Here is a 288,358-nt window from a genome sequence, read left to right on the forward strand (position 1 = left end):
TCTGGGAATGAGACAGGACAAGGAGACCTAAAATTTTTATATTCTAATATTTTAGGTAACCGTGACCTAGAAACCACAGCTCAGGAGTTCCTTTTGAAGATGACAATAGTCTTTAGTGCTGTTGGCTGTCCTTGCCTGTGAATGTCAGCAAGAGGGAATCGGATAATGGACACCATGTCAGTCCACCTGTCTTTACATGAATGAGGGACCTGGGGCCCTGAGAGGGCCTGTGATTTCCCAAGGTCACAGGGCTCATCTTCCTCTGGTGTTTCAATACCAATATGGTATTCTAGCCAAATCCCCTCCCCTGGACCTTTCGGACAGACCACCCTCTATCCAGTAATTAAAGGTCTGGCATGGCACTTGGATAATTGCGGCTAAGTATTTTGAGTGTCACTCCAGCCTGCAATTAGTAGGCACTTAGTAATTACGGATTGACTAAAAGAATAATAGTAGAGCTAGTGTTTCCACCCCAATCTACCAACTCCTTATTAATTATTCTTTCTGCTTTGTTTTGCTTGCTGCTCCACCCCCCCCCACCCAGTTGGCATAAAGTGCTCGCAAGCTCTAGAGGGTGGTGACATCATGTTCATGTTGGGGTCCTTCTGAGCATCCTGACTGCCCACTTGAAGGCCTCACAAGCATGCAGCAGGCACGTGCCTACCTTAGCACTGAAATCCACGGCCTATGGTTGCCACCAGGAGCAAAGGCAGGCAGACAAACTTTCCTCATCTTCTGCCAAAACTCGCTAGGAAATCCCCACTTCGGTAGAAGCCATGTGACTCCAGGAAATCCATTCACCCTTCTGAAAGGGGGAGACCTCCAGGGTGTCAACTGTTTACCAGCCAGGCTTCCATCTAAAGAAGCAAAGAGAAATAAGGAAGACCTCTCTTCTATCCAAGAAGACTTTCAATTGTAATCATTTCTTGATTCTCAGGCCACTGTCGCCACAGTGGGCTTTTTAACTTCTGGATGCTGAAAAGGTGGGGCTTTTCTTAGCTTGGGTTTTCCCCAGAGTAGAGCCTAAGGAAAATACCTGGGCATAAGCACTTTAATTAAGGGCTAAGCCCAGAAAGCACTATGAGGGAGAAGGACATGAGACCAATAAAAGGTGTGCAGATGAGGAGGCTACTTCCGTGGGTGACCGGGGCTCAGTCTCACAATAGACCCTGACAGACTGGGTAGCATGCTTCTGAGAGGTGAGGAAGCGGGGGTACGGCTCCTCCAATTCCCATCCCTCCTTGGTTGAGGATCTCTCTGGGGCATTCATTCTCTTACAACTGTCAGGAGGCCAGAGTATGCCTCAGGCCAGGAGACCACAAAGCCATGAGAGTGTCTGGGAGCTGTCTGCTGGTGACCTCCCTGGGGGTCAAGGGGTGTGTATGCAGGGGCCCCTACAGCATCTGCTATGGTTTTCGAATGCTTTCAAGGGGAAAACCACTGTAAAGAAGCCACTGAGGAAGCTGCACTGTGAGCAGTCTGGGGTAGCAGGAAGAGCCTTGGCTTCAGAATCCAAGTCTTGGGTTTGAATCTCTTCTCTGCCGCTTACCAGCTGGGCCACTAGCAAGGGAAACTCTCTGAACCTCACTCTTTTTTAATCTGTAAAGATTATAGTAAAGATTAAATTCAGTGCTATAGATTAAGTGATGGCTACGATGCTGGACACATTATTGGTGACAATTAGCATCATCATACTCATTACTATGTCAATAGAATAAATCATTTGCTCTTGGAAGTTTCATGATCTAGGGGGCTAACCAGACAGAAGGTCCAGGAAGGGTGATGTCTTCTTAATTTTAACTCTTGGTTTTCTTCAATTCACTCATCTGTTTGTTCATTCAAAAATATTTTTGAGAACGCATTTCAGGGACCTCATCGGCAAAGAGGAGGGTCAGCGGTAATTGCTATAATGGCTACTTCTCAAATGCCTTCTAGCATTTACCATCTTTCAATCTGCCACTGTTCTCTGTAGGAAGACAGCTTCATTTAATGAAAAAAGAATGTTATAATGATATAATGGTGTTTAGATATTGACACTTTGAGTAGCTACATGACTTTGAGTAAGTTTGAATAATCTTTCTGTACTTTTCCATCTGTGAAATGGGCATAAGATCACCCACCCTTGCTGGGCTGCTGCAAAACTTACAAGAGATGGGCATTCCCTCAAACTCCTATAGTGCCAGGCACATGATGGGCAGCTGATATGGTTGCTCCCCATCCCCTAGCCTCTGGGCTGTGAACGATTTAATGGCTCAGTGTTATGGGGTATGGAGAGGAGAAGCATTCCAGACCCTTGTGTAAAGGTGAGAGCAACACAGCAAACCGTAAGTGGAGCTCATCAGCCACGCTTCTGTGTTACATAAAAGGACAAGCCCTGCTAGACTGTGACTCCTGAGACAGAGTCTCATTCAGCCAGTCGTTACCCCACACCCAGCTCAGTGCCTGCAAATAGTAGCGACTCTGTTGATCCCTGTTGATAAACAAATGAAACAAATCCAGCCTGCTTCTCCCAACAACAGCACAACAAAAACACTTCAAAGACGACACCATCGACCAAATGAAGATCCTTGAGGACAAGGAGGGTGGCATGTCTTGGTACCCGGGGACAAACCAGCTTTGTACTTGCTTGAATAACATTCTATCCAAGTGGAATAAAATGTCTCAAAGAACCAGGATCCACCTGCACTGTGAACACAGGGCATTGTGCTACAGGCCCCTGTTCTGAGGAGACCCACTCAGCATCTTAGTCGCTTCCAATAGAGAGACTTTAGTCTAAAAGGCAGACATGGGAGCAACTGCAAGTGGAAAACTGCAGTCTTCTGGCCCCAAGGGTGGTCCACCCAGCAGCGTGAGAGGCAGGATGGCAGGCCCCACTCCAGACCTGCCGGATCGGAACCTGCGTTGTATGAGCTGCCCACGTGACTCTGGGGTGTGAGCCACATTGGTGGTGCTTCTCTAGCTTAGCTGCACATCATCTGGGGAGTTTTTAAAAAGTATTGATGCCTGGTTTCCACCCCCTAAATGCTGATTATTTGGTCTGGAATACAGCTTGGACAAGATGATTATGAAGAAGAAGTGGGGGGAGGAAGAAGAAGGAGAAGAAGGGGAAGAGGAAGAAGAAGAAGAACCCTTGGGGGGGGGAGGAGAAGGGGGAGGAAGAGAGGAGGAGGAGGAAGAGGAAGGAGAAGAAGAAAGACAAAAGAAAGAAGAAGAAGAAGAAGAAGAAGAAGAAGAAGAAGAAGAAGAAGAAGAAGAAGAAGAAGAAGAAGGAGGAGGAGAAGGGGGAGAAACAACAACCCCTAGAGGGGAGGGAGGAGAAGGGGGAGGTGGAGGAGGAGGAAGAGGAAGAAGGAGGGGGAGGGGGAGGAGAGGGAGGAAGAAGAAGAAGAAGAAACAACCCCTGGAGGAGAAGGGGGAGGAGGAAGAGGAAGAAGAGGAAGAGGATGAAGGAGGAGGAGAGGGAGGAGGAGGGGGAGGAGAAGGAGAAGGAGGAGAAGAAACAACCCCTGGGGAACAGTGCAGGTGGAGAACCCTGTGTAGACCTCCACGGGGCAGCTAACACAGCAAAGGGGCTCATTTTGCCTCATGGAGAATTATTTCCCTGAGTTCTTCATGGTGCCTCCTATCTGGCCATTGGGAAGAAGGCTTTAAGGCCATCGGAGAGCCAGACCTGCACCAGACCAGGCCTCCCCCTACAGAGAGAAGAAAGAGTTAACCAACCCAAATCCAGCCTTCCCTCTCCTGCTTCCACGCGTCCACCCACCGCTGAGCCTCCTCGCATTCACATTCAGGGCAGCTCTACATCTGGTTCCGTTCCTTGGAAATGTCTCCCCTTCTCATTGCTTTCCTCCCCTCAGGGACAGCCTTCCCCGGTCCTGCCCAGAAGAATGACCTGAGGCCAGGGGATCTAGCCTGAGAATGTCCCCACTGCCTGCTCCCCGGTCCAGACCTCCAGGTGGGGGTTTGAAGTGATTACATCAGCCATGGCCCGGGGAACACGTTCCTCAGAAACGCTCCAACCCTCCCAGGAGCCTCCCTGGGACAAGCACAAGGTTCTGGCTAATTTTAAATGTAATTAAAAGATTTTCTTCTTTTCTTTCTTTCAAGGCATGATCAATTTCCATAGCTCCCCCTTCTTAGAATACTGTTCCTCTGAGGTCTTCTTTTTTTATTTTCCAGATTTTTCTCCCCAAATGAGAACACTTATAACAGATGCAAATCCTTTGCTTATTTGGCCTAGTGTATCAGCAGACAGTATTTTTACAATGCAGAAAGGTTTTTTAATGGGACGTGGAAAAGGTCTTTTCTCCCAAAGCACTAATAATAATTCTTAAAAATTCCCTTTTTTTTTATTTTCTTCAAATTGTTTTTTTATAACCCATTCAGCATTTTCAGGGACATAATTAAAACATCAAACAGTTTTCCTGCCGGTTATGCTAAAATGTGAATACTTGAGGCAGCAACTATTATTAGATATTAAAATGGACTTGAGTATTTATTTAAAAGATCCTCATAAGTAACTACTCATTTGGGTTTGCTCTGTTTAATAAAAAGACAAGCCCCATAATGTGAAAATACCTGTTTCTAATAAAGACCATAATTGGTAGCAGAAGGATTTTTTTAAAAATATAAAATATGTATTTTGTTCACTATTTTTCCAGCTTAATGTGACTAATTTCCCCATCCAACTTGATCCCTAAGGAAAACTATCCAAAGAAAGGCCATTACCAATACATGAAGCTCACTAGTTTGCTTTTGCAGGATGTAATTGCCATCAAGAAGGCTAGTAGCCAGGTAGTTTTGTATTAAATGAGTATATAGCCTGAAAAAGGATAAATTAACCTCTGTAGAACTGAAATTAGATTCCAGCAAATGATTGTTCTAGCTCAACACACACTGAGCCCAAGGCTGGGGGCGATGTTGTGCAGGAGGAAAGGCCAGTGAAACGCTGAGTGCCCATTCGAGGGTGCGGGGAGGGCAGGGCAGCCAACTCCGAAAGGAAAGGATGGGGCAGAAATGGAAAAGGACAGCATTCATTCTCTTGCCTTTCATGGGGTTTGTAGCCACTTTCTAGATAAATAAGAGTTTTCCCTCTTCCCAAAACCCCAGCAGGCTTGTCAGAGACAAAGGCAGATGAGGTCAATTCATTCGACACACCATTACGGACCGCGTGTGACAGGATAGAGCAGTGCCCAATACACAAAGAAGAATGTTGGAACGAATATGGAAGAAACTACCCTCATCTCCGTGGGGTTTATTAACGACACTGAGACCAGTGAGCAAATCTAGAATACAAAACCATATGCACTAACTGCCTTCTGAATGGCACAGACATTTGGAGCTTAGGGCAGAATCGCTGCTCTGGTTCAGAACAAGATGGAAGGCTTCTCGGCAGAGGTAGCATTGGCTGGACCTTGCAAAACATGTCGGCCAGTGAAATCATGCCCTGTTAAGTTTGCCCTTCTAGAAACGCCTGCCAACACTAGAGTGTGTTGAAACTCCTAGAATTATTGTCATACCTCGTATCCATGGGTTCAGTCCTTGCTTTCTCTGCAAGATGGAGAGCAAGGGTCATGGGAATGGCAAACCTTAACTAGATGTCAACGCTGGCAGGGTACCCACTGAGTGCCAGGGTTGTTGATGCTGCGGATGGGAGGGGTAGCAGTGGCCCCACAGGTCCCAGCAGCTGGAAAGTCTCACTTAAGAACAGAAGACTTAAACTTACAGCTCATACACCGCAGTGAAGAACTGGAACCACGAAGCACAGCAGGCAGGGGGGAAGGCAAGTACATTCCTTGGCTGGGACGCTACTGGCACTTTCAAACCAGAGAACAGATAGTTTCAATCAGGAGGGAGAGATTCCCCAAGAGAATCTTCCTTCTCCCTCTCTCTGCTTCCTCTGTCCTTTCTAAGCACACCCTAGTTCCCCAGCCCTTATCTAATTCGATGAGGCTGGCCAGTGTTATTTTGGGAAGAACAAGGGCTGGGAAGGACTCCATTGCCAAATTCTTCTTGATGAAAGGCTTTTGCGTTCTGGGCTCCATAACCCCCACCCACTCAGAGGGCTGGCCCAAACCCCCCAGGCCCCGAGGTGAAGGACCCTGCTCCGCAGGTGGGGAGCGCACCTGGGGATGCCACAGCCCTTCCCACGGCCTCCCAAATGGAGTCGTGATGGATGGTAAACACACAAGAAGGGAGGGACCTCTGTGGAGCCAGGGCCGAACACATATCGAAAGCCAAAGAATTTTGTTTCGCTACCCTCTGTGGAAGTAAAAACAGCTCCAAGAGTATTCCCTGGAGTGTGAAACGGTTCTCTCATCACACAGGGTTCAAAGACACTGCGAGGCGTGCAGCGTAGCTGAAAGTGTCTGTATATAATAATGCCTTTATGATGTTGTTTTGTTTCTGGCTTGCCTTTACCTGAATTATCTGAAGACATTGTTTGAGGCTATGAAAAAATATGAATAATATTAGGACTTGAGATCAAAAATCATTTTTATTTCCATGGTTGTTAGCCGCCAATATCCCACGCACGGCTCTCAATTTCCAAAGCAGCAGTGAAATGCTGGGGAGATCAGGTGAGGTGTTTTTTTTTTTTTCTTTTTCTTTATCTTATTTTTATTTTTGTTATCATACACCGGTCTTGAAACTGTGGAAAGCTGTTTGAAACGGCAAAACTAATCACGGGAAGAAACCGCAATTTAAACGTGAGGGAAGAGGGAGCTACGTGCACCTGCGTAACAAGATGTCTGCCCAGTGGACCAAGGGACTGACACCTTCAGGACGGTCCCATGTGCTCCAGCAACCCAGTGTGGCTTGAGATGTGATGCTACCAGATCGATGACCAGCTCTGACTGGAGAACCCAAGAGGCTTTCCATGTGAGGAAAGACCACAACTCTTCGGCCCACCCTTTGAAACAACAAACACGCCTTTCTTTCTACTGTGCTTGCAAAGAACTAAGTTTGAGAGACGAAATAAGAAGTCTCATTTTTTTGCATGTGCTACCAAATTGATGGACGGTGCCCAGCCCACGTCCCACCAGGCAAATGAGGGCCAACGCCACAGCTGACAGACATTCACCTCAGGCTGACCTGCCTTCAGGCATGGGCTCCAGGATCCACCGAGTCTAGCATCCGACGCTGGATGGCTCACGTTCACCATGTGAAGCCAGAGCAGAAGGGTTCTGGCATCGCTTCACCTCTCACAAGGTCACAAATTGAGACAAGTCTCTATCCCTGCCAGGCCTCAATTTCTTTATGCTTCCTCCATCCTCCCAGTTAGTAAACCTCAAAAATCACAGGGCTATTGAGGCCTCAGTCTTCACTGGCCATATTCCCAGTGAGCTTCTGAGTCACAGAGCCACGGCCTCCAACCACTCTGTCCTTCTCATCCGAGCTGCCCTGCCCTTGTTCCTAAACCATGTCCCCTCTCCCTCCCTGCACTCCACCCTAACACCACTTTCCACACTTCCAATTCTGTCCTTAACCTGTTCAAAAGCTGTCAGCGGTTCCCCACGTCCTCTTGGTTAATGTCTGCCGGTTACAGCCCTCCACAACCTGCCAGACCTACCTCATGGCCCACGGCCGTCCTCAGTGCACCCGCCCTCCAGCCAAAGGCCTCATCTCGCTTTTCCCACACACTTCCATGCTTTGCACCTCCAGACACTTGCTCACGCCGATGCTCTTCCCGGAATGCCCTCCACCCACTACACCCACACCTTCATGCCTAATCTCTGCATGTCGGAACTTTTTCTATTGGATTGATGGATAAAAAGATGCAGCAAAACTATGTGAGAAAATGGAAACACGCTAGATGTCTAATTGGACTGAAATGGTTCAATCAATCACGGGACAAGTATAGAATGATTCTATAAACCATGGCGTTAAAGAACATCTAATGATATGTGAAAACTCATCATTCTGTTAAGTGAGTAGACCCCAAAAGTATGTATTCAGTATAAGCCCAATTTGTGAACTCTGTGTGTGTGCGTGTGTCTGAATATACAGACCTATATACATAGAGAAGTCTAGAAGGAATATACCAAAATGGTACTTTTGTTTTCTTTTGACTGCTGAGATTCTGAGCTCATTCATTTTCTTCTTTACACTTTTTAACATTTTCTCATATATATGTATTGTTTTTAAATCTTAAAGTACAGTAAATAAACATTAGCCATAAAAAAGTAAACGAAAGAAATCCACTGTTGCTCAAGTGTCATCTCAAACATTATTCTGTCCTCAAAGGTCTTCTTGATGGCGTCCCTCATCCCCCCAACCACTGACCTCCATCGACCGGATATGACTTCTTCTGCCTTTGAGCCCCTGCCACGGCCCATGGCCTATTCTGCTTCATGCCCGAGTTACCGTGTGCCTCCTTTACCCCTCCCCTTCGGCTGTAAACTGCCTGGGAGTAAGGACTCTGTGTCACGTGTGCCTCCTCTCTCAGTCCAGACACTCAGCAGAGCCACCGTGAGTGCTTTCTACTTGAATCGGCCACACTCAGGCTCTAGACCCCAAAGGGTCACTGACAGGGTAGTCTATACTTCCACATCGGCCGTCCTAGACATTTCAGCACATCTTTTTTTGTAGCTCTGCAGGGAACTAGTTTGAAGAAAAGTAGATCAAAAAACCCTTATTTATTCATTTCTTCAGAAAAGGAAAGGACGCCAACTCCAACTCACCTCTGGTCTCTTCTTGTTAACTCGCTCAAGAGACACTTGGCAGCGCTGACGCTGGGATACAAAGACTGTGTGTTCAACGTTTCCTAGTGAGTGTCCCTAAAAACAAAAGGCATCCTCATTCTTGAAAACCTAAGTAGTAGTTGTGTAGCCATGACTCAAACTTTTGACCTCTTGGTTCCTGAGCTAGGACGTGTCAGATACTATAGATTGAGACCCACATGGCCAGTAATTTCACACTGATCTCTAGCAAGAGGCTTTCCCAAGAGTTGTCATCAACGTGGACCTCTGTCCAAGATTCTAAAGAGTCCCAGAGCCTCAACTGCAAGGACTTTCTCTTCTGGCCTCCGAAGATCTTGCTAACAGGAGTTATTTGCAGCCCACATCATTTCATTCTCCCCCAAACCAGGGAAAGGCAATTCTCTGATCTAGGTAAGAGGGACCAATGGAAATTACCCAGTTAGGCAATGGCTCAATCCCTCAGGGAGACCAGGATACATTCCCTACTTTTGAGGAGAATCAGTGTATGAAGGAACGATTTAAGAGTGACCACAAACCCCAAGTGTGCCCCCTTCTCTGAGTCCTCTTCAAATCCTGCTCAATCCATCCACGCTCACTTCCTCCCCTGCGCCCCCACAGCCTACACAATACCCACCTCATGAAGTTTTATGAAAATCATTCACGATTTTCATAATAGAGCATCCAATGCAGAGATGAATATGTGTAGCTGTTCAATCGTTATCATTAATAAGCCATCATATAGTTTTTATTCGTGCGTATCTGTTCAATTTCATGTCAGCTCCTTAGAGATCGGGATCGTGTCTTCGGAAGCAATGCTCTCACTGTTCCTCCTGGTTGGGAAATGGATTGTTGTAGATCTCAGGACTTCCCTGGATCGCTGAGAGTTCAACTCTTTGAGTATGACACACAGATATTCTTAGAGGCTACCATTCAGACCACTGTCCTACAAACCCCCTCCCCTTGAACCCTCACACAGAGCAGAGTTCAGGTGGTGGAAGTCCGTGGCTTCGAGGACCGCGAAGGTGTGCGAGGCTTTCCGTGTTCCTTACCACAGAACAATCCCACGTCTCTCCCTTCTTCACTGACTGCTGCCTCAGCTGGTTGGGAGTCTGTTCTTCACCCCCTCGTCATGACATCTAATCCCCCCACAGCCTGTGTGATCGCTGCGATGCTGCCACTCTCTTTCCACTTCTGTCTGCCCTCTGCTCTCTCTCTTCTCCCTTCTGCCTCCTCTCAACCATCTTGCTCTTGTGTAGAAATGGGTGGCCTCCTGGGGCATTACTGGATGTTCCTCTCAGGCCCCAGCACCGGGGACCCCAGCACCAGGTGTCCTCCCTGCCTGGGTCCACGCATCACCACGGACACTTTTACTCCCTAAGGAGGCTCCCTTTCTTGTTACTTCCAGGCCAGCTATCGTTCTAGATGATGGAAAATGAACCTTAAGGTCCTAGAGGCTTTGACCCTCCTTCAAAATGACCTCCTGCTCTTGGCAGAAAATTAAAGATGTTTGATTTTCAACAAAAACTGGTTGATTCCGTGAAGTAGTCAGCGAGCAAGCATGCACAGGCCCAGACTCAGCCTCAGCCTATAAAGGATGAGTGGGAGCCACAGAAACTTCCCGAAGCCATCCAGGGCTCCGCTGAGTTTTGAGAGGAATAGAAAGTTTTAGGTGAGTTAGTTTGATTTCTGTAATTTCCTAAAGACATTTGACATCAGAAGCTTCTAGGGCTCCAGACATCTCGGTCTCTGTGGCATGACCCAGCGTGAGGCAAGACGCCGGGAGGACAGACACCGCCTGGTGCTGCAGCCCTCTGCAGATAATTAGCACGGCTAAGGAGCAAACAGATTCCTGCCTCCCGCTCTGTCTCCGCGGCTCTCGGAGAGGTCTGGGAGAGAGGGACTTTTCCCCGCTCAGCCGAGGCGCGCGCAGGTGACTGGGGAGAGCCGCGCGGAAGATGAAAACCCGCTTCGCGAAGCAACACCGCCACGCGCTCTGTGAACTTCTTCTGATTTGCAAATGAAATTTTTCCCACAGACAATGCAGGCAGCACCAGGCCCTGATTGAAGACACAACTCATGAAAGTCTCCAAGTCAGAGTGGGAAAAAACCTCCAGCCACTGAAGGCAGAAGGCAGCGCTGGAAATAATGAACCACATTAACTAAGAAGTCGCAAAAGCCATGTCTATTAGACAGCTGTGCGGGTCAAAAGGAAACCAGACAGGAGACATCAAGAGGAAACTCAGGCTCCCCAGGATAATTGCGGTGCAATTAATACAGGGTGAGTCACTGCCCTGGGTGGAAGTGGGATCCTGCTGCAGCGAAGAGCAGAGGGCTCTCGGACCAGCCGTTCCCCTTCCTCACCATCTGTGGAACCCGAGGAAACATCCTCAGGAAATAGGTCAATAAGATGACGTCGCCTTTTTAAAAATCAACTGCAGAATCCACAGATATCAACACAGAAAGTGCATCCCCTGGAAACCTGCAAATAGATTTTAAAAGATGTCTGTCCCCATTTGTAGGCCCTCTGGGTCTCTTACAGTAAGTCAAGGGGACAGTGACCAAGAGAGAAGGAAAAACAAAGATAAGGTGAAACCAACGGGCACTGAGCCACACTACAGGGTACTGGGGCTGGGTCCGATGGTTTCCTCGTCGTTACCCTATGGGATCATCTTTCTGTCCCCCGTTTCATAGATCTGGAAACTGGGTCAAGGAGATTAAAGAAAACACAAGAAGGTTGAGGGTGGGGGCGAGAGGAGAAAGAACACTAATTAATCGAGGAACAATCCCCCACATTCTCCTCTCATCGCCTTCCGCCTTGGCCCTTTCCCTCTCGGAATACTAGACCTCACACAAAACAGAGATGACCATGTTATAAAAAGACCACAGGGCCCTTGCAAGAGCCACATGCAAGTCACACGCAGGACTGAGCGGCAAGTCAGCCCTACTTGGGCGCACAGCGCATGCGCCAAACCAGGGAGGGAGCACGGCAGTGCTCGGGGAGTGGTGTGCATCCATCCACTCGGGAGCGTGTTCCAAATGCGGACCCGAGGGTGGACTCTGGGTCAGTAGGCGATTCTGATGAGGGAGGTGGCCATAAACTATGCTTTAAAAAATACGATTGTAGAAGTTTAATTTTTTGAATTAAAAGCCTGCCAGGTGGTGCTAGGGAACATTTCTCCCTCGCCGTCTAGGCTTGTCCGTAGAGTCTGCAAACTTTCTGGGATACAGAAGGGCAGAAGCAGCCCAGTCAAGTGCCCTGACTACCATTCCTCTCGTCTCCGCAGCCCTGTGCAAAAGCAAATTCGTTGGGACTTTCTTAGCTGCAGACAGTGCTATGCTGGTACCTGCTCACAAAAGCCGATCGTCAGCTATTCAGAAATTGGCAAGCTGCTTGTTAAACCTTAGCAGCTTAAAACCTGCCACAGTGGGGGCATTTATACCACGGTAAGTGGCAAACACTAAAAATCGAGGCTTGTTTCTTGTTCTCTTTTCCCTAGACAGCCAGTTGACCAGCACACCACTAGTTGCAAGTGACAGAAAGGCTACTCAAACCAGTTTAATTAAGAAGGGAGATTTATTTGTTGTTATTACTAGGAAGTCTACGGGTAGAACTGCCTTTAGGGCTAGCTGGATCTTAAAGCTTAAAAGATACTTTTCTTTGTGTTGGTTTTAATGTGCAGACAGACTTCCTCCATGTGGCGAGGAATATGGCAGGTACCTGCCCCACATTCAAATTCACCCTACTTGCAAAACCCAAAGGAAAGGGATTATCCTCCTGTTAGCTCTACAGAGAAGTCCTGAGAGGATTCTGAGCCGCTTTGGGTCACGTGCCCATCCCTGAACCAATCACTGAGACGAGGGAGAAGGAGGACTCTAACTGGCCAGCATGGATCACGTGACCTGCCTGAGCCGGGGATGCAGCCACCATGGTTGACGTTTGGGTTTTTTTAAAAATCTTCAGCGAGACAACAGACAGCAAGGCCTTCTGAAATCAAAGGTTTTGCTCCGGCTATCAGTGCGCTGGATAGTGGAAAGGCTTTAGCAAGTCAAGGGAAATCAGGCAGTGAGGAAAGCGCACATGAAAGGGCTTAGTAATTGTCAAAGTGATCAGACAGAAAAATGAGAAGCACAGGGTATCAGAGCCAGAGAGCCCTGGCAGCATCCGCTACTTCCCCATGTGTTGGGAGGACTAGGCGAGATCTATGTGAACCGGGGGAGGCAGATGCCAGGCATGTTGCAAATGCTCAATAAATGGAACTTATCATCATCCTCCTCATTATTATTATTACCTCTATGTATTTATGTGGCCTCAGATTCCTCACATATAAAAGGAAAATAATGATAATAAGACCTACTTTGTAGGGTTGCTAGGTTATGAGATACTGTAGTGCAGGCCTGGCCTATCAGGGCCACTCCATGTAAATCATAACTATCCCTATCGGGTAGAAACATTATTTTCCAAGGCTCCCTTGCTCTTGCCTCAGTGCCTTCGTTGAATCATCAAAATAAACACTTGACATTCTCCTTCCTTTCCTCTGAGCACATCAAGAAATAGTCAAGGAAATAAGACAACCATTTTGTCCCCAAAAAGAACCTTCTGGAAATGTGTTTCTTTGGCAGTTTTTCCAGAGCAGGTGGATTTGGTTGAAGGGAAGTCAGATGTTAGCAAATATTTTCTCTCATGCTGATTTCCTGAGAAAATTGTACAAGTTACTGAAAGGTTAAAAAAAAATCCTCCATCTCTCCAACTTCAAAAAAGACATGGAAGGGGGTATCACTGAAGTACACAAGATCTTTAGCAGAGTGGATAATATCAATGCATGTTGCTACTTTTGATACTGCCTCGATGACAGGAGTGGGGGCAGAAGTGGAAGTTCAAAAAAAACAAATTCAGAAGAGATAGATGGGAAGAGCTTTGTCACTCAAAGAATAATAAATGTTTGCAATGGCCTACTGGGCAAGGCTGTTGAGGTAAAGACAGTGGGTTTGTTCAAGTAGCAATTAGATGCTATCCTGGGGGAAAGACCGTATTACAAGAGAGAAGCATCAATGTGCTGAATGGCTTTTCACGCTCCTAACACTGCCTATGTTCTTTTCGTACTCTTAAGGGTCTGCGGTCCCAGCAGAATATGTGAGCACAGAAATTAGGCCCAGCGGTGTGCCCTGGGAAACTGGGCCAAGAGAAATAATGCAGTTCAGGCAGGACCACAATTTGCAATGTCTGGCTATAGCATTAATTTCATTTCCATTGTTTCTTAGGTCTTGGGAGACACAGATGATGCTAGGGCAGAGAGTGGGAGAGAGTCCGGTCCTCAGATCCCCACTAGTTATACTCAGCTGTGCCCAATTATGCCCTATGAAGCCTGCTACCTTCCTGGGTTGGTGAATTCAGTGTCATATACTAATGGCACATTAAAGTACATGATGATCCTAAATAAGAAAGGCCCTTGGCCAAAGCACAGAGCTTTCCTTCTTGGAAGTCCATCCTGATCTTTGCCTTTCCTACTCTCGGGAAACCTTATTTCTGCACTATTTTCCCAACATGGCAAAAAGTCAGTATTTTCAGATATTTTTCAAGACACAGTTTCTAGACTCCATTTGGATACTAGTGTTTCACATGTCTACTGTTAAGGTCTCTTAAGTTTTGTGTCAAAAACATAATTTAAGTGTACAGTATAACTTCTTTATTTCACCATAAAGATAAAGTATTAGCATAGCAGCCTCCCAAATCTTACTCCCAAGTCACATTTAAAAGGAATAGGCAGACACACATAGAATCTTGAACATAAAAGGAAAAAGACCATTGAGAATGAACAAATATTTGAGAGGTGCTCATCTCAAACAGGAGAACTAAAACTAAGGCAACCAATTTACTCTGGCAACAGAAAAAAGATTTTAGAATTTGTATACTTAAGATCTCAAAAAGCACAATCAAATAAAAATCTTCGAAATTAAAATTGGGGCCCCCAAAAATTAATAGATGGGCTGCAAAACAGCATGAAATATCTGTAGAGCAATTTAATTATGTAGAAAACTGAGAGGAGGCATTTGTGCCAAATACAATTTAAAACAACAGTAAGATTAAAATATAACAAAAACAGTTGAGATGTGGAGTCTAGATTCTATTTTTCCCAAGTTCATCTAAAAGGATTCGTAGTTGGAAAGAATGAGGGAAATAGAGCAGAGAAAACAAATTATTTTATTTTAATAGAAAACAAAATTTTTACTGAGCTGACCATTCATATTGATGGGACCCATTAAGTTCCTAGAAAAATAAGATGATTTTAAGCTAAACATACAATGTGAAACTTTATAAAACTGAGGATAGAGTGAAAAAAATCCCATAAGACTTCCAGGCAGAAAAGAATCGTTCATTTACAAAAGAACAATAAAATTGGAATCAGACTTCTCAATAGCATGCTATTAGGAAAATAGTAAAGAAATAATGTTCAAAAGTGTGAGAAAATGATTTTTCACCTATAATCTCATGTCCATTCAAATTTCACTCAAATGGGAGGACAAACTAAATATTTTTCTGACACTCAGAAAATCACAATCTACCATGCTTATATTCCCTGAACGAATCACTTAGAAAAAGCAAAACAGGAAAGGAGTAGATGAGGAATTCAAGACACAGTTTACTTAATGTATAGTTAAATGCAAATAATTTTGATGCACAAAGAAATGTATAAATATTACTATTTGGAAAATCTCAAATGACGTCAACATGAGAACATGAGAAGATGGGGAAGAGGGAAAGTAAAAGCAAGCTAAGATTTAGAGTTTGTGTGTGGGGGGGTGTGTGTGCTCTAGACATTAACAGAAAAGTAAAAGATAAAATATGTGTTGAAAGTGTATGGGGAAAACCTCTAGTAATGGTAGAGTAACTCCTATTCGTACAAACCTCCTTCAGGTACCAATTACAAACTTTGGACAAAATATATAAAATATATATATTAAAGGACATTAAGAGTAACCAAAACCAGGCAGAAACTGGGAGAGAGTCAATACTTGGAAGAAGGGAACAGCAATGAGTGAATTTGTCATTTTTATAACTCTTCACCTAAGGACAGATGGTGCCTGGCAGGCCAACTAAAAGTTAAATAGAAACCCACAGTCTCACTGGCCTGAGGGTCCATGAGACAGAATTTGTGATTACCCACAGAAGCTAAAGAGTGAGAGAAAAAGTCTTAGAAAGGAGAGAATCAGAAGGCGGGAACCTCGGTTTTAGAAATAAATTGTGCTTGGGCGCCTGGGTTGCTCAGTCAGTGATGCGTCTGCTTTTGGCTAAGGTCAGAACCCTGGGATCAAGTCCCACATTGGGCTCCTTGCTCAGCAGGGAGTCTGCTTCTCCCTCTCCCTCTGACCCCCACTCAAGCTCTTTCCGACTCACTCTGTATCTCAAATAAATAAAATCTTTAAAAAGAGAAAGAAATTGTGCTAACTCCTGAATTATGCTCATGTGAGGCAGACTTCAGGCAGTTCAGCTAAGCCAACAGCTATAGAAGACTTCAAGTTTGAAGTTTGAGTCTGATTGAGTTAAATGACTGCTAAAGCAAAAATATCTATACTCTTCAGAACAGTGTAACGGAATCCTTTAAATTGTTCAAAACATATCATTCAAAATGTCCAGGACACAATCTAAAATTACTAGACACGTGAAGAAATAGGAAAATACTCATCCCCAAAAGAAAAGGCAATCATCAGAGACTTCTTGCAAGATGAACAAGAGGTAGAAATGAGCAGACAAGGATATTAAAGCAGCTATTGCGACAATGCTCAAATGAACGTGAATAAACAAAAGGAAGAAATCTCAACAGAGAAATAAAAACTACTAAAAAAAGAATCAAAATTCTATAACTAAAAAAAAATCTAAAATTTCTTAAATAGATTTAACAGCAGATTGGATATTTGGATTGTTTTAGTAAGTGAACTTGAAGATACAGGAAAGAAATGAGCCAATCAAAATATCATAACAACAGAATGATAACTTTTGTAAATGAACAGAACTACAGTGATCTGTTGGAGAATTTCAAATACCATGTAATTGAAATCTAAGAAGGAATAGCTATGCAGAGGATTCTGGGAAGGTGACAGAGTAAGAAGCACCAAGAATCTCTCCACTAGACGACAATCACAGTGGCGGAACCTATCTGATGTAACTGTTTTGGAACTCTGGAGTCTAGTGAAGGCTTCCATAGTAAAATTGGTTAATTTCAGCTGATTCAGCTCTTAGCACAGCAGCAGCTGCCCATTCCCTATCCCCACCCAGGTGGTAGGGAGCTGTGCACATGTTCCTACAGCAGCTTGCATACCATTTGCAGAAGCCAGGGTGGGTAAAAAGGACCCTGTTTTCAGAGTGTAAGATCTGTGCTCTGATTTTTGTTGATTGCTGCTTTTGATCTCTGAGGTGCAAAAATTGGACATCAATTGTTGCTGGACCTCTCCTCATTGTTGCAAGCTCCCCTTTGGCTGAAGCAACTTCCAAGGGATTTAAAGGTCCAGCACCCTGATTGGCATCATATTTCTCATCAGAATATGAGATACCAGGATGTGATGCCTTTAAAATTATTTTAGTCATATAATTTTATACCCAGCCAAACTGTCATTAAAGGGTGTGTGGTAGACTAAAGACATTTTCAAACAGACAAGGACTTGGAATTTTCACCTCTTACATTACTTCTTTGAAGTTACTTGAGGTTGTACACTAATAAAGCAAGAGAAAAAGCCAAGAAAGGGGAAAATATAGAATCCAGGAAAGAGTGAAACCAACCAAAAATGGCAATAGACAGAAATCCCAGGATAATAGTTATGCTTCAATCTTACAGAGCTACAAGTTTATAGTTAGCAGGCTCACAGAGGATTCAGGAAGGATATACCTGAGTAGAGAAAGTGGGGCGGGGGGGAATTTGGAAGATGTTAAGAATGTGATTTTTAAAATAATTTAAGAAAAAGAGAAATGTCATTAGAAATGCCTCAATACTAACACAAAATTCACAACAGATATATAAATGGTGAAACAAAACATATTTTTAAAAAGCTATTCGATTTTACTATTACTAAATTATTAATGTATAAATTTTGGCCAGTTTAATAAAAATTATATATTGATCATATCTGTGCCAATGAGAATGCAATTAAATGGACACTTTCATAGGTTATTGGTGTCTTCCTGAAAGACGATTTGGCAATAATTATAAAAAAATTTTAAATGCACATATTTTTTAAAAGATCTTATTTATTTATTTGAGAGAGAGAGCGTGAGTAGACTAAGGGGCAGAGGGAGAAGCAGGCTTCCTGCTGATCAGGGAGCCCAATGCAGGGCTTGATGCCAGGACCCTGAGATCATGACCTGAGCCAAAGGCAGATGCTTAACCAGCTGAGCCACCCAAGTACCACTAAATCCACATATTTTTTGGCTCAAACAGCCACTTCTGGAACTCTAGGATAAGGAAACATTTGCATTTTTTCAGGAGTATTCATCATTGCATGGTTTGCAATAGTAAATACTACAAAATGGTAACAACTCAAATGTCAATATATGGGAAGTCAATGAATAAATTATGGCACGTCCACAATGAGGAATACCATGCAGCCATTTAAAAATATATGTATACACAAAAAAAATTCCAAGGAATATTGTTAAATGAAAAACAGACAGCAAAATGACCTGATTATATAAAAAATATGTTAAGTGAAACAAAAGCAAAGATATATGTTCATACATACAAATGAAGAAAAATGGCCTCTAGGAGAAGAACAGGATTGAGAATGAGGGGAAGGTAATGAGAAGTTTGATACATTGTTATATATTCTTTGATTAATTGAGTGCTTTATAAGATAAAACATTCATGTTTAATTTTTAAATGAATAAGTTCCCCAAAATAAAATCAAGACACTTTCAGGCTAAAAAATAGAGATCTAAGACAAAGGCAATTGTCCTACTCTCACCTCGAGGCCATGTATGTCAACACAGTTTGACACTGAATGCTGACCACCAACCCCAATCGAAGATGGCCATGCACAAACTGAATCAAATCCGGAAGATGATAATCAGGATGCTGAAAGATCTGGAATATCATAATAGCTGAATATCAACATTTAAATAATGAGAATGTTTAGCCAGGAAAAGAGAACATTAGTTCTAAAGAACATGATTTTTTTTTAAGTACATGATAGTTCTTTTGAAATATGGAATTTATTCTGTGTGGAATTAGACCAATGGGTAGAAGTTATAAAAAGAAAAATTTAAGTTCCCTAGAAAAAAGAAATTTATTTATAAAAATTTAAAGATTTAAAAGCAAGATATATTCTATTATCTGGAAAATTAGTGCAGTTTTTAAAACTCAAAGAACACCTAGTTGATAAGAGTGCCTGGAAGCAACCACTCTCATTTATTGCTAATCATCCCTCAAAACGGCTGTTTCCAATTATGCTTTTTAAAGTAGACACATATCCATAGAATGTGCACACAACAATATAACTATTCATTCTTCAATTATGTTTTGGGCATCTACTATGCCAGGCACGGTGTTATGCACTGAAATGCTGTGTGCTAGGTACTGAACAAGACAGTTGCTGGGTCCCTGCCCTTAAGATGTTTAGTAGTCAAACACTGCTTTTCCTGCTCAAGTGAATAGCCTGCCCCCCTAAGCCTTTGCTGTTGAGTTATGTTACTAAAGTACGAATTTTAATTTTATCACTATCTGCCAAAACAAACTTTATTGTCCATAACTTAAAATTTACATATTTACATTTATAGATAAAATAAATATTTATATTTACAATAGTTTATTATGTACAGTTAATTCCACTGTTTTGGCTGCAATAAAACTGATTTTGAAATTTTAAAAAAATATGCCAATGCAGATTCTTCAATTATTCCCCTTACATAGATATCTTTGTTTTAACAAATATGTTTAGCATCTTTTAGGGAGCAGAAAGGTAATTCGAATGTATTCTTATTTAAAAGATCATTTGGGACTAATAAATGAATGCAGTAAGATTTCAAGATACAAAATTAATATACATATATCTGTTGCATTTCTATACACTAATAATGAACTATCAGAAAGAGAAATGAAGAAAACAATTTGCATCAAAAAGAATAAAACACCCAGGAATAAATTTAACCAAGGAGTGAAAGACTTACACTCTGAAAACTATAAGAGAGTGATGAAAGAAGATAACACAAATAAACAGAAAGATTTCCATGCAATGAACTGAAACAATTAATTTTATTAAAATGTTCATACTACCCAGGGCACCTAGTTGGCTCAGTTGGAAGAGCATGAAACTCTTGATCTCAGGATTGTGGGTTTGAGCCCCATGTTGGGTTACTAAGGAAAAATAAACAAACTTTAAAAAAAATGTTCATCCTACCCAAAGCAATCTAGAGATTCAATGCAATCACTATCAAACTAATGGCATTTTTCACAGAATTAGAATAAACAATCTTAGGTTTATATGGAACCATAAAAGACCCCCAAGAGACAAAGCAATACTGAGAAAGAAGAACAAAGCCGGAGGTGTCCCACTCCCTGATTTCAAACTATACTACAAAGCTAAAATAATCCAAACAGTATGGTACCGGTACAAAAACAGACACATAGATCAACCAAATAGACTACAGAATCAAAAAATAATCTCACACTTATATGGTCAATTAATCCTCAACAAAGGAGGCAAGAATATACAATGGGGAAAAAGTCTCTTCAATAAAAGGTGTTGGGAAAACTAGACAACTACATGCCAAAGAACTACAGTGGACCACTTCCTTATACTGTATACAAAACAAAAACAAAAACACTAATGGGTTAAAGACTTAACTGTCAGACCTAAAACCACAAAACTTAGAAGAAAACGTAGGCAGTAAATTCTTTGACATTGGTCTTGGCATACTTTTTTGGACCTATCTCCCCAGGCAAGGAAGACAAAGGCAAAAATAAACAAATGTGACTACATTAAACTAAAAAGCTTTTGCACAGCGAAGGAAACCATCAACAAAGCAAAAAGGCAACCTACTGCATGGGAGAAGATATCTGCAGATGATATAATGGGTAAATATCCAAAAATATATAAAGAACTTATGTACCGGATATCAGAAGAACAAAACAAACAATCCAATTAAAAAATGGACACACCTGAATAGACATTTGTTCAAAGAAGACATACAGATGGCCAGCAGACACACGAAAAAGTGATCACCCTCACTAATCATTAGGGAAATGCAAAACCAAACCACAGTGAGCTATCATCTCACACTTGTCAGAATGGCTAGTATGAAGAAGACAAGAAATAATAGGTGTTGGTGAGGGTGCAGAGAAAGGGCACCCTCAGGCGCTGTTGGTGGGAATACAAAATGGTGCAACCACTATGGAAAACTGTATGAAGTTTCCTCAAAAAACTAAAAATAGAGCCATCGTACAATCCATTTCTCAGTATTTATCTGAAGAAATGAAAATACGAATTCAATGGGTATATAAATACTAACTCAAATGGATCTGTGCACCCCTACGTTTGTTGCAGCATTGTGTAGAATAGCCAAGGTATGGAAGGAGCCTAAGTGTCCGCTGATGGATGAATGGATTAAGAAGATACGGGGTGTGTATGTATACACACACACACACACACACACACACACACACACACACTGGAATATTACTCAGCCATCAAAAAGAATGAATTCTTGCCTTGTGACAACATGGATAGATCCAGAGGGTATTACGCTAAGCGTAATAAGTCAGACAGAGAAAGACAAATACTGTATGATTTCACTTATAAGTGGAATCTGAAAACAAAACAAAACAAAACAAAACAAAGGAACAAACAAAACAAAACAGAAACAGACTCACAGATACTGAGAACTATCCAGTGGTTGTCAGAGAGGAGGGGGCTTAGGGGAGGGTGAAAGAGGGGAAGGGGATTCAAAGGTACAAGTTTCCAGCTATAACATAAATAAGTCATGGGATATAATGTACAGCATAGGGAAGAGAGGTAATAATATTGTAACAACTTTGTATGGTGACGGATGGTAGCTAGATTTATGGTGTTGGTCACTTCATAATGTGTATAGATTCTGAATCACTATATGGTACACCTGAAACGAATCCAATATTGCATGTCAACTGCACTTCAATTTAAAAAGATTATTTAGTGCAGCCTTTGTCTAGAATCAGGAGCCTTTCAGACAGTGGCACAAATAGGCCCCCTCCTCTGTTTTCCTTTCACATTAATGGCAGCCGTAAGGATTCCAAAAAGTGGATGCTCTTTCAAAGAAAACTACAGAAAGTGCCCTCAGCCCAGCCCCAGTGGAAGCAGCTCGCTTCACCACCATAAGGTTCTAACAGAGGAAAACCCCGCTCTGTTCTGGCCCTTCTGTCCCCCAAAACCTCAAGAACAGCTTGAGCTCTCCCTCCTCCACCTCTACTTTTCCAGGTGCTTGAAGTCAGCAGCCTGGCCCTAAGTCCTCCCTCTACACAAACTTTCCTGTAACTCCTCCTTTGTGTTGCATGTTTCCAACCCTTAATCTCAAGGTTTCTTCTTTGAGACAGCTTATGCACTCAAAGTAGACTTTATGGGTCTTTCCCAAAGTCCCTCTTCAACCTAGTGCCCCTTTTAACCATCCCCACCCTAGATAATAAATTGCTGTTCCCAGTAAGTAAATACAAAATCAGTTTTCTTCACCCATATGGGAAGTCCAATAGTGCCACCATGTTGGTGGATCAATGCAGATGCATCATGGGAATTGCCCTACAAGCAAAGAGCATGGTCCTGGCTATCCCAGAGAAATTGAGGAGGGATCATCCTGACTTCTGGGGCTGGTCATGTGGATGACACAAAACAACATCTGTGAAACACAGTGCCTGATACCACAGCCCCTAACAACATTGGCCTTCAAAATGGTTATCAAAGGCTCACGTGAAGGTTCTCATTGCTGAGGACAGTGGTTGCTGGCCAGTGTTCTTGCTGACCCAGTTCTCAGTGAGTCATTGTCTCTTCAGGACACTAAGGCAAGGGACAAGAAATATCCAGGCCACCCCACATGCCACTTGACGAATCATCATAACTCCCTCTGATTGACCAGTACTTCACACTTCTCCCACTTCACAGATATCTCTCAGTGACTCCCAGGTGCTCTGTGAAGCAGGCAGCATTGTCCCCATGTGACCCAGAAGACCCAGCAAAACAGAAATTTGCCTAAGGATATGTGATGATTTGGAAAGAGCCAAATGTGGAAGGACCCCTCCCTGGCTCCGTTCATCTCTTGCAAGTATGTCATGAATATAAAACCATTCACCAGGGACTCGGGAAAGAATGGGGCAGCTGCCTATTCCAGGGCTGATAAGACCATCTTAATGTAAACAGGACCTGCTCTGGGTCTCCTCAACAGCCCGGGCATCATCTCACAAGCCAGGCATCACCACAGGCCAAGTCCATTGTCAGGCTGGTTCTGCCAAGAAACATGCAGCTCAACTACACTTGACTCTCAAAATAAATACTTTAAGTAAGAACAGATGCCGTCAGCTTGGCCCGGGGCCATCAGTGGCACCAATGGCTTGTACAAAACTCTTGGAGCACGGGGAACACAGCAGGAGGCCCTTGGAAAGTGCCAGGTCAGGCTTTCGGTCCCTCCAGAGCACAGTCCCTCCCTGGGTGGAGGCGAAGATTCTGCCCAAGAAGACACACGTCAGGAGAAAAGAGGCTGTGGTACAGCATGGAGAATTCTAGCCAAGGGCCAAAAAGCTGGTTCTCATTCCAGTTCTGTAGCTCCCAGCAAATCCCTCTGGCTCTGGGACTCAGTTTTCTGTAAATGAAGGTTGTAGTGAGGTTCGGGGAGCCTATTGAATTGTAAAGAGCTGTCTGGGTGAGTGGGGGATTATAAAAGTCTGAGACCACCCCAGAGGGTTCTCTGTTGCCATCATCAGGCAACAGGGGAGAACCACAAGGGGACTCTCCAAGTGGCCAGGGCCTGAGGACTGGGACAAGCAAAGACAAGGACAGAATCAGGACTTCCCTCCTTTCCAAGCAGGAGCCTCCAGAACAGAAGGTTCAAATTTTCTCTGTCTGCTTTACCTTCTTCTCCTTTCTTCGTTCCTTCCCTTTATCCTTCTAACTTCCTTCTTTCCTTCTTTCTTCTATATGGCTCTAGCCATTGACAATTCCTCTCCATTCCTGAAACAGAATATGCTTTCTCTCTCTCATCTCAGGACCTTTGTACCCACTGTGCCCTCTCTCCAGACCACTCTTTCCATACCTCCTTGTCTTCTAGGTCTCAATTTAGGTATCACTTCCTTTGGCCTGGTTGAGGGGTCCCTCGGCTAAGTTCTCACAGCAGGGACTTCTTATCCATCAGCCTCTCTTAAAGCAGGGGCTTGGAAAGCGTGCAGAGTGAATGATAAGAAAATGTTTCTCAAGGACACAGAGCAGACGGAGGAGGCCCAGGTTCTTAGTCTACAAATCCAGTGTTCGTTCCTTCACTCCTTCCTTCCTTCAGTTATTGACTTGAGCACCTTGAGCAAACCAGGTACTCTGCCAAGGGCTGGGCATCCAGTGGGGAAAAAGACAAGCCCTCCATTCTCAGGGAGTTTGCACTGTAGAAGGAAAGGACAGGAAATAAGACAGTAAGAAAAATAATCTGAGAGTGATGAGTGAGTGTTACGTGGAAAATTAACATAAGCTAACGTGATGGAGCTTGATCAGGTCACTCCTTCAGATTGGATACACGAGGAAGGCCTCTCTAGACCGCACATACAAAAAAGCCAGCCTGGTGAGTGTCAGTGGGAAGAGTATTCCAAGAGCGGGACAGCTCACGCAAAGGCCTTTCAAGGGAGGTTAGAACAGAAGAAAGGTCAATATGATGGAACATAATGGGCAAAGGGGAGCATGTTTGAGATAAGGCTGGTAAAATAGGAAGAGCTAGTGTGTATAGGGCCTCAAACACCATGACCAGAAGATTCTATTTTAGCCAAGGGGAGTGGGGTCCATTGGAGAGTTTTAAATTGGGAGTGATGTGATATAATTTATGTTTTTAAAAGGTTAGCCCGACTACTGTGTGGAGATGGTTGGAGGGGGTGGGGACCAGAGTAGAAGGGGGGTGACCAGTTAGAAGGCTGTTTTTTTTGCCCAAGAGGTAATGTTGGCTTGAGCCAAGGGGGTCATAGGAATGAAGGAGACAAGTGGATGGGCCTAGATTGGAAGGGAGAATTGTTTGGACTTGCTCATGTTTAGAAAGTAGAACTGAAAGAAAATGCTCATGGATTGGATGTGGAAATGGGATGAAGAAAAGGGAACTCAAGGAAGCTCGGCGGCTGGAAGGGTACTGCACTGTGAGGGGAACAGGAGGCTGGAGGAGGCTCAGGACAGATGATCAGGATTTATTAGGCCCTATTCATTTTTAGATGCCTATGAGACATCTGCAGGGAAGGTCACTCAGCAGGTGCCTCACACGACTGAAGTTTTGGGGAGAGAGCAGACTTGGGCACGCAGGTTTGGAGATCATCTGCTTTGGGTGACATTTCACGTTACGAGTCTGGATGAGATGACCTGGAGAGAGAGAACATGTAAGAAGAGGCTAGAGCGCAGGACAGAGCACTGGGGCCTCCAACATCGGGAGGTCTACAAAAGAGGAGGAGCCAGCGAGCAAAGAGACCAAGAAGGAATGGCAAGAGAGGTAGGCGGAAAACCAAGGCAGCGTGGGGCCCAGAAGCCAAAAGAGGGGAGGTGCACGTTGTCTTTCTTCTGTAATTCTGCTTTGCTGCTCCCTACTCCGCACCTTCCTAGATCACCCCCACGTCCTCCTGAACCCTAGAAAGGAAATCCCTGCCCCTCGGATCGGCTGTTTTCCACGGTGCCACATCCACCCCAATGAGACCAACACCCCAGCACAGCTCCTGCCTGTCTCCTCGAGCATCTGGCACTAAATGACTCCGTGGCCCTTGCCAGGTCCTTGCGCCTCCAGTTTCCCAGTTCCACCTTGGACAAATGAGGAGGCTGGAGGCGGCAATCTCTTGCTGACAGCCCTCCCTGTGCCAACATTACTTCAGGCTCCACCTCTCCCTCCCCACACCAACGGCTCTCCAAGACCGGCCTTTGCTTTGGCTCAGAGCTCAAGCTCTCTTCTTGGTAGGCCTTTCTTTCATCCCCCAGAAACAGTGGAGCCGTGGTCTCTGAAGACAATCCCAGCGATCCAGGAGGGTCTGCTTAGAGCTTAACTCATAGGTGGGGCACATCCGAAGGCCACGAAAAGCCACTTGGAAAGAAACCCAGAGGAGTGTTAGGGAAACATAACAGCCTTGGACCCAGGGCTGCCATGTGGGTTGTCCACGATGTGTCCTGCCCACAAATGTCCAGCCACAGGGGTGCTCTGCTCCCCAAAGTAGGGCACCCACAGGACTACATCTGTGTTTGCCCAGAGGGGGTGACTTTTTCTCACTCACACAAAAGTGCCATATAAGCAATGCCACGTGACCCCACTTGGGACTAGTTCCCTGTATGCCTCGTTCCTGACACTCGAATTCTCGAGCTCGGTGCCTGGTTTTTTTAGGCCCACTGCCCGATGTCTCTGGGGCTGTCGCCCATTATCTATAAGCCGCACATTGCCCAATGCCTGTGCTGAACTCCTGAGTCTCTGGGTCTGCCCCACATTTCTTTAGGTCTGCTGTCTGGATTACCTAAGCCCGTTGTGTCACATCTCTAGGCCTGCTGCCAGATTGCCCAAAGCCCTGGGAACTTGGGCTGCTGCTGCGTATCAGGGCTACCTGGCACACTAACGCTGCTCTCCGGGGCCACTGGCAGGCAGGGGGACGAGTGTCCCCATCGCCGGCCTCCGTGATGACACGGTGATGAGGCCAAGGACTCAGCCACGCTTTGAAAAGAGTGTTTGTACGGTTTGTTTCCCTCCACGATACCTCCAAGGCCAAATCCCCCAGAGACTGATTCATGGACCCGTTTGGCTTCTTATTTTTATTTTTATTTTTTTTTTTGTTAATCCATATTTAATAGGGAGCCACGCATGTAGTGCCCTGTGCCTCGGGCCGGGAGCTCGGTGCTGGCAGGGCAAGCAGGCAAGGAATGGCCGGCAGCAGGGGTGGGAGCAGGCCAAGAAAAAACCCCAGGCCTCAGGCGGTGGCAGGAGGGTTGCCCAGACGGCCGGCTCACCGAAGCCTGGCCTCAGAGCGCCTGGGGACCGGCCTGGCCCGCTGCCGGCAGCTGGTGCTCGGCCCCTTTGCAGAGAGCTAGGGAGACAAAACAGAGCCTGGCTTTAAAAGAGACACAAAGTGGTCTCTTCAAAGAGCCCCGCAGCGATCTGGACCAGTGCAGCCCCATGCTCTCATGCAGGGAAGGGGCCCCAAGGAGCATCACGTACACTTCACACTGTCCCTCCCACGCACGAATGTTGGGTTCAGACAGACCGATAAATAATGTAGCTTGCATTCAGCAACCCCCCTTCCTGCCAGGCACTGGGCTGCACTGAGGGCTTTGCAGAGACCACAACAACTCACATGCACACCGTGGAGGCACAGCGATAATCTGCATCCTACAGATGGGAAACCAAGGTCCGCACACCTGCCAGGACAGCCAACGTATTAAAAACGGACAATACTAAGCCCTGGCGAGCACGAACCACGGGGAGCAGAGCAGAGAGCAACAGGGACTCTCGTCCGTCGCCAGTGGGACGGACACAGCCACTTTGGGAAACTTGGCAGTTCCCTTTGAAGTCAAACACGCACTAGCCACACGGCCCAGCAAGCTCGCACCTGGGTGTTTACCCAAGGGAAAGGAAACCTGTAGGTAAATGTTTACAGCAGCTTTATTCACAATCACCAAAACCTGGAAACAACTCAAATGGCCCTCAACGGAGGAATGGGTAAACAAACTAGCTCTTCGATGCCACGGAATAGTACTCAGCAGTAAAAAGGAACATACGACTCGTCCAGGGAAAACATGGATGAGTCTCAAATGCATTTTGCCAAGTGAAGGAAAATTGGAATCAAGCGGTCACATACTGTGTGCTCCATTTATGTGACATTCTCATGAAGGACAAAACCACAGGGACAGAAAACAGATCAGTGGCCGCAGGGGTGGGGGCGGAGGGGTAGAAGGGATTGAGCACAGGGGGCATGGGCGAATTTTGGGAGAGTTTTGGAAATGTTCTTTATGTGGTTTCTTGACCGTGGTGGTGGTCCCACCATCGCAGATGCTGATAAAAACTGCAAAACCGTACACTGAAGGGTGAAGATTACTACCCGCGAATTGAACCTTCATTTTTTTTTAATGGAAAAGCAAAATAAAAGAGGTTGAAGATCAAGTTGCTTTCCCAAAGGCAACCAGCCGGGAAGTGGCAGAGTCAGGATTCAAACCCAGCTTTTTAACCCCTGTGCTAGAGACCCTGTGATCCAAGCCTTGTTCACTGAGAGACCCAGGTGCCTCGGGATATTTAGGGAATGGCAGCTTCTGGGGACTTGGCTTTGTTTTTTTCTGTTTTTTTGTTTTTAGTTAATTGAAGGATAATCTCCAAATCATGTGCCTTTCAACCTCTCCTGCTGCAAAATGTTTTTGTGCCTGAAAATCCTCTTACGCCTCTGGCCACTAACTCTGTTCGTGCGTGAGACTCGTACAGAGACGTGCCCCGTAGTGGGGGGACCTGGTCGCCTGCCTTCATCCGTCACTACCTGCTGTGTCACCTTGGATATGTCATTCACTCCTGCTAGGCCCCGGTTTCCTTATCTGTGAGTGAGGAGCATTTCTGGATGAAACGGGAAGATGACATGAGATCATAAAACCTTCTGCCTGAGCTCCTCACGATCTCAGGGCGCTGCTCTGTGTCATGTCAGGGCCCGGCTCGCTCTGCGGTGCTGCTTCCAACAGCCAGGCTCACTGAGGACGTACGACGTGCTGTGCCATCTAGAGCCGTCTCACCCTGCCGTCGCGCCCTGTTGCAATTCCATCTCCTCCCAGAAGAGGAAACTGAGACACTGGGAAATGAAGTCATGGCCCAGGATCCCACAACGGAAAGGAGGACAGCCGGCCCTGAACCCAGGCACCCCCAGCCCAACCTGCCACTGCCACCCGGAGACTAAGAATTGGTGGCCACGCACCCTGCCCCTTCTGTAAGCGCAGCGCCCCCTGCGGCGCTCTCCCCAAGGGCACTTCAGACGCCCAAAGGGGTTGTCGTCCAATCTGGAAGAGCCAGCGAAGCCATGGCGGCCAGCTGTCGTCCTGTCGGACACCTGCCCTTTCCAGCCCGGCAGCGGGCGTGGGTGCGGGAGGACAGCCGGGAGCGGCCGAGGGTCGTTGGGTGCCGGGAGGGAGATGAGAGGAGCGGGAGAAGCCACTTTTGTGGGAGCAGGAACAAGTGTCAGCGCTCGCGCTGCTCAGTCCGGGCGGTTTCGTTCGGCTCATTGTTCCTCATTATCAGAGCTAACTATGTTCCGGCGAAGGGCGAGCATGTTCCTAAATTTACGTCTCTGTGTGCGACCACGACAATGCGTGTTTTGTGTGCTTCTCCCTGAAAAACTCCTCTTGTGACACGGGCGACCCAGCTTGGACTTGGTCTTTCATGTGCATTACCCACTCCGACCGGCCCCTGCTGGCAGATTTTTCTTAAAGTCTAAAATGAGGGGCTAACCTTCTCTTCTCCGCTTTTTCTTCTCCGCTACCTATAATCTTGATTTGACTCACACAAAAGTGACTCGGTGGGAAACCCACTCAAGAAGGCTTTGACGGGGAACAATGGATAGGCACCTCGACAGAGGCCGGCCCGCCGCGTTGAGAGAGGGAAAATGGATTAAAGTTTAAAGATGTCATGTATGTTAACCGATCAGTATCGGTTTTATGTATTTTGTCAAAGAGACGGCAGTGAAGCCGGGCCTATGAGGGCGAGGGGGTGCAGAGGAGGGAGAAGTGGCCCCCGTACACTTTGGCCAAAGGCCTCACCAGAGATAACGAGCCCAAGGAGCTGGAGTGTTTGAAAGGTAATAATAACAATAATAAAGAAGAAAGGGCTGAGAGGAGACTGTCGCGGGATTGTTGTATGTGTCAGCTTTGTCCTTCCACAATGGCCCAGGGCCAGGAGCCAGGCAGTCATTGGGGCAGCAGAGCGGCTCCTTCAGAAAGCAGACGCTGCTCGTTCAGCCCTAATGGCTTTCTTCCAAGATAATGCTCCATGGGCTCCCCTGGAGCCAGCAGAAGCCCAAGGGAGTCATGGGTGAGGCGGGAGAGAGGCAGCTGAAAGGAACGGCTCCCTGCTGGCTGTCTCTACGGCCAGGCCTAGCCCAGAGCACGGGAGCAAGAAGGCGGCAAGCCTGCATGGGGCCTCGGCCCTGACCTCGCTTCTTATTCTGGGAGGAGGCTACCCACAATGCCCTGCTTCCCTGACAGGAAGTCAAGAGAATAGATTTGGCCTCTGGAACTTCTCTTCAATATCCTTGAAGGGAAGTGGAATTCCCCACTCTGATTTCTTTGGACCTCTAACTACTTTTCCTTTCACAGGAACCTCCCTTTGTGAGAGTGGCTAGAATTTTTGCAAGTAGTGAACAGGCTGAAAATCGAGTATCTTTGAATCTTCTTTCTGAAGCAGTCCAGACTCAGGTGGGACAAGCCCAACTTCCTCGGAGGAGGTGATGCCCAGCAAAGATGCATGTGTAGGCTGGCTACTTTCATTCACACTCGGGACTCAAAGGGCGGGCAATAAGGGCAGCCATCTTGGCCAGGCCTGCAGTGTGGATGTCCTCTAACTGGGATACTTCAGAGATGAGCAAGGGGATGGCTTTGAGCTGGTTTGAGGAACTTCCGTGGACTCCTACTGGCCCATGATTTGAAGGTAGTAGTACACTGAACCCAGCTCATACTGGTTTGTGAGAGCTGACTGTTAAATTTCCAGTCATTTTGCAAGCCAGTTTTTGGGTTTTTTTTCCCCACTTGAACAACGTGAATTTATTTTCTTGCAGTTCTGGAGGCTGGAAATCCAAGATCAAGATACCAGCAGGGTTAGTTACTACTGAGGCTTCTCAGCCTGTGCTCCTCACATGGCCACCCTTCTGTGTGCCTCCGGCTGGTTTTTAAAAACTATGTAAACTTACAACAAATAAATTATATTAACAGCAGCGGTGGTAAACGTCCCAAACTCATCACTTATTTTACTATCGTTTAGGCTTTTGAGGTCACATATCGTCTATTATACTATATGTTAGAAATACTGTACTAATGGCAGCTGACGAGCTTCTCTCCCCAACTCTCCATACAATGGGGTCACATCCACAGGTAGAAACTGGCTATAGAATATTTACACCACAGCAATTGGAAAATGCTACAAGTCAGGGCTTTCCTGGGGAATGGTCTGGACTAACCCCTTGGCCACTTTCCCTCTCAAACAAGGGAGAAGAGATGGGATGGCAACTTGCTTTGAAGACAAACAGTATAAAAGTATGAGAGCTTCTGAGTTTCCTGACCCCATATTCATGCACATATTCCCTCATCCTTTTTTCCTCTTTCTTTCTAGAAGAAAATATTGTGTTAGGAAAAAAACCACTTCCAACTCTAAGACAATATGAACAATCTGATCTAATGTCTGCCTTCAATCAGGATAATTCAAGACCAAAAAGTTGACCCTCCTGCTTGCTCAGGCATGGGGACCAGGAGGCACAAGTTCCTGGCTCTGGAACATCACCTCCCTTTGGGACTCACACAGCCCTCCTGTGGGGTGTCTGCATCTGAATAGGAGTCTGAGAGGCCATAATAAAAGATTCTCATGGGGGATGTCAGGTGTTGGGAGTGCCCTGCAAATTTGAGTCTGATGGCCTTCCAAAAATATAGCACACAGGCAACTGCTTCTCCCTCCTAGAAGGCTGCACTTGGCCAGGTCTTTCTCTCTCCTGCCCCAGACAGCAATAATAATAGCTAATGTTCGTGGAATAGACCCCCCAAGTGTCAAACACTGGCCCAATGCACTTCAATCTCATCTGAGCCTCCCAGAAGTAGGCAATGTCTTAGCCCCATTTTGCAGCCAAGAAAACCAAGGCTTAGGGAGGTTCCTTCACTTGGCCACCCTGCCCTGCCAGGAAGCCACCAGCTAGGGCCCAGATCCAGGCTAGCTGGCATCAGAGTTCTTCCTAATCACGACGATGCTCTGTAGCTCCCAGGAAACGGTCCTTTCTGACCCAACGGTCCCACCCATCTGCCCCTACTACCCAGGTATGGTCAGTGGAAAACAGGAAAACGGCAGGGAAGTGGGGTGAGGGATGAGACCAAGGAGGCCAGAAGTAGGTAAAAATTTAAGTGTGCAGGGGACATGGCTGTTACCCATCTGCCTTTACTGGGCATTCCCTCGGCCCTCATTGCCTAGGAGTTTACAAAGGCCTAGGAGTTTATACTCTCTCAGATAAGGCGCACTCAGTCCACTTCCAGAGTGTCCCTCTTCCCCTGAGACACTGGGCCAGGTACCCGCATCAAATTCTTTCAGATCTTTTCTTTTTTTAACGATTTATGTATTTATTTGAGAGAGAGAGAGAGCGAGCGAGCACGGGAACAGGAGTGGGAGGCGCGAAAGGAAAGAGAATCCCAAGCAGACTCCATGCTGAGCACATAGCCTCACGTGGGGCTCAATCTCAGGACCCCGAGATCATGACCTGAGCTGAAATCAAGCATCAGACACTTAACCAACTCCACCACCCAGGCGCCCCAAATTCTTTCGGATCTTAAGGGGAAGAGGCATGAGCCTGAGACCCTGCACAGCGGGAGCTGTCCGGCGCTCTGTGGTCACACCTACTCCCCCCACGACCGCCTTAACAGGGAGCATCACCAGGCAGGCCGCCACACAACTGGGGGATACAGCACACCTACCATTTCCTAAGGGCCTCACCGCCGACAAGACACTTTAAAGTCCATTTCTCATTTGCTCTTTGTGATTGTGCAAGGTCAGCACGTGTAAGGAGGATGCCTTTTGCACAAGGAAAACTTAATTCAAATGCCTCTGGGGTTCGGCCCAGGCCACTCAGCCCAGCTGGGTACAATGCCTGGTCTCTGGACTCACAGTCCAGTGCTCATTTTGCTGCAAGAGCGACATGCAACCGCCCCGCCCGGCCCCATTCCCCCAGGAGGCCTAGTTTCTAAGCAGCAGATGATATCAATTGGTCCCTGGAAATGTGTCAACCACTGAGACCAGAAGACAAGTGCCAAGAAGAGAGAAATACTTGAGATTCCTGTTAAGGAACAATGCTGGGTTTGACCTGAATAACACCAGAGAATAAGGAGAAAATAATCATGTCAGACATTACATAATCCAGGAAGACACAGATTGAAAGCTGGAGCTGGGAGGAAGGCCATGGGCAAGATTTCAAAGGGGGCACCTTTCCCTGCGGGAGGAAGGGGGGGTGGGGAGGGCTGCTGACACACACTGACCCAGCTGTTGCCGTCGCTGGACGGGGGCAGTATTATTGCAGATCCTTGCACGGCAGCCCCACGGCCTGGGGGTCATGACCCACGGTCTGCAGATGGGGGAACTGAGGCACTGGGCATGATTTCATGCTCTCTCAGCAGGGCTGAGAGGCACCGGCTCTTCCTCTAGGGGGAGCAGGCTGAGTGGAGCGGTGTGGCACTCAGGGAGAAAACTCCGCTGGCCAGAAAGTGGAAACAGCCCCAAAGCCTGTTAAGTGGTGAATGGAGGGGAAACTGCCGTGGAAGGAACAGCGCGCAATGCTCAAGAGGACCGAACTTGGGAGACACACTGCGACAGGCCGGGCCTCAGAAACAGTAACGCTAAGGCTCACGTTCTCCGCGGGATGGCAGAACCCCGAGGGGGAGAAACCTGGTTCTCGGGGGCAAAAAAAAAAATTCGGATCAACAATAGTTTGTTCAACCCATCTCCAAAGTTCAACTCTCCCCAACAAAATCGTCTTCCTTAGTATCGAATTCCGTCTTTAGTGAGACGCGTCACGACCTTGAAATGTTGCCCTTGGGGAAGGTGTGGATGACACTGGAAGGAAGTGGACGCCCCTGTGCCAAGTGGGAGAGGTCGGACACACAAGACTGGCCAACGTAGGGTTCCATGGCTGTGAGATGTGAAGAAAGGTGAATCTAGAGAGAGAGAGTCGATGAGTGGTTGCCTGGGCTGGGCGTGGGAACAGGGAGTGACTGCACAGGGAAAAGAGGGACCTTTGTGGGGTGATGAAAATGTTCTGAAATTGAATTGTGGTCATGGTTGCACAACTCTGTAAATTTCCTCAAAGTCACTGAATCGTACGCTTAAAACGAGTGAGTTCCCGGGCACTTACATGATATTTCGGTGGAGCTATTTTTATAAAAAGGAAGAGCACAGGCTTGGGGATGTGAGAGGCCTGGCTCGGGTTCCGGTTCCCCCCACTCTCCCGGCCCCCACGCTTGGGTCACTCCCGGCCTCGGCGTGCTCCTCTGCGAAATGGACTTGCCTCCAGAGCTTTGGGAGGCCTCCCGCACGGTGACGTGAGCCGGTTTCCAGCCCTACACTGGAGACAGGCGCAGAATTCCGGCTTCCTTTCCAACCTCACCTCCTGGAGAGGCCTTCCGTGACCCTCCCGGCCTGGGCCTGGGTTTGGTTCCCTGCAGCCCTTACCCAATCTCAGGCAGCCCTTTTGTTTACTGGCTCATTGTCTCCACACCCTCCCCTGGAATGTTCGCTCAGGGCGGGCGGCAGCGACGGAGTCCACACCACCCCACTTAGAAGGGCGCCCCGCCCTGGCGCAAACCGGATGTAAACCTGTAAGCTATGGTTCTTATCACCTGGGCTTGAATACCAAATGAAAGCCGGCACAGGGGCTACACTTGTTCATCCTCAAATGACACATTTCTGGAGACTTCTTTCTTTTAGGAAAGACTTCTCTATCAGGTGTGGGAAGGGGTAAAGGATTCTGGAAAATGTTTGCTTTCATTGTATCGATTCACTGGCCCTGCGTGCCTGCTGGAGTGCTTCTTATCGTGGGGATCACGGGGGGCTCCCGAAACGGCGGACAATGCAGGCACGGGCTTGTCCATATTCAAGCCCACACCTGGGCTTTGGGGTGACGGCCGCTAGCGCTTACCGGAATCTCAGTGGGGACCACGACCGACACTGGGCCCTGATTCTCTGATGCTCCAAGTGAAAGGAATATTCGGGAAGCATGGAGCCCGCGCGCCTTCTCCTCTCCCTCCCCCACCCTCCAAACTAACACCTTCAGGCTAGGAGGTGATAGGGAATCTTCAAGAAATTGCCAACAGACCAGTTTGAGACAGGAGCCCGGAAGATGGAGGCAGGAAGGCCTCGGGCCTCATCGGACAACTGTTCCTGGAGCAGTCCCTTGTGGAATGAGAAGCTGGGCCGGGCACGCACAAAGGAGTGTCGAAGACAAACAAACAAACAAATTTGGCTCCCTGCCCCCAGCCAGGGGCGCCGTCTACCTGGAGCTCTGGGGGAGGTGAGCGCACAGCCGAGGGTGGCCCCCCCCACCGCACCCCTGCCAACAGGGCTTTGGGGGCTGCACGCTGAGGTTGTGTAAGCAGCAGGCTTCTGCGGGTGGTTTTTCTGAGCGCGTGTGCATGTGTGTGCATGTGCGTGTGCGTGTGTGTGTGTGCCCGGGAGAAAGACAGAGCGAGAGAGGGAAAGATCAGCGCTCTACCATGAACCAGAACGTACTCACGCGTCTGCTCTGAAAACCGGGCGTCCGCCGGCCAGGGGCCCAGGAAACCAGCTCCTATTCTCCGAATACCGTGGCCCTTCCAGAATAAAAACAAGGAGGGAGAGGCCCGGGGAACGAGCTAATTACACCTACCAAGTGACAAATCACTTGGAAAACATAAATACGTTTTCAAGGACACTCCTCCACTAACCAAGCTAAATTGTTTTTCTTTCAAACCCCAGCAAGAAAATCCAAGGGATGAAACAAACTTCGCTTATTTTAGTTTCTACTCAATTACCTGTTAATGGAAAAAATCTGGCACCGACCGTAATGGGGCGGGCATGAGCTCACTGGCGCGGGGGTCGGCGCTGTCAGGCCGGGCTGCAACAAGCCGGGCATTTATCTGCCTCTCTATAACCCTTTTCAAACTCGCTGTCAGGGAGCCCACGCTGAGCAGGCCCGAGAGGAAGGACTTGGAACCTGCTCCAGGCCTCTGAGGCCCTCTGGGAAAAGGAAAATTGTTGTTGGCAAGTCTGCCTGGCTCCAGAAATTGATCCAGGGCCCCCCACTTGTCCGAGCAGCAGCATACAGAGCTAAGAATTTGGTTATAATTAAATAGAGTGCTGATTGGTTGCTGGAGGTGGTCTTGAAACGGGTGTTTAAAAGCAGAGAACAACGGTTACTATTCATAGGAAAAGCCCAGAGTCTTAAAAATCCATCTGTTTCATTCCCAAATTTAGGCCAAAAAAATGCTCACTTGCTGTCTTTAAAAATACCACCTGCTTTGCGCTGTTGTATAATGTGCCATTATATAAGGTGGAGGGGGGCGGAGGGGAGGGCAGGGTGGGAGGATGCGGCACGGTGGGCCCGGCCCCTTTCTGAGAACACAGGCCGTCTGCAGAGCCCAGGCTATCTCCTCGCAAGGCCAAGCCCTCCTCCTCAGAGGCCCAACGTGGGCCTCGAGGAGAGAGAGAGAGAGGGGGAGACTTAACCAGCATCGCCTCGGCAAGCTGTGCTCAGGAGCCCCCCAACGCTGGCCACTGGCAATTACAGACACCTGTCCTCCACCCACCCGGCCTCCAGGGTCCAGCATCTGGGGGTCGCTCCCAGGCCTGGTTGGTGCTGTGATCTCACACTACCGCTCACCACAGCTGTGGTACCAGGTGAGGTCATGGCTCCTGGAACCAAGGGAGGAGAAGCACCCAGGCCCCCTCAGCCCTGCAGGCAGGATCCCTTAGTTACCCTCCTGCCACACACCACCCTAACCCCAGGGTCTGGCAGCCACAGGACACAAGAGTCCTAATGGGACAGCCCTGTTCCTCCCACATGGGCGGATGTCCCAGTCCAGCCTAGTCCTAACGGCTTTTTCCAAACCTCACGGAAATGTCAGGGCTCAGTTTGTCCTGAAGAGTTTCATTCACAGGTGAAGCGAAGAGAATGGGCTCTGTAGTCAGACGCAGAATTTGAGCCACTTTTCCGCTGACCGATGCTGGACATGTGACTTAGCTCCTTCCCATGACAATGAAGATGGGGAAGCTTCCATTAGAGTACTTGGGTGCAGCACAAACAGAACAGTACATGCTGTGCTAGATGCTGGGAGCCTAGTATGGTGCCTGGCACGTTGGCGGTGTCCACATGCAGCTGGCTGCCCCGTACTCTGGTCCTCCCTCACAGGGGCGTCACAAACCTGGACACTGACCCCAGATTGGGAACACACCTCGGGGCTGGCAGCAGGATAAAAATTCCCCACACTGAAGCCAGCCAGTAGCGAATTCAAGGCAGCAGGTAGTTTCTAGAAAGATCCTGATCTGGATTGGGGGGAATCATGGCCTCTAGCCTGGATCCTGCCAGCACCCAGCTGTGTGGCTTCAGGATAAAGACACTCTTGGGGCCCCTTCTCTGGACTTCACTCCCCTCAGTCCGGTCCTTCTTCCAGCTTGTAGAGACAAAGCAGTCTATTCAGAGCAGCTGTTCTTGCCTACAAAGCCCTGGTGGAATTCCTATCCAGAAGGATAGAACTTACAGGTCTACACACGTACCTCTTGGGAACTCTGATGCCCCAGGGAGGATGGGAGCTAAACAAGGGACCCTCCACACCCCGACACCAAAGGTAGGTTCTAATTCCACTAACATGACCATGATTTCCCATTTACACGCCCCCTGGCCCCCATCAATCCTTACACCCTGGAAAGTAAGTATAGATACCAGAGTGGCTTCTAGGAGGGTATTCTCTGAAAAGTTATTAATAGGAATTTAATCTGTTTTATTATAATTTATCCTTAGAGGTCACTTCAGAAGCTCTACCCCATCCACTCTCCGCACTGCGAGTTTCCTTCCACGCTTGATCTCACAAAGCTAACAGGAACCTCGGGGAGGAGGCAAGCAGCGCAGAGCTCGTCTTAAGTAGCAAGTACCGCTACCTCGAGAATGCAGAGGAACTTAGCACTGCTTAACCTCGGTTCTTCATAATTCCATACTTCAATTGAATAGGGGCCATTACATTTTTTTTCAAAAGGTTTGTTTCATGACTTTTAGCCATGGTGACTTGGTCCTCGGGCCCCATGCTATAAACCATGTGGTAACCATAGCTACAGTCTTTTATTCCCTGCTCCGTGCAAGACACACAACCAAGAGGCCTTTTGTCCCCCTCGCCCATCCAATATCATTTGCAGCATTTCAGTGCAATGGAGAATATATTGTCTACGAGAAAAATCCAGAGGAATCTTGAGGGTGTTGCATGAGAACTACCCTTCTATGGGATGAAAGCCACAATTCATCCATTCTACTATTGACAAGTAGGTTGTATCCAGTTTTTGGCCATCACGCATGAAGCTGATATGGTCATCTACCAAAGTTAAACATATGCTATTCAGACATCCTTTTTTGCCAATTACCTACTCCCAGTTCTTTTGCTTTGTTTTTGCTCACTTTCAATGGATTAAGCTTTCTTTTCTTGTGATTTGTTAGGAATTTTTTATACTTCTGGATATGTGTTGCAAATATCTAGACTGGCTTGCCTTTTCACTCTTGAAATGAGTTCATGAGAAACACTCTCAACAACCAAAGACGAGAAAAGGATTTTCTTAATTTGATACCATGTATCTATAAAAACTTACAGAGTGATACTATAGCTAGTGGTAAAAAACGGACTGTGTTTCCCTGAGTTCAAAAGAAAGACAAGGAATCCTGATATCACCACTCTTGTCCAACATTCTAGCGGAGGTTCTTGCCACAGCACGATAAAGAAAAAAAAAGAGCAAGGGAGAGAGTATACAGACTGGAGAGGAAAAAAATAAAGGAAAAATAAAAAAATCCAAAGGAAGCTACAGCTAACCTGCTAGAATTTGTATGTGAATTTAGCAAGGCTGTTGGATAAAAAGGTCAATATACAAAAGTCAACTATAATCCTACATACTAGCAACAATCAATTACAACACAGAAATTTTAAAAATACTATTTATGGTAATTTCAAAAACACATGAAATATCTAGGAGCAAATTTCATGAAAGACATGTAAAACCTCTATACAGAGAACTATGAAACATTTGCTATGGGTGAATTACACCCCCCCCCATAGGTAATTAAAGTAAAAGGAGGTCATACGGGTGGGCCTTAATCCTATAAGCATGGTGTCCTCATCAGAAAATAATTGGATACAGACACACACAGAGAAAAGACCATGTGAGGACACAACAGGAAGACAACCATTGGCAAGCCAAGGAGAGAGGTTTTGGAAGAAACCAAACCTGCCAACAACTTGATCTTAGACCTCTAGCCTCCGTAACTGTGAGAAAATTAATTTCTACCGTTTAAGCCATCTCATCTATGGTATTTTGCTATGGCAGACCTAGCAAACTAATACAATATTGTTGAGGGAAATTAAGAAATACCCAAATAAATGAAGGGATAAACCATGTTCATGGATTAGAAGGCCCACTATTATTGAGATGTCAGCTCTCCCCAGATTATTACAACAGATCCATCACAATCATAATAAAAAATCCAGCAGTTTGTGTGTTGGTGTATGTGTGTATGGAAATTCACAAGTCAATACTAAAATTTATATGGCAATGCAAAGGGCCAGGAAGTCATAATAATCTTGGTGGAGAACAAAGCTGAAGGACTTAAATCCTACATAGCAAGGCTTATTACAAAGATACAGTAATTTAAACTGTGGTACTGGCACCAAGGTAGAAAAAGGTTGGTGACATAGTGTCAAGAAACAGATCCACAGTCATACTGTCATTTGAATTACACTAGGTCAACCAGATGTACATACAGAAAAAAATGAACTTTGACTCCAGCCTCATATCATACACCAAAATCAATTCCAGGAGGATGGCAGACCTCAATGTGAAGGGTCAAACAATACAGCCTCTAAAAGAAAAGAGAACATGTTCATAAATTTGGGGTGAAAAAATATGTTTTAAAGATTTTATTTATTTATTTGAGAGAGAGAGAAAGCTCTCTCTCTCACTCTCATGTGTACATGAGCAGGGGGGTGGGGGAAGCAGCAGGGAGCCTGACACAGGGCTCTATCCCAGGACCCCGAGATCATGGCCTGAGCCGAAGGCAGATGCTTAATGGACTGAGCCACCCAGGGCCCCTGGAGTGATAAAATATTTCTTAAGTGGGATTTAAATGCACTAACCATAAAATAAAAGATTGATAAAGTAGGCTTGATTAAAAGAAAAAACTTTTGCTCATCAAAAGACACCCTTTAAAAAAGTTTCATGTAGTCATTAACAATATTTATTGAGGACTTGCCAGGTATCAGACTCACTCTGTGGAAAGAGTGGGAAGCAAAGAGACACCATCTCTACCCTCCAGAAGCTTAACTTCTAGAGCAGGAGTTGGCAGACTTTTTCTATGAAAAGCCAAATAGTAAATATCTTAGGGCTTACAGGCCACAAACTATCTCTGTGGCAAGTAATTCTTCTTCTTTTTGTCCTTCTCCCCCTTGTTTTGCAACTCTTGAAAAAAGTGTAAAATTGTTCCTCACTGCTCTACAGAAACAGGGCACAGGCCTGGTTCGGCCTGCAGGCGATGATCGGACAATCCCTGGTCCAGAGAGAAAGGAAGAATGACAATAGGTGGAAAAACAAATAGGCAAATAACTTCATAGATGTGCGCGTGTGACATACGGAAGGCAGTGGTCCAAGGGCGATAACGGGCGTTCTGATAAAGAAGAAGGGACAGTAGGGAAGACATGAGTTAGATCATTGTGCCCGTCCACACCTGGGCGCCTCTCGACAAGTCTCAGCCTCGTCTGTGGCTAGGGTGACGCACAGCTGAGTTCTACTCAATAGACCGTGGGCAGAAGGACGTTCATCACTTCCATGTCTGTTCAATGTCCTGGTGATCTTCCTTTCTCTCCCTCTTCCACAGCGCTGGGAGATGCCTCTGAGAAGGCTGACGAGGAACCCTTTCCTGTGGTAAGCTGTTGATATTTTAGGGTCTGTTTGTTAGTACAGCATAGCCTAGCCTAATGTGACTAACACAGGAGATTTCATGGAAGCTAAACTATAAGAAGGGACAAAGAAATAGTTACTGGAGTTTTGGGGCGTCTATTGAGTTTCATTTTATGTTTTTAAAATGTTCGTCTTGATCCCACTAAATGGATTTCTTAACTTATCAATGGCTTGCAACCCACAATCTCAGAAACATATATAATATGCATATATGATAATACAGACACTTCTAATTTTCTTCCAATTCTAGGACTCCAGATATTTTAGCACGGAGTCCAAAAGAGCTCAATCCCTGTAATTATCAACTGTCTTTATTGTTATTACATGCACAGAAACCAGAATGAGAAGCAAAAACAAAACCAAAACCCTCCTGCACGCAGACAAGGAGAGAAAACACCTGGTGTCTCATTGCCAAAGCCTTTCACAAAGTCCATGAATCAAATGAGCTGCACCCCCTGCCTCTCCGGCCGCCCAGATGGTCCACGTCTTCATAAGGAGCAGGAAAGCCCGGGATTCAGCGATGCAGGCCCCTGAGCCAGGCTGCTGGGGTTCAAATCCTACGGTCCCTGTTTCCCAGATTCGTACCCTTGAGGAAGCCACTTAACCTCCCTGGGCCTCACTCTCTACATTTGTAAAACGAACATAAAAGCAATCTCTAGCCCACGAAGATTAAATGAGAAACACAGGTGGAGTTTCTGGCACATCCTCTGGTCCTTATCCTTGTATAAGGCCAATTTCCAGATGAGCGGCTTGTCCAGATCTTGGCAATGTTGGTGACCCCTTTCCTTATGGAATCTGTCCTATAAGACGGTACATGACTCAGCTCAGGGGGAAAAACGGACACCAAGCTTACTTTACCCAGACTTGTGTGCCAGAGCCCAGAACAGTGCCTGGTGCAAATCGGCGCTCAAGGATTAGTTGCTGAATGAACCAATGAATCAGTGGACTTACAGCTCAGTAAAGGTACTCACAAAATGCCAGCTTAAAAAATTCCCAAAGTCCAGAGTCAGAATTTGCCAATGCCGGGGCGCCTGGGTGGCTCAGTCGTTAAGCATCTGTCTTCAGCTCAGGGCATGATCCCAGAGTCCTGGGATCGAGCCCCACATCAGGCTCTTCCGCTGGGAGCCTGCTTCTTCCTCTCCCACTCCCCCTGCTTGTGTTCCCTCTCTTGCTGGCTGTCTCTATCTCTGTCAAATAAATAAATAAAATCTTTAAAAAAAAAAAAGAATTTGCCAATGCCGCCCATCAGACCCAGGCCGGGATTCAGGCAGGCCCCTGCCATCGCCATACGCCTGGGAATGCTTAATCTGATCTCAAACGGGAGATGGAGAAGCCAACCACAGATAGAATCCTTTAGAAAGTCAAAGCTATGGTCATGCTGGAAGGTAGCTCAGTGCCCTTGTGTCTTAGCGATTCCCATCCCTGGCTTCGGGCATGTGCCCTGAGCTACCACTCACAGGAGACTTTTGGGCTATTCCTTTGTTTCTTTCCAAAGGGCTTCAATTAAAAACACACTTCCATACCACAAAAAGCACTCCAGCTCCAGCGGTGGCTCCCCAAAGGGCAGAAGCCATTTTCATGGAGCCATCAAGTTTTCAGGTGAGATGATCGTGGCTGAGTCACAGCGCCCTGGGGTCCCTCAACTCTAGACTAAGATGTGTCTTCCCCATCGAGGTGTCTCATTCCCTAGCCTGGGTCTGAAGGGCAGGACTAGAGGAATCCTGAAGAGAAATAAAGGAAAGAAATAGCTAGGACTGGCCTTCTACTTTGCCAGCAATACTAACCACCGTGACTTACTGTTCCAGGCACTCTGCATTCCAGCTTCACAAGAATCTGAACACGAGTACTCTTGTCACCACTTGTTTGCTGAAGAAACAGAAGCTCCGAGAGGTGGAGGACTTAATTGCCCAAGGACGCACAGTGTGGGAGTCGGACGTTGGAGTCTCCAAGCTCAGATTCTCTCCACTGCTCCTGGGTTTGTCCTCTCTTCAAATCCTAGATCTGGATGAAAGGCACCCTGACCCTGCATGCACCCACATCATCGGAATAAAAAGTGAACCTTCCATCATCTGAAATGGAAAACCACTTTCTCCGTGGGTCTGTCCAAAACCACCACCAACAGCAGTACAACTAACGGCTCATTCTCGAGGGTTCTGTGCTAAGACTGCAGTCTCCCAGAGTTAGCAATGCCTCTGTGGTGGGCTGAATGGTGTCCCCCACCCCCCAAATATATGTCTGTGTTCGAATCCTCGAACCTGTGCTGTTTTGTAAGGCAAAAGACACGAATTTTTTTTTTAAGATTTTGTTTATTTATTTGACAGAGAGACAGCCAGCGAGAGAGGGAACACAACCAGGGGGAGTGGGAGAGGAAGAAGCAGGCTCATAGCAGAGGAGCCCGATGCGGGGCTCGATCCCAGAACGCCGGGATCACGCCCTGAGCTGAGGCAGAGGCTTAAAGACTGAGCCACCCAGGCGCCCCCAAAAGATGTGATAAGCTAAGAATCTAGAAAGAAGTGGCTCATCCAGGATTATCCACATGGGCCCTAAATACATCAGAGGTATCTTCTAAGGGGAAAGACAGGAAGTTTCCAGACAGACAGGCAGTGATGTGAAGATGGAGGCAGAGATTTGAGTGATGTGGCTATAAGCCCAGGAACACGCAGGATGGTAGGCAGCCCCAGGAGGCCGGAAGAGCCTCCAGAACCTCCGACAGGAGCACGCCCAGCTGACACGTGGATTCCAGACTTCCGGCCTCCAGAGCTGTGAGAGCTATTGCGTGAAGCCACCATGTTTATGTTAATTTGTTACAGGAGCAGGAAGCCACGTGCGCTCCTAACGGGCAACCGTGTTTGGCCAGGTCCCATCAGAGCTCAGGGGTGACGTGGCTCAGAGATTGAGAGCTGTGAGCTCCTAGATATGGTCTTAGGGTCTTAGTAACAACGAATCCACAGAGGGATGAAATCAGAAGATGCTCAGATCGAAAATAAACTCTCAAGGTCAGAAGAAACCAAACAGCTAGAGAGAGAGAGAGAGAGTGTGTTCAAGGATGGGGACTTGGCCTGGCGTCAGGAGACTTGAACCTGAACTGCCCAGAAAGACAGGCCTGGGGGAAATAAAGTCCCATGTCAGGGTAGAAAGAACCCCAGAGTGTTGCTTGAATGTGGTAAGGCCATAAACATGCAGCTAGGTGACCCATATTTTGAATTTTAAAAAGTGATCTTTGCTCAGGTTGGCTGATGACAGAGGGACCAACCCCACTTCCACCCAGCTTTTTTTTTTTTTTTTGCCTTTGTAACAAGGGCACTGAGCTACCTTCCAGCATGGCTGAAAGGATTAAGAAAGATGGACACCTTGGAAGTTCCAAGAACACAGAATTTGGAAGCACTCTGGAAAGTCGCCATTCCTTTGGTTCTCAAAATACACATATTGAGTTGGCTAACGTCACTTATTCCTTCCTTCAACAAATATGTATCAAGTACCCTCTATGTGCCAGGCACTGAACCAGGACCTTAGTAGAGAGCAAGGAACATAAAATCCACAGTTCTGATCTCTTGGAGGGTTCTCTAGAGCAGTGGTTCTCAACCGGGCATGATTTCACACACACACACACACACACACACACACACACACACACACACACACACCCCGGGGGATATTTGGCAATATCTGAAGACATTTCTGGATGTCATACAGTGCTGGGAGTGCCACTAGCATCTAGTGGGAGGAGACCAGAGATGCGAACATCTGACAATGTGTAGGACAGCCCCCCCACAACAAAAGATGTCAATGGTGCCAAGTGGCACTCTTAGTGGCCTAACTAGGCCACATCCACTGACACGACGGTGGGTGAGGGAATCCGGGGGCGGGGGCAGGAAGCTGGAAGAGCGCCATAGGAGGGAGACATTACCCACTATTGTCTACAGTGATGTCCATGCTCAGACCTGAAAGATGAGGGGGAGTTATCCAGGCAGGAAGTGGGGCTGCAGGAGCAGAGCAGAACCTTCCAGGAGAGGGGAAAGTGTGTGGGTGAGTGTGCGGGGCGGAGAAGGTGGGGCAAAGAAGGACACCCTTCAAAAGGACTGTCCCCTCGCTCTGGGAGAAGGACCATCTTAATGAGACAAGGAGGCATAACTCAGTGCTAAGAGCACGAGTTTGGGGTCAGATCTGAATTTAAATCCCACCCTACTAGCTGTGTAGCCTTAGACAAGACACAGACGCAGAGTTTCTAAACCCAGTTTTAGAAAATAAAGCGGGGTGGGGGAAATAATATCGACCTCAGGTGCGACTGTTAGCATTAAAGGAGAAAAGGCACGTAAATGGCTTGGCGCATCGCCCCCAAGAACACACACTATTCTGATTTGTGTTTTCAAAGGTCACTCTGGGCCCAGTGTGCAAAATAAGATGGGGAAGGACAACCAGAATCACTCCTCTCTGGGAATACAAAAGCAAACAAAACAAAATACTGAGATTTTACAGAACAAAAACTAGCTTGAGCAAAACACAGCTTCCAAGGAGCTTTAAAGTCCTTGCTGACAACCCTGTGTAGCTTTAAGGAACAACACCACGAACGGCTTCCAGGCCCTTCGAAATCGTGTCTTTTGAAGGTACAGTTGTCCTAGAAAAGTGGAACATACACAGGTTTGCCCCGCTATCCGAATGTAGAGTGTTCTTAGGGAACCTTTTGTAAGCAGAAATCCAGGCGTAAGGTGAAGAAGCAACTGCCACGAATTTATATGGACAATTTTTGAGCACTCCCAGACCCCAAAATGACCTCCCTTGGCCTTGTCTGATACCTCAGGACACGTCTTGCTTACGGAGGCACAGAATAAATCGAGATAAGCACGGATGCACAGGGACACGGTTCAGAGCTCGGGCAGCTGGATGCCGAGATGCTTAGTGAGGCTCTCGGGGCCACCGCCGCCTCTGTACCCGCCCGCGGCAAGACACACGCTCAACGCTATTCCCACTGTCCACCTTTTTCTGGTAAAAGTGAAAATCCTCTTCTGATTTCTTTCAGTTAGGGAAAACAGAGGCTAACATAGATCTTTCATCAAAGCAAAGGGACATAACGCGAACTCTCGAATAGCGGGGGCGTTCCCGTGCACCCACCCATCCTAACCAGCCTGAGAAATGATCGCAGTGGAAACCTCGGGAAGATCTTTACTGTGGCCCCTGATCGGTGATGATGATGAACGCGCACCCTTGCCAGGGTACGGCCAGAACTTGAGTCCCACACACAGCAAGATTCCTCCCTACAAGCCGCTAAGTGATTCGCCTTGATCCGATTTTCTACGAACCTTCTACTCAACATCTGCTGTGTCAGAGAAGGGTTTTCAGCTCGACACCCTGGCACCTCTCCCTGCGTGCGCCTCTTAGAAAGAATTTGGAATCTTTCCACATCAGTGGTCCTTCAGTGGGAACAATGTAGTGTCTTAAATCCATTCCTGGCGAATTAAGTGTCATTAACCAGAATTCAATCCTTTCTAAAGCTGGATACTGTGAGGACGACAACTGAGGTCTACCAGATGACTGTTTTAGAGCCCGAAGCAGGACACGGACCCTGTCAACTGTGCTCTGCTTTCAGAAATGAACGAAGTCGGTACACAGGTAGGCCAAATAGGCATCAAGAATGAGAGAAAGAAAAAACATACCGACCCATCAGAAGAGTGCAAGACCACTTTTTGATATCCAAGTCCCAACCCACCACCCATCCCAACCACGTAGTCTGGTCTCAAGTTCCAGCTCAGGAAGACGGTCCTCTGGCGGGAAGGCGGGTGCAGCGTGCCCACAGGTAAAGTCCGAATCACAGAAACAGGTGAGCAGCCTTGATCGCACACACTAAGTTGCTTTTATTAATCCAGAACGGCATGCTACAGATACTGTACAGCATGAACATTTATTCATTACAAAATGGCTTCCAAACCATTAAAAATGAAACTGGAATAAGAGCATAAAACGGAACAGTAACATCACAACTGTTAGGAAACATTCAAAGTATTCACAAAAAATGTTATAGTTAGCATTTTAATAAACCAGAGAAAAATCGGAGACAGTTTTACAATCGCTTCATGTCAACTACAATGGCACTGAATGAACAGGTTTTAGCTTTATACAGCATTTTGCAACATCAACATGCCTAGGTTTTTTTTTATTTGTAAAGTTTGCCACCCACTCGTCTGTCATACGTGTACATAAGAGCGGCAGCTGGTTTTTCCTTTAAGAGTAATCTAATATACAGAATTTTTGGCCCCTAAGGGTTTATACCTCTTCATTTAAAATGCTTTCTGGACAATCTGCTACCAAACACGTCTTGTTATAGGTGACATTGAAACTACATACAAACCTACCTATGTAACATCACAGCAAAACAGATGAACAAAAATTACAGCATCAAAAAGAGGGAGAAAGCTAAAGTCACTGAGAATTTTGGCACATAAAGTTTTGCACACAGTCAGGCCGTGTCCTAAGGGTACAGAGCTGCCGACTATGAGTTCAAAGGAGAAACAGGGTGGTTCCCGCTGCTGCTCACACAGCGTTGCTAAAATTCCCTCGCTAATTTTCAAGTCTTGTTTTACATAATGGCTTTTAAAGCAACTTTTGTTAATGCTACCGATCCTTTAATGCAACTAGTAATGTCCATTTGGCGGCATCTGGGTTTCATACAGCCAAAAAAAAAAAAAAAAAAAAAAAGTCAAAAAGAGAAACAAAAAAAATATATACACATTTTATATATAAACTTAAAAACCTTGTACAAATGAGTTGTTATATATAAGATACTTATGCTAAGGGAAAAAAACTTTATACAGTTTCAAGAAAAAGGAAAACATATCTTAAAAGGGACAACGTACAGGTTCGACGAGCAATCTCTAAAGCAATAAATACTACTGGTCCAACAGCGTTGGGATTCCATTAACTGTTGAGTAGCGTTCCCCTCCCCCCAAAAGAACAACACCATGGAACAAGGTATATTAACACATTTAACCCTTTGTTTCTGTACATTTAAACAATAACAAGTAACATCACAATTAAAGTTGTTTCACACAGAGAAAAAAAAAAGGAATATGGCACTGCATTCGTCGTGCCCTTATGGTTTAAAAACCAGATGTAAAATGATTGGTTCGCAAGCTCGTATTTAATACAAATAATACAGAACCAACTCCTTCTGGAGGGCTGCTTCAAAATTGCTTCTTTTTTTTTCCTTTTTGTTTTTTAATCAGTCTTTTAAAACTAAGCTATCCGAACTACATAACAGTTATGTATATATATATATATTTTAAACGCTACAAAGACTTTAAACAGCTGTTGATAAAAATTTTGGTAGAATCATGAGGTTCTTCTCTCATCTACATATTTAAAAGGAGAAATTGAAATAAGAATGGGTCAAATATTGACCAATGAACTCCATAAACATCAACTAATGTAGCCACGCGGCACAAAATTAAGAGTACAAAACAAAACCTTTCCAAGGGGGTGGGGGGTGGGGGGGGACAAAGAAGCGAAAATGCAACACTATGCAAACCAACCGGGGCGGCTAACGAAGCTAAAGCTATTCTAAAGACTTGGTCACGAGGGACAGCGGCTGGGGCTGCGTCCCGGCCAGAGCGCTGTGGGAATGTAAGGAAGATGTTGACGGCTGTGCAAGAGAGGAGGAGGACATGATGGGCGGCTGCAAAGCGGCGGGAGGCAGGTCCAGGGCCCCGTTGGGACAGAGGGCGGGGGCCTTGCCGTGGGCGGCCTCGGCAAGCAGGAGGGCGGGCGGCGGAGGCATCATGGACAGGTGGGCCAGGGGGTCGGGCTTCAGGGACAGCGAGAGAGGCTGGGTCTGCTCAGTCTGTGACTTGGCGTCTTGGGGAGGGGAGCCTAGCAGGTTGGGGGAGGGAGGAGGCGAGTCTAGTAAGCTTCCATCTGAAGAGGGTGGACTGAGGCAGCTGCCTTCACCTTGTATGTAGCGAACGCACTTTTTTTTTCTCCTAGAAACAGGGGGAGAGAGTTATCTGTGAATAAAGGGCAAAGATGCCAAGGGAGAGAGTTATCTAATGCTCTGAGCCACGTTGAAGTCGCGTCTGCCCCCAGAGCCGGCATGCCCCGTGGCCAGGGTGCCGCGCTCCCTGGCCTGTCGCCCGCGTCTAAGCCTGCTCTGCGAGCGACATCGTAGGAGGAGAGGCCCAGCCGCCTACCTACCTGCTCCCCCTGCCCCCGCGACACGCCCGCGACCCCACCCCGGCCAGATACCAGGCAGCGGACTGGAGGCGGCCGCACCCGTTTGCCAGAAAGTGGCTGCGTCCACGCTGAGAGCAACTGACGAGTGTGTTAATTCTCTTTCGGCTTAGACACCCCCTGGCTTGCCCATCCCATCGCCCCTCCACTCCCGCCGCCACCACCCGACTCCCAGTGGCGTCTCTGTGTGTGTGTGTGTGTGTGTGAAAGAGAAAGAGAGCTCCTTCCCCAGGCGCCTCCTACCCATATGAAACTCTCAAAATGCTGACTGTTGAGCCCACCCACAGAGCTGAAGGCAGTGCTAGCAAGAGGCTTAGAGGTCTTCACACCACTGCCACCACCACCACCACCACCAACGCCACCACCACCACCACCAACGCCACCGCCAGGCTGCCGCGCCCAGAGAGCTTTCGGGCTTGTCTGTTAAGAACCACACCAAATCAAGAGAGGTCAGAATCAGGTGAGAGGAGGGGAGAAGGGGGGAACAAAAATAAAACGAAAGAAATTAAAAAACAAAACAAAAACAAAAAAATAAAACGAAAACCAAAATGGAAAAAAAAAAAAAACCACCAAAAACAGGTAGAAGAGGATAAACAAAGGTAGGGGAGGGGGAAGAATAAGAAAAACAGAAAATGATCCAAAGGAACAAGAATAACTGGTTGTATGGCCTGCAGGTTGTGGATTAAATTAGGATTCAAACTTGATTTTTGTTTTTTTAAAGATTTGGGGTCTTCCCCTCCCCCACCCCAGAGTGAGAAGGCTGGAAGGAGAGACAGTGAGGATGGGATGGAGGGGCGTCCTGTCCTGGTCACTATGCCGAGGCCGGTGAATGGAGGGCGCAGCGTGTCACAAGGAAGTGACGACAAAGAAGAAGTGCGGGGGGACCACAGCATGGAACTGGTGGGCCTGGGTTATCGTGATTAGTGTTTAAGCCGGAAAGACTAATTTTGCCCTGCACCAAAACCAGAATCTCCCCTCTACATTTCCCGTTTACATAAGAAATAGGAATGAGAATTTCAGAGACTCTCTTGTTTATCATCAAAGGTTGGGGAAATCGATTCAAGAAATTGAGCATGTGACCTCAAAGCTTCTCTTACTATTAATCCCAGTCCGATGGGGATGATATTTGGTAGGAAAGGTGATCCTGGGAATCAACCCCACTCATGCAGTAAAAATAATGCAGATACAGGGAATGTGCTGACCTCAGGAGCCCTTGAATACAGTTAAAACCATGGCTGATAGCACCCTGTCCAAAAACAAGTGTGTAAGCGCCGGCCGGCTTCCCATCCCTGGAAAGCAGTAAAGATGCTGCCTGGTGTCAGATGTCACTGGCCTTTGAAAGGAAGGGGGTGTAATCAGTTCCTCCTTGGGTCTGTGCCCCAGAGGTGTCTGCTCATGCCCCTCAGTGCCTGGGGTGTGGACTCAGCAAGATGGCAGGAGGGCGGGGAGGAGGGAGGGTGGGAGGGAACATGCTTGGCCTTCCCTGCCTCCCAGAGGCTGAGACCCACTGGGTGGAGGCCTCAGGGTCTACCCGACCCCCCTCTGAGTGGAAAGGAACTCTAGGGGTGCAAGGGCAGGCCCCCTCACCTTCGATTGGAAAGGTTCCTTTTCTCCTCTGGGATAGATTGAGACAGACTGTGGGTTCTGCTCCCATCCCAGAAACCAAGATAAATAATTAAGCCTCTCAGAGTTTTAAACCACCTTAGCCTGCAGATCAAAACATGCTTAAAAAACTAAGATGTCCATGCATTTTAAAAAATGGGAGAAGGGAGGGGTGGGGATGGGGGCGGGGCATAAGCAAAAGTGAGAGAGTGACAAGGACAAAGGAGAGAGGGAGGAGGGGAGAGAAAAGGAGAAACAGGAAAACGGGGGAGTGACGTCAAGCAGCATTCCATGCTATATTAGGGCAGAGTAAAAAGATGGGAAAGCAACTTGGTGGGCTCAAAACAGAATCTTGTTAAAATGTCCTCAAATGTCAAATAAAATTAGAAACCCTGTGTAGCGAGCAAGGAGTCCTGATTGGCTGGGAGCGCGTCTGCCGCGCCCCTCACCCACCCGCCCTCCTGCTGACACGGAGGTTTCCACGTCGAGGGGATGAGTGGAAGCGGTTTGAACACAGGACATGAAGACTCTGAAGGACAGTGAGACACTCCCTCTAACAGGTGGCCGAGCAAAAGGCAGTTGGAACACACACACACACACACACACACACACACACACACACACACTTCTGACGGGCCAGAAAATGCCTCGTTTTGTAACTGATTTTCTTTTTTTTTTTTTAAGGCACATTTTGTCCTATTGATTCAGCATCAAGCCAGATGCTGGCAAAGAGGAAAAGTTGAGGAAAAACGGGGGCAAAACCCATCTGCTTATCCTCCCCCACCCAAGCTCCATCTCCAACCAAGGGGTGGCCTCTGAAAATTGCCCTTTTAGCTTCTCATGGATTTATTCTGAAAGGAAACTAAGGGTTCTTCCTGATCCTGTTTTGGAATCGCACCCTTCAGTGAGTGAAAATGCATCTGCTGATGCTTGCAGGGTCTGAGAAACACCCCACGCAGAAGCAGAGTGGCCACCGGGAACGTTCTAAAGGAGTCACGGTGGGAAGGACGCGGGGGAAGGATGAGGGACAGCAGCCCACCATGCTGACAGCTGGCCCCTCAGAGCTGCGCTTTTGAAAATCATGTTTCTGAAGCAGCTACAAGGATTTTGGTTTTTGCTTTTGTGTTTTGTGAAAATGCCATGAAACCTCTGGCCTCTGAGGCGGATCCCACACCCTGGCTTTACACAAGGTGCAGGCTATGTCTGAGAAGGGGACGTCAGTCCCGGTCAACATTAGGAATGGTAACTCTCAGGAAAAAAAATGTTAAGTCTAACTTGAAGCAACTGCTTCTGAAACAAAAAAAAAGGGGGATTCATAAACCACCACTCATCCCCCCACAAATAAAACAAACACGAGTCCGGCACCATATTGCGAGGTGGGCACAATGGTCTCAGCCATACATTTCTAGAGATCGTGAGAAACCTGCTCAGGACTGAGCCCTGCGATTAGCAAAGTCCATCACCAAGGCAGGGCATCTCAGACCAGGATTCTGCGGCTAATCACCTTCCCCCTCAGCACAGAGGAAACTCTGCCACGAACTCACCGCCTAGAACTGTCCTCCCTGGGTAGGCCTACTTAAATCCCTAACACTCTTCTTCTGCCTCCTCATGAAACTCTTTTCTGTGGCACAGTGAAGGCCCTGGGATTGTGCAGAAAGGATACTTGTCCCTCCGTGAACACTGCCATCTCACAGAATGAGTGACTGGAGGATCTCTCTCCAGGCCTGGAATCCTCCCCCAATGGGCAGACAGGGTCACCTGTGGAGTTCTCTCTCAATAAAGATGCTCGGGCCCTCTCTCCCCTAAACATCTGGCCAACTCGAGGCACTTGGCCAATCCCTCGTAAGGCACCAGGGGGATGGGAAGAGACACAGGAGACTCGTGGGCATGCACGTAATGGGATGGACATCTGATCTAATGTCTAAACACGGAACACATGGCAAAGGCATGAAGGAGAGGGACACGTGACAAGGAGGCACTACAAACAGGGAGGCGTGTTTGGGGGTGTTGAGATACCTACCATCATAATATTCCAAATTCAAAGACTGCTTGTATCAGAACAAAGAAACAACAAATTTAACCAAAGGTGGTCATTAAAGGAAAGGAAATGAGACAGGAACGAGTCGGTATCCCTCCACCAAGAAGGAAGTACCTACAGCTTCCCTGAAATTACAGGTTGGATGGAAACCTGCAGGTGGAACACGGGCGTTCAATTTGGACTCTTCTAATTCATTTTGGAAGCAATGCTCTCTCTCTCTCGCTCTCTCTCTAAACATATACAATATATATTCGTAATTCCGCAGGCTAGCAACGCTGCAGTACGGGACTGCATGACTCATTGCTTGCAGCCCGTCAGCTGGTGCACGCCGTTCAATGCCACGCTTCTTGTCAGCACTGTAAAACAATGTCAGCTAACCAGGCTCCTCTGCCCAGAGACATGTGGTTTATAAACATAAAAGAAAAACAAAACAGAACGGAACCAAAAAACGCCTGCCCCAGAGCCCTTCTCCAAGTGTCCTGACTCTCAAGTGCATGGGAATGGCTCTTGCTGCCAAGTTGTTAGCACTGGAAACGGTGGCTCTATCTAGGCTCAGCATACAAGCCACGGACCGGGCTCGTTCCGGGATGCTGGCTTGCCAAGGAAAAGGGTAAGTGCCCGTCCTGGTCTGTGAAGGGTGTGGTTTCAGTCCTACCACCGGGGATCTGGATATGTTATTCTTAAGAGCAAAGGGGAAAGAAAGAGAAAGAGAAAGTGGGAGAGGATATGGCATAAAATTAGCAAGGAAATTTTGAAGAATGAGGATCATTAGTCATTGATGCCGGTAGGGAAGTAGATGGGAACGAGGTCAAAATATATCGACACACTAAGGCAGCAGAAGGACAGAGCGCTTTGATTTTTCCCAAAGGCCTCACAGTGGTCATATACCTGCACGGTTTGCACCATAAAGTCTGTCGGTCAAGCCCGAACAGTGCCCGACACTTCTTTGGAGTATTTGCATCTGTTAGCATAAGGTAAACACAAAAAATACAACACAATGGTGGGTCATGCTCAGTTGGACGTGAAATCTCAGCTACTGCTGACTTGTCTTCTCTATGACCTCGGCTCTATTTGATTGTCTCCCCTCACCAAGGACATGAAAGGAAAAGACTTCTATGAGGCAAAAGAAAAAAAAATAAAACAAAACGATAAAACACGCACAAAAAAAAACAACAACCAGAAACCAAAAAACAACAAGGAAAAATAAATAAAAAAATAGAAGAGAGAAGGAGGGGAAAAGGTGACGTTGTTTGCTTCTACCTAGGCCAGGATTACGATGGATGTCACTGAGCCCCATCCTGGGTGGTCATGAGGAAGGGGGTTGGCAGGCAACGTTCCCTGGGAGGGGGCGCGCTGGGGTTGGCTGTCGCTGACCCGAGGAGGCACAAATGATGCTGTTTTACAGTGGCATTTTGGCTAGCAGCAGCGGGGAGAACAAGCACATCCCTCACAGAGCAGTGTCCCGCGCCCTCATGTCTCCTAAGATCCACACACAGAGCTACAAAGCAACAGGCCAGAGAAAGGGGAAAAGGCTCGAATAGACCAGCTGCAGACCAGCACAGCGAATCTGGGAAATCTATACACACCTGCAAGGGCCGCACCAGTTATTCTGTTGATCAAGGCCAAAGCGCGCTCGGCATTTCTTAGGAGCGCTCAGGTCTGAATGAGTTCAAGAGAGAAGCGAGCAGAGGAGGAGGACGTGGGAGAGAGAGAGAGGGAGAGAGAGAGGGGGGAAGAGGGAGGGGGGGAGAGAAAGATACAAATAAGAAAAAAATAAAAATAAAAAAGGGAATAAATCAATGACCTGGTTACTAATTACAAAATATCGACTTTCGATTTTTAACTTTCTTTAATTAAAAAAAAAAAAGGTAAAAAAAATCACATTCTTATTCAACTGGTGAAATTAGCTGTTGCAAATAAAGCTGCAGTATCCCTTCGTTAAGGACTGTCTCTCCGATTCGTTTTGAGCGGATAAAGGGGAGTCAGATACTGAAAAAACTAAATTTTAAATAATATTGTTCCTCTTTCGGTTCTGCTTTTCTTTCTTTTTTTTTTCCTAGCTCTCTCTCAATTTGTTTTTCTTAAAGAAGAAAATAAAGCGAAGGAGGGGATTAAGTTTGTAACATGCTTTTTTCTTCTCAGAGTACAACAGTTTAAAAAAGGAAAAAAAAACTACAAATAAAAACAGAACAAAACGAAACAAAACAGAAAGAAATAAAGAAAGAAAAGGGGGTTGTGGTACTGGGATATTGCAGCTTTTGAAATGTTTTTCTTTTCTTTTTTTTAACCGATGTTCATGACTACTGACAGAAGACCAGATGAAGGTGAACAGGCGGTGTGAATGAGCTGGTCAGGGTTAGTCAGAAGCTCATAGCAGCTTTTAAGCAGGTACAGTCAGTAAAATGCTAGTGGATTTGCAAATTAGGAGCAGGAAAGCAAAAGGAAGAAAAAAACTAAAATAAAAAAAGCGAAGGAGAAAATAATCATACTGCGGATGCATGCTTGCGTGAGAAAACTTAGTGGGAGCAACGGAAAATGCCGTTAGATTAAGGAGGTTTATTACTGAATTCCTTCCATTTTGGTTGGTTTTTCCTTGTTTTGTTTTTGGTTTTTTTTTTTTTTTTTTAACCAGTCTCTTTTAAAGAAATACTGCATATTCAATTTGCACAGTTAGTTCAACACTAAGTCACTGTCATCACTGCTTAAACAACTGTTATGGGAAAAATAAATAAATAAACAAAGCGAAAGTTAAATTAAATAAAAAAAAAAACAACAAAGGCAACTGAAAAAAAATCTACTGAAACATACAAAACCGTGTAGATGGTCATTTTAAAGGATGTTCAAATGTCATACGTGTTTAATGTTAATAAAACTATAATGGCAAGAAAAATTAAAAAAACAGTTTATCGACTATTTTAATGACTCAAAATGACATTAGCACCTGTAATCGGAGGAAGTGAAAGGCAAGGATTTAGGAAACATTCGCTGTGTTCTGAAAAAAAAGAACAAATTATACAAAGCCTTCAAAATTTTTGTTGTCGTTTGTAAAAGCCTGGCCTTCTCCAGGGGACCTTCTGATATTGCCTATGCAGTATTTCTAATTTCTCCTAGAGAATGACAAACCTCCTTAATTTAAATCGGGTGCAATTTACCACTGTAAAGGCATGCATCAGAACATTCAGGAACAGCCCAGTTCACATCAAACACTCACACACATCCCGCCTACTCCCCCGGCCCCTTCCTCATCCCTACAGACACAGACAAAATAAGCAGACTGCATAAACCCCGCAAAGGCATGCCTACTACCCTACCGTCCCAGGCTCTGCGGTGATTTAAAAACACATTCCACTAGAATTACAATGTGCTTTTCATGCAACAATGAATGTTACTAGCTTTAAAAGGGCAGTCATGAAGCAATTAATTAAAATGCATACACAAAAAGGCTGGCTAAGATGGGTTCCCCCACAATGTCCTGGCCTTGAATTTCTCCTGCCTCCCCCAGACAGAAATCTAAGGTAAAAGAGTGGTCCTCATAGTACCGCTCCTTCCGACTTCCTCCTTCCTCCTTAGTCTAACTTACCATTGGTCTCTCCGGGCTGCTTGTCCCTTTTCCTCTTCTTCTTCTTCCCCTAGATAAACAGATGAAATACAGGAATTATTGCAGGAAACAGATGGAAGCAGGGCGTCTGGGCTCACCTGGAAAGGAGAAGGCAGGAGGAAGGGAGCATACCGCTGTCTCCGTCCACACCCACGGCTCCCAGAGTGTTTCTGACCCCCCGCTTTTTAATCCCAGTGCCCTTCAGTTGTGCTCCAGCTAGAGGGACACACACTCAGCAAGGGGAAGGGAAGGGCCCAGCAGGGAATGAAGGGAAGACCTCTCTTCCCACACACCTCTGTCCATCCTCAAACCTGACCCAGAGCATCCAAGTCCATAAAGGGGAGAAGGGAACTGATGAAGGAAGATTTAGGGAGGTGTGGAGACACAGGGTTGGGAGCGGCCCAAGAGCCCACAGCCAAGTTTCAAATGACTATGGAGATGGCCATGTGGACTAAGAGAGCCACCCCCACCCCTTGCTCCATGCAAATCTCTTCTTATTAAGGCCAAAAGGGCCTCCTATTCAATCAAAAAACAAAAGCTTTAACTGGGGCTTTACTAGTAACAACGGCTAACATATTTTGAGCACATACTATGCGCCAGGCATGATTCTCAGTGCATGATGCATATTGACTCATTTTCTCCTCACGCAATCCGATCCAACAGGGACTATCACCATTCCAGTTCCGGCACAGGAAGGGGTTACATGAATTTCCCGAGATCACATAGCTAGCAAATGATGGGGCCAGGATGGGAACTCAGGAGGTCTGGGTTCCACAGCCCTTACCTACTCGGCTGTGCTGCCTACCTATTTAATCCCTTGCCCTCCGAGGAAGGTTTTTAATTGATTACAGGGGACGGATTGCATGGGGTCATTCACATTCTCCAATCTGGTATCTTTACTGTCTGCTCATGGCTGGGGACGTGGCATGGGAAGGAACAGGGAAGAGCCCTGAAGAGCTGACAGCATCCCCGCAGATCTGAAACTAGTTCTCGCTCAGCTCGTCAGTGCTGGTCCTCTCTGTCAGGGTCAGATCCGGCTACGTAGGAAATGTCACAAACGAAAGGACTGGCCTACACGTCTGTTTCCGAACATCTAAATATTGCCTCTGCCTAAAAGTTCTCATGGTATGCCGACGTCAACTCCGGGAGGGAAAGCAGGACTCACAGGTGGTCAACCTGACAACGCATGAGGCCCTGTAAGGAGAACCTCAAGGTGGAGACGCCACGGTTTTAGCTCCATCCAAGGGCTGAGAGCCAACTGTCTCCAAGAAAGCCCGCTTTTCTCTCAGATATTAGGGCCCATACCATTTTGGAAGTTTGTCTTGGCCTTGAGTTTGAAACACTGTGATACATTTTATGTTCCTCGGTAAACAATTTAAAGATTTTTATTTATTTATTTGAGAGAGAGAGTGCATGCGCACACACGTGTGTGGGGGGGAGGTGAGGGGGGCAGAGGGACAGAGAATCTCCAGCAGACTCCCCGCTGAGCCCCAAGCCCAATGCAGGGCTCAATCCTACAACCCTCCCTGAGGTCATGCCCTGAACAGAGACCAAGAGTCAGGTGCTTAACCCACTGAGCCACCCAGGCAGGCCCTCGATAAACAATGTAAAAATAAAAAAATAAAAGTTCACGGGGCCTTCTTGTGGGCCTCGGCAGCCCGCCTTCATGCCTGTGCCTCTCCCAGGGGAGCAGCAAAGTGCTGCCTGGCCATCTTGGAAAAGGCGGGAGCGGCTACTTTCAGTTTATTTAGGAGCCTGAGTGAACGCTCAGCTGGGCACCGAAAACCGCTGTGACTCTGGGCGGTGTTGGCATCCACGTACGCAACGGAGTCTCAGTCACCTCTGGTTTAATACAGTGCCCACCCGTTTCCCATCTCCCGCAATATGTTCTGAAAGGCAGGCGAAAGTTCCAGTCCCCATGGGAAGCTGTCAGTTGAGGATACATGATTGAGATATTCGTGACTGAGGAAAGGCTCCTTTAAACTAAAGGCTTCTAGAGGACAGGGACTGTATTTTAATCAGAAGAGGCTTAATAAACACTATTTAGTGAAGAGGGACATATGTCCCAAGGGGGGCAGCCACCCCGTTATCTTCTTAGATGTAACAAAAGAAAAAGCCTAAAGACGGAGGCGAGGAATGGGGAATTCAAGATGCGCAATGGCTTAGGATTTGTGTCCTGAGCCTAATCTGGAAGAGCCAGAAAGGCAATAATGTTCTAATACAACACCAGCGGTTACACGGCACTACGGGACAGACTGTTTTCTCTTGTGCCCTCAGAAGGTGCCAAGTCCGACAACCCAATGTGACTGTTTTATTCAGTTCTGTTTTGCTAAGGCTTCCATTGTCACTCGACTGGAAAAGCAGGAACATGAAAGAGATATGAAGTTTGCTCAGAGAGCTTTTTCCAGAAGAACGTTTTGGACTTTACAACGACCAAAGTAATGTATAGAAACTCCTATGTCAAGTCAGCTAAGAAAAATCCCCAAACCTGACAAGTTCCACCACAGTCAAACCCATAAGACCTTTAACTCGGACCCTTCCTCCACACACCGTTTCCTGGGGCACAGAAGGGAGGGGAGGGGAGACGGAGGAGCGTGCGTGTGTGTTCACACTCATGTGTAAGGAGCCATGGTGATAGGAGTCGGACAGTACCCTGTATAAGAGATAAAGCTTCTTTAAGCCCTAAATCTCGATCAGAGGTTCCCCTCTCATAACGAGCTTCCTCTGAATGCGAAGCTGAGCTAAAGTCACTTTAAGTGCCTCGTGGGCCTTCTAAAACCTAGAAAGCACTCCACAAAAAGCCCAGGGCAATGCCCGACTCCCAGGCTAGTCAACGGCAGCGTTCTTTTGAAGCTATCACAAAGTTGGCTTGCATCTTTGTGGGGATCTCCCCCTGCACAACTCGAGGGCACCATGCACACAGGCCAGTGTAAATGGTACTCCCTAGAGCTGTGCAGTACGTATCCTGCAAAGCTGTACATGAAGGCCCCACCATGACCCCAAATGTCTGCTGGGGATATGATAGCTATAGGGGAGCAGAACTCCTCTCTGTGGTACCATTCTAGATCACTCAGAGACTTAGGTCTGTAGCAGGAGAAGGTGGAAGTAAACTCTAAGAGCTTCTGACCCGAAACCAGGAGAAGAGTGTCCTGAAATGAGATGGTTGTGCACGTGGAGGCCGCAGAGCTGGCCTGCTGCTGGAAATCGCCACCTCGAGGTCAGGTGGGGGTGAGCAATAAGCCTGTGGGAGAGCATTCACTTTCTCATCCTCTTCCTTTCCGTTCCAGAAGAAAGGCTTCCCCACGGCACACATGCTGGGGACGAATGGAAAGGTCCCAAGCAGCTAAGACCTGGTGCGTGACCATCTGTGAGTGACAAGGGCCCTGACCAGAGCGAACATTCCAGTGAGAGGTACCAGCACTAATTCCTGTTTCAACTCTCAGGAGGAACAGAGCCTTGTGCCGCCAGCCAAGGCCACTGGGACCTAGAGGGAGGCGGCCGGGGGCAGTGATGAAGACATGCGGGTGAAGCCGAACAGTCTGTGCTCCCCGTGCCCCCCTATCTGCATGGGGAAGAGCAGACTAGCAAGCACGGGTTGACAGGTATGAGAAACAGCGAGAGCCAGCAGAAGACAGCATCCGCTCAGGATGATTCCCGCACCTGTCCGTGGCTTCCTCGTGGCAGGTAAGTTTTGAGAGTCAGCGCGCCTGATTTAACTCTGAATGCCCACAATACTGTGTGTGCACACTCACAACCGGCACTAACTGAACGGATCTCAACCCACATGCAGAGAGCGTCCTCACCACGGATGTCGTTCACCGGAGAGCCAGGTCAGGAGCGCGGACAGCGAAGGACCCTCCACGGCTCCACGCCACTGACCAGAGACGGGAGGAGAAGCCCACTGCTGGCATCAAGGCAAGTTTTGTCTTCACCACCCCAAAGAGTGAATGGTTAAAAATCACTTTATAAAACCAAGTGCCACGGAATAAAAGTACCATGCGAAATAAGACACATCTCATCCACTGAGAGAGGACAGCCGGCCCAGAACTTAGCTGGGCAAAACGTGGAACAAGAGATAACAGGGAGAGGGGACAGAGGTCTCCAGAGGAGAACAAGGTTAGGAGAGGACAGGTATCCTGGGTGTCATGACCACTGCGATTAGTGAAAGCAACAATCCCACCATGTTTCCTAAAACCCCAGAGAGGAAATTAGGCAAATCCTGTAGTCAACACAGAGCCCAGGAAGACACCTCACCCGGCAGAGACCCCTTCCCGACCCTTCCTGGGCCCCGAGGCATTTCCTGTGCCCCCCCCCACCCCGAGGAAGACTAGCCCTGGCTGCTTGCAGGGATCCTCCCCACCACCATGGCCCTCTCAGGAGGAACTAGCTTTCCAACTTGTCTGGCACCGCAGTGAGGGTAATTCTTCCCTTTTCCCTCTTGAGGGCCAAGGCCCTGCTGGAAGGCCTGGGAGGGATTCAACTCTCTCTCTCCACCGCTACTCTAGGCCTTCCTGTCAGCCCCCAAGGACCACTGCTGAGAGGCACAGAAGCCCCGAGGCATATTCTAGAACCATGTCTTTACAAAGACCTGGGCCAGAAGGTGTGAACAGCCCCACGTCAACCCCACGGACCCGAGCTGGAACAACGGAACACTGGCCTCTGCTCTCCTCCTTAAAGAACTCGGGCCTGCTGACGGAGCCATGCTGGAAGCCAAGACAAGGAACATTCCTCCCCCCCCCCCCCCCGCCCAGTCTGGTCCTCCGACAAGATGCTCCCGGTTCCAGGACTGGGCAGACTGTATGGTTCTGAGGCCTGATTCAAGGCGGCAGGAAGCACTCCCTTTGGGCAGATGCACCCCCAACACAGCTCTACAGACTCTAGTTGTGAGAAAAACGAACACCTACGTAGTTATCCCGCGCAGACCAGCCGGGGTACAGCTGCATGTGAAGCTGTCGCTCCTTCCGGGCCAGCTCGTAGTACTTCGCTTGCTCTTCTCTGGACAGTGCGTGCCACTGGAGGGGACACAGAGGCAGGGAGAGGCAGGCAAACGTCACAAACTACCCTGCGGCCGGGGCTAAGAGGTGGCTCTGTCCCGCAGAGGCCTGGCTCGCACAGCAGCGTTCAGACAGAACCTCCTCTGTCAGCTCCCTCACGGCTCGCTCTCCGGGGAGAGGACGGCGGCGGGTGTGGAGAAGGCCATTCTGGTCAGGCCTCCACGGAGGCCACTGCAGAAGTCAGCACGTGACTGAAGGGACAGGGCTGCCGTGCCCCCCACCGTGCCCCAGTCCATCCTCCCCCCCTTCCCAGTGAGGGAGCGACCTACCCTTCGCCCCAGGATCTGGTTGATGGCCGCGCTTTCTTTCAACGTGCACTCGGCCACGACCTTCGCCCTCATCTCCTTCATATACAACATGAACGCGTTAAGAGGTTTCTTTATGTGCGGCTTCTTCTTTTCTTCTTCCTTTTTGGAGTCCTGATGCTTTCTGGATATAGACAGAACAGACAGACACAAGCCCATAAACAACTGCGAGGTCCCACTTCCTCCACAGCAGAGAAGCCAGCTCCCCGGCTGCCCGACGCCCAAACCTCGCAGGCCTGAACCAGAAGTACGTTTCCACTTTGGGTCTTCTCCACCCTGGAAAGCGGAACAAAAACATCCTCGCGAGGGTGTGGGGGAAGAGAAAGATTTCAAAATCACCTCCTCGGGTGTCCCCGACACACCATTTTCCCAAGCCAGAGAGAAAAGCACAGTGTGGCCGACTCCCCCTCGGCCGGTGGCTCTCGTGCTCACAGGACAGACCTCCAACTGTTCAGCGGGGGGTCAGGGACGGGGACACGGTTGCAAACCCCAGTCTCTCCAAGGACACAGGTATGCCCAAGGCACACGCGCCGTGGCCAACCACGGGCAAGGCCACCACTCAGCAGCCATGACAACAACAATGGGCTAGACAAGATGGGGAAGGAGAAAGTGACCGAAAGAGCGACACTCACGAGCTATGGAGTGAGCCGACGTCACTCTGGGAGGATTCCTGTTTGACTGTTGGCGTGACTATGGCCGGGTGGGGGATGCCGGTCGTATGTAGAGTGTGATGTGGTGGAACCATATGGGGAGGGAACCTGGAAGACAGGAAGCTGTGTAAATCGTCAGAATCAAAATGAATGAATGGGGAGGGATGTGTACACACAATTAAAAAAAAAAAAACAACCCAGCACGTAACACTCACATGAAAGCAACCCAAGGCATATGAAACCTGTCAGCATTAATTAGCGATAAATTAAACATAATGATTCTCATAATGTCATTAAAGCCAATCTTCCCCTTCATTATTGCTACTGACAAGAGACATTATGATTTTTAACATCTTTAGCAAAAGACAAATACAACGGATGTACTTGGGCGGAAAAGTAGGCTCGGACTACCTGCTGGAAATCACACGTCCACTTGTTTTTTGAGGCATTATTAGTGGCATCTAAGAAGATAATTTCCTAAGTCCTAATCAGCTCTAGAATGAAAGGTGAAATCTATTGTTGCATATTGACAGCTAAATAAAATATTAACGTGGTTGAAGTACACATTTCCGACAATGCCGCGCATGCCTCATTAGGCCACATTCTGTTGATGGAGTACAATAAAATTTTTCTTTTTCTTTAGCTGATGTGCCCCACCGTTTTGACAGGAAATGAGAGAAAGTGAGGCAGAAAGACGGGGAAAATCCAATACTTCCTGTCTGGTTCTCATCATAAGTCACAGATATTTTAAATAAGCTTGTATCCTCTTATGGAAAGATGGGGGGGAAAAGCTGTTATTTTATACACACACATAAACAGAGCTTTGAATTCGGATGTGTACCTTTGCCCACTCTGTAATCTGAGGATTCCTACATTACATTTACTTAAGAAGCTGCCTATGCCTTCAAAGGCCTTCTAAATGATTATCCAAGTGGTAAGTATATGAGTAAAGGTTGTTTTCTCCTCTAATACTGCCCATTTTAAAGGAAGTTCTTTGAAACCCCCCTTAGGCCCTAAATTAGCATTTCCTTATCATGCAAACTCACCAGAACATAAAGAGCTAATTTTAAAATGCTCATCTTGGCCTACATGTGAAGTGACAACTGAATCAGACAAACAGCTTTCCCGTTTTCTGATATGCTTGGAGTCGCCCTGAGTTATACTGGGTTAGAAGAACCATCCATCTTAAAAGAGTGTGTACTACCATAGAGAAGAGTAGGGTGAGGGGCAAAAGGGTAGAACCCAGTGAGAAAACAAAATGGCGGCCTCCAGGCTCCAACCTGTTCAGGTTAGGCAAGTGAGGGGGCAGGGTGCTGTTTGGGGGAAGGAGAACCAGATCAAGCAGTTGATGCTTTCTTAGTAAATTCAAACTAGAACAGTCCCACAGAGCATCCAGAGAATGAAGACCTGCTCTCCAGGCAGCCAGTTCTGGTGGGCACTGGGAGTACTAATAAGGGTTTATCGAGATGGTGATTTCAAAAGGATCCTGCATTTACAAGGTTCTTTTCCTTATGTGGACTGGAGATGAAAACAGTTTCCATTTCACCCAAATAATGTAGCAAATGTTAATTTGAAAAATGGTAAAAAAAAAAAAAAAAAAAAAAAGTACTAACTGTATCTGGGTACATCAACAGAGAAAATACCAACGCACAAGGCAGATTTCTGAAGGGGCCCAGACTCGCAGTGGACATTTGACTCAGAAATTCCATCCTGATGTGGCCCTCTCCCGCCACTGCCTTTTACAAATTTAAGCCAGTATCAAAGTTTAGTAGCAATGACGTGATTTTTTAGTAAGAACCATGTAAATCCTTTAGGGTATATGAAAGGAAGGAAGGGAGGAAGGAAGGGAGGGAAGGAGGGAAAGAGTCTAAGAGAAAAAGACAAAGAAAAAAAACCCAAACAAACAACCTCCATTCCCTTTCCCCGAGAAAATGAAAAGCAAACTCTCGGAAGGCACTTGGGCTCCCATGTTACACCCTGCTCCTTCCCACTGCATGAGGGCCTCTGAGGAAACATAAGTTAAGAACATGTGTTCTTGGAAGCCCTTGGGTGAAGCGATGGGTGGAGTGGCGGCTTTTACTGTGAATTTTAAAGGCTTGACATTCCTCAAATACATATGTTCTCTTCTTGCTGAATGAGAATATGTGTACAGACATGAGAGAGAGAGAGAGAGAGAGAGAAGGGGGAGAGTGGGGATGACAGAGAGAGAGAGAGGGAGAGAAGGGGGGAGACAGAAAAACACTGTGGGGGGGGTGTGCGGGTGCGGGCACACACGTACACACACGCACGCACACACACACCAAACACCACAGGCAGACGCCACAGTTCGAGCACATTTTGGGGTGGGGCGAAATTTGCGGGGCAGGCCATGAGGAATGAACACTTCCAAGTTCACACGCCTACACACACATTCATGTATCTGAAAAACGTATAGCAGAGAAAGAAACGGGGTGCTGGGGGTGGGGGAGGGGGCTGCATGCACACCTTTGCTTAAGCAATTCCTTTCTGCAGACAACGATTCCATGAAATGCAATAAACACCCTAAAAATTCTAAGCAGCTCATTATATACCCCCGTCTGCTTTTATGGCTCCGAGCCAGAATATAATGATGAACCTTAACTTGTTAAGGACAACTAATTTTTGTTTCTGGCTGTCTCAGGGGCTCCTCTCTTGCTCACTCTCACTTTACTTCACTGTTGACACGTTTCTGTTAACTGGATGTCATCTGCCGGCCTTGATTTTATGCACAAGCAGTGGGATGCATTTTCCCGTGCAACAATCCTGCTTTGAGTTGCATTAGGTTTGTCATTATTCTCTCATTTCCCCCTTGCACTTGTAACATTTCATCTCTTCCTGCCTTATTTTTTGTGAGCCACGGTGCACCCACATTATGGTTTATACATGATCTCTCTCCCTTTGAAGCCGGCAGATTGCAGAGCCCGCTCTCGTCAGGAGAAGAGCCTTGCACCAATTTAGCAGGCTGAGGGCCCGGAGCTCCAACATCTCAATCTAAAGGGGGTCACAGGGTGGCACAAGTGAGTGTCAGCAAGAGCTGTTTAATTGCCAATCTAGGCTTCTCCATGGTGTTTAAAGTATAATGACCCATCACTTAATTCTGAGAAGTCCTGGCCCTGGCTGCTGAATAGAATGAATATCAAAGGGTGTTCTGGAACAGGGCAAGCTGCCTACATTTCCTATAACTGCCATAAGTATAATAGACCTCTACTTCTGTCGCCCCATTACCACAATAATGTATTTAATTTGCTGTATACGCTTTTTAACTAGCTACCTTTCATAAGGCCTACCTGGGGAATCAGCGACCTCCCCCCTGTACCTTGAGCCCCTAACCTTTCCTCCCACTGTTTCCTTCCTTTCCTCCACCCCTTGCCCACCTCTAAATCATCGGCTAACCTCCTAATGATAATTCAATCGATAAGCTTAACCCCAATCCCTATCCTACGATTCCTTCACTGCTTTTAACCTCTCAAATGCAGCAAATAAACAAACACGAAAAACAATCAGGTGCATGATAAACGCCGGTTTGCAGGGAAGATGAGCTGTGGGTTAGGAAGCAGCTCTCCTCCTGGGAGACTCCCAATGCGTTCCCGTGCTTTGCAAGGTTGCGATGACATTATTTAACGAACATAACCTTCCTCCTCTCGCTGGAGAAGAGGACGCACAGGCATTTTCCTGCCTAAGTCATATCGGTGTGGATTTTGAAACCGAGATCATTTATCACACGCGGGGACTGGATCTTGAAAATTACGTGATTTCCATGGCATAATTACAAATGTGAGGTAGACTACAGCTTGTTTTTCTTAATGAATGTGATTCTTGCTCTTCCCCCACCCAAATTACTGTTTTGTAAGCAGGAAAAGGGGCTGTCTTATCCTGTCTCTCCAACCCTCCCTCTGGTCTTGGGTTCCCATACGGACCACGGAGATCGGGGGATGCTAGGGACAGCATCCTTGCCATGTAATGCATGCTGATTTAATTATGGGCCATCATCAAAATGGATTACTTGTTGTAGCCCATCAGGAAAGTCTAAACCTCCACCGATTTAATTAACTTGACTGAAAATCAGATGAACAGAAAATAAAACTATCATTAGGAGCGATTAGTGACTACTTAAGCCTACCGCTGCCAACCAGTTTGTAAATAAACTAGCACTCACTGAAGATCAGCCAGAAGTAATTCGAGGGAGGAAGAGGAGAACAGGGGATTAGAAAGATCCAGGTACACACATGTGGGTATGTGTGTGTGTGTGTGTTACACACGTCTTTATGTGCTTAAACATATATGAATGCACACACACACATAAACACACACACGACTTTTTTTTTTTTAAAGGAAGAAGTCACCATTTTTATCCAAATAAACACAGCAAAATATTTCATACAAAGTATGAGAAGTTAGTGTGGCGCTTGTGACCCAACATACTTAAATTAGAAGTTGGAGAAGCTCCCTATTCAAGAAAGCAAACATCATATGTCCTTTGTCAGGGTGTAGGAATTTTTTGCTGGTTATTTGACGGGTTCCTTTCAAATTCTTGTACTGCACACACATGATATTTTTTTTTTTCTTTTTTAAACTTCCCACGACTTAGAGCTGCACAGGTCAGTGTGGTAGCCACCAGCCACACGTGGCTTTTGAGTACTTGAAACGTGGCTGGTCCAAATTGAGATGTGCTATTAAGCTTAAAATACATACCAGATTTAAAAAAAAAAAAAAAAGAAAAGAAAAGAAAAAGTACGAAACAGAGTGTAAAATCTCATTAATAGTTGCTTTACAGTGCTTAACATTTCCAAATGAGAATATTTTTACAATATTAGGTTGAATAAAATAGATCGTTAAAAAGAATTTCACCTGGGTTCCCCCTCCCCCCTTAACTTTTTTAAACTGTGGCTAATAAAAAACTTAAAATTCCATATGGGTCTCCCCTTCTAATTCTTTGGGGCAGTGCTACTTTACAGAGGGGTGTGTTGGGGCCTGGGTGTCCCTTCTTGTTGACCGTGAAGAATCTGAATTTTGAAAAGACCACACCCTTCCTCAAACTCTCCTTTACGTCATAATAAAATTACCTCCACCCCTTTTCTTTCTTACCCAGTATAGAGCAACACAGAAACAACATTTCAAAAAGTTCCGCATGTCCTATTTCTTCCCACCTTCTTAAAGTCTTTAAAAAAAAAAAAAAAATACCGCTCAATACATTGATTCCCAGATTCAACCTTGAAACTTTGACATCACCTACCTTACAAGTTCAGATTAATTTTTCAGTATTTTCTAGGAGTAAAGCCTAATGCCCTATCAATTTTAGACCATTAGGACTACATGAAGGAATGGCCCCTGGATGGCCTGGGAGCCATCTAGGGAACTTTCTGAGAAGTCCCCCATGGTTGACTTGGTTGGAGGCCCTGGTTCTTGAAACTTACCTGGACATGGAAGCGTTGACGGTCAGAGCTGTGGGGTAGGGGTGACGGAATCCTCCTGTCGTGATTGGGTACACTGGCTGACCTTGCCTATAAAGAGGGGGGGACAAAGTAAGAGAGTGCAAACAAGGGTGGGGGTGGGGAAAAGAAAAAGAAGAAAAAGGGAAAGTTCTCTCTGCACAGTAAGCTTTATTCTCATTTGATCAGAACAAAAATCTTGGGGATTGTACAGGAAGGATCAAAGAGAAGAAACACAGAACAATTTGAATGCCATAAATCTGATAGGAATGGCTAATTAAATTTTATAACCTCTGCTTATGTCAATAGAGACCCTCTCCCCAAGCTGAAACTAGGTGTTTTGTTGTAATAATTAAAGGCGAAGTCTCGCTTGCTTTAATGGAGCCATCACACTAATTGAGGGCTACACAACCAAAGGAAAACAATAATGAATGTAAATTTATACCAAAATAAAGTACAGTGAATCAAAGGACTTCAGTTACGCTTTGGGCCTCTTTCGGTATTTAGATCTCGGTGAGAAAACATTAAATTAACAGAGCTTAATTTGTAGCCTTTTGTCAAATTAACAAGTGTTGACAAGAGTTACCGGGGGGAGAGTCCCCAAGAAGAATTGTGGGTAACCAATAGACAATCACACCTCATTACAATAATTAAAAAATACAGCAACATGCAAAATAGCATCCTCATGAAAGACACACAACTTTTTCTGACAGAGGGTTGTCTGAGTTGGCTATTCCTTTTTATCTAGCCTTCAAATATCTCCCCATCAGCTGAACGGGGCAAGGGATGACAGACAACTATTCGAGGAATATGGCCCCATTTTCTGAGGAAGAAATGGGACACAAGCTCACGTCCGTTGTCTACCCTCCCGAACAAAATGAAGGAGAAAAAAATCAACCAAAAGTACACCCACGGTCGGTCTTTGGTACAGCTACTTCAGAACACAAGCTGTTTTTCACAAAACAGGGTAGAGTGTGCTCAGCTAGAGAAATACTAGGTGAACTACTCCAGACTATCTTCTGTAAGGTTACGAAAGGGTGTCTTCCCTGAGACCCAAACTTCAGAGGTTTACCCAGGACGTACTCCTGTTAAGGCAGCAAATTGTCCTTGCTTTGTAGAGTAGAGATCACTGATAAACATGGAGAAATACATACACAAGAACGCAACCACGAAACAGATGTCACATGCATGCATGCGCGCGCGCGCGCACACACACACACACACACACACACACACACACACTCATGCGTGGTGTGCTTATGCAATAAAGGCCTTTCTACTCTGGCTCTGAAACACACAGTTTTTAAGTTGTCTAAGGAAGGTGAATGGATGATACTATAAAAGCAAGACTGGGTGATAGGAAGACAAATCGTCAAAGGCAGTTTGAGGCCCTCGCACTGCCAGGAACCTTGGCCGACACCCAGGAAGGCCCCACAGGCCGGAGTACGGATTCCGGATGCCCCACCCCCTCACGATCCGGTGAACCAAGAATCTCAGACAGATGCTGGTTGCATACTGTCTGTCTCAACAGACAGATCTTTCCACTCTTGTTGCCAACCTTGGGAGTAATGGTCGGGATGGGGTGAGGGGCTAGGGGTTTCTGAGAGAATAACACCCCTGCTCTCACCCCTCGATTTCAAAATGACATTATGCCTGTTCCCACTCCCATGCCTCCTCAAACCGATGACAGGACTCCAGTCTGGGCTGCCACCAGCAGCAGAGCCATGATCGCCTTCCTTTGATAGAAGCCCTGAGAGCCTCTGCAGCTCCCAAAGTATCTTAAGGACACCTTTGTTCACGGAGAGAAACTAGAGTCTTTGGGGACTATGGGTTCAGAACGCTAAGTGTCAATATCTTTTTCCTACATGGCCCATCTGAAGGGCTACTGACTCGCCTGCTTCCCCACAGGGCACCTGGCTGAGCATCCTCCCCACGTACCCCCTGCAGCCCTCCCTCACCACCCCTGTCTTCCGAAACACACACACATACACACACGCACAGGATAAATAACAAGCATGCCCATGTTAGAAACAAAAAGGGAATTAAAAAATGGAACTCCTTACTGTGGTACTAACCATCCTAGCGGATGGGGGATTTGTCCTACGGTGCCGGGCGATAGCGGGTAATACGGAGATATATCTGGAGGGTGCGGAGGCCGTGGGATTCCTGGGAGGAGAAGCGGCATTTTAGGTAAAAGGAGGAGAGAAGGAAAGAGAAACTGCCAGGGGATGGGAAGAGGGAAAGGAGGACTGAGACTTCTCTTCCACGAGAAGAGCTAGCACGAGAGTCTTTCCATGACTATGATCGTTAGAAGAGTTGTGGGTAAGTTTCGTTCATCGTCTCTCCCCGCCCTACCTTGACAAAGCAGTCTATCTTATTCTAGGTGGATGGGTACACGGGGGAAACGCAGACCCCAAAAAACACCATCTTGGGTATTTCTGCCTTATGGGATAAGTGTGATTGTTGAAATTAAAGACAAGTCTGAAGGGCCTGGCACACAGTAGGTGATCAAGGCCTGTAAATTCTCTTTGCCCTCCCAACTTGGGCCTCCACTGCTTTTAATTCTAATGACTTGTCTGTTCCGGAGTCACCTCATCTAGGTTTCTAATCACACCTATTCAGTTATGGCTTTTGGAGGGTGACTCTTGCCTTCTTTCAAAGAAGGTAACTCTTCTAGAATGTCTCCACCTCAGCTTAGACGATGGGCTGTGGCAGAAACTCACCACAAGCCACAGCCTCTTCTCCAGGGTAGGATCTGAACTGAGCAGACCAGCAGACTCGGATCTAGAACCTACTTCTCTGGAGGCCATCCCCCGGGAGAATCAGCCCTAGCTGCTGGCCAGGTAGCCCCAGTTGCTGCATCAGGAGAGCTGGGAACGTGCACGCGACACAGCCGAGCCCGTCCTGAAGGTCCGAGCCACTGCCCACTGACTTACTCCACGGGAGCACGTCCTGCACTCAATCCTGGGCAAAGCAAGAGTGCTGGAAGCAATTCTGACACAGAGGAACTGATCTAAGCAGCTGAACTGGGAAGAAAACGAACACTGCAGAATTAACGCAGTATCGGAGGTAATGAGCTGCGTGTCCGTGGATGAAAACTATTCCCTTTTTTTTTTTTTTAATTCATTCAGGAAGCTTTTAATCTGTAAGTTAAGTCTCCCTGGGTGACATTTTCATGCAGACATTGCTTTCTCTCTATTACAAAAACCAAACAGATTAGCTGGTCTTGGACCCTACACCAAGCCATTTGCACACTTGAAAGAATGTTCGCAGAGGAAAAGTAAACAGTCTGCAGACGTTAATCATATGTTTTACGATAACCATTTAAAAGCTATTCCCTGTACTACCATTATTTAAATGAGACATTGATGCTGCCATTCACTGGCAGAGTCTGGGGCCGGCTGGCGGCCTCCTCCAGCCATCCAAGCACCAGGCTGGGTCCCCCATGAGCACAAAGGGGGCTCAGAGGCTGGTGAAAACCAGCTAATGTGTGGCTTCATTCAGGGGCAGCAAAGTCTGCATGAACGGGCAATCTACCTCAGCTCGACACCAAACAATCCCATCTGACGAAGTGACACGGAAGAGCCATTTGAAATTCACCCCTCTAATTAACTAGCTGGTTAGAGAAACCCCAGCCAGTGCACCACCCGGCCTGTGCTGGCCTTAGCACTTCTCCCCATGACCATCCCTCTAGGAGCTGTGGCCGGTTGCTTGTTTGAAATCTTGTTACAGGGAGAGTTACAAGTAACCCTGCCCTCTCTTTCCCTCTTTGGGGAAAAAGCAGTCAGTGAGTAAGTGCATGGGATGGAAGGAGGGGACAAGCGTAAGAGCTGAAGGATGACGCGGCACCTTCCGCCTGAGACCCTCCCTACTGGTTGTTCCATGACAGACTTGGTTTTCACATCTGTATAATGGGCTTGGTGATACCCAGGATACTGTAGCAGAAGAGGAACCCCAATAAATGAGCAAGATGATACGGGACCCAGTGATGTGGCAACAATAAGTCATCATCAAGTGACTGGAGTCCCTCAGCCGCTAAGGGAACCCGGGCTTTGGGGAGCCATGCTGGTAGGGCTCCTGTATTCCCAAGCTGCTGAGAAGAAGGCCACGAGATGCCTCCAAGCCTGTCTGTGGCTCTTGGAGTTAGTTATAAGCTACTCCTGAAAAACGGTGTAGGATTCACAGCCAGCCCTTCCAATCTAGAAAGATTGCTGGCTCTACACATGGCCCTCTCCTAAGGATAGGGGAAGCTACTCCCTCACCAGGCTCTGGCCTCCCCGAAGAATTTTCTTCTCAACACCCAGGAGAGGAACAGGAGCCCCTCCACCACTGCCCACAGCCCCTCCCAAATCCCAGCAGGTCAAGAGGCCCCAGACCCAGCACCCGCTTTTGGCCACCAGTGCTCAGCCTACCTGTTTTGGGGTCTACGTCAGCTGGTAAGTGTGGAGGTGGGTTTCCCGGGGTGAAGTGCTCATTGCTGTACGTGATGAGCGGCGTGAGAGGGTGAACATGGTGAGGGTGCTGCACGACTGGCACTTTGTTCGACTGTGGGCGGGAAAGAAACAGAGAAGGACACCATCAAGCTGGTTCCTGGCAGCTCAGACTTCTGAGCACAGGCCCCGGGGGCCCCGGGGGCCATGCCCTCCCGCCCAGATTCTGTAAGATGCACTCGACTCTGCCTGCAGCCCTGGCCCCGATCCACGTATTAAAAATAACAGATATTTGTAAAGACAGCTCTCTGGGTAGGCATGCTTCTGTTTTTACCTCCCTACGGAGCCTGGCTTTAAAAATACCTCCTCCACCACCACCCCATCATGGAGCCCGACTGTGCATTTTTCCGACTGGCAGGACGTGGGGACTTCAATCTACCAGGCCCACTGCGTTCCTGCATGTTGGGGGGTGGGGGATCTCTGACCCCAGGGCCCCACCGGAGGGACCTTCTGGAGGCAAGCAGGCTTCCCAGGGAATGGGCTAGGAACACCTTCCCTTACAAGAAACCTGGCAGGGTCCAAGCCCCACCCACCCAGCCTCCCTATCCTCCACCACCACCCGCCCGCCCCCCCCCCCGGGCTCCTAACTGCTCCCTGACCCTGGGAACCAGAGGGCATGCTACAACCCTTTACAGACAGCACGGATGAAAAGCCCCACTCCAGGTCTGGTTGGGAGTGTGAACTTTACCAGAAAGCCCTAAACTGCCAGGCAAGCACCTGCATATTTTATGCAGATTACAGCAGCCCTGATTCATTAGGAATTTCATTAGCAAGTCATGGGGGAATGCTAATAAATTAACTGGATGATGATAAATTGGGCTAATAAAGGGGTGCAGTTTAGAAACGGGCAGTTCTAGCAAAGTACAGGCATTTTTATGTTCAGGAAGGGTAGATAGGTAGGAAGAGCAGGAAAAACAGAAAAAAAGCATTTTAAAGATTTTTCTAGTTGCCACGATCAGACCTTCCCAAATTCTTCTCCTCTTCCCCCCAATACCCCCTTTTCTCTCCCGCCCCACCCCCTCCACTATGCTGTGCTGTAACTTAGCCCAGCAAGACCACAAAGAAAAAACGAAGCTGAAACAAGCAAACTACTGGGCCATTTACTGAGAGTAATCCAATTGCAAAAAAAAAAAAAAAAAAAAAAAACCCTATTCCCCATAGAGGATTTTCACTAAAATCCTACAACAGGGACATTTAACCAGATTAGGTACCAGCGAAGATAAAGAGGCTAGTATTAGATGATGAATGGATTAGAGTCAAGTTTCATTTCAGAACGTGTCTTCATTTCCTTTTATTACTTTTAGGAAGGCACAACTTGCATTAACATCAAGAAAAAGGAATTGCATTACAAGGAAAGAAGTGAGGTTTCAGTGGTGCCCACTAGTGCCTCCCGAGTTCAGGGACCACTGAGCACTTAGTCCGCTTTGCGTTTTTCTTCTTGTCCTTTTTTTTTTTTTTTTTTTTTTTTAATGAATAAGGAAGGGGTATAATATACAAAGAGTATTTCTCACCCCAGTTAATTGTGGGGAAGGCATCTCTAAAAGGGGCTTCTAACTTTCATGAGCATGTTCAGAACATAAAATATGGCCTTCCTCCATATGCTCCAAAAACTACAGAAAAAGAAGTCAACACTTGAACAGCCTGGTTTAACGATTCTCATAAACAACTGGACACTTCCAGAGGAGGCTGGCTAGTTTCTCAAAGAGCCTCATGTTGTGAATTACCAGGGTGCAATCCAAGCACCGAAATGAAAAGCACCAAAGCAGAGGGAGCTTTGGTCACACTTCCCTAGCAACCCTGAAGGTCTGGACAAGGCCAAAGCCAGCAGAGTGAGGGCTACTGCCTCAAGGCCAGGGCCAGCATCTTATGGACACGCACCGAGGATCCTTTTGGAGGAACATTTCTGTTTAGGACAAATTGAAAAGTAACCAACAAATGAACTCTTACTGTGTGCTGGGGTGGAGAAGAGAAAGAAAAGGAGAGGGAGGTACAGGCCCATTCAGAGGAGTGAAGACCACCAGAAGGAAAGGAAAATGACTACTGCCACCCTCCAGAAGTTTTTTTGTTTGGCTGGAAAGATACACACCTGATGCAATGAAAGAAGGCAGACCCGTTCCAGACAGTTCAAAGTAAGGGTGGCAAAACCATGAGATGAGTAGCAGAACCAGAGATAACACAAAGCAGGGAAGACCATCACTTCCAGACTGAAGGATTTCCATAAACAATAGAAGGAAGCAAAGGATGGAGCTAGAGGGCTGGTAGTGGGCAATGGAGCCTACAATTCTCAGCTCTGGCTGAGTCAAGCCTCTCTCAGGGTGCTGGTCACAAATCTAGATGCCTGATTCCATGAATCATTCAGCAGGAACCTGATTCAGTAGGTCTGGGCTCAGGCCCCAGGCATCTTCAGTCGGCCTACTGAGTGCCCTAGATGGCGGCTCTATCTGTTCAGCCATGACCCCTAGACCAGAGAACCACATGGGCACAGACAAGTACAAAGGTTAAGAATCCCAGTTCTCAAGAAAATCCATGCGAAGGGCTCAGCCCAGAACCTACCACTTGGCAAACACAGGACTGGTGGTTTGTTATTCTTGTTATTTATTATTTTATCGTTAGGGAGAAGCTGCCCGATGGCACAGTTCTGTCTACATCTCGGAAGCACAAATGCCATGGCCGCCTTCCAAGCAGGACCAGCAGGCAACGCGGGCAAACCTTTCTCTACTCGTCTAGCGATGGATGAAGACAGAGTCGGCGCATCAGTGGTGCTCACTGGGTGTAGGATGTGAAAGCTCATTTTCCCTCTTCCCCTTAGAGACGTGGAGGAAGGTCCTTCTGACAGAAGTTGGACAGTCACCTTCCTGTTACTTTGCACGCTAGAGCCTAGCCAACAGGTTTTTTTCCTGTCCAGTCAGACTCTAGAACATGGAAGAGGGTAGATTCGAAGCCCCTGCCGTCCAGCTGTAGGAGGGGAAGATGGCAACCCTAGTGGACATGGTTCTCTTTTCTGATCATGACTGTATGCCAAGTTAGGTCCCTAGGAAACCACACGTCTCTCCAGGTTGACTGGTTCCCAAGCAAGCAGGCGGCAGGAATGCAGTCATCCCAGGCAGACACCAAGATCCAGTCACGATTCCCATATGACCTGCCTGCACCTGCACTGCTACTGTGCACGGGAGGACGTTCTTCGTGAAAATGCCCCCTCTCCAGCCTAAGGACCCCACAGTCATTTCTTTCTATGTCGCATCATGTCCATGCTGGAGTCACGTATATATATCTTTCTTGGTCCCACTGTAGCTAACTTCCTTAAGGACAAAGTCTGTGTCTTCTAGAACTTTCTATCCCATCATGCCCAGCTTGTGGCCGTGGTGAGACTCATAAGCTCCCGAAGAACCACTAAATTGCAACTACAGTCATTAGAAGAAGAGAACTCACAGTCTCACAGATTTATTCACTAACATGGAGTCTACTCAGAATCAGAACAAAGCTGGATAGACCTTCAGAAACCAGTAAGTCTTGTACTTCATCAGTACAGTGCCTTAAAAATGGTTTTAGAGAATATACACAGTGACCAAGAGTGAAGGCTGTGAATGCAGGAAAGACCCAGACTGAACTTCTATTTGACCTGTCCAGCTGTGCAACCTGTCTCAGGAGCTTCGTCCTGTCTCTGCAAACTCCAGATGAGAACGGGGGTCAACCTCAGAGCATCGTCGTAAAAATTAAGTCTCATGCCTGTAAAATGCTCAACACCAGGCCTGGCACAGAGCTACACATGCAATACAAAGAAGCTTTGAAAAATACTGTCCGATGAGTACTAATAAGGAATGCACAGTGAAGGTGGGGTTGGCCACCCCTCCAGCATGTTCTAATCAAATTCCCAGAGGGGAAATACATCCACAGAGTGCACTCCTTAGTTCAAAGGCAAGATGTTTATTATGGGGCAAGAGTGTATGGAGGTTTTGTGCCCACCGTTCCCCAAGTGCATGCTCTTCTTAAAAATGTGATATTTAATTAACAAATGTATTTATTTTGTCTCTTTGGAGAAAGACCATCACTTTAGCATGCTAACAGATAAGAAAGCGTACAGAAGAGTTGAAAGTTAAATAAGAATAGCTAGAGACGACCTAGGGCCTTCCGGAATCAGGATGAGGGCCTTGAAGCAGGAGTTCATGTAAGTGAAACACCAACCGACCTACATAGGCAATGTCCCTGAGACCCCCCCTCCCTACGATCAGTGCCCACTTCTTTAAAGGGGTCTTTAAGGATTGTGTTCAAAACTGTTACCACCCTCAGAAAATTCAATGGTGAAAATATCTTTCTTGGGGGAAGGATACGGACAACCTTCCAGAAATGATCCAGGGAATCTAAATGAAAGCAATAATCTACGCTGGTGGGCTAAACAGCAGAAATATGCATCTCTCCCCCTTTTATCTTTTTATAGACAGAGTCCACTATTCAAGGCAAACAACTGCAACATGGAACCAGGTACCTTTCAGGTAACTACCTTATCTACATATTAAGTAGGTCTTCAAAACGGCGTAGGGGGTGCAAAATCATTACCTCCAGTGACAGCTAACTAACGTTCAAGGTCGGGGTGGTGGCGGTCACGGAGAGTTGCATGCAAAGCCCAGTTACAAGTATCGAACCCTTTAGGAACAGGTTGAAAACTAAGAATCTCTAAGCCACAAAAACAGCAAAAGTGTGACTAAAACACTCCTCATAAGGTCTGGGAGTTATGCTACGGTTTCCCATACACACCCACACCATCGGCACCTGGCACTCGCCCCTGGAGCCATCTAGAACACTTTGTCTAGATGATCTGAGGGGAGAACAGGCGTACTGACAAGCTGCTGTCCCCAAAGCTCTCCAGTCAACCCCAGTACGGCTCACCACTGCCACCTCTGAATGCAGTCTTGCCACTGAGCCCGCCTCAGTACTGAGTGGGACGTACTTTATTAGGTCCTCACAGCACACCTGTGAAGTCACTGGCCTTTCTTACAGTTCCACATAGTAGGTGTCCCAGGTCAGAGGCCTTGGGAAGGTGGTGTCTCCAGGTCTTCCCGCTCACCTGCCTGACAGCACCAGCCTACGGCGTCTGCAGAGACTGATGCTGGGAAGGGGTTCACTGCTGTGCTGACGTAGTGAGCTGCACCCCCTGAGCTTAGCCCGGGCCAACCTTCCCAACTGGACAGAGATGCTTCAGGAGTCACAAAGGGATCTGTTCCTCACACTCCCACCTACCAGTCCTTGGAACTTAGACTGGCTTCAGCAAACAGTGCCCCCTGACCCCCCCCCCGACCCCAAGTTAGGAGTAGCTCAGGGCTCCCTGTCTCAGCGAGATCACCCCTGCCATAGGGTACCAGGCATTGTTAGCGGGGGTTTTACGAAGTGTGGGTGATTAGGGGAGGTGGGGGATAAAGACATTAAATGGGATGTTTCTGCACCTCAAATAGACACAAACAGTATCAGGGTCCAACAGGGTCTGGTGATAAAAACATAATGCACGCTGTCAGTTCCAGCTGATAAGACACTAAAGGAAAAGTCAGCTAAAAAAACCTTGAACCCATTAAATGAAGTAAACAGTATCTATTTAAAGGGAACAAAAATCCTCATCTGACCATAAATCATTAGGGCTTTCTGTTTTCTACCTGGAGAAATGGCTGCTACCCAAAGTCTTCCCCAGGTCTGGTCACTATGCTCTATGGGTTTTGAGCACAGAATAGTTAAATGATTTAAAAAAAGAAGAAAAAGAAAAAAAAAAGGCCTTTACCAGCCCTCAAAGCGCACAAAGCTATTCCACCCAAAGTATTCATCCAACTACAGTGGGGGGAGTTGGGAGGGGGCGCCCCAGTGGCTGACCTCTGACCTCTGGAGAACCCTTGAGCAACAGTGTTCTGCAACTTGGCCATGCCACCCTCATCGCCAAGCGCCCACACACCCGTCCGAATGCTGCTCGTGATTCGGAACCTGGCAAATGGAAGATTGATTCAGGCACTTCTAGATCTCCCTGCTACCCCTCCTCTAACCCCGACCCCTCAACCTTCTGTAACTGTGGGGAACCCAAAGGGAATGAAAGCTTGCCATTCACCTCACAACCTATTAATCAGCAGATGCCGAAAACAAATAGAGCCATTGGTGGCCCCGGCCTCTCTGCCGGCCCTCCTCTTCAATACTCCCCTATTGCTCTCCTTTTCTGCAGAAGAAAAATGGGGCCAGAAAGTGCCTTGAGGAGCCCAGCACAATAAAACAAAAGCAGCACAGAGGAGCATTTGTCAGCCTTCTCCCCTCCCCAGGGTGGATATGGAAGGTCTTCAGTGGTCTTGGTTTCCCAGCCCTCCCAGGGGCTGAAATCAGCAGCAGGAAGGGACACTGTTCATTCCGGGTTTACGTTAAAAAATGGGTTTAGAGCTCATCTCCATGCATTTTGCCGGATGCCGCTGACTATGGCTACACCAAGGCCAATGGCGACTAGCGAAACATGAATGATGTCGCACGTCACTGGAGCCACAGAGCGCCGCTGGAGAGGAGGGGCTGGAGATGAAGGAGGGGCTCTTCCTTACTCATCGACAACCCTCTGTGGCTCAACTAGTCCTATTTTTTCAGGTGATGGACCAGAGAGTGGTGGAATGGTCAGCGAAGGTAGCCCTCCTGCCTCGACAACCCATTCCCCCAACAAGGAGCACCCACTGCGGCTGCTGGAATGACGTCAGGAGACGCGCACGCCAGGCCCGCACCCACAGGCCCATCCCGACTTACCTAGCGAACAGCTTGCTAACACATCTTGCCAAGCTCCTACACACACAGAGGGGAAGGGTGGCAGGCAGGCTCCCACCCTTGGACAGATGGGCTTCTGCAAACATTTTACCCTGCCCCTCTCCCCCCACAGCTCCAGCCAGGACCCACTGAGCGAAGCACCCAGAGCCCACTCGTGGTCGATGGCTGCTCCTCCCGAGGGGCCTGCTCCCAGCTAATGGCACAGTGTTTCCTTGCACAAGACTTATATCGCTAGCAACATCACTGCTACTGAGAATAATAAGGAAGAGAGAAGACTTCACAGGGTTTGAGTTTTGCTTGGAGAAATGAGGTGGTTAAGAAAAAGGAGGTCTGCTTGTGAGGTGCAGAAAAGAAGGACCCACCCCGCAACGCCAGCACACAGCCCACCTCACCTGGCCGTGCTGCTGGGGACTCCAGGGCTCACCCACAAGGCTGCAAAATCACTGCTTCTGGAACCTAAGGAAGCCTGACCCTCAGGGTGCTGCTTGTTTGTTTGGTAAACTATTGATGGCCGGACCCCTCCCCCAACCCCAGAATCAAATCCATTTAGACAGCAAGAAAAGGAAGAGAGATTCTCCCTGCTTTCTACAAAATTCTGCCGACTCATAGTTTCTCATATGCTCACACAAGCATTAAAATTCTTCGCGCAGGGAAATGATTGAACAGGGCAGGCAGAGAGAGAATAAATGTGCAGTCAATTTTCATCCAAATTCTCTCACACATATGCATATACATAGGACTAACTCAAACCATCCTAAGCCCTCGGCCTTCTCTCCCCCCCCCCGCCCCCCTCCCTTCCATAATATAACAACCCAGCTGGTAACACACCAAACAGATTGCCAAGCATTCAGGATCTAGGGGGCCAAATTCTGCTCTTAATGACCTTTTCTTAATCCTCAAAAAAGAGGAGGGGAAGGCTGGGAGTGGGACTGGAGGTGTCAGGGTAGGGGAGTGGGCACACGAAGGGGAACATTTTAACCTGGAAAATAAAGATGTGCTCCAGCTGCTTGGCTTCGTGAGAGCCGCAGCCGAGGGCCGACCCAGCAAAGCTGTGCTTTCACAGGCTCTTGAACAATTACTTCCAGTTAAGTTCATTAAACATAATTTATTTCCACTCATTCTCATTTATTTCCCAGTAAAAAGAAAGCATCCCATTGTGCTTCCCCCAACTAACCTTTAAAGCACTTGCAAGCTTAAGTCTCAGCCCGCCGGGTCTAGGCTGGCCCCTGACCAGTGAGCTCCCGGGATTTTCTTCCTGCCTGTGTCCCTCCAAGAACGTGCTACAGCATGGTGGAGGTCAGTGGGGGGGTGCAGCAGGCACAACGGGGTCCTCTGACTGTCCTAATCCTCCACCGGGTCTCAGACATGAAGAACGAACCACTTCACCCCTAAGTAATTTCCCAGGAGTTTGCAACCCCCCCCCCATAAGATACTTCTCTACTACTTGGGTATTAAATGATTAGTGTTAGCATAATCAATCTTGTTGAGTGTCCCACGTTTGCAGAGAATGTTTGAGAATTGGGTAAGAGGGTACAGCTGTTTCTAGGAGAGCAGATTTTCAAAACAGAGCCAGGAATAAAACTAACCTATTCCAAATGAAGAAATCCAAAAGCTCAAATTCAAAACAACTTAAAAAAAAAATAATGATTTCCAGGCTACCCCCCCCCCCACAAAATCCCCAACAAACCCAAATCTGGGGATTCCTGAATATAATGGAAAGGAAATCACCAATTTTGATATAGAGTAAATTTTAAGTACATAATGGTTATTACATCCTGGGGATTTCAAGAAAGTAGTGAACAAAACCTGATACCACCCTTCTAATTTATTTACAATGAGCAGCTGTACAAAAATGTCTTTTGTTTTTCTAATATACCCTGTGCCTCACTTTCAAATCTAGACAGTACTGTATTTGAAATTCATGCCTGCTACATGGAGTCTGATAAGTGCTCTTTGAAACAGCTGTTTCCTTCAGAGAGCAGGTGAATTTCTCCCTAGAAAAGAGCAGGTAAACAGGAGGGATGAACGTTTTCTTGTGGCCCATCGGACACAAATGCTCCCAAACCCTGGATTCAGCGGGAATTCAGCCATGACCAATGCAGAGGCGGTCCTACATTGTTCCGCTCTCTGTTGCCCTGTTAGTGCCCCAAATATGGGCATCCTTTAAAGGACATCTACAGTCTCCATAAATGAAAAACGTGAAAAGATGCAACCCCCTCTAAAAGCAAGCTGACGAGTTGGAAGTTTAACGTAACTAGGGAATGACCCAGGCAAAGTCCAATTAAAAAAAAAAAAATCTTCAAACGCGTGCAGAAGTATGCAATCTGGAGGGCATGGCAAGATTTCATCACATTCCAAAATGTTGCAGAAGTTAAGAATTCCATTACATAGCTCAACCAGGCCCCCCACCAACCCCAAACCACAAAAGGGAGGTTTCCCTAAGAATATAAGGTTGCAGGCTCTGTTGCTTCCAGAAAATGCCGACGCAGCAGCCTGTTGTGACAATACAAAGATCATAATATCTGTATCATTGGAGTCGGGAATTCACCCTTTCAAACAACTCCCTTCTCATGAGACGTCAAGAATGGAGGGTTAGCGGCCACCAAAGCAGCAGGACTGCTATTAAGTAACCCAAGTAATTTGAGTAAACAAAGCTCTGGAACCTTTCAGGAATCTCAGAAAGGGAGACTAGGTTGGGCTGGGGAAATTTACGGCAACACAACTTAGACATTTGCAGTGCCAGCTCCCACTGTCTTTCCCCCACGATTCTGGACAGTTCACATGATCGTGGACTGAACTAGAAAAGTTGCACACGACCAGAAAGGAAAACCAAGACATACGTCGGTCATTGCTTCATGCTCGACTAGAGAAGTATTTACCACTTTGTGTTTTAATAGGATATATAGGATTTAATTCCTGATTTGGAAAACCTAAGGACTCTTATAGTCTGTCGTAGATTTCATTTTTTCTTCCCCCTCCCAAAATCAGATCTAAGAGCTGACTGACCACTGCAAAGGTTTCTGTGTTTGGCCACTCAACAACAAAAGACAGTGATAAAAGTAATCATAGGAATCGCCTCCAAATTCGAGAATGCCCTGACAGCTGTGGCAAAGGATCTGACCCAACAGTTGAACAGAGTAGAGTGTAACCTAAGCCTCAAACTGGTGTTGCAAAAGGACCTTCTTCCGAATCATTAACACCACAATGGGTTGTCATGGGTCACCTGCTCAGGTTCCCGAAACTCGAAACACGTTTTATGTTTTTGAAAATACAGACACCACAGGAAGGACAGCAGCCCTAAAAGGCTGGCATCTAAATTTGGAGATTGAAAATAAATACAACTAAAGACAGAGCAACAGAAAGTCAGCATTAAATATGAAACCAAAACATACAGTTTACACCAGCCCTGCTACTGTCAAAGCCTGAGTGCTCGGATGTCTCGAGCTCTGAAAGTATGCTCCTCTCTGAGGCAACGTCATTCTCCCTTCTCTTTCTTCCAACGGAGCCCACCCTGGTGGGTGAAGGAGAAACATTTATTTGTTAAAAGAAATCCTCAACCCCATCACCCCCTTCCAGGTCCCCAGCTCCCTGGAACTTGGGGAGCCGGCTCTGCAGGCTCTGCATTGCTATATAGCTTAAGGACTGTGATGAAAGTCAAGCTTTCTCTCCTCCTCATCTTTTTTTTTTTTAACCCTTTCTCCCCAGCTCCCCAAAACACTGCTATGGAAAGTACACAGCGGAAGGGCACAGCTTGAGTTGACCATTTATTCTTGGTTTTGTTTTTCCCCTTACCATTGTCTGAATTAAAAAAAAAAAGGCACAGAGGTTTAATGGTCAAGACCATAAGCAAGGACACGAACACACACACACACACACACACACACACACACACACACACACACACACTACTCACCCAGCAATTCAAATTGAGGTGCCAACCGCCCAACTGCTGGAAAAGAGAGAGCCCGGAGGCCACTGTGCCTCCCTTCCCACTCAAATCTTCCATCCCCACTAAAATTGTATCCCTAGGGTACATAACAGCTTTGGTCTTCTTTCTCTCCACCTCACAAAAAACTTTCTCTGTACCTTCAAGATGGGACTGGGCCAGTTTTTTTTCTCCTCCCTGACTGCTTTTCTCACTTTTCTTCTTCCTCCCAGCTTCCCCTCCCTTTATGCCTTTCACTTAAAGAGCTGGAAAAAAGCATCTTAAAAGATAGAGAAGGCTCCAAATTTCTGCCCTGGTTTACTCAAAATGCTCAGAGTTCTCACTCACAGTTGCCCATCATTGTTTTGTTAATTCGTCCCCTTCCACAGGCATCAACCCTCAAAAAACCAAACCCAAAATAGAAAAAAAAATAAAGCAAAAAGAAACCTAATAATCTAGTTCAACTGGTTGCAGACTGATTTTTTTAAATTCTTAATTAGAAAAAAAAAAAAGGAAAGAAACTTCTTCTAGTTTCTAATCTTTACCACTAAAAAATCGGTTAAGTAAGGGGGAAGGCCCATGTTCCCCAGCCAGCTCAGGGCACCTAAGTCCCCCTCCCTCACCCGTTACCTTGGGCAGCAGGGACAGAGCTACCGCTAAGAGTAGCTAAGAAATTACGGTCAGCCATGAGGGAAAATGATCAACCGAATGCAGGAGGCCGGCACTTTATCTGCAAGATTGTCAAATCCCTCAAAACAAATTTCTTCGAGAGAGGGCTGCATTGCAAGAGGAGGAGGGAGGGGAAAAGTATATTTTCTTGTCACAGTGACACGGGAGTGACACTTGGTAGGGCCTTGTCTGCCAAACACGCACACACACCCTCTTTTCCTTCTAGAGTAAAAGACTGTGCTGGAAAGATTTTCAACTGACCTCTCTGGAAGCAGAAGAACGTAAGCTTCCTGTGTTTCCTGGCATTCTAGCAGTCACACCGCTAAACTTGCTTTTTGACTGCTGAGTTTTTGAGCTTTCCCCCGAATGAGAGAGAGACAGACAGACAGACAGGGACGGACAGAGAGAAAAGAGAAGGCAAAGGAATGCAAAAGGCTAGCCCTAAATCCCACAAACCCGACTTACTTTTCCTGGGGCTCTCATAGGATCCAGGGCCGGGTACATTGGTGTGGGTTTAACTTAATTGGAGTTGAGAGACTCAGACATCACAGGCCTGAAATCGTCCTCTTTTACATGAAGGAGGGGAGTGAGGGAGGGTGGCTGCTCCAGGAGGGGTTAAAGATAGAAGAAACTTGCAGAGGACCAAAAGAGCCTTTCGGGTCCTCTCCCACCCCAAGTGTTAAATAATTTCACCCCGTTCAAAAGCAAACACACAACTCCGATTTGCATGCAGGTAAGAAACCCCCCTGCTGCCACATGGGATCCTGGATCTGTCTTGCTTGAAGCAAGACCAGTGGCAAAGGTTTGCCTTCTTCTGGCGGCAGGACACCTAACATCGAGGAGATGTTTTTAATTTACCGACCCGACTGCCCAGCTGTTTATAGGACTCTTTTCATGACGTTGGTCTTTAATACACCAGACAAGTTAATAACCCTCACTTCACTCCACCCCACCCCACCTCCTCCACCCCAAAAAAACCAAAAACAAAGGCTGGAAGGGCTTAAAGATAACAAAAAAGTGAGAATTCTTAGTATTCTTCTTTTCTTCTTTTTTAAACTACTGCTCTGTGGCCCCTATTTCTAGACTTATCCGGCCTTCCTGTGTAAGTGTCAGGCAGCAATCTTTAAGGTCCTTAGTACCAAAACAAAACCCTGCCATTTCCCTTTACATGGCGATAACAAAAGCAATGAGCCTCCAGTTTGACAAGTAAAAAGCCCCAACCACACAGTTCCTAATTGCCTCCCCTCCCTCTATTCACGCGGACCACCACACTCCGGCAGCTGCCTTTGTCACACATGCAATTTCTTAAGTAAACTGCAAGTTTCCCTCCCCGCTGATGGACAGCTCCCAATCATTCAGCAACAATAACTTATAAAGTGCAGCAAACAGGATGGGCAACTTTGACTTGGTATTTTCTGGCTTTCTCAAAAGACAAGGAAAATGGAAACAGCAAGATGAGCCAACACATTCCAGACAGACCTCCTCCTCCTCCTTAAAAAGAACAGGGAAATCTGGTGAATTTCTTCAAACTCCCTCCTAAGAAACTGCTTCCGGATATCTGCTGCCCCATCGCCCTATTCCGAGTCCTTCCCCAGGGTGGCCCAGTGTGTTAGAAGAACAGTTCCAGGAAAAAAAAAAAATCAAAAGGTGATGGACACTGAAAAGCTCTATAGGATTTTTTTTTAACTTCCCCAAACCAAAAACAAACAAACAAAAAAAGAGCAACAGCTTCCTTTCGCTTTAGTATGAAATCACAATGAAGAGGAGAAATAAAGTAAGGAGCTGGAGAGACTGCCCATTTGCGCCCCACCGTCCTCACCCACAGCAAGCAGCAAAAGTTCTGGCGCTCTGTTTTAAATAAAGAAGTTGGAGACGGACAGAAGGGGAAACGGGTCTTGCACGAATGTATACGAAAAGTAGAAAAATGCAGACCCTCTCTGAAAATATTTGGGGATAGGGAGGAAGGAGGGGAGCCAGGAGGGTGGAGCGTCTGTGACTTTAACTTGGTGGGCGAAAAGAAACGAACCCCCCGCCCCAAACAGTCACTTCCGAGTTCAACAATACTACTAAAGCAGGTCTGCGTTGTCACGAGCTGAAAGTTCGGAGTAAAAAAGTATTGTCATTTTCTCTTTTTCGTTATTTTTTTTTTTAAGAGAATTAAGGGAAAAGGAAAAAAAAAAAAAAAACGTACTCCATCGGGCACCTTACCAGTCAAGGCACATCAATCTTAAAAGTTATTGCAAAGTGACAGCGAACGGGTGAAGGCTGAGACCAGGAGCATGCAAGGCATTGGACAGGCAGGGGTGAGACAGGGCGGCGTGCGCGGGGATGCAGCGGGCCGGCCACCACCGCTCCACCCGCCCGCGCCCCGCCACCCGTCCGTCCGCCCGCCCCGGCCGCTTACCATCTAGAGCGGGTTGCGGGGCTCTCCTTCCCGCCGCCGGCTCGCGGGCATGCTGCCGCGCGCCCCGATGGCCGCCGAGGGCCCGCGCCGGCCGCAGGCTCCACTGGAGGGCAGCACCCGCCCTGCAGCCGCGCGGCGCGCCCGCAGCACAGGGGACCGGCACACACCAGCAGCGCCGCCAGACAGGATGCTCACGCACAGTTCCATTCACAGAATTATCTCGCTTGATAGGGAAGGGCACAATAACTGGGATCTCCCCCGATTCCACAACAATCCACCCCCCCAAAAAAAGGGAGGGGGTGTTTAAAAAAAAAAAAAGGCAGGGCTTTCTTACTCCTTTTTCCCCCCCAACCCGGCATTCAATCAAAAGAACAAAGCCTGATATTTTGTTTGCCAACTTGGCAAACATAAAGGCAATTTCAATAGTCCAAAGAAGTTCACCTAAGTTGGCGAAAGTAATGCTTTGCAGTTCTCCAGTGAAATTAAGCTTTAATAGCTATCTGATGCCATTCAGAGAACGAAAGGGGGGGGAAACTAGCTGAATTTAGATAAAGTTAGAGGACCACTTCACTCCTAAGTTTTCTGCCTGCTGAAAGTACCCTCAAAATTCTTGACAACATGCAGAGCTTAATTATCTTGCTGAATTCTTTTTCTTTTTTTGGGTGGGTGGGGGGATACAAAAGCCAAAATAGAGCATTAAAAACACCAATATGTAAAGGAATTCAGAACAATTTACTGTATAACATTTTTCATGACTAACTTAAAAAAAAAAAAACCTACCGAAACTTGTGGATGTGTTCCTTTAAAGCAAATGGTCCTAACACATATTAAACCACCGCTGCGCGTCTTCTAAGCATAGTAGGAAAAAATGACTATTGATCTTCAAATAGCGATAATTGAAAAGATCAAAAAGATTAAACAAAATCAAGAATGTGCTGACTTACCATGCTATGCTTTTTTGTTGCAACTTTGTAGAAATTTCACTCAAAGAAACTGCATCAGAGGTGTCAAATTTTTTAGCGGACTGTGATCGTATTATTTCCGCAGCCCTGCCTTCCAATGCTTCAGAACTTTTTTCCCTTTCTCTTTTTTGTTTGTGGTACCTAGCTTTTTGCTATAGACTTTAAAAGCCTTCAGCTCAGCAAACCAGCACAAATTATCTTGCCACCTTGCGCAGCTCTGATGCTTTGGCCGCTAACTTTGGAAGGCCCTTTACTACTGCATCAAAATTAGCATTGTCAAAGCAGTTAATGAATATTAATATTGTATTTGTCATTGGAGCCGGCCCGTTGCTGAACTCCGAGTCATCCATCAGGGACAAGATTAAGAACACAATTATTTCTGACTGACAGGGACCAAATCTGCTAGAATTTTTTTTTTTAAACAATTCGGGGGGAAAAAAACCCACAATATCATCATCTTAAGGTGTCTCCCAAGAGACTGGGAACCAGATTAATACGCTTTTAATGAAGTAGAGATCATTATGTATGAAGGGGAGAAAAAAAAAAGATGTACTATTCAAGCTATTTAGTTATGGTGGCGGCTAGAAATTTAAAAAAAAAATGCAGACGGCATATCTTTTTCGACAGCTGTCCAGATTTTATTCATACTGTTCTAAAGAAAAAGACGACTTTTTTTCCCCTGAAATCTTTTCCTTTAAAAAAAAAAAAAAAAGAACAGAGAACAAGCGATTCGTCCCATCTGGGATAATTTTCCATGTCTTCACTTTTACTGTAGCGGCCCAGGAAAGACAGCACGGTAAATAATTCCTACACAAATTTGACAAGAAACACCTTCATCAGCTCGGCTCCTTCCACCTCTATTCCCCAGATTCCAAGCACTGTCTCTCTCACTTTATTCAGGATAAACCATTACATTTACAGAAACTCTTACGTTCCCTTTAGCAGTGACATCTTTCTGTAATAAACACACAGGAAACAACACAACTCAACGAAAGCCTGCTCACACACACCGCAGAGCTGGAATCACCGTTACAGAGAGAGGACCCATGACACTCCTGAGAAGCCAAGATTATCTCATTTGTGGTGCCGCAAAGTTGACATGGAAGTTTTGCCAGAAATTAAACTAACAGAAGCCTAATGAACTGAACCATCAACCCGGTAGCAGAAAAATATCTTCCGAGATTAGTAAAACAGAACTTTCTCTACAACACAGGCAAAAGACTAATGAAAAGGAATTAAGTTTAAAAACTTGCAGCTTACCTGGCATAACCAAATTATTTGAATTCACCAAAATCATTTCAACATCTATATGTCATGCAAAGTTGCATCATGTATAACTACATTAGACACAAATACACACATGGATCTATATGGCGATTTCCTAGACGTTTTAGGAATAGCGTGATTCATTGGCTTGCTCCATATAAATTGTCTTCGAGATGATATTTCCACCCCCTTTTCGTATTTTAAATGTGGTAAAAAGGGGAGAACTAAAAGGGATAAAATGACAGATGTGATGGTTAATCTTACCCAATGAATCGTGGGGGTCTAGGTAAAGCCGTAATGGCCACTGAGCTAATCTACAACACCCACTGACCACCCCACTGGCCTTCTAATACCATTATCAACCCTTAGATGAACATTCTAAATTAGAGTTTTGTTCGAAAAGGGTGTGAATCTGACCTTCGATGCTGGGAAGCCGGTGCTGTACATACAGATGGTAAAGTTCTCATAAAAAAAATTTTTTTTTAAGGTTTCTTCTTTCTCGCGATTTGCATCTTTGAACTCTGGATCTTTACACCCTCCCCTTTGCACACACACACACACAAAAACCCTCCCCAAATCCCCTCCTGTAATAGCCACTGATGTCATCTCTACCACACACCCCACAATGTTTATGCTTATCCCGTAAGAGGGACCTAAACAAAACCACTGAAAACAAAGAAAAATCCCCAACATACACACAAACATTCCCCCTTGGCCCAACTTTTCTTCTCGCTTTCAATCTACCAGCACCTTTACCTATTGGTTTCTTTATGCCCAACAAACCTTTGAAATGTATCATAAAAATGTATCATATCATAAAAATGGGGAGATGTGAGACAAAAGTCTTATAAGGGATTGGAGAAACAGCTCAGGAAGAAAAAATCCATGTGTTTGCACGCACATCAAGTTATGCTATAAAGAAGGGAAGATTTTGGGGGCTAAGACTTCTCCTGAAGAGGTCCTTTTTTAAAATTTTTTAAGTGGATCAGAATGGACCTGTATCAAATTATTATTGCCTAGACATTATTCACTTAAGGAGATATTCCCGATGTACTTTAAAAGAAATAAAATCAGCATAACCCCCCATGATGCAAACATACGTTCAAAGCTCCTTTCCAAAACCACAAACATATTTTGTACCCTTTTCTCACCCCACATCATCCCAGAAAACCTACAGTGGTCCTTACGTAGATCCCCCCCTGCCGATTGTAGAAAGGTGTGTGCTTGCATTTCTCTTCTTACATGTTTATTATCTATACCAAACGGACATGAGGACAAACACACATACATGTGTATCCAACTGAAGGTTTTTCAACATAGACCAGCTTCCAAATAACCCACGATGTCTAAATTCAGGACCCTTTGCTTTATGAATCCACGGCTTGCCCACTCCCGGCCAGAGCCTGTGTTTTCAGGGTCATGGATATATCCATAATCTGCATCTTTGTGCGCTCTGTACCAGAGTTGGTAATAGGCAGCTTTCTCTGCCTCTCTCTCGGCTTCCCCAGCACGACCGCATCAGCACTAGTATCAAATTAACTCTCCGACTTTGAAACTTATTGATCTGCTATTAAGACACCAGTGAACTTGATGAAATGAGTGCTGTAGGTGCAGTCACAACTTCAAAGTCTAGCACAGCCACATAAAGCAAGCGCCTTTGATCCTAACTCAGATCTACTGAGGGTTTAAAGCCCAGCTCTCCCTAAGCTGTCCTTCACTCTCGTCATGTCTGATGTCTTACCAACTAGTGACTTGATAATGTTAATAATGCAAATTTTACAAATGATTTTTACAATGGCAAAATTAATTATATGAATTGATGCTTCTTTCAATAGGGGTTTCTGCATTTCTCTCCCTAAAACATCACAATCGGAACAATTGTGATGGCGAAGAAGGGATACGGGGCAAGGTAATTCTGGACAACGTTTTACTGTCTTCTTTCTCCTTTCCATTTTGTACTTAAAACTAAAATCATTACGTAGAAATTTGGTTAATAATCTTAGTAACTTTTATTCTATAATTCTCTTATCCTAGTAAATATCTACTATGGAATCAAAGTAGCCTCCTTTCTATACAAGGTTTCTATGTTTTTATCACTCGTCGGTACCAAATCCTTATCTTTGTGTAGGATTTCTTCCTGATGGTTACCAAAAACCCAGAGTAAACTTACAGGCTTTTTGCCCTCCGTTACTTTGTTTTCAATTAGGAATTATTTGAAACGGTACACAGTCAAGAATCGGAATGTCCCACACAGCTTCTGTGACATGAGAAATTTAAATACACACATTCTCTCTCAGTCTAGCCAAGCTAAAGTTGTTATTTACCAATTTTTTTTATCACCAAAGAATCTGTCTCTAAGCACAGAGTAATTTTACAAATTCCTTCAGTAAATATTTTGAATCATTCATGTCTTAAAATGTCTTAAAAAAGACATTTCCGATTTGAATTCTCTCTAAAAAGAAAGGTAAATCGTGATGATTCTCAGTTTCACTGAGAAGTTTGGTTTTAAAGACAATGAAAAGTTCTAGGTAAAAAATAAATAAATAAATAAATAAATAAATAAATAAATAAATAAATAAATAAAAATAAAAATCACATATATGACCAGAACAGCAAAATTTAAGCAGAATTGTATCTTGAAACTCCAGTGAAGAATCAATATCTGAGAACAAATCCTTTGCCAAGAGGTTATTCTTTGTATGCTGATTTTGGACAGAAGAAATGTCAGTAGTTCAGAGGAAAATACACTCTACTCATAGAAGCTTTACGTGTCCCTTTTGATTTACAGTATGTTATGTAATGTTTGTGGTACTGCTGTTCTGAATCCATTCATAAGGGAAGAAACTAAGGAGTTACAATGGATACGTTTTACTTAATCAACATTACAATGTGTTTTCCCTATTCCAAATGTCAGGGCCGCCCCCACCCCAAAATAACCAAACATAACGCAAGTATAAAAGGACCATAATTTTAACACTTGCCTTCACTCTAGTGTGTGTGTGTGTGTGTGATATCCAATTAGTCTGTTTTCCAATTTGATTGTAATCATAAATTTAAGTAGTAGTAACTTTGTGTTCGTGTTTTCCCTCCTCCCACCCACCCCCCAATGTTGATACTCACTTAACCTACTTGCAATTCTAAAGAAGTCAACACTTGATTGTGACAACGTTCAAAAGAATTTCCTCTGCCACTAGCACAGTAAAAAAACTTTCACCAATTAGTGCAGGAAAAAAGGAGGGAAAAGCCACAGTGCTGGCGCTCAAAGAGCCAGGCCTTGCGGCAAATCTGTCATGTCGAGAGGATTGATCAACAGGACGGCAATTTCTAATGGCATGTTGTCATGAAAAGTCAGCCACAGGGAGCCACCTGCTTTGCTCCTCACAGACAGCTAGGAAAGGAAGGAAGGAGGAGAGCGGGAGGGGGAGAAGAGGGGAAATGCTCTCCATTCCTACCCCTGCCAGTTCTCTTTTGCTAACAATTTTGGTAAAGGTATCATGATTTTTTTCATTCGGTTGAAATATGTCAAGTCTCCAATCATATTACCCTTCCTCTAAGGTAACTGTGGTTTGAAGGCTGACTCTTTCTTTTTACCTCAATCCCTTTTTCCCCCATTTTGAGAAGGGATTGAGTACATTTATTATACTATACTCCTTCCCCCTTTTTGTCAACCAGTACTCTTTAGATCAGGGGACATCTATTACGGCTTTACATCAACAAGGAGCATCCTCACTTAATAAAATCCAAGTTTGGAAGATTCTGAAAGACGAGAGAGATGCGATGGCACCATCGGGTGTTATTTTCCTAAGCCAAACGTTTAGCCAGTTGAACATATGTGCCAGTGCTGTTGGCCTCAGACGTCACGGGGCTCTGCCTAGTTGAGAAAGAGTTCTGAAACTAGGTTTTATAAACTGTGACCTAATCCATTATAATCTACTCTGGCGATAGTCACGCAGATAGCTTTTTGGTTTTGTTTTTGCTGTACGTTTTCTTGTGTTCAATCCAACTCAGTATTCCATAACAATTTCCAACTTACCCTTGAAAACAGAAGAGGTCTGCCTTTGAATACTCCTCTAGAATGTACTGTTTTCTTGGTACCCAAGACTCTGATTACCAACCACTCCAAAGAAAAGGACATTCCTTCCTCTTCCAAATGCCCTACTCAATGGCTCTCTCTAGTCATTTCAAATAATGCCAGAGCTGATTATTAGTACCACAAGATACTCTCTAACGGTATTACTCCCCCAAATGTCAAGCTCTTCAAGGATCCTAGAGGGACTCAACACAAAATCACAAGATTTGAAAAAATGCTTTCCCGTAGACCTGATCTTAGAGAGTTGATTTGGTTCCTCTCCATAAAAGCTGGTGACACAAAGGCCATCTTCACCGTCTCTGTGAGGATAGTCCAAAATATCGCTGTGACCTACTGTCCCTGGCAATTTTCATACTTTAAATACTCACAAATATACTCACCCCTCAATCTACTTTGAACAAAAGAAAAAAGTCAAATAAAAGTTAAAGAACTTTTAAGTTCATGAAACCAAACCCCACTTGGCATGCAAATCACGTACTGTAACCTTTTATTGGCGGGGCCTCTGGTCTCATCAGTCGATGAAATTCTCAGCCCGCGGCAACAGCTTAGCCGAGGGACACAGACCAATGAGAAAATATTCATTGTGTTAGCATTTCAAATGGCGAGAAAGGAAGAAGAAGCGCTAACTGATCACTGCCCGTGGAATTAATTGGATATTCCAAGAATAATGTCTCTCACTGAAGATCCTTGGAGGCCGAGCGCTGGTCGAGATCACATTTTGTGCGGCGCCTTCAAAAAGAGGCCGCTTGGGGGTACTGGACATATTAGGGTTTTAGCGCATTTCCCTAAAGGCCAGAAGATAATCAGATGCACTGAACCAAACTCAACTAATCCAATCCATAATTATACACACAAATCCAATAAACTTTGCCACGTTACTGGAAAATTAAACTATTATATTAAACTTTCAATAACTTACCAAAAAAACTCGAAGGGGCACCATGGCTAAAATGTTTCTTTTGGGGGTCGGGGACGCGGGGCCAAGAACGGTATTATTTTTTTTGCTTGCAAGTTATAGCCTTCTGTTATGCTAGAGGACTGATCTTAGTGCCAACTCGGTTTCTTTATTCAAAGAGGGATTTGCGTTTCGGCTTTATTGCACATAACCCAAGCATTTGCAATGACCCTGACCGATATTAGTATATCTTTCCTTAAGACACATCTTAATCTAACCTTTTTAAGACTCTTTTGCTTTCAAACTCAAAACAGCATAAAAAATAAGCATTGTTGGTGGCACTGGGAGCCTGAACTAAGGCCCTGGCGTGGTCCGAAGCAATAGCCCCCCGGATAAACAGCTGCTGGTGAAACTAAGTAACCATCGGAGACCAAAAGGTAAGGAGGGAAAAATGAGATTAGGAACTTTCCCAAATGTTCCATCTCTCCTATCGACCACTGGCCTAGTGTGAGGTGTCAATTTTGACTCCAAAGAATTCGCAGCGGTCCCATTATGCAGTCTCTGCTCTCATTGTAAATTCTGTCAACGAAGTCAATCTTATTAACTTCCGCACTGGTTCACACATGACATTTTCTTCAATTTTCTTGCTGACATCAAAAACATCAATTAGCAGCCCGAAAATAGGAAGGAACGAATGACAGCGCCTGATAACGTCGACTATTTGAAGCCAAGGGTAAATCTATTCTCCAGTTCTGAATGCGTTCATTACAATTGCATTTTCAAAGAAGACCTCCAAATAGCAAAGAGAATTAAATTTATCATCTAGAAATGCCTAGAAATTGTTTTTTTAATCCTATGTCTATCTCTCAATCCCAGAGCGTAATACAAAGTATCGCAATTGAGTTTTATGATAACATGCCCCAACTTTAATAGAAAGTTTATAAAATATGCAGCCTGGACCACACTTATTATCAAATAGCAACTACAAGGCTTGGGAAAAAAATTCCCCCAACAGATTGCAGCCTTGCCTTGTAGGGTCCATCCATTTTCCTGGGCTGTCACTGTTTGCCAGGCAAATGTGTAGGTGAACACACACGAACACCACACACACACACACACACACACACACACCAGACAACCAACTGGTTGAAAAGTTTTTTAAAAAGAAAGAGAAAAGGTAACTAAGGTCTACTGTTCAAAACCCCGAAGTTTTAAAGCAAGCAACACTCTATGTCCCTAGTAAATGACAATCGTCTTACTACCCATATACTCTCCTCCTCTCTAAGAAACAAGTTTTCAAATAAAATCTTCACCGCCCCAACACTGACCACCCCAAGACATACGTAAGCCTTGTCCAAAGAGTCCAAGCCAGGGACAAAACAATTACTCATCTGCCCGACGCGCCCCACCTAATTATCACCCATTTCACTCTTATTGACTTTTTTCCCTCCAAAATCAAATAAATAAATAATAAAAATGTCAAGTGTTCTCCCCTGAACAGAAAAATTGAAATGCCCATGAATAAATCCTATAACCCATCTGCTTGGCTGAGCCCAGCGAGTCTGGAAACGGTTGGAGATGGACGGAAAAGACGCAGCACCAAAAACTTGGTTTTTACAGTCTTAAAAGGAAAGCTGTTATTTATTTTATTACTTATTCATGGGGGCAGAGGGGTGCGGTGCGAGCAGGCGCGCGGGGCCGCTTGGCGAGGCACCGGTATCACATCTCCCAGGGAGGGAGGGGACGCGGCTCCCGTGCCTGCCCCAGACACCGCCTCGGACTCCTGGCGAAACAGAAAGAGCAGCCACCCCCCGGTAAACAGATCGCATTCCTGCGGCCCATTGATTTTTTGATCTTTTGACATTTTTTAGTTGCTTCCATTCCCTTCCTTGTCTTTTCTTCAATGTCACAAAAGACAAAAATGTCTAAACAATTGAGGGCAGAGATATCTATTAGCTGTCAGTCTGCTGTTTTCCCGGCATTGACTAAACGCGCACCACACAGAATGCCGAGAGCTGGTAAGATGACAAATTATATCATTTTTTTCCCTTAAATAAGGATAATCATATTCCAATACCTTGGCTTCTCCTAGCCAACCAAAACATGCTGGGAGAAAGGGGAAAGAAATCTCATTGTATCCTTTTCTGCAATTTCTATTATGTTAGCTACCATATTTGTTGAGAAAGGAAAAAGAGAGAGAAGAAAATCCCTTCAAGGGATCGTAGTAACATATTTCAGGTTGTAGCAGCTGCGAAGCAAAGCAGATCTTCCTGATTATTTTCCCCGAAGAACTGCTTCGATAGAGCAAGCACCACATTAATAAAAGAAACAATTTGTTATACTTAAGGATGAAAGACTGCGAAAGAATGAACTGATGTCCCCTAAGTTATTTGTTTCCCCCTGAAGACAGGCAAAGCCACTCTTTCAAAGCAGTTAAATTGTAGATTTGAAGTATGGCCAACCTCAACTTTTCTCAAACCTAAAATCTGAAACTTATCATTCCTATAAATAATGCCCTGACAGGAATGCTTTAAAAATTATTTCAAATGGGTTCTCTCTGCTTGTGATTTGACTGCAATGAACATGTCGTACATCTATGATTTCAAAGTTAAAATTCAAAACACACTCGTACCGTGCTTTCCTTCAAAACCAATAATCAACGACTTATAGACAAGAAGGCTAAAATGGATCAACTTTACACTGACATTTGAGAAGACTAATGATTTTCTTTCAAGGAAGCGGTGCAGTAGGAGCATAGTTTCCAACATATACTTTTGCATGTAATAAAAATATTAAAATGTTTGTGTTAAAAAAATCAATTCACTAGAAACCTATTTTATCACAAGGAAATGAATTTTAACCCTTTTTAAAAGGGGCCTAAATTTGTAGGATGCACTTTAAAAATAGAACTCTCAATTTCGAGTAGCTATCTCATTATTTTATAAACAACTATTTCAGAAATAAGCAAAGGAATCTCCTGATTTAGTCTGTACTTGTATTTCTATTTTATTTCTATAGACTCGTACTTGACATTTAACATGCAGTGTTTATTTTTCTATTTTCAACAACGCCCTTGACAGAGACGAAGTATTTTCAGATACGAGTGTATGCTTGTACTTTTACAATTCAAGGGAAAATAGTAATTAGGTGTAATGTTTAGACTGCAAGTGATAAAAAAAAAATAATTCAAATTCAGGAGGAACAAAGCCCTATTATACTTTTAAGAATTGTATGGAATCTCCCAATAATACTTCAAGTGTTCAATTTATGGTTTTCAAATATAGATTCAAACCAGAAAATACAAGAACAAATTTATAAACTCAAAAAAGGGAAGGGGAAAAGGTGGGAACATGGTAAATTAAATTTTTCATCAAACTATCAAGATGACATATGTTTGCAAACATAATCCAATCTCTCTGCTGTCATGATAAACTAATTTCTACATTGATGTCAGCTACATACATCAAGATTTTCTTAGTAGAGCATGCCATAGTAAAATAGATTCATTCAAACATTTTAGTCAAAGAGGACCAAACTTCCTTAAATCATTCCACAATTATAAAAGACAGGTATCGCGAAGGATCTCTTTCTCCATGCATGTGTGCGTGTGTGTGTGTGTATATAAAATGTTGTTAGGGGGTTTTTTTAGGTTTATGAAATACAGTATGACATTAAAGCAAACCATTTAAGGGGATAAGGCAGTGGGGAATCACAAGAGGCAAGCAAACATACACGCACATGCACACACGCACACACACACACACACACACACACACACACCTGACCACAGGTTGCGGACGGGATGGTCGGTAGTTGTGGTTTTTAAAACCGCGCGCTGTCCTTGAAACGGAGGCCGCACACAGCTCCATTAGATACAGATCCAGTGCTCTTGATCTATTATTTACAAAGAAAAACCCTTCACTGCTTAAGTGCCCCCTTCTACTTCAGCCTTCCATTTCAACAGCATCAAACAACTTACGGGGGGTGGGGGGACACACACAAGATACAACAACTTGTGTTCATCACAATGTCCATGCAAGTCAAAATTCCACTTGGATGGGGGAAAAATTTTTAGAATAACCTGAACACAGGGTGTCGGCTAAATGACAAACAAACGAGAGGTTTGCTCTGAAAAACGGATTGTCATTTTCCAACAGGCGACACGAGGTTTTATGATCAGTGTCTAAGAGGAATTTCTACTGAAAAAGAATGGGAAATTTTTCAGGAAAACCATTTCTACCTCAAGGATGTGAAAAGAATGTTTTCAAAATGTATATTTGGTATGGAATTCCGTAATTATCAAGTCTGCTCTTTGAGTCAAACTGCATTCGATCTAATTAGTGCGCTTAGATCTCACCCTCATGCTGAACTTTAAACTCTCTGAAGCCAATTAAAAACTATTTAAATGAATATTAAAAGGATTCCTGTGATCATCTCTGACATGAGAGAAAACATGCTTTTCAGCAAAAAATGGGTTTACACAGCATGCCTACATTTCACAAAATATTTGAATTGAGTTTTGCATTTAATCTGTCTATTACCCTTCTTCAGCGCTACCATCCGCCGCTCTTCCTTGGCTGTTTTATCGCCCTTGTTCAGCCACATCCGCCGCCAAGACAGTTTTAACTGCAATTAGAACTGTTTTATTATTCAGCACTCTTCAAGATTTACTAGATGGAACCCATTTCCCAGTTTCATTTTGATGCACTACTGAATGGAGCACATCTTGGCTATGGACCAGTAAAAGTTGGAATTGGGGGAAAAAAAATTCCTTAGCAATTTCCAGTCTGATGAAGCAAAGCATACTAACACCGCAGTCAACATTAAGTTAAATGCACACTCTCTCCCTCTCCGTCCAGGCCTTGAAATGGCTTTTTGAGAATTAATAAATTATTCTGTTTGCTTATGAAATTAAATGCTCCCATGCAAAGCTGTTACAATTAACATCACTAAATGTGTTAGGTTATACTAAAGAAATCTTCACAGTATAATTATATCAATGAGTCATTTAACTCACATATATTAATTCAATTTATCTTCATTTTGCACTGTGTGGACTGATGGATTGTCATCATTAGAAATGACAAAGCTCCACACTGGAAGAAAACACAGACCTGCTAATGCTATGACTTCTCACAAGACCACACATCATTGCCTCCACTAAGGGTGCCCACAAGTTATCAAGGGATGGATTCTCTGCTAAGGACCAAAATGTCAGGGCTTCTGATCAGGATACAAAAGAGTATCAACTGTAATCTCTAGGACCTATGTACCAGTCAATTAAACAAAAACACTGAGCTCCCATACAGAAGTCGCAACAATAACATGTCCTAAGAACATGAATCATACTATATTTTTGGTATTAGAGAAAAACTCTCTCAAGCACTCCTTGGGAAAATGTTACACAACAAATACTGTTTCTCCCAACCATGCAACCTATTGATAAACATTTCTGATTAAAAAAAGAAAGAAAGGTGCCAAAAGCAAATATATTAACTAAGAGAGCTCAGCTGGGGATAATGTCAATAAAGAAAATGTTACCAGGCAAACCAATTCCAGGATTGTTCATCAGGATTTCCTTCTGAGAACTCACAGGATTAGAGAGGTCATGATTAAAATTTTAAGAACTACTGAGACCATATTTGACCTGTAACAGCTGATGATCAAGCTAAACCCACCCTGATGGCCATCCCAGGTTTTGAAAAGTGGAATCATGGTGGGAAATTCGAGGCTAAGTGACAGGCTTTACCTGTGATTCTTAAAAGGCTGAGTTTTAGATTTAACATCTTAAAATATCTGACTCAATTATTTAGTTCCCTCTTCCTCTTAAAAAGAGATCCTTGGCCCAAGTGAAGTAGAAATCCTTGGATTTAAGGTGCCCATAATGGCATCATTCATCTCTAGCTTCTCTAATTTGGGACAGTGGGGAACAAAGGAAATTAATTTCAGTTTCCTTAAATGCTGGTGGGAAAGAAGAGAGACCACAAAGCTCTCTGGGACTAGAAGTATGTGCAAGGACTAACAAGAATGAAGGGTCACAAGCTCTAAAGGGGACACACCTCCTTTCTCCAGGCAAAGTTGCCAGCCACACAGAGCGCCCTTGAAGAGAAGGCACCCACCCAGCCATTGCATCCAGCCCAGGTCAGTCCTCCTTAGAAGGGGGGATGCCCTATTCCCTCTGATTCAGGTCTTCACAGCTGCTGACCAGTTAACCAAGTACTGGGGAGCCAAAACTAAACAAGCACATCAGGCTTTCGTAAGTTACAAGTTATGGATCTGGTCAAAATTAAAATATTTCAAAATAACACACTTATGGGGATTTTTGCACTTATTTGCTAGAAAAGGACTGGCTGCTACGTATCCCTGTCTCCCCCACCCCACCCCCCCCACCGTCCCCCGAACTACAGAGACAGATGCTGAAGAACTCGCAAGCTGTCAAGGGTTTCACTGGTCTGACAAGGCAGACCTGGATGGCCAGCGCTTGGGGTTGGTTTCCGGTAATAGAACCAAAAGATTCCTGTCACCCATACGGCCCCTAATTAAGTACTGCTGCAGCAATATGACAAAAATAAGGGAATCTGCGTTACAGAGAACTGTGACTCTGCTAGAACCAAGAGTTGAAATTAATAAATGAATTGGAAGGGGAAGAAGTCATTTTCTCAATAGCAATGACACATAGAAACTTACCAGAAAAAGCATAATAAAGGAAAAAGACTTAAAAAAAAAAGAGAGAGAGAGAAGGATCGAAATATATGGACACCTCCCTTTATCACCTCATATGCTTAAAATACATGTATTGCTCACCTCTGCATAAAGACGACCTTCCACCAAAACATTAGAGGGAGGAGGAAGGGGCAGGACAGGACAGCATGGTCCTCTGAAATCCCTGGGTTTTCTTTAACAAACAAAATGATGTTTTCATGGACTTTGAACCTTTGCTTTTCACAGCAAGTTTAGCAACAGTGCCAGGGAAAGTCACCCAAACCCAGTAAGTGGATTGAAACGCTACTAAGTAAGCATAGAGCCTTGCTGTGCCCTCTATAATACATGTGTGTTTTGAGAAGTTAGGTGCACGACACAGTCAAGCCTCAAGCAGTGCCACAGGTAATTACAGGGCTAAGGGGAGGGGATTTTAAAGGCAGGCAAGTCCTTCGAGTCACTTGCCGGGTGCTGATAATTTCACCCCTGGCCCCATACTGGTGCTGGATGCCAAGGACGAAAAGGGTGTGAGTGTGTGTGTGTGTGTACACACACCTGGCCCTTACACGGACAAGATAGCTTTTACAGACAAGACAGCCTCTACCTCTTTCCTAAGCAACTTGTAAACACACCCAGAGGCTAACATACAATGGGCACAGCCAGCAAATAATAAAGTAAAATTAAATTATGTCATGCCTCCACCACAGCTACGCCCATTGGCTGTCTCTGGGAGCGCCGAGCCAATGTTCCTGCCACGATGCGTGCGGTGCGTAGCGCAGCGGAGTTGGGAGTGCAAGCTTGCTCCTCCGCATTCGGCACAGATGGAAAGCATGTTGCAATCCCCGCCTAAAGCAGACTGTGAAACTGGTTTCAAATGCAACCAAGCATCTTAGTACAGTCTGGACTGCGGTGTTATTTTTTTCAAAACCATCTTGTTTTTGTCTAGCACCTTTCTTCAAGGAAGTTTAGGAGGGACTATTTCTCATAATCAAATAAAGTCTTACATGACAACAGCCTCATTTTATAGACAGAAAAACAAACACACTCAGAGGATTTAGAATTTACTCAAGATTAGAGGATTAGTAACTTTAGCAAATGAAAAAAAGGAGGAGAAATTATTGCTGCAGTTGTCATGAATGTAGTAGAAATCTTCCCTAGGCTCTTCCCATTCACTGATCCTATAAATACTGATTCAGTGTCTATTTCACGTTCTAGGCACAGGGATAAATCAGTGAACCAAACACAGAAAAGTCCTTGCCTTCAGGAAGCTTGTAATCTACAGGGCGATGATTATTTACACCTGTCCAAGAGCTAACAGATACACTCCTGGCTTATCTTGATGGTATTTGGATAATTCAGTCAAAGTCAACTAACCTCAAACAGAAACCAGCTCTGAATAACTACCCAGGCCAATGTTCAATTCCAATAACTCTGTCCCCTGAAAAACATAATTGAAAAGCTTGCTTTATATGCTAAAGAAGCACAAGTTTTTAATCACCCCTTTTTTGCAGTTTTAAAAGACTCCCAAATACTAAATTATGCTGTCAAATCATCTTGAGATGAACAGCTATTTGCACTGGAGGTCAGAGAACATCACAGACTTGGGGAACATGGTGTTAACAATCAGACGCTGTGTTTTTCGCACCATCCATAACTCGAGCTGTTGGCTATTTTGTTTGACCCACACAGCTGGCCAAATTAGTCTACGCTTGGGACAGAAACATCCCTGGCACTCAGAGAGCAATCATGCATACCAATTAATACTAATTTGGATTTCTTCTCTTTGACCCAATATAGCGTGGGGCTTTCCGGTACTTCCGAACCTAATTCCAGGGTTATGTAAACTACAACTCCTCAGACGACTGGCATGGACTCTTAACATTTTTAGCTTCTTTTCCAACTATAAATTAGATCAAATATATAGATGTTGAGCTCAAGAGTCAGCAATTAGAATCTACTTCATCCTTCACTGTAATTTTGGGGCAGCCAAGCTTACAAAGAGACGAGCTTCCTTTACCAAAAATGTGTGTATACCATGGTTACTGGCACGTCTTAAGTACAAATATACAGAACAAATTAGGCACCAGGTAGATGCTCAAGAAATGCTTGTTGTAGGATTTTATACATAAAAACATTACTACTGGAATACTTTTCAGAAGGAAGTTTTTGCTTCAAAAAACAAAACAAAAAACAAAAACGAAAAAACACCTCCAAGAGATAATTTCAAAATACTTCAAAGAACACGTTGGGATCATAAATTCTTTAAATACAGTTTCTAAAACTGATTTTTTTTACAACTGTCAGACTGTGATGGTTGGATGAAAAAGGTATCTGAAGCCCATGTAACGACCGAAAGTTCATTTTGTCTAAAAAGATACATTTTTCTAAAAATGCATACTTTACTCAGACATCACAGAGATCCATAAAAATTGATTCCTCTAAGAGTTTCTTAAATTCAGGGTAAGAAGCCCACAGTTATAGTGCTTGTTTTAAAATAAGAAGACTTATGTTTTCAACACTTTCTAAGCCTGTCTCTTTAGTGGCTTCAACAATGTAGTTTCAAAGTGTAAGCACAGCAAAGCTAATTTCTGTGTGAAATTTGTTATAATCGGCAAGTAAGAGTCACTTTTTGAAAGATCTATAAAATAGTATACATTCTGATGTAAACCACTGTTTAATTACAATATCAATATTATCAAAGAGACAGGTAAAAAAACAGCAAAGCCAAATTATGTTTCAAAAGACAGACAATGGATACGTGGCATCTAAGCCTCCAGTTTACTAGAGCTGCCTGGGGGCTCCACTTTGTGTCCCTGGGACCGCTGTATGGCCCCCGGTGCAAGGATGCCTAACTTGTTCTCCAGCTTTTCAGAGGCATCTCCTTTACATCAGGCAACACTTATTCCTTGATGTTGGTACCAGTCTCTATTTTTATAGATGGCAGAAGTGAGGCCAACTCCCCCTGATGACAGAGTAAGTGGCAGAGTGTGCATCTGCACTCAGGTCTTCTTACTCTTCCCAGGGCAACACTAGATCCCCCTCAAATCAATACCACACGGCAGAGGTTGGAAGGAAAAATGTCAGCACGGCAATTCTAAAGCAAGAAGTATACTCCTGTGTCTGATCAACACATCAGGTAAGGTGGTGTGCGTGCGCGCGTACGTGTGCGTGAGTGCGTGCGCATGCGCGCAAAATCACGGCGTCAGGAAGGATTGCAATGGCTCCCTTTACTAACCGAGGGGGCAGTTGGCAGGTATCTTGGCACAATTAGTACAGATAAACCCTCAAATAGCCTATCTGCCTTCTGATTTTTAAATAAACAAAGGCTGAGCGCTTTAATTAAGATCAGAAGTGCCTCTGCAAGACCAGATGGCAAAAGGGAAGTTACACAAAAAAAGTTGCTGGCAGGGAATTGGGAGAGTTTGTTGTTCCTAAGGTGGAAGAAGTGATTTTTAACAAATGTTTCTAACTGGATGCCTGGAGGAAAACAGCCACCTCCCTGCAAAAATGATGGCTGGGCCTAGGGCAGCCAGCGCTCTGCAAGTGTGGAGGAAGCAGAGGCCCATATTCAGACGGACCCATGGGGCACCGCGTCTATACTGCAGGGGGCTCTGCCGCGCTTCCTGCCTAGACTGACCTCACCCAGCCCTGATTGGGGGGTTCCTTGGGGATAAGGCAGACCTAGAAAAGCAGTCAGTGCGGTGGCCACACGGATGCCTGGAGGTCCCCAGAGTCTTCGTCCTTTTCTTATTACTCAGAAACAATGGCATCACTATGGCCTCAGTGGCTTCAGTGTGAGCCCCTCCCCCCCCCAATGGCCCCTATTCAATCCCCCACTAAGAGTGATTGCCCCAAGTTTAACGGCCTGTGTTAGGAGAGCACCAGACACAAAAGGAGGTGTTTCCAGGTTCAGTGAACACTTTACTTCCATTCATCAGAGAAGGAACAAAAGCGAATCCCCCCTTTACCTCAGGGAGGGCGGAGGCTGGGCTCTGCCATCACCACCAAAACGCAAACCTTTTCCTGGTGGGGGTGGGGACCACATTGTGTTTCATGATCATGGTGCAAACGAGGTTCCTGATTATTTCTACCTTCAACGCCAATACATTTGCATAAAAATAGGATTCTTTTGTCCCCTAAGAAGAGCCAAGAGGAAGCTGAGCCAAGAGCCTCAAAGCAGGACCCATGAGGGCAAAGGGAGAAAGAAGTTCCCAAAGACCAACAAGGTCAGTAGATGGACCTTAAATTATTATTAGGAAAATAGCCCACCTGTTCCTTTGCTTTAAATTTTTATTAGGGTTTACTGCTATTTTTATTAAGGAGGCTAATGTTTACTTTGTATAAAAAAAAAATTGTTTTAATTACTAAGTACTCCTGCTAGCAGCATTTGACCAGGATAGGCAATTTTAAGAAACACCATTTCACATAACCCAAAAAAAGTGTTATTTCCGTAATTGCAAGTGATATACCTTGATCTTGACCACAGATTTCTATAGCAAACTTGGGTATCAGTCAACAGAACAGCCCTGATTTTACTAGTCGGTCATAAGGCTCAACTTTTTTTGGGGGGGGGGGTGCTGCAGAGTTTACACTAAGTACTAAGACTTGAAATAGCACAAGTCATACCTCCCTTCTCAGAGAGACACCCACCCACCCCTTTACCCTGCCAAGTTGGATTAGTCATACTAAACATAGCCCATTCCCAACCAACTCTTCAAGCTTTGGCAGGCCTAGCCCAGCTGACATTCCCGGCCCAGTTTAACATTACATAATGAGAGCTTCGCTCCCATCATGGGCTACAAGTCAAAACAAACTTGCTGAACTTGGAGGCAGGGCACCAGCTTGTTTCCCAGTTACAGGACATGGGACTACGAGGGGCAAAACAGAGCTCTTAGCAAAAACTTAAAAATCACCAGTGAACTCTTGAATCTGTTCTTACTGCAGTCAACTCAATCACACTTGCTTTGAGTTCAAGTATTGGAGAGCCCCAACCTAGACACTTTCCAAATTTTATCACATAGTGTTGGTGTCAGACTTGTTTTCAATGAATCATTTTCACACATTTCCACGTTTGAGTTTTTAACAAACACCCAGAAAGCAACACTGTAAAAGGATTCCCTAATACCAATCCTCTAGGAAAGAAGGTTGATGGAATTATATAGGAGGATAAAATTCCCTGCCAAAGGCTAGTTGTTCGTCCAGCATTCAAAACACAAATGAATACTAAGATCTGTGTTGCTAAAAGACATCCATTGCTGGAAAAGTTTCCAATACTCCCTATATATGAATTCCAGCTCACCTCTTCCTAGTTAACCTCCGACAGATAATTCTATCAGTCCATGGTCATCACCATCATGGGCTTCTTGATCACCATTATGTCAACACCCAGGGCATCCAGGAAATGAGGATCTCTCAAGTGGAAAATAAGCGAATTCATACTGAACACACATAACTTCACACACTAATCTCACAAGAACTTAAAATTAATGGCACTCAATAGTAACGGTTTACAAAGTCAAACTCCACTTTGAATCAGAAGTGGCAGAACAGAAAGAGAAGAGCCAAGGGGTCTGGGCAAAGCCTTGATTCTATCACGATCTGGCTACACGTCATCACGTGACCTTCTGGCAGCCATCCCCTTGCTCCAGGCCTCAGTCTCCCCAGGTTTGTAGGAAGGATTGGACAGGACAGGTAGGTTTGGTTACCAGTCATTTCTCAAATTCCTAAGATTTTATAACGGATTCTCCCAACCCACACACCCTGACCACAGTGAACAAATTACTCTCTGGTTGAGATTAGATGCTCCAGGAATTTTTGTGCCAATATATTAGGGCATTCTGGTCCATTTCTCTGACCTGACTTATTTCATTTGTCTGGTACCTGAAGTCCAGGCCCATGAGCACAGTAGTCTAACCTAGAGCTGCTTCTACCTATAAGGTAATACTCAATTTATTACTATCTCTTGACCCACGAGACGGTCCCAGTCAACCTCCCTAGGTAACCTTTATTTATTTTTAATCCTGCTGGAGACCACATATTTTCTTAATAAATCAGGAACCAAATTAAAAACACTGATCCCCAGAGCACTGACGGCTGTTTGCCCTATTCTAAATAGCTCCAGCTTACGGTGCTTTTGAAATTCCTTTGCTTTGCCCTCCTTCTAAACTTAAGAGGCTACAACGCTCAGACTCTGGTCTGTCTGGAGCCCACAGAAGATGTGCCCCACAGATAGGGATGTATGTAGATCTTTGTGGTCGGAAGAGAAGCAAAGACTGGATGTTGAATGAGCAAGAACAAGAATGTGGTGAGAAATCCCACTAGGTGGGCAAAACGGAGGAGGAGAGGGGAGAGGGAGGGTGGGACTAGAAGGGTCCTGATCACCAGGCAGAAGTGAGGATGAAGAAGCATAGAAATGGCTCCGGCAGCATCTAGGCTATGCTCAGAACCACAGGCCTGGTAACTCCCTAAACTCCGAAGGCGGGCTTGTCCACAAAACACCCACTTGAACACGGCTTTCTTTGGCAGCCTCACTACCAAGACCATTCACACCGAGGTGGAGGGATGCAACCATGGAGGGAGTTTTGATTTCTCCAGGGGCTCTGGAAGCAACTTCTGATGACGATGCTCACAAAGGAGCATACCTCGGGGTACTCAATCCACCTCGCTCCTACCCTTACCCCCAGCACCAAAACAGCAGCTGGTTCAGAAGCATTCAGTCACATCGGGCTCTATGGGCCCGGCTGTCCTAAGAGCTGGTGTCCCCGTTGTGTTATCCTGAGAGTCTACAAGACCTGTCTTTAAGGCTTTTCGTAATTGGTACGCAGAAGCAGGAGATGCCTGTCTTACGGAGTCAAGTGTGCAGCCTTTGGGACAGCTCAGTCAGACGTCTGATGATGGAATTAGTGGGCTCTGAAAACCTCACCTGCATCCCTTCGTCACTCCAGAACTCCCAGTCCCCCTTTAATCCTCATCTGCCAAGCTAAAGAGATGGTACGGTCTTGTCTACCTGAGAACCTGACCTGGGAACCAGGTCCTCGCCCAGCCCGAAGAGTAGAATCAGCATTCCTGAAGTGTCACTCAATATTGCAAAAGCTCCGGGCAGATCTTCGGGCATCATAAACAACCAGGAGACAGGCTCAAAAACGCGGAGACGTTCAAGATGAAGTTGAAAGGGAAGCTTACCAGTATATTTTTTAGGCTGTCTGCAAGCCCACTGAGACACTTTATCCTTTGTCCTAAACCTGTAGGGTACTGTACACAGTACTGTGTGGTACCACCAAAAAAATTACTCTGAATGCATTGCCCTGGAAGGGATAAAGAAGAGGCTGGGAGCTAGTAGCATTAGGGGTAGAATCTCACTTCTAAGACTTTTCTCCCAGTGCTTCTCTATGCCCCTCCCTGGTGTCCAGATGACATCTATTAAATTCGGGCACTGCTCCACAAGGGATCTTAGCCTCTGGCTAGGAGAAGAATAGCATCAAAAAAATTGCTTGCCAACAACCCATAAATTTAAACAAGTCAGGATGGCAAGAGAAGGTTGCCTGGGAATCATCATAGAAGAGAAGTCAAAAGCAATGTGGTTTAAAATGGGACACACAGACAGATACCCCTCCAGCAGGATGTTCCTTCTTTCACAAAGGCAAATCCTTAGGGCTCCCGCAAGGATTAGGAAATCATCTCTTCACCCATGTGACCACTTACAGTCTCGAAACTCCAAGGAAGGTTTTGGTGGAGATGGGAGGGGGTGAAGGATCTCCAATGGACAGGCAGCACATCTGACTTGACTAAAGGCATCAACTCAGACTGTGGCCCATCCTCAATCTCAGCAAGGGGGTGAGCGAGGGGAACAACGTACACACAAGGGCCCGGACGTCATTCGCACACAAGTGGGGGCACCACTTGCAGAATTAGAGCCCAGTCCTAGGGAACGCAGAGTCCCCGCTACACTGATTCAGTCCTCCTGGACCTGGGAAGAGGGCTGGCTTACTCCAGCCTCCAGGATGAGGTCCACACAGTGGAAACTGCTGAAGCTGTGTCAAAGTCTCCTGCTTTTCCACCTCCTCCTAACTTAGCCCACCATGATGGGGAATGGAATGCAGCAGAAAGGACCACACGCTGTGCAAATATATGCTTTATGCTCTGGTCCTCACACCCACTCACACAAAAGACATACCATTAATAAGTACAAAAAAATGTGGGGTTCTTCCCGGAGCCATCTTGCGCAGAATCGCTCCCCTCGTCCCCAACCCCCTTTAACATGGTTTGAGTCTGAGTTCAGACAAAGGAGGAGGTGAAAAGCCAGGGAGCCTCAGCATTTACACATCTAAAGCTCACTCTGCAAAATAAACTTTCCTCTTTAAAGCCCCGTTTTAATCATTCTACCAAGTGGCCTAATTTTTTTCCCTTAATTTGTGGGATTCAAGCAATTTTTACTGTGGGTGGTAACAAGAGTCTAACTGTTTCTAATTATTTAAAAAACAAAACCACACACACAAAACAAAACAAAACAAAAATCTATGCTGCCAATTGCCAAGAGACTCAGAAGCCACAACTTCCGGTAATAAAGATTTTTCCTTCCAACTATCATAAACTGGCGTATCTGGAGAGCATCTGTGTGTCTGCTCAATGCTTCCCGTCCATGATAGCGGTGAGCTGGGCCCATGCACGTTGCAGAACAGGGGGAGACAGTGCGATGGGGAGGTGAGCACCTCACCTTTGCAAACATATGAAGACCCAGTCTTTAAATCCCACCCCCTAACCAATTACTCTCAGTGGAACTAAAGACATATATTTTTTTTTAATTTTGTGCCACAATTTCCTTCTCTTTAAAAATGAGGACAACAGTTCCTACCTATTCGGAGATTTAATGGGTTAACAGATGAAAATCACTTCAACAAGAGCTGATACACAGAAAGCACTCAAAACAGGCGCTTGGGGGGCTCAGTTGGTTAAGCATCTGCCTTCGTTCAGCTCAGGTCATGATTCCAGGGTCCTGGGATTAAGCCCCACGTCGGGCTCCCTGCTCAGTGGGGAGCCTGCTTCTCCCTCCTCCCCGCTCATGCTCTCTCTCACTATCTCTCTCTCTCTCTCAAATAAATAAAATCTTTTTTTTAGAAAAAGCACTCAATAAATGCTACTACTACCTAATTTATATATAAAATGGGAACAATATTAGTATTTCTCTCATGGACTAGCTGTGAGGGTGAAACAAGAATATTATGAAACACTGGAGCCAAAGCCCAAAGGACAGCAGATTTTTAACAAATGGTGGGTAAGTATTCATACTAAACCACACCCCCCACCAGGGAGTGAGTTCACGTTTCTATTCTTCCCACCAAAGAGATGAATTAAGAAATACCCACTGAGAATTAGTAAGTCAGAGCTCATGTTGACAGATGCTTACCAGGTTCCAAGTACGCCATCAGCCTCACACACACAAATCCACTGAAGTCTCCCAAGAAATGGAAGGTAGGTACAAAAATGTCCCTGTTTTGTTTTTTTTTTTTTTCAAGATTTTTATTTATTTATTTGACACAGAGAGAGAGGGAACACAAGCAGGGGGAGTGGGAGAGGAAGAAGCAGGCTCCCAGCGGAGGAGCCTGATGTGGGGCTTGATCTCCTGGGATCAAGCCCTGAGCTGAAGGCAGACACTTAACAACTGAGCCACCCAGGCGCCCCCAAAAATGTCCCTGTTTTATAAATGGAAAAACTTAGACCTCGATGGGCTTTAGTGAGATATACATGGTCACTCAGCTAGCCAGTGGCCAAGCCAGAGTTTGAAGTCACGGAATCTGGACCGCAGGCCCCCAATCATTCCAGGAAGCGGACTCTGCAGGAACCATAACCAAGTACCAGACCGCAGTCCTCTCTTCTTTTGAGGCAAACGATCTCCTACCAAAAAGGCCTGCGAGAATTACGATTTTATCATTAAACCTGAACACTAGAAGAACACGTAGATGCTTTTCCTGGAGAGGAAATCCAACGGGAAGGCCGTGCTATTACAGGCCCAGGAGGAGGAGATCAACGCCAAGGAAGAAGGCAAGAATTTCTTGGGCTGGCTTGGACCTCAATCTCCACAGAACGGCCCTGTTCCACTCAACATGAAAAAGAATCCAGTACAATCCTCCACTGTCCAGCCTTGCTTTCTACCCCACTTGTTAGTCATGCCTAGAGGGGGGCACTAAGTTTAACTGCAGACAGTCAATTTTGTTAATGGAATTCTAAGCCCATCCGTTTTCGGTTGGGAGGATGAGAGAATCTTTCGCTGTTTCTCTAAAGCAAATATTTAGTGCTTTCATCTTTTAGTGCCCTAACATGCGATCTGTCACCCAAATAGAAAAAATAAACCTTCTCATGTGAGTGTTTGTAGAAATGATACGATGCTTCCAACGTCAATCAGACAAATGGCGAGTACTTTCAGAGGGGAGCTGGGCCATCCCCATGCTCTCCTGGAGGCAAGTTGGAGAATTATGGCACCCAGGCTCCACGGTTACACTCACACCAGTTACGAAAATCATGCCACTGCTGGCTGTCTCAAGTCCCCTATCATTTCAATCTGGATGCAGAAAAGCAACTTGTTTCTAACCTGCTCTGCTCCTCTTGTTTGGCCTAGGCACTCAGGCTTGCGTTGCTTTGCTTAGTGGTGGTGGTGCTTTCTTTAAATGAAAACCATTCTCCATCCACCTGGAGGACATTCCTCTATAGAAACCTGTAGCCTGACAATGGTAGTTCCTTATCAGCCAAACTCACTCCTCTTAGCTGAATCACCAATGCCCTGAATCTACCGAACTCAGATTCCTTCAGCCTGGCAAGGGAGAGTCAGGTTACTTTTGTCGAAGGCAGTTGTAATTCTTCTTCTTGATTCTAAAGAGATTTTGGATGCCAGAAAGCCAGAAGGAGAGCTACGACTGTGTTTCTGGATGTTACCTCCCCCATAATTTCTGCTTTCTGTACTGGGTCACCGTTCCCACTTGTCAACTAGCTGCAATGGCAAGGGTCCAAGTCATTACAGAGACAGGAATTAGATGACACAAGAATTTACATGTGTACAATTGCTTGTACCTTCCCCAGCAGAATCTACAGCAAAGGCATCATCTGCTGTCCAGTCAAGTGTGACACACTGAGCAGGGGACCTTTGAGGTCACTTCTGCTCACTTCTCAAGAGGAGGACACCCACACACACATGTCCCTGCATTTCACTTTTCCCTAAGAAAGCATTAGCTCTGAACCACCACAGGTGAAATGGTAGCTCTGGCCTTCCCATGCCTGTCCCAGCTTGTCCCAGTACCTAACCGGGACGCACCAATGATCCTGGAAGCACGTCAGGTGCTCTAAGCCCTCAATTCCTGCCTTCGCCTAAGTAATGGGACAAGTGAGGACAGCCTGGGAGAACCACGTTGGGTCAACAAAACCTACAGAAAATGCACCATCTACATCTTTGACGTTATGCCCAAACCTTGATCACCTGCCCTGACATCTGGGAAAGGATAATATACATAATTCAAAGCAGAATATTCCAAACGTTGTTTCCTATCACATTGCTGCCTATACAGTTGGCAATAACATATATCCCTTGTCCTTAGTTAATTGGATTGGTCTTTGGCCACTGTCAGAATTAGGTTGAGTTCTCCTAAATCCACAGAGTGGGCCAAAGCCTACCGGGTGCGTGGGCAAGAACAGCCAGTATAAAACACAGAAAATCCAACCAAGACTTGTCAGGAACTAACAAGCTGACAGCCAAGGCACCACAGTTGCATCTCTCTGGCTGAAGAAGGCACAGAGGAAGAGCAGAGAGTCTAATAATCAACAGTGACACGTTAACCTCTCAGAGAGAGAGAGAGAGAGAGAGAGAGAGAGAGAGAGATCATTCAAGTCCACATTACCTTTCAACTGGTAAAAATGACAAAAATAAAATCCACATTTTCTGTGACCAAGAAAGGGACAGCATGAGAATGTATATTTGATGACGGAACAGCTCTGGATCCTGATGGCAGTGGGGGTCATACCAATTTATGCCAAAATTCATAGAACTGTAGACCGAAAGAGAAGTCAATTTGGTTGGATGATAGATTTTAAAATACAGTTAACCCTTGAACAAAGGGAAGGGCAGGAGGACAGATGTTAGGGACACTGACCCCCCCACACACACACAGTCAAAAATCCACATATAACTTTTGCCTCCCCCAAAACTTAACTACTAATAGCCTGCTGTTGACGGAATGCCTTATCGATAACATAAACAGTCGATTAGCACATATTTTATATGTCATATGTCTTATATACTACATTCCTACAATAAAGGAAGCTGGAAAAGAGAAAATGTTATTAAGAAAATTGTTAGGAACAGAAAATATATTTATAGTACTGTACTGGATTTATCAAAAAAAATCTGCAGAGAAGTGGACCCATGGAGTTCTAGCCCATGTTGTGCAAGGGTCAACTGTGTGAGTGTGTGTGTGTATGTGTGTGTGTATTTGTTTTTAATCATACATCTCAAAAGAAACCTGGTCCCTGCATCTAAAATCAGGGGCACAAAAGCATACATAGTAAGTGCAAAACTGAAAAATAGACAGTTGTAGGGTGACCCAGCCAAGCAAAACTGCAATGAGGAGAGCTACCCCCCCATCCCCCGAGGGACCGGCTCGGAGTCCATTTTGCTGTCCAAAGTGGGACAGGGCCAAGGAGAAAGAGGAGGGTCCCATTTCCTTGAGAAGCGAACAGAGCCGTGCATGATGGGAGCCACAGGCCCAGGGCTGCCCCACTTCCCTTGGGAACCACATACATTCCTGAAGCCGACAGAAGATGCCACAAGCCATCTCCGCCTCTGCCCACCTCCATCCATCCTTCTCATGTGCTCATGAAAAAGCAGCAAGAGGAAAGAAACATCCAGGAGACAGAGTTGTGAACCACCAACAAGCTGGATGTCCCTCCAGATGCTTATGAGATTCTTCCGCTTTCCGGTGGAGGCGCTCCTCGTATCCCAGGCAGAGGGGGATCTCTCACCGGTCACCCTGACTCCCGGTGAAGCACCGGGGCCATCAGAAACCCAGTGTGGGAAGCCAGGCTGAGCAGCAGTGATTGAGAGCTCCCCTGATCCCTGTGCCCCCGGCCCCATAGCTCATGTGCAACCCCACATCCTCTCCTGCCAACTCTGTTTTCCTAAGCAGCGAGAGGCCACCGCCGGGGCACGGGGCTGCATCGCAGGGGTTCCGGCAAAGCTCGGCAGACACAGTGATTGCCGGCGCTGGGACATAAATCCAGTGGGGGCAGCCGCGCCCCCTTCTGTCACGCCAATTCCTTCCCACCTCCCTTGCCTCTCACCTTCTTCTTTCTCTGGTGACTTTAGTTCCTTCCCTCGTCGGAAGGAACTGACTTTCCAAAACAGAAACTTTCACTCTGAGCACACACATGCCCAGAAAAAGATGTTTCTCTCCTGCTGCACTGGTCACTGAGCTGACTGTGTGCTCGTGCCGGGGCGGGGGGGGGGGGGGAAGGAATAGGCACCAGACAAGTGTGTGTGCACACGGACAGGCACACATGTCCCAGGAGCCTTCTAACAAAGAGTCAAAAACCCTGCGGCTGTACAAAGGCCACCTCCTTCCTCATTTTCTGCACAAGTAGCGGGGCCAGCGACTGATCGGAGGAGGACCGCCATGGGAAGGACAGCCAACACTTGGTGCCACATGTGTCACCTTCCTCCCCAAAGCAAACCAAGACAGACAGGTTTTCCACTACAGCATTTGTTAACGCAAACAGGCTTGAAAGGGGACATTCAGAGATACGATGGAGAACGTTGGAAATGGGTGAAATACAGGAAGAGAATCTATTTCTTAGCACTGCCTCCTGCTAAACGAGCAGCAGCGGACGCAGGAAGTACCTTTTGAATAAGGTGCACAGGGCCAGCCTGAGAAGGAAAGCTTAACACTCAGATCTCCTACTTCGCTCACCCGACAGTCATCGCCGTTAAGAGAAATGAGTAAACGCAGCTCCAGAGTCTGGGCTGAACTGTGGTTCCTATTTGTTCTCAAATTCCAAACATCTGCCTCCGTGACATCATTAAACACACCAACAAGAGAAAAGTACTCTGAGGAACAGAGATACCACGACAGACAGACACACAGACGAATGTGACAGGTAACGCCACAACCAGTAGTGGAAAGCATCCACCCCCTCTCTTCAAATACGGACCAAGTCAGTTGATCAGGGGGAACCTATAAGGAATAAAAAATAAATAAAATAAAATAAAATCTTTAGACTCATTTGAACTCGCCCCAGACACAGGTTAGCCCATTAAAAAGTGATCTGTCGCCTCAGAGAATTACAAAAGGGGAGGACCCAAACAATAAACTGTGTGGGTGATAACATGTCACGCATCAAAAGTCAAGTCTTCTCTATTAATGACCTTTGTCACACGGACGCCAAGAAAACATGTGACTCACAAAGAATGGGGAAAAGGGAGGCAGTCACAAAGATAAGAGCCGCGATAGGGCCTCTGGCGCCTGGTGGACGTCAGGCGGCCCAACAGTCCTGGCCGCAGGGCAGGGAACACCTGCACCTCCCACAGGGGTGCGCTCCCTGCAGGACCTGGGTGCACTGGGTCGGCCTGGGCTTCCAACTCCATACACCGGCCTCATGAGGTGAGAGGAAACGTGTAAGGAGTGAAAGGAACAGCCTTCACAGCATTCGGTCTGAGGAATGGCAAGCAACATGGGAAAGGGGGCCTAGAATGGTCCTCTCCCTCTCTGGGCCTGTTCCCCCGGGCAAGCTGTGGCCAAGCTATGTCAGTCACGTAGGAGACAGACTACATCACGAGGCACCGGGAATGTGATCTCACTGAGGCATTAGAAATTCCAAGTGTGGCCCCACAGGGTCCATTTCTACTGCGGGGGTGATTGATGGGCAGAGGAAATTCATGCATTCACTGGACCTCGAAGAATTCAACAAGCAATCTTTGCAAGGAGAGAATGACAAAGGAGAAACAGCAAAATAATATGGGTGGTCCCACTAACGATGCCACCCTGAGAATGAATTTGGCTGGGGGGTGAACTTGCTGGTCCACCGGCACAGAATGACCCAGGGCTGTACACACGAAGCTATGGGTCACACACATCATGAGGGCAGTACGGACCGTCTGGGGACATTTTGCCTTCGTCATTTTTAACTCACGTCCGCTCCGGCGTGCCATGCAATTGCACTGTGACTGTGGCATTTCAGAAACAGTCTGTTTGCGCTGGGGCTGTGACTAAGCCTATTGAGGGACACCCGCATCCAGAATGGGCCACCATCATAAGTTTCACCAGGACTCTTCAAGGCATACATAGGAAAGTGTTTCCATCGTGAGAGATCGAAAATAAACAGCAAACAACTACATGTACTATGATAGGAGCCTGCCTATGATTTGTTAAAACACATCTCTCGAAAGACTAGAAGGAAGTCTATCAAAATATTAACTTTGCAGGGCACCTGGGTGGCTCAGTTGGTTGGGCGTCTGCCTTCAGCTTGGGTCATGATCCCAGGGTCCTGGGATTGAGCCCCACATCAGTCTCTCTGCTCAGCGGGGAATCTGCTTCTCCCTCTGCCTCGGCTGCTCCCCCTGCTCATGCTCTCGCGTGCTTGCTCTCAAATGAATAAAAAAAAGATCTTTAAAAAAAAATACTAACTTTGCCTTTGAGAGGTACTTTTACTGTTTTCTCATTGCTTCTCTATGTAATCGGGAGTAGGAAGACAAATGAAACATTCTAGCTTAACAGAGTGCTTGCAAAGTTACAATGCAGAGATTTATAAAGCAAATACGTCCCTTCTACTGTACTTTGTTGTGTAAATCCAGATTTTCCATACATAACATGTACTGAAAAATAGAGTACCAAGGAAATGAAGCAATATCTGTATTTGTTTCAATGACTAACAAGCAAAAATATAACCTCAGCTGTGATGCCATGCTTTTCAGAAATCAGACATATAATAAGCCACAGATTTATAGGATGTGGTCTAATAAACCTAAGAAAAGTTTCACTTCCTCCTCACCAAAAGGGTTCACTCCCTGTCTGTGCAACTAGCTTTTTGCAAAGTTAGCAGATGTCTCTTTTTTTTCCTCAAATGTGTAAGTTGAGAGATTACTAAGCACCAACAATAATAATGTGCCTCCCGAATACACACACACGCACACACACACACGCTCACACACCCTATACACACACGCACACACACACACGCACCCTATACACACACACGCACACACACACACGCTCACGCACCCTATACACACACACACGCACACTCACACTCATTCACTCACTCCCATATCCCTAACTATGGAATAAAAGTGGGCTCAACGCTAGCAAAAGGGTAGGTCACCCAAAACATCAAAAGGGACAGAGCTTGCCATCTTGCTAATCCCCACCCACTGATCGGGAAAAATTTATAGAACCCTTGGAAAGGGGGAAGCAAGCAATGAGGGAAGGATTCAGACAAAGAACTTTTTAAAAGGTGGTTTGCAAGCATTTCCGTGAAAATGGTATTAACCCAGCAATTACAGGAAAAAACACTCTTTTCTTATCTGAATGCACTTGTGCCACGGGTCACACCCTATTATTGTCACTATTAAACATGTTAATAGCCCCAATGTAATGACTTTGTGTGGCTAGCTTTAAAATGTACATGAGTAGCTAACTAGAAAAAAGTGACTCATGCCTGCCCAGGTGCATATTGACTTTCTTAGTCATATTTACTCAATTGGTCTACCAACTTTGGTTCCCTGGAGGAGAGGGCTGGTGATAGAATCCAGCCAACTTGCAAGGAAAGAGAGGGAGGGACGAGGAAAGTTGAATCTGGCCAGGGTAGAAAATATCCCGAATGTGGTACTGGTAAGGCAGAAACTTGACGTTGAATGTTCTGAATCGAAAGCTTCCTCCTCGCCCCTGAGAAGGCAGGGTGTTGAACAGGACCCGACACACCTTCTTTAGCAAGTGGAAGATGGCCCTTATGGAAGACTCTGACCCCTGGGCTTCAGTAACAGCAGTTCTACGGCGATGCCCCTGTGCCGCAGGGTTTCAAGCAGGTGCTTCACCTCCCTGTGGCTCACTTGCAAAATGGGATCACAGCATCTCCCTCTTCGGACAGTTGTCAGGTTCTGAAGAGTTACTACAAGCAAAGCACTTCCAGAAGGGCCTGGCCCATAAGAGGCGCTGCGTGAAATCTTACTCTGATCAGTATTTCCAGGCATCCTGGTAGGTGCCCCCCCGCCCCCTCCCCACAAAGCAGGCTGGGCAGGTATTCCACGCCCACCCCCTTTTACAGACACAGGGAGTGTATCCTGGAGGGGGGAAGCCCCTTGCCAATAGACGTGAGGGAACATTGGACTCAGTCCTACTTCTGACCCCAGTCCCCTGTGGTTTCCGCGATGCTGCCCAGAGCCACCCCTCACACACCCGCACTGGGGATACGGGTTTCCCTCTCCCACCACAATTCCTGAAGTAGAAAGTACTACACAGGATACTAACTGTTCCGTGAAAACGTCTACGGCGAAGCAAGCTGTACTACTGAGCTACCCAAGCAGTGGCTGGACCACCACACGGACACGTTCGGTGTGCGAGTCCCCAGGGGTTCTGCTGAGTACTCCTGCCAGACACCAGCTCCTCTGGCCAAGTCGCACTCTGTACGCTCACAGCAGCCCACGTGTGATTTCCCTTTGCCAGCAGGGAAACTGAGGCACAGAGCAGCTAGGGAACTTGCCCAAGTTCCCACAGCCCCCCAGTGGTGTCTGTGTGTCTGGACTATTCACAGTTTAGAGACTGAGACCCAATCCTGGAAGCGGGGCTTACTGATGGTTCCCAGAACTTGTTTCTGTGTCCTGAGGGCAAAGCTGAGAAATGAACATAGTCACGGTGTCCGGGATCTAAGTGGCGCCTGCGGATCTCGAGTTATAAGGAAGAAACCCAGTCTTCCTCTTTTATTTTCCTCATACTCAAAATGAGTGCCTGGTTCTCCTTTGTCCACCTCACCACTCTGGCCGAAGATTAATGAGTTACCATTTGCCGGGCCCCAGTGGAGGGGTGGCTGTGTGCAGCGTGGCCTCACCCACAGTCAGAACAGCTAGCTACACTGGTTACAGCTGGACCGGCAGGGGAGGGGGGGCTGCTGGGAAAGGCTTCTCTCAGGCCACGGCTACTGCACCGAAGAAGGCCTTCCTGTCCTGTCACCCCTAGACCCATCAAAGGACACGGGCTTTCTCCGTTCATGGGCTCTAGGCAATCTGAGCACAGGGACCAGCACAGGGACCAGCACAGGAGGAGAAGGGGGGTTTCCAAAGACACCAGAAACATCTTCAGTTTGATTCCCATCTGGCTGAGGAGGGGGCCACGACATAGGACGATTTCCACGTGACACCAACACACGAAGTTACGGACCAGAATTAAGACACGTCGTAGTGTACGGAAGCACCCTTGGTGTCACATCAAGTGAGAAGAAAATACAAAACTACTGCAAGGTCCAATTCCAGTTCTGTGACGTCTTTCTCAAGTTCAGACACAGGAATGATGAGAAAAGAAACGCATCTCAATATTAAGCCCTAATACCCAACATAGCACCCAGCACATAGGAAGTATACTATGAATGTTTTTAAAAGTTACAGAAGTTTTACTCATTGGCTCTTAAATATTCATTTTTTCTTTAAAAAACAACTAGCATTAATACTAAATCATTTGCCATTTAAGTCTAAAGAGTTCCATCAAAATTTTATCTGCGTTGACTTTGGCTTTTCTGAAAACGAAAGCATGTTCTTGGGGACTGCTAATTTGAAGAGAACTGTCACTCCCAAGCATGGAGCAATGTGGGGTACTGACATCGTATTGAATTATTTAAAGGAAATTAACAATGCTTCCTGTCCTTGGACAGCCAGGTCTGCAAGAAAAGCCATTCACAGCTGCCTCAGGAAGGTCCCACTGCAGAGGACTGAGCAGTTCTCAGCATTCCCAAGTCTCCAAGAGAATCTATAAGTTCTAAATAACTAAGAACAAAGGCAAAATTGAAGTAATAACTTCTCTTTCCCCCGGGAGCTGTGTGAAAGGTCCCAGGAAATCATTTCCTAGGGGTCAAGTTTAATGGGATGACATACTATTCATCACTCTCACAGAAGCTACGCATGACACTGGACCACGTGTAGCCTCTCCTGGGAGCCGGGCACCTGGGGTTCACAGGGGCACCACCCTCCACCCTCTCCTCGTAAACTGGCATTCTATGGCGGTGATAAACCTATCGGTGATCACAACACCCAGACATCATGGCACCCGACATGACAGCAACCTGACGGGAATTCAGGGGCCATGGCGCGTGGGCCCTGCCCTAGTGCGAGGTAAACTTTGGATGGGTGGTTTCATTTCAGAGCTAGCTCGTCTCATACCGTCATTCTGCTCCGAGACCTACCTCCAAACACCAGGGCTCCCCAACCTTGTGTAAGGAGTGGCTCCTTTTCATGTCCCTGAAGACTTGAGTGCTGACAGTGAAGTCTGAGGGGGGGTAGAAGTGCTGACAGTCATGTCCCTGAGTGCAGCAAGGGAGGGGGCACTGCTGCCAGGAAGAAAGGGGAACAGAGTGAGGCTTGGGAGGGAGGGGGATGCAGTCACCAAGGCATTCACGGCCCCCAGCCTGACTTTCTTCTCTGACCCCACACTTCTCTGCAAACTCCAAGCGAGGAGGACGATGGTTCCCGATGCGACCCCTGGGCTCTTCCACCTCCCTGCATTCCAGCTTCGGGCCCCCCCAGCAACATCTTAACCATGGCCTCCTCTCTGCGGCGTTTCTCCTTGCCTGCTGCCCCCACCTCTGCCCATCCTTCCCCCAGTGGCCTTGGCCGCTCCTTGCTCTGAGACCCCAGTGGGCCAGCTGGCCGGCATTCCCTCTCTCTCTCTCTCTCTCTCAACTTACCTTACTGAATCTTCTATTAATTGAAACCACGTGATACTGCTGGTATTGCTACCCTACAAAAATGCAATCACATATGGTCCCACCCAGTCCTACTGTCACCTTCCCCTCTGCTGGACGACTACACTTATATCTCTGGACCCCCGGGAAATATCTGGCAGCACGCACCTTGCGTGCTCAAGAAGCATGTGCCGTACTGCATTTCAGCGCAGTTGGAGCTCTAGCAGGCCCGCAGCTTCGGTTCCCTGCCTGCCTACCCTGTGCTTTAGACGGGAACGTGCACGTTGTCCTGCCGCTCCTCACAACCACCCTGTGAGGTAGGTATTGTGCCCATTTTGCAGAGGAGGAAACTGACTCAGAGACGTTAAGGAGCATGCCCAAGGTCACACAGCGAGTAAATGGCAGAAGAGGAATATGGACCAGGTCTCAGTCAACTCATGGTGCTGCTGTGTAGACTCGGTTGCCCGTCCAGATGCTGACTACTGCGCTATCAATAGGATAGAGAATTCAGGGGCATAGAGAGAGGCCTGGGATCCAAGAGGGGTTATTTCACAACAGAGAAATATCACTTTGTCTTTTAAAAAGGAAAATGTCTGTGTCCTTTGTATTGATGTATGATTTCTCTACTCTAGTTTTTAAAGGGTTTATATGAGGGGAAAAATGCCATAAATAAACTCTTTACCCTTCTTAATCCTGAATAACAGAACTCAGGAATAAGAGTATGAGATTGAGCCCAAAACCCAGTATCTTATGTTCTGACGTTCACCCATGAGCAGCAGAATGAGCACAGTGGGTGCTAAAGACTCTGGGAGATAGGAAACTGATGGAAACAGAGGACGAATTCTACAAAACAGCAACCAATTTCCAGAACAATTTACATGGTTACCATATTACCTGGTCCTCCCATGGTGGGGGGTGAGGGGAGGGTCCAGGTGGATTATAAGCATTCAAAGGCCACGTGAACTCCCAAGTAGGAAGGGGCCGCGTGGTCAGCAAACTGGGGCTGCCCGAGGGCCCTGGCTGGCTGCAGCTGTCCCTGTGTCTGGACTTGGAAAGCCACCATTGCCAGAAGCCAGAGGTCTCCCACCCCAGAAAGGGCAGCCTGAGCCCTCAGAGGAAGCAGTGGTTGCCCATGGCTGGCGGTCTCTGGTCTCTGTCTGGGAAACAGAACCTCCCACTCTGCATTTCTCCACAGCACTCATTTGTAAACAGGAATGTGAGTCATTAAGCAAGCAGGAGTCCATTTTCAAGATCAGCCCAGCTTTACAACTAAGGTAATCCTATCCTGCCTTGTCACAGTGGTGACTCACCTTACTGTCTCCCACCAGAGGTGACATGGTTTAAACCTCCCATTGTTCCTGGAAGGAACCCAGCAATATGGGGGTTTAAATCCCTGTCTGTTTGCTTTGTTTTCTTACACTGTGCTGAGAGCAAAGAGGCAAGGCTCCCAAGGGCAAGTGCCCCAGAGGAGTTTGGAGAAGCAATGCATCTAAGGTTACCAAAGACCACAGCATCTTTATTATCTTCCCATGGCCCTTCCTCGGGGTCTATACTCCCACAGGGGCCTGTGGCTTATGAGGACAAGTTGTGCACGCGCGCGCACACAGAAACACACACACACACACACACACACACACACACACACCCCCTCTGTCTAAGATCCAGATCTGGGAGCCTCCGAGCCAAATCTGCACATCACTTCAACCGACTCTTTAGGGGGCTCCCAGCTTTGAGATGTGTGAGATAAGCCCTGTCCTCATCGTCTCTTCTGGGCCTACCCTGCTTTTCTTTTTTTCTTTTTTCTCATTTCTTTAAATATTCATTTCCAATCTTTGTGTATAATGTGAAATCTTCTAAGCCACTTCAAATTTTGGAGGGTAAAAAAATGTCTTGTAAACAAATTCAAATGTACCTACAAATACAAAATCATTCTGTAATGGGAAAGAACTGCAGCAGAGTCTCCCCTAATAAATACAAAACTCTTCAATGGATCGTAAAGATTAGAAGAAGACCTCCACCGAGTTTTCTGCCCAGCATCCATCTGTACTTGTTCTGGTAGGAGTACCTCGAGTTGTTTAGGAGGTACCACCCCAACTCTCAAGCCATGTCGTTTACATGGAGTGGACCCCTCGGTCCAACTGCACTCAGCATATTACACCCCCTGACCACAACCACTGGTTCAGAATTGTGGGGGAAGAGAAGATCTCTCTGGACTTCAACCTGCTTTCATCAGGGGACATCAATCAACCCAGAGTCAGGGAGAGGAAATGAGCCCCTAGATCCAGCCATGCCTGATGCATGCCACCTGGGCACTTTTCAGTCAATACACGCATTTTTCTGAGGCCAGTTTGGGTTGGGTTTGAGGACAGGGAAAGAGAGGCATCCTGACTGGAGTAGGCGAGTCACCTAAGCCAGACTGACCTCAATCATCGACCATCCACGAATCAAGGGGTAATGTGGAAAGAACTAGAGACACTCCAGGAAAAGTAAATGAAGGCTTCGTGAGTTTCATGCTCCTGGCACGATGAGGGGGTTGTTATAAGGGAGTATTTTGGAATAGGCACCTGGTACTTTTTGAAAGAAGAATGACTGTGGCTTGCGGCCACTGTCTGGGATGAGGAGAGGGACCCTGAGCAATAGCACCTATGGGAACTGACATTCAGCCCTCCTGCTCGCCTAGCACTGCTGACGCCATGGGCCGCGCGGACCAACTTTACGATGTGGTCTCCAGAAGGTGGGAGCCACGAATACTGAACAGCACCAAATCTGCCTCCTACTTTTCTCCAGCTACGCCGCCCGTGTGTGAGGGAGGACTTGGAGAGATGCACTTCGCCTGGGGAAGGGGAAGGTCCGAAGCGGAGGCATGTGAAGAGAGAAAGCAGACAGAGCGCGTGGCGGGTTTCATTTTCACCAGTGACTCAGCACCTGATGACACAGCATGCTGACTGGTCTGGGGCATGGCCACACGGATCAAGAATCAAGATGTGTCACCAAGAAAGTTGTGGCAATATTTGTATACTCTACTCTGTTGGTTTTTTTCGAGCTTATAGCCCCCCCCTTCACCAAGTGGCTGGACAGTATTCAAATATTAAATGCAGAAGAATGGAACCCAATGAGCTAGAAAGTAAAATTTGCTTCGCCAGAAAAAATAAAAGAAAGAAATATAGAAGGAGGAGCTGAAAGCATTGAAGAAACAAAAACCCTAAAAAATACTAAAGCCTCCAGAGAGAAAGACTGTGTATGAAATAATGTTATTCAGACCCAATGTGGCTAACAGCTATTGGCTATTAGGAGAGTTCTGAGCCCACCTCTTAGACAGAAAGAAAAAGAAGTTTTAAATTTTGTCTCAGGAAAGTTTGATGTGTTGGTTAATTTTATGTGTCGACCTGACTGTGCCACAGGGGGCCCAGGTATTTGGTCAAACCTTACTCTGAGTGTTTCTGTAGTTTGGGACGTGTTCAGCATTAACACGAACAGACTAGGGGCGCCTGGGGGGCTCAGTCAGTTAAGCGTTCGACTCTTGATCTCAGCTCAGGTCACAGGGTGGTGGGATTGAGCCCTATGTCAGGCTCCACGCTGGGTGTGGAGTCTGCTTGAGATTCTCTCTCTCTCTCTCTTTCTCTCCCCCCTCCCCCTCCCTCTCTATAAAACAAACAAAAACAAAAACAAAAACAAAAAATTGGCAGACTAAATAAAACTGATGCCCTCCCTCACGTGGGTGGGCCTCATCCAATCCGCTGAAGGCCGACCCTCCCCCAAAAGTGCTTCAAGTGCAGCACTGGTTTCTCTACGCCTGCAGACTCAAACTGCAACCTGGGCTCTTCCAGGGCCTCCAGCCTGGCAGTCTTTGGACATGAACTCCACCATCAGCTCTCTTGGTTCGCAGGCCTTCGAATGTGGCCTGGACCACATCATAAGCTCTCTCCCGTCTCTAACTTGCCTACTGCAGATCTTGGGACTTGCCTGTCTTCAACATGGCGTGAGCCAGTTCCTCACAATAAATCTCGTTATACACATACATTCATACACACACACACCCCACTGGTTCTGTTTCTCTGGAAAACCCTGATATATTTGGGTCACTTTTTTATGTGTTTTCTCTCCCAAGCAAGAGGGAAAGGCTTATTTGTGGGTCTCTAAAAGAAATCAGAATTGTGAAATGAAATGGGTCTTATAAATCGTATAATCAAATTCTTTATCATTTTATTTTAAATCTCTGTGTCTAGACATAAAAGGACCTACCCAGGATTACACAGAAAAGAACAAAGCAAAACCCAGACTTTAAAAACGAGTTCAGGGTTCTATGTATATAACATGGAAGAATTTTATTTTGAAACTACAATATCTTTGAAGGAATAAGAAATCCATTTGAGGAGCACCTGGGTGGCTCAGTGGGTTAAGCATCTGCCTTTGGCTCAGGTTATGATCTCAGGGCCTTGGGATCGAGTTCCGCATCAGGCTCCCTGCTCATTGGGGAGTCTGCTTCTCCCTCTGCCTCTGCCCCTCCCCTTGGTCGTTCTCTCTCTGTCTCTCCCTCCCTCTCTCTCTCAAATAAATAAATAAAATCTTTAATTAAAAAAAAAGGAAATCCATTTGAGAAAAAGGCACTGGCAAGAGCCGGTCCATTTAAAAAGCCAATGAGCAAAACGACAATTTTTTTTTTAATTGCTAAGAGGGTAAAATCCTTGTATCTGTTTATCATTTACTCACAAATCACGTATGTACAAACAAGGACACTGAAAAACAAGCAATAGCAGTCACCCATCCACCCATCCAACCAAAGCCCACAGACACATGTGTCACCTCAGAAGGAGAGTTCAGGTCTGTACAGGTCGTGCTGCTCTAGCTTTAAGCCCCATCAATAATTCTCACCTCTGAAAGTGAGGTAACTTTGGTGGGAACTAATTACGTTCGAAATATGTTGTCAAACAACTTAACACAGATGCAAAGAAACTGTAATCAGAGCTGCAGACAAGCCACCATTTTTGTCATTAAAGGTAAAGCCAAACCAGGACATGATCGCGGACGTGGCCAGTGGAAAGCAACTTCTTTTCTTCATGGTTATGTTTCAGAACTGTGAGCACGTGCGAGTGACGAAGTGAGGAGTCTATGCGAGGCACATACATGTGGGCACACGTGTGCACACCTCCGTGCAGACAGAGATTGGCGGGTGTCATCAAATATGGCAGACCGTGGCCTACAGTCGGGAATGGCAAGTGGCCAGCTCACAGACTGGCGGGGGGTAAAACACGATCACCATCCCTACATTCACGGGATGCAGAAATGAAGTCTGCCTTGGCCCTCACGGACCTCACCTGGCTGAGAAAGACCAGAGTTCAAATGGAAGGCAAAACAGGAGGAAACCAATTTCCATCCTTTCACGTGCCTTTTTACAAAGCAAAGTTCACCTCTTCTCCACCTCAGCAGAGACAGATGCAGGGCCTCAGAGTCACTGCCATCTCCCAGGAACTAGCTGTGTGCCCCCATTTCTGAGGCTCAGTTGGTCGGGTCACTTGAGGGCGCCCTCTAAGGGCCCCACCCACCTCCAACATGCTTCAACTCTTCAGACGAGCAGAGCGCAGAGGAGGAGAACTCATTAGGTCCTCATATGGTTCTAAGTACAAATCCACTGCACCTTGATTTCTGAACATGGCCCTTAAATCCTAGGAGGAGACATTTACTGAAGAAAGTTACATCCGAGGAGAAAAGGCAACACGTGCATGGTAACACTTCCTTGTACCAGATAAAAGCTCCACATGGCCTGGCCAAAAAAAAAAATATGTTAGGGATAAGGTATCATGAATGCAGATTTGAACCATCATTTCAAAAGATGCTTATTGGCTAGAAGAAAATTTTGCCAACCTGTTTTGTTTTCTGGGAGAAAAAAAATACTTCTAAGTATCAGATAGTGAGAAGGTGGAGATAAAACATATTTTTTTTCATTAGAGTATCATAAACAACAAAGGAAAAGTAGGTATAAAATAGTTTCTTAAAGAATTTGGAATAAAGGGGGCGCCTGGATGGCTCAGTAGGTTAAGCGTCTGCCTTCAGCTCAGGTCACGATCGAGCCCCGTGTCGGGCTCCCTGCTCAGTGGAGAGTTTGCTTCTCCCTCTGCATCTGCCCTGTCCCCCTGTTTGTGTTCCCCCCCTCTCGAGCGTGTGCTAATAAATAAAATCTTTAAAACAAAAAAGAGTTTGGGATAAAGTAAAAAGAACTTACTTGGGTAATTTTGAATAAAGGAGATAATTTTACTATTCAGACGGTATTAACACTAAATTAGCTTTTTAAGTGAAGGTCAAGGCTTTACTGGGATGAAAGGTAAAATGCCAAATGGCTAACCTTAATATTGGGAAATCAGCCAAGCCATGCAAAAAATGAATGAATTTCTAACAGACATCGCTGGAACGCTCAACGAAGTCCTTTCTGAGGCCACACTAATTCCCTGGACACCCAGACACTGGCGGAGCACCGGTCAATCTCTCCCATCCGCTTCCTCAGACAGGGAGGAGGTTCCATGGTGACCTCGGCACATACAAAGTGAAGCTTCTCCCTGCAGCCAACCTCCACCTCCATTACGTGCATATGGATCCGAGAGTCGCTGCCTTAACAATGCAATCTCCCCAGACAGGCAGGATGCCAGCGAGCTCAACAAAACCATGCTCAGCAATTACTCCGAGAGAACAGGAGTTGATTCCCGAGTGTTGACCTAAACTACAAGCCCAGCTACCGTACCCAGACGTCACTGATATGAAAGACTGGAGGTGGAAGCTCAGGTCCAAGAACCACAGGCTGCAGAAAGCGCTGTGAATCCAGCTCACGGAGGGCATGTGATACTGTGCCTTTAACAAGACGCCCGCTGCAGCGAGGGTCCTTTGTGAAGGAATGCAGGTCCATAGTATGCCACCGGGGACCATGCGCAGCCCAGAGCAGAAGCGAGGGGGCAGGAGGACGGGGGCTGACCGGGGCTTGTACGGTCTACTACTTGAGCCTCCCCTTCAAAACCAATGTATCTCCTGCAAAAAGACAGACACAAGCAGCCCAAATGGGACTGAGTGTGGCCACAGAGACAACACAGGGGCTGGGTGTGCCTGGGACCCAGTTACCACTCAGGAAATTGGAAGTGCCCCACTCTGAAAGAGAAAGCAGTGTGGATAACCAGCAAGCACCACCCTTCCCTATCGGTGGAGACCCAATGTTTTAAAATGCAAATAACAGGTTTCTGGAACAACCCTGGAATCTCTCCTGGAAACGTTTTCATAATTCACATCTTGTTAGCCACAGGAGCCCCAATTACATTTCTTCCTTTCTCATCTCCACTAACCAATTATTAGCATTAGATACCATACTATTTTCTGCTAATATGTTTCCTGACAACATCAAACTCCAGAGGGTCTTCTTGGTGTGGTAACGGAGTCACTGGGCAGACGAGGGCAGATTTATGAGAAAATGTTATTTAAATCCTTGGGGTTTATGAAAGCACGATCCTAATTGCACAAAAACTAATAGTAAATTGAAATAGTTTGGAAAGAAGTTCTCTCCAAACATTATAAAAGGAAGGATCCCATTGGAAGGATCTAAGGATATAAATATTCCAAAGCAATGGATTCCCACAGGCAGGACCAACCCCGGACACCATCTCATTCAGAATGGGAAGGTACGCAAGAATTTGGGGAAAGGCTCACCAGCTCCATTCACTAACATCGCTGGTTCCGAAACGACATTGGCCCCTTTCTGTCAGCCCCAGAAAGAATCCAGCTGTTGCCAATCAGATTACCTTGAACCAGCACCACGGCTGTTGCTGGGCACGCGCCTGGGGCTGTGGCGATCTGGCAGAAGGCAGCATTGTTTTCCTCAAGGAGGACCCTGCCTGAGTCAGCTGCTTTGTTAGTAAAAGTCAGGTTAAAGAGTCTTGAGAGGGAAAAAAAAAAATCCTAAACGTGTGTGTACGTGCGAGCATATGTGTGTGTGTGTGTGTGTGTGTGTATGTGCGTGTATGTGGGTGCATGCAGCAACAGAGAAAGCACACACACAAACTGGAGGAGTCACCCCATCTTACTCCCGTTCCTTCCCACTACCAAATGGAGGCCCACCTGCTAGCACGTAGAGCCCAGAGTAAGGATCATATGTTCTCATCTAGGTGGTTCCGAGAGAATGCTTAATTTTCAGGGTTCTCTCAAAGACCATTCAGGGTTCCCTGCTTCTTAAAGTGAGATTCACCTTCCTATGTCTAACACACGCAGCCAATGAAGAAAACAAAAAATTCAGGTTTTCCTTGCAAAGTGTCTCCTCGGAGTACTTCGGGGTAGTAATGCCCTCGGGTACCGGAGGCTAGCGGTCGGCAGCGATGACAAGGCAGCTGACCCAGGCTGGGTCTACCCGAGCAGAGAGACTCCACCCTCGGCCACACCAACCCCAGAGCGGACTGCAGCCAGTGCACTTCCCTATCTCCAGAACGTAAACATACCTGGGTCTCTAAATATTTACAACAGGTAAAACCAACAACCAAAACAGTAACAAGCAAACCACACACACACACACACACACACACACACACACACACACACACACACACAAAGACTCCCCAGGCTGGAATAACCTCATCTGACCACAATCTTTTGGATGCCCTTTGAGTGATGAGCACCGGAGGAGAAAATGGGGACAAAGGAGACAGTCCTGCTATCAGGGACAGGCCTGAGTCACTGGAGATACCGTCTCAATTCTCAGCCAACCCACAGAAAAAGTCACCAAGCAAAACAGTTATTACCTCTACACACGAAAAGCCTTGTGTTTCAGGGAGAAGAGGAACTATGCAGTCGTCTTTACCCAATATCTGGTTCCAGGTAGAATCCGTTGAGGTTAGTGTTTGCTCCAATATGAAGACCACTCGTAGACTTGGAAATCTTTGCCCCATACAGTGTTTACCATAACAGCACTTAACTTCCGATGAGAGCGAAGGGATAATTTTGAAAACTAAAGCAAATGGTCTAGCTTATATTTTTAAAATTCTGACGTTTACCATCAGCTGATAGGTCAACAAAATGGGATCCATCCATATGGCGGAATCCTACAGAATACTGACGGACGCCACAACATGGATGGACCTTGAGAACGTTATGCTGAGGGAAAGAAGCCAGTCACCGAGGGGCACATGTTGCTCAATTCCGTATGTACGAAATGCCCGGAAGAGGCGAATCCATGAAGACAGAGAATAGATGGGGCACAGCAAATGCACTGGGGGAAACAGGGAGTGAGATGAACAGATAATGGAGTTTCTTTTGGTTTGGAGATGATGAAAATGTCCTAAAAGGTTGCAAAACTGTAAATACACCAAAAACCGCTAAACTGTACACCTCAAATGGGTGAACTGTATGGTATGTGAATAAACTTATTTTTTGATGTTTCAGTTGTCCCAATTGCCATTATCTGCTTTCTCTTTGAATTCTGAGCACACTTCATTTGAAACGAATACACAACTCTGGGAAACGGGCAGGATAAGAATTATTATTCCCATTTTACAGGAAGCCGAAGTCCAGAGAGTTTCTATTTTCTATTCTCCACTGGCTGGCTAGGTTTCCACAGGGCACAGGGAGGAGTGTAAACTGGGGGGGAAGGGTAGGGTCATAGGCTTTATCATCCCCCAAATCAGGGAGGGATTGATGACCAGCTCTTGCCAGACGTCTAGAAAGGTACATGGCTGGGTCATACATACATGCTACTAAACAAAAGATATTTGAAAATGGCACTTGGATTATTGGAATGCAATTCTCAACAGCACGAAATTCAGGTTAAACAATTTAGCTCAAAAAGCAGGGGAGGGGGAAGAGTCATCTCTTGAGCTGATATCCGGTGGGGTGAAAATACACCCAATTAGATGTGGCCATATAATTTTCACATCAAACATCCTGTGCTCCCAAAGGTAACTAATGGCACAGCTTGCTGTGGATTTTCCCAAGTTTTCAAGAGCAGTGACAGCCCTCTTCAACAAAGCCATTTAACATAACAGAAGGTTAAAGTGGGAACCACAAACACTTGCTTTTCTTAATTTACACCTTTCATTTACTTCCCCAGAAATGTCATGGAGGAGCCATGAAATTTATGATGTACTGTCAATAGAGGATTCCTTTTAAGAACACGACTTAGAAAGCAAAATGCGAATTCTAGAAGGTAATCTGGAACTATACCTTTAAAAACAAACAAAAAACTTGCAGTATTCCAGGAGAAGCAAGAGGACTTGTTTTGGATCTCTCGCTTTTAAAAAACAAAAGATGATGAGAAGAGTAGAAGACTAGGGTTTTGAGAAGCGCAAATGTACTGACTTCACGTGATCTCTTCTACCAACCTAGTGGGGTACAAACCCACCGCCGGACGACAGCACACAGAACACGGCTCACGGACCACCCTCTGTGGCACTGGCCTCTCCAAAGCCTGAGAAAATGCTAGTTTATAACCTCATGCTTGTGTAGTATTTATTAATCTTTAATTTTTTTTGATGAACACTCTAGTAAACCACCAAGATATTCTTTAAGTACATAATGTAATGGGGGGGAGACAACTTAAAAGGTCCACCTGCAAAATGGTGTACCACTCATTTTAAAATCTTCTTTCCTATACCTGCATGTGTTCTCTTCTTTCAGGAGGGAGGGTTGCTCAGTAATCACTTAGGTTAAAGCAGACTTTCTCCACGTCGGCACTACCGACATTTGACCACTCCGGCAGTGGGGGCTGCCCCAGCAACACCCCTACTACCCACTAGATGACAGTAGCATCCCCTGCCCAGCTGTGACAACCAAAAATGCAGCCAGACATTGTCAGATGTCTCGTGGGGAGCAAACTCGCCCCAGCTGAGAACCAATGAGTTACAGGTAACTGGCGGGAAAATAGTCCCCCAGCGTGGACTGATCCAGAGGCTCTGGCCTGAAAAAGTACCCCAATCACTGTGGCAGAAGCAGCAAAAATCACCCAACCCTAATCCAAATCCCCAGAAATCTACGGTGGTGCAGATGCCCCAGGAGCCCCTCAGGGGCTAGTGTGTAGCCTTCAGCTATGTCCAAGGTCCCAGGAGCCCTCCGACTCTTTTAATAGGGCCCCTAATGTTGTCATTTACAAATGTAGGAAGTGACAGTACTGGCAAGATAAGTGCGGGGCAGAGGGGAAGGGGTTCCTGTTAGGTTTCGATCACTTTAAAATCACAGAGCTTTAGTAATCTGCTGATCTACAATAAATAACCTAGTCCCTCAAGAAAACTCAAATTAATGCCTTTGCAGAGTCGGGGGAGTCTGCTGGTAGCCGGCTGGCAAAATAATGGGGTTTTTTTTTGCCTCTGATCTCCTTAATGAAAGAATCCAAACTATAAAATAAACAATGAAGCCCAAGTCTAATTTATAAATCTAGAATGTTCTGCACAAAGCGAGTCTGAGTCTCCACAAGATCCATGGTCACATTTGCACTCAAGGAAGAGAGGTGCTATGCTAACCTCAACACCCCTGCTGACCTTTGAGGGACTACAGTCAAGCTGACCACCCTCTGAATGTCACACGTAAGTACTCCCCTGCTGACCAGACAGACCAGCCACACCGGCCCACCAGCAATGGACCCGAGAGGCCAGCGCAGCACCAGATGATGGGGTATGAACCCCAGACCCATCGCGAGACCCCGGTGCCGCTGGTCCGGAGCAGAGAAAGGCGACGATGCATCATCATGCCTGGGGTGTGGTTTGTTTTCTGGACATTGTGCCAGCAGCTCCCGCCCGGAGTCATCCAGGCCACTGGGATGGGCAGCAGTCTGGCTCAGTGACTCATGCCGAGGCCAACAGGTCGGGAGGCTCACGAGAATGGAAACGGGACCGGAAGCACCTCCAAAGGGGAAGAGTCAGGAACATCTTGTGACCATTTAAGTCCAGACACTTTCATGATCACATCAAAACCTAGGCTTTCAGGGTTGGCACAATGTAACTTGACAGTTCCTTCTCTCCAGACCCCAAGAGGAAAGGGAGTCTGGGAACACTGCTCGCTGTCAGAGTTCTAGACTGGAAAGGCACCTGCTTGAAAGACAGACGCACGCACACACCACCAGGTGGACAGTGTGGGACCGTACGCAGCCTTGCACTGCCACCCACACACCAGGCCACCTGGCTCTGCCCTATGGAAACACGGCCGGTCACCCGCATCCTAGGGTCCACACCCACCCCCGGGGACATGATGAGTATAGTCACTCCGGCTCAGGGGCCAGGTTCGTCACTCAGCACTTAACACCTGAATTTATTAAGAACCCTGGTCTCTGCATTTCTAAGACACCGGAAAGGTCTTGGACCCAGTGCCAAGCCCCACATCATTACTGTGACATATACAGGGAAGCACGCTGTTTCTTCTGTGTGCTTTCCCCCCACCCAAAAGGCAGGCAGGAAACCACAGATGGCTGGAGATCAGGTAAGAAGCAGGCTAGGAGCACCCACCAAGTCACTTGCCATCAAATAAAAACTCATATCTCCCTGCCAGCTTTCCAAGCAGGAACATCTGTATGGGTTCCTTTTATTTAACTAGTTTATAAGCAAACGAGTGACTTGAAAAGCTCTTCGCCCACTTATTAACAGCCATTTGCCTGAAGAGTCATTCTGCTTAGGGAACATTACCGGAGAAGGGGCACACCGACTCTACTTCCCTCAGCAACCGCACAGCCCCAGGCCGGCTCCCCACCCCCTGAGCCACAGGAACCCACTCATTTTGAGAGAGGTGACAGTCCTCCATGGATCTGTGCCCACGCAACCTGCCCGAGAGGGTCTGCATCAGCCCCGTGCCAGGCCGGCGAGGACAGACCTCAGCAGGACAGGCAACCCACTCACGCACAACCTGCACGGCGGTTTCGGGCTCAGCTCGGGTTTCAGTTCAAGCACCAGCAAGGTTTGGTCCCGGGTGCGATGCGGACGCTGTAACACTCCTTACAGCTGCCGCACCCGGAACAGAAAAGGTGAAGGACTCCCACATCCAGAGTGTGAACCAGGAGAGAAAATCGGGAGGACGGGGCTGAGAATACACAGAGAAAATGAGGTTTCCCAAGACTCCCCTGGAGTCCCCCTTGGCACCCAAGGCCTCGGAACCACAGCGGCACATCCGCTCTAACACCACAAATGACAGGTCCTCCAGCTCCTCCTGCCCTGTGTACCTTCAAATGCCAGGGGAATGCCAGGGAACCCCGTGCCCAACCCTCCTCGGGCAGCACGTAGCCCTCTCCCTACGGACACTGGAGCCCCCAGGTATTAAAAGGAAGGAGTCCGTTCCATCGAAGGTCCAGATCTCACCCACCAGGCATCCCACTACTTATTCCAGCATCGCGTTTGTACTCAAAAGTTCGCTTGGGTGTTTCTACTGTCTGGCTTCTTGTGGTCGGCAGGGTCATGGAATTCCAGCAGACCGAGGTGCCAAGAGGATCTCTTGGACAAGCTTCCATCAACTGAGAAAGGAATGATCACAAAAGACCCCACACCGTAGGGTTCCATTTACACGGAAAGCCCAGAATAGGCAAAGCCCCAGAGACAGAATATAGTAGTACGCACCTAGGACTGGAAGGAACCGGGGGAAATGGGAGAGTGAATGCGAATGGACATTGGGTTCTTGCGGGGGGGGGGGGGGGGGAGGTAGTGAGGGTTGCACAGCTCCGGAAGTGACGACAACCAAGGAGCTGTACACTTGAAACGGGTGAATTGTATGGTATGTGAATTATATCTCAAAACAATATTGTAAAAAAAAACTTTCCTCACTTGAGCTATACCAAACATGGGCTTTGGTGGTCCCCTGGTTGAGTCACCCTCAAGTACTATCTCGGGGACCACAAGTAAAGACCATCTGGAAGGTCCTTAGAACGTGTCTGGGTAAGTTATTAACCTGCTTGAGACACAGGTGCCTCATATGGGGTTAATAAGGGCATTTACTCTCAAATGTCACAAAGATTTCATTTAAAGTGGCCTATAAAGAGCTTAGCACAGGGCCTGGGACATGGTAGGCCTCGACAGATACCCTCGCCTGAACCCTGTTGCTCTTTCCAGCATTCCTTCCTCACCTGCGATATTAAGACTTTGCCCAACTTAAAAATAATAATAATAATAAAAGCCAAAGGTTTGGGAGCTCAAGGTAAACTATATCTGCAAAGGCATGTCCTAACAATATACCACACAAGAAGGCCTTGCCCCTGGTCAGCGGAGAGGCCATGGCAAACAGGCTGGGGAAGACGCCCAGAATGGTACTGGACTCTACAGAATGGGGTGTCCATGACCAGTTCCTAGCTCACATGGTTTAGCCCTTATGGTCTCCTTTATAGGGGAAGGGAGAAAATTCACGAAGAGCATCCAGCGGACATCGAAGGGCTGAGAATTTCACAATACTCACTGAACGCAAAATTCAATTACTAATTAATAATTTTTTTAAAAAGACGGCCCCCTGCAAATTCCCCCAGAGACCTCCCTACCACCAGCCTGTCATGTGATCCAGTGAGAGCTGGCATCTTCTTCCACAATTGCCCTCCTCTCCTGGCCTCATTGATTGATCCAGAAATAGGAACTGACCCAAGCCAGACCAATTAGAATCCTGCCCCAGAACTTTTTCTCGGTAAATCTGGGGCAAGAGTCCCACCAACCTTCTGCTGAGGGTGAAAGCCCATGATACCACCCTTCCATCGGACCTTCCCACTTAAAAGCTCTTGTCAGAGAAAATGAAGACAAGGAGACAGAGGGGCCGCACTCACAGGTGTCCATTACAGGAGGGTTTCTTTGGTTTTAAAGAAAGGGGGAGGAGATTCCAAATTAACTAAGATTTCTTTTTTGTTTGTTTTTAAGATTTTATTTATTTATTTGTCAGACAGAAATAATAATAATAAAATAAAACCCTGAACAAGGAGCATTCACTGAGGCCCTCAGCTGGCCCCTAGAGGTTTCACAAGGTTGTGTCCAAAATACGCACGTGCACATTCAAACAAATCAGCTGCAGACAGAAGGTCCCTTCTCCCAAGTCAGCACCAAAATAACTAAATGGGGACTCCCTGAGGCCTGTGTGTATGTGACAACATGCGTATGGGTATGCCCCCCCATGCCCCCGCCACAACAGTTCTATCACCAGGTGGAACAGAACACCAGGCTCTACGCTTCATATGCTAAATGACAAGGAAGACACCACACTCACGCCATCTCTGTAGAACTCGTGCTCAGAGACGCACTCACGCCATCTCTGTAGAACTCGTGCTCAGAGCCGCACTCACGCCATCTCTGCAGAACTCATGCTCAGAACCTTGCGTGGGGAATTAGCAAATGGACCTCTCCAACACAAAAAGCATCACCAGTGTTGCCTCAGCTAGGATCCCACACAGCTGGTTTCATCAGCCCTTGAGGAGGTTGATGCATCAGCCCTTGCGGAGCTCCATGGTAACAAGCAGATGTGAGAACAGGTGACGGAGATGCCCTTGGTGAACACACTAAGCTCCAGCTGTATGCACAGTCTCCCAAGCAGCAGAAGGTCAGACTGCTCTACTTAATTAGGCATGTCCCAATTCCGCTTCTGAATAATGCCCAAGTATTCAGAGTTGCTTGGACCGCCCCAGCACATCCTCCTGGAAAGCTCCTTTGACTTAGGCAAGCAGAAAGAAACAGCTTTCTGTTACAGACACGCATCCCCCTCTGAGCTAGACACCGCTCATAGTGCCTACCACACCCGCCATCCACTTCTAAGGGGGTCGACCCCACCCTGGGCTGCACATTCTGCACCATGTGACAGCCCCTCCCTGCTAACTGGACCGAAGGCAGCATCTTACCCAAGGACACCAGCCAAGGCTGGCCAGTGGTCAGTGATGTCAACAGGCAAAACCACACCATCCAAACAAGGGTGAGCGGGGCCAATTTCTTGTTCTTGGGGTTTTGTTTTCTGGGTTTTTTGTTTTTGTTTTTTTAAATTGGGAACTCAGGAAGAACTGGAAGTCAAAGGTAAAGGGATACAAAGAAGGAATCTGCGAGGTAGAAGAGAACACGGAGCGGCTGGGGGAGAGCGAGCGGGTGCAGCAGAGCGGAGACAGCCTGCAGGCGGGAGGGCCCAAAGCAGACACACAAAGATGAGAGGAGACACAGCAAAGGCCCGAGTGCAGTGCCAGGCAGCTCTGCTGCTGAGATCCCTCCAACAGCCAGGGGTCCCATTTCTCGGCCTTCCAGAGCCAACCTCCAGCAACACCTGTTGGCTGTGAATTCTGTCCGTGTCTCTGCGAGGCCCAGATGCCAAGGCAGAGTCTCTCTTTCCTGATTCCATGTGTAGCCTCATAAAAAACTCCACATGACTCATAGTCACCGAACTGCATCCCCTTATTCCCCAAGGCCCACGTCCCACCCCTTTCCCGACGTCCTGGATCACTCACAAGGGCTTTTGGGTAAGCACCGTTAAGGTGGGCCAATCTTTAGCTAAATAAATAAGTCTCTGTCAACTGTCAACAGTGAGCAAGAGCGTACAAAACCTTTTTGTACAAAAAAAAAAAAATCATTGCTTTTTACTCAGTCAGAGCATTATGTCCAAAATGGGAAGTTGGTGTAAGCTTCATCAGCCTTTTATTTTTTTTGTTTTTAAGAGAGTTAACTCTAGACTGTTTTCACATGTGATAAATGGTCTCCCAGGACTGCACCTCCTCAGCAGGTTTAATAAGGCACTTAAGATTTAAAAAAAAATAATAACTTTCTGAAAAGGACTTCAGAGTTTAACCGAAGTCCATGAAGTTGTATTAAATGTCATGGAGGAAGACTTGTACCCAGTTAAAGAGGTTTTTAAAGGGTACCCAGAGGTTAAAAAAGAGAAGAACAAGGAGGAAAATCTAGGTTCTCAAAGATTATGAGGCTCTGTCCATTTTATTTTCTACTTTCTGGTCACAGCAAAGGACACAGATCATTGACTCTCTAAGTTTCCCAGCTATTGTGGACCAAGAAAAATCATACATAACTGCTATTTTTTTTTTTAGCCCCTGAGGTCAAACATGCCGAGACTTGCCCAAGGTCACACGGTAAGGGTCTGGCGTGAGTAACGCAAAGACCAGGCTCGCTGGGTCTGAGCCCCAGGAACCATTCCTTGTTGCCCTGGAATTAAACTTTCAACACACTGAAAATTTCTGTGAAATCTAAACATAATTACATCAAAAACCTAGCACTACTTCTTATGAAATCTAACAGAAAAATATATTGCTTCTCAGAAGCTTCACAAGAGAGCCTTGGCAACAGAGAAAAATCATAGCTGAGTATTTCTGGGGGGAGAAGAGGTACAAAGAAGTTTGTGGATAATAAAATCACTTCCAACCCAAACTGACCCACATTTAAAAGTCCAGATCCAATTAATCTGACGTGAGTCAATCCTGTGCTGCAGCCCGAGCATTTGAAAATTTACTTTGGGCTGAGTGTTACCAGAAAATTCTTCTGCTCGTGGTCTGCAGTTCATTTCTTTGTATGACAACCTCGACGCCCAGAACTCCAGTCCTTCTGGAGCCCATCCTACAGGCTCTTAACTGGTGGATTTAGTTCAAGGTCCTCAAAGTATATATCATTGTCCAATCCACATAATATGTTAATAACCACGGCCTATTATGTTGATTTATTCAAAACCGCTCACAGCAGAAATGCATATTCTTTGGGCCGTTCTTCCACTGTATGTTCAAATGCATCGCACTTACAGTAAGGTTAATGTGTGGTGCCCATTCTTCCCCATAGAATACAAAAGAACGGCAGTACATTAAATGCTCGAATATCGCCTTCTGATGAGCCTCTGTATTCACCGCTCCCATTCATGCTGCAGCCAGCCTCCTTCCAATGGGGAGATGGGCTACAGAGAGGTTGGAATGTGGACAGGCTTTCGATGGTGTGTTTATGGAGAAGCCAGCTTTGCACAGCAGCCCAGCCTCGTCATCTATCAACACCAGCAACTCCCTTTAATGGTCAAAAGGGACGTGAGAACTCGGGACTGTAGAATCTTCATTAATAGAATCCTGCAAAATCGGTCCGCGCGATCTTCTAAGTTCTGATATCTGGTGCGGTCACGTCTAATGACTCTGGTTTGCTTTCACTCTCTCCACGCAGCTTAAAAATCCGGTCCGCGTGAATCCTACACCTTTATGTGATCAAAAGTGGGCTCGGAAGCTTCTTACATAGCATCCTTTTGAAATGGAGAGCTCCAGACGGCACAGCCTTTACTCAAATTATATCCGCACCCAGATCTAGCTCCTCCCTTCGGAGACTCCCATTATTTCTACGTGGTATTTCTGAAATTTAGATGCGTATAATAGGTAGATAAATTTAACACAGCAGTGTTTCTTTCCTCCCTGTAAATCTGTTATTAGATTAAAGGCCTATCTTCCGACTTATGATATATTCGAATTTAGAAAACATGGTATTGCAAACAGTAATTCTCATGCCCTTGACGCCTGCCTTTTTCTGGCAGTTTCTGGCCTTCATGTACTGACAAAAACCAAAGAACAAGAATTATCATAGCCTTATACTGATGCAAAAGACTTCTCTCACTTGCAAAGCACTCCAAGGATTAATGGGCGCCCCCCTTCCAAACCCTGGGCAAAGCAACATATCCTGTTTGAAAAGCGTTTCTGTATCAGACCACCTGACCCTTACAACATCTCTCCCTCCCGACCACAACCCACGAGGGAGATAGGTATTCTTTTCCTCACTTTACTGATAAGGAAACTGGGAGATCAGTAACTTCCCAAGATGACACAGCAAAGAGGCAGCTAGCTGGTCGGGGAGAAAGCCAGGGTCTGTCCGTCTCCAAAGCCAGCGCTCTCGGCTACCACGCTGCACCCACTCTTTACAGATGAGTAAGTTGAGGCTCCACATTAAGCAAAAATCACACAACGGCGAGTGGAAGCCAAATCCTGTGTGAGTGTGAAGACGAGAAGTACTTTTTCCGACGCACTAGACAAAAATATGGTACAGTCCCAAATGACTCCCTTAAGCTTAAGGAAGAAAAGAAAACAGCGAAGATGTGTGTCCTCTACTTTGCGCACCGCGAGTGTTTGGGATGAAGGCCCCACCTACAAGAATGGATCTTCTCTTCTCTGCCCTTGACCCCACCCAAAATATTTCCCAACTGTTTAGATATTACGTTTCACACTTCTAAACAGGAGGCTGTTTTCCCCGCGTTCAAAAACAGGCCTTCTGCCAACCCATGAGGTTGCTGCCTGATAAACAGCCTTCACGCAGGCCCCGCTAGCCACCCTGCCTTGCGCGGGCCTCCAGGAGGAGGAGTCCCAGCCCCCGCCTGGCCCGACTTCCTGGCCTCCAGCTTCACGACAGACAGGTCAAGGAAGCTGGCTGGACTCCACTTTTCTCCCTGTAGAATGGGATGATCCTTCCATCATTTATTTCCTCAAAGCCTTCCATTCATTTGCACGAACATGTGGGGAAATGGGAAGGCAGGGTGCTATTTAGGTCAATGGTCATTAGAAGGGACAACAGTAATAAACAAGTTTAATTGCACAGCCCTGCTCCTCAAGCAATTCTGGCGAGACACTGATTATACTTCAGCTGCAAATCTAGGGGCCTGCCTCGAGAGGGGACGGGATTTCACTTTAAGGAATGACAAAATATTTTCCCAGGCCCTCAGCTGCTTCATTAATGCTTGCCTTATTTGGGGAGAAAGAAAAACTGGCTGAAGCATCATGGTAGTTTTATATGCCCTGAACTGGCACTGTTTTGGAACAAAAAACAACTTTTGCACTAGGGTACTTACGGCATCATTATCGCATTTTCCAAGCCCGGCTGCCGCCCTGCCAGGAAGAGAAGGAAGGGGCCGAGGAACAGTAGGACCTTCACCAGTGGCAGAGGCTGTAACAAGGGGGCTTTAGAATAAATCTTGGTCTGTGTGCATATTTATGGCAAAATAACCCACGTGCATTTACCTTATAAAAGTGTTACAGGTAGGCATACTTATGTAATTTATTTAATGTTCTTTAACATCCATGCTTACTTGGGTTTCATACGATTTACTGAGTTTTCAGTCTGGCCTGCAGAAATGGGAGAAATAAAAGCAGATGGGAACATACTATTTAAATGTTCACCAACCTCCTGCAAAGCCTGGAACCAGCTACGAAGCACCTTTGTGGCTGTCATTCGGAGCCTGCCCTGGCCACGTCCCTCCCTTCCACCCAGGGGAGGCCCGTCCCTAACAGGCACGAGGGGCTCTGCAGTGGGCAAAGAACAAACATCTCAACAAAGAGAAGCCTGCTGCCTGACTGGAAGCCCGGCAGACGTCCCAGAGGAAACGGTCCCTGTTCAGGAGACGAGAAGCAAGACGGTACAGGTCCACCAGGCCCAGCCGGTCCCGAACACCTCTCCAAGTAGTGATGTGCTCCCCGCCCCCCTTCCTCCCGCCCAGAGTTCCCTGGACTTGTCTATCTCAGGAAACCCACAGCCTTTTAGGCACAGTCTCGAGCCTACCGGGCGACACATTATCAGCCGTCCAACAAAACACATACAACATGCTTTGTGCCTGCGTGCACACGCGTGTGCACACGTCCACGAGCGAGCATACACACGTGCACACACACATGCTCTCTCCCTTCTCCCTCTGTCTAATCTTCCCGTTTGGCCCTTCAGTTTAATATTTACCAAATTTCTTGGCACAGTTCCCTTTCTGCTAAATAAAAACTCTTTCACTGCTCTTTTTTTGGCCCCTTTTTCTTTCTCCAGCCTCTGGCTCCTTGGGAGAGGCCCAGAATCAACCAATGGAGGGGTCTCCTAAGAAGGCAGCCAGGAGGAGAGGGAGGACTGGGAGGTAGCAGATTGGATTCGACAGCTTCAGAAAATGGACTCAAAATCACGTCACACAGTGTAGTTTCCTCTAGCCCAGAGCTCACACCTCCTCCTGGGTCCTCCCGGGTTCCCCCCCACCACCACCACCCCAGCCAGAGCAGTGCCACAGGGACACCAGAGCCCTCAGAGCCACCTCCGTCCATGCACCAATGCATCCATTCACCCATCCAGGAGGGCACTGAAAAATCCCAGTTGCTTCACTGTGGAAGAAACCGGGGCGGTGGGGGGAACAGAAGTATGTTTCTTGGCCCCGCATACAAACCGTCAAATAGTTTAGCCTGGGGCCCTGAAGCCTATGGCTGTCAAAGGGGAAGTTTATTAGTAAATACAAGCAGGAGCCTATCATCACAGAGGGTGTCTCTCTCAGGTCAAATTTACACCCTCAAATGCCACTACCCCAAGCGCAGAAGTCACGTAGATAATTGGGGAGTAGGGGGTTGGTTCATGAGCTTAGAGATATTTAAGTCAAGCTATTTCTTAAAGTTAGGCTTAGCAGGGCCACCCCCAGAGAGATGACAGGAAGTGTATAATGTCACAACAAAAACACTGTCGTATCTGTGAGCACTGTGTCAAGTAGGGGAGGCAGGACTGAACCTGAGCTCAGTCCGTGCACCGTTCTTCCTAATGTAAAATGAGAAATGTGATGCATAGTCCCCAACAAATTTCACATGATATTATCTATAAACACACACACACACACACACACACACACACACACACACACACACACATATTCTCTCTTTCTCGCGCTCTCTGGCTGTTAATGTTTAGGGCAAAAGCATTACACCCAATTTATTATTCAGTCTTTGGTAGTAAAGAGCTCAAAATGAAACCCTCCCTCATTTATTAAGACCCCAGAGTGTCCCACAGGCCCAAAGCTCCAGGGGAATTGTAACAGACCACAAAGCCTTGACCTCCAGGTCTTGGTTCAACTCCTTCCTCAGCTTATACAACTTAGTTGCTATTAAAACACCTAATGGGCCCTTAATTGGGTTGATTTTTTACCTCAAACTAAATAATCTGGCCCAGAAAGACTAAACTTTCCCTTAACGATTATCTGCTTATCCTTTCACTTGCCACACAACCACCTGCCCCCAAAAGGGGGAGGAAAACAAAGAAGTAAAAAAAAAATGTGGTAGGATCATAAAAGAACCACAGAAGAAAGAAAGGACGAAAAGCAGTAAAAGCGACCCCTACACATCAGGAAAACGTTAACTTCTACTCCTACTGGGGTATAAACCCAGGCTAAGGGGAAGTGCGATGTGGCCCTTTCTCTCGTGGCTTCACACGGATGTGTTTTGTGAGGACGTGGGAAGAGAGAGAGATTAAGGCACTAAGGAGCTTCCTTTCCCGTCTAGGGGCGAGGCGGCCGGTTTCAAGATGAAGTGACGAGAGTGAGGGCAGAGGCTGGGCCAAGTACATGCGGGTTTGAGGAGGCCCTTCCGGCCGGGGAGCTTGGCTGTGGAGGAGGCAATAAAGGACTCACTGAATGGCTTAGGAAAGGTCATCTTCACCGAAATCACTTCTTCCACAGAAATCACATTTCTACTGAACAGCATGTCCAAACTGTTCCAGCCACGGTGTCCGTTTTGCTCCCCACGCCCTCCCCCAACCCCAGCGAAAGTGCAGAAGAGGAATCTCCTGCCCTTTGTCAACAACAAAATACACAGATGTAGAATGACAACGCTCGCTCGTTTCCTCTCATTTCCTCCTGCCATGCTTCTAAGGCTCTCTTCCCTTCTCAGTCACCAAAGAGATTCTTTGAGAAACATCTTCTAGCTCTTGAGCAGGACGAGATTGAAAATACTGAGCCTCTCAAGAGGGCAGGTAGCGCCTACTTTTAACTCTTGACCTGCTAGTGCGTTCGCCAGCTAACAAACTGGGAATTCCCTTTGTCGAGAAAAAGATCAGAACACGGACTGTGCGGTTCCAGGGGAGAATCAATAACCGTCAGAGGGGGAAAAGGGAGAAAAAGCAGGCACTTAATTCACTGTCCTTTCATCTCAATGGAAGAGCAAATTTCCTAGGTGACACAGCCTTCTCTTTCCTCCAAAGTCTTGTCCAAATAAGGCCACGGGAAACACTTAGGACTTGGATGCAAGCATTACAAACACACTCATTAATACCTAGACAGAAGGGGGAAATTGGAGATTGAAGTTTTACAAGTCATCACAGAGGTTAATCCTTCTTATTGGCAGAGTTTTGCCTCTCCTTTAAATTCAGGCAATGTGTCTGCAAAGCAGCAGTTTAGCGAGCACCCCGGGTAAAGACACGGCCCGGCCCGGCCCGGCCCGGCCCGGCACACGCGCCTCCCTGGGGGGACGGATGGGATTGCTGCAACGCAGGGGCTCTTTGTGAAATGACCAAGCGCCCCACTCCAGCAACGGGGGGCCGTGCCCATCAGCAATCCCCAAAGTCACTAGACTGTCTCTTGAAAAAAAAAGCCATGAGATTGAGAATTTGGCTTGCCTGAAAGGGGGGAGGGAGGTGATCCTTGATTAACCGATGAAAGCAGGGGAAAGGGGAGCATAATATACAAAAAAAACTTGACAGCGGATTCCCAAGTCCTTTGGAACATCTGAAGTAATCAAGAAGAGCTTCGTTGACGGCCCCCCCTGAGACCTCAGGGCTCCCAAAGAAACTGTGAGATCTCATTCCTAGACAGGAAGTTCGCTATGGCTCAGAGAGGCCAGGGCTCCCCGTGGGCAGCCTCAAACTCACCCCACACCACAGCCACGCCACCCCACTCCCCACCCCACTCCGGCCCTGGGCCCTTGGAGCAGCAAAGCTGAGCCCTTCCTGGCAGAGCCCCGGCCTTGGGGACGCTCCCTCCCCTCCAGTGACACTCTTCCCTGGGTATTTTGGGCACGCCACGATCACACGGCGTACCAATTTATTCTTCCGCATCTAGAAACACAGTCTTCTGGGAAAAACATGCTCTCTTCGGTGTGGCCGGGGAGTTTTGCCACAGCTTGTAATTTTGGCTAAGGAAGTGATTTCCTGTCTGACAGGAAGCAGGAGCCAAAGCTGACTTTAGCTGCTGCAAACCTCTGGCTTAAAAGTTAAAAGGGAGAGAAAGGCAACCACTTCCATTTATCAGGGAGTCCGAATCCGAGTCTTCCAAGAACGTGGACCTCTCCCCTGACCCCTATTTATTAAAACAAGTTTATCTCACAAACAGCCCCAGTGCATTCTGTCCCGACAACGTAAGCTTGGTCTCTGCTTTTGTAACACAGTCCTTTTAAAGCTTCTAAGGACATCATTACCAGTTGAGTTTTGAACTTTGCCCAGATGAAGGCTGATACACTAGGCTTTGCTGTTTGTTTCTCTAATCAAGTAAATTCAAATGTGAATAGACTTCTGGACCTTCTTTGTCCTCAGTCCTCTCTCCAAGATATACTTATTTTCCCCCTTTCTTTATCACTAAGTACATATTTATGGGTAGTAGAATGCATGCTGTTTTGGAGAATTCTTACCACTCGATTTTTATTCCAACCAGGCATTTTCCGGGAAACAAACACTAACAGGATATTAGCTGATAGCTAAAACTTAAATTGTTATCCGAAATTCGGCTTCCCTCCCTGACCCCACCGCCGTTACCACTGGAGGCTGAAAGCTCACAGGGCAGCTATCTTTAAAAACTGACAACATACAAGGCTTACATTCAAATTTTAAAAAGAAATGCTCTCGTTTTTCCTTCACACACACACTCCAAAAATATGAAGTTGAATGGCAGATAATTAAAGAGAACACTATCTGCCCTATTCCCATCACTTACCAACATGTTTAATAGTTTCTAAATAAAAATGTGATTTTCTTTTCCCCCCCCCCTCTCCCAGCAATTTCCCAGCCAGCCTTGGGCAGTAAACAGTTAATATTCCACTCTCCCCTGCTGCCTTGAAAACCAAGAAAACAATTGAGACATTGTCCAGCGAACAAGACTCCCAGGGACTGACATTTTTGTTTATGTCCCAGTTCTCGGCCTGTCAATTGCCACTAGGCTGCCTGACCCGCACCAATACGGTCGGCCGTGAGCTGAAAGGGCTCCGCTTCATTTATTTTATTAAAGCTTCGGTGTCTGTTTTTGATTCAAACTCCAAACCTCCCCACCCCCGCCTTTTCCCCAGAAAGTTGCCTCCTAACTCAGAGGCTGTGTTGCAATTTCTTCTTGGGACACATTGCCAAGAAAAGTAACAAAATATTTTTGAATACCGATGTTTGCATGGTTTTGCCAAAAAAACGGGGGGGGGGGGGGGGGGAAGTACCTGAACAAGTCACCCAGCCTTGAAAGCCTCATGTTTTTAAGGAGTCTTGAAAATATTCCACTGAAATGTGTCCATAGGAGTGGATACCTATGCGGTGATCTAACGTCCAAACTCCGGCACTTCAGAAAACATTTAAAAATCCAGAGATACATCCAAAAAGCCCAAACTTCACATTCAAAAACAAAAAGGGCACATCAATATTTTCCACCCAACTGATGCCACTGCCCGGCTAATTACACGAATGACAGCCCCCGAGCTCCCTTGTCCGCCCCCACCGCCACCCCAACACTGCCCTTTCTGGGTGTGGGGACCGCATCAGGAGTACAGAGAGGCCCTGCTTCTGACACTTTATCTCCATGAAATGCACAGACAGCAGTGAGCACCGTTTCCTGTTTGCAGAGGGAGCACGGACCGAATCACACCTATGCAGCAGCTTCGGAATTCAACCACATATGGCCATTGTGTACTACGGAACAGAGGCAGCAAAGCTCTCCTGCTGCTTCCTATCAAATCCTGCCACTCTGTGCTTGGGGGTCTCTCTATTTCCCACTGGCTCAAGCCCATCTCTCCACATTAAGGTGCAAAACACACACACACACACACACACACACACACACTCACACTCCCAGACCCAAAACCTGGAACTTTCACAAGAAACAGGATACTTGAGAACTTGAAAGCCACATGGATCCAGCCTCCCTTCGTCCCTGCAGTTAGAGACACAGCCCCTCTTTTCACAGGCCCACCAGCAACCAAAGGCTGGGGCTGGGGCTGGGGCCCTCTGCTGTCCTGGGGCACCACCATGAAGTCCACACTGTCCTCGATTCTCAGGGACCCCTACCCAAACTCGGTGCGTAAAACCACATTTTCCAACTACCCACCTCTACCTTTCTTTCCCTCTCACCCTCTCCAAAAACAGCATTTGGCTATCTTCCCATTGCGACTCTTTGTTTAGAATTGAGGATCCCCCACCCCCTTTTCATCTCTGCTCTAAAGGGCCTCTTCAGACCCTTTCAAAGCTTTGCAGCCTCCCCAAGCTCAGGTCATCAGATACTGAAATAAATGGTGATACTTTTATGGCATATTTGAATGTAACAAGCCATTCTCTTTCGGTTCCTAAAAGGAAGCCCTGTTGGGCAGTCACAAGTTATTACTGAACCAAGGTTGAAAGACAGAATCCCTAAGGGCCAAAGGTAAGATTGTAACATTTATAGCCACCACGTTCTTCCCCCTTTTAAGGTCCTAATGAACCAGCTTAGGACATAAGCAAAGCATTAACTCCTTCCTGCCAGAAGCTTCCATTTGCCCTGCTAGGTGAGCCTCACGACCCTGGCACCTCCCACCGTTCAGATCTCAGCTTGGACCCGGTCTCCTGGAGGAGCCCTCCTCTTGCCACCCCATCTAAAACAGGCCCCAGTCCCCAGTCCTGTCTGTCCTGCTGTCCTGCTTTATATTCACCATACCTCCTAGCACTATCTGAAATGACTTTGCTCGTTTTCAGCTGGAAGGGGAGCGCACGGAATTAGAGCCTGGGCCACTAGCCAAACAAATACAGCAAAGGTCTGACCTTCTAGCTAAGCAGGAAGAAGCCATTTCCTTTCTGGGCTTCAGTTTCTTCATCTGTAAAATGGAATAATAATAATAATAATAATAATAATAATAATAATAATAATAATAATAAATATCTACTCTCGAAATGGCTCTAAGGATTGAAGTAGTATATGTAGAATTGGACAAATAAAAATGGTCAAAATATAATTTTTAAATTATTTTTCTTTTTTTCCATATTATTTGCTTACTGGTTTGGGTCCCCACATCTCTCTTCCCTACCCCCCAACCATGGCAGAACAGAAGCTCCTTGAGAACAAGAGTATTTTCTTGCCCACTGATATATTCCCAGCCTGTCTCCTCATGGGTAACCAACTAAGTATTTGTTGGGAGGGTGGGAGGGAGAGAAATAAAGGGGGGAGGTGGGTGGCTCGAGGCAGACATCTGGCCTCTCAGTCTGAGGGATCCATAATCACCTACTCCCAGCAACCTTCCTCAGTGGACACAAAGAGGCAAAGACAACAAGATCTTCATTGGTTGTGAGGTCTGTGGTCTTCAGAGAGACTTAGATCAGACACTGTTCAGTCCTGACCCCCCGATTTCCTCTCGCTTCCAGGAGGTCCAGTCGGAGAGAGGTTCGGAAGGGCCTGCTCTGCAGAGGCCCAACATAGGGACCACGTCCCGAGAAAAACCCTTAACTACCCACCAGGCATCCTCCCCCTGCCTGCCCATCTGAAGTGACGATGCTTTTCCAAGTGGTAAATGAATCATGTCAGACCAAAAGCCATTTTAAAAGTACACTTTGTAAAAACCCCGTACTACAGCACATTTCATTTATTAATTATGCTATGGATTAGGGATCAAAGTGGTAGAAATCTCCGCGTACTTGAAATAAATGGCTTTTGTGGTTACCTAAATCCTCGGAGTCCCCTGGAATGTAATTCCTTAGGCAAGAACAGCTTCCCAGACGGCTTGCCACCACCCCCTCCCGTAAAAGAGAGGAGGGTGATTACTCAGCATCAGACCTGCATGATGCAATTATTTGGGCTTTTAACGTTTTAGCTACATGAAACATGGAAGACTCCTTTTGAATCACCTTCCTGGTGATGGGTTTTTAGTTTCTATTATTCAACCTCAAGTCCTTCCCCTTTTCCTTCCTGCCCTCCACCCTCACCCCCTCTTTCTTCCCAATTATTTCAAATTGAAAATACCATATAAAGATGGTGGAACTCAAACAAATTTCCAGTAACTTCCAAGAAGGTAATGGGGTGTAGCATGAAGCACACAAGCTTTGTGGTCAGAAGGATCTGGATTTGAATCTTGGTGCTGCCACTTGCCTCGTAAATTTAACTTCTTTAAGCTCTGGTTTTCTTATCTTTAAAATGGGGATAAACTGCCTACTTCAAGAAAGGCTGTGGGAAGACTGATGAGATCAAATATAGAAAACTTCTGTCCAGAGCCGACACCCAGTACCTCGTCAATATGTGGCCAAGAGTTATTTACTGTCCTTCTACTTCCATTGAGTCTGGTCCACAGTTTCTGCATCACGCTCCAAGTGAGTTGTTTTAATCATATTTAAATTCTAGTTAACAAACAAAAAAAAAATCCATCTTCTGATTTAGATTTCTACCACAGAAAAGTATGTTCTTAGATGTGGCTATCAGAGAGCAGACACCCAACCAAAATCACAGTTCTGCACAACTGCTTAAAGTAAGGACACAATGATGCATGGATAAGATTAATAAACTTGAGTGTGTTAAAAAAAATTAAAACGTCATTATTTATATTGAAAAACCCATCTAAGCAGAGTTTTAAAACATCACAGATTGGGAGAAAGTAGCTCCAACACATAACCGATTCTCCAACTTATATAAAGAGCTCCTATAAATCAATAAGGAAAAACTATCTGATTCCTTAAAATGTGCAGAGGATTAAACCAGACAAGCTACAGAGGAGATAATAAACAAATGACAACAAGAGCGTCCACCTCAGGAGTCCAGGAAATGCAAATTAAAACACAATAAGGTGTCACCACACACTCATCAGATTGACAGAAATTTGAAGTCTGACAAGATAAAGTGTTGTTGAAAATGTGGGGAGAGAAAGTGTGTATACACTGGTGATGTGTGTACTAATTGATCCAATCATTCTGGACAGCTCGACATGCCTTGTGAACTACGGTTGAAAACCAGCAACCTGTGTCCTACCAATTCCTCTATCCAGTACAAACCCCAGAGAAATGCCTTACACGTGGCTACAGATGCCTACCCCAAGGATCATTACTGCAGCAATAATTTAAAATTTTGTAATCATTTTTTAAAAAGATTATTTATTTATTTATTTGGCAGAGAGAGAGAGAGAGAGAGAGAGAGAGCACAGGCAGGGGGAGCAGCAGAGGGAGAGGGAGAAGAAGACTCCCTGCAGAGCAGGGAGTCCGATGCAGGGCTCAATCCCAGGACTCTGGGATCATGACCTGAGCTTAACCAACTGAGCCACTGAGGTGCCCCTAAGGCTTTGTAATCTTAAAAAACTGAAAGGAACCCAAATGAATCAGTACAGAAATGGGGAAACTGGTATGCCCATACAACAAAATAGTACATAGCCGTTAAAATGGGTGAAATTCAAATGCGATGTTGAATAAGAGAGACAAGCTGTAGAATATTATGAAACATGAAACCACTTACCTAAAATTGAGAAATCACTAACACTGATTATAATACATTGTAGATACATATGAATATATATATATATGGTGTGTTTACATATGGAAAAGTACGCGAGCCTGGACTAGGGAGACACCAAATTATAACTGTAGTCGTATCTCTGGAGGGGAGATCGCGGATCCCCTGGTCAGGGAGGGAAACCTATGTTTGGTTTTGTTCTTTTGTTCTTTGTTCTTTTTGTTTTGTTTGTTCACAAAGGATTAGATTAATAACTGTTATTTTAGGCGGCAGGTAATGAGTGTGTTGTATTATCCTTCGTCTCTCACTATTTTGTTTTACAATTACCAACCATCTTAGAAAACTCCACTGTGTAAAAATCCAAATTTATACAAAAGATAAATGAGAGAGTGTATATGCCTGCACCAAATGGTCGGTGATCTGAGAAAAGTACCCACAAAAGCCTTCCATCCAATGTAACTTACCAGAAAGATTTGTAATTTGCCCTCAAGCTGGCAGGCACACACCCACATTGTGTGAAGGGAGGTATAATTTGAGCCGAATAGAAGGCTCATCTTGATACACATCTCCTTTTGCTGGTTCCCTTCTTCTGCCAAGAGTTCATACGTTTTCCTCCTAGGAATCCACAAAGCCTCATTTCCTCAACAGGAACCAACAGCATCACAAAGGCATGACAGGCCTGGAGCTTCCTGGTGCGGCAGCCTGATGGGCACCAGCCTCCAGCCTGGCTGGTGTCTGGAAACCTGCCCCTCCCCGGCTGCGTGCTTGCTCTCCAGGGAAGCAACGGAACACCTATTGGTGAGAGCCCCAGTGCCGGGGCCAGGCTCCCCGCATCCTAATTCCAGCTTCACCCCATGTCACCTTGGGCATGCCATTCTCCCTGCTACACTTCGACTTCTTCATCTGTAAAATGGGTTAGTAACAACAGCTAACTCATAAGGCGCTAGGAGGATTAGATGGGACAATCGTGTAAATTACTTAGCAGAGCAAATTAGTAAAAGAGTAAACTAGTAAGTGCTCAGCAAACCTCCAGTATTATCATAATCTTGAGTACATCTCTCCATTCCCCAGTGAATCCACTTCTTAAATGTCACAATGAGGGCTTTCCACCAAGAAAACTTAGACTAAGTTCCTTTTCAACATGTTGAGTCCAGAACTAAGTCGGAGAGTAAAAGAAAAATCAGGAACAGAAGAGAGAGCATGACGGCGAGCAAGGCTCGGGTCTATAATTTGCAATTCTGTTGGAACTGAGGCTCCAGGACAGTGCATGGCAAAAAGGTCCCCCAACCCCTTGCCTTGGCTTCAGTTTTGGCCTCTGGTATCACACCCCTGTGCCTAGCAGGATCCCGACAATCCCCACCCTTGGCTCCATAACCAGCAGGTTCCATGTTGCCAGCTCAAAACCTTTGGAGGAAATTCACATAGGCATCCAGACACCAGAATACTTGGCCAAACCCAACCCTGCTGGCCTCTGTATGCGGTGCTGGCCACCGCTGGAACCCCAGCCCATTTCCCTGCGGCAGCAGCCCGCCCTCTGCCCACTCATTTATTCCACACAGATGTCCAAACGTTCACTAACTCATCATAGGTCCTTACTGCCTCTCAATGGGTATACTTTTCACATCATGTTCTGAAACTTAACCGCGAGACTGTTGGCCTAAGAGCTGTGCTTGTATCTCACATCTGCCCTGGACTCCGAGTGCGAATAATAACAACTCAGGACAAGAGTCATCACAGGTATGTACCAATAACAAACAAACAAACAAACAAAAAGCCTACCCTTCTGAATTAAAAGGTGAGATAGCTTTAAAGTGATTGCCCTCCTTAGACACACCTTGACTTTTTACTGGGCAACTTTTAAGGTTGGAGGAAGGGAGCGACGTGGGCTTCACTCCTCAAGTCCTTCTTTTACTGTCAAAAATAGGACTGTGTACACTGGGAACATTCACAGATGTGATGCACAAAATGTGGGCTGAATCTGTGTGTCGCACTTGGTCCCTGTCATGTCCTGCAAGACCTATCAATCAGGGACAGCACGGAGGCATCCCAGCCATGGGAGGAACTTGGTGGAATCGGTCCACACGGGTAAGCCACACCAGCTCCTCATAAGCCTACCTTCATTTGCTTCGACACATTCTCACTCCTGGTTCTGATGAAAAATGTTCCTCTTTGCCATCACTTCTTTTAGAACTGATTTTTAAGTGGTAAGTCATAAGAATTTCCTTCACTGTGACATCTTAATGGACATTTCCCTGGGCTCTGATAGATCCAAGAGGGGGGTCGTTTTCTGACATTTCCCCCCAAAAAAGTTGACAAACAAGCGGAAATGACAGCTGTGACACCGCTATTGTCCCTTGCTCTATCCTTCTTCACCCTTGACAGATATTAATCTGTCAATGCATTCTTTTTCCTGGAGCCCTGACATAGAAGGCCTCAGAATCTCTCTCCACGCAATGTTCCAAGCAGACCCCACCGAGACTCCTGTCTGGGTACAAACACTGCACTCTGCTCAGAGTCTTTGGAACAGTAGTTTAAGACTTTTGGAGTTACACATCTTTTCACAGCTTACAGGTATTTTAAGGAAAATGGGTAGACCCTTCGCCAAAGAGTAAAGTTGTAATAATCAATAAATCACACAGAAATAAACACCTGTATGCTCAGCTTGCCACCAATTATCCATGATAAGAAAGTAAGGCTTCCAAGATAATATAAGTAAGTGTTAATAAGTAGAGAAGATCACTGAGGTTACGAGCAGCACCTCCTTATTTATATGGGTTATTATCACATTTTTCAACAAAAAGAGCAGTGCTTAATACTATTAATTAACTGGTTATTCCTTAATTGTCCCCAGGAACAGAAGAAATAAGAAAGCTTTCGGCAGAGTATATTAAGTAGGAGTCAGAAAACTCTGAGAAACTAAAAATATGAAAACAGGAATTTTATGAAAATACCTTAAGTTCATTTTCAAAATTCCCCTGTGACCACAGGAGCAAACCATGGAAACTGCCTTTTTTTTTTTTTTTTCACACAAGCCTCTCTCTCTAGAAATTGTTTGTGGGAGAAAATCGTGGAAACTATGTCTCCCTCTTGAAGCAACTCTCAAAATTAGTACAAATCAACCCATTCCCGAAGAAGGCAAGTGGGTCCCATTCACATAGGTTCTTATTTACACAGTAGCAGAAGAATCAGTTCACGCTCCAGCACTTCTAATTCAGAAGAATTAAAAACTCAAAAGAAAAACAATGTTTTTATTATAAGCCCGAGGCTTTGAAAACTGTTTTAGTTAGAATTCCTTGGATGGTAAGTGACAGAAAACATCTCAAACTAATTGGCTTCCAAACTGGATAATCCCAGATTGGAGCTGGCTACATAGAATTAAATGGTATCATCTCGACACTCCTTCCACACCATCTTAATCTTCTGCAAATGAGCACCCTCCATTCGGGGTGTGTGTGTGAACGCGTGTGTGCCAGTGTGTGTGCTCATGTATACACGTGAGCATGCGTGTGTGAGTGCATGTGAAGGCAGCTGCGAAGGGCCAGAGATGTATACCCCCTCTGCCTAGTGAAGAAGCCGAAGTATCTTTGCTTAAATAACGTATCTTCCCCTTTGCCCCATCACAGGTCTATGTGGATCAAGAGAGGAGGGAAAGTTATTCCCTACAGTTGAGGGGATGAGGGAGAATGCTGTTAGCAGCAAACAATGGTGCAGAGACAGGTGCCATGTTCAGAACTCTACTCCGTGTTTTAACATTTGGTTTCTTTTACTGGAAAATGTTGGCGCATAGGCATTATTCTTAATACCTGCAAACAACCGGATCATTTAAGAAAGGATAACAAAGAGTATATCGATCAAGTGCTTCATAAAAGTGGGAATGGGAAGGGGCTTGAGGAAGAATGGAAGAGAGATGCTTGGCTAGATTCTAAAAATGGAAATGGTTTCTACCAGTCAAACTTACACATTTGATCTTTGACAATGCCTTGCCTTGATCATTGCAATTCGGGGTGTGAGACATTCCTTCGTTAATAGGCTTTGGTTAAAGGGGGCTGCTACCTCTGTCCAAAAAAATATTTTTTCCTGAGTTTCAACTGAATCATCCCGAAGGTTCTCCCAGGAGCCCTTCTACCAAGCTATGGTCCCCATTCTGTTACTGTGATACTTTTTTTAGATTTGTATATTCTATCTCCACCCGTCAAGGCTGGCTTCTTTGACTCTGAAAGGGCTGGGAAAACACATCTCTTAGAATCTTACATGTGTCCCTAAGGCAGGCCTAACTTTAGGAGGTGTGGCAAAGACAAGTCTTGATAATGGGCAACCCCCCACCCCCGACCCTACGAGGTCTCTGGGGGCCATGAAATGGTCTAGTCCCAAGGCCTGTGATGCAGCCTGCCTTCCTCCCTTCTCTAGCCTTCCTAAACATTTGCTACTTTCTTCATCCCAGCACCTGAGCTACACAGACCATGTCCTGGTGGACAAACAGGTAACAGGCAACTCACACCCTTGGAGCAGGGAGAACAAGATACTTTTGCCCCACTGCACTTGGATACATGGTGACCCCATCTCATCCAAGCCTATTAAACAAGCCTCAGTGATGCACTTAATCACGGCCTGGATCCACCCACTAGGCAGGCTCTGGCTGGAATAGATTGCATCACACCACCCAGAGTTCTTCACAAGCTTCTAAATGCAGACAAGATACAGCTGGACAGACTGCACGCTTTTGGAGAAGGGCAGGGCACAGATGCAGTATAGTCGGGAAGCATCTGGGTCCTGCTTGGGGGTGGGGGTGCAGGAGGAGAGACCCAGACATCTGCTACATCCTGCTGTACTAGCATAGGATTGCTGAAGGGGGCCTCACTCAGACCATGCGCCCTCCTACTGCCCCCTGGCCCTCTCTCCTCCAGCCAACACAATACTCCGAGCGTGCCCAGTGCCTGGGCCCAGCTGCTTCACATACTCTCCATTCTGAGCCCTTGAATCCCAAAGTCCCACCTTTCAATCGGGTGACAGGGCCAAGGGCCCGCTCACAGCTGCTCTGGGTCTCTCAAAAGACAAAACGTATCCTCCAGATTCTCATTAAAGGTACACAATATGATCTGTCCAAGGATTTAAAAGGTCACCTCAGGTATGGCAATGAAGCACAGGGCCCAAGGCCAGAAGAGGAGAAGTCACACAGGCAGAAATAGGGGGGAGGCCAGGGTGGACGCTCCAGACGTCCAAAGGAGCCACGATGGTCATCGTGGTTGGTAACGGTGGAGGTGCTGAAAAGGGCTCAGATTCCTTAATATTTTGAGGGCAAAGCTGACACAATATGCCGATGGATTATAAGCCCACAGGATAGACCAAGGGGTCAAACGTGGGGTGTGAAAGCAAAAGAGGAGTCAATGACAAACTCCAAGGTTTGGGGCCTATGCAATTGGTGTGTGTTGTTCATTTTTACTGCGATGCTGAACACAGACAGCAACAGGTTTGATGGTGGGGAGGGGGTGGAAATAAAGAGTTAGATTCTGGACGTGCTAATTTTCCTATGTCTACTTGGCATCCAAATGGAGTTTGAATCTGGCACTCAGGGGACAGCGTGGGGCTGGAGCAAGGACCTGGGTTAAGTGTCTGAATATGGCCATTCCTGCCCATGGAATCCTGGACAACTCAGCTAGCTCACTGGACTTCCACATCCTTCTATCCAAAACGAACCTAACAATAAACTTTCCCAGCCTGATCTCTCTAGGATCCCCCCTCCTCAGTTCCCAGTATCTTTCAAGGGCCAATTCTGAAATCCAGGTGTTTTCTCCCTCGATATTAATTTATTAAAGGGGATGGACATCAGACCTGCAAGCCACTAACAAGCCAATCACAAAATCACCCGTGTACCCTACAACACCATTGCTGAAAATACCCATTTCCTATAATAAATAATCAAGCCCTGGATTTCCCAATTGGACACTTTCTTAAAAAGTTCAGGCACGCCATGTCAAGATTCCTATGGAACAGCTCATTTAAATCAAGACTGGAGAGAGAGAGAAACCCTACGAGCCCAACCTTCTGGAGCTTCTGTGTTAACCATGGTCCACATGTTTAAACAGCACTGTGGCGATTTGACACGCTCTGTTGCAAGCTGGAATGTATAAGGGTGGATTATCAGGTTACTGGCAAACCAGGCACAATGTCATAACCCAAAATTATGCTTCTCCAGAACACGCTCCTGCATCAGGTAGAAAGCATATACACGTGGACAAGCTCTCGTGCTAACGAGGATGACTCCGAGCAGTCTAAGGTAACGACGAAATCGCACTCATTCCGGACAGAGTCAGCTCATGGCCCTCACCAGAAATTGGTTTTCTGCTTAATTAACGAAGCACCACAGTAGGACGGGGGAAAAACACGTGGAAAAAAAGAAACCGTGGGCCTCCTTGGCTTCAAGAAACTTACAATCTGGTTGGAAGCCCAAGCCCCGTCCATAGAGCTAGTCAGCGAGGCAAGAAGTGACAAGCAGGACAGGATGGGTGCCAAGTGAATACTTTTGTTTTATTTACTGGAAAGATAAACACAGGCTAAAACCATGAGTTGAACTCTAAGTAGATCCATGTTGATTTAAAACAGGCTCCCACGCTTGGTAAACACAGCAGGTGCTGAAACTAAAACAACCTTCCAGGGTCTGCTCCAGTCCTGTCCCTAAAGATGCCGAGAGGCATTCTGGGGTCGGGCAAGCGTTAGGAACTACCCCCTGAGTGTCCAAGCATCCAGAGGACTCAAGATCCTGCCCTAAAGAAACTCACTGACTGTGCATAACCAGTGCTTCCCTAAACCTATTTTAGGAGGGAACCCTTTTTCCAGTAACCTTATTAACACTCGGTGAGACGAATGTCAGGAAATGCTAGCCCAGAGCTGCCAAAGACTTTTCCTCCAAGCACAAGACACAGCATTGAGAAATGGTCAAGGATGATCGGAGGATGCCAGACTCGCACTCATTGTGATCTTAAACACAGCAATAAATAACATCTTTGACAAGTAGGTATGTTTTTCCAGAGACATAATCCAGAAGCGTAGTCCCTTTTTTTGTTTCGTTTTTAAAGATTCTATTTTTAAGTAATCTCTACACCCAACGTGGGGCTCAAACTCACAACCCCGAGATCAAGAGTCCCATGCTGTATTGACTGAGCCAGCCAGGTGGCCCCTGAGTCCTATTCCTCACCAAGCTCACACACAGCATCAAATACTTTGTAACTATCTGCCCGATAATATGCCATTAAAGAAAAAGAGATACTAAAACTTAAAAAACAACAACAACAAAAGAAAAACAACTGTACAGTTATTTGAGGTTATAAAAGTATACTCCAAGACCTCTAAAATAGCCCTAAATGTGCTGCGTAGATTCAGGGGATGAATAAGGAGCATCGAAAAGGTTACAGTGTAGGGGGCTCCTGGGTGGCTCAGATGGTTAAGCATCTGCCTTCGGCTCAGGTCATGATCTCCAGGTCCTGGGATCGAGCCCCAGGTTGGGCTCCCTGCTTAGCTAGGAGTCTGCTTCTCTCTCTCCCTCTGCCTCTCCCCCTGCTTGTGCTCTCTCTCTCTCTCTCAAATGCATAAATAAAATCTTAAAAAAAAAAAAAGAGTACTTAAAAACTGAAAATGTAATTGCTCATCAATTGGCAAACTGATGAACCAGTGATATACATGTAATACAGAATACCAGGCAGCAGTTTAAAAAAGAATGAGGTAGAATTATACAGACATGGATGGGTCTCCACTTGTTATTTGGATTATTAATTGAAAAAGTAAAATAAAATAAAATAAAATATAAAAGGTTACAGTGTGAACTATCAAAAATGAATATACATAATTCTATAAAACCATGATAATGTCAGCTGGCTTTAAAACTTCCAACCATTTAGGAAACAATCCTTTTTATTTTTTATTTATTTATTTATTTTGGTCTGTTTTGAAGGTGAAAGGTCCTGGGAAAGCCAAGGTGGATGGGTTGGGTGGGTCTCTATTCTGGAGCTCAGCGGAATACAGGTAATATTCTTTCAGGAAAGCCTGAAACCTTCCTTTTGTTAAATTCCCCAGAGACATTAAAATCACTCTGATCATGGTGAATCTAATTCTTACACGCTGATAACTGTAAAAATTGAGACCTTTCAGGAAAATATTTGCGGCTAGGTAACAAGAAATTTTTAAAGATTTTGTTCTCTTTTACCTGTCTTCCTAAGAATCTGTCCTAAGAAATAACAAAGGAACGGGGCGGGGGGAGGATGGCACAGAGATTTATGGGCAAAGATGTTCATCACAGGATTATTTAGAATAGTAGAAACAAAAGGCACAGGATACTCTAAAGGCCCAACAATGTGGCACTGATTAAGCAAATGGGTGTATGAGCATATTATGGGCTGCTCTGTGATCATTTAAAATCCTTAAGAATTTTAATGACATGGGAAGTGCTTATTTATTACAGCAATTTCCTTTTAAATAGAAGGCAGCAAATATTGAGCACTACTATAAGCTCAAGAATGTTAAATATAAATATTAATGCACTCAGGAAAAAGTCTCAGGAGCCAATACACCAAATATGCCAAACTGTTCATAATGTAATCTCTGAGTGGCCAGATTATGGGCCAGTTTCCAAACTGTCTATAATGAACACAAATTTTATGAATGAGGAAAGCCATGTCTAAGCATTAATTTCACTGGCTTTAGGGGTAAGGTGTTGGGTTTTTTTTTAAAGGAAAGGTTGTAATTCCCAACCTTAAACAGTTGGGAATCAGTCGCTGAAGATAAGCATTACAATGGCGGATAATCTTGAACAGAAGACTTGGTGATGAAGGAAGAACGTACAACAGCCACCTTCAAATTTCCAAGATCCGTAAGCGGAAGCATGAGCGGAACAGGATGTTGAAACACACCTCCGAGAGTGGGCATTTCAAGGAGAGAGCCTTCGGCACAACAGAAAGTCAGAACTCTAAGAGCCCATGGTGACCCCAAAGGAAATGGTCTGTATGAGGAGACGGACTCCCCATCTCTGTGTTCAGGAACACTGTGGCCAACAGACCACTTCTGGACAGTGATCCACAACAGAAGGGACAGCAGTGGGTGACAGGACATGTGATGGCAGGTTGTGAAACTTTCTGTGATTCTAATCTGAAGGGGATAGTACCGAGCTCACACGATCCTTCTTGGTAGAATATTTTCCATCGCCACGGTACTCAGCGGCCACGCCATCAACTCAAACCTCAGGAACTTCGGAATTCCTCATTATAGAGCATTTTCTGGAATGAGAAGGAAGCTTGGACTTTTAACTAGAGACCGTTTTGGCTGAATGACTCCACTCTCTCCTCGGAGCAGGACTGATCCCATCCACCACTTCTTCCCCGAAAAAAGATAACCTGGTGGCCTGCTCCTCAGCATTAAACAGTCACAGCTCTCCTCACAAAACCAACTGTATTTTTGCAGTGCTCACGGGCTCGCTTCAGATCTCAGACAAAATATACACCCTTACCGTAGTTCCGTCTGTGAAATGGGAAAGCTCTGACTCAGCCGCTGCTAGGAAACACATGCCAAGTATTCTAGAAAGTCTGGCTGAGTCATAGATAAATGGGGAAAAAGACAAACCAAGGTGAAAGTATATACGCAACGGAGGGAGTGGAGATGGTGCACAGGGAAAAGCTCTTAGGAAACCAGCACATGTTCATACCCTCTCATCACTCAGTTCACCTGCCCCGGGGCAGCACGCCCCCCCTGCCCACAATGTGCCAGCACCTACCTTTGCAGTACCCACTTCAAGGACAACCAGAAACCAAATCCTGGCCAACCTCACGTCCCACTGTCCAGTGGCACCAGCGGATTCTCCTTGAGCCATGTCCGCCCCGTCCGGCTCTTCGTGTCCCCCACCCCCCAGCAGCGCTGGGCACACCACACTGTGCCTGTTTGTTCATTTTCCCCCTGTATCATTGTGGTCAGGGGCTGAGAGGATGGCAGGCTCTGGCTGCCCTGTCTCACATCCTGACTCCCACAACTGGGCAAACACTTAATCACCCTGTGCCTACTTCCTCCTCTGTGAAATAGGGGTCACAGAACATCAGTAAAGCACCTAGAACAATGCTTGGCACGTAGGAAGTGTTACTGGCTGATTTGCTATTATTATAATCCTTTGTCAGCGACTCCACTCTCTCCAAGGGTCTAGAACACTCTTTCCCACACAGTAAGCAACCACTAAATATTTGGGGGAATCCAGGAATGAATCCATGATTGATCAAGGGTAAATGCAAGGCCAAGAGAAAGACCAATAAAAGCTACTAATCTAAATTTGGGAGAAGAAAAGGGAGAATTCTCTACCCTACCCAAAATATATTCTAAATAAATTTAAATTTAACAGACCGTCGACATTACTTTTAAGGGACTAATTAAAAGTTCAGATTGTTCCCATTTCATACTGCTGTGGTGGTCATGAAACCTAGGATCTCAATCTCTCTAAAAAGGCAACTCTTGAACTGAAGACATTTTTCCAAAGACAGTAAATGAAATATACCAACAAGTACATGAAAAGCTGTTCAACATCACTAATCATCAGGGAAAAGCATAAGGAGATACCACCTTACACCTGTCAGAAAGGCTATCATCAAAAGACAAGAGATAACAAGTGCTGGTGAAGATGTGGAAAGAAGGCGACCCTGTGCACTGTTGGTGGGGATGGAATTTGGTACAGCTACCACAGAACACAGTACTGAGATGCCTCAAAAAATTAAAACGGAACTACCCTTTGATCCAGCAATTCTACTCCTGGGTGGATACCCAAAGGAAATGAAAGCAGGACCTCAAAGAAATATTGACACTCCCATATTCGTCACAGCATTATTCACAACAGCCAAGACACTCAAACAACCTAGGTGTCCATCAACAGATAAATGGATTTTTTAAAGTGGCATATTTATACAATGGAATATTATTGGGCCATAAGAAAGAAGGACATCTGCCATTTGTGACAATATGGATGGACCCTGAAGGTATTACATTACGTGAAATAAATCAAAGACAAATACCTGATGCTATCACTTGTACGTGGAATCTAAAAAAAAGCTGAACTTACAGAAACAGAGTAAAGAGGTGGTTACCGGAGGCTGGGAGGTGGTGGACATGGGGAGATGTTGGTCAGAGAGTACGAACTTCCAGTTACAAAGTGGACACGTTCTGGGGATCTAAGGTACAGCATGGGAACTATCCCTTATATACTTGTGTTAGCTCGAGAATTGATCTCACATGTTCTCACGGCAAAAAGAAATGGTAATTATGTGACGGGATATTAGCTAAACCTAGGACGATAATCATGTTCCAATAGAGAAGTGTCTCAAACTAACACACTGTACACCTTAAACTCCTACAATGTTATAGGTCAGTTACATCTTAATAAAGCTGGGACTAAAAAAATAAAAATGAAAAAAAAATAATAAAAATACAACTCTCCCACCCCAAACTTGTTCCATTCAGTGAGCGGCATGCCCACCCCCCTACCTTTGACTCTTCTTTCTCCCTCAATACCAACGTGTGACCCATCGGTAAATTCTGCTGATGTTCCCTCCAAATCTGTCCACCTCTCCATTATCCCCACAGCCAGCAGTTTAACAGGAGCCAAACCGCTCATGGGACTTCCCCCCGTGGTGAGAATCAAACACCAAATTCTCACCCTATCCTCCCCCAGGCCGCTCTTCCTCATCCCTCAAGACCTACAAGCCTTTGGAGCTGGCTTTCCACTTCTCCCACAGCCAACGTCTTTTTCCTTTTAGGAACAGCATACATGGTTTTCCTTCTGCCTGGAATGTTCTCCCATCTCCCACCCCTTCTTTCTCTCATTCCTTTATCTGGCTAACTCTAACGAATCCTTGACATCTCATTTTACATGCCAGTTCCTCAGGGGGTTGTCCCAGCCTGTAATCCTTACCAACTTCTTGGTGGAAATCCCATGTCCCTGTCACACTGTCACAGGACCTCTACTCCCCCTGGTACCTGGCACAGGTGGGGGCTGCAGCGGTTTTGCTGGGCCTCAACATCTAGCACAGAAGAACCTTCCAGCACACAGCAACTATCAACAAGCACCCGGCAGAGAAGAGAGCCCAAGCCAAATAATCCATCGAAACACTCACATGTGTTTGATAACCAACTGGATGTTCTCAAAGTAGTTTTTCTTATTAACTATGAATAGGTACCCCTTTCCCCCAAACTCTTCAATTACAAAAAGCAAAAGTTTCGCCATGCCCTCTGAACTTACTTGAAAATGCTCAACGCAGGCCAGCAGAGACCCTGCTTGAAGCTCTCCCATCACGCTGTATTTCATAAGTTTTCTGCCCTCTTTCAGCATTTAAGCAATAACAACAACAAAAAAAAGTACACCACCACAGTCTGGCAGGCTTTGCTCCTCGGGATACAGACTGCTTTCTTATCCCATACCTCAGTGCTCATTACACAACAAAACACACAAGACTGGGAATGACTAGAAATTCACCCCAAGGTAAAATTCCACATCGACTTCAAAAGGAAGCCCCCAAGATAAAATGGTAGGAACTTTTGAAGACTTTTGCCATCTTGTAAGATACAAACTATACCAAAATACCACCATTTTTGGTACAGAATCTTTTGTTGCTGGGTACAAAGGAAATTAAATGAAAGTCCTTGTATAGCAAAGACTGGGGGGGGGGGCTCCTAACCCCACAGCTAATGGACCGCTGGAGGCAAATGGGCCAAGACTCAAGTACCACCACTTAGCACAACTTGGCTGCTTGGCCCTCGCTTGGGGGGGAGGGGGAGCAAAGAATTAAAAGTGTAAATTTAAAACACCACAGAGAATGAAATAGGAGCTATAACTGTGAATCAGAAAATGGGCCTGGGGAGGCCAGCAAAAGGAGAGGGTCCTGGAACCTGGATTTCTTGGGGGTGTGGGGAGGGAAGAAGGGGGACAGAGAAAGCAAAGGAGAGGGAGGGAGAGATAGATCTGTTGTGTAAATTCCTATTTTTTGGCTGGCCAAAAAAAAAAAAAAAATCAAGACAGCATCTTGGGGAATAATTTCCCCTCTCTCCTGAACACAGACGAGGAACCGCCGGATTATAATAAACAAGACGCAGTATCAGTTACGGTAACTAGAATGTGTGGGGCTTGCTTCTTAATTTAAGTATTATTTGATCAATTGAACTCTACTTGTTAAGAATATTTATTCTACACATCCACTTTTTTATACTGTGGTAAACCATGTACCACATGACAAAAAAACCTAGATCAAAATATTCTGACAAAAAGCGTTAGTTTAAATTCCCATGTGAAAATTCTGCCCCAAATGGGTACTAGAGAAAGTTATTTTCTTAGCAACCGGTGATAGGGATAGTCTCTAATGATTACTAACAAACGCTGAACACTTCTCTAGTTTCAAAAGAAAACATGAGAAATAATTATGAAATAACTTGGCCCAGAAATTACAATAAACCCAAATTTCGGAGAAATTAGGAAGCAATCCTTAGACAATTATTTTGAAACATGTCTGATGAAACAATGTGATGTGACAACATTTTAAGAGAATGAAAAACAAAATGAGAGGAAGAGTCCAGGGTATGGAGGAGAGTAAGCCATCCGCTGGCAGAGCTGAACAAACCCAGACTCTCTGGGCCAATGCTGAGTTATACACAGACCCCAGGGATACATCAGCCATCACCGAATGTGCTGTTTATAAATACAGACACCCCGTGCCCGCCAAACTGATTTTAGTTGATACATTGCCCTATGTCCAGTGAAGAGGGGATCATCCATTCATGGTCCCAAGGTAGGACTCCTCTATTCCCAAAACTGTATGAGACCCTGGATGGATGCAGAGGTCAACAACCACAGCCTTTCTTCTACGCGACCTGCCCATGTCCCTCTACCAAGCCCACCCACGCTAGCACCCTCTCCTCACCCCTTAGTGTCACGTGAAGACTGCAGAAATGCACGATTACGGGGTAATCTGGATAACCAAAGACATCATTCAGTTGCCACAGCATTAAGTATTTCACAAATCTGGTTTCCTTGTAGCCCAGCTGTGGCCTTTTCTCCTCTGTCCGCTCCCAGAGCCCACCCTCCTCCACAGCCTAGAACCTCTACACAGTGGCCATTCCCCGGGTCCCCAGGAGCACAGCAGGAAGCGCGAAAGCTGTAGCTGCCGGCCGCGGCTCCCTGGGACAAGGGTCTCCATCTGAAGTGTGCTCCAAGTGGTGGCTGTGGAAAACACGCCTCCTGAGACAGCAGAGGATAAAGGAACCCAAGTCCCCTTGCGCTCCCCTTTCCTAAAATCCACACTGGCTCTGGATAAAATGTCTTTCCATCTCCTCAGATTGTTCATTTCCAAACATGAAAATAAGTATACTTAGGGTCTACCCTGGGGCAACTGGTCCTGTGGGCTACGTGGGGAGGCAGCATCATGGAGCTCTCTGGAAATGGATAAGCCCCACTCTCACCCTTGGGCGATGGTCACCAGAGCGGGCCCGCAACCTCCATCCACACCCACAAGGGGCTGTGTCCACTCTGAACCACTTCTAAGAATGGCACCTTCTCTCCACTCAAAGAGAAAAAAAGCCTCCAAGAGATTTTAAAGATAACATCCTTTCTCTGTAGCTTTAAAAAAAAAAAAGCGGCAGCCCTGCCAAGCATTTCCAGAAGCAGAGAAATAAATTTCAAAGCCTAGACACACAATGGGAAATACAGGGAGGCAGGAAAAGTGAAAAAAGTGAAAAGGACATGCTTCCTCATTTTACCCTCTAGGACACTGTAACTCTTGCACTTTTTAAAAATCTTTGTATACTGTTAAAATGGTTTTTATATGGCATTCACTTTTCTCAGAGAAACCTGCAATCGGAACCCCGAACCAACAACGTCTTACCACCTATGACACTGTCCCTGATGATGACCCAATTTATAGTTCGCAGAACAGAACCAGCCACACAAAAGTTACTCCCTTAGGAAAGAACATGCCACGAGGCCCCGGAAGAGGAGCCGAGAACTGGGTCCCGTCCTCGCTCTGGCCACTAACTCAGCGTGTGACATTGGGCAATTCACTTAGGGCATCTCTGGGCCTGTTTCCTTTTCTGAGAGCAGGCTGGGCCGAGATGATCTAAGATCACTTCCAGCCCTGAAATCTTGACATTAGAGGAGCATGTGTAATCATGAGCACCCATGTTACTGCGGGCTTGGAGGAAGCTTCTGGAAAAATGTCAGCCTTGCTATGTGCCTCATTTATAACATAAGAATTTGTAGAACATTTTTACACACGATGACTCAAGAGACGTGGTTTAACGGAAATAAATCACTTTGTAATATATACATACACATACATATATATTTAATATTCATATAACAGAGGCATAATTCATTAAATAATATATACTCAATTACAGCAAGCTACAAAGTAAGGAGGCAGTTAGCCTGAAATTTGACACAATGCGTCTTAAAATTTTTCTACTTAAGAAAATCATTTTGTCATTTTGCCATTTTTAGAAATTACAAGTAACATAGAGGCAAAATACATTAATGGGTAACATTTTGTGGTACTTGAATAAAAAATACATGAATTATTTCATGTTTTGCATAATTCTACCTGTCATAGATTCATTATAAAAATGTGTCTTCCATTAATTATTTTAAAAGTATGAAGTCCAGCTCATGATATAAACATACAGAGGAGAATATTCTAATAAGGCTGGGCCATCTTCTCAAGAGGTTAATTTATAAATTCCACTTTCAGAGCCTACAAAATCCAAAAGTACATTAAAAATATATGTAGACACACACTTTACGTTGTAGTCTCTCACTACTAAAAACAAGTGTTTCCTATGTTAAACCCACAGGCTCTTGAAGCCACGGATGGACAGATTAAGTTTAACTTAAGCCTTTCCAAATTCATTTCTACTCTCCATTTGCAGTCACTCAGCCCAGATAAACGTTTGCTGATGTTAACGTAGGATATTACTTTCCAACAATTAAGATAAATGGGGGGGGGGGGGGTCCTCAAATCCAGCGCTTCCCTTTTGAATTTTCTAATTCCCTGTTCTGCAACTCACCTCTGCTAAATGAGTTTTTCAGAAAAGGACCTGGGGGTTGTGTTTTTTAAACTGCTTTGGCACCATTTCCAGTCTCCCCCAAACCATGTGTGATAGTGCCCCATTAACTGGAGACCACAAGGCTGGACTAACCCAACACCAGGAGGAAGGGGTGGTGGGAAGATCTGGAAATTTTCCAGGTGAGTAACAATCACTAAGGTCCAATAGCAGAAAACAGATATCTTCTAGATATAAACCATATCCAAGACTATTCCAAAAATACGCATTTTTAAAGAGAAAAAAACGGGTAAACAAGGCCTGTTACCAACAAAAGAGTATCTTTTTCATCTCCCCCCGGTAAAGGAAGCAACTGCCTTTGTAAGGTCACTTACGACAATGTGTGCCGGCGACGGAGAGCGGGCATCCTTGAGGGCTTGTCTGCTCTGGAGGGTCCCCGCCTGGACATCAAGCAGTGGCCATTTCATTTGGAGATACTGGAGGGAGGAAACAAAACGTGGCAAATGAATTTAGAAAAGAAATGCAAAACCACTATCCCAAGACGTAAGTCCTGGGGTCCCTGATACACAGATGAGAAACTAAAAGGAATAAGGACATGCAAATAACAACACTGAACAAATTTAAAAGCATGCAAATAACAACAACATCAACAGAAAAATCATACCATACCAACAGGTCCTTCCTTAGCGCTCACATTCAAAGGTACGTTTATAGAACATCAACGCTATTAGCAACTACAGTTTGGTCTCTGCGTTCAACAGTCAGGCTGCCTCGGATGACATGATTTCATTAATCCTGCCTCATTCAGAGGGAAACAACAGAGATGCGGGAGAGAAGAGAAGGGAGAGAGCACAGGCCCTCCAAAGGAATAAAGAAAACAGGAGTCTCAAGTCAGAGGTGTCTAGGAGACCATCAATTCCAGATCTGCTTTCAGTGACTTCATTTCTGAAATGCTATCATCCTTCACTTTAAAGTTGAGTGTATATATACCTGCAACTGTCCTTTAGTAGAATCTACTCGAGTAGATGAGGACGGAACTCCTCATCCAACCCAAAAGCTTTTAAAACAAAAATATTTCTCAGGGCACCTGTGTGGCTTAGTCCATTAAGTGTCCAACTCTTGGTCTCAGCTCAGGTCATGATCTCGGGGTCTTGAGATCAAGCTCCACGTCGGGCTCCACACTCAGCGGGGAGCCTGCTTGGGATTCTCTCCCTCCCCCTGCCCCTCCCCCTGCTCGCTCACGGTCGCTCTCAAATAAATGAATAAATCTTTGAAAAAAAGTACTTCTCAGGAAGAGATGTACAAACGGGGCACGGTGCAATTTATATGCTCATCTCAAAAGGCCCGAGAAATTCTTAAATATGTACAAGTTTACCAGAGAAATTAAGTTAAAGGTATAAGCCAATGACATCTATCTCTACTCTTCTTTGAGGTGGGAAATACATGGCACAAAGGAAAGGAAGTCACATCTGTCACAAGTGATACATCAGCTTTCAGAAGGACTTGAACAATCAACTGACCCAACTCCCCACTGTACAAACAAGGAAAAGTGAGGAAAGTTAGCTCGCCCAGTCACAGAGATGCTTAGCACACATATAAGCAACTCCAAGGCATTTGACTTTCACAGCTGACATCACACCAGTTATACTCAGGAAACCTTCAGACAAGTGAACAAAACTGAAGACACAACACTAAGACTTTAATAAGGTCATCGCCAGCCTTTGTATCTCTGAAGGCCAACTGTTTAATGCACCAGTTAATGCTTGGAGGGAATATAAGAGGCCATCTTATCTTTTCAGAGAACCCAGAATGAAATAAATGGCTAGTTTTCATATAAATTGTACAGGAAATTTTACTCAATGAATAATAATTAAACTCTTTGTACATAGCTTTCTTGTGAAGGATTAAGGAGATAGGAAGATGTCTGCCCTCAGGGAGCTTATGCCCATGTGAGGGAACCAACTCACACTCAGATTAAGTCTGGATAGAATGTAGTGGAAATGGCAGAGACTAAGGGAATGATGCCTAGGGAATGCCAAGAAGGAAGACAGGATTTCTAAGGAAAGAGACTGGGCAAGGCTGCACAGAGTAGGTCTTATCAAGTCAGAAAGATTTCAACAGAAAAAAAAAAGGACAGCCAAGGGCTGTCCGGAAAGAAGGAAGAGTTGGCTCAGATCCCGTGTGAAACAGAAGGGCAAAAACCGCACAGGAGCTTTCTATAGGCTCCTTAAAGATACAACTGTCCAGCGACTTCAAACCAAACACAGTTACGCCTAAAACTAGAAGACCATGGCCCACGAGCGACCTGCCAAAGCGCACAGCCATTCTCCCAACCTAGATCTGTACAAGATGAGAGCACTTCTACAACCTCAGAGCTGTTACCCGGTAGGCTCTTGTGTGAGGGAACCTGGTTACTAGTTCTGGTGACTCACCACAAGACCTTGCATCAAATCCCTTTGCTTCTATGGACCTCTAGTTTTTCATCAGTCAACTGAAGGGGTTGTCCTATCTGGGATGGGGAGGAGGGGGAGGCTGCCCCAGCACTTAAGGATTCTGGACTCCCAGGCAGTACATACCAGCAGGCACCCCACTCCCTGCCTCAGTCAGCCTCATAACCAAGCCATTTCCAAATATCTTCTTTGGGGGCAGTAGCATCCCAAGTTGAGAGCCACTGTAATAAATGTTTCCATGGTCTCCCTCAGCCAGTAACCCAAGCCAGTGGGCCATGGGAACATATTCCGCCCCACCTCACCCTGACTGCTTCCCATTCTCACCTGCCACATAAATATATGAGCCTCATGGGTCAGAACCACTCAAAAGCATCACTTCCTTGAGGCCAACCAAAATGAACACCTGCCAATACTCATCTCTCCTCTCATAAAATCCTGTGAGGAAAAATGCCAAGCTGAGTGCCACACACCTACACCTCATGCTACCCTCAGTGGGCAGGGTTAGATTAACAGACAGGTTTCCATCTTTGTCCATCTGCAAAATGAATTCGATCGCATCCAAATGCCGGCTCCACAGAATTCGGAAATTTAGGCTTTGTTTAAGGTGACAGACCTGCCCTGAGGACCCCACCAGAGAACTGTCATACCCATAATGCAATATTAACGCAGAGTCTTATAATTCTTATTTTACATAAAAGCTTCATTGTGTGCCATATCCAATCTCCGCAGGCTACCTGCACCACTATTTTTATGAGCCTACATTTCAGCGCTCCAAGCCTACAATACACATAATTTTCAATTATGTTAGGGCAGCCCAGGATCACTGCCTATATAACATTACTGGTTGGAGGAAATGAGACTCGGCCCCACTGCCCAGAGAGAGCTAACCAAATCCAGATGGTGGAGGAAGACAGCCCCAATCCTGCTGGCTTGCAAGGACTCCACGGTGACAGCCTCAACCTCTCCATCCCAGTGCAACTTGATCCCACAGAATGGCTGGGCCCCCGCAAATCTGTGCCCGTCCCATGGAAACTGGCATTCAGGCTGACGAGGTTCCTTCTGGGGAAATAAGTATTATGTCAGGATTTTTTAAAGGAAGTTATTAACCTCCTCCAAAAGTGATGGGTTTCCCAGGTTCCTTCATCTTCTACAATTGGTCCTTATTAATAAGGAAAATAAATAAATAAAGGGAAGAAAAAGGAAATTAGGTACGATTATGGCCTAGAGGAAAATCTTTTCCTTCCTGGAGACACTAAGCAGCGGGAAATTCTATTCTGTTGGGTCCTAAAGGAAGACCCGAAGGAGGAGGCATCTCGGATTTACGAAAGGGCTGGAACGCCACGCTGCATTTTCCCCCTGGTCCAACTTCGGTTTTATATCCTTTTGGGGAAGAAGAAAAAAAAAAGTTCCCACCATCCCACTATAAAAACAACACTGGGCTCTAGCTCCCTTCCTTTCAGGCTGCTCAACGTGGAAATTATGAATTGCCTACAAAAACATTAAACTTTTCAGCAAACTGCAATCAAACGGGGCCGTGGGAATTCCTGCATTGAAAACTGTTGAAATGGAGTCCTGCTCAACTCTCATTTTGCAAAAAAAATAATAATAAATATATAAGGCCATCCTGGCTTAAGTGTTTCATCCTTTGTTTAATACTAATGTTCTGCTCGTGGCCCATTAGGGTTTTTCCCCAAATCATATTTTATGATATGTCTCAGGGAGCTTAAGTTAAGCTTCAGACCTGTGGACAAAGTCTCGAAATATATACAAAACCAACAGTCTGAACAGAATCAAGGCACTTTAAAAGCCTGTTAAATTGTCAGCAAAAAAAAAAAAAAAAAAAAAAAAAGGTATGCAACTCGAACATCTCTTCCTCCTCCCCCAATTAAAAAAAAAAAAAAAGGACAAGGAAAGGCAAAGGGGAAGGGGTCTTCCAAATCAGAAGACCCCTCCAGGATCCAGGTACAAGTGGGCCTGAGGGAACGTGCTCCCAACAAAGACACCCCCATCTTCGTGGGTCCAGCTTCAGTAGCCAAGAGGACAAGGAGAGGCTGCCCCAAGAACCTGCATCTAGCTGGGGGTTGTTGGGGCCCCGGTACTAAAGTTAATATTCTAAACAAATAGGGCAACTCAGAGGCCAACGATAATGCTGATGACAAAGTTCCCTGGAAACCCCACATCGCTGATAAAATACCAACGCAGCTTGGCAGCACTTCCTGTCAGTGAGTCCATCTCCTGGATGGACAGGCAAGGGGAGTCCATCCCCTTACTTGTTCAGGACAGGGTTGGCAAACTTTTTCCATAAAAGGCCCAGAGTATGTATCTTAAGCTCTGCAACCCATACCGTCTTGGTCCTAACAGCTCGGCCGTGGTAACACAGAAGCAGTCATGGGCGATACATGTACCTACCACGTCACGGCCGTGTTCTAATAAAACTTTATTTATAGATGCTGATCTATAGATTCCATAGGACTGTCCTGAGTCAGGAAATACTCTTCTTCTCTTGGCTTTTTTCAACCGTTTAAAAATAATAAAAACCATTTTTAGCTCACAGGCCATACAAAAAGAGGTGACAGGACAGCTTTGGCCCTGAGCCATAGTTGGCAATCGGTGGCTTACGGAATGAATGTGTAAAGACCTGATTTCGTGTCAGACAGGATACATTCCTTCGCTGGGCCTAAAATCCAGACAGCCGAACGTGATTATTCGGTGGTCCAAAAGCAACGTTTTGAATTGAATTGTCACTAGCAAACTCCAGTTTGGGAGGAAAAGTTTGGAAAAGAATCTGAGCTTTCCAGCCATGACTCCCAGTCACAAGGTCTAACCACTAGACCACAATCTCACCGAAATAACTATTCCCCCTTTCCAAAATGGAAGTTTGAAAATCCCTGAGCAATTCTGACTGGAAAAAGTTCACGTGTTCGAAAGTTCTCACCCACTTCCCAGGAAACACTGGCAATGTGTCACATGTCATCGAATCATCTGGAAAGAGCACCAGGCAGAAACGCTGCAGGTCATGGGCAATGTGCCCCGTGTGCTCTGGGAATCACCTTTCTAGGTTCGGAACCTCCTCTCTCCAGAGCCTTTCCGTGTGTACCACTCTCACACATGGCAAAGTTGGAATGAACCCCGTGTCAACTCTGCCCACCCCCAACAGATGGCATTGGCCATGGACTCCGGCAAGACGGGGAGGTGGGGGCCACCATGGGGTCTGAACAGACTGCTACACAGGGATGAAACTGGCCTCTTCTGGAAAACTAGGCCCCACTAAAAACCTATCACCCAGAAAAGGACTGATTTTAAACACTGTGAAGGCCTTGCTCCCCACCCTTGCCTGGTAGATGGGCATCCTTGACCTAAGTACAAAACAACAACAAAAACAGCCTTTTCAATCCAAGCTTTCTCAGCAGGTGCACTTCTTCCTAGGAAAATCCATTTTTCAAGAATTCAAAGTCATGGGAAACCATCCTCATGACAGACCAGAGCTGCGGAGTCTTCCTAACTCCCAAGCCCCAGCTCGTAAGGGTTGTGTTTCTCATAAAACAGAAAGTCCCTATTTTGTCCAAATACCCAAACCGAGAGACCACGAGCCATGGTCTCTCACGTCCAAACCCATGAGTCCCTCCTCCTCTGCGAGGTGACCATTTAGGCAAGCTGTGTGGCTGCATCGTAGGCCATGCTGATCTGCCACAAATGTGCGAGCCAGAAGGGGGAAAGCATGACATGACAGTAATGTTCACACCACTCCACTTTACAAAAGAAAAGTCCACCAGAAGCCACTCGTCCTAAGAGGAAAATGGAAAAACCTCATGAGTGAGACAACAGGAAGCCCAAGTATATTGCCCACGGCACGCACGCCTTTCTTCAGGGGCTCACGCTGAGAGATACGTCCTCAAGTCGCAGCCACACACACCGGTCTGTTAAAGAACACGCTTGGCTCTCTCTTTTCAGAACCTACCTCTTTTCTCAGAACTGGAAGATGGAAAATCCAGCCCATCTTCTATAAATAAGTAATTCTGCCCTGAGGGTCAAGGAAACCCAATATATCCAGAGTGGTTAAATTATAAGAAGCTGTGATTAATATTCTGTCCTACCCTCTGAATCAAACAGGTACCAACAGGTTTCCCAAAGCTAGCATGGATCGCATATACCTAACAGTGAAATGATACCAGAAGTCATCAGAATCCTGCAGGATCCTCACAGCCACCATTACAAAATCAGTCTGAGCAATTTTCCCGCAGATCCAGGAGGTACAGAGATTAGGTTGCTTTGTTCTAGGTTAAAACATAGCCCAGGAATTGCTTCTTTTTTTTTTTTTTTTTAAGATTTTATTTATTTATTCGAAAGAGAGAGAACACGAGCAGGGCAGAGGGAGAGAGAGAAGTAGACTCTCCACTGAGCAGGGAGCCTGCTGAGGGACTCAGTCCCAGGACCCTGGGATCGTGACCTGAGCCAAAAGCAGATGCTTAACCCAATGAGCCACCCAGGCGCCCCCCAGGAATTGCTTCTTTTGAAAAATCCACATAAGAGCCTAAGATAGAGGCTCCAGTTAAAGAGGCATTATTTGCCCGTAAAGTGTGACTGTACAGAAAAAGAAAATCAGGAACATGTGATTGTGGCCAGTTGGGGTATAGCATAAGTGAGTCTGTACTATTGTTACCAAAGGAAGGAAAACCGAAGACCTCGAAGGCTGGGTACATTCTGAACTTGGAGAAGGAAAAGGCCACAGAAGAAAATGAAATAAGAATCTAGGATTGATTTTATTTTTCCTTTTTTTTGTTTTTAATGACACCAAACACAGTGGGGGAACTTAGGAATGTTTCCCTTAAAGTCACTATCTGTTTCTCAGCATAAAAGGAATATGGGGGAAAGGCAGGGAATCCGGTCATCGTGTAAAACAACAATTCAATAGCTCTGCCTTCTATCTCTAGGAGTTGGTTGCTACAGCATTTTTAAATGAAATTCTTGCAGCTACCTTTTTCTTCCTCATCGTAACAATCCAAAGGGTCATAACAGTATCGTTTCACATTTAGGGAGTACTTTAGAGTTCAAAACCACATTCGCTATAATCCTATAAAATAAATGAGCAGGAAGTTGCAACTAAAGTCCGTACAACCCAGACCCAGCTTGCCTGAGGTCCCTGGGTCAGTGGGCCTTCTCGTGCGCACACCCCCAGACCACCGCTGTGTTTGCACGCCAGGAGCTCACAGGCAACACCGCAGAGTGGAGCAGCCCCAAAGGAATAGACCAGCCTCTCCAGCGCCTACAGGCTCTCTTCTCCCCCACCTCCCCAGGTTGCTGGGCAAACATTAAATTATTTTCTTCCAAAGCGACTAGAAAATTATTTCTACGAGAGCTACTGAGGCCACTGGTACTAAGGGGGTCACCGAGGAAAACAAGCAAATAACAAACCAAAAAATCCAATAACCAAAACTTTTTCTCTCACCAGCTATTCAATACCCCTGTTCCTGAGATATTTTTGCATTTCCTAGGTCAGTGGTTTTGCCGGGAGGCTATGGTTTGGCAGTTCAGGGAAGCACAGCTGGATAGAATTTCACCAGGCCCTTCCTCTCAAACCCAGCTGGGCCCCCCTGGGGCTGGGAGCTGGGCCTTCTTTCCACCCTCCTGAAAAAGTCACTCTGAAAATCATGGCTGTGTGTTCCTGGGGTAGCACAAGAGGGAGAAAGCGTCCAGAAACCCACTCTCCAGGCCCACTTCTGCCACTATCTGGACAATCACTTTGCTTCGTCACTGGGCCACCTCTTCCTCACTCTGGGCCCAAGTCCGTAAGCGATGAATCACTAAATTCTCCTCCTGAAAACAGTACTATACTGCATGTTCGCTAACTAGAATTTAAATAAAAATTGGGGGGAAAAAAATTAAAAAGACTACAACACGCCACTAGAGATCCTAGAATTTCAGCTGCACGCCAGGACTGGAGAGGACTTTGGGAGTAAGTAAGCACACTTTGTGTACGATAGGACTGTGTCCTTCCCGGCCCACGTAATGGTGAGGCGGGCTCCCGTGCGTCGTTCAGCTGATGAGTTCGGACATGTGTTGCATCTGGCCTGCAGCGCTTACTTACCAGTGTGGTTTTCCTCTGCCGTGATGACGCAGAGCACGTGAGAAGGTGACTTCTCCACCAGCCTTTGACCCAGATGGAGAGAACAGAGCAGAGCCTCAAGAGTACCAGTGATAGATACGCATTCCGGGCAGTAAGTAAGAGTTTCATATAATCCACTGCGATTTAGGAGATGTTTGTTGCTACAGCATAACCTAGCCTCCCCTCACCTATATACCCACTTGCTTGCCTGCTTGGAAGAGACATATAACAGAGGTAATCCACGGTCTATTTTCTATGACTAAAAGAAAAAAAATCGAACAGGCATCCTGAAATTCATTACAAGAAAGAAAGGAAGGAAGGGAGAGAGGGAGGGAGGAAGGAAGAAAGAAAGAAAAGAAAGAAAAGGAAGGAAGGAAGGAAGGAAGGAAGGAAGGAAGGAAGGAAGGAAGGAAGGAAGGAAGGGAAATTAGCTCGCAAGTTCCATTCTCTTCTAACACAGAGATTCCTGCAGCATTTACAAAGCGCACGCTCTGTGTCCAGTGTGGACTAGAAATTGAGGCCTAGAGCAGTCACCTAAGAACCAGTCAATGGGACAATAAGCTAGTCAATGGTACAGGGACTAACACAAGAAGTAGAAATATTATAAAGAAAGATTTACTTCATGATGGTAACATGGTCCTACAGTTCCTCCACCTTGCTGGTCTATTTAGCAAGACTTTCCTCCTGACCCACTCTGGACTTGCTAAATCCAACTATCTGGGAGGGGGCCCAAGGGTCTGTAATTTTTTCCCCCAACTTGTCATGTGACCCTGATGATCAGTAATTAGCACAAACTATCAGTTCCAGGGCAGTATCAATAATAAGCACGTTGTCTATTTGAAGGTTCCACCTTACTTTCTCAAAAGTTCTTTTAAACTTCTACATTGATTGTCACTCCATCTTTTTTAGGTGGTCAAAGCAGATAACCTCCAAACCCATTTTAAAAGTGAAGAAAAGCAGGGGCGCCTGGGTGCCACCTTCGGTTAAGCATCCCACTCTTGGTTTCGGCTCTGGTAGTGATCTCAGGGTTGTGGGATCGTGCCCCAAGTTGGGCTCCACGCTCAGTGCGGAGTCTGCTTGGGATTCTCTCTCTCCCTCTCCCTCTGCCTCTGTCCCTCCCACTCACTCTCGCTCTCCCTCTAAAATAAAGAAATAGGTCTTTAGGAAATAAATAAAAGTGAAGAAAAGCAGAGAGAAATGAAGTGAATGTAGAGTTCTAGTATTTTCAGGCCAGGACTCTTAAAATCTCTTAGAGACAGAGTAGAATGAACAATGGGAAGGCGGGCAAAGTAGACACACGGGGACAAAGCAGACGGTGTCTGCCTCAGAGACAGTGTCGCTCCGGCATGACCCAGAGCCGCCCAGGACTAGCCATGGCAGACTCTTCCAGCAGCCTCAAGATCCAGGTCCCCACAGAGAGCCGTGTGGATCCCAAGCCAACGACAGCCCTGCCAAAAGCCCCCAAGTCCCTGAGCCACAGGTCAGAGGACACAAAGCCACTGGAAGAACATGAGAGCAGAAGCCCTCGCCCTCCTGCCCTGCTCAAACAGGTGGCCCGTTGTCACCCCCTCAGACACGGTAGTGCAAACTCCTTCCCCACGGCCCGCTGCAGTAGCTGACAGGTAACGAATGCCCACATGCCACTGGAGGAACCTCACGTTAAGAGACAGACCGAAGACGACCTACTTTGGTCACATTTTTTTTTTTATCAATGCTTCTTATCAAAAAGCCAAGTACAGTCCCGTTGATTGGAATGTGTTAGTTACCACTGCTTGTCTACATGCGTGCCCAAGTGGACACAGGCACCTACAGACCAGGAAAATAAGCTGGAAGATAGGGATTGGCAAGTGGATGTCACTGTGAGCTCAGCAAATATGGGGTCTATTGGGATAAGAGCACATCAAGTCTCGGCTGATGAACGGATAAGTAAATGGTGGTCTTATCCATACAACGGAATATTATTTGGCAATAAAAACAAGTGAATACCGACACATGCTACAACAAGGATGACCTTGGAAACATAATGCTAACTTAAAGAAGGCAGACCAAAAAGGTCACATATTGTAGGATTCCCCTTATATGAAATACCCAGAATCGGTAAATCCATAGAGACGGAGATTAAATTAGTGGTCGCCAGGGACTAGGCGGAAGGAGAGACGGGTAGTGATTACTAGTGGGTACAGAGTTTCTTTTGGGGGTGACGAAACTGTTCTGGAAATAGACAGTGGTGACATTTGCACACGCTGTGAATATACTAAAACGCGCCGAATTGTATACTTTGAACGGGTAAATTTAATGGTATGTGAATTACATCTTGATTTTTAAAGCGGATTACAAAAAAATGCACCAAGTCACTTGATGGTTATCAGGCTCATTTCAAAGACAAAGGGGTGGGGAGAGCACAGGGTCACGTAGGCACAGACTCCACCCACCGTGCCATAATGCCTAAAGAATGAACCGAAAAAACAGGTGAGCAAACCTACTCTTTTAAAGAAAAATATGACCCTCCAAAGCTTCTTGGGAAACAAGCAACTTCCAAATGTGACTGGCTGGTGCGGGATCTTGGGAAGGGACCATTCCAATGGCAGGGGAAGGCCAAGACTCACGAAAGCTGGAAAGAACACAGCACGCCCCAGATGAAATGTGCCGAGGAGACACAGCAGACAGCAACCGAAGTGATTGATAACTGTTTCAAGGCAAACCAGACAGAGGGGAGCACTTAAGTCCACAGAAACCTGAACCCTGAAGAGTCCATTCCCCACCACCCTGTGTCTTCAGGCAGGCCACGAAAGCTTTGCGACTCAGTTTCCCTAGCTCCAAAATGGGCATGGAATCACTTTCCCAGAGCCTCCCTAAGGCCTTCACCATTTTTTCCAACCCCAGAGGATATGCTGTGTAAATGGACAGGACAGTTAAGAGTTGCTAGTTCTCCCTCCAGCTGCGCAGGGGAGTTAAAAGACAGAAGTCACAGGTCTACCGACATTTAGGGATGACCTTTGAGGATACAAAGCCAGAGAGTAACAGGGTCCTGGTGACCTGGAAGAGTTCTTTAAAATCCATGAATCAGCATGACTGCAGCAGATACTAAAATCAGGAACTCTAAAAGAGCCCTTTCTTTCTCCACAGCCAGCGGCTCTCAAGACTCGGGATTTCTCTGAATCGGTTCTCCTCCGAGTCCGTCCTGTTTCTTTCCCCCCTATTCCACAACAACAAAAGACAACACAAGTCTTGGCAGTCAACAAGCAACCAATTAATGTGCTTTCAGTCCGCCGACTTGGGAACAAAAATGCAGGACAGACCTCGGCTCCTGTCCTCCAACTCCAACTGAAACATGGGAACCGCGCGCTGCAGTTTCCTTTTATTTTTGTTTCCCCTTGTCACATTTGAAAGAGGTCGGTGGCTCCAGCAAGGTCTCCCTGTCCAAATTTTTATTGTCCGAGGCTGGCTGTGACAAGCATGTGGAGATGCTTCGTAATGCTACCCTCGGGAAGCCAAAAGGTCAGCAGCGCCTCGGTTCGTTTTGCTTGGGGAGGAAAAAACCCCCGAGCCAGGGTGAAGATTTAGTGAGGCTGACCTTCTGGAGGCCCCCGACCCCCCTGCACACCAGTCTTGCTGCCTCAGCCAGAAGCGGCCTGCCACTCAAGTATCATCTTGCTGTAACAAATTACTCCTAACCCAGGATTACGGCTCTTTCCAAATCCCTCCTAGAGAGCAAGGAAATAAACATTCTCTCCCAGGACTCTGCCCTGGTTGTTTCCCCTGTTGGTAATCCTTGTCTGTATTTGCTTCTCCTACAAGCCTTCGTCTGGGAGGTCTGCTAGACCATTCCGGCCCACTTTCCTTTCAGACATAAGCTGAATGTCTCAATTGTCCATTAGGCACAGTAAAAGAAGAAGGCGGGCTTTCTGTCCCAAGGAGCCTCACACAATAGTTCTCTTTGCCCACACACTTCTCGTCTGCCTGCAGACCCGACTGGCCTAATCCTAGTCACTCACGGAACTCCACACCCCAAATTCCTTCCTAACGCCCCGCAGGGACGAGTGCGGATGGGCCATCGGGAGGCCGCGTTGCTCTAACTCGAGGCCAGGGCAGAGAAGCAGCCCCCACCCCACCCCGGCACTGGCCACCCCTCCCTCCCCCCAGGGACAGCATGCCACCTAGGGGTGAGCTGACTGGGCAGAAAGATCTAGAAAGAAGAGGCAAGCTAGGAGACTGCCGACAAGAGAGACTGCCTCTGACCCCATCCTGTGGTTTCCTTTAATAAACTACCAGGAGATATTTTGAGCACAATAACCTCACTTGGGGAAGGAAACACAGTTCTGTCCACTTCCAACGTCTCCTCCGAAACACCGGGATATTCCAGACCCTTCGGACAAGAGAGGGCCACTCTGTGTTTTTAATTGTACACATACAGTGACCAGCACATGCCAAGAAGCAAAGGGCAGAACAATGGCTGTTAGGATCAACGTGGGTGATTTGAGGTGACAGGGATCTTAGGGTTGTTTTATGCGAGACTTTTCTCCCTGCAGAGTGGTTGACAGCACTCTTGCTGACACATTCCGGGCTGGGAGAGAAACTTTCTGAAATAACCCAAAGGCATGGAGAAGACAGAAATACCATCAAAAATCCAGACAACAAATCAAATTCCTATTTCAAAAAAGGGGGGGGGATAGCAGTTAAAGAAACAGAATTAGACAAAACTACTCATTCTGAAGGGGGCACCACCTTCATCTCCCACGTGCAGGCCCACCTCCCTTCTCTCGACAGGGCCACCGTGCCTCTGCAAACAAACTTGTTCTCTGCTTTTGTGGTTTTAGTCTTTCAAGAACCTGGCTTGGGAAGGAACAGTAACGACCTGAAGCTAACCACTTAGCTCATTACTATGTCATCTGGACAGGAAAATCAATTCCAACAGCATCAAGTTTGGTGATCCCTCCCCCGAAGGTCTGCACTATTAATAGCAAGAAAGTTTCCCAGGCTTTGGTTTATTTGTAATCCCAACCAGCCCTGACCACGGAACCTGGACGTCTGCACTTCTAGAGCTCCCAGGGACCCAGGAGATGGAATTTCAGGTCTCAAGTCTTTTGGCAGCAGCAGAAAGATGCAGAAGGTAGGCAGATCTTCAAGGAGGCAGAAAGATTCAGCTCAAAGAGTCCCAGGGAAGGGCTAGGTAGTCAAGGGGAAAAACTACATTAAGGTCTCTCTACCCATCTAACCGGCTCCTGCGCACAGTCTTCCAGGCTGAGCTACCCTACGGACAAAGGTCACCATGTTATCGCCCCATTGTGGAGCTGGCTGACAGAAGGTTCTAGAAGAAGGTTAGTTAAAAATAAACTTAAAACCTCACTAATTCAGACCAAGGTGGTGCCCCAGGATGGTTAAGAGGCATAGGAGCAGGAGCTGGAGTGCCTAGGTTCAAACCCAGGATATGCGGCTTCATGCTTCTGGGGCCTTGGACAAATGGCTTCACCTCTCTAGGCAACCAGCCCTTGCCTGCAAAGTGAGGATAATAACATAGGGACAACAGTGGGACCTCCTTCTCGATATACGCACAGGAGTGATTAGTAGCGTATGCACTACAAACGAGGCCTGGCTTGACGTGTGCGACAGAAGACTGATGGGGTTCATGCTGATGGGGTTCATGGTCGAGGAGGGAGCCATCTCCCTGCTGGATGTACAAAGGGAGAAAAGAGAAGTGTGGGATTCCTGTAAGCAAATGCACTAAGTTAACAGATGGCCCAAGTTCGGCGCCCAACGAACAGACCCGCTGACACAACCCGCCGTTACTATCCACACATAAATGGGAAAGTAAGAAATTATTCATTCAGCTATTTAAAATATATCCCTCCACCCTCCCTTTATGTATCCTGGCAAAGAGAATTCAAGTCCGGGTGTCTGAAGTTTCCCAGACAGCTGAATGAAGGAAGCCAACCGCATCAAGTCCCACTCAGGCTCTGCCCAGGGACAGGTGAACACACAGTCCTCCCCACCAAAGGGTCTTCCAGAATTCAGCCCCCTTCGCTCTGCAGATGCATGGCCACAAAGCAAATCACACGCTGCCACCATCAGAGAGGGAAAATGCTAATTCAGCAAACCGTCTTGAATGACAGTTCACGCTACGCCTTTTATGTCCCCATGCCCAGGAAATACCCAGGAGCCATGCTCTGGCCTCCACAAGGGCCCCCTGCTCCTTTCCCTCGGGACGACTGAGCCCCGCTGAGTTAATTCTATCGACTACTGTGAGGACCCCAAGCAGCAAGTAGGAGTTTGTGGGGGCTGCGTGCATTCAGACCAAGTTTCCCGATCACATCTCGAGGCAACTCAGACCCAGGTTCGAACCCCAGCTCCAGAACTCCATTCATTCATCAAAATATTTATTGAGTGCCTCCTATGTGCCGAAGTGCTGACAGCCAAAGGAACTGGGTTCATTAAGAGAGAATATCAGAGCTGACCATTTTAAAAGCAGGGTGAGCTTAGGCAAATGACATCACCTCTCTGAGCACTGGTTTCCTTCTCTGTAAAATGGGAATATACATAAACATCTACCTCTCGGAGCTCTTCAGGGATCAAATGCTTGGCATGGTGCCTGGCATATGGCAAGTGCTGAGTAAATGCTAGCTATTATGTTATTAGCTGGCTATTATATTGCTATTAATATAATCAGTATCATCAGAATAAAATTCCTTGAGATACTGCATGATTCTAAATCATCCAAAAAAGAATATCCCAGGTATGTGTATTACCCATTGCTTAAAGAGAAATAAACACTTACCCTGAAGTAAAGCAAACTGACCAAAAACATTCCTAGTGAACCAGGCTCGCCTCTCCCCACCCCTCCCTTCAATTCACTCACTTCCACTCTTCTGGGATTTTCCTATAACTACAGTTGCCCCTCCCCCCCCATACGTCTGGTCTCCCCTCAGGTATACCAAGGCTCAGCCTCAGGCCTGCTGTTCTAAGTCACTGCATCCCTCTCCCCTCTGACTGGCCCGCAAACTTAAAGATCTTTCTTAAAGGTCTGCAACCTCAGCAGAATTCTGATTCTTGCCCTGCATACTCTGCAAAAAGCAGACACACAAGGCACAAGCTGGTACACAAATCAGGGGGTGGCAAGGCATTAGGGTGAACACAGCAGCAGCTGCTTAAAGGCTACCAAAAACCACACGGAATCATCATCCCAAAGAGGTTTTACACGTGCACCAAAGAAAAACGTAGAAGACAAAAAAAAAAAAAAAAAAAAAAAACTCAAAAAAACACTGCCACTTCTCTCCCAGGCTATGTCACGATTTCCTTTTTTCTTTAAGATTTAAAACCTCGCCTGTTAAAAACACCGCCTAAAGAAGGGGTAAGACAGTTGGGAAAAGGAAATTCATAGAACTCCCTGGTGTCCCTGGCTTACCACCGTCAGGCAGCAAAACAACGGTCAGCCACTTGGCACCCTGTTTGGGGACCATCTCCACCTGCTGGTTCAATCCCACATCAGCGTGGATTCCTGCACTGACCACGTACTCGGGAGAATGAGCAAAGCAAAAGTGCAGGCTGCAAACGAGATATGGAAATGCCCAGAACAAACACACGTGGAGAGGTAAGTTTTAACTATGGTTTCAAGAGTGGGAAGTCAAACCAGTTCTGGGGTTTGAATCCCAGACCACCACCTACTTCCTCAGAGGCCTTGGCCAGGTTACTTCACCACCCTGACCTTCAGTTTCTTCTTCTATGAAACAGAAGCTAACAGCAGCTCTTCGAATCAGAGTTGTTGCCAAATCCTGACTACAGATAGCGGCGTGGAACAGCACCTAGCATACGGTAAGCCACTCAACAAATGGCAGCCCTTGGGACCACTGTTGGGGTCATTACGAAGCTCCTATCCGTCCCACTGGTGATCTGGGCTATAGTATCACAAATGCTTTTCTCATTGTCCTCCAACACGACAGTCTGTCATCATAAACTGATATTCCAGGAGGCGGAAGGGAAAAGGGGGAAACTGTGTGGTTGGAAAGTTAAAAAGAAAACAGTAAGTAGTAGAAACCACGTCACAGGTGAGATCTTACTACAGGAAATGCCCTCTGCTATGTCCTTTACCCATTTTTCAGACGACATCTCAGGAAACTGAGCTGGGAGAGCTTAGGCAAGCAGCCCAAGGTCACGCGATTTGGAAGTGAAGGTTATGAGGGCAGGAAACACGCTTGTCTCCCCTGTGCCCCTGTGCCAAGCGTGAATGGTCTCTTTAAGCCTCATTTAACATTCGACAAATATTTATTGATGCCGGCTCTTTGCCGGGCACTATGCTGGGTACTAGACAGAAGAGAAAGATCACAGAGCCCAAGAGTCAGGTGACCTGGGTGAAAATTCCCAGCTCTCGCCCCACTCGCTGGGTGACAGTGGGCAGAGACTTCTGCTCCCTGACCTCCAGCTATTGTAAAATAATTTCCCTCCACCCCACCTCATAGGGTGGATGCACAAATTCCACTAAACAATATCTAACTACTTGGCAGCTTCCCGCAGAGCCTCAGGAGTCATTCAAAATTGATTTCCTTCCCTCTGTCCCCCCATCCCCCTCCCATCTCCCAAAACTAGCCCTAGTTCATAGATCTATAAAATGAAGATAATAGTAAGGTATCTGAAAAGCACTTCGACTATAAAATATAATGGGAAATATAAAACCACATGTTATTATTATACGAATGCACCCCGCCCCTATATCTAGTGGCCCCATTGCCACTAGGAACAAGGTATTTGCACAGTCTCAGCAAAGCACACCCCCATCAGGTAGAAGCAACTGAGTCCTCCAGCCCTAGAGGGGCGGGAGGAGGAAGGGGTGGGGTAAGGGGTGCTCAGCTGTGCAGGATGCTTGCACTTCCAGGCAGGACAGAGAAGCACACAGCTCTAGGTAGAGGCTGGATCCACATCGGGGAAAGCGGCGAGGGTCGGGGAGGCAGTGAGGCATGCCCCCATGATGACACCCACCAACTTCTCCGCGGGCTCCCCATCAGCATGGCGGCCCCTGCCATCTGGCTTCCAAGCCCCGTATCAATCAAAGAAGTGTTCCCAGGCCCCTGGAATAGGCCAGGCACGTTCTGGGTGACAGTGACCCTCGGGTGAGGGGTAAGGCAACATCGCTGCCCTCGCTGACCTCATTATCCTCAGGCCCAGAAGATTCATTAGTTAAAACAACACAATACACATACTAACTTCTAAAAAGCTTATCCTCGGGCCACAGTACTTCCCAACATTTTAAGAGGCATCCCTCCACTCACCACCTATTATTCTTGATTTTAAAGAAGGGCAAAGGTAACGTTCCAGCCCACCACTAGCTCCAAAGTCACAACAAAGAAACCACCGGAGTGGCTCAGGGCTGTCAAATCTTTAACATAATGAGAATGTGCCTCCCTCCGTGTGTCCACTGTTAATCCGTCAGACAAATAAGGCAGTCGTTTGCTTTTTGTTCAGGGGCAGGTGTCAAGCCTGGCTGAAATCCACAAGAAAAAATGTTGGCTGCCCATGTGACCGCAATGCACACCTGAAAAGTCAATATATCCAAACTACTCGTCTGTTTACCACTTTAAAAAGGAGAAAAATTAGCCACCTTTTTAGCAATGCTTTCCTCTAGGTAGTGGAATTACAGACAATTCTTTCCTATTGCTTTATACTTTCTAATACATTATTTTAATCTTAAAGTATAAAATTTTTTTTTTTTTTTTTTTTTTTTTTTTTTTGAGAGAGAGAAAGCAGGGCGGGAGGGGCAGAGGGAAAGGGAGAGAATCTTAAGTAGGCTCCATGGCCAGGGCAGAGCCCAACGCAGGGCTTGAGCTCATGATCCTGAGATCACGCTCTGAGCCGAAACCAAGAGTCAGACGCTTAATCGACTGTGCCACCCACATGCCCCTTAAAGTTTTTAAAGAAAATATATTTTTCCGCAAACTATCTGTATAACTATATCTAAAACTATGCATAACTATGTATAATTCTGTATAACATGAAAAGGGTTACCATGCTTGGTGACATTTAAATTTGGTTATGGAAGCTCAATTAGGTTTGCTTGGGTGGAGTACTGCATTCGCTTCCCCAAAGGGACACAGAGGCCTCTAAAACCCCTCGTGAGCTTTTCTAACAAACCAGAGACATGGTTTCCTCCTGTCCCTCGTGAGGACTTCTTCCAAGGTGATTCGGTAGCAGAGAGGAGCCCATTCGGGTTTGCTGGGATTTCAAGTGTTCTATCCCACTGGCCCCAGAAACCTATTCTCACTCCTGTGTCCCATCTGGCCGCCGTTCAGATTTCCACCATCACACCCACAATAACTGTCCTCCACTTCCTGGTTCTCACAGCTGCCTCCCAAGGTCATGTCCTGCTCACCTCTAGCTCCAGCTCCGAGCCCTGCAGCTGGCAAGGACTAGGTGGACAGGAAGTTACACTAAAAGAAAACAGACGCCTGGCTGTCCACCCCAGCAAGGTACTAAGGAACGACTCAGGTCGAAGCGTGCAGGGGTGGCCGAGTCTCTGGCCAGCAGCCTTCCACCCATCCCCACTTGAACGAACATGTCAAGGGTCTGAGAGGACACTTCACTGCCCATTCCAGCATTCTCCAAGCCTAAAGGACAAAAAGAACAACAGGGCAACACATCCCAGAGAGGGCCCTTTCACCTCCTCTCGTATCTTTACTGAGCACCTGCTACGTGCCAGGCTCTGATCCAACACTCCCATAGCTAGTGTAATCTTCACCACCACTGATGATATAAATGTACTTGTTTCCTCAACAGTGAGGGGAGATGGACTCTAGTGGAAGGAATTAAATTTTTCAATGTCTCTTAGTGACCAGTAAGTTCATCCATCACCCAAGCACTGGGCCCCCTCCAAAACCATGCAATGATGACCCAAATGTCATCTTACTCAGCTCTCTCCAGTTCTCTTAAATACACTCAATTTCTTGGTTTTGCAAAGAAGATGCATTTTAAAGAACAAAGATCTACAGGGACCCTCTCTGGAACTCGGTCTTCTCATCTGCAAAATGAATATAAACATAACTCCATTTGCAAAGCCACAGTAAAAAATAAAGAAACCAGTTAATAGGCCCAGCACGGGACTCAATAAAAAGATGTTTGTTCTGTCCTCTTTCTGAGAAAGAAGGTAACTAGGACAGAAATGACTACGTTTTCAGTTGATTCTGTAAGGTGCAGGCCCTCCAAGCAGGAGGGCATTGGGTAGAAGGGAGAGAGTCCACAGTGACCACAGAAGGTGTCCCCAGGTGGCCAGCCTTCCCACATCCAAAAGAGCCCTCTGCCCCCCCCTCCTCAGGCTCCAGCCAAGGGGAGCAAAGTTCCCCCGAGAATTTCCATTTAAAGGTATCTCAGTCACAATAGTCCAGCCTGCAAAGGAGACTGTGTGCATGGCTGAAAAGTACGCCCAAGGAAAAATGAGGAACATAGGACACTTCGCTCCTGCTCCATCGGTGGGTAATTTCTCTGCTTCCTCATGGGTAAAATGGGATAATGCCTGCTTCCACCCACCGCACAGGATCCTTCATCAGAGCAGTCACGCCTGGCTCATGGAGGAAATCATTCAGAAAAGTCTCAGGCCCTGCCCCAGATAGTACTACTCTGTGGGACTCAAATCCCTCGTGGTTTAGGAAAGGCTTATAAACTAAATCCAGAGTTCCTATAAGAAATTGTTCAGGTACAGCAGACAAACGTCAATTTTTGGCTTCATCACGAACTGGGATTTGAGTATGACTGGCTGTTCCATGTTAACAGAAGATCAGGAGTAGAAGGTAATACATGGGGAGGGGAGGAGAGGGGAGAAGTTGCTGGTACAAAAATCCCCAGCTCTGCTAGCCAGGGGCTCTTTGCAGACTGGAGGAAAGCTTCCAGAAGTGGTCAGTCCTCCGGGTTTCTGAGCCTCAGGGCAAAGAGACACCGCTGAGTTGACAGACCACCAGAACAGCAGAGGCTGCCGGGGGGTTCACGCTGGTGCTCCCGTGTCCGAGGATGACAGGACCTGGGGGTGGCAGTGGTACGTATCAAGGGTATAACCACTTCTGATTAACTGAGGTGGGGGGGAACAAATCATTCCGCTGATAAGTAGAAGATAAACCAAATCTTCCATTTCTAAAGGGATTGATCTAGTGCTTTTTTCCTTTCCTCCCACTCTCCAGACCTCTTTCCCCCACAGCAAATAAAGTAAGCCCCTGGCAGCTGATGAATTCAATTCCCATCTAAGAAAACCAGGGTGAAGAAAGCAGAAAGCGCCAGAGAGCTCCCCCTTGGGGCTCCTTGCATTGCTCAGAGCTCTGGGGTATCTGCCTTGGCATGCCAAAATCGTATAAAGAAATGAAATATTGACACACATACACTTGAGGCCTACATGAATCATACTGGAACATTCCACCACAGCAAAAGATAATTCTCAATCCCTACCCGCTTGACGCTAGTACATTTGGGTCCCCAGGAAGCAGATTCCTTAGCACTGATATCATTAAATCAAGAGAAATTTCAATTGAAAACACAATAACAGAGCATCGGCAAGCAGGACCAAAAGTAACCCCCCCCCACCTCCCCGGCCAGCTCATGCCAGACCTCACAGGAACAGCCGCCCCCAATATGCCAAGAGTAAGAGACCTCTGCTCTGGGACCAGAGTGTGCTATGTTTCACGTCACCTGTCCACCGTCTGGGGCAGACAATCCCCACACGCTCTTCAGTTTTCTTTTGTTTTGTTTTGTTTCAATATACATACAGAAAGCCAGTCGGGCAGAAAAAGACCAGCAGAGGAATGGGTCTGGCACAAGGCAAGGGGTGCTGCCCATTCTGGTTCAGACTAATAAGAAATAATAATACTTCGTACTTCTCTGGGGCCTTTCATCTGAGAATTTCAAAGTGCTCTGCAAACATTAACTAATTATTCCTCCAGAATCCTGCAGAGATGGCAGAGGGAAGGAACAGACACAGCCCCTGGACTCCCAAGCCTTTCAGGATTTCTACCGTTCAAGGATTCCAAACTCTCCCAGGGACGATGCCCCATCCCCGCCCCAAGACGGCAGAGGGGAGGCAGAGGGGAGGCGGGGGTGAGGTAAGGGGCAGAAGCCAGCCTGCAGCCTTCTCTCTGGCTCTAATCCCGACTCTGTGGCTTCCTCAAAGTGATGCGGAAGTTAGTAGCCACAGCCAGTCTTTGATAATAACTAGGGGTGACCATATAATGCATCACCCAAACCAGGGCACTTGTAAAGATAAAAGAAAGTGCTATTAATAACTGGCATAAAGTGGAAAGGTCCAGGCCAAACAAGAGACTCTGACCCTCACGTGGAATCTACCCATTTCAGGATGAAAGGTTAGCACAGGGCTCCCTGAATTCATGCGCTGACATAATCAACAGGGAAAGCTCCAAGTGCTAAGCATGCACTTCCGTTCTAGAAGCATCAGTGGGCCTTGAAATAAGCCTTACAAAACTACCACCAGACGGTCTTAACCTGGTTCCAGCAGAGTGATATTCAAAGTAGAGAACTACCAGCAGATGGCCCTCCCACGGGACCCACTAGGGTCTTGAAGCCCCCTCCTATGCCCTTTACAGTTACTGGGTCATGAAGATTTGGGAAGGTTAGGCAGAGCATGGGCATATTGCAGGATTTTAACCACCAGTCTTTCAGCTAAATGCTAACACAGACACTAACACCCTGTCAAACCACCCCCACTACTAAGAGGCCAGGCTCTTCCAGGGGTAACTCCCTCAATGCATGCACCCCTGTTCTAACATGCAAACTCTACTAGTTTTTGCAACCAAGTCAAGTTTCAGTAACATATGTATGGGTTACAGAGAGAGCTGAATGCACAGAAAGCCTCGGTCAGCACTTACTGGTTCTCACACATCAATCCAAATTAATGAAAAATGTGAACTGCAGATGATTGTTATTTTTAAGAAATGTCTCAGTACCTTCAAACACTTCAGATAACCCCAAAATAAGCAAAGAAATATTCCCTAGGCGAGATCCTTAAAGAAGAGGTTAGCTCGGCAGGTGCTGATATATAAATGACAAGGCTTCTAAATGCCCTGGAGGCAGCAAGGTAATCGTCCCTCTGCTAGCTCATTACTCAATGCCCAATAAACCCATTTCATCATGAAGGAAAAAAAGAAATTTTGGTTTGGAGTCCTGACCAAATTACCTAGGATTCAAAAGTCCAGGGTATTCTCTTGCCTATCACGCTTCTGCTCTCAGAACCCTGCCTTCCCTTGGCACGCCTTCGGGCTGGTTCAGATTCCCCACGACAGCGACACGCTGCTGGACCCCCCAGCCCCAAGAGCAGTGCCCGACCTGTTGTAGGCACTCGACAAATACTGCCAAGTTCATTCATAAAGTAAGAAGGCAAGTGTGATGGTTCTCAACTCCACTCCCATCTGCCTCCTGCATTCCATGAATGGAGCGTGCAAGTCTCCTGATTCAAATTTAGCACAGACTATCCAGTCCCAGAGCAGGACTACTGTATCAGAATCTGCATTTTCACAGAGCCCCAAAGATGCGTGTGCTCAGTAGAATCTGAGTCTCTTCAGCACACAGCCTTCAAGGTCCCTCGTGGGAGAATCTAGCTTTGGCATCAAACGTCACCGCCAGAACTCTCGTTTCCCCCTGCACACACTGTGCCAGGCCCCCTGCCTTTCTGAGAAGTCCATGACCCCAGGCTTTTGCTTCACCTGGAATGTCCTTCCCTTCCCTGATCCCTCCATAAGAAAATTACTATTTATATGCCACCGTTTAAGTGTTGAGATACCAAATTGTTTCCGGTCCACCAGGCATAATCCTCCCCCACCACTCGCACCCCACCCCCAATACCCTTAACCATTAAGCAAACTCCAACTAAGGCGGGGTCTCCGCAGCGTAAGGACTAACGCCAGGGCAATGACCTGAGTTGGGAGGCAGTCACACTTGGGATTCAAAGCCTCCTTCTGCCGCAAACTAACTCAATGACCTTTGTCAAGGTGCTTAACTAAGTCTCTGAGCTCCAGTGGTCTTGCCTCTAAAATGGAGATGATGCCACCTACCTCCTTAACTGCATGACGATTAATTGAGATGATGTCTGTAAACTGCTTGGAAGAGTGCCTGGTGAATGATTAGCGTGACTTAGAATACAAAGGACACAAGTCCCATTGTCCTAATACAGTGGCTCCCACACCCTGAGATCACTTAGGAGTCTTTACAATTACTGATGCTGGCTCCTCCCTCACAGTGGGACCCGGGTATTGGGATTTTTATGAAAGCTCCCCAGGTGATTCACCTGTGCAGCACATTTGGGGAACCACTGTCCTAATTACATGACAGGTGGGAGACATCCATGAGTAGGAGCTATTTTCACAAAGAATAGTTCAGACATGCACCCCTTTGCACCTGTTCCTCTGTCCCCTCACCCGGCACCCACCCTGCAAACACAGAAGCAAGCTTCTCCAGGACTCCATAAGAAAACTCAAAAGTTCCCAAACACCACCAAACCCCCATTCATCAATCCCCCATGGTACATTCCAGCAGACTGGACAGGGGAACAATGAAAATGGGAGTCCACAGGGGTCCGTGGGCGGCATACAGGTATACCGTTAAAGGAGACCACGCAAAGATTTAAGACCCCCAACTGAAAGGTAAATGGATGTGTGGGCTCATCTTTATGGTCTCCCTTAATTACCTAAAAGAACAGTCCATGCTACTGAGCAGGTCTGGAGAAAGCCTTTCATCTCTCCCCTAGCCTGTCCCCCAGGAGACTCTACAGGTTTTCTTAAATGTATGAAAGGCTCTGTCCAGGAACGCTAGCTTCAATTCACCATCCTCTAAGGAACATGAATTGAGAAGCTAAACAAATTTGACAATGGCCCTTTACAGCTTTAAGCATAGGCAAAAAAAATGCCCATCTAGGGCAAGCCAGTCTGGGCATTCAGCTCAAGGGATGAGGGCAAGCAGTAACATTCTCCTGAAGCAGCATTTCCTCAACACCCCGGGATGTGTCCCTGACACTTTACACACCACTCCCCGGAGGCTAGCACCTTGTATTTTCTGAGGAATTTCCAGAAGCCCGTGCCCATCAGTGGCGGGAGACACCTTTGCAACAAGGCACCAACTGGACATGTATAATGAATGCAATGGAGAGTCTCAAGGGCTGAAAACCTAGAACCAGGACTCGTGCCAACAATTCTGATCAAGAGGTGGCAGGGATTTCCCGAGACCTTTCAGAGGGTAACTCAACCCGGAAAGATCGCATGCTGCTCCAGCTTCAGCATCTACGGATTCAAGGGGCAGCGCAAAGAGCAGGAGGAGGAGGGACCCATCCGATGTGAATGGATTCTAGTGACCATGAAACTGACTTCCGGGAACCCAACACCATTCCGTGCACAGAATTTCGAATCCACTCATGAGCTGAGCAGGGCTCAGCTGGCCTCAGGAGGGGGAAGAGGGAGAAGAGAAGGCCAGCGTTGTCAGATGCCCAAACCAGCCAGCCACCGAGACGGAAAAGCAAGGGCCATGCTCTCTCAACGCAGTGTTTCCTGAACTTCAGGGCTACCAAGCATGATTTCAGCTGGTACCAGCTGTTACCTGAGTAGTGACAGGATATTAATGTATATCAGAAAAAAATAAACTAGCACATCAAACTTCTAATTTCCAAAGATGTTAAGGCTTACAGCGGGGCTGAGTTTAAATAAACTCAGTGAATTCAAAAAGTGAATCAGATGTTTGCATCAAATAAATAACAGTGCAGGTGGCGTCCAGTTATGCCAAAAATCACGACGGGACGTATGGGGATGAGAAGCTTAAGAAACCACACTCCAGAAACCCAACGGGAACTCTGGCTGCACGGAGCCGACATCATCAGGCTGGCAAATCCAGCTGAAAGGGGAGGCTGTGGTGCCCTGTGGGGAGTGACAGGTGAGGGGAGACAGACGAGTGGGGGGGGGGGCAGCTTGTGATGCTGGATGGTGATGGGCAGATGTCGCCGGAGCTCTGGGCACACCACGAGAAGTACCCTAAGCGAGTGTGCGGAAATGACCAGCCTAAGGAAGCAGAAACCATCCCCCAAAATGAATCATCCGCCTGACGGTGCGGAGGCTAGAATGTGTCAGAAAACCATTCAAACAAAGCTTCGGATGAAAATCTAAAGAAGGAATGGTCCATAAAATCTTAAATGAAACAACCAGCAAGCAAGTAGCTGCAAAGCTCAGCGAAGAGCCCAAGCAGGGGAGACCAGTGGGTGGCTTTCACTTTTGCTTCCTACGCGATTCACTTTCCAGCCCCTGGGCCTGCCGCTGGGTTTGTGCCGCACACAACTTCCCCGAGCCCCAGCCAAGCTGCCCGCCCGCCAGCCTTCTCCAGACTCCATCAGAACTCGGGAACACCCAGCTAAATCCGGCACCGTAAGCGGTGCAGAGATGCCCTGCCAAAAGACAGCGAGCCCCTGAGGACGAGGAGAACTTCCGGGGTGCTGGTCACGTGGGGCCATCCGCCCTCTTCCATCCCCCCCCACTCACCCCTGTTACACACTTCTCTCTGCCGCCCCACCCCGCCCCACACTTTCACACTTGTGAAGAAAGGGGTAAAAGGGGAAAGAGGCCCTGGCTACAGCCCGACTTCATTCCAAATGCAAATGAATCCCTTTTACACTGCTAGCTTCCATTTCCAGGAAAATGTGGCGGAATCACTGTGTTTACTTCAGCCTCAGTGACGCTGCCAGGACACAGCACAACCTTCAGTCAAGCTATTAACTTGAACGTTGAACTTCACAGCCTGGCTGTCTTCCTCAGCCTTCCTTTTGATGTTACCTCCAAAGCAAAAGATCAAAGGCTTTGAGTGTGGTGAGGGGAAGTCCCAAGCTCTTAGCCTACCAGCCTGTGATATATGTTAAAATCCTGGCCAAGAGAGCTAGCAGGAGAGAGAGCGTGCTCCAGAGAGGCCCGGGGCGGGCAGGGGTGCAGGCATGAGGCTGAACGTAGAATGAGGTCACTTGTGGCACAGACACCAGGGACAATGACAACTCGTGTGCGTGAAACATCTCCTACCTGGAAACACACACAGAACTCCCAAGAATAAAAATGCCTTGGCAGGCATCGTACCCACCCCCGCAACACACCCAAAAGAGCCAAACCCCATGCACACACAACACACACCCAAAAGAGCCAAACGCTGCTCCGTGAGCCCTTGTCCTTCACAACGTACCCCCTTAACCAATCATCCAACCAACTTGAGCTGGGTGTGTGCTGTCTACCGGACACTGCCCTGCTCTCCAGCGGAAGGGAAAGCATGCATTAATCAGATAACCACACCAGGCAACGACGATCACAAACAGAGATGCCAACGCGGCAGCGGAAGGAACGTCCTCTTAGGAGGGTGCAAAACACAGCAGGCACCATAGGTGTCCCCCTGAGATTGTGGGGAATGGGCTGTGGGGACAGCAGGCACAGGGGCCCAGCTGGGTGGTGGGAAGAAGCAAAAGGGTGGAGAAACTAACAAGGGTTCAAAGGGGGGGACCTGAGCTGGCCCCACAAGGCTCCCAGCAGCAGTGGGGACTTGTTTGTCCCAGGCAAAGGTGTGTCTTAGCCTTCCCAGCTACAACTCTTTGACACATAGGAGACTCAAAAAGCATTCTTCCAAGAAACATCTAAAGATTCTAACACACTGGTTTTTGATGGGGGGAAGGGGGGGCTATGCAAATATCAGTGATAATTCAATGTATATGAAGTTGAAAAAGAAAAACTAAAATCAGAAATGGTTCCCTCTGGAAAGGGACAAAGCAGAGCCTTTGGGACACTGGAAAATGTCCTTCCTCTTGCCCTGGGTCGTGGTTACACAGGTGTAGACATATAAAAATCAGACAGCTGTATATACCTGAGGTCTGTGCAATTTAAATTCTGGGGGGAGGGCTAGATGGCCAGCGCCTTGGTGCCTGCCCGGCCCTCGTGGGCGAGTTGGGCGGCCAGCACACCACGCACGGTGAATCAACCTCGGGCTCTGCTTCTTCTTGCCCAGGAGAATGGGCTTGAAATATAAAAACGGAGGTTTCAACCAAGAACATAAACAAGCCTGTAACTCTGTTCCCTTTTCCCTTTTAGAAACAGAAATTTGGCTAAAGGGATAAAATAGAGAAATTCTTGTGGGACGGCTTTCATTATGGACAGAATGTGCCGTTTTCCAATTTGCTACATCTCCTGAGTTCCATTTTATGTTTTACAGGAAAAGTCTCTAAAAGGAACTGGAGGCCCTTAGGGCCAAATTTATCTTCACTCTCTCTAAATCTAACAAATTCTTGGGGGGGGAGCACACATTGGCAGGGCTGCCTCCCCGCCCCCCACCCCCTCAATGCAGGGTCCCTACTGGCCGCATTCCTTCCCTGCCTCCGTGGCTCCCCTCAACCCATCCTGATTTCTATTTCTGAGGACACGTAACAGCTACGCTCCACCTTCAGACAACGGCACCTTGGCCCAACTCTGGTCAAAACAAAACAAGTCTGACAGAGGGGAGCTACCGGACCTGTCAGGTAAAATCCTTGCCCAAACCACCAAGAGCTGTTTTTCCTTTCATTCCATCTGATTCCAGGCAGGCACTCCAGGATGGCAACAAACACGTGGGGTGGGCTTCCTCCGTGCCCCCCCCAACCCCGTCCCCTTTGCAGACTGCCTCTTGGGAGCAATCCTCACCACTCAGGGCAAAAAAGTAGCCATTCAATCTCAACCACCCCACCCCCAGCAAAACAGGGCAGCAGGGGTGACAAGGGAGGGAGCATGAGAACCACCAGCAGTTCAGGGCCCTTGAGGAGCCACTGCTCTCTGCAGGAGGGTCAGCAGCGGGTGGGAGCACTCCACAAGCCAGAGTGGGGCCCCAACGAGGAACCTCAGAGTAGCAAACAACTTAGAATTCTGGCAGTTTCGGCTTGATTAAAGCCCACTGAGCTGGAGAGCCTCGCCACAGTGACCCTGCCAGCTGGGGCCAGAGACAGGCCTAAGACCCCCGCACCCTCTGAGAACCAACCTTCCTCCCAGCAAAACCCGAAACACGATACCTGGATAGAGGAGTCCTGCCACTCACATGGGCACAACGCACCATCAAAATGATCAGACGGCACGTCCATCTCTAGGACCGCCTTGAGCGCCAAGAACTTTATTCAGCCAGCCAGCCAGCCAGCCAGCCAGCCAGCCACTCATCCATCTTTGGCCCAATACCTGCTAGGTGCCAGGTAATGTGTCTAGGGTTCGAGCATCATAAAACAAAGGCCCCCTGTTCCCCTGCACCGCCATGACCACCATAGTAGGCTTGCACAGGAAGACACTGCCCAGGATCAAAAAGAAGGTGCGAGGGGCACCTGGGTGGCTCAGTCAGTTAAGCGTCCAACTCTCAGGTTCAGGTCAGATCATGATCTCAGGGCCCCGGAGATCAAGCCCTGCATCAGGCCCTGTGCTGAGTATGGAGCCTGCTTGAGATTCTCTCTCCCTCTTGCTCCCTCTGCCCCAACCCCCCAGTCATGCACGCACTTGCACTCCCTCAAAAAAAAAAAAAAAAAGAATTAATTTAAAAAAAAAAGAAGAAGAAGATTTGAAAGTGGAGCTGGAGATGGTCTGGGGATGGTCTCCATGACCAGACTTGGATGTTTCTGGAGCCACTCCCAGGCCGACACCCAGAAGTACACTTCCACTCAGTGTGTGGGGAAGGTCATCTTAACTGTCTGAAAACATACAGTGAGTCACAGCTGGGCGGAGAAAAATGCCATCCCAAGTCCAGACAAGGAAGTCCTCCTACAAAACGTTTGCCTGCCCCATCTCCAATTTATGATACACTGGACCCTGTCATCTCTCGGTCCTTTAAGGACCACTGTCCACTGAAGGCACATTCTCCGAGGGAAGGACTGGCTAATGAACATTTTAAACTCTCACTTCCACACTCCCCTGCCACCTCTTCACAGCTCCCCAAAACACTGCCATGGCTCATGTGGAGTCTGGGAGGCCCAGGACACCGTCTGGGGTCTAATCCTCCCCCTTCCTCCCTGAAGCGACTCCCTCACTTTCCCACCACAGTGGCTCACACGGCACTGCCCTATCCACCCCGACAGCACCCCACCCCAGAGCCTTCCCCACTCCCTGGCACTCCCCATGTTCTTGAGGAACCCCACGTCTCTTCTCATTCATGAAGTCCCCACTAACTAACTGCTCTAGGCCAAGTTCCCCTCTCTCCAACTCTGTTTCTTCTATCTGCGAAGTCCCGATGATTTACCAGTTCCAGGCTTCACTTCATTCTTTCACCCCGAGGACACCTGAAGTGCCTCTGAGTGTGTCAGTCCCTGCGTCCCCCACACAGACAGCACATGTGCCCGGCCCCTGCTGCCTGGGGACAGGTGCAGGCTCCAGCTTCAGCTTCACTGTCAAGCTCAGAGCCATCGAAAAGTGCTGGTCTACCGCCAGGTGGGGTTTCAGGCTTTGAGTCAAACCCTGGCGTTGACACTTGCTGCCTGGGGAATCTCAGGCAAGTTCCCCAACAGAAGCCACACCTGTTGAACGAGAATCCCATCTCCGGGCCTCAAAGGAACAATGAGGGGGCTGAGTGGCTGGCACAAAGGAGGTTACCTCAGGTGAATTCCTCCCCCCTCCCCAGCTTGTCCATAAAACATCTGGTCAGTTACTAGAACAAAGCTCAAAATGTGCAGGCTGGGAAAGGGGGTCAGGGAGGGGAGGAGGGGAACAGAGCACAGCCATTATTTCTGAGCCCAAAAGCGGCTCCGGGAGACATCCAAGTCTAGTCACGGAGGCCATCCCTGGGCCACGCTGGGGCTCTGGGGACAGCCTGCAGATGCTACTGGCCGCACATGGGTGGTAGGCAAACAAAGCCGCTGGCAGCCAAAGGGTCTCTAGGGACACGTGGGTGAGATCCCACAAAGACGGAGCATCAAAAAGAAGCCCCAAATCAAGACCTGATCACACATGAGCCACAATAAATAATGTTTGCTCAAAGGTGGGAGGGACAGAGAGAGGCCCTTATTGGAGAAGGCCTACTTGCACGTCCAATGTTAAAGAAAAGCTTGTTTTGTACGCTGCACAAAGGAGACACTGTTTGCAAATGCTTTGCCCATATACATAATCAGGGCTGCCTCTGGTTATTACATAAGTCTCTGATCGTTGGAGATCCCAAAATTAATTTCCTTCTATACTCATTCATATATATACACATGAGTATGTAATATGTAAGACTATATTCACATATACGAGAATATATACATTTCATATAAATAAGAACACATGCTCTAAGGTAAAATTTAAAGATAAACAAAATGTATAGACATATCACATTGTTGAAAACAGTTACATCTGAAGAGGTGAGGAATTCTGACTTCTTCGATATGACCCCTTCCAGGAAAAAGTGGAGGGATCATGTGATTGTTTAATCCCTTTTGTGTTTTACTGTATTTTTTTGAAGAGAAAGTCTCCAAGCAGAAGCGATGACAATCTAATAGAACCGTTACATAAATCAGATTAAATTCTTTTTCCTATTGCGTCTAAAGGCTACTCATGGACCTACTTAAATCTTGCCATTGCCATCAACCAAGATGGGCATTCCCCACAGGGATCCCTGGGCGGCATGGGCAAGTTCCCTTTACCAAACACAGAGCCGGAAACGCACACACACACACACACACACACACACACACACACCAGACGCTCAAGCAGGGTGTCTCAGCCTCGGCCCCACTGATGCGTTGGGCTGGAGAAGTCCTTGCTGCAGGGGTCCGTCTAGCGTCCTGGGGAGCCGTGCAGCAGCAGCCCCGGCCTCTGCCCACTAGATGCCAGCAGCAGCCCCTAAGAAGTGGGAATCCTAAAAGTCTCCAGACAATGCCAAATACCCCCTGGGGAGCAAGATCACCTCCATTTGGAAACCCCCTGAGCTCAACAATTTGGAGGCAGCAGCCCCAAGGAACAACAGAGAACAGAGAAGCCAAGCCCCCCAGCCAGCCGCCTTGGGGACCAGCCCACACAGCACAGAAGAGATGCTCCAGGACCAGTTCACCTGAACCGAAAACACCTGGGTCTAAAAGCTGCCACCTTGGTATTTCCTGGGCCCCGTACAGAGCTGAACACAACTGACAGGCTTTCTAAGTCACAGCTTTTTCTTCCTGCGAACAGGAGCTGGGGGATACAACCTGTCACCCCACTTAATTCTCACCACCCGCCAGGGCAGGTATTATCGTGCCGTTTTACAGATGAAGAAACTGAGGCCCAGAGAGCAGCTGGGACTTGCCTCAAGCCTCCTCACCTCTAAGCAGTTGGGTTCAGACCCCAAAGCACCTCCCACCCATGCCAATAAACGGAAACAACGCCGAGTCGAGTTACAAAGGCATTTTTAATTCTGTAGGAAATTACTTTGTGGGAAAACAAACAATCTTAGTGATGCCTGGCTTGGATTCACATGTCCTCTGTTTAACTTTAAACTCAACACTCAGAAGACAAAAAATCTCTAACAACTAGTATCACTGAGGGTGATTTGGTTCAGGGTTGTGGGAGGGAGGAAGGGGAGCCTCATACAAGCCATCTCTTACATACACACACACACACACACACACACACACACACCACCTAGCTTTCTTTGTGGCACAAACCGGAAAGGTTAGAAGACCCTTCCAGGACTTAACATGCCCAGAGAAAAGTTTAAAGTAGTCCTCCCTCTGCACTAAAAGAAGGAAAAGAAAAAACCCTCACTTAATCATTGAAAATGATGGCATTGGAGAGAACAACCGTGCTCCGTAACCTGTCTACCAGCCACTTCTCTGAGTACCAACCTACCAGCTAACACACACAGCTCAGAGCCGGCTGGCTGGGGTTCTACTTACCCTGCAGGCATTTTTCTTATTTCAAAGTTTCTATTAACTCCCCACTGATGTGCCCTAAAAGAATTTTTAAGGGCTTGGAAACACATAAATAAAATAGTCTTTGTTGGACCAGAGCAGCCAAATGAAAGTCTTTCACCTGTAGCAGTGGTGATGAAACTTTCAGGCCTCACTTTCATACAAACCATCCGAAGACAGGAGAACCTGGAGTTCTCGAACCTTCCCTAGCTCCCCTGCCCTCCCAGCCAGCTCATTCCACCCCCCAGCTAAGGGCAGGGTGAGGAAGGTACGTCCACTGTATGCACAGGTTGCATGAAACATTCCTGACGCCAGGCCTGCCCTCCGGAGTGTTCTGCATTCCCTCAGAGCCTTTCCAAAAATACCCAGTTAAATTGTGTGTGTCAAAACCCAGTTCGCACATAGTTAAAGATGAAGCAGAATCCTTAGAGGCTGTGGCTTACTGGCTCAGTGGAGGGCTGAGGGGTGGCGGCAGAGAACGGAGAGGGAAGTTGGAAGAGAGAAATATGACCCAACCACATCAAAACCCAGGAACTGAAAAATAAAGGTGCCTGTCCAACCAAAGGCAATGCGGTAAATTTTCAGCCATCGATCGCACAGGCCAAGGTACCCATGTGATGTGCTCGTGTATTCAGAGTCTTCTACCAGAGTTATGATTTGTTGCCCTCCCCTCCGGGCCCAAAAGACGGTTTGCCAGTAGAAGGACAACAACAGCACTGCCAAAGGCCATCCTGAGCAAACATCATTGCTTACACTGTCCAGAAGAGACATCATCCTAGCACCATTTGGCATATTAAACAGCTCTGGTGCCCTGTTCTGAGTTATTTGTCCAATCTGGGCCACTGGCTAGCTGCGTGACCCTTAGGCAAGCCAATCTGCCTGTCTGGACCTACAGATTGCTCACCTCTGCAAAGAAGACACTGGCCAGACACGGACCAACTCCCTTCCATACACGCCTGTGCACTTGTCCTTGCCAACACGCTCATGCCCCCATCTGGGTCAGTCTCAACTTCCCTTCCTCCCTCCAGAGCCTGATTGCCATGCACCCTGGGCAGTAAATTCCACAAACACTAAGAGTACAATGGCCCCTCTCTACCACGGCTTAGGCTCCCAACATGGCGACCATGTGGGAGCAGAGGCCTGTGAACTGTCACAGACGGAGATCCGAGATCTGGAAGGGCTACTCAAGCACCATCTGATCCCACACTTCCCGAGAGTATGCTGTTCAGCCCTCCAAAGGGCTTCCCGGGATCTCTTTACCTGAAGGCCCTTTCAGACCTTCCCGCGAGCATCTGCTTACGTGAAATCTCCTAGAATGTCTTGGTCACAGTCCTTGTGGAGGAAACTCCCAGGGCTAGCATGCCAGAGAACACATATGCCGATAGGCTGCTCCCGACTTCATCTTATAGAAGAGAAAACGAACTCTGGAGGAGTAAATCCAGACAGCCAGGATGAGGCCCCGGGTCTCCGGAGTCCAGTCTGCATCTCCTTCCAGTTTAACGAGGTAGACAGAGATATTTATCAACAAGACTACATACTGTTTGGGCTTTCCAAGGATCCCCAGTTTCTGAGCTCTATAGGCAACATCCATCAGGAAGCAGCAAGTCCTACTAGCAGGAAATCCTCAGGCCAGGATCATTTTCCGCACATGCCTTACTTCTGTGATGAACAACTGCAATTTCAGTGCATTCCATTTTCCATCCAGACCATGAGAAGAATTAACCAGCAACCTCAGGTACTCGTCTGCAAATTCCTCAGAGGAACTCACCTCCTCCCCCCAGAAAGCAAACGGAGATGGCATCTGCAGAAAGCCAAGAGCTCCCGAGAAGGAAGGCACCAAGCTAAGGAAGTAGTATACAATAACAGGGCTCAGAACCCCACCAGAAAGACCTCAGCAGCACGCAGGCTCCTTCAGGTGCAACACCGAGAGTGCCACACCTGCCTCTCCCACCATCAGGGATGGGCCCACTCGGCCACATGACACACAGACAACATAGGACCGTTTCAACTGGTCTGTTATACAGGCCCGGACACTCAAGGTCCTCCTGCAGCACACAACAACAACAACAACAACAAAAAACCATAAACTGGGAAGTCCCATGCAAACAAAGAAAGCCTGGTGAAGGCACAGCATCCCTTCAGAAGGCCCCAAATCCATCTACGAGCGATACTCATGGAGTAGACATGGAAAATACCCTCTCACACTGCAGAACGCAGTCTCTTAATTCTGTGTAGATGTTGTGATGACTCATAGAAACACAAAACCATGGGAAAGCATTACCAAATTCTTAGCACTTCTGCTCACCACATATTGTTCCCAGTAGGCAAATACAGAGTAAAAATGTATAATGATGCTACGGAGCGCCTGGGTGGCTCCATCAGTTAAGCGTCCGACTCTTGATTTCAGCTCAGGTCATGATCTCAGGGTCGTGAGATCGAGCCCCGCATTGGGCTCCACACTCAGTATGGAAGGCTGCTGGAGATTCTCTCTCTCCCTCTGCCCTCCTCCCTGCTTGAGCATTTGAGTGCTCGCTCTCTCTCTCAAATAAATAAATAAATCTCTTTAAAAATGTTTTTTAAATGTATACTGAGGAGAGGAGAGGTGGCAGGTTGAGCGCTCAGGCTTCTAACCCCTTGCGCGCTGTGTGACTTTGAACAACTTACTTTCCTTTCCTGTGCCAGTGTTCCCGCCTCCAGAAAAGGAGCGAGCCTCACACTGCAATTAAATTGCATAATGTCTATAAAGCACTTAGCTCGGTAACCACGCAGTAAATAACAGTTGTTTCACATTCTGATGCGGGGAGAGTCTATCCCATCCTCGCCGTCTCATTTGTTGGGGGCTGACAGAGACTTTCTCCTATTTGCACTGTTATCTGATGTCATCCCCTGCTCAATCCTCCTCTCCCCCCCCTTTTCCTGTTACGGAGGCTAACCTCCAATAAAACCCACGTATACCTTTAAAAAGGGGAGGGTCTCCTTATGTGAAAACCCTGGACATGTTTGCTACAGTCCAATTCAGTGATTTGTTGAATTACAAACAGGAAACAGCCCAGAAGGAAGGTCCTACTTTGTATAACCAGCAAGTGATTAAGAGCAGAACCTGGGCTCTGGGGTCTCGAGCCACGGTGACTCCCATACCTCACCTCCTCCCCCATCCCACGCTCCACATCTTCTAGAGTAAATCGGGAAGGTCATCAAAATACCCCCCCCTTTTCTTGAACTGTCAAGGCAACTGATGAGCCATCTCCTCTGTAGGGGGTTGCAAATGCACGTGAAATCTGAACACGTGTGCGTGGGGAGGGTGCCAGGGATCACTAGATTACAACACAAGGTCACGGACAAAGTTGCTCAGCCACAGAGGGCACCACTGACCTCCCAGAGCTGCACCTGAATCCAAGAGGAAGGGGACTGGGTCCCAATGTGACACCCAAGAGCCAATGGAAAGAAAACCCAATATGGAATCTCGTTGGGCTCCATCCCCTACCCCCAGGCCTCAGAAGGAAATGCCCAGAGGTAGGATGAGACCAGGACACGCACTGCACGCACAACCACTTCATGGGCTAGTGCTCTCCCCCGTCCCTGACCCACTCTTCCCTGAGGACAGGAGGGTCAACCTCTCCTCGAAAGGCAGCAGCCCTACAACTCTCTGCCTGGGAGGCCCCCGGGGTCTCTTGCTCCTTTGTGGCCTCTGGGTGACAGCACAGTGACCATCAACAGATGGCATCAGCGTCTTGATGTCTCTCAGCCTTCAATCCCCTGCCTTCTGGATGAACAAAGCTTTCAAACCCTCCTTTAATGTTACTTGAAATTTCAAGACAAACTATGAGGACTCAAATCAACAAGCATAGTTTTTCCACTTGCTTTTGCAAATGCTAATGGACCTGTGGTCTGTCTGAACCAACCTACCCCAGCTCGATTCAGGTGTGCTCCGAAGACTAGTCTAACAGTCATAGCTGCTTCTCCAAGATTCTAGGAGCTAAAGCTACATCACCTGATAGTGGGGGGAGGGGAGGAAATGACCCAATTAACCATATCATGTCACCACAAAATCTCTTCAGAAACCCATTGCTTCGTTCTTTCTTGTGGAAAAGGCTACTTGGGCAGGAGCCTCACTAAACTCTCTGGAACCACTTGGAATTCAGTTCAGCTAGCTCCTCACCATCGCTCCTGACAATCGTAGTGGAGCCTGAACTTCACCGTTCCTGTTTCCTGTCTCCCCAAGCTAAATTCTAACATCTCTCAGGAACACAAGGTCTCCCCCCAGTCTCAGAAGAGAGAACGCCCTTGTAACGTCCCCCAAATCTGCAGATATTTCCACCTCGAGAACCCCGGACCCCAGCTCTGGCTCTATCTCGAGGAAGCTCTGACCTTCAACCCCTCTCAGTTCCCTGATCTGAAAACAAAGAGGTTGAATGAAACCGTCTCCTGACCCCTCTCAGCTAGACGGGTCTAACTTGACACTTACACAGGCCCCATCGGCCTGCTGGCTTTACACTTGCTAAGTTCTGGCCCGAAAGCCCAGTGCTCCCCAGAAACCAGACCAGAATGGAGAGAGTGGGCCATCGTGGACTTGTGGCCTTGCCAGATGAAGATCACTAGCGAGCATTGCAGTCACTGGTGCTACTGGTTTCTGTGGCCACCGCTAAACGCTCAGGAAGCCCTGGTCTGGGGCGGTGGTCAACAATGAGGACAACCTTTCAGAGCCTCGGTGTCCCACCTGGCCATAGAGCTGCCTCCTTTAGTATTGTAGGCCTTCAGACCACCAGATTGCCCTTTTCTGGGTTTCAGGCAAAAACCAAAGCAGGATCACCCTGGGGAATCACTGAAAGCAGAACCCTTCTCTTGGTTGATAACATGCCTTTGCCAGGGGATCCAGTTCATTTTGGCTGCCATATCCAAAAGGGTCACCACCCTCCTCCCCAAATGTTATTGTTTCCAATGTACAGTATTCTTTTTATTTGCTGATTCACTCACTGGGGACAACAGAGTATTATGGGCTCCGGAACAGGGCTGGCCAGGGTCCTACTCCAGCCTGCACCCCTCACTGGTCTGCTTCCGGATCTGCAGAATGGGAGCCTGTAAATGAATGCCTACCTCACAGGATTGCTTTGGAAAGCGTAAATGAGGTAATAACATAAAGTCCTTAGTCCCATGCTGGGTATGAAGTTTTCAATAAATATTAACTATTATTAATTCTTCTTGAATATAATTTACTAAATGGGGGGAAAAATAATCGCAGCTCCTAGAGGCTCAAAGCTACATCCCTACAGTCAATGGACATTTGAGGTAAAGATTCAATAACTCATTTACTCACAAATACTTCTGGAGCCACTAGACAGTGAGGGTGAAAAGCCATGAGCAGATGGTCCCTACCCTCATGGAGCTAACATCCAAGTGGAGGAAGTGACAGCAAAAGCAAGGTGCCAGGGTGTGTGGGTGTCCTACCACACTCAAGGAAACCGAGAGGCAGACAGGGGCGCAACAAGTACCTCTGAAGAGGAAGTTTCGGAGAGGGAGTCTCTGAGGGAGTGGTATTTAAGCCAATTTAACCAAACACCACTTTGCCCTGGGTTTAGGAGAAGACGATCTGAACCACAGAATAGCACAAGGGAAGGGTCCTTCTAGATCAGTCCCTCCTTCTGAGCTGCCGGAAGTGTGGTGATACACCCAAGAAGGTCACACTGGTACTTGCGTAAAAACCAGTGTAGACAGAGGTCTCCCCCTGCCTGGTCAGTTGTGTTCCCTGCAGTGAAAGAGGGAAGCCTGTCAGGAGAGGGGGTACTCGCTCACGTCCCCAGGGCCAAGGCAGAAAGACAACCACAAAACAACAAACTCCGGCCCCTGTCAGGGGACCAACAAATCTCTCAGAAACTGCCTTTGTAGGTAAATTACATGCTTCAGCTTGAAAAAAACTTATAGCCAAGCTTTGCCTAGATTGGGGGATCCTCCTCTGACACCCCAGCCACGAGCCACATAAGCTTCTCCCACTCGCCTGTCCAAGTCCCAGTTTCCCAGTTACACCCACCGAGCAACCCAACGTTCCTCGAGCTTTGGGATCTTCCCAGATTCTTTCTGATCGCCATGACCAACCCCACCTCTGCTTTTTCTCCTCACCCATGGGGAAAAGGAGAGAAACAGCACCAATTCGTGAAACATCAGATCCAAACTCCAGTAGCTAGAGATTCTGATTTAACTGGCCTAGAGTTGAGGCTTCTAGAGTTCCCAGGTGACTGTATCATGTGGCCAGTGTCAAGAACCCCTGGGCTACAGGAAGGTAACCGATGCGTGTCCATCCAATTACAGCAATGGAGAGCAGAAGGTTTAACACGATCGCTTTTTTAGTAAGCAATCTTTATATATTTTGTCTCCGGCAAACAAAAGTCACATTTTGCTATCTTGCTCAAGATAACTGGCACGTCACAGAATCCAAGGTTTTATGTCCGGCAGTCCCTCCAAAAGTTAAACACAGTTATCATATGACTCAACAATTCTACTCATTGGTATACACACAGGATCAATGAAAATAGAGTCCACACAAAAACTTATCAATGATCAATAAACAAAATGTGCTATATCCATATGATGGAACATTATTTGGTCATAATAAGGAATGAAGAATTAACACATGCTAAAACATGGATGAACCTTGAGAACATCGCGCTGAGTCAAAGGCCAGACACAAAAAGCCATATATCTTAGGACTCCGCGTGTATGAAATGTCAAGAATAGACAAATCTATAGCGACTGCCGGGAACTCAGGGGAGGGGAAAATGAGGAGCAACTGCTAACGCGCATAGGGTTTATTTCTGGGTGTGATGAAAATGTTCTGGAATTAGTGTTGACGATCACCAAACTCTGTGAATATACTAAAAATCACTAAATTGTACACTCTAAGTAAGAGAATTGTATGGTTTGTAAATATCTCAGCAGAGCAATTGCTTTCGAAAAGAATCTGTGGTTTTACTCACAACAGCTTGAGAAGCAGTGGGTGTGATTTTTGCGGGCCCCCGTGTGCCAGCACCACGTGCGACGTGCTCCGTGGGATGGCTTCGAGGCGGCTTCAAGTCCAGGTGTACCCAGGGGAACCTCACAATCTAGGTCCAAAGCCCAACGCAGGGCGTTAAGCAGGAGACAATATGTGGCAAAAATCATTTTTCAAGCATGTTAATAAGGACTCCTTCCCAGGTCCCACCCCAGAAGATCCTGCTTCGGCGGGGGAGGGGGGGCGGGGGGGTGGAACACATGATAAATCTCAGTTTTTAGCAAGGTAAGAGCTCTCTGATCAGTAATGTCTGGAAAACACTAAAAATGTAACAAAGTAACAAGCTTTATTCCAGAACCTCAGAAAGGGACCAACTCAGAAGTTTATTCTTTAGGAGAGGCCTCTGGAGCCAGAACAGAAGCCTGGAGTCTGGTTCGAGGTGCTCCAAGCACCTCCCCTCGGCGCCCTAGGCCTCCCTCTCTCCTCCCAGGAGCTCCAAGCCTTTGGCAAAGGCAATGCAATCTTAGCACCCAGCAGCGCCTAGCTCCCATAGTCCTTGTTGGGCAGGCTGCACTTCTTTTGATTCCAGAAATGTTAGCCCAGCGCCCAGGCGATTGGCAGGGAGCTGGAACTCGAACCCAGGAATCCCAACGCCCACAGATTCTCACCTCCAGCTCCAACAAAGGTCTCTTTGTCGGGTTTGGGTGTCTCCCGGAGGGCATGTTTCCCTCCCAGGGCTGGGGAGAGGAGGCGAGGGTGGTGTGTGGAATGGAATCCATGCCACCGACGTGCATTCTCTGGTCCCCAGGTTGCCCAATCACACCGCCCGCAGGGACGGATGGGCAGCCTTTCCCTGGACTTGGCACCGGGTGGCCAGGAGGGAGTTGGGCCCCGCCCACCAGGCCTCGCTGCGCCCCGAGTCCAAGGCCTGACCAACAGGCCGCCTGAGTCTGCATCCTGCCAGGGCAACAGGGCTCGAACGAACAACGGGGCTCTTGTTCAGACACGCTTTTTAGCCAGTGAGGTTACCCTCTAGAAATACTTCTAAATAAATACATAGGCCAGCCCATCCTGAGGTCTACACACGGCCCTGCTTTCGGCACACTGCCAGCCACCTCTGTCGTGTGGCTCGCTCCACCTTCACAGCGAGGTGTCCTCGGGAACCAGAGGCAGAATCCATCGGCTCGCAAGCATGGGGCCCGGAGGCAGAGAGCTGGAGGCCAGGTGATCACAGCAAGCCCTTCTTCTAACAGGCACAAAGAAGGGGAAGTTGGCTGTGGCTGAACAGCCTGACAAGAGGCCTTCGCCACCGAGGCACCCTACCCCAACTCTGATCCAGATGTAACACAGCCCGGGCTGGGGGACGGGGACCACCCCAAAGAGAGATCGCAGTCCCTACAGTGGTAGCTCGGCCTGAGCACCCTTGGCAATGGGAGAGACTCACGCTGTGGTTCTTCTTACCCTGGGGGAGGAGTGCCCTGCTTTCTGAACCAGCTAGGAGCCTGAGTTACATCCTCACACAGATCACAGGGATGTGGACAGCACTACCAAGATCTCTGTAGCAACCCCACTTCCCAGAAAGGGAAACTGAGTTCCCACTGGGTGCTGAGATTAGCCAGGTGGCCACAGCTCTGGGATCACCAATTGGACATAAATCTCTACCTGGCAAGAAGGAATCCAGACCCTGAGGAAGGCCACAGGGCTCACCTTGATGGAAGAGTTATAAGAAGGGAAAGGTAGCTTTGAGCTATAAAAACACAGGACTCAGACGCTGGACCGAATGACAGTGAACAGTCTCTAATTTAAAGCCTGTCTAGTAATACTGTTTTCCCCAGAGGGCTTCCATCAAACTAGGTCCCTTTTGGTGCTCAAAACTACCCAGTGAGAGGGGTATGGAATATTATTCCCATTTCGAAGGTGAGAAGGAGACTTGGAGACATAAAGGAAGTATGGGAAGCTGAGGAGTCCATTTTTAACATCCCTGCGGGTCCTGCGATTGTATATCTTCCCAAAAATTTAACAGATGGGGATGTATGGCAGGGAAAAGGTGGGAGGAAATGAATTTTACAAACCTGAACTGTGCTGACATTTGATGGATGTAATTAAAAGTTACCCTTCAAGCAAGAGGACAAAAATAAATAAATCTACGTCTCATCTGAGTTATCCTGGGGGTCTGCAGGACAACCACTAATAAAACACTCCGGTCCCCCATCGCTATGTGTCTGACTCCGTGGAGAAGTAACTATCTGTTAGCCATGTGCGGGAGTCTTGAGAGGCAGGCAATTGTCTTTATATTATTAACAGTAATAGGAACACACTACCAGGAATAATCATTTCTGCATCATGCCAACCTGAACCTTCATTTCACTGTATGAACTGCTGGGCATCAAAGCCAACAAATTCGCAGAAATGCTCAGGGAAGGAAGGAGGGGGAAGAGAAGAAAGCCCAGCCTTCTGCCCACCACCATCCCCCACCCCATCCATTAGAAAACATATTCCTAATAATGAGAAAGCCCAATCTGCAAAATATTCCACAGCACCAGGTGAGCAGAAAAACCCCAAAACATCATCTCCAAAAAAATTTTAGACCTCAGTCTCCCAATGCATCCACCCCACCTCGGTTCGAATCAAATGAAATGCTATCATGCTGCCGTGTTTTAAAACAGTGTCCGAGAAGGTAGAAAAGGTTACCCACAGCAAGCAAGGACTGCCAGGCTCACCATAGCAACGCGCCGATTTATAATGTGGTCTACCTGCATCAAAGGCTTGCACAAGACACTCAAGGCAAGTCTAGTGCTACATCCAAGCCCGAAGATGAAGCCGGCAACTCTCGTGAGCACGGCAATGAAACACTTCCAATTACATTACATGCCACGATTATTAGCATTGACTATCAATTTTTTTCTCTCTATGCCAGTAAAAGGGGAAAATGAATTAAGACAGTTTCGAGGACATATAGAAACCCAGCATGTGACTTTCTAAAAGTGCTGTGGCTATTTTTTTTTAATGGTTAACCCCAGAGGCAGAGACAGGAAGGAGAGGTTGCGAAGGAGAGCCGCACGTGAGGTTGCTGACTCTTCCCCGGTGTCCCACGGGTTCATGAGCAAGGCCTTGGCCACTCACACCGGGCAGAAATTTCAGAGCGGCCCAGATCCAGATATACGCTGGGCCTGGACTTGGGAGGGAAAAGGAGGCTCTCCTTTTAGAGGGAGACACAGGTACCCACATCCAATCACTTGCCTGCAAAAGGATTCTGATTTGCCCTCCGAGGCCATGTTAGAATTTTCAGAGAAACCCAACTAGATTCCCAACAGCAGGTCCCTTGTTCCATAGCAACACAGTAAGTGTAGAGCAGGACAGGGCCCTAGCATCAGGTTTACAAAGCTACAGAATGTTCTAGAAACTGGCACATAGCAAGAGCTCAACAAACAACCTCTCATCTGTTTTTTTTTTTTCTTTTGCTACTAATATCAAGGTTCTTTCTGGAGCAGTAATGCTAAATAAATAAAGAATAAGTCTCCACACATAACAGATCCACAAGAATACCTTAAAAATGAGGTATTCCCCATCCTTAGCACACACGCCATGGAATAATGCCAGCCCCGTTTCACAGCTGGAAGAACTGAGGCTAGACTCACATTTGCTCCAGTTCAAACCTGGTGGACCTGGAGGAGGCTGAGAGTAGCAGAGGGTGAGCAGCCCCTAATGGTTCTAATGATTCTACGGAACCATTAATGGAAGGCAAATGAAGAGTGACCCACTGTGTCTTCATTCAGTCAAATGGAAGAAAGACCAAAAAAAGCATCCCTTTGACCAAGCTGAGTGGCACATAAGATAGAGGGATTCATAGTTCTGGACACCCTTGTCTGCTAAGTATTTTCTCTCTTCCCAATAGACTGTATGTTCCTACAGGGCCGGGATTATGTCATTGTACCTAAGCATTCCCAGAGCAACGGACACATTACAGACCCCCGATAAATATTTGATTTGGTGTGATACATTTGGGGGGAAAATAGCTTCGGCTTCCTGGTATCTCCCCTAAAGTGGTTTTTCATTAAAAAAAAAAAAAAAAAAGCAAAAGATATAGTATCATTTCATTTCATTATTGCAACAATCCTTTGGAGGAGATAGTTTTATTCTGCCTATTTTACTGACAAGCAAACAGAGGATTAGGGAAGCACTTGCTCTCATACAAAGTCACCAAGTAGCAAAGCCAAGACTCTGGGTCTGACTCTAGAATCAAGCTCTTAACCACTTCCTTATTCTTGGTAGTTCTCTTGTCAGATCGTGTACGTTCGGCAGAGCTCTTAGCTATGAGTAGATGCTCAAGTATTGTTAAAGTAGCAACCCGAAAGAAATGGACAACTCGGATTGTAGCCTCCAGCGCCCACAAAACCCTAGATCAGCCATAGCTGACAACGTGTCACCTTAGCTTTGCAAACTATGTGAATAATTCCTTGCTTGTAGACCTTTTGGAAAAAGAACTCAGCGCAGGTCTTCACCCACCAACCTCTGCAAGAAAAAGCCCAGGAGCAAAACCGGTGATGTGAAATGGGCTGGACCTGGAATGTCAAGGTCCAGGTATTAAATAATGCCACACTAGAAACTTCCAAACCAGGGATCCAGCATCACCAGAGGAAAGGGAGCAGTAGAGGTCAGTGCAGCACGACCTGGGCGGAGTTCTCAACCATGACAGCTTCTCAAAATCTTCCCAGGGAGGAGTGGAGGCCTCAAGAAAGGGAGGTACGAAGAAAATGCTCTAATACATCCTCTTAACCACAGCCCAAGCATTTCTCCACCAGAGAGAAACACCAAGTGAAACAACAGTGACTTCTAAGTGTGCAGGCCGATTATAGCTTTACTTTCAAAAGAGGTTTGATTGATCTTTTTTGATAGACCTGAAATAAATTAAACTAGATTGACTCACTTGAGAATGGACTCTAATCCCTTAGTCAGATCCCGGAGAACTCAAACCAAACCAGCTGTTAATTTAGGCTTTATAAGATAAAGCATGAGAAATCCAAGTTGATGTACCCCAGAGCAAAGCTTACATCATCTCTGTAAGCAATCAACTTACTGCTTCTTTTAGGAACTAATCAGTTCTTGGGTAAGTGGGTGCCAAGTCTGCACTCTCAGAGCGAAACTAGCTCAAAGAAAGGAAGAAAGGCGAGAGAGGAAGAGAGAACCCGAGAAACACTGACTGACTCACTCCCCGAGCAAGCTCAGAAGCAGCCCAAGACGTTTTCCTTTTGCTCTCCTGCAAGTCATCAGTCTTGTGCTCCAAAGCTACATGGCTTGACCACAGCCTAACCGCCAAGTGAGAGAAAGCACTGACACTCTTAATATTTCTTTTAAAAAGGTGGGGAGCAGAATCACCCAGAAAATATTCCCCACGACTTTTTTTTTATTCCCTCATCTTTGAAGATCACACTGTCCCCTTTATCTCTGCTTCTGGGTGCCTCTGATTTGAATATAGGAAACCCAAGGCTTTCAAGCGGCAGCTGCCCGTGGCACTAATGGAGTTAATAAGCACTGCATACCCACGCGTGTGTGCACACACACGTGCACACGTGCGTGCGTGCGCACACACACACACACACACACATTACGGGCTTCCTCCCAAACTAAACTCTGCTCACTCACAGGCAGGCCTCCCAACTTTCACTAGCATTTTTTGGAAAGGGATTCGTGTCTCCATCCCCAATGAAGGTGGGCATTCACCTCCAGGGACCCCACCCACTGCCTCACCCTTGGGGAGGCTCCAACACTGTGCCTTCCCTTCTGGGGGGAAAAAAAATACAAGGCTGCCAGGCTCTTGCTCCTGCACAATGATGTTTCATAGATCACTCTGTTTACCGAACATAAGGGGATCAAGAATTAAAATCCAATTTAAGGAATTATGGTGCCTTCAGACTGTTTTTCCTCAACGATGAAAAAAGACAGGCATGTTGTTTCTGGAATGAGGCCAGAAGAAACTGATCCTTGTAGTAATACCAGAAAAAAAGAAATCAATGTATGTGTTTATATATTGTTGGGGGGAGGGGGTAGCTAAAAATATGAGTTAAAATCTGCGTAGCAACGAATTTGTTCCCTTCCACGAAAGGAGGCTGAAGTTCATTTCAGTCTTACTTTGATATCTATCAGACAAGCAGAATATGGTTCATCTCTTCTTGCTTCTGAGAAGAAATTAAACCAGAGAAGATAAAACCAAAACCAAGCACAACGCCTGTCCACTTGCCTTCACTAGTAGCAAAATGGACCAAGTACCCAGCCACAGTTTCAACTTCCTAGGATTACGGAAGTCACTGCCCTTTCTATACAAGAAACCACAGGTGCTTCGTACTCCACACTCGCCACTGTGCTGGGCTGTTACGTCGATTTTCCCAATTAATCCTCTGAGACTGGTTTGATGCCCATTTTACAGATAAAACTGAGACTCAGGGAGGTTAAGTAAGTAGCTGAGGTCCCACGTGAAAAAAAATGCATGTGACTTGAGAGGCCAGGTATGTCTAACATCAGTGCCAGGGCTCTGATCCATCATCCCTGGAGGACTCCTTGTGCCCGCAAAAACGTTTAATTCCAAATAAAGCAGCACTTCTGTGGCTGCGAACGTGTCCCACCGCTGCGTACATCCTGTGCAGGCATTTCACAGATGGACAAACTGAGACCCAGAAAGAACGTTATCTACAAGCAGGCAATTTAGTGACTGACCTAGCAGTATTCTGAGCTCTGGGGCCCTAACTGTCATTATTCAGCTTTATCCTCAACTTTAATTAATTCTTCCCCACCGCCGTACCCAAGACAAAGTCCTCCCCAGAGAACAAGATCTCATCTCGCCAAGTGCTACCTGGGGGAAATAGTTTTGTTGGGGCGGGGGGGGGGGGGGCGGGGAGGGAGGACTAAAAGGGGGAGGAAACTGTTGAAGTAAATTAAGATGTTTTTAATAGGTGTGGAATAAATCATCACTTGGAGGAACTAACCAATTAAAAAGGCACAGCACTGCTCTTGCCAAAAGCCACGCCATCAGCCAGGATGCCCACGACGTGGAGGGGAGAGAAAATGTAAACGCCCGCCACGGCCTAAGGCCACTGAACAGCTAGGAAGGTCTGGCCTGTGCCAACAAAAATACCAAAGCTTTCTGATTAACAAAGAAGGCTAAAATACAAGTCCTTTTCTTTTAAAGGGGGGGAGGAGTGGTGGGATATAATCACGCCAGTCCATCGTTTTACCCCTCCCAAAGCCAAACAGGGGAGGGTAAAAACGTCCCTCTACAAAGCCTGTTTTCTGACTCCTCATACGTCGTATTCTCATCTCTTTGCATGGTGCCCTCGGAGAAGCACAAGAAAGCTGGCAATACACAGGAACCAGCTCCAAGCACTGTGTTTTCATTTAGCCTCCTGCAAAGGACAGAGGTCCGGACTGCACCTTCTGGAACCAGGAGGTGTTTAAGATACTATGGGGGCCATCAAGTCAATTGGGAAAATCAGTGCCATTTCTTCACCACCACTGAGGCTACATCACTGAGCACAAGCTCCTTACTGCATTGCAGTTCTCCAAGTTCAAGGGTGACCTGGCCTGAGCTGGCCGTCCACTCACTGATTTCTTGCCCGGGAGAGCCCCCCCCACCTTCGGGGAGCCCAGCGAGCTGACCAGAGCCATGGCCACAGGCGTCCCTGCAAAGACATGGCCCTTCCTCCCACAAGTGCCGCTTTCCTCCGGCAGTGAGCTTCCAATCACGGGTTCCCAAGGTCTCTCGGCCCTAGGAACCCACTAGACGCTTGTCTTTGAGGCAAATTGGAGGAGGAGGGGCTATTCCACGCTTATTACCAATGCAGACAAACAATAGCAGGGCCATTGGAGCCCGAGGAAACTCCCTCATAAAGAAAGAAGTAAGTGTTATTAGGTCTGCAAACCAGGAGCCAGCCCTCTGCCTTTCAGACACCAAAGAGGACGCCTTTTAAATCTATTTTTTTTAATGAAGATCTAAGCAATAGAAATGCGACCAAAGCAGAGAGCAGACACTACAACTAAAAGGCCACAAATTCCTGTCTTGCTGTCACTAATTTCATGCCCATCAGAAGCCGAGCCCAGTCTCCCCTATAGGTTTTTGTCTGTCCTCCCCGGGGAGATAAATTATGTCACAACAAACTCTTTCCCCCACCACTCTTCAAAAGGTACCCTGGCCTCCTGATTCTCGGCCCACTCCCTCACAGGAGAAACAGGATTATTCTGGGGGGGGAAGGGGAGAGGGAGATCGGAAAGAAAAGATAGGCCACTTGCCAACTTGGCAAGAGTGGAGTAATGGTGTTTTCAGGGTGACCAACTGTCCCTGTCTGCGTGGGGTTGCTGGGGTTCCTGGGACATCCTGTTGGTCACAGGAATAATACCACGAAACCTGCCTCCCACACCTGGCTCTGGGCTAACCCCCTCACCCGTAACCTCACAATAACCCGCCCAGCAAGCAAGTCCTATTATTAAAGCCCATTTTTCACAGACGAGGAAACGGAGGCACGGAGCAATTAAGAATTTGCCCAATTTAAACTTTTCGGCTTTATGTTTAAAAAAAAAAAAAAGGTGATGGAAATCAAATACTGGCATAAAGAAAAGTTCATACTTTATGGGGAAATTCTGACCTGGAAAATAGTTAATGAGCAAAAAAATATTTCCTGCCAAAGGAGATGAGAGGAGAGCAAGGGAATCAGGGGAAATACACAGAACAGGAAGATCAATCACAAGTTGGTCTAGATGTTTCCAAAATAGTCCTCAGAGGCATTATATAAGTAACACAGAAAGACAGAGAAGAAACCCCAGGTGGGGGAGCGGGTGGCAGCTGAGGATCCGGGACAAGAACAGTGACAATAGCCCTGCAGCAACTCGCCAGGGATCCCACCACACAGGGTCCACAATCTCCCTGCTCCTTGGGAATGCCGTCCCGGGGCTCCCTCTCCTCCCACTTCCCATGGGCCTGGAGCCCTGGCCAGTCGGCTTCCCAAGCAGCCAAACTCATGAGCTGTGATGGCAAATGCAAACCACAAACCATGAACCAAAGCAGAAGTCAGACCCCAAGATAAAAATCCACTCTCACGGAAAAAGAAATGATAACAGAACCACGGAGGCTGAAATCAAAACCATATCTGCTTTGCATGTGGCGTGTGGTTTGTGTGTGTACTCTCTCCACGTCGGATCGTCAGTTCCTGGCCACACGTAAGTCACGGTGGGGCTCCTTTATCGACGGTGCAAACCAGCGACCTGCAGGGGATCATCTGGGCCAAAAACCCCAAGAAGGGTGGAAGACGGAAACCCCGAACAAATCTCAACTTATTACTATTAAGTAACACTTGGCTTGGGGATGGCTGGGGCGCCCAACCCAATCTACAAAAACAATTCCCTTGGTGCTTTTTCCTAAACTTTCCTAAAAGGACAAAATCAGGTCAGGAGTAGCATGTCTGCAGAGAAATTACAAGTATATTAACATTTATTTTCTGATGGAGATAAACTGGCAAATGTAACCCAACTGAAAAGCTATCTAAGCAAAACACAGCTTTTTGGGGGGGGGGCTTTTTTAGGGGGAGGGTGGTGGGGGGGGGAATCCCTCCCAAGGAAAGAGGTCTACCACATCCCTGAAGCCTCTCCCTCACTAGAGAATTCAAGCCCTGAGTGCCAATTCTTCGGAAACAAGTGGCTTCACAAAGCAGGTCTTCTATGGGGAGACGTTTGTCATCTGCTTTCACTCACCATTATGAAAATGTGACAACAGTGACAAGTTTTTTAAAAAACACAAAACAAAATAGGGTGCAGAAAGCACGCTGGGAGTTTGGTAAACATGTCCTTTAGCTGAGAAGCATTTCCAAACCTTCCTCTGGATTCTCTTTTAAGAAAAATGTCTGTATACCCCAGGTCAATGAGATTTTTAGAATTAACAGAGAAACTCTTGGCTTCTTCAGCAATGATTAAGAAATAAAAGCCGCTGGATTATGGAATAAAAACTAAGCAACTGAAGACTAGAAGGAGGGAAGAGGGGAGGTTTGGTTTTGATTTTAAGGATAAGAATTAAGTTCAGAGCTTTGTGAGTCCTAAAACACTTCTGCATTGAGTCTTATAGATTCCATACATCAATAAAGCCCTTATCTAGAACTTGATACCATAGGGAAGCTAATTTTTTTTAATTCTACAGAAAATAATTTATTTTAAGCTAAAGAGGTGATATTATCTCACTATTTTATTTAGGTCTTTTGCTATAAGTTTATTACCTCTTAGGATCTAATTCAAAAGGACAAAAATTCCTCTTTGCACACATTCCTTGCAAGATTTTGGCTCTGCTATAATACCAGAAGGTAACAAGTTCATCAAGAAAGTACCCCTCCAGGGCTCTGAAATGATTTACCCCTAACACATACAGGTCATTCTACCCACAAAGTGGATGCTTTCTTTTCCTTTAGAGTCTGTTCTCCAGAAATTCCCATATTCACTGCCTGCTCAATTCACATGGTCTATACCCCAAGCAAGCTCAGGAGTATAAATCTGACAACTGCTTTCGAGCCAAACCAGACAGAGCCCCCATAAAACCCATGGGCCACAAGAGATGCTCCTTCTTTCAGAGCAAAGATCTGCAGGTTCAAAAGCGCATCTCAATGTTTCTTCTAGGTTCCGGTTTAATCACATTACTTCCTTGTTCTGAACTGGAAGTCCACCATCAGGCAGGTCAAATTGAGGGCTAAATGTCTTGGTGGTTTTTCTGGCAAGGGTAGATTAAATTATCCCAAAGTGTTTTTTACCTAGATTCTACCAGTAAACTAGGTGGGAATATTCAGATTCTCAGAATTCAGTGTTGAACCATTACTGGAAAGTCTTTTTTTTTTTTTTTTTTTATCCCTTTATTGGTTTTTCAACTGAGTTGAAAGCTGCAGAAAGCCAGAAAGTAAAATCCTAACAAATCTGCCTCTAGGAGAAAAGAATTGGCCTGGAGTAGACACTAAATGTATACCACAAGCCCATACAATGAACTATATCCCAATTACAGGGAAAAACTCAGGGCTGTAACCTTCATTCACACCCAGCATTCCCAATGGTTAGATTTATGGGCACCGGGGGCAAAAGTGCATAACCATGAATTTCTTGGCCGTCCACTGCCAAGTTCCTCTTACACTTCAGTCTTTAGATTCTCCTTTCAACAAGCCAAGCCTCCAAGTCCAGTCCACGCCACAAAAGAAAAGGAAGAAAATGCCCAAGCCAAAAGGAAAAAAACCAAACAAGAACTCATTAGGGGGCTTTATCAGCTCCTCCCAAAATAAAAGGAAGCTGGAGTCTTCTAAAAACATCCCTGGCAAAACCAACAATTTGGAACCAGTAATAAAAAATAAAACTGTAACTTTTCACGTAAAAGTGTAAAATTCCTGGGAATGCAAACTCCCAGGAATTGATCTGGTGAAACTGGGATCCTACCGTCCTTACACATCCTAATGAGTCTGAGGTGTGGGAAATACCAGCATTTAACCCTGAAAGTTACTTCTGCAAAGTTCAAAGTTTTCATTCATTTAATCAGTATATATGAACCGCCTACTACATGCAAAGCTGGGCCACCACTCCCTAGCTTTGGAAAAAAAAAAAATTAAACAGACAAAACCTTCCAAACTCTCTTCTCAATATGCATATTATATATTATGTATTTCAGAGTAATCATCCCCCTCTTAACGGCTTTCTGATGGAGAATCAAATGCCCCAAGATTATCAGTTTAAATGTAGCTGCCCCTTTTCTCTCTCTCTCTCTCTCTTTTCAATCCTCACTAAGCAAAAATAAAAAGCACTTCCTAGGCCTCCTGTCACAAGGCTTGGGAAAAACTCAGAAGGGTATCTGGGATGGAAACGCAGAAGAGGAACCTCAAATTTCCTTCATCTTTTGGACTGTCAACAGCATTTACGGAAAACACCTCCTCCATTTCTGCTTCACATGTTTTCCTTATTGGTTCATTTACACTGCGCTGCTCTCCCAGCAGCACTTAGTACATCGTTTTGTCATTTCTGCTTTCCCCCCGCCATTAGCGCGGGCTCCTGAGCCCACACCCCAGCTGCCTCCCCGGGGCGGCGGCAGCCCAGGCGCATCCCTTTCCCCCAGGTGGTCCCCCCTTTGACTAATGTTCACCAACACTCATACATCATTCCCAAATTGGTCCAAATGAATTAAACACAGCTCTGCTTAACATTACGAGATTTAAATGGATTTTCTCTCTACAGGTCTGCCCCATAATTGGGTTTATCCATCTTGTTGAAGTACAGTTTACACTTGCTAACATCACGCCAATTCAAGCTACATTTTCTGCTCCAGTGGCAGGAGCAAGGCAGATTTGTCATCGGATCATAACAGGTAATTCAAACAACAATTAGTTTGATGACGGCCCGTATGTCAATGTCTGCTCCCCAGCAGCCCGGCTCACACCCGATGTTCTCTGTTCCTCAAGATGAATTGTCTTCACAATTCTTCAATTTCAATCACCAACACTGCTTCCCAAATCAACTCAGAAACTATTATTGACACAAGACTCTCTTCCCTGTGGGGCAACCTCAACCGAAGCCCTAGTGAAAAGAACCCCCCCCATCCCCCTTGGTGGGGCCACCAACACACACACACACACACACACACACACACACACACACACACACCACATCCAGGTTCAAGTCGTGGACAATTTCTGATTTCCAACCAAAGCTATGTATTTTGGTGTCTCATCTCATCCTCAAAATTCCAGGAGGCACAAGGTTTGGGAACAAAAAGGAATGAATTTGCTCTTGTAGGTTCATCCATCTACAAGGAGGAAAACTTAAGTTTTTTAAAGTTGCCTGCGGGAATTAATGACTGTTGACATAGTCTGAGAATACGGTATAATAAAGTGGAGGACACTATGTGTCCTTTAAAAAGAAAAAAAAGCTAACATTGCTTTTAAAAACCAACTAACCTCCAAACATTTTGAAAATTAGAAGACATTCATATAAATAGGTTCTATGCATTTATATTTACTTATTATATATTAATATTATATTTTATATAGTTTGTTATATAACATATGTTATATATTATTATTATATTACATATATATGTTAAAAAAATATAGAACAGTCCAACCATGGTTAACCATTATTTAAGTGATGCCATAGTCATTAAAACAGGGTGGAAACTGGTGCAAAGAAGGAGAGCTGAGATCAGGCTGTGAGATACCAGGGAAAGAAGGTCAAGTTAGCAAAGGGGCTGAAGGTCTATCTCCTATTACCTCACTGAGTACAAAAGATAATGATTATATATATCCTATATATACTACATAGGATATATATTATTATTATATGTATAATTGCCCATCATGTTAGGGGCTATTAAGAGGAAAATGCAAACAGCTGCCTCTAATACACAGCGACCCAACCCCCTTCTGTCCTCTGCTCCCTTTCTGCCCTCGGTATGCATTAAACACACTCACACCCTGGTTGTACACCTGCAATGTCCTAGGCGTTCCTGCAAGGTGCTCTAGGGGATGTGAAGATGGGAAAGACACAATCTCAGAAGGGCTTATCTTCTAGTCAAATGGTACAAGGACCAAGCAGAATTTTTAAGTGACATAAGAGAAACGCAAACAGCAAACAACAGGAGTCATAAATCTTTGTTACCCAGCAGAGATAGTCCAGGTTATCAAATTTATCATGTGTGATGTTTCTGACAGGAAATAAAAACTATACAACGCGCGTCGGGCGAAGGCGTATTCTACATCTGCGAACAGGGACCTCACACAGTTCTCAGTGGTAAAACAGCAGCTTGTGTTTATCAAGGGCTCATCTGTGCACCACTGCCCTGCCCACACACTTCCTATCTCATTCCATCTCCCAACAACCTTCTGCAAACAGGTACGACCATGATCCCCATTTGACAGATTAGGAAACTGAGGCCTGACAGAACTAGGACCCAAACCCAGGTAATGGGACGCCAGCAGCAGGAGCTGAACCCACCCACTTCCTCTTGTACCTGGTCCCTTTCAAACGCAGAGGTACTCCCACGAAAGCCTCAGTGGCAGGGAGTACGCTTCCAACTGTGTTACTAAACCTACAGTTCTCAACGGGGTAGGGAGGGATCTGGACCCCCAGGGGACATTTGGCAAGGTCTACAGACATTTTTGATAGGTGCGAGTGGCGTGAAGACATTAGAGGCCAGGGATGATGCTAAAGACACATCCCACAACGCACAGGGCAGTCCCCCGTGAGACGAGAACTTTCCGGCCCAAGTCGTCACCGGTGCTGAGGTGGGGAGACACTGCCTGAGCCATCCTATCTCAGCCACCCCCACTACTAGCCAAAGGCAAAGACACACCCACACCCAGTCCCAGGCCTCAATCGGTGGCGAATCGGGCATAACCAAGTATTGTCCCAGATGCATCCCTTAAAAATCAGGGGTTTTATGAAGATACTTCAAAGAGTCCACAAATGTTTGATGCTAATGTGTCTTTTTATAACATGTTATAGACATACAGCTATACAGCACATGTATCCGCTTTTAAGCTTTATATGTTTTTTCTAATTTCCATGTATTATTCATTAAATTTTAAGCACACTGAGAGCCACTTAAGGGTTTTGGTGGAGCCTTCAGGAGTAATGGGCTGCTGCCATATCTAATTGAAGAGCGTGCTGAGATTTCAAGGTAAAAAAAAAAAATCGCAACCACTTATCTGTCCAATCAGGATTTGATACCATGCCACCAAACCAAATGCCAGAGACAAATTAAGTGCTAAGCTTGATAAGCCTGCATATGTGAGCCACAACCCACTTAGAAATTTCTGTGCTTCGGGGCACCTGGGTGGTTCAGTTGGTTAAGTGTCTGACTTCGGCTCAGGTCATGGCCCTGGGATGGAGCCCTGCCTTAGGCTCCCCATTCAGCCGTGAGTCCGCTTCTCCCTCTGTCACTCCCCCTGCTCCGCCCTCTGCTCATGCTCCCTCTCTCTAACCGTGTCTCTCTCCCTCCCAAATAAAGAAATAAATAATCTTTAAATTAAAAAAGAAAAGATTTCTGTGCTTCACTAAACAGCCCCATGACTCTCAGAACCTTTTAAAAAGTATTATAAAGTGCAACCTCTAAAATAGAGATACTAAGGACACACAACCCGCTGACTGCCACAGAGCAGACGTCTCTACTACTTTTGCCCCTACGAGGCCCACGCATGGCTGACAGAAGAGTTGTGCTCATCCTTTTGGGCTGTTCTAGTCAAGGACTACCAGACACTCTCTCTGCATCCTTACCAGCCCGCATCCAAACCATGCAGGCTGGGCCCCCAGTGCCATAATGTGGTGGAGAATGAACAGATAGAAATATCTCGACTCCTACAAATACAATGATACAATTAGAACAGTTAGAAGTTAAAAAAAGATATAAGTAAAAGCCTTAAAACAAGACTGTTTTCTTTTATCTGGCCAACGTAATACAATTGCTGTGAGCTTAAAGGAGACAGTAACTTCTCGAATGACAGACGCACAGCCAAGCTGGGCTCCCTGGATTCTCATCCTGGCCCTGTCTCCACCAAGTTGTGGGACCTTGGACGAAGCAATCACCTCTTTGTACCTCATTTTCATTGCCTTTCAAAAGAGATCCCAGGGGCGCCTGGGTGGCTCAGTCAGCTAAGCGTCAGACTCTTGGTTTCAGCACCGGGCATGACCTCAGGGTCATTGTGAGATGGAGCCCTGAGTCAGGCTCCACGCTCCAGGTGGTCTACTCAAGATTCTGTCCCCCTGCCCCAGCTCCTCCCCCAGCTCTCTCTCTCTCTCTCTAATAATTAAATATTTTTTAAAAATAAATAAAACATAAAATCACCTGGGAAGCTTTTTTGGAACAGGGATACCCAGGCCCCACCCCCCTAAAGATCCCAATCCCAGGGGACTAGAGCGGAGCCTGGGCCTAAGCACTGTTGACACTGCTCCCCAGGGGCTGTGATGTGCAGCCAGGGTCCAGAACCACTGCCCTAGCCCAGAGGTTCTCCGCGTGCTATCGCCAGACAGAGGCATCCACATGACCTGAAAACCCGTTAAAGCTGCAAATGTCTGGACCCATCCCAGACCTACAGAACCTAAAACTCGGGGTGGGGGGGGCACAGTCTGCATCTAACCAACCCCCCAGGTGCCCTCCAGAGGATACTTGCTCAAGTTTGTGAAACACTGACCTGACCTGGCCCTAATGAGTGGGAGTCGTCAAGGAGTAAAACCCAGGATTCTGTATTTTTTAGCAGTTCCCAGCTCTGATTCCTTCCTATACAGCCCGGAGAGCTGGCTGGTGGCCACTGACTGAGGAAACCCTGGGACCCTCGAGCATTATTTTCCGCAGACAGTAGTTAGCATAAAGCTGTGTCGTGTTAGTATCTCTCTCCCGTCTCACTGCCGGGGTTTGAATCCTAATTCCTTGATCCTGGGCAAAATATCTCTGGTATCCTAGGCTCAGCTTCCTCATTTACAAAATGGGAGATAATGATGCTAATAAGAGTCACTACATCTTTTGGGTTTCCTTCTGTGTTGTTATGAAGAATCAATAAATAATTCATACACAGCACTTAACACCAGACCCAAGGCATCGGGAGAATTCAATAAGCGTAAGCTGCTATTATTATCAACTGTTGTTACTGCCTTTGACCCCTAAGACCAGGCACATTATCGTCCAAGCTACTCTTTCATAAACAAAGAAACGCCTCTTCTTGAGACTTGCAAAAGTATCTGGCTTTCTTCACAGAACCACGGAGAAGGAAAGGCCTAAAGCTCATCAGAACCTCCAGGCAATCTAGTTTCTCACTCAAAATGAGAAAAAGTTATCCCAACTGAGTACTTGGCCAGCCCTCAATTTTAAGCCGGTGCTGAGCAGTCAATAAATGATCAACTGATTGATTTCAAAAGACTGTAGGGCAGCAATTCTCAAACTTAAGTAGGCTGAACGTCAGAACCCTGATTCAAAATGCAACTCCCAGACTGCACCCAAAACCTACTCGGTCAGACCAAGGAAAACGGGGTGCTTACAAATCAGTATTTAAAACACCACTAGAATTTAAGCTCCATGGGAACAAGGGGTTTTTGTCCGTTTTGTTCACTGAGGAATTCTGCAGGGGCCTGGCACGCACTAGATGTGCCATAAATATTTCTGAATGAATGAATGAACATTCTGAGGTATGGACTTCAATTAGATCATTCGGCTACAACTCAGCATCGGAGCAAGTGAATGAGCCTCCCGAATGTGCTAGCTGGCATCCAGAGGCTCTGTGAAACTACCCTGGTGAAACGCCCTCTGGGTCTCTACCATTCTCCCAGCCACACGCACGTGCACACAGGCTTCACTCTTTGTGGCAAGTGGACATGAACTCTCCCAGCCAGGTGTGGCAGTGGGAGTGAGGAGAAAATTGAGGCAGTGACTATATTAAGGACTATAGTTGTTTCTGGGAGTCCCCCCACTTAGCCCAGATCTGCCCCTGAATCAAGAAAGCAAATCCTCGGGGCGCCTGGGTGGCACAGCGGTTAAGCGTCTGCCTTCGGCTCAGGGCGTGATCCCAGCGTTCTGGGATCGAGCCCCACATCAGGCTCCTCCGCTATAAGCCTGCTTCTTCCTCTCCCACTCCCCCTGCTTGTGTTCCCTCTCTCGCTGGCTGTCTCTATCTCTGTCGAATAAATAAATAAAATCTTTAAAAAAAAAAAAAAGAAAGAAAGCAAATCCTCACGAGAACTGAAAGGCCAGCGAACCCGTGGCAAGAGGACAGGCATAGAACACAAGAGACAGCCATCAGATACAGGAATTGCGTTACCGCGAACATCCTGGCCAAATCCACTGGTACTAACTGGCCATTTTTATCACAAATGCCAAGGGTCTACCTGGACAAGGAGATGGACTGCCACCCACAGTACCTGTGGAATCTGAATGATTTTAAGACATGGACAAGACTAAACGTCAAGTCCACACCCAGGAATAAGGGGCCAATATGGGGCCAGGACGCTCTGAAGTTTCTACCCTTCCCTCCTTGACTCCAGAAAGCACACAAGCCCTGGAGGAGGGTCCTTGGGGCCTTACTGAGTCATGGCAGGTGAGTGCTAAGACCAAGCAGAAGGGATACGCTTTGGGAAAGCTCAGATGGGAACTTGCAAAAGCCTGAGGATAAGAAGCAAAGCAACACCAACTGCAAAGTCTCCACCACTCAGCTGTGTAAACAAATAAAATGGTCCATTTCTTCTGGAGCCTCTCCTGGTTGTCTTTGCGCACACACACAAGCGTGTGCATGCACACACACATACACACACACACACACACACACACACACACAAACCACTTCACATCTTAAAAGAAAAACAACCATGAAAGGTCTACACAGTTTGTTTTTGCTGTGTGTGGAGTTATTTTTTCCTAAATCACATCTGACTTGGTGTTAAAACATCAACCTTTGGCCAAAATACTCTTAAAACAAAGGCTTAATTGGTTCTGAAGTAGCCCTTCTGAAAACCGAGGGAAATCTCTTCTGTGGGTCTTGACCTTGATTACAACACTGCTCTTCAGGCTGGAATAACGATGAGTGGAGGAGTCTCGGAAAAGCTGTCTTCAGGGAGGCGACAGGGATGCCTAAGCATTCATCCACATTCTCAGGGAGGCACCTGCAGTGTGTGCGTCCGCCTCTGCATTCGGCCTGCAAAATCTTCCCAGGTGACTGGAGACAGTGGGAGGAGTTCCTAAGAACTGGGGCCAAAAGCCAAGGGGCTGTGTGAAGGCAAACTGGCCTCCGACCACACCTAGCTCATTTTACTGCTCCCTCCTCTGTATCACCCACATATCTACAACCACTCTGCCAGGGCACCGCACTGACAACACCTGAAATCCGGCATTCAAATCTCTCTCAAAAGATCGATGCAAAGCAAAACACACACGTTACGCCATGTCTCCCCAAGGCCACTCTTGGATATGAAGAACAGAAACGGACACACGTATTCCTCCAAAAGATGCGGGTGAGAATGTTACTAGGACCTTATTCATAATAGCAGAAAATTGGAGGCCATCCAAAAATCCAGTAACACAGAAAGGATGTGTGCATTGTGTCATACTCCTAGCTGAATACTAATGGCAGTAAAAAAAAGAGCAAACTATTGCTACATACAATAACAGGAATATAACTCAGACATAATGCTGAGCGGGGCCAGACATGAGACAATCCCATTTCAATGAAGCTAAAAAACAGGCACAACTAATCCATGGCAATAGATAAAACTATTCCTTAGTGAGATTTGGGGTGGTGGGGGAGGAGAGCCAGATGACTGGAAAGGGAGGAAAACAAGCAAGACTTCTGGGAGGCTGCTAATATTCTCTCAGGGGCCAGCAAACTACAGTCTGTGGGCCAAATCCAGCCACTGTCTGATTTTATAAATAAAGTTTTATTGGGACAAGGCCACATCTAGTCCTTTAGGTATTATTTTTAGCTGCTCTTGCACCACAACGGCAGAGTTGAGTAGCTGCCATAGAGACCGTTGGGCCTGCAAAGCCTCAAATATTTACTATCTGGCCCTTTACAGAAAATCTGTTCCAACTCCGCTCAATACATCGGTCAGGGCGATGGTTTCATGTACATTCACGCACGTAACAGTGCATCCGCCTCTCCACTACAGACCTGTGCACTGTGCTAAACTTACACTGCGCTTCAATTAAACTTTTTAAAAGTCAGTAGAGCTAAATAACTATGTCTTTTTTTTTTTTTTTTTTTAAGGCCTGTTAATTGTCATTCCAGTTAGATTTTGTGTTAACCACTTAGGGAGAACAAGGCCATTTGTGTTACTCTTGTCTTTCAAAGCTGAGAGGAGTTAGGAGATTGTCAAAAGCAGGGAAGATCCCAAAACAGCCATTGATATTGTGTCCAAACCTTTCCCAAGAACAGGACGTGGCTACAGAATCACTTGGAAGCCATTCATATAAATGGTGAACTTGGCCGAGGCCGGAGATTGCAGGGGATGGGAAAGGAAAGGGGTATGGATCTCACGTGATACAAGGTGTCACACTACTCGAGGTTATTTTAGGATATAGCTTAGGAGAGCAACAAGCTCAGCTCATATTGAAATACAGTATTTATTAAGGTGGGGCAGTTTTAAGTTTCCAGGGAAAGAAAGTTCTGCCCCGATAGTCACATCGCCATGTAAGCCTTACGCTGGAGGATGACCCAAAGGGAGAACGTCAGCTGCACTCCACCCTAAAGCACTACCATCCTCACTGTATCCCCCACACTGCAGTCGGGCTGCCACATGCATGTGGAATAATTTTGTGTCTGAGATTTCCCCTTTCCTCCCTCGCTTCTTCCGGTTTCTGCTATTTATCCTTTGATGACCCAACTCCAGTTACAGCTAGAAGCCGTTTGGCCTGGCCTCCTCCCGGTCCAGCAGAGACTGGGGGAGAATGAACTCGGAGCATGCCGGTGCTGGGTCTCTAATAAAATGTCTCTCTGTTTGCCCACATGGGCATCAAGCCTTAGCCAACAGAAGCAGGGGAGAACAATACTACCTGTTCATGGAGGGATAGTAATGGTTTCAGTCCTCCAAACAATGAGGTCTGTAATTTACTCCATCTTCCTCCTGAGAAAGAGCTTCACATGGCCTGCGCCGTGCCAGGTGGTTTGGAGAAAGACGACCTGCTCGGTCCAACAAGGGACACTTCAGCAGTGGGTGTAAAGGCACAACAGCTGCTCTGGTCTCGGCTGGTCTCCCAGTGACATGGCCCCAGCCAGCCTTTCCACACCAAGATAGGGATCACCATGCTATTGAACCTCAACAATTCCCACCCCCCGGGCAACAGGATCTTCCAGCACTCCACGAGACGCAGGAGGCCTCAAGACACTTGTCGGTGCACCCAACCGTTCCTCAAGACTTAGGGTCTGGGCTGGTTCCCCATCCAACCCTGAGTCTAAACCAGTTTCCGGAGGCAAGAGTCACTATGCCGCTAATCAAAAGGAAGAAGGGTCCACCAGGAAATGTGCCAGCAAGGACAACTGCGTGTCTAGCTCAAGACATCAGGCTTGAAACTATCTGGGGGTGGAGGGGTAAAAATCAAGAGCCCCTCAAAGACACAGGGAGATCAGCAGCACACTGCAGAAGTGAACAAAATATTTTAAAAATAAGTTACTGCTGCCTTGAAATAAGTACAAAAATATTAGGGATCCACCAAACAAAAAATGCCTGCTGAGTCATACTTTTCACTGGGGGAAGAGTTCACAGTTTAGCTGGGGCACATGGCGGTCTGAGCGTCTTATCCAGGAAGATGAGGATTTGAAACAGCAGAGCTACCAAGATGCGACGTGGCTCTATTCGGTGAGACCACACACACACACACACACACACACACACACACACACACACACACTATCTGCCAGGGGTGACTACAAGATAGGGTGCAATGGAACAACAGAAATTGTTCAACCAACTGGTATCAACTTCCAAGAAGAGAAGACCAAGAGCCAGACTTCAATATCACAGCCAACAGGTTTCAAAAGCCTCTCTTCAAAGGGTTAAGGCAGAACACTCAAGAAGTTTTGGTACCATTAGTTACACCATGCGTAACATCCATCCTGGCAAAGCCAGGCAAGGCAGACAGACGAAAATTGTATTAGTCTGCTCTCCCTCCACTACTGCATTCTGTTGGCATCAGTTCAGCTCGGAGTCTATATTAGTCCGTGATTTGTTTAGCCTTTGGATTTAAGAGAATGGAAGTACTACGTGAGCAGGAAACAGGGCACTCATCAGAAGCTGGGATCTGTCACCTCTCCCTTCCAGCACTTTTAATGACATATATCAACAGGTCCAAGAGAAAATACATTTCAGGACAATCAGGTCAAAAGCTATATTCTTAGCACCACTTAACATGATTTGGAACCACCGGAAACAACTCTCTGGCTGTCACAAAGCCTCCTCTCCCTCTCCACCCCTCAACCCCCCCCCCCCGCCCAATTCTTCAGTTCACAGTTGGCCACCTCATCTTACGCCCAACTGAAGATTCTTTCCTAAGCCAAAAACAAGAGCCAAGCTGGGGTCTGTTTGCCCATTACGCCTGACCAAGAAACTTAACCAAAAACACAGGCTCCTCTTTCTTTCCATAATCTTTAAATCATGTTGGCAGCATTTCTGCTCATTTCTTTGCTTCCCACCTCCCCCAGTGAATCAACCACCACCAGCACCATCATCACCATCATCATCACCACCATTGTCACCACCATCATCACCATCACCACCATCATCATCACCACCATTATCAACACCATCATCATCTCCACCACCACCATCATCACCATCATCACCATCATCATCACCACCATTGTCACCACCATCATCACCATCACCACCATCATCATCACCACCATCATCAACACCATCATCATCCCCACCACCACCATCATCACCACCATCATCATCATCATCTAGATTGGGGGAAGGGGCAGAGAATAAAAGACACAAGAGACCTACATATTGACAATTCAAGCTTCAGGATCTCTTGCATTTCCTACCTGAATTGCAATCTGGTGTTCAATCGTTTTGTACGCAGAGTAATGTGTGCTCCCGGACTGAAAATGGAGCTGTAGAAAGAAACCAAATCAAAGCGTTCTGCTTATGTCACAAACTACAAGAAAACATCTTAAGCAGTTTATGAATAGCAGACAAACCTTCCTAGATTGAACTGCAGCCTTGGCATTCAATCAAGACCTGTGTATTTTTATTTGTTGCTATGGATAAGATGATCATAATAATCTAGGTAAAGTTTAAAAAAAAAAAAAAGCACCTATTCAATAAGCAAAAAGGGAGGGGGAGGGGGCCGGGAGTGAGAATCAATGACATGAAAAGGAAAGACGGATGCCCATTAAAACATAAAGGAAGCCAGTGTGCTGAGCAGGGTGCTGCGGAAAATTTAACTGTGTGCTGCAAAAAGTCATCAGAATTGCGACACGCAGGCGAGAAGGAAGGTTGTGAGAGAGGGTTCTGAGAAGCCACAAGACTGCAACAGGTACAAGCTCCCCACCGTTCTGATAACTGGGCTCTTGCTCCTAAACACAATTCTATTTTGGGGAAAACAAATGTGGCAGGCAGAATTCAGGGGCCACCCGAAGCCTTATACATTCTTTTCCAATGACTAAGCTATCAGTCCCGGCACATCTCTATAGTCTGCACTCTAGGAATCCACACTTCCCCAAAGAGAGAGCCAACCTCTGCCAAAGAGCCACCCAGTGTTCTAAGGACCACCTATTCGGTGGCCCCTGGGTGAATGCTTGTCCCTGGCTCCCTCAGATTCTCCACAACAGAGGGGAAAGTCCCTCCTGGGCCTTTCTCTCTGAAGCCCTACAGAACCCCCATCAAAGAAGTGGGTGCCCCCAAATAGAACGGAATACTGAGATTCCTCACCAAGTTCTCCTTTCCCCAAAAAATACTTGTTCCTCTTGGGATCCTACAGATGGGGAAAACAAACACCATCTGCTGGTTTATCTGATAAAGAATACAACAATCACTAAAGATCTCAACAGTATCTGAAAATGCATTTCAATTTGCAATATCTGAACAAAATAAGAAGGGATTAGACGGTCCGGGAAATCACTGCCCATTCCCCTCATAGCAATGGGCATCAGTGGCAATTCCAAACCACTGCTATTACTGCTCTTGTCCTACGGCTGTTGCCAGAACACTTCTCTGCTATTGTAACAAAGTATAACCCAGCTTGCAAGGGGCCTTCAGATCTGATTATTTTGTATCTTGGTCCTTGCATGAAAAATCATTCAGTCCACACACTTTTAAAAAACAAAAAGACAAAAAAAATAAAATAAAAAGAAATTCACATAAGAACTTTTGAACCAACTCAAAATAACCACAACACAGAAGTAATCAAATTTAAAAAGTCTAAATTTTTATTGCTCATGGGAAAGGTTCTAAGTCCCCAATTTAGCATACAATGGGCTCTACTCCAAATGAACAATCAAAACACTGCCTATGAGTCCGCTTGCCCCCAAAACGTAGTAATCAAGGTTAAAAGGGGGCACAGTACAGATGAATTCAAAAACTATTTTTTTTTCTTTCACCTGTCAAAGCAGAGTGATTGAACCACACTCCTTAAAACAACACAAGATGTACACAGAGCAAGTGAAGATAATCCCCCCCCACAGCGCCCCCCCCCACTCAGAAACAGTTCACTGAAGTGAATCACGGAAAAAGAAAGATGAATTTGCACCCTTTGCCCTCCTGTCCTTTCTGTGAAAACTGCCAGTCAGTAAACAGTGATTGCACTAATTTCTGTGACAATTCCACATCATCTTAAAACAACTTTTGTACTAGGGCCAGGTTCCTCTGCGAGTTTGGAATTCTTGGCTGGAGAGCAGCTCTTGGGGGGGGGGTTCTCCTTCTAAGTCGAGAGGCAACAGTAACAACGTGTCCCCCTTTTCAGCAGGGTTTTATTCTCTTTTCCAACTGCCTGATTCAGAGCTTAATGGAAACTTGTCCAAGCTTTTCTTCCCACAAACGCTGCAGAGCCCCTAGGCAATCTGTACTCAGGGTAACCACAGGAATCTCAGATTGTCAATTAAAACTGAATGGACACCTGATAACTAAGTATATGTCGTGGAAACAAAATTTCATATAATCACAGGCTTATGAATGAATTAATGAAACTGTGGCTAATCCAAATTCAATTTTCACTTGTCCGGTTCCATTCTTAATCCTTGCGTCCAATCACCACCCGACAACACAATCCCAGAGAGAATGCTACAATTAAAACAGTAAAAATGTAGTTGCAAGGTCCTTAAGAATCCAGCTGGACAAAGTTAATTTAACACACACACACACACACACACACACACACACACACACACCATCCTAACACCCCCAAGCAATGTAACTTCCCTCCTCAGCTGTCCAGCCACATAGACAGCGTGGACCAGCTCAGAAATACACAGCACAAGCTCCAATCAGATCTTTACTCCCAGCCAGTAACCACTGTGTTGGGACACATTGGGAGCTAAACTTCCCCCAGCTACAGTGACAAAGACTTACAATTTTCTTGTTTCTCCTTTGGGTTTCCACCCCCTCTTTTCCCAAATACTATTTTCTTAAACATAGACTTTCAATGGCTTTTTGATTCCCCGTAAAACACAAAGATGCCTTGTTCGTTATAGTCTAGCTTTTTAAGACAAAGACAAAATACAAGGACCCAGTAAACACTTGGCATTCTGGACTGGAACAGCAATGTATTTCTCTCTCTGTAAAAACCCCTAAGGAAGGCAAGGACGACAAGAGATGGCAGCCTTTTCTTTTTTCGGAAGATGAGGGGAGGGAGGTTGAGAGATCCAGCACAAGGCTCATCTGAGTTCGAGGACCAGGCTCCCCCATGCCGCCACCCCTGGGACCGCCCTGCTCCCGGTCACCTGCAGCACCCCGCGTCACTTCCTCCACCAGCTAGTGTAGCTGTTACACCCTGGACATGCATCGCGCCCTCACCATGGTGCCTCCCTGGGGCATCCTGCGGCGTCACCAAACGAGAACTCCAGGGTACTTTTCATTTAATTCCTTCCCATGAAACTTCCAACAAAATAAACCTTCCCTTCCTCTGTGCTTGTTTACAGTGGCCAAGCCCACCCACCCATTCGAACACCCCCAAATGATCTGGCCCTCACTTGTCCGGAGGAAGAACCATGAAGATGGGGCGATGCTCAGCTTGGGCTTGCACAATTCCCCGGCAATTATAAAACCAACAATTGACAATTAACTGCTTCCCATATTATTACCGTATCTTGATGTCTCTTGTTTTATTTCTAATCACTACTACTGGCCCTTAATTTGATGTTTCAGATACTAGACATCAGAGATATCCAGAGATGAGAGAAAAAGGAAAAGCACTTTTTCAACCGCAGAGATTTCATCCTCAAAGGGGACTAAAGTAAGTAAAACCCTGTGTTGGTTTTTCCAACACTAAGTGAACTCCAGTGCGATGAAGATTCATTTTTTAGACCTATTCCTTCCACTAAATTGGGAAGAGGTGGAGCATACGCTTTATTTTCAGTTTTATGAATCACCTGGCTTTCTTTTTTATTTCAAGAAAAAAAAAGTCCAGATTCATTCCCCTTTTAAAAGGTTTTAGTTTGGGGGATTTAGGGCCCACTTTTACCCCGTAGCTACTATCATGAGCCACCTGACGTTTAATTCCCATGTCATTAGCTTAAAAGACAGAATACTTTTGCTGCTGTTAGTACATCTAAGACTTTTTCTTTTAGGTCATCAGTCACTATTAAGGGCACAGACAGCACCCCTAGTCCTATGCGGCGAACCTCTTCCATTTAATGGGAAATAAACTTCTGAGTAGGGCTCTGGGTTACTGACTGCCCTTCCAAAAAGTGCCAACGGGGCCTCTAACTTCCACAAGGAAAGCAAACCCAGCACTGACTGGTAGCTTTGCCGGCTTAAACATTCCTCCCCAGATCTAGACACCGAACATTTGTACCATCCTGAAACAACAACTTAACAAAGGCATCCCCTTTTACTTCCTGGCATTCTCCTTCAGAAATTCTGCTTCAACAAAACGCATACCTTTAGACACAAGAACAATCTCTCCTACTGTCTCGCTGTTCCATCCAAGGTCTATTTACCCTCATTAAATTTTTCTTTTCTTTTCCTCAACCTGAAACCATCAGCTATGAGTCAGAGAACGATCATTAACTTTTACAGCTTCCATACACGTCCACCTACTCAGATTTGGGGAAAGAAGCCTTGCAACATTGCCTGAGACCAAATCCTCCATGAAAGAAAAGGAGGAAAAAAATGACTTCAAGAAAGTTAGAGATGTAGGTCTACGGGGGGCGGAGCGGGGGCTACATTCATTGTTTTTCCACTCGGTGCTGCAATCTGGTGCAAAAAGAAAAGTTGGTTATGGGGATAGGCATTTCTGGGCTATGTTGGAAGGAAAACGAGAAGATTTTCTTTAAACATCAAAACATAATTAAAGTTCTTAAACGTGGGGGGGGGGATGAAGTGAATCAAGTTTCCTGCTCTTGTACGTAACACATTTCTTGCATATAAAAACACGTGGGCTAAGATGCTGAGACATGTTCCTAACACAGCACTTTTCATTAAAAGTTGCTACATTAACACTTAAAATGATGCCCTATTATTACTCCACTTAGCAGTCACAGCTCTGCAACTCATAACGAATTAATTTGCATTAATGTGGGTTTCATGTGTCCTTCCCTGGGTTTGCCATTGTGATTCGGGCTTAATAAAACTGACAAGACAGTAACATTGCGCCTTTTATTTCACTTTCCAAAACAAACCAACCCACCCGAAGACCCACACAAATCCTCCCTATTTTTTAAGCATTTTGCTAATATATTTAGTACATCATAATTGGCCCGGCACGCAGGGACCTAGTTATCTTCTCGGTAAATATTTATAGCATCATTCTTTCCCATTCATTCTGCATTTTCTTGGAGAATCTCACTGTAGCCTACATCTGCAATTCATTGACTTTACAATTTACCACATGTTGGGATGGGAGAGGTCCTAGCTCCATTTGAATCACTACACAAATATGCAAGTGATTTATCGGTTTCAAACTGAAGGCTGCAAGAGAAGGGACTCCACTTTTCCTGAACATTACTTCTTCTGGCAGACCATGAACAATTACAGTTCGTACTAATTAAGCTCTGTAAATGTGCTGTGCCCTGCTAATGCCTACCAGGCCTCAAATTTATTTTCATGATGCCAAACTTTAGCGACCAATTTTAACTCCTTCAGAGCTGATCCCACTAATAATAGCCAGGCCCACCCCCTATAAACAGAACTGTTTGGGGCTTCTTCATGACCAAAAAAAAAAAGAATAAAATATAACAGGCTGAATGACCAGCCCGAAATCAGATGTGCCTAAGGAAGAAAAACCTATCCTGGGAAAACCGAAGAAGACCACGGCTGATAACCCGTTCATAGATCCCACAGCCCCATCTTTGTAATGAGCTGTTCAGGGATTCATATCTGTCCCTGAGGGCTAGTAAGTTTCTGCATTCCATTGATTAGAAAATAAAACCTTACAGCCTCGGTCTTTAAGTTTGGGTTGGATGGAGGGAAGGATCCGGCCAGAAATGACAGAGCCATCAGCCCCCCTCCACACTTAGCCACGCACCTCACAATCCCACTCCCCCTTTACCATGTGGCCCCTTTGTAACATACACACACCAGAACAGCCCACTTTTTATAAAAAATAAATTAAAATCGGGAGGATAATTGGCCTTCTCTCTCTCTTCGGGGTCTCCACCACAGATGCCCCACCCCCAGACCCTCACACAAATAACTGAGAGGAAACGTATCTGTGGCTGGATAGAGCATTTTAGGTGAGGAGTGGATTGGAGCCACTCTATGCTGAGCAAAGCAATGGTTTTTAACAGCACCCCCCACCATGGTACTCCCACCTCTCATGAGACACTTCCAATCCCCAATTTCAATCAAGCCATTCCCCCAAGCCTAAATGTTTGTCCCATCTTCTGTTTTTTCCAATCTTTCTTAATCAAGCATTTTTGCTGCCTTTCTGGCTACTTTTTCTGTGTTTCTTCCCCCCAGGTAACAGTGCACTTTTCCCAAATGAGTGGCCTTGCCATCCCCAATGAAACCTGGAACTTTTTTTTCTCATCTATTAAATTCCTTTAATCAACTCTCCTCACCCACATAACTTTTTTTTTTAAACCCTCACGTTAACTACTGCACTATGCAACGTGTGTATGTGCCCTTCCAGCTCAGTGAACATCATATAAATTAAAGAGCAGTCTCTCGTATCGGGTTTCTTTAAGTATTCTGGGAAATACGCACAATATAGGCAACACGGTCCAAAAAGGAAAAAAGAAAAAGAAAGAAAAGAAAAGGAAAAAAAGAAAAAGGAGAAACCAGAAGACAAGGAGAAAGATGCAAACAGCTAGAGCAACTTTGCTTTTGAAAAAGGCATTTGTGCAGAGCCCCCACTGAATTTCCATCCCTGAAACTGCTCTTTATAAATGTGTATAACAATAGCCTAGAGGAAAAGTACAAGTCAGCTGCCAAAGGAGAGGGTGTCTGTCTCAGTCAGCTCAGATTGTAGAGGTGGGGGTCACAGAAGGGGGGAGGGCAGCATTTGAGATGGGCTCCCCCGTTCTTCACCCCCCATCTCATTGCTTATAATTAGTGAGAGAAATTTGAGCTACTGCCAATGTCTGCGGACCTTGAATATTATAAGGCCAACGTGGCGTCAAATATCTTAACATTCATAAGTGTTATGGGCTGTAAATAAAGCCTGTGGATTTATGACCCTGTGGCGCTTGCCAGCAAAGGACTGGGGCACATTTCTTTCAGCAGACCTGTCGAGGTGCAAGTTTGCCTTTGGTTGTAAAATTAACCATTTCCTTCACAAATGTGCTCAATTATAAGTCAGAGTTGAAGATTTACTTACACGGTTGCCAATATTCACTCGCAGACGAAACTCAGATGCCCACATTACACAACCCTTCAAAAAGAAAAGCCTCCAAGAATTTGATTCACCCCTCCTTTCAAAACTTCTGAAATGTGTCACCTTAGAACAGTTATAAATGCGGTTAAAGATATTATCTAATTCCACTTACCAAGACTAAAAAGCTTACACCTACTTCCTTGGAAAGTGCTTATTTATTTGGCAACGCCAGGGTTTAAAAAAAACAAAACAAAACAAAAAAGGAGTAAATCACTCCTTGCCTGCAAGCCTCGTCCCTTCCCCCAATATAATGTCATCTACTTCCTGTGTAGGAGAGAGCCTCTGCTAAATCCAGGTTGTCTCATACTTAACTGCCAATAAACCAACTTCCACATAACTTCCAGACAGCTGGGGAATAGGTCCTCGGAGTTTTAGTCATGGTCCAGAAACACGCGTCCACACAAAAATTTGCAGCTGTCCTTTCTCTACAGTGCATTTTTAATGTGATTCGGGGGCCCCTGTTGTGAAACATCTGACAAAATGTAAAATCCTCTTAGATACCTTCTCATTTACCCACTGTGCATGTGTAAGAGAAGTTGCACCCGGATTTCTCAACCAAGGAAAATCTAGGCACTTTCTGCATGCACACAGGCACCTCGTGGGATGTGAGGAGGCATTCAAAACCCGCAAAGGCTTCTACTGTAATCTTTGAAAGCACAGCTTCTGGTGCAACTATTAAAATGCTAGTTTTCTAAAGCAAATATTTTTTTAATGGCGCGCAGAACTGCAGTTATCCTGGGCTGCTAACAGAACAGCATTCTTGATCTGCCAGCCCCCGGAAACCTTCCTGTAACTTTTTCACAGCTTGCTAAGAAACAGAAAGCTGACCAGCTTCCAGCAGTGACTCTAAATGAAATCCGTATCAGTAAAATTAAAATCAAGGTGGAAAACTCCTAGCAAGAACCGGAGCTGTTTGCCTCCCGATCTTTTCTCAATCAGATAGGGGGCATCAATCAGTAAAAGCTACTTCCCTTAAGCAATCCAAAGTTTCCAAAAACACTTCTTCCAGATAAGCTCTTCAGGCCCCCAGCTGCCTGAGAGCTTGTTTCTGGGGGTTCAGAAAGCTTTAATTTCAACACACTGCAAAGCGCTGGCATATTAAATTTATAATCATTAAAATATGACTTATTGGGTAAATGTTGAGCCCATAATCCATACGGCAGACATTAAACCCCAACCTATAAAGATTAGCACAGAATTAATACTGTTGCACTGAGATTGGAATCTAAACATGTTGGCCATAAATATTTCTGAAGGAGATGAAACACAATTAGCATAAATACCAAAGAAGGGCAAGAACACCTGTTCTTTTTCAGGGCGATAAGCATTTTATTGTTCTCTATTTAAAATGTAATGACCTGTGTAATTACAGTAATATTACATTGTTATGTAGGGGCTTGGAATGTCACACTTTGAAAAGTGTTGTCAAAACAATCAGGGGTGAAGGTGGGGGGTGAGAGGACAACCAGGGAAGGACCACCATTAACCCTTCACACTCTGAGGTCTAAATCTTTTGTATTAGAAAGGATTATGTTGTTTGAGTGAGGGGAAAAAAACATCCATTTTTCACAAGCCAGAAAGAGAAGTTGTTTGCCCGGCTAAATAAAACCCCAATGAATAGGCCCCTCTTGGTTTCTTTCAAATGCTGAATTTCAAGTTCAAAAATGAATTCAAGATGCTGCTTATTTATTTGTTCAACCTAGTAGCAAACAGCTCAGTTAAAAAGCAACTAACTTTGGGATGAAAGATGCGAGAGCTCTAGTAATCAAGTCTTGTAAAAAGAAACCTCAGACTAACTAGAATCCCGACCACCCCATTCCTACCTCTCGTTTGGCACGAGGGAAAAAGAAACGTGAAACTACTTTTTCCTATCAACTTTAATATGGTAACAATCCTCTTATCGTTAGTATACAAATGTTACCACAGTTCTAATATTTGCTGTTCTATCACTTCCCATCTACTTAACTAGACCTCCCTCCTTAACGTAGTTTTGTATTCGAATCTGTCTTTTTAAAAGCCCTTCTTATTACTGTATCAAAGGTTAAATTAATGTTATGCAGAAAGCTTTGTCGTTTTAAAATAAAATTATTACTATCGAGCCTTATGGCGTCTTCGGCAATTAAAGCATTATTCTTGAGATAATGTATTATTCATCATAGCTGATTTAACGATACTCCTTAATTCTTTACATTCTTAAATAGAAAAGCAGAAATCAGGGATCCAGAGAGTTCGCTTTTTTAAAGGATGCAGCTGCTTACAGGTACACTAACAAGGAACAGAAACTGTAGCAAAAACACCACCACTAAGGAGGGTCGGGAAAAGAAGAAAGCACCCCTAGTTTGTCTTTCCACCTTGCCCTCAAAACACACTCTACGAAGCACTACGAATTCCAGATGAGCGTGAAAAGACCCCTATCTTGCCTATAGATGCCCTCGGCAGCTGCCTCAAATCTGGAATTGCAAGCTGGCCCTCTGATCGAAGACGTCAGGAGTGACACGCAACAGCCTCTCGTCCCCATTTCTATGGCTCTGCTTACTGGCCTAAATAAATAACTTTAATTTTGGAGCAAAGAATCTGACCCAGGTAACAGAGGAAGGAGGAAGGGGCCGTACACACAAAGATATCTGTTGCTGTTTGACATGCAAATCTCAAAATTGCCTACTGAGTTCAGAAATGTCCTCTCATACTCAATCTGATGTCACAGCACAAGGCCACCCGCTACGTCCACAATTAAAATAACTACAGCGGTCTATTCCTATAATGCCCACAAAGGGGACGGAAGGTTGGGAGCCTTCCTTTCGCACCGGGAAATCATTTATTTGCCTTTAACAATTTCCCTGTTTCCTAATTACAGCACAACACAACCGTTCAAGTTTTAGGCGACAGTGTGGCAAGATTGCCAGCGGTCAGACTGGGAGTTTGAAGAGTCAAGAAGGCCAAGAAGCCCGCCATCAAATCTCAATATTCAGATGGCCTTTCGGATGGCTAAGTGGATTTTTAAATAATACCAGAGAGGAATCCATCGGAGGGGGGAGGGGAGGAGAGTAAGAAATTCTCAGGGTTACTTTGGAATGCGGCTTGGTCAGGTTGGTTAGTACACAAACCCTGATTCTGAGCCGAATGCTCCCGGTTTAAGATGCCCATGAGCTCCCAAGAAAAATACAACGTAACCGGTCTGTGCTTCCCCTACAGCTGCAACCCCACAGCCCGGCCCCAGCAGCCTGAAGGAGCTGGCCCTGCAGGAGGAGGTCGGGCTGAAACGCTCTACCAGCTTCCCAAGCATGCAGAAGCCTGGGTACAGGGAAGGAGGGAGGGGGGATAATTATTTCTCTTTCCTAGCCATAAAAAATGACCGGTCTGGCATGCCCTTGCCCTTTTTGCCAGGGCCCAAAAAACAAGTAAAACCTGATAGTTAATATTTTAATGCTTAAAAACACTTGTAGATCGGATCGCCTCCCAACCGGCCAGCCCTCGGCCATTAGCACCGAATCCACGGCTGCTGAACACTGGATACATTATTTCAAATTCCTATCTCGAGTTACCAAAAAGAAAAAACAAAAGTAGTGTGTGTAAATAAGGGGTAGGGGGATCAAACCAGAAAAGGTGCAAAATGACATTCCCGGGAAACCCGGCACAAACGTCCAGAGGTTGATTCTAGAGATTGGCAATTCAGGCTTTTTAGAGGAGGGTGGGATTGAGGGGGTGGGGGTGGAGGGAGGGGTTCAGGGCGAGGGCAGGGGGCAGAGGCCGGTCGGAGAAGGGGGGATGAGACTTATTAACAAATGTCTGGAGTGGGCGCGGAACGCACGCTGCGGGAAGCACCCGCAGAGCCTGGCACCCGGTGCCGCCCTGGGGCCCCCAAAGTTGGGTGGCCCGCGAGAAGCAGCCCACTGCCTTGAAAGAGAGGTGCCCTTGGCCTCCCTCACCCTCTATACACCCTTGGGCCGGCAAACCATGGTCTCTGATTCCCCCCCCGCCCTCAGGGCCCACTGAGGGCCTTCTCAGAAGCTGGCGAACGCAGACCCGGCTATAAACCCCAAGACACCAAAATTCCCTAGAAATACATCGAATCCGCTCAGAGGAGGCCATCCCGTCTGTACACAAACCAAGAACCCGGTCACAGAGGCCTCCCCACTCCGCGCGGCCCGGGAGAGCCCGCAGCTAGCGCGCGGGGCAGCCGAGCCCGCCACCGCGCCCAGGGCGCTCGCGGCCCTGCGGGGTTGCCAAAGAAAAGCCAGCCCAGAACCCCCAAGTTTGCAGTGGGACCAGTCTGGGAAGCGTGACCTTCCAGGGGAAAGGGGGAGGGGGACTGAGAGCCAGCGATCACCACTAGAAAGCTAAATAAATAACCAGCCGAAAGAGAAAGCCGAGGCGCTTCTCCAAGGCCCCGGGCTCCGCGCGCTCGCTACTTCTCCAGTCCAACGCCTGCAGGAAAATCCACTCTCTACCCCGCGCGTCGGGCGCAGCCCAGTCACTCGAGCCCCGGCAGCGGCAGCCAAGGGGTTAACCGGGGAAAACCCAAGACGCCACAGAAGAGGGAAGGAAGAGAGAGGGAGAGAGAGAGCGAAAAGAAAGAGCCACACAGTCATCTTCCCAGGGTGAAGAAACAAACACCACCACCACAGGGGGAGGGGGAATAAGAGCGCAAAAGAAAAAAAAAAATTCTTCTCTTTCCCCCCCACCCAACAAAGCCCTGCTTGGAAAGAAAGGTCTCCCCAACATCACGAGGCAGCAAACTGAAAGCAAGAACATGGCGAAGTGCAAACAAATCCAGTCCACAAAAGGCAGAAAAGTTTGGAGAGTTTCGGGCTGCCTGGGCCGCGAGCGGGGGAGGGGAGGCTGGGAGGGGAGGAGGCGGGGAGGGGGGGCGGGGAGGGAGGGAGAGAGGGAGGGGAGGGGAGGGGAGAGAGGGGGCAGGGCAGGGGCCGCATGCGGGGCCGGGCGGGCGGGCAGCGGGCGGGGGCCGGGCGCGGAGGCACTTACGGTTCGGGCGGTGGGCGAGAGCGATCCGTTGGGGAGGTAGGGGCTCGTCAGGTCGGGGATCATGATGAAGGGGTAGCCGGGATACGGTGGCCCCTTAAAGAGCCCTCCATCTTGCCTCTTGGCCGCTAACATGGCGGGGCGGCGAGGGGACGGCGGCGGCCGCGCCGAGTGGGAGAGAGCGAGGAGAAACTTTTTAGAAAGTGTCCCAAGTAGCCGGGCGCCCCGGCAGGGCCGGCGCGCGGCCGGGCCGAGCGGGGCGCGGGGCCGGGGCGCGCGGGGCGGCGGGCCCAGGGGGCGGCTCCGGGCGGCTGAGGGGCGCGCGGGGCGTACTCACCTTCTTCCAAACTTTCCCGGGATTTATCTCGGAAACTTTCGGAGCGAGGCGGAGGCCGTCTTTCCGCCTTCCCGGAGGGGTGGAGGTGGGGAGGGCGAGGGGCAAACGCCACGCAGAGGGGGGAGAAGGGGGAGAAAAAGGATCAGCGGGGTGGGGGGGGTGGGAGGGAGAGAAAACAGGGTTACAAGTTTCTGCAATGGTGGCACCGCGCGCACTCGCCGCCCGCCCGGCCCCGCGGCGCCCCCGGCCCCGATTCCTCCCCTCTCGGCACCGTTTGCCAAGCCCAGGAAATAGACTCGAGACCCCACCAGCCCGAGGGGCTTTTCCTACCTCGGAATCGGAGGAGCTGTTTTGATTCGTTTCTGATTCATTGACTAGAGACGATTTGACATCAGCTAAATCCCTCTCTGCCGAGGAGTTTTCGGAGCTCTTCTCCTCCTGCTCGCCCTCGTCTTTGAAGGAAATCAGTTCGTCGTTGGCGCCTAGGTCATCTCCTCCACCGCCGTTCAGCTGCGGCATTTTTTTCACCCACCAGCAGCAATTTTGGAAGAAAAATGAAGGAGGAAGAAAAGCCAAAAAAAAAAAAAATACCCCCAAAAAGTTTTGCCCCCCCCAAAAAAATGTTGCAAGAAAAAGACGAGTCCAAGGTGAACTTTTTTTTCTGCTTTGGGGTCTTTTTCTCCTGGGGAGGGGAAAGAGGGAGAAGGGGAGGGGAAAGGGGGGGAGATCTTCTGCACGCGTGAGTTTGGGTTTCTTTTTTCTCTCGTTCCCAAGGATCCGATCAATGTGCAAAAAAATAATAAATAAAAAAGGGGGGTAAAAAAAACAGACCAACAACAACAAGAAGTCAGATATAAAGAGCAAAGGGGGGGGAAGCCGAAGATACAGGAGGAGCTCGTGCCGCTCGGATTTGAGTGAGTTGAAGTTAGACTGAGAGCTTTTCAGTTCAAAGGCGGCGCTGATTGACAGATAGAAAAAGGGGGATCGAAATCCGGAGGAACGGAGTAGTCTGGGAGCGGAGATTATTGACAGGGCGAGAGGAACACACTCGCTTAATGAGATGCCGGGGGGCGGGGCCGGCCCAGTGACGTGTGCATAAATAAACAGCCGGGGTGGGCGGGGCGGGGGCGGCTAACAATGATCCTTTCGGGCGCCGGGAGAGGGAGGAGGGAGAGGAGGAGGAGGAGAGGGGCGGGGGAGGAGGAGAGGGGCGCGGGAGGAGGGGGAAGTGCGCAGGGGAGAGGCCTGCGCTGAGTGGGTGCGAGCCCGCGAGTCTGGGCGAGGGTACAGGACTCGCTCCGGGAGGGGGGCGGCTTCGGAAGGACAATGCGGAGTGGGAGAGGAGGGGAAGGGGGGTGGCGACCGAGTCAGGAATCCGAGCCGAGGAAGGCGGAAGGAAAGCCCACTTGGGGGGCGGGGATGGGGAGAGGCCCAGAAAAAGTGCACTTTGGAAATACTAGAAATAAGTCTTAAGGAAGGGGAAAAGGAAGAGAGTACCGTGGGGAAGGGGTTGAGGGGGTGCTTAATGGCTAATCCAGCGGGGAAATCAGCCACCCTTGGGCGGGGATCTAACAGAAGTGGTCAAAAAGAAAGATCAACCCTCCACTTTGAGAGAGCTTGGGGAAGTGGGGAGCTGGGCAAAGTTCCTGGTCATCTGCAGTGAAAGAAACTGTTAGCCCACGAGGTCTTCCCTCCCCTTTTTGTTTATTAATAATGAGTCATTTCATTAAATTTTAAATCTCACTAGAATAAATATATCAAGATGACTTTTTATCCAAAAAACAATCAAATACTGTAGTGTTAGGGGCATTAAAAATATCCTTAAGGAAAAATACGTGGTTCTTTTCAGTGTAAAGTGTTGTTCTTTTTTTTTTTTTTTTTTCCCTCCTTTGGTAACTGATGTTGGAGGTGGTAGGAAATGAGCTAGGATTCAAAGTCCTTTCTGCCTTTGGAGGTGAAAAGTTTGGGCGTTAACACCGCCAGGGAAAATAAAACTGAAAGTTCACCAACCCCTGGGATCAGTGGTGCTGGAGTCTTTCTCCAAGGGGGTGTGAAATGAAATCCCCAAAAGACTGGCCAAATAATCAAGATGTAGATGGCTCTGGCAGGAAATTGCTAACCAAGCTGATGCTGAAAGAGCTCGGGGAGGAGGTGGAAAACCTGGGGTTTGAGGCTGGTATTGTTGTTTTTAGGCCCTCGCCTGGGGAGCAGATTTGCTACAAAATGGGGAACAGAATTATGTTAAAGAGGAAAAGGCCCGACTCTCCCAAAACATAGTCTTCCTGGATGATGGAGCAGGAACACCTATTTTCTTGCAAATATCCAATGAGAAGTGGACCGGAAACTACAACATGAAAAGGGGGACACAAAAAAAAAAGAAAAAGAAATCAATAGGAATTAGCAAATTATCTTTTAGGAACAGTGTTGGTCTGCAGTCCATGATGTACTAAATTATCCCACCAATTCCTAAAAAAAACTCAAATACATTCCAACTGGCCCATCAGCACCTAAGATTTCTAAAAGAAAGCATATTTACCATGTAATATTTAGAGAGTTTGGGTTTCAGCAAAACTGTTTTATAGGCTAAGGTCTCAGAAAGAAGACTACTAAAAATAATGATACCAAGATCGACAAGGCCAGTGAATTCCTCTGCACTGGGAAAAATTCGCAACCACATTAGCACTCTAAAGAGTAAAGATGCAGGCAAAATAAAATGGGGGGGGCGCCTACGGAGGAGAATCACTGTAACTCCTAACTTGAATATTAATCAGAAAATCAGAAGTAGAGTGAGAAGGAGCCAGAAAAGAAGTAAAACAAATGTGTACATTTAATCAGACAGGATTGCATAGGATACAAAGCACAGGGCTAATTAGTCTCAGCAGGTAGGACTAACCTTCAGACTTCATAAATAAATAAGGCGGGCACAGTTTCTAAGAGGGAGAGTGGAGACAGAAAGGGGATTATTTCAAGACACCAAGTAAAAACATGAAGAATGAAATGCTTCACTGTTAAATCCATGTACAAATGGATTTAACAGTTTCCTTTTCGTAGGTCTTTTCACTTGGTTGCCTTTAGATTTACACATTTAGCGAATGACCATAGCTTTTCACACTTGCTAATTGTCACCTGCATACCTAGTGTGGCCTGAGTCTGTCTGTGTACAGCATAGACTTTCCTATAGCCTGTTTTAAGGGCTTATTTACTTAAACTGGAACACGTTCATAGTAACTCAATTTTATGGCAATTTCTTTGTCCTGTGCAGTGGTATTTTTTTTTTTAAATCTAACCCTGATATGAATTAAGTTGGATAATGAGGTCTTCTATGTCCTCTATAGGACTACCCGGATAATAAAAGCTCATAAATACACTGAATGGTAATTTTAAAGCCCGTACCTACTGTTTTTAATGTCCTGGCCTGCATTTTTAGCTTATGTAAATACTAACGGCTTTCTTCCGATGATTAGTAACCTCATCCATTTTGGCATATCCTCATATTTCTCATTCAAAGGAAACTCTTGACTCTTTCCTTCTTTAAATCTCTGATTTAATTAAGCAATTAAAAGTTATTCCATGATAGCACATGTGCCACATTTAATTTCATTGCTTTGTGCCATCAAAAGGCTTGGGGAGACCCTCAAGATCTCAGAGGGTCAATAACCCCCAAGTCTCTGAAACGGCTTCAGGTGATGCCTGGTTGGGAGGCGGGGGAGGAGAGGGTGTGGAATTGCAACTGGCAAAAAGCAGGGTAGTATAATACATTTTTTTACAAGTCAGGTTGGCTCACAATGTGGACATGTATTTTATAGATTCGGTATGGAATTTTAAACAACAGTTGGCTTCTGTCCAGGTGTGGAGGCAACGTCTCTCTCCAGATACTGATGACTCCTAGTTTACGGGACCATGAGTTCTGCCCCAATAGCAGGGGGTTCGAAGAACACAGGGAGGAAACGAGACCAGTTCTGACTTTGGCCTGAGTCAGAGGGTTTTGCAGATTGTGCGGGCGGGGGGGGGGGGGGGCACTTTCTTTGATGCCCATTCCTGGGGCCAGCCCAGGTCCTGAAGTCTTAAGGAGACCGCACCTCAGCTTCTCTTTCTTCCTGCTTCTCCTCATCCACTGCCCTTCTGCTTCTTCACTCCTCTGTTTTTTCCTCCCCTTCAGCTGACGTTCTATTAAATCCCCGTGGACACTTGTTGACATTAGTAATCTGCATTTTCCTTTGAAAATTAAGTGAACAGGTCACGTTTCCCAGGGACACTTCCTTGTTCATCCCTATTGGGGAGTGTGAAAGGAGGTTTCAGTTGGTATAAATCATTCTTCGGGCATCGGTCCCCTATGGGGGAGCCATGGCGGAGTGGTAGGTGCCCTCTAACAAATGGGAATGTGCTTGACGGGGATGGTGGAAATAAGCCAACCATTACCTCTGTCCTCTGAGAACTGTCTCACCTGACAGATGAGGTGGTTGGACTGGGTATTTCCCTGGGTCCTTCTTTAACACTCAGGGGGCCCGTGAGTCCATAGTTTCAGCCCACATCCTAGTTATGCTAAGAGGTTCACCAGCACACCAGCAAAGAGGACAAAGCGTGTTGGAAGTTTGGCTTTGGAATTTAGGAAAGACAAGGATAGTCTGCTCAGATTCACCAGAAGTGAAGATTACGTGCTGACAAGCACACTCAGCTCCCCCAACCGCTCAGCCAGATGCCACTCAATGACCCTCGACGGTGACGCGTACCTGTATGCGTGTATGTGTATATGTGTTCCGTGTTATTTTTTCCATAAAGACCTGGGTTCCAAGATGGATGATCTGTTACCCACTGGGTTGGACTTATCTATGCAGGGAGTGTGCTGACTGAGGGAAGCCAAAAAAAGAATCTGAAAACATAAGGAAGCTATAAAATGGGGAAATGTTTTGAAGCCGAAGTCCTGCTTCCACTGTGAGATTTTCTGTTTGCTTTTTGTTCTGCGTGGGTGATGGTTCCTTATTTGGACCTTGAGGAAAGCTACTCCCTGAGCCAACATAGGAACACTAAAAATTGGACACCTCTGAGAGTTTTCAATTTTAGCAGGAGGAAGGGGTAGGTAAAAAAGGCCCACTTCACAGGCATCCTCTTATTTTTCCCCAATGATTCTGTCAAGGGACATGGAAAGGCACATTCCCTCTTCTTGAAACCCTGAGGAACACTGTTCTGTTCTGGCATTTTTCTGAAGTGCCTGGCTTGATCACCTTGCTTCAGCTAATGACAGGTCTGGGTAATAAAGTGACAATAATGCCTGATGATCCAAGGGTTAATGGGGAGATGTATGCATTTGTACAGAGTTTCATCATCTGCCTTCATAAGTTGATCACTACCACTATAGGCATTTGTGACAGGAGCAGCCTTTCGAAAGACATCAGTCCTCCATAAATATACCTTTCTTATTGACAAGATGTCTTTTAACCCTAATAGTAATGGAAGAAGGCCAATAAATGAAACATTTACCGCATAACTTGCCTTATTTTGGGGTGGTGTACGATTCCTTTCTAGCCATCTCTAGAAGATGTTTTCAGCCTAATTTGCTCCCTAGAAATTTCACTTGCTACAGTTATACGTCTATGACGTTTTATTGCCTGAAGCCAAGTCTGCATAAGAACTTTCTTAAGATATACTTATCCTAATGCCAGGCTACAGGAACTGGGCTGCTTTATGCTGAATTATTTGTGCTACCCTTATATACAGGATAGAGACTTCCCGATAGTCATTGCCATAGGGTAGGTCTAAATGTTTCTGAGAAGGGGGGAAAAGGCAGAAAAAGGTGAAAAAAGTTTCAACTAGGTTGATTTGTAGAAGTCTTTAGAATTAATAATTGGGTCTGTATTTAACATATTACAATGCCTGAGGTTTTCTTTTCTTTCTCTCTCCCTTTTTTTAAATAGCTTCAGTGACCCCATCCTTTCTTACAAAACCTCCTTGCTGGCCCAAGCCCATTGTTATGTTCAGAAATGTCATGCATATCCAAGCACCTTCCAGAAAAACATGGGCACTTTAAACTGAGGCAAAGACGATGTCAGCCAGCATGGAGCAATCTCAAAAGGTGGTTTACATCTGTTCAAGGGACAGAGCAGGTGAAATTTCAGCAAAGGACAATACCATTGTTCCCCTTGTAACTTATCTAGGTGCGGGCTGACACACCTGCTTCTGGCCAAAAGCATCATGGGATAAAGGAGGTGAAGGATCCAAGGAGACTTCCAGGTCCAGAGTGTGAAGATTTTAGGCTTGGTTCTTCCCTGCCCCTCAACCCCCGGAATGCACAGCAGCTTTGAGCCCTCCTCTGTCCTTGAGGAAGGACTAGCTCTATGTTGATGGAATCACTTGAAACTAGACTGGAATCAGGCTCCCCTTCTTGCAAAAATCCCAGTTGTTTCTTTAAATTCCAATGATATTCATGGATTACGTTTCCTAATGAAACTTTCATTTGAAAAGGGAAAAGGAAGAAGGATGAATGATGAGTTCCGGGGTCCAGAGTGAGTTTGGATGGCAGTGTAGACAACAGCCTGCAGCACGGGGTTCAGCAGGAGCAAGGCTTCCAGCTGACTGTCATCTGGAGCAAACTCGGCTCTGGGTAGCCTGAGGGCACACTGTAAATACCTAGAGCTGGAGGAAAGGCATTAATCGTTATTTCTTAAAGGTTCCAGGATGCCCAGAGTGAGAGGTTATAATGACCTCAAAACCCCCTAAGAGGCACGGGTGCCCCTCCTAGCAACACCCGGCTTCGAAACGTGGTCTTTCTGTAGGGGTGCGTACCCAGACACTGATTCTCCCATGCTTTCTAGCGGTGTTCCAGATTCTTCTTGTCCGTGCACAGCACAAGCATAAACATACCTTGCTCCTACCCAGCCAAGGGCTCTGCTCCTGGAGCAACCCAAGTCCTGGGCAGGGAAGAACCAGCAAAGATCCCACCCACTGTCCCTTCTTCCTGCCAGCGTTCATCAGGGGCAGGAAGCCTTGTGAGTGAGGGCACCTCTATCTGCCTGTGAGACCCTCCTAGCTCAGCCAGGCCCTGCTGCCCACCCCCACCCCCAACAGCCGGTGCGATGACCATCTAGAAGCCAGATGGGCGTTTCTTAGGGACAGATCTGCTATCGATGTCTTTCAGCCTTTTGTTCTTCGCAGGAATCTTGCGTACCCCTCCTCTGTACGAGCAGCATCTCTCCAATGCGATCTTCGGGCTGTTCATGTTATTTTTTGCTGGCTAAGAAAACAGCATGTACTGTAGAGTTCTTTTTTAAAAAGTGAAATTGTTGATTAAAAATACTTGAAAGGATGTGCTCCAAAATGTCAACAGCACTTTCTTTTCTAGACGATGGAATTCTGACTTTCATTTTTATGCCTCTACATACTATCTGGTTTTGTTTTAACAACTGGGCATGGGTTATCTGCACAATCACAAAGGAAGATAATGCTTTTTTCTCTTTTCAGAAATAAACGCCTTGGCTTTCCTCCTCCTTCTCTCTTGTATACATTCCAACTCGCTCAAACTGAGGATATTTCGAGGGAGTTGCTGCTGACATTGCATCTAATGTATAACTTTGAACCACTGTCAAATTTACTCTCATACTTGAATTTCAAAGCACATCAGTGACAAAAGATTTCATTTCATGCTTTTAATTTGAAAATTAATAATAATAGGGGCGCCTGGGTGGCTTAGTCGTTAAGCATTTGCCTTCGGCTCAGGTCAGGATCCCAGCGTTCCGGAATCGAGCCCCGCATCAGGCTCCCTGCTCAGCGGGAAGCCTGCTTCTCCCTCTCCCACTCCCCCTGCTTGTGTTCCCTCTCTCGCTGCCTGTCTGTCAAATAAATAAATAAAATCTTAAAAAAAAACAAAAGAAAGAGAATTAATAATAATAAACCCCATCCAGGTGCGCTTGGGTGGCTCAGTCCGTTGGGCATCCAAGTCTTGTTTCCAACGCAGGTCATGATCTCAGAGTCCTGAGATCGAGCCCCATATCCGTCTCCACACTCAGCAGGGAGTCTGCTTGAGATTGTCTCTCTGTCCCTCCTCTGCCCCTCCCCCCCAAATAAATAAATATTAAAAATCATCATAATAATAAACCCCATCCACCCAAAAGGTGCTCAGAGACCTGCTGGCAGTTTTCAGGGCAGCAGCACCCTCTGTTCTTTAAGGGGACTGTCTTTCTACAAACCCATTCTCATACATTGTCTCACTTGCGGCTCACGACACCTTGTAAGGTAGAAAGGGCAAATATAATTTTCACCATTTTCAAGGTAAGGAAACAGGGTCCAAGAGATGCAGACTGACCAAGAGATCCTGTGGCTGGTGAGAGCCAGGCCGAGACTGGAATTCAAGTTTCCTGATGCCTGAGTTCAGGTCTTTTTTTTTGCCACTGGTTCCTGGGTCAACCCAACAACAGAATTACCCTCACAACTTTTCTGTGATCTATTGGGGGTAGAAAGAGGACCTTGGCAAAAATATAAATAGTTTCCTTTAAAGTACAACTCACACCCAGCCTCCAGCTTCACTGTGAAGTGGAGAAAGTTTGTCCTCAAGGCCCCCACCCACACTCATGGTTCTGGGATTCCCAGGGCTCTCTCCTCAACTTATCCCATTCCTTACGCTCCCCACCCCAAAACCGTGCCAGGGTTTGTCAACCTGGGCGCCACCGATGGTTTGGACTGAATAAATCTTTGTTGTACAGGGCTGTCCTGTGTGTTCTTGGGTACCAAGCAGCATCTCTGGTCTCTATCCTCTAGGTGACATTGGCACTGCCTCCTCAGTTGTAACAGTACAAAATGTCCAGAAATTGCCATATGTCCCCTGGGGTTGGGGGGTATGAAGCAAAATCACCCCCAGTGGAGAACCACTGCTCTACACCGAACACCCTCGCCGAAGGAATATGATGAACTCAACCATTTTAGTAAGTCAGTTCTCTGACCATCTCCCCCTTCCTCCAGTCAACCCGGGGCTGGCTCAGAGTGGCCTGGGGACTTTCTCTAAACCGTGGCACTTCCACTCCCTGGTGAAAACCCATGCCCCGCATAAGAAGGCATCTTGATCTCCCCGGAAGTGTTCAACTCTTGCCTCTGCCATGTCTGAATGTGTGCCCTGGGGCCCACCTAAAAATCATTCTGACTCTTTACTTATCTATAAAGTGTGGACATAAGACCTATGTCTGAGTGTTATCATTAGGATTCCATGAAATAATGTGTCAAATTGCCTTGATTGCAGAGGCCTCCAATCAGGGCAGATTTTGTTTCTTGCCTCCTGTATCCAGATGGAGATCAAATGCCCGGATTCAGCACCGTCCTGGCACCATGAGAGGGCCCAGTAGGCCTTAGCTCTACACTGTTATTCTGTCCCTCCTAGTCACGCCTCTCAAGGGTAGCTGGATTCTACAGAGAAGTACCTGCACTCAAAATGCACACACCTGGAATGGTGGCTTTCAAACCAAAGACAAGCTGGACAGGTGCAGGGAAGACTTCAGGATCTCTTTGTGGTGCTGTCCATTGGGAGGGGGCGGGCCCACTGTAAGAGTGTCCCCAGTCACTCTCCTCTCTCTCTCGCTCCAAGCAAATCCCTCCTACCCAGTTAGGGAAGGCAGCAGGACAGATTTCAAAACCCCCCAAGGCCTGATCTCCATTGTCTATTAATTTAATAACATGCAGCCCTTTGTAAACACTAATTAAGCAAGAGCACAGCTCCCTGGTGAGGGAGGCCTGCCACCCTCCCACCCCAGACCCCTGCTTTCAGATGGGAAGCACTGAGAGGTGGCCCCCAGGAGAAGTGGTTTGCCTAGGGCTGGCTAAAGAGGAAAGAAAGGAGGAAGCCAGGTCAAAAGGAAAGAAGAGGAATTCTAGGTTACAGGACTTCAGGACTTTGGTCCTGTCAAGGCTGTTACTGGCTACTCTGGACTGGAGCTTCTCTTTCAGATCAGGGGCTCGGCTAGCTCTTCCGTTTCTCAGGGAAGGGTTTCAGAGACCCCTTTCAGAATCCAAAGTCAGCTTTAGGCTTTCTTATCTGCTCTCACTTAAAACTGTGCAAATACAGGTGCTCGCGTGGCTCAGTCAGTTAAGCAGCTGACTTGGGCGCAGGTCATGAACTTAGGGTCTTAGGATTGAGACCCTAATTGGGCTCCATGCTCAGCAGGTGGTCTGCTTCTCCTTTTCCCTCCCCCCACTCATGTTCCCTCTCTCTCTCTCTCTTTCAAATAAATAAAAATCTTAAATTTTTTTTTGCAAATACAGTTGACCCTTGAACAATGCAAGGGGAAAAGGGCACTGACCTCCCACACAATAGAAAATGCACATTTAACTCTTGATTCCCCGAAAGGAACTACTAATAGCCTGCTGTTGACCAGAAGCCTTACTGATAACACAGTCAATTAACACATAGTTTGTATGTCGTATGTATTACGTACGGTATTCTTACAATAAAGTAAGCTAGAAAAAAGAAAATGCTATTAAGAAAGCTGTAAGGAGGGGCGCCTGGGTGGCAAAGTCGGTTAAATGTCCGACTCTTGGTTTGGGCTCAGGTGGTGATCTCAGGGTGGTAAGATTGAGCCCCACAACCCACTCTGTGCTAAGCAGAAGTCTGCTTAGAATTTCTCTCTCTCCCTCTCCGTCTGTGCTGCCACCCCCACCCCACTCACGCACATGTGTGTGCTCTCTCAAATAAATAAATAAATCTTTTTTAAAAAAGGATTTTATTTATTTGAGAGAGAGCACGAGCAGTGAGGAGTGACAGAGGGAGAGGAGAGAAGCAGACTCCCCGCTGAGCAGGGAGCCCAATGTGGGGCTCAATCCCAGGACCCCGGGATCATTACCTGAGCCGCAAGCTGATGCTTAACCAACTGAGCCACCCAGGCACCCCTAAATAAATAAATCTTTTAAAAAGAGAGAGAGAGAGAGAGAAAGCTATAAGGAAAATACATTTACAAACCTATACTGTAGAAGAAAAATCCACAAATAAGTGGACCCTTGTTCAATGGTCAACTGTACTCTCTGAACTTCTTATTAAAAACTCCTGCCCTTGGGGCGCCTGGGTGGCTCAGTCAGTTAAGTGTCTGCCTTCAGCTCAGGTCATGATCCCAGGGTCCTGGTATGGAGTCCCACATCTGGCTCCCTGCTCAGCGGAAAGCCTGCTTCTCCCTCTCCCTACTGCCTGCCACTCCCCCTGCTTGTGCTCTCTCTCTCTCTATCAAATTAAAAAAAAAAATCTTAAAAAATTTCCTGCCCTAAGGAATTGTAACTCAAGGTGTGCCTGGGTGGCCCAGTTGGTTGGGCAGCTGCCTTGGGCTCAGGTCATGATCCTGCCATCCAGGGATTGAGCCCCGAGTTGGGCTTCCTGCTCAGCAGGGGAGTCTGCTTCTCCCTCTTCCTCTGACCGTTTCCCCTCTTGTTCTCTCTCTCTCTCTCTCTCAAATAAATAAAATCTTTAAAAAAAAAGAGAGAGAGAGAATTATAAGTCAAGTCTGATGTTTGTAGAGCCTTTTACAGTTTTAGGTGCACTTCCCAATATGCAAGCAGGGCAGGGAGGGGGTGAACCACGTGGGTTGTAGACTGACAGGTGTAGCCTGCCAGAGCCACTCACCAGCTGGGTTGCCCGGAACCAGGTATCTCAGCTCCACACTCACACTTCCTCTTGCACAAAGTGCAGTGAGGAGGATAGGTCTGGTTAAAATGATTTCTGTTTTACAGATGTAGAAACTGAGACTTGGAAAAACTAGGCCAAAAAAGCTACGATTTGAACCCAGGACTCCTTTCCTGTGTCGTTCTAGGAAAACTTTTAAAACTTTTTGTTGAAGGATAACATTCATAAAGTACACAAATCATAAACATTCGCCTTGTTGAATTCTTACTACTAGACACACCCCTGTAACTACCACCTGGATTAGGATAATAAGATATTATCAAAGCCGCAGAAGCGATCCTCGCGTGCCCTCCAAGTAGGGTTGCCAGATTTAGCAAACAAAATAGTGCCTAGGACATACTTGCAATACAAAATTATTTGCTTTTAATCTGAAATTCAAATTCCACAGGGTGGGCTGTATTTTATCTGGCAATCCAACCTCAAAAGCAACCTCTAGTCTTTTATGATTCTAGATCAGTTTGGCCTATTCTCGTACCGCATAGAAGTGGAATCATATGCACTCTTTTCTGGCTTCTTTTGTTCAACAGGTGCCGTGAGATTCAACAATGTAGCGGCAGCATTCTGCACGCAGCCCACAGCCCGCAGGCCAGGGACACGGTGGCTTCTTGGTGCGCGGCGAGCCACAGGGCCTGCTGAGTGGCCTGCAGGTCACGGCCGGAGCCTGCTCGCACACCCCAACTCAAGAGGGTCCTCCAGGACGCGGGAGCGGACCCTAGTTGCAGGGAAGCCAGAGGGGGTGCAGCGGTGGCTCATGGGGAATGGGATCCACCGCTTTGGAGGAGCTTCAAGCTGGCGGGGATGGAGATGGTCCAGGCCCCACAGGCCTCGCCCAGCACCACCCTGACCTGCAGAGGAAGCCCGGCTACCCGGCCCTCATTGGCTGCATGAGCTCCGGCCGCAGGGCCGCCGTGGTCTGGGAAGGCCCCAATGCGGTCTGCTCCTCAAGGGCCATGACAGGACACACCGACTCAGCTGAGGCTGGCCCCAGCACCGTCGGGGCACATCAGAATCCGCGTCGGCAGGAACATCGTCCACGCCTGCGACTCCATGGAGGGGGCTCAGGAGAGATCCAGCTACGGTTCCAGAACAGTGAGCTGGTGCACTGGGCAGACGAAACCCACCAGGGCAGCATTCACCCAGCCTGGGCCCTCAGGCTGCCCTTGGCCCCAGCAGCCACCCAGGATCAACTACCTCTATCGACAAGGACTTGAGTCCACACGCATGGTCCGTCCATCTGTCCCAGACCACCTCCCTGTCCACCTTCTGCCTCACCCCAGCCCAAAGGGGTTGAGCAACCAACTTTAAGTGCCTCTTAGTATCCCAGGCCAGCAAGAGATGGGACCAAAGCTTTTCCTTTTTTTTTTAAAGATTTTATTTGTTTATTAGAGAGAGAGCACAAGCAAAGGGAGCAGCAGGAGGAGGGAGAGGGAGAAGCAGAGTCCCTGCTGAGCGGGGAGCCTGATGTGGGGCTGGATCCCAGGACCGCGGGATCATGACCTGAGCCAAAGACGCTTAACTGATTGAGCAACCCAGGCGCCCCACCAAAACTTTTCTGTACCGAAGTGCCAGACAAACTTTGGGGTGTCTCCAAGACTGTGCAGTGTAACTTCCGCTCCCAAGCGGGGAGACATTAAATTCACTGTATTGTTTATGGGAGTGGATCTCTTATTAAAGTTTCTGCCATCTCTGAGGTAGGGATGAGGACTTTATGCAAAGTTGTAAGAACTGGAGAGTATAAATAAAGCTTACCCTTGATCTCCCTCTGACACTCACACATAAACAACAACAATGTAGGGGCATTTTTTTTTCATTACTGTACAGTATTTTATCGTATATAACAAATGTTTTTTTGTAAGATTTTAAGTAATCTCTACACCCAATATGGACTCGAACTTATAACCCCGAGATTAAGAGTTAACATACTCCACCAACTGAGCCAGCCAGGCATTTCATCTACAGTGGAAGATAAATTTATAATATGTAACCACTATAAGTTTATTACTTGTATATTGTAAATATGTACATATACAATAAATATGAACTTTTAGGGTGTTTTCAGCCAAGGCAAAGAGGGCTACTATAAATCTTCTTGTTCATGTTTTTTTTGTTAATATACAAATGCCTCTCTATTGGGTATACACCTAGGGGTAACATTTCTGTAACATCAGGGTATGCATATGTTCAGCTTCTTTTTTTTTTTTTTAGAGGAAGGTAAAAGATTTTATTTATTTATTTATTTGACGGAGAGAGACAGCCAGCAAGAGAGGGAACACAAGCAGGGGGGATGGGAGATGAAGGAGCAGGCTCCCAGCAGAGGAGTCCGATGTGGGGCTCGATCCCAGGACTCTGGGATCACGCCCTGAGCCAAAGGCAGACGCTTAACGGCTGAGCCACCCAGGCGCCCCATGTTCAGCTTTAATAGGCAGAACTAAATGTCTCCAAAGTTGTTGAACCAATGTATTCAAGAATGCACAGAGAGATCCCTTTGTATCACCAATTTTGTCAGTTTCCTCCCTTTTATGGTTTTAATTTGCGTTTTCCTAATAACTCATGATTGTGAACACCTTTTCACATGCTTACTGATTTAGATGTCTTCTTTAGTAAAATGCTTATTTAAGATCATTGCCCATTTTTTAAAAAATGGTATGTCTTTTCTTATTGATTTGTAAGAATTCTTTACATATTGTAGATATAAGGCTTTTGTCAGACATAAGTTTTATAAATATTTTCTTCTTGTCTGTGGCTGGTTTTTCACTCTCATAATGGTACATTTGGATGAACAGAAGCTTTTAACTTATATGGGTATTAGTTTTGTGTGTGTGCTGTTTAAGAAATCTTGACCTCTCCCAAAGTCATAAAGATATCCTCCTATGTTACCTTCTAGAAGCATTTTCATTTTATTATTCACATTTAGAGTTACTGGACCTATTTCTTTGTCTATCCTATTACAATCCAATTAATTTAAAAATTATTTCCCAGCTTCATAATCCTACAGAATCCATGTTCATATTTGCTAATATCATTATTAGATAGTTCCTTTCAATCCAATAAAGAATTACTAAGTATAGTGTCATGTGCCAAGACATTGTGCTTAATACTAAAAATTTAAAACTTGAACTCAACATGGTGTTAATTTTCTCAGAGCCCCTAGTCTAGCATGTGGTCTGTCCAGATCCACCTAGGTCTCCTGCCTCCACCCGCCATGTCTCCATCGTTCCCCCTTAGGGGCAAAGTCCACTCAGATTTGCTTCTAAGGCTGGAGCTTGATGCCTGTCCTCCAGAGTTTGGGCAGGAAGATGGAGAGCATGCTGGCAAGTGTTATTCCTTTGCCAACTGAGGATTCAAAGAGAGAGCCTGAAACCTGGATCATTTGCGAGTTGTAGGTCCCCGTGCCAAGTAAGAGCCTACATTGCAGCCAAGTCAGTGGTGGCAAAGATCTGTTGTCCAGTCACTTGGTTTGGCTCAAAAATGCTCAGAGCAGCTAAAATGTCAGTAACAGGAGAAATGATAAATATGAATGACTTGTGATTCCTTATTGTATCCTAACTATTCTGCTTTGCTGGCCTCACTAATTCTTCCCGTCAATCATCAATCACATAACGAATACCCAGCTACCAATTCTTAGGCTGGGGAAGGTGGTCAGTAAAGGAATAGCAACCTCCACCTCAATTCCAGCATCTGTTCTTTGGAGACTTTTGGGAACATGAACAAGCCCAACCCCCTACCCTTGTATCTTAGGCTCCTTGTATATTAGGACTCTCTTTGGGGATTAGGGCTCCTTATCTGGTTCTTTCTAGCCCCTGGCCACCTCAAATTAGAACACCCCACCCTCCCCAGGGAGCCCCAGCCTCGAAAATTCACCTCCAACATTGATGGCTCTTGTCCCAGATAAGCTGAACACAACTTCTCCAAGAGATGGAGTCTAGACAGTGTGGGAGAAGGGGGCTTACTCTTCCATTTTCCTGATATATTTTCCCTCCACTTTCCTGTACCAGCCACTTCCCAATCCCTCCAGTGAAGACCCTGAGATATTCAGATGATGCTTTCCTACCTAGGACTCCCTTACTCTAAGGAGCTCGACCTGGGTGGCAGATAGCCCTTTCCTAAATAGAGGGAGGATCACAAGAGTAGGGGGTCAAAGCCACAGAATTGAAATGCAAATGTAGGTCCTTAACTCCTGATGTATTTTTAAAAAGTAAGGAAAGACTGAGAGAGATTTTCCTGAGAACACTTTAAACATGAAAACAGGGGCACCTGGCTGGGTCATTCAGTAAATCAAGTGATTCTTGATCTTGGGCTTGTGAGTTCGAGCCTCATGTTGAGGGGTAGAGATTACTTAAAAAAAAAAAAGTTTGTTAGTGCCTATTGGTGATGTTTAAAAGTTGAATAAAGATTTAAAAATAAATAAATAAATAAACATGAACATGTACCAAGAATCTTTGACAACATTGGTGTGTGTTTTTAATTTGAAGGTGGGACAGCAAGGTAAGCTTCTGTGATGACCAGGCCAGAGGCAGAAAGGAACCTTTACTGGACCTTGTAAGGAGGGCAGCTGAGGGGTGTAAGACCAAAGAATATTCTCGGAGCAAACAGAGGAAGCCTGGAGGAAGATCACAGACTAGTGGGAGGCGGGCCTCCAGGGTGGCCTGACCATGAACGAATCAGGGAAATAGTCCAATCCCTGTTGCAGGCCAAATACAGGCATTTAAAGGGAATTAGGGCTCCTATGAGCAGCACGGGGGGGGGGGAAGACTGAGTTAACTGTGCTCTACACTCCAAAGCTAGCAGCTCCCACTGGGAACTCAACAGGAAAGACCTGACCCCTTCAGAGACAAAGGACTCAGGAGGACTGAGTCCTATGATCATGGCTCATAGAAGGTGCTGGAACCAAAGGGGACTGTTCTCTCCATACCTAAGCCAAGGGGCCCCTGGCAACTCCAGGCTCTATTTAACTCTGCTCTACTTAATTTCCTCAAGATAAAGTGCCCTCACTGTGGACTCAAGCTTGCTTTCTCTGGAAGCAGCTGGGGGTGGCCTTTATTAAGGAAATGTTTCCTCTTTGACATAGGAATGGCTGTTAGGAGAAAACCAAAGGCTGAAGATCTATTCTGGAGAGTAAGTCAAGGGGGTGGAGTGGGCAAATCCCATGTATCCTCCTGAAGAAGCGTGCTTATGGCTCAGGCTATTATTATTATTATTCCCTGAAGCCGTCAACCTTACTGAAAGAAGGAAGAGAAAACTGATGAATGCCATTTTTGAGAAACAGCTCTGCCCACTGAACTGAGCCTCTTACCCCAGGTTTATCCCAAAGGCTTTCCAGGGGTTCCTGATGTGCACATAATCCTGGGGTTTGTGAACTTCGAGGCAAAACATTGCATCTTTATTTTTACTGAGCTCTCGCTGAAATTTAGCATTTCCTTCTATTATCAATGTGGGCAGCAAACTGTAGCAGTAGTGCAATAACTGTGAGCTTTTTTTAAAAAAAATTATTAACTTTACATTTAAACATTCCTAATTATTTCATGGGTTACCACAGCACATATTACTTATAATATGGGAATAATAGTAAAATATAATTTATAAAACCAAAAATCTATAATTCTGCAAACAACTGCTAGGCCTAAATGTTCTTCCCACATTATGTAAACAAACTTTCATAAGAGAAACCACTTAATCCACTTTATGAGGCTGGCCTTAATCCCCAAGCCCAAACTAGACAACGACAAAAGGACAAGGCTTAAAAACAAAACTTCAGCTCTTCCAGCATACCTGCTCCAGTGATGCTGATGTGAACAAGACTCGGTTTCTCTCTGCATTTCTTGGCTTCGCTTCCTTAGTGTGGGCCACCGTGACTTTAACACTACTGGAAATCACAGATATTCTCATGTCACATTATGATGGTTATGGAAACCACAAAATATCATTTATATTCATCATTAATTCTACATCACAATAGTTCTTAGACTTGCCTTAATAAACACTTAAGTAATTATATTACAAATTTGTTTTTAAAAAATATTTTGATAGCTGTATTTCAATATAATTGGGCTCTTTTGTAATCCTATGTGTATTTTTAATTTGTTTTTTACTTTTAACATCTTTATTGAGGTACAATTGAGCATATAATAAGTTACCTATATTTCAAGTGTACAACTGATCAATTTTGGCATAAGTCTACGCTTGTGAAATCATCACCACAATGAAGAGAGTGAACTTGTCCATCACCTACTATGGTTTCTTCGTGTTCATTTGGAATTCCTCCCTCCTGCCCCTTCTCAGATGCCAAGCCCCAGGAAAATCTAGCCTGCCTTTTCTAGAAATTTATGTAAGTAGAGGTACACAGAATGTACTCTTATTTTAAAATTAGGCTTCTTTTATTTAGCGTAATTATGTCACGATTCATCTAAACTGCTTTGTGTATCACTGGTTTGTTCCTGTTTTGTTTTGTTCTGTTCTGAACGGTGTTACACTGTGCAGTTAAACATTAATTGTTTATCCCTTCAGTGCTGATGGGCCTTTGTGTGGTTTCCAGTTCCTGGTGATTACAAATGAAGCTGCCCTGTCTGAACATTGGTGTACAATCTCTGTGTGGCTATAGGCTCTCCTTTCTCTCAGGTAATGACCTAGGGGTGGAACGGCTGGGGCAAATAGGAAGTCTGCCTTCAACTTCATAAGAAACTGCCGGACTTCTTTCCGGAGTATTGGTATCCCACCACTGGTGCACGAATACTCCCGTTGCCCCACAGCCTCAGCAACACTTGGTGTGGTCAGTCTTTTTAATTTTAGGGATTCTAATAGATGTGAGGTGGTGTCTCACTGCGGTGTTGCTCTGCACTTCCTGCTGACTAATGGTGGTGAGCTGCTTCTCCTATGCTTAATTACAATCTTTATCTCTTTGGTGACGAATCTGTGCTGATGTTTTGCTTGTTTTCCATCAGATTGTCTGTTTTATTATGGAGTTTTGAGAGTTTTGATATATTCTGGATACAAGCCCTTTATCAGATATTGATTGGAAAATGTTTTTCTCCCATGTTTGGTCTGTCCTTTCATCCTTTTGACAATGTTTTCAGAAGAGAAGAAGTTCTTAATTTGATAAGGTCCCAGTTTATCAATTTTTATGCTTATGTGGATTATCTTTTCGGAGTCAGATCTAAGTCATCTTTGCCCAACCAGGGGTCACAAAGATTTTTTTTCCTGTGCTTTCTTCTAGAAGTTCTATAGTTTTAGGTTTAATATGTAGGTCTGTGACCCATTTTGTGTTAATGTTTTTTATACAGTGCAAGCAAGGTATAGATCTAAGTTCTTTTATTTTTTTTTCCTACGGATGTCCAATTGCTCTGACACCATTTACTGAAAATATTATGCTTTTCCCACTGAATTGCTTTTGCATTTTTGTGGAAAATGGTTGATTATATATGTATGAGTCTATTTCTGAACCCTCTATTCCCTTTCACTGACCTATTTATCTGTCTTTACACAATACCATATTGTCTTGATTACTGTAGCTTTCTAATGAATCTCGATGTCGGATAGTGTTACTCCTCTTTGTTCTTTTTTGAAAAAGTTGATTTGGCTCTTCATAGTCTCTTGCATTTTCATATGAATTTTAAAAGCAGCCTGTTGATTTCTATAAAACAGCCTCCTGGGATTTTAAGAGGGATTGCACTGGATCAAGGGATCAACAAACTTTTTCTGTAGAGAGCCAAATAGTAAATATTTTAGGCCGTACAATCTCTGTTGCAACTATTCAATTCTGCCATTGTAGCATGAAAGCAGCCATAGCCAACACAGAAACGTAGGAGTGTGGCTGCGTTCCAGTAAAACGCTATTTATAAAAACAGGTGGTGGGTTGGATTTGGCCTATCCCTGCTACAGATCAGTTTGGGGACAACTGACATCTTAACAAAATGGAGTCTTCTCACCCATTAACATAGTCAATTTCTCCATTTATTTAGACCTTCCTTCATTTTTAAAGAATAAACTTTAATTTTTCAAGTATCTTAGATGTATAAGAGAATTGAGACGTTAGTACAGAGATCCCCATATACTTTGTGCCCAGTTTCCTCTGTTGTTAATATCTTACATTAGTATGAGACATTTGTTACAATTACTGAACCAATATTAACATTACATTCTTAGCTAAAGTCTGTAGTTTATTTAGATATCCTTAGTTTTTGCCTAATATCCTTTCTCTGATCCGGGATATCACATTATACTTAGTTGTCATGTCTCCTTAGATTCCTCTTGGGTATGATGGTTTCTCCAATGTTCTGTGCTTTCGAGAGGTATTGGCCAAGTATTTTGGAGGATACCCCACCGATGGAATTTTTCTGATGTTTTTCTCACAAGACTGGAGAAGTGGGTTATCAGAAGGAAAACCATAGAGGTAAAGTGCCATTTTTATGATATCATATCAAATGTACGCATATCAACATGATTTGTGACTGTTGATGTTGGCCTTGACTTTCTGGCTGAGATGGATTTGTCAGGTTTCTTCACTGCCCAGTGTCTCTTTTTTTCCATTTTCCCATACCATACATTTTGCTTTTGTCTTTGTTTAAAATGTTGTTAGCATTTTTTTTTAAGTAAACCCTACCCCCAATGTGGGGCTCGAACTCATGATCCCAAGATCAAGAGTCATATGCTCTTCCACTGAGCCAGCCAGGTTCAGGTGCCCCTATACTGTATACTTTGGAAGGAAGTCACTATGTGCAACTCGTACCTCAGGAATGACAGGTTAGAACTTCTCTAATTTAACAAATGTTGTCATTTTTAGTGTACATCTTTTGTCAGATTTATCCCTAAGTTTTTCATATTCGATGCTAGTCCAGAAACTACATATTTATGCTATTGTAAATGTTATTTTTACATTTCAATTTCTAGATGCTCTTTGTTAATATACAGAAATATAGTTATAAAATTATTCTCTTTATTTCTGGTAATATTCTTTGCTTCTAAATCTACTCTGATGCTAACTTAGCTACTCTTTTTTTTTTTTTTTAAGATTTTATTTATTTATTTGAGAGAGAGCATGACTGGGGGGTGAGGGGTAAAGGGAGAGGGAGAAGCAGGCTCCCTGCTCAGCAGGGAGGCCTACTCAGGGCTAGATCCTAGGACCCTGGGATCATGACCTGAGCCAAAGGTAAACACTTAACCAACTGAGCCACACAGGTGCCCTGAGATTCATGTTTTTGATTCATGTTAGCACTGTATATCTTTTTCAATTATTTTGCTTTTAAGCTATTGTGTCTTTATACTTAGAGTCATATCTTATAGGTATCATATAGATAAGCCTTGCTTTTTTATGCAACCTGACAATCTTTGCCTTTTGATTGGAGTCTTTAGACCATTTATGTTTAATGTAGGTATTGTTATGGTTGGATTTAAATCTACCATCTTGCTATTTGTTTTCTATATTACATCTGTTCTTTGTTCCCTTTTTCTCTTTTTCACTTTCATTTGGATTAAAAGGACATTTGATCATCTGTGTTAACTTATTAACTGTAACTTTGTTATATTATTTTGATTGTTGCCTTAGGTTTTTTATTTTTAAATTTTTTTAAAGACTTATTTATTAATTTAAGAGAGAGAGAGAGCATGCAAGCAGGGGGAGGGGCAGAGGGAGAGAGAGAATCTCAAGCAGACTTCCCACTGGCTCAGTCTCACCACCCTGAGGTCATGACCTGAGCTGAAATAAGAGTCAGTCGCTTAACTGACTGAGCCACCCAGGTACCCTTGCCTTAGGATTTATAGCATATATATCTTTAATATATCACAGTCTTCCTTCAAGTGATATTAGTTTTCTTTACATAATGGTGTAAGAACCTCATAATAATATACTTCCATTTTTCTTCATCCAGCCTTTGTGTTATTATTCATATATTTTACCACCACGTATATTACAAACACCACAATACACTGTGAGTACTTTTGCTTTAAACAAATATCTTTTAAAGATATTTAAATAATAAAGAAAAAACATCTTATATTACCCATGCTGTTAACATTTCTGGTACTCTTTATTCTTTTGTGCAGATCTGGATTTCCAATGGGTAATTTTTCTTCTTCCTGAAGGGCTTCCTTTAACATTTCTTATGCTATAGGTATCCTGGTAATAAATTCTTCCAAATTTTGTATGTCTAAGAAGAGTCTTTGTTTTACTTTTGGTTTTGAAAGATACTTTTGCTGAGTATAAATTTCAAAGTTGCCAGTTGGGAATTGTTTAATGCTTTGTTTCAGTTCTTTAAAGATTCTACAATTTTCTTTAAGACAGTCCACTGTCTTCTAGTTTGGTTGTTTTCCACAAGATTCTACTGTCATCCTTACCTTTGTTCCTATGTGTATAGTATGTCTTCTATGTCTGGCTACTTTAAAATTTTTATCACTGGTTTTAAACAATTTTGTTAAGATACATCTTGGTAGTGTAAATTTACTCAGGTTTCTTGTGCTAGGGGTTTGTTGAACTTCTTAGGTCTTTGGGTTGATATTTTTAAAATCAAATTTAAAAAGGTTTTGATCATTATTTCTTCAAATCATTTATTCTTTGAGGACCCCAGTCACATGGGGGCTATTTGAGGTTGTCTCATAGCTCAATGATGCTTCATATACTTTTATTTATGTATTTACGTATGGATTTAGTGAGCTCCATGCCCAGCGTGGAGCCCAGTGTAGGGCTTGAAGTCATGACCCTGAGATCAAGACCTGAGCTGAGATCATGAGTCAGATGCTTAACCAGCTGAGCCACCTACGTGCCCCTATCATCAGTACGCTATCGTTTCTGAATCAGTTTTGATGGATTGATCTTCACATGCATATGGGTTTTATTTTCCTGCTTCTTTGCATCCTGGGAACTTTTTACCACACACTAAACATTGCGAATTTTACTTTTTTTTTTTTTTTTAAGATTTTATTTATTTATTTGACAGAGACAGAAGACAGCTAGGGAGAGAGGGAACACAAGCAGGGGGAGTGGGAGAGGAAGAAGCAGGCTCCCAGCAGAGGAGCCTGATGTGGGGCTCGATCCCATAACGCCGGGATCACGCCCTGAGCCGAAGGCAGACGCTTAATGATTGAGCCACCCAGGTGCCCCCCAAGTGCCCCCCAGGTGGTTCTTTTCTTGTCTTGCGCCGTGTCTTCACACAAGTGTGCTGATAGTACTCGGTTGCAGACTCAGTGGAAACCCTCTCCAGATCTCTCGAGTGTTCTCTTTGTGCAGCACTCTCTTGGATATTCCGCATTGTAAATACTAGCCACTTTGGCCTCCTCTTTCTCCCAGCTTCTTCTCCTCGACTCGGGGAGACCACCAGCTACCTGTCCTTGTACACAGTTTGGAAACTCTCCGGGCGGTCACAGTGCTCGCCTACTTTGTTTCCTATACCTCAGGGTCACTGATACTGTTGCCTGATACTCAGTGTTTCAAAAACTACGGTTTCATATACTGTGTCTAACTTTTTAGTTATTTCAGGCAAATAAGTTAAATCTGATCCTTATTTTAATATTGGTCAGCAGTGGAAGTCTGCAATCTGTTGTATGTATTTTACTTAATGCATTTAAAAATATATATATATAGACTCTGAGAAGGTGTTCATACGTTTTACCAGATGGCCAGAAGGGACCACGACATGAAAGAAGTTGAAGAACTGCTGCTCAGAACCTCAGGTATTAGTTCCTATATTTTAAAGTAATCTCTATACCCAGTGTGGGCTTGAACTCACAACCCTGAGATCAAGAATTGCAAGTTCTACCAACTGAGCCAGCCAGGCACCTCATTACTTCATTTTTTTTTAACCACTCCCCCTTCCGGGGGCATAGATTTTGTGTGGGACAGATGGCGCAAGGCCCACCTTGCTCTCAGGCCTTCGGAAGTCGGTGTCCAAGCATGAATGACAGCAGGAGCATGTTCTTTGGGAGGCCTGGGCTTGTGGGCTCCCCCCGGAACAGGGGTGGGAGGACCCTGGTTTCTGCTCTGCTCCATGTTGGTTGTGTTTGGTTACCTCTTGCAGAGAGATTTGTAAATCTGCATGCTGTGGGCAAATGTGTTAGGGAGTATTAATTTCACATCAAAACTGGTTACAAAACTTTCGTCTTTCTCCATGCCCCTCCTGGAAACCCTTCCCACCCCATTGCAGGCTCTGCCCCATTTCCCCTCCTCCATAATTAAGGTTTATGCTTCCTGAACCAGAAAGCCTTTGCCTGGTGAAGGAAGCTATGTGCGTCCTAGCAGAGCATGTTTTGTGAATCCTGGTGCAAAGTCAGAACAGGTTGGAGGTCTCCCCTGCCTCGAACTGACAGGGAAGTTGAAGGTGGAGCTGGCTCCCACCTGGAAACTATTCATTAGTTCTGTATTTGGCCCAGAATTCCAAGTCTCCCCTAATTTCTTTTGGAAAGCTAGAACTACCTGAGCTGTCTGTAGAGACAACTGAAATGAACTCGTTAGCATCTGTTAGCAGGACTGGGGGAGCCAGGCAGAAGGGATTCATTCTATAGAGATGAACACTAACACCTTCCCCAACTGAGCTCAACTGCTACTCCAGCATCAAACTCAGAAACATCTTTCTCTGTGTCTCTCTTCTTACCTAGATTTAATAGTTCTGCCCCAGGGGTAACACAGCCATCAGCAAATCATAGCCCAGCACAAGGGACTCCAAAATTCAGCCTTTGGCATCTGTGCATTTTTTTCATTTAATAAATGTATGAGCATCTGCTATATCCCAGTCCCTGTACTAGCCACTGACGCTAGCGTGATGAACAGAACCAAACTCTGCAGTTCCCCTTTATGGGGGGCTTACCATCTAACTGAGGGACAGACGTTGGTGTGTATGTGTGTGTCCGTCCACATACACATCTATGTATGTATGCACTGTGTGTATAAATACGTTTATGTATATATATGCACATAATTATACACATATATTTTTATAGGCACATATGTAGAATATAACTGGGACTTGAATCAGAAACCATAAACTAGGGGGAACGGACCTGGTCAGGGAGTTTGGGAAGTCTTCCCTGAAAAAATGATGACTCATCTGGGATATAAGGGATGAGTAGGCATTAATGAGGGGAAGAAGGGATGTTGTAGGCAGAGGAAACAGAATGTGCAAAGGCCCTGTGGCCTGAGGAAAATGTGTGTGTGTCAGATTGTATTTGTTAATGATCACTGCATCACTATGGGGTATCCCACAGCTCTTCTTACATTGTCATCCTGATACTCATCCATGAAGATGTGGGGGGGGGGGGTCTATGTTTCTTCTTAAATTTTGATGGGCCTGTGACTACAGCTGAGATGAGGCCATATGACTTTCAAGATTAAATCTAAACATCTTCCACCTGGCTCCCTTGGGGCCTAGCCACATGGAAAGTCCCAGCTGATGACCCAGCTGGCAAAGGCCATCAACCTCTAAACATGTGAGTAAATGAGCCTTCAGATGATTTGGACCTCTGAAGCTGATGTCAAGTGGAACAGAGATGAATTGTCCCCACCAGGCCCTGCCAAAAATTGCATATTTGTGAGCAAAATAAACATTGTCATTGCTTTAAGCCACTAAGTATCAGGGTGGTTTGTTCTGTTGCTGTGGATAACAGTATGTATGGGGAACTATGAGAAAGTCAGTGGAAAAGAGCACAAACAACTTGGAGTACTACTCTGTGAGCTGAGAACGGAAAAGGAAGCAAGGGCTAGGTCCAGAACTTGCTAGAAGCCCAGTGACACTACAAGAGCCCACAAAGACCTAGGGGCACATGGCTTGGCAACTGGAGTGAGGGCTGGATTTCAGCCCACACTTACCTCTCAGCCAAGCACTTTTGTTCATGGCACATCTATACGATTATGCTCTGGGGCCCTGTCTAGAATACAGAAGGCCTCAAAGACTGAGTTAGGGATTTTGGTCTTTATTCTAGAAGCAATGGGGAACCAGGTAAATGGACCAGCAAAATGATCCCTATCATTCAAGCTCAGAAGCTCCCAAGAGACTTCCAATAGCTGCCATCCATAGATTTCAGGTTCCATTCCAAGGTAGAAAATGGGGCCAGAAAAGTCAGCCTTCCTGTTCTTCAATATTTCTCTTCTATAAAGGTGGAGATAATTTCTACCTGCATACTAATCCTAGTTTTGGCCTAACCCAGAGTAATTAAAAGATGGCTAACAGTGATGATCACACGAAAATCTAGTTCCTTGCCTTTTTAAGCTTTTTATTCTATTGGCTTCATTCTGATCCAGTGTCTCAGATACTTTGGATCTGGATTTCTCCTCATATCTTTGCATCCTTTTCCCTCCCATTCTGTCTCCTGTCACTGATAGCTAAGAGAATGACCTCCAACATCCTCCAAGAACATGGTCAAGCTCTGAGCCATGACCAGTACCCTCTCGTATGGTGAACCATGTACAGAACAAAGGGTAAGATGAATAAACCATGGGGTGAGTGGTAGAAGGCACTTTTGGCTATCTGCACAATGCATTCTCTCCTCTTTCTGGATAAGAACAACCTGCCTTTGTTCACCTTACCCAAGTGATTACAGCTTGTCAGGAAGGTTGGACTTTCCTAACCCCAGGACTTTGTAGATTGATTGACCTAAGCAAATCATGGTGGTCTCATCCTTCTTGCCAAATGAATGGTCTGGACTTGAACCAATGAGATGTGAGGGAAAGTCTGCTGGGGAGCCTCTCCAAAAGTTTCCCTTGCTCATGAGAAGGAAAACAGAGCTTGGAGGATGCTCTCATTTTCATAAGACTCCCAGAACCGTGGCTGCCATCTTGAGATTATGAGGGAATCTCATGTAAGAGGATGAGTTCGCAGGCTGAGGATAATAAAATGAAAACTTAGGAATGACCTGCTTCATTGAAGATATCATTGAGCAACTAAATTATCAACCCTGGAGTCATTCTAACTCTAATTGGTTTGTCATATAAGGTAATAAAAGATCTTATTTAAGGCACTTTATGTAAATTTTCTATTGCTTTGACTAAAACATCCTAAACTGATACAGCTCCTCTTGTTGTGAAATCCAGATCATATACTTAGATTTTTTCCTCTTCCTGAGAGCAGAAGATGAGGAAGACACACTAATATTATAAGCACCTACTGTGTGTCAGATATTGCGCTACATGTGTTCTGTTTAATCTTTACCCTAAAGTACTGTATGGATTTTACAACACGGCTACAAAGTCTTTAATTTTTTTTCCAACAAAAGATGGGGTTGTGCTTTCATAACTGATATGTTTGCTCATATTTAACATATAAAGTTTCATATCACTGAGCTCAACAATAATTTGTGAAGTTGTATGAATAAATAATAATGATCTGATTTTTCTCTTAAATACAATGATTCATTAATATTCTCTCTCTCTCTTTCTTGGATCTGGGTAGAGTTATGAGTATTTGAACCGACAGATCACAGTGAAAAGTTTGGTCTTAAAAAGTTGTGCAGCTTTCTCTCTGTTCACTGGAGCCATATAAGAAGTTCAATTACCCTACGACCACCGTGCTGAAAGTCCTGGTGCAGGGGCTTTGTGTGACAGTCCCAGCAGAGGCCAGACTGCCAGTCGTGCTTGCAAAGGCCCCAGACATGTGATGATGTCATTAAGAACCCCCAGAGCAGACTACCAGCCAGTTGTATACCACCAAGTGTTCTCAACTGATGCCGCCTGGAACAGAAGAATCGCCAAGCCACGTCCTGCCTAGAATGGCGTGGTATTATAACGTGGCTGTTGTTTTAAGTTACTGCATTATTGAGATACTTAGTTATACAGCAATAATCAGCACAAGATTGGCTTTCTTACTCTTTCTTTGCAGATAGGAATAACTCAACCAAAGCTCAGGCCATTAAGTAGTGGAAGCAGGATTTCAACCTCAGTTTGCCTAGCTCCAAAGCCTGGACTCTTCCCAATACGCTGCAACGCCTGGATCCTTCCTTGATATTTTTTTTTTAAAGATTTTATTTATTTATTCGACAGAGATAGAGACAGCCAGCGAGAGAGGGAACACAAGCAGGGGGAGTGGGAGAGGAAGAAGCAGGCTCATAGCGGAGGAACCTGACGTGGGGCTCGATCCCAGAACGCCGGGATCACGCCCTGAGCCAAAGGCAGACGCTTAAACCGCTGTGCCACCCAGGCGCCCCCCTTCCTTGATATTTAAGCACCAACCCTGGCCTTGTCTCTGTTTTGACTTCTGGTTCACAATCTGGCTTCCTTCTCCAGGTTTACAGTTCCTACTTGACTCTTCTTCCTACATTGTTAGACTTTCCAAGTGAGACCATCCATTTTATCCTTCTCTACCAGCCTGATCAGTGGTGTGGCCATTGCTGCCTGCCCACTGGTACTCCTATGTCCTCCCGGACTCTTCTGTTATCTCCCAAAGCTCAATCACTGTCAGATGTAGTGTTGTGCTCATCATTTCAACCACACACCTGTAGTGAGTGTCTGCTCAACTCCAGGTACACAGGTGGGTGCTTGGGAGGCAAACATAGTGTTCTACCTCAAAGAGGATGGAATATGGAAGTCTTGACATTTGATTTTTTAACAGAGACCCATATAGAAATATCTAGGTAGACACTGTGTTCTTTCAAAGGAAGTAAGACGTTCATTCCAGAATTGTGCCATGTTCCACAATTCCCTAAAAACTCATCAGTTGTCATGGGTTTTGTTTTGTTTTGTTTTGTTTACTGTATGAAGGCATCTCTGACCTCTGTCCCTAGCCTGGTTCACCAGATGTGGCTCTGAAGACCTTTGGGTTGCTCTTCCTGCGTCTCTTAAAGAGCAGAACTTGGTCACCACTGAAGAATTTGAAAAGATGTAGTTCTGGTAATCGGGACAACCTTTGCCGTCTCCTGAACTCTCATGAGTTTCCTTTGTGTTTCTTCTGTTTGTCCTTATCTGTTCTTTCATCCATGTCACTCATTGCCCGTGCTTACCCCATTGGGATCTTGAGTGCTTGGGCTTTCAGGAATAAAAAGCTAGTTGGTCCTTGGGTGGCCTCAAGACACTGGCCAAAAGAATCCTCAAGCTCACATTTCCTTTGTGCCCCCTTCACTAGTTAGCACAGGAAACTAGAGGACTTCTGGGACCAAGATAGTCTAATCAGGCCAGACACAGAAAACTACCAGATAATCTGGCACAGAAGAACATCAAGTACGAGCTACATGGAATGTTTTGAATAGAAGTGAGCACATCTTATAATTCCTGTGTTTGAAAGGAATGGAGAAAGGAGATAAACCCGTACTGGTCCAGCTATACCACCTAGGGGATGGCTCTGAAGAAGATTCTTAACTTTTCTGACCCTCAGTTTCCTTATCTGTAAAATGGGGATAATAACCGTACCCACCTCACGCTGCTGTGAGGAGGCACGGAACTCATACAAGTCAAGCACGAAGCACAGTGCCTCCCATGGAGGAGGCTGAATGAATGAAAGCCAGAAACCATTATCATCATCACATCCATCACATCCTTGTTTCCAAGTTCATACAACCTACCCTCTCAGTACCTTGACCGGTTTCCATCCCGTACTCGTGAACGAAAGGGTTAACTCCTGGAAGGCACCTTCTAGTTCCTGGTGAAATGCAGCTCTGAAAGCCTGGATCAAATGACTCCAGGGTTTTCCTTTCCAAATCCGTGGTTAGGGGCTCTGACTGCCCCCACCTGCCCCCAAAGGGGTGGGAGCCTGTTCGAGGAGGAGCCAGGTGGAACTGGATTTTCTTCCCCTGTTGCTTTAGCGTGATTTGTCTCCTGGCCCTTTGTTCTCCCAAACAAAGCCTAAGGAAAACTCCCCCAGCTTGTAAACACTATGGCTACAACCCCAGGCTGTGGTAGTGTGCTAAGTAACTTGTACTAAGGAGGGCACAGAGCACACCCCCACCCCCGCCCCCGCCCCCCAGCCCGTGCCTGTGAACAAACGAATGAAATCAGTGAGGGAGCTGTTGAGCAGAAGGCAGGTGAGGCCACTTTTTAGCCCCAGGCAATCACTTCCTCCTCCAAAGAGGCTAAGCCTTGGGTCCCCTTCTCTCCCTCTTCCCTTTCCCTTCCCTCTCCCCCAGTCTTTCCTCATTCCTACCCTGGTCGGTAAGGACTTTCCACAGTCCTGTCACCTGTGGTTCTTTCCCCCAGGCCTGGAAAACAGATCTATTCAAAGTAAAAAATAAAAAATAAAAAATTGGACAGACACCTAGAGGATTATGCCAGAGAAAAGCCCTACAGAGATCTCAGGTGACAGACCGCGCAGGCAGCCACGAGCAGGCCCACCTCAAGCATCACCCCAGCTCCAGCGGCCTCTATGTAAACTTCAGAGAATGTCAAGGAATGCGGCTTGTGAAGGAGACAGCCTCCTTTCTTAGACTCAAGTCTCAGATGGATCACGGAAGGCAGATAATGGAGGGTTCTTATATATCAATTAAACTTGAGACAAAGCCTTTCCACCTCTAGTGAGGACTCATGTCTGGGGCCTGAGAGATTAGAATATTAGGAAAGAACTATCAAAAAATGCATCAGGGGGCGCCTGGGTGGCACAGCAGTTAAGCGTCTGCCTTCGGCTCCGGGCGTGATCCCGGCGTTATGGGATCGAGCCCCACATCAGGCTCCTCCACTATGAGCCTGCTTCTTCCTCTCCCACTCCCCCTGCTTGTGTTCCCTCTCTCGCTGGCTGTCTCTATCTCTGTCGAATAAATAAATAAAATCTTAAAAAAAAATGCATCAGGTTCGCTTGTTCTACAGACAGGTTATTTATTTGCCAGTAAAAGAAAAAGAAAAAAAAAATCTCGGCAGGCAAGCAGACAGAGTGGACATGGCTTTGGTTTGAGAAAGCTGGGCTTAAGCTGCTTCCTGGATGTGGTTAACATGATAGGCTTTGGGGATCAGAATCAGGGGCTGCCCCCACCTTCGGCAGCAGCTCTAGATGTGATTTATGCAGTTCTGGGTTGATGTGCTAAGGACTTGAGAGGTCTCTGTCTTTCTTTGCAAACTCAGAACCATCTCCTTTATGCTTCGGGCTAGCTGGCTCATCGTGTATGGAAACATCCTCCTTCTTTTGAATAAAAATAAAAACAGCCAAATTAAGAAGTCTGGTGAGCATTTGGCCAGAAAAAAATGTTCGCCAGGCATCTCAAACTGCAGATCCTTCATCTGTGAAATGACAGTAATGATAGGAGTGTGTATTTTTAGTTTTCAAAATATTTTCATATTTGGTCTTTGGGGTAAGAAGGACAGGAATTAAAAGTCCCCTTTTAATTATGCTATGTATTACTGCCGTTTATAAAAAAGGAAACTGAAGTCTAAAAAGTGAATGGGGTTTCCCCGTGGGAATCTAAGTGCAGGAATAGAATTCTATGGCGGCAAAATACACGTGTACTAAAAAGAGATTTTCACCTTTTTTTCATAAGGTGGTTGTGACTATAAAAACCACCTGAGAGGCTTTGGCCCTCACCCCTAGAAATACTGATTTGGTGAGGCGGGGACGGTGTGCAGAGCTCCGAATGTTCCATGAATTCCCTCAGCTGATCCTCAGGCAGGTTCCTCGGACCATATTTGGAGAGAGTTATACACTAGGCTTATTCCTTTCCAGAATGATCAGGTCAAATCAAGAATATTTAGTTTCAGGGTGCCTGGGTGGCTCAGTCAGTTGAGCATCTGACTCTTGATTCCGGCTCAGGTCAGGATCTCAGGGTCCTGGGATGGAGCCCAGGGTCATTGGGTTCCTCGCTCAGCAGGGAGTCTGCTTGAGATTCTCTCTCTCCCTATCCGTCTGCCCCTCCCCATGCACACTCTCTTTCTCTAAAATAAATACAGAAATCTTCAAAAAAAAAAAAAAGAATATTTAGTCTCTTGGGGTGCCTCGCTGGCTCAATGGTAGACCATGCAACTCTTTTTTTTTTTTTTTGAAGATTTTATTTTATTTATTTGACAGAGATAGAGACAGCCAGCGAGACAGGGAACACAGGCAGGGGGAGTGGGAGAGGAAGAAGCAGGCTCCCAGCAGAGGAGCCTGATGTGGGGCTCGATCCCAGAACGCCGGGATTACGCCCTGAGCCGAAGGCAGACGTTAATCTTAATCTTGGTAGACCATGCAACTCTTAATCTTGGGGTTGTGAGTTCCAGTCCCACATTGGGCGGAGAGCTTACTTTAAAAAAGTAAATAAATAAATAAATAAATATTAAAAAAAATATTTAGTCTCACCTTATTCTGTCTGCAGAGCAACAAAGCCCCCTCTGAAGATCCAAACTTGCTAATTCTTGAGATTCTTCCAGCAAGTTGTCGGTAGTTGATTCTCCCTCCTCAAGCTCTAGGCAAATCCAGATTTTAGCAATATTGCATTTGTATTGTCTGCCAGGGAGGAAGTGAATCAGAGACAAAGAGCCAGGACGCCCTCCATTCAGAGAACATTTACAAACACACTGTTAAGAATTCCACCCCAACAACTGAAATTTCAGACTCGGACTGAAATATTGAGACTTCACGAGCAAATGACTGTCTGAATTCTTTTTTACTAGTTATGCTGGAAATTCTATGGCCAGATGTCTATTTTCAGCAAGTAATGGCAAACTCTAGAAAGTTTAAGCGGCTGTATGATATGAGTTACTAATTTACTAGATCAATTACCAAAGGGTTATGGTGGTCGGTCAAGAGAAAGATGACAGCTGAATTCCACTCTGACTCAAGCCAGACATTTTTGCAGACATCATTTCTAAGAGCCTGAGAAATTCTGCAGTTCCACTTCCACTGATTCCTAAGTCCCTTCTCAATTACCCAGGAAGGAAGGTTGCTGGTCATCAGCATGCTGTTTTAATAGTTACTTTAAATCATAGTTACTATGTTCTCAGTTGTGGTTTTAATGTACTTAAAATGGCGGCTCTATAATGAAAATAGGCAGCAATTCACAACCACAGCTTAATACCAGAATCACCTATGGAGCTTTTAGAAAAATCCAGATGCTAGTGACCCACCCCAGACCTAGTGACTCAGAATCTCATGGGATGGAGTCTGGGTGTGTTTGTTTATTTGTCCTTACTTTTTTTTTTTTTTTTTTTTAAAGCTTCCCGGGAGTGCATACCCCACCCCCACCTCCACCCTTAAGAACTAAGATATGTTTTTGTGCTTCTCATGGTAATAAAATCTGCTATTTGTGACAGCCACTCATGTGCTGGGGACTTTGCCTATAACACATGTAATTGTTCCAACAACACTGTAGGCTAAGAATTATTATTTTGCTCTTGTTACAAATGAGCCCCCAAAAGTGTAAGCGAATTGTCCTAAGTCGCTGACGTCTTTTTGTCTCCAAATCCATTGTCCTACTAAGTGAAAATCTGTCATTATTTAAGAGGCTCAGGGCTCAGCAAGGTGAATTCCTTTGCTCAGTAAAGTAGTGGATACATTTGTGGAATTTTTTTTTTTTTCTGAAAAAATTACCCACTTCTGTCTCTCCTCCTTCTTCTTACCTTTAGGTCTTGGCTTAGATAGTATTTCCTTCTGAGATTTTCTGGCCAGCTTGTCCTTTGTGCTGTCAGTGGGCTCTGCGCTGCACCTGATGCTGTAAAACAACTGTCTGTTTCTTTGTCTATATCGCTCCCCAGACTATCTCCTCCCAGAGGACAGATACCCAGACTTACCCTCAGCACCTCGCTGAGTACCTAGCTCGTGCTCAATAAATATTTGTTGAATGAATGGATGAATGGGCAGATGGATGTGTGCATGGATGGTTAGATAGGTGGGTGGATGGATGGATGGATGGATGGGCAGACGGTTGACTGTGGACTGAATTAACTGCCAGTGGAAGCAAGGGACCAAAAATGAGAACTGATTCATGAGTATGACTAAAAGAACTTTGAAATTCTTCTAATAGGAGAATCACTTAAAAAAAAAACAAAAAACGAAAAGACTCAGGAATCCTGTTAGTAAAATGAGTGAAGACACAGAGCAAATATAATTTTCTTTTAGAGAGAGAGAGGGAGAGCGTGCGTGTAGCAGCAGGAGGGGCAAAGGGCAAGGGAAAGAGAGAATCTTAAGCAGGCTCCATGCTCAGTGTGGAGCCTGACCCCGGGCTCGATCTCATGACCCTGAGATCATGACCTGAGCTGAAATCAAGAGTCGGATGCTTAACCAACTGAGTCACCCCGGTGCACCAGATAATTTTTGGCAATAAACATAAATAAAACCTCTCATACTCCCAGGGGAGTATTTAAGTCATGAATGAATGAATGAATGAATGAATGAATGAATGATTGAACTCACATATTGTCCTTATTCAGTAGTGACAATAATGCCACCTTGGTTTCTAGGCAATCTTTAACCTCAAAGAGGTTAAATCACTCGGGCAAAGTTTGTTACTTCCCATTTCAAAGAACTTTCTCAACTGTCTGGTTATTCCAAGTGTTTGAAAAGAAAAAAGGAGGAAGGGAGAATAAAGACCATCTGTACGGCAAAGTAGGAAGCTCGCTCACCCTATTGCTTCATGATGGATCATATAAAGAGAAAAGATTTTGAAATAATGGCAGGTCTTCAAGAGTAACAAATGACATCTTAGGAAACAAAGCAAAAACAATAACAGCATAATACAGCAAGGAAGGCAGCATAAACACAGAGGAAGGGAGCATAAAGAGCTCTGGATATTGGAAAAGGAAGCTTCTTTGGAGCCATTGCTCTAGGACTTGGGTAATCTGTATCAAAAGAAAAGCCTTATGATAGTTTGGGCAGATCTTCAAGAGTAATAAAAAGCAGATTAAGAAATAAAATTCAACACACACACAGACACACAGACACACACACACCCCAACCTCAATGCCATCTTCATTTCCCTCCCCCCTCCTCTTTGTAAACACTGTATAGCAAGGAGTCCAACGTCAGATTAAACCTACTTTGAACATTATAGTGAATACCAGGCCCCCCCAAACCAGAACATTTTCTTCCTCATTATCACCTCATTAAGATGCCCCTAAGGCCCTCACTCTTTATATGATGATATCATGCAAGGAACAGGTCGTGTATGCCCGCGATGAAGCATGACTGATATTTAAGACCAGCAGCTCAAGAGCCTTTGATGGCTTTTGTGTTTATTCAGAATGGCACTTTTATGTGGGGCCATAAAGTGGTGAATTTCCTATACAGAGCTGAGAGTGTGTGGGTTGGGGCAGGTGGTGTGTGGAAGCCTGGGGTAGCATAGGTGAGCCCCGAGACTCCTCTCTGAGTATGGCCACCACACTCAAACAAGAGACTGTATCACTTCCCTGTACATGGCTGTGCTCATATTGCCAAATCCCATGGCCGCCTCTGAGATACGGAAAGGCGGAGGAAGTGATGTCAATAAGGAAAAAGACAGATGAAAGCAAATTGTCCCCGTCAAATTATGAGTCATATACCTTTTAACCAGCTAGTTCTGAGAAAGGCAAGCCATTGTTACTTGAATTTAACCTCTGAGATTCCAAACACAGGGACACTTAGGAGATGGGACTTTATGTGGCAGTAGAAAGATTGTCCCCTAGGGGCGCCTGGGTGGCTCAGTCGGTTAAGTGTCGGCGTTCGGCTCAGATCATGATCCCAGGAGATCCTGGGATGGAGCCCTGCGTCGGGCTCCCTGCTCAGCAGGGGAGTCTGCTTCTCCCTCTGCCCCTGCTCATGTGCGCTCTCTCTTGCTCAGTCTGTCTCTCAAATGAGTAAATAACATCTTAAAAAAAAAAAAAAAAAAGATTGTCCCCTGTATGTGTCTGTGTCTCTGTACACAGAACACCACCCCCCTCCCCGCCCAATTTTGGCCATAAGCTCAAGCTCGTCTGCCATTTTGGCCCTTGGAAGAAAGTCAGAAGAACAGCTGCCACTCCAAGTTGAGTGAGTGCACCGCCCAATCTCCATTTTGGGATGTGGATAGCGATGCCCCAGTCTTACCAACACTGCTGTGTAAATACAGCTCCTATACCCCATTGGAGCAGATTGTAGTTCCTACCTTTCTTTAAAAAAACAAGAACAAAAACAAAACAGCTTTATTGAGATATAACTTCCATGACACACAATTCATTCACTTAAAGTGCACAATCAGTAGTTTTGGACATATTACACTAGCTAATTTTTTAAATTGGTCCATATTTTCTTTTCTTCTTCTTTTTTTCTTAAAGGTTTTATTTCTAAGTAATCTCTACATCCAAAGTGGGGCTCGAACTCACAATCCCGAGATCAAGAGTAGCACGCTCCACGGAATGAGCCAGCCAGGAGCCCCTGGTCTATATTTTCTTATTAGAAATTTCAGTACCGTCACTGAAGGGAAGAAAACTGAGGAAGAAATAACAGTAGAAATATAGAAGGGAAAGGAGAAAATGAGTCAGGAACAGAAAGAAAGGAAACCAAATACTTCCAAAGAAGAGGAACTGACGGCTTCTGGGTTTCTCAGTCTTTTAACCAAGATTCAAAAACCAATATGGCGGCAGATCCCTGAAAGGCGGGGGCAGAATGTTATGGTCCTGAGCAGCTGTGGAGAATTATGGAGCAAAGGCCCAGATGGGCTGTTGTGGATTGGGGCTGAGAGAGGAAAAGGCTACTGGGAGGCCACAGGAAATCTCGAACCCTGCCTCGTTGGTTCCCTGTCACTGTGCTGAGCCCTCCCCGACAGGGAAACCAGGCACAGAGTAACAGCTCATTGACCTGAACCAGGTGCCAATTTTCAACTCCGTCCTTTTCTTGCTTCTCAAATTGCAGCATTTAATGAGGTAAAACATCAGATTACAGAGAACTTTTAAAAAAAATTTTAATGAGAATTCAGGGAAGTTTCTGGGTTAGCTGAGAAGTATGAAAGTATTTAACCTCCGTTCAGCAGACTGCCCTTTATTAACATTTTCCCTTCTACTGTTGCTCACAAAACTGCACTTTCTCAAACAAGTTCACCATTTGGTGTTTGGATCTGGTTATAGCCAGACGGTGCGTGTCACCGTTACAGCATACAAATCAGACTGGAGCTTGATTTAAGGACCAGAGGACTCTTCAGGGTAGATGTGGAGGGAAGGGAATTGCTCTGTCTGTGGAAACGTGGCTGCTCGCACGGCCGCGGATGCTGACGGCGTGCACCCCTCCCTGGTTGTCATCATCGGTACAGAGACTGTTTGCATGGAGACCCACTCTTCGGGCAGGGTGAGCCAGAATGTCTTCCATAAATCCCACTCAAGAGTGGCTTTCTGACTTTCTGCAAGGTCAACTCCTTATTTTGCTCTCTTCCCTGGGGGACATAGGACAGTGATAAAATGGGTGGAAGGAGAAGCAGTAAAGACCTAAACAGAAAACACCACCTTCTCCCCCGTGTACTCCTCTTTGTAAGCTTCCAAAGGACAGAATGCAGGAAACTGTATTCCCTAAAGCCACAGACTGTTAGACCCAGAAGTCCCCTCAGAGCCATCTGTAGTGGACACCTGCTATTCCTGCCTTCCTGGCCTCCCTTCTCACTTCTCTTTCTCCCTCTGGTTTTCTTTGGGAAACTTACTCTCTTGCATCCTCAGACCTTTGGATGGGGCTGACCTAGCCTCTGGCTCCAGGGGTGGGGCATGTAATCCAGCCCTGGCCAATGGGCAAATTCAGGTCCTCTAATTCCACTGATTCATTTAGGATAGACACATAACTCTAACCAGTCCAATGAGGGGTTTTGTTTGTTTGTTTTTGATATATTGGAATAGAAAAGGCCTATTTCTGATGGAATTGCTGGCTATAAGGATAATGTCAGGCTGCAGTTCCTGGAGTCTCCAAATAGAGTGAGCATGCCTGAGTAGGAAAGTGTGAGGAAAAGACCAAATCATAGGAGCTTTTTTGAGATCCTGGATCTAGCTGTACCTGAAGCCAATTTATCTCTGGACTTTTCAGTATGTGAGCCCCCAAAAATCCAGGTTTGGGTTTAAGCCCGTTTGAGCTTGTTGTCTTTCATTTGTAACCAAAAGAGCCATGGCTAATACACCATGGCTAATATACCAGGTTCTTTCATTCCACAAACCAAGATCAGGAAGAGGCTTGCCCAAGGTCTCATAGCCAGGGAGAGACCTGGATCAGCATCCAAGCCCCCTGAGATCCACGCCAGGGCTCTTTCACAGTTACTCTTCCTGTTTGAGGCAGCACAGCACAGTTATTCTAGATTTGTTGAAATCACAGTGACATGAAGTTTTAGGAGACTGGTGGCCAGGCTCTCCTGTGATTGGCAGAGACTGGTCTCGGCAGAACTGACCCTGTAGTTGAGACAGTTAGGACTCCTGCACCATCTCAGGGGATTCAACAAGCATGGCTCAATCGCACCATCCCTCAAGCTTTCCTTTTTCGTTGGGGAAGACAGTCTATTAAACGAACATCCCAGTACATGGGTCTGAGGGTCACCAACACACATGGCTATGGCTGACTGTTAAAATGTTGAAATACGTCCCTCTTGGTTGGTGAAGAGTCCCTGCCCTGAGCTCCCTGAGGGCCTCATGCTGCCGCTGCCCTTTACCCTGACCCCCATTTCCCTAGACCTCCTAAGTATCTAGCCATTACAGGGTTAACGCCTGGCCTGTGGGGACGGGTCTTCACATCCTACTCCAGCACTCACACCAGAGTCTGTTTTGGGTTTTATTTTCGCTCTCTACACTCACACATGCACAGCCCAGCCCCACGGGGGAAACACGAGACAGAAGAGCCATAATCTCTTTCTCCTCACAGAGAGGGGACTCCTATGATGGCTTTAAATTTTTTTTGTGCCTTCTCATCTGTCCCCACAGAGATATTGGCTCATGGTTCTGGTCTCACAAGGAAATGAGTGTTGACCAGGAAAGAGTGTGCCGGGGTTCTAATCCCAGCTCTAGCCCCAAACCCCTGTGGACCCCACAAGACTTCTGTGTGCCTCATGCATGAGGAATCTGAGGGCAATGCCACCCGCCCTCCTTTCCTGGGATGCTGCCATCATTCTAAAAAAGTACCAACGGCTGGCTCATCATTATCTTCTGCTCAAGACGCAGTTCCAGTTACCGTCTCTTGAGCACGTGCCATGGCCCAGGCCCACACGAGGCCCAGACGTGGGCCTTGACATGCATGAACTTACTCAGTTCTCCCCTCCGTGAGGCAGCCCCCGTGTGGTCCCTGTGCACAGAGGAGGAAACTAGGATAGACAGTAGTTCAGTTACTCCAGGCTTACGCAGGACCTGCTCCTGCCCTCGAGGTCATCGAACACAGTAACACCCACGTGTGACTTGGGCTTTGGAACCGGCACCTCCCCCACAACTCTGGGTTCAAGTCCTGGCTCTGTTGTTTGTAAGCTCTGTGCTAAGTTTCCTTTTCTTTTTTTAAAAAAATCTTTTATTTATTTATTTATTTTAGGGAGAGAGAGAGAGAGAGAAAGTGCACAAAGGGGGAGGGAGAGGGACAAGCTCACTGCATGCTGAGTGTGGAGCCCAACACCGGGCTTGATCTCAGGACCCTGAGATCATGACCTGTGCCACCCAGGCACCTCACTAAGTTTCCTTTTCTGTAAAACAAGAATATTAACTACTCGCTATAGTTACTGAGTGGATTAACTGTGGAAATAAGACCAAGGGTCGCCAGATTTAGCAGACAAAGCAAACAGCGTACCCAGTTAAATTTGAATTTCAGATAAACAGTGAATTTTTTAAAAAAGTATAAGTATGTCCCATGCCATTTTGGGGATATACTTATACTTAAAAAAACTATTCATTATTTATCTGCAACTCAGGTTTCACTGGGTGGCCTGGATTTTAGTTGGCAACCTGCATAAGAAGTGCTTAGCACAGTACCTGGCCTGTAGGGAGTATACGAAATGGTAGGTGTTCCTGTGGGGACCTGCATTCTGAACGATGGCTTGGTGCGACTGGGGAGTGAGAGGTGCAGGGAGGACCATACTGAGATGCCCTGGTCACCAGCACTGGTCTTGGACCTCAGCGGCTGTTTCTGGAAGCTGAGAAGAAGCTCAGAGCTGTAGGCTGGGGGAGAAATGAGACTTTGGTGCAGAGCCCTTTGGTCTTCATCTCAGTTCTGGTCCCTGCGGAGTTTACAGTCCCACATACATACATGACCCTGGTGTCCTGTCTGGGGCTGACCCAAGGGACTGGGCCATGACCACACCTGGGGTTCCCACCAGCTCCCCTCGACCCTGGAGTGGCCAGTGCTGCCTCTATGCTAACAGTCCCCAGTGGCTGCCTGGCCTGGGAGGACAGCGTGTCCCGCAGCTTCAGAGCACACTGTGCTCTCTGTCTGGAAGCTCCAGGAACATTCTGCCACAGTCACACAGTGAAGAAGAGATAATGAAAAAACAAAACCCCTCAAACGCCCAGCGCCCTCCAGAAGAGGGAAGAAGGGAGGGATGAAAGAAAAAAGAGCTGAAATGAAGGCTTGCACCACCAAGTCACACCGTCTCAATGGCCAACCTGAACCAACCAAGCCTACAGTCACCCTATGTAATGACGCGGGTGCTTACCTGAGCACTATTCCTCTGACGCTCCAGCACCTTCTAGGCCCTCACTTCCTGGACCAGGCAGCTCTTTGCAAGACCTTGGTGGTAGGCACTCACTGCGAGCCGGTCGTCTTCACCACCTGCCGTTAGCTTGTGAAGCCAGGCTGGTGCCATTATACCACTCACGGAGCTCACAGCTTCGCCTCACTTTTGCTTAAGAACATGGTCCTGAAGAGCATGGGCTCTTAAGATAGACTGGAGTGTGAATTCTGGCTGTGCCGCTTACTTTGTGCTTTGGGGCCAGTGTGTTAACCTCCTCATGCCTCAGTTTCCCTAGCTGTAAGAAAGACCTACTTCCACCTCCTGCCTGGTTGGGTCATTGAGGAACCAGCCAGCAGATCCAGGCTGGCCGCCTTCTGTGCACCTGGTGATGCTGCCACCACAGCGTGAAGTGTGGCCTCGTCTGTGGCAAGCACGTGGTCGATGGCAGCTCTTCTGACAAATGTACCGAGCCATCCAGGGCACGGAGGAGCTCGGGAGACGCAGATTCAGTTGGCAGAAGTCCCTGCCCTGGGAGGTCTTCTGGTTTGGTTGGGAGGCATACTATGAAATCCTTAGAGAAAAAGACATAAGTGCTTTCCTATAATTAAACCGCAGGGCCTGTGGCTCCGGATGTAAATGGTGTGGCCCGACTTTCACGCCGGGAGAGTGCGGTGCTGGACGCTCGCAGAGATGAGTGGGGCCGTGGCTGGGTGACCTTAAAGAAGATGCTAGACCAGTGGCCCCCCGAGGAATCTACAGTCTGGAAAGCTGGTCACTCTTGCCTCACTCTTCAATCAGCACGTTTATGGTCAAGATTCCCCAACCAAGTCATAGCCATTCTTCCTCACCCATCGAGGACATTCCAAGGAACTGTGCCAGAGGCTGCCCAAACCCACAGCCTTCTCACGGCGGGTCAGGGAGGCCAGAACCTTCTCTGCTCCCACCCACGAGCACACTTTTGCGGACGTTCTGATCAGACGTCCGCCAAGCCCTGCCTTCCCCATGTGTTCAGTCACACTCTGCGGAGGGTCGTGCTGTCAAGCTCTTTCCAGTCTCACCAGGCGAGGCAGAAGTCGTTGCTCAGGTGGGTGCTTGTGCGTGTGAGACATTCAGGAGGATGATAGCCTCACACTTTCCAGATGTCTCTGTGATGACTGGAACAGCTCAACGGGTTTGTTTTTTTTCCCCACGTGTATCATTTCTGGTGAGTCACCTGATCGTCTAGTGAGAAAGGGCAGGAGGTATTGCTGTTTTAATCCCCATTTAGCAGACAGGAAACTGATTCAGAGAAGGAAAGTGACTTGCCCTGGGTCACTCAGCGCGAATGTGAAATGCATCTCCTGACTGTCAACCTGTGAGATGCTGTCCGTAATCGCCGAGCCCACTCTGCAGTCCTGGAAGGCCGGGCCCGTTTCTACACAAATCTGTCCCTGTCCCACTGCCTATGTTTTATACAGTGGTGTCTGCTAATTGTTTAACAAGAAGCTCTCTGGGAAAAAGAAAATCCCTGATTTGCAGTGTGTGCCAATTTCTGTAGTGTAAATACTCACTAAGGCCAATTGCAAGCTACCGGTGTGATATCAGCCACTTGCAAAACTCCTGAGCGTTGAATCACGGGCTCTTACAAGCCAGCAGGCGCTGACCCCAGCACGCCGGGCGCACGGAGCACCTTAGCTAGAATGGAACCAAGAGATGTGGATGGAGTCAGTGATTAGAATGTTCCTCCATCCACCCGAGTTCGCGTACCCTGGGAGTGGAAGAAGCCAGCCCCCGGTGCACACTGAAGGAGGGATGGGGTTTGGAGGGCTTCCATCCCCCAGACGGTGGTTCCTCAGGGGCCAAGGACTGTGACTGGTCCGAGACCTCGGACACCGGCAGGGAAGGAGGGAAACAGATTAGGGAAGAAGGAGAGAAAGAGTAGGAGTGAGACAAAGAGAAAAGGAGGGGGAGAGAAGACGGGAGCAAGAAAGGAAGGACGACAGGAAAGGCAGGGGGAAATGGCAGGAGGAGGGAAGAGGTGCACACTCAGGGGATGGGGAGCCGCAGTGGCAGCTCTCCTGGAGGGTCCCCCCCCCCCCCGGCGGGCACTACCTTCCAGCGCCCCTGGCGGGCAATACAGCTGCCTCCAAGGGGTCACAGATATTAGGTATCACTCTCACTACAATTTTGCAAGGCAGAAAAGAGGGCCTTAGCAGACCCCGTAAATTGTTTAAATGTACCCCACTATCGAGTGATGGGGTCAGGATTCAAACTCTGCTCTTGCATGCTGCTTCTGGAAGGATCTGACGTCTTCTGGCAAAGGAATGGTAAATGGTCTCCTCACCCAGAGACCTCTCCATCCCCCTTCCTTTCTACAGCAGGCATTTTTCATTTGGCACAGGGGCCCAGATTAGAACATCAGTACATCGGTGCAAGTGTGTGACACGGATTCTCCAAACCCTAGAGCAGGGGCACTGGATATTAACCCACTGCGGTTAGGAAATAATGAGACTTCATAACATACCCACCTCGGGTGTGTAGAGCGTGTGGTGGACTTGGGTGCAGGGAGGCCGCAGATACATTTCTCGACTTTGCCATTGTAAGGATTATGACACATCATTACTCCTTGACAACCCTGCGAGTGGGGATATTGCCACCACCTTTACCGGGGAAACTGAGGCTCCTGGAGATTGAGTCATCTGCTCTTGTAGTTTAGGCCCCATCCCCAAAGGCAAATCCCAGGACAAGGACTTGGGAACAGGCAGTTTACTTGGAAGGTGATCCTGGGAAGCTTGCGTGAGAGACGTTGCAGGCACTTCTGTGGGCAATTGGGGCTCAATCCTGCTGGGGACCCTGTAAGCAAGCATGTACCCAGAATCATTCCGGACTCCCAAAGGACAAAGAAGCTGAGATGTTTCTCTACCAACCCGTCCCTCTTCGGGGATGCCTTCTTTGGAAGGCCTAAATCCAGAACTCCTGGGTTGTCCTGCTCTAGGGCTGAGAAGCTCCCTTGGTTCCAGGGAAAGCCCTCTGGTCACTAAGCAGAGAGAGACCTTAGGCACTCGATGGGGGAGACTGTGGGTATGGAGCCTGGACAGTATGGTGCATGCTGGCTCAGTGTCATGCTGAGAACCAAAGGAGCCAAACTGCAGTTCAAACTCAGGCCTGTTCCATGCCAGAACTCTTTATCTTTCTGTGACCCCAAACACTCAAGACCAATAAGGAGACAGAATCCACAGACCTCAGAGGTGGGATGGATGGGCTGGTGAGGAAGAGTAGGGGTCAAGGATGAGTCCCAGTTTTCTGGCTGATTGAACTTAGTAGCTAGGGCCCATTGTGAGAGAGACAGGACGCGGGTCCCAAGGGCTGCCAGGACGGACATTCACAGGTATAATCGAGCTGCTCGGGCACCTTCATTCTGGCCATATTTGCTTCCTTTTAAAAATCCAATCTCTTTATTTTACAGCCCAAATCTCTGGGCAAGAACAATAAGACCAACACAAGAAGCAAGTTCACAAAAGCCCCATGGGAGGGGAGTGAGCTAAGAACACAGGCCTTCCCAGGGCCACCCAGGCCTCTTTTGAGACACACAGAATAACAAAATATCCGAGACAAAACAAAATGAAACACACACACACACACACACACAAACCCAACAAAAGTCAGGGATTCTGTTTCTCAGGGCTCCTTGACCAGTGATGGCACTGGGACCCATTTTAAATGGTGCCGTTTGTTTAAGAGACAAGCAGGTGCTCTCTTCTCTTATGCACACCACAAACAAAGCCAAGTCCTGGCCTAGGCGGCTGGGGACAGCCATTAGTAGCAAGGGAATGGAGGGAAGGGAAGGCCGGGACAATCTTTCAATGTTGAAAATGTTTTGTTTTGATTTTTTTTTTTAAAGATTTTTTATTTATTTATTTGACAGAGATAGCGACAGCCAGCGAGAGAGGGAACACAAGCAGGGGGAATGGGAGAGGAAGAAGCAGGCTCATAGTGGAGGAGCCTGATGTGGGGCTCGATCCCGATCCCGGAACGCCGGGATCACGCCCTGAGCCGAAGGCAGACGCTTAACCGCTGTGCTACCCAGGCGCCCCTGTTTTGATTTTTTTAAAAAGTAATTTCTTCTTGGCAAAGCCACTGGATTGAAATCTGACTGGACTCTGTATCCAAATAAAAATAGGGAAAGTTGAAGTCTTAGGGAAGGCAATACACAGATATGGCAGATCCCATGACCTCCTTGCCCCACTCTGGCCGGCCCCTCTGTCATCTGCCCTCGCCTGTCCTCACAGGTTGGCATTATGAGCCCTGGGCCTGGGGAGTCTAGTTGGGAAGGATCTCCGGGATCACCAGAGGGACCAGTCCCCTTGTCTCGTTTGAAGGAGCAGGAAATACGCCCAAAGATTTGGCCTTTCCTGACTCTTCGGGAGGGAAGGAGCTGGTCATGTAAATCACCTCAGGCACTCCCAAGCCATGATGTGTGTACCCCCAGAATGGTGTCCTCCTATGAGAGCCAGAGGCACGAAGAGCTTGTCCTTGGCTAGACACAGAGCCAGCTTCCAATCTCAGGTGCTTCTTAACCTTGTGACTGGGGTGAGTCCCTTTTCCTCTTAGAGGCCCAGTTTTCTCATCTGTAAACCGGAGATGATCGTACCTACCTCACAGGACTGTTGTGAGGCCTAGACAAGAAGATCAGAATGGTACAGTGGTTTACAAATATCGTGAGCTCAGGATCCCTTTGCACACTTAAAAATTATTGAGCACACTGTTGAAAAACAGAATTCAACTGAGTAAATTTTGAAGATCTTACTGGCTCTTTTCAACGGTTCGTGAATAGGGCAGCATCCCATTTAGCAGATGAAAAGGAGCTCCAAGGAGCTGCACCAAGGGAAAGACATTTATAGGCAGAAGGGAGTGGGAACAGGAGGGAGGTTACACCAGCAAAGAGTGGATTGGTTGTGGCAAGGTCATCTTCCTTTAGGGGGTGTGCAGGGGTCTATCTATCAGCCAGATTACCTCACTAGTGCTAACCAGGTTATTCTTTTTTTTTTTTTAAGATGTATTTATTTATTTGAGAGAGAGAGAGAGAAAGGGAAAGGGCAGAGGGAGAGGGAGAATCTCAAGCAGACTCTCTGCTGAGTGGAGAGCCCAACATGGGGCTCAATCTCATGACCCTGAGCCAAAATTAAGAGTTGGATGCTTAACCAACTGAGCAACCCAGGTGCCCCAATGCCCAGGTTACTCTTGATCAACTCATTTAAGATTCCATTTCTGGAAGAGGCCAGGACTGTAATTCAATTAAGCCTTGGTTTGGTGATACAGGGCTTAGCATCAGTGACTCCATCTTGGGCCTATTGTCTTGTTTTTAATAACCCTGAAGACCTCACTTTTGAAAATTCTAGAAAGTACATTCCATTGGCCAATAAAGTGATGACATCAGTATGTATCATATATTTTCTGGAAATTTCTATTGCCTATTTAAGAGAGAATGAGAGTTTTAAAAAAAAGCAAATGGGGCGCCTGGGTGGCACAGCGGTTAAGCGTCTGCCTTTGGCTCAGGGCGTGATCCCAGCATTGTGGGATCGAGCCCCATATCAGGCTCCTCCGTTATGAGCCTGCTTCTTCCTCTCCCACTCCCCCTGCTTGTGTTCCCTCTCTCTCTGGCTGTCTCTATCTCTGTCAAATAAATAAATAAAATCTTAAAAAATAAAAATAAAAATAAAAAATAAAAAAATCAAATAAATGTTTTAGTAAAATTGTGGAGATATTATGAAGTAGTTTTGACGTTACAGACCCCCCCCCCCCAAAAGAGTCCCTGGGACTTTGAGAACCACTGTACTAGTGCCTATTAAGACCGCAACATAATGTGTAGGCCGTGGTAGAGGTTCAATTCCCAGGGCCAAAGGCTCGGCACGTCTGGCTGGCACAACCGGACAGGTGTATGGGCCTTGCTAACTTGGAGCCCGTGGGTAAACACCACTTGCAGTGCTTCCAGCCGGAGGCTCTCTATCTGGGCTGAGTTCCTCCAAGCAGGGCCTATAGGGAAAGGCCAGCAGGAGGCCCAGTGGCCAGGAGGGCAGACTGGAGGTATTTGTGGGCTGGACTGGCAAGGCAACTTTCAAGTCCTTGTCGCCACTCAGAGAGAATGAGCCACGTGGTGTAGGCTGGTGCCTATAGGTCGTGAATAGCAAGCTGGAAGAAGAAGTGGCCAGCAGGTCCTTGAGGGCTCCCTCTTGAATCATGCTGCCTGGTCCTGGAGACCAGAAATTTCCTCTCAACTGCTTGAGCCTCAGTTTCCTCTCGTGTGACACAGGGACAGCGTTTGCCATGAGGATTAAATGACCGTTGTGAGAAGGGCGAGTTGTGCACAGGAAAGGGGATAGTATCAATCCACCATGTTTACCGAGAAGGTGTCCCTCAGTTGGCCAAATCCAGCACACCACTTTAGCTGACTTCATAAGGGCGGCTGAATTTCTGTGCTTGGTGCTGGGTTTAAGAAGGCAGGAGCGGGATGCATGGCACCGGCCCTGAACTTGTCTCGCTCCTTGGTGGGGAGGGGTCTTGCCCTGTCTTCCCCGGTCAAGGTGGCGCAGCCTACTGTGTTCCAGTGATTGGTCCACAATAGTGGGGCCATTTTCTTCTCTCGACATTGCCCCGCAACCCTGGCTGCCAAGAAGTGCTCAGCCACGGCAATCCTGAGTCCACAGGTCTGCTTTGGGGGTCTGCGTCTGTGGTTTCCTCCTCCTGGGCCTGTGTTGCCATCTGTCAAGTGACTCCTAGGCCTCCAAGGGCTGAGGCTCTTTGGGTCCTGATGGGGGTGTGAGGTGCTGTCATTAGCACCTACTGTGTGCTCAGCAGCATAAGGAAAGGCCCCTGTCCCCAGGGTAATTGCCAGCACTTAGAATGTGAGGAGGGCAGGGGCCATGAGGAAGGAAATAAGCAAGAGAAGCAAGACCCACACTTCTGAAAATGAAAGCCAACCCCCACACTCCATGGGATGACGATGATGAAATTCACCATCACCTCTGCCACATGCTGAACTTTTATGAAGCACCAGGCTGGGCTTCTACATGTCTCAGGGGTCAGCAACATTTTCTGCAAAGAGCTAGAGAATAAACATTTTAGGCTTTGGGGGGGGGCTCATAGTCTCTGCCGCAACTACTCAACTCTGCCTTTGTAGCACGAAAACAGCAATCGACTATAAGTAATCAATGGGCATGACTTTTTTTCAATAAAACTTTATTCTAAGAAAAAGGTGGCAGCAAAGTAGGTGGCAGCTAATTTGGCCCCCAGGCCATACTTTGCTGATCTTTGACAAATACTGTGGCATCGACTCAGCAAAAGCACTTTTGTTGATGCCATTCTATAGCTAATTGGCTCAGAGAGTTTGAGGAACTTGAGGAAAGTCACACAGCAAGTGATGACCAAGTCAGAATGGAGACCCAGATTTGATTCTAAAACTGATGCTTCTGATGTCCTGACTTGCGAGCGGCTCTTGGTAGGTCCTGGGTGTGTGTGTGGGTCCTCAACATCTGAGATGAGAGATGCTAGAGTCCCGCTCTCTGGCCCCCCGCCTCCAGAGGGAAGGCTCAAGGCCTCCACCCAGTGTCACCAGACACCACTGTCTTCCCGTGAAGGAGATGGCCACAGCTGGGGTGACAGCTATTGCATGGCCAGCATGACTAGGCTGGAACTGATCTTGGCATCAGCACCCTGGCGCCCAGTTAAACTTTTGACTTTCCCAATAAGAGAAGTTGAAAGTTCTGCCTGGCCCTTTTTTTTTTTTTTTTTGAGGGAGACATTTTTTGTTGTTAATTATTTACCAGAAATGGGTCTGTCTCCCTCTGTCTCTGTCTCTCTCCCTCACTCCCGCCCTCCCCCCTCCTGGAATTATCTTCCCTTCCGTCCCCCCCTCACTACCATTTAACACTGAGTTAAGAGGCATTCAGGGGCTTCTCTCCCCAGACAAAGGAAGGGCGAAGTGTGCTCGGGGAGAGAGGTGGGCGCTCGTGAAAGCCTTTCTCTGCAGAAGTGGCTTCCCATTGGCCCAGGCCGGCTCCCCTTGCATCTGATGTATAATTTAGCAATCCGTTTTCTCCCACCCAGCTCCATCTGTTATCTACGGGTATTTATCGACTTCTTCACCCAAGGAGCTGCCTGGAGAAGGGTGGGGAAGGCTTGCCACCCCATTGTCAGGGAGGTTAAACATTAAGTTGGGCTCAAAGTTTGCTCCCTACCCCCACCTCCCTTAAAATCCGCAGTCAAATTCCCTTTTGGCCACACCTCCTTGCCAAACCGTGAGGTGCTAATGACCTGATTTACATCTGTGTAAATCTGAGCTTTGGGCCCTAATGAGGCCTGAAATGAACGGACGGCCAGACACGCTGGCCAGGGCCAGCGTGTTGAGACACCGTGGAGCGGAAATCCAGCTGTTGCTTGCCCAACACAAACCCTGGCAGAGACACACAAAACAGAGCGCCAGGTGCAAACCCTTTCACCAGGGCCGCGGCAGCAAGGAAGGAGTTAAGGGACAGGAGCGTGACTAGGTGCACGGGCCCATCTCTTTCCTTCAGTTGCTGGGGTACGGGGTGGGGTACGGGGCCTACCCCAGGACCATGCATAATCGAGAGCATCAGCGAGGCCCTTCCCCCAAGCTGGCTATGACAGTGAATATTCACCCCGTTCTAGGCAAGGGCCCGGCACCCTAATCTGGGTCACTGAGCACCCACCTGGGTCCCGCACTTTGGGGATAAGGGCTCCCTCCCCTCCCTCTGAGGAGCTGGGGGTGAAGGAGCCCCGGGCTGTTCCCAGGGCAGAGATGCCCAAGTTGGCTTCCCATCAGACGGATGGAGACTTGAGTTTCCTCTCACAGCTTCCTTACTCTCAGTGACCTTGAGAAAGTCACTCGACCTTCCTAAGGCTGGTTTCCTCAGTGGAAGGTGGAGCAGAGAGCG

The 288,358-nt window shown here is 46.4% G+C and overlaps 1 protein-coding gene and 1 pseudogene across 32 annotated transcripts; one reads left to right on the forward strand and one right to left on the reverse strand.

Moving 5' to 3' along the window:
- Nucleotides 1-46,622: 46,622 nt before the first annotated feature.
- TCF7L2 (transcription factor 7 like 2) lies at nt 46,623-240,412 on the reverse strand. Of its 32 annotated transcripts, XM_045803157.2 has the most exons (17): nt 239,696-240,410; nt 239,366-239,432; nt 239,032-239,156; nt 227,060-227,128; nt 165,549-165,650; nt 119,296-119,439; nt 72,121-72,253; nt 69,772-69,874; nt 67,694-67,780; nt 62,244-62,384; nt 61,576-61,735; nt 61,157-61,264; nt 56,235-56,283; nt 55,596-55,646; nt 54,241-54,313; nt 53,543-53,615; nt 48,681-48,767 (listed from the first exon to the last, which is right to left on the reverse strand). In XM_045803157.2, exons 1-16 carry the CDS (start codon nt 239,882-239,884, stop codon nt 53,573-53,575), a joined length of 1,644 nt encoding a protein of 547 aa, XP_045659113.1. In that variant the 5' UTR covers nt 239,885-240,410; the 3' UTR covers nt 48,681-48,767; nt 53,543-53,572. The 32 variants fall into 32 exon arrangements, with proteins under 32 accessions (XP_045659093.1, XP_045659092.1, XP_045659095.1 ...); XM_045803137.2 differs by lacking the exon at nt 53,543-53,615 and having other exon boundaries at nt 46,623-48,767; nt 69,784-69,874; nt 239,696-240,412; XM_045803136.2 differs by lacking the exon at nt 53,543-53,615 and having other exon boundaries at nt 46,623-48,767; nt 119,296-119,436; nt 239,696-240,411.
- Nucleotides 240,413-251,807: 11,395 nt separating this feature from the next.
- On the forward strand, nt 251,808-252,220 carry LOC123796046 (nucleoside diphosphate kinase D, mitochondrial pseudogene; annotated as a pseudogene).
- Nucleotides 252,221-288,358: the final 36,138 nt, after the last annotated feature.

The sequence above is a fragment of the Ursus americanus genome, chromosome 6, assembly GCF_024610735.1.
Source record: "Ursus americanus isolate L20-20 chromosome 6, mUrsAme1.1.p, whole genome shotgun sequence".
NCBI lineage: Eukaryota > Metazoa > Chordata > Mammalia > Carnivora > Ursidae > Ursus > Ursus americanus.

Coding starts and splice junctions, on each gene's coding strand:
- TCF7L2 (XM_045803135.2), bottom strand. CDS start 239,884: ATGCCGCAGCTGAACGGCGGTGGAGGAGATGACCTAGGCGCCAACGAC. Junction 239,433..239,695: donor ACAGCTCCTCCGATTCCGAG/GTAGGAAAAGCC, acceptor CCCTCCGGGAAG/GCGGAAAGACGGCCTCCGCC. Junction 61,265..61,575: donor ACCAGATCCTGGGGCGAAGG/GTAGGTCGCTCC, acceptor TGTCCCCTCCAG/TGGCACGCACTGTCCAGAGA.